The sequence below is a fragment of the Myxocyprinus asiaticus genome, chromosome 29 (genome assembly GCF_019703515.2).
Source record: "Myxocyprinus asiaticus isolate MX2 ecotype Aquarium Trade chromosome 29, UBuf_Myxa_2, whole genome shotgun sequence".
NCBI lineage: Eukaryota > Metazoa > Chordata > Actinopteri > Cypriniformes > Catostomidae > Myxocyprinus > Myxocyprinus asiaticus.
The window spans coordinates 32,897,496-33,185,853 of NC_059372.1; the positions used below are offsets into that span (position 1 = coordinate 32,897,496).

A 288,358-nucleotide genomic window follows, 5' to 3' on the forward strand; every position below is an offset into this window, starting at 1 on the left:
GAAGTGAGCGCAGTCAGGAGGACAGTCTTCAAGGAGAGTGCCTTACGCTCGGCTGACTGCAAAGGCTCAAAGGGGGCTCTCTGTAGACCCTGAAGAACTACAGAGGTCCGATGAGGGAACGAGGCATGGTCTGGAGGGATTCAGCCTCCTGGCGCCTCTTAGGAACCTGATGATCAGGTCGTGCTTCCCTAAGGACTTACCGTCGACTGCGTTGTGGTGTGCTGCTATGGCGGCAATGTACACCTTCAAGGTGGAAGGGGACAGCCTCCCTTCCAACCTCTCCTGCAGGATGGAAAGCACTGATCTGACTGCGCATCTCTGGGGGTCTTCCCGACGGGAAGAACACCACTTAGTGAACAGACACCACTTAAAGGCAAACAGGTGCCTCTTAGAGGGCCCTAGCCTGAGTGATCGTGTCCACCAACGCAGATGGTAGACCGCTTAGGTCTTCCGCATCCCATCCAGGGGCCAGACATGGAGATTCCAGAGGTCTGGGTGCGGGTGCCAGATGGTGCCCCGTCCCTGAGAAAGAAGGTCCTTCCTCAGGGGAATTCGCCAGGGGGGAGCTGTCGCGAGGAGCGTGAGGTCCGAGCACCATGTCTGGGTGGGCCAGTAGGGTGCTACCAGGACGACCTGCTCCTCATCCTCCCTGACCTTGCACAGGGTCTGTGCAAGCAGGCTCACTGGGGGAAACGCATATTTGCGCATGCCAGGGCGCCAGCTGTGTGCCAGCGTGTCTATGCCGAGGCGGGCCCCGGTCAGGGCGTACCAGAGCGGGCAGTGGGGAGGATTCTTGGGAGGCGAACAGGTGCACCTGTGCCTGTCGAATCGACTCCAAATCAGCTGGACCACCTGAGGGTGGAGTCTCCACTCTCCTCTGAGGGTAAACTGTCGTGACAGCGCGTCCGCTGTAGTGTTGAGGTTGCCCGGGATGTGAGTGGCTTGCAGAGACTTGAAGTGCTGCTGACTCCAGAGGAGGAGACGGCGGGTGAGTTGTGACATATAACAAGAGCGCAAACCACCTTGGCGGTTGACATATGCTACCGTTGTCGTGTTGTCTATCTGAAATAACATGTACTTGCCCTGGATCAATGGCCGAAACCTCCACAGGGCGAGCAGAATTGTCAACAACTCGAGGCAGTTGATGTGCCAATGCAGTCGCAGACCCGTCCAGAGGCCAGCGGCTGCGTGCCCATTGCAAACAGTGCCCCAGTCCGTTTTGGAGGCATCTGTCATGACCACGACATGCCTGGAGACCAGTTCTAGAGGAACACCTGCCCGTAGAAACAAGAGGTTGGTCCAAGGGCTGAAAAGACGGTGACAGACCGGCGTGATGACCACGCGACGTGTCCCGTGGCACCATGCCCATCTCGGGACTCGAGTCTGGAGCCAGTGCTGAAGCGGCCTCATATGCATCAACCCGAGCGGGGTGGCCACCGCCGAGGATGCCATATGCCCCAGGAGCCTCTGAAAAAGTTTCCGCTGTTTTCTGTTTGAACGCCTTCAAACAGGCCAGCACCGACTGGGCACGCTCGTTCGTAAGGTGCACCGTCAAGGAGACTGAGTCCAACTCCAAACTGAGAAAAGAGATGCTCTGAACCGGAGTTGACCCGAAGCCCTAGTCGGCTGAAGTGTGAGAGCACCAGGTCCCTGTGTGTGCACAACATGTCTCAAGAACGAGCTAGGATTAGCCAGTCGTCGAGATAGTTGAGAACGCGAATGCCCACCTCCCTTAACGGGGCAAGGGCAGCCTCTGCGACCTTCGTAAAGATGCGAGGAGACAGGGACAGGCCAAAAGGGGGGACTTTGTTCTGATACGCCTGACTCTCGGACGCAAACCGCAGGAAGGGTCTGTGTCGAGGAAGGATCGAGATGTGAAGTACGCATCCTTCAGGTCTACTGCCGCGAACCAATCTTGATGCCGGAAGCTCACCAGAATGCGTTTTCATGTCAGCATCTTGAACGAGAGTCTGTGTAAAGCATAGTTCAGAACTCACAGGTCCAAGATTGGCCGCAACCCACCGCCTTTTTTCGGTAAGATGAAGTAGGGGCTGAAAAACCCCTTCTTCATCTCGGCTGGAGGGACAGGTTCTATCGTGCCCTTCCGTAGGAGGGTAGCAATCTAGGGTAGCAGCGTTTTCGTCTTTCACCAAGGTGAAGTGGACACCGCTGAACCTGGGCGGACGCCCGGCGTTGTGAATCGCGCAGCCAAGTCGGACGGTCCGGACCAGCCCTCGCGACAGATTGGAAAGCGCAAGCCATGCGACCAAGTTCCGCGCAAGGGGGGCCAAAGGGACAACGTCATCAGACGTACCGGCAGGTGGGGCCTCGCGGCGGGGCGGAGCTCGAGGTGCCACACCACGTCGTGGCCGTGCTGAGTCTAAGGACATCGAAGCACTTACCTGGCTCCTTGTGACCACCCCCGGAACAGCCTGGGATGGGGGAGGAAAAGGCCTGTCCTCGTGACCCATGGAGACTGTCACACCGGGGGTGGATTTGTGCCACAGCTGGGCTCTCAGGGGCGGGAGACTGCCGCTGGAGCGCCAAACCTGCCAAATAGAGTGGTGGACGGTGGTCGTGATGACGGCCGTGCACACCGGATACGTGACCCAGATCGCTGTGGCGTCTGCTTCCTACGGTGGGCTCCACGCCGGGGCCGGGGCAAAGGGGCGGGCTGCGGCGGAGCCGGTGCAGTCACCGCAGGGGGACGCCCTTGGCGATGAGTAGACAGGGTGCGGGATCTTGAGCCGCACCGGGGCAGGATATGCCGGCTAGCATCCATCTACTGCTCTACCATCGAAAACTGCTGGGCAAAGTCCTTGACGGTGTCGCCGAATAGGCCCGCCTGGGAAATGGGGGCAGCAAGGAATCGTGTCTTGTCGGCCTCACCCATCTCGACCAGGTTGAGCCAAAGGTGGGGCTCCTGGACCACTAGTGTGGCCATCGTCCGCCCGAGAGACCGCACCGTGACATCCATCGCTCGCAGAGCGAGGTCGGTCGCCGAGCGCAGTTCCTGCATCAATCCCGGGGCGGAACTACCCTCGTGCAGTTCCTTTAGCGCCTTGGCAGACTTGCAGGAGAGCCATGGCGTGCAGGGCGGAGGCAGCTTGTCCAGCAGCACCATAGGCCTTGGCTGTCAGACACAAAGTAAACCTACAGGCCTTGGACGGGGGCTTTGGGCACCCGCGCCAGGTGGCGGCACTCTGCTGGCATAGGTGCACCGCGAGCGCCTTTATCCACCGGGGGATTGCCGAATAGCCCTTGGCCGCCCCACCATCAAGGGTAGTGAAGGCAGGGAAGCTGAAAAGATCGGGACCGGGCAGTAAAAGTGCCTCCCGCGACCTTGTCAGCTCTTCATGCACTTCCGGGAAGAAAGGAACGGGGGCGGGGTGTGGCTTTGAGCGGTGCCACGAGCCCAGGAACCAATCACCAAGCCGCGAGAGTTCAGGGAAGAGCAGTGAGTTCCACTCCAGCCGACACTCGTGGCTGCCCGGGAAAGCATGTCGTCATCTGCATCAGCCTGCGACTGGGCAATCGACCCCGAAGGGAGGAGCCCAGCTGAGGCTTCCGACTGGATGAGCCCGCTCTCCGATGCTGTGCTCGAGAGCTCATCACTTTCGCGGGCTCCGAATAAGAGGTCGAACTCGCTGTGAGACGAGCCGGCGGACTCATCCGGAAGCCCGATCGGGGCAGACGAGCGTGCTGGGGAATGGGAGGTCTGCGGGGGGATACCCGGCGGAGGCGGTCCCATTGGGGTCCCCAAATCGCCCCCAGTGCTAGCCGCGCTGGCCTCATACCCGTGGGTAAAAGGACCGAGGCGGGAGCCTCTGGGGTGGCTTGCTTTCTTATGAAGGCGAGCCACGACCGCAACGTTGCCATGGACATATTCTTGCAATGAGAACATGACCATCCACGAACGCTGTCTCCGCGTGAGCAGTGCCCAGACACGAAAGACAGTGATCGTGACCGTCAGAAGGCGAGAGATAACGAGCGCAACCAGGAATAACACACAATCGGAAAAGCATCTTTAAAAAGACGCGTCTTTAAAAAGACATTCCGTGTGTGCCGCTCTTTTAGAGAAATATACTCTTTTAGAGAAATATACTCTTTTATTTCTGCCGAAGCACCCAGGGGCATTCTCTGCAGTGCGCCAGTGCAGAGTGGGGAGAAGCCGCTGAAATGCGCCGTCAGATCCAGCAGAGGTGAATGAACAGTAGTATTCAGCTCAGTGAGCATGACCGTTCGGCTCCGAAGAGAAAATCTGAATGAGTGGTTGCATGCCAGCTTCTTTTATACCCGTATGTCCGGGGAGTGGCATGCAAATACCACTCGCCAATTTTCATTGGCCTTTTATCAAAGACCAGAGGTGTCTCGGGCTCCCAAGAGTGACCCCTAGTGTCACTACATCGACACAACGTAGAGTGAGTGACAGATAGGGAACCCAGGAGATCAGCAGTTACAGAAATACTCAACCCAGGCCGTCTTGCACCAACAATCATGCCATGGTCTAAATCACTGAGATAATTTTTTCCCCCATTCTTATGGTTTATGTGAAAATCAACTAAAGCTCCTGACCTGAATCTGCATGATTTTAATCATTGCAATGCTGCCACACAACTGGCTGATTAGATATTCGCATGACTAAGTAGGTGTACAGGTGTACCTAATAAAGTGCTCAGTGAGTGTAAATGTAAATTATTTATCAACTTAATTACATGACATGCCAATTAATAAATCACATTAATAATTAATCAATTAATTGCATATATCAATATTCTTTTTTACCTGTAAAGCGGGAAATCCATTCTACATCCATTTACCATTGGGTGTTCCAATTTCTCACCTTCATTTTAACAGAAGTGACCCATCTCTGCTAAATAGCTTCTGATAATACATAATAATTATAAATAAAAAATAAAATAAATATAATAATTCAGATTATAATTCAAATATATTGCATTACTGTGGTAAATGAGTAAAGCATTGATTAGACAATACAAAAAGTGGCTTTAGAAGTCTGTTTTTGGTTTGGTTTACTCCCCTATCATTAAACAAAAGCCTCATTTGAGTTGGTCAATCTGTCCTGTTTTTGTTTTTATTTTATTTTATTATATTTTTTTTTTTATTATTGTGGGTTTATGTCAGATGGATGCTTTTGGAGCATCTCACTGGAATCCAGCATCATACACAACACATTTTTAGGATGCTGTGTCAATTTATAAGTAGTTGAAACTTTGAAAATCACATCTGCATTCTGCTGTGCTTCGTCCAGCTGTCACGAAAGTGGCCTGTGTGACCACTTGACCGGCTCTCATTTTGTGGCTGCACTGCTTGTCAGGTTTGTTGAGGTGTGCTGACACCCCCTGTTAATGCGGCTTGTAAAGCATGAAGTTACATATACTTAAAGCTTGAATTGCTCCGATGGTAAGGAAATATCTACTTTAATTACGGAGTTTACATACGGGTCTGGGGGAATGATTAATTGTGTACTTTTTTTATGCATTATTTTTTTAAATATTATTAATTGCACTAAATTGACACGTTTAATTGACAGCCCTTATATACTGTCAATGCTGAAGGGGTACTCATCAACATAATAGCAATAACACAGCGATCTATACCAGCTAATACTGCAGTAAATATATTGTAGATAACATCACTGACATACTGACAGCATCTATTGAATTAACGTCCATAAATAAAGCAATGAGCAGGGTATGACTTGGAGGAACAGTTTTAAAGGAGCTAGCAATATTAATCTCAGGTAGTGATGAGTGAGGCGGCTTGGCTAAGACACAAAGCCATTAATAACAGCCTATCAACTACTCTCGCTTTCTCTCTAACCACAGAGTGGCCTCTACAGGTACTGAAACACATCATCAAAATAGCAAATGAGACTGGCAGTGGAGAGGGAAACAATACGCTGAGGTGCAGGATTTGTGATTCATCATTCACTCTGTCCCTTCGCCTGTAGGCACTTTACTTTAAAACAGATGACAACTGCATCTACTGTAATAGTGACATGTTAGTTTAACCAAATCTGTAGAAGACAGTTTATCAAAACCATGCCTGAAAAAGAGACTGCTATGTAATGATGCTGATACGTTTGAGAATTCGGATAAAATAAAATATGTAAAATATATGTAAAATAATAATATTCTTTCACACAAAAAAACTTTTTTATCCCTCCCTCTCTTTCTTTTTTTTTTCTTTTTTTCTTCCCTTTTTTCACCCAATTTGGAATTCCCAATTCCCAATGTGCTTTTAAGTCCTCGTGGTCACGTTGCTCAACTCACCACGTGCCCCACCGAGAACGAACCACATTATAGCGACCACGAGGAGGTTACCCAATGTGACTCTACCCTCCCTAGCAACCAGGCCAATTTGGTTGCTTAGGAGACCTGGCTGGAGATCCCTCTCTTTCTTAAGCACTGTCCTCATTTGCCATTCTTTCCAGGAACCTTACAGACCTACCATTAAAGTTCATTTTAACATCCTTTCAGGGAATCAGAGGGACTATTAAAGGGACTTTACTGACAAACATTGTCATTAATGGAGGTACTTAAAAAACAACCATACAGTACTACATCATAACACTGAGTGTGTTAAAAGAGGTTGTTAAAACTCTCTTTGTTGGCAAAAAAAAATTAATAATTTGTTTATGAGGATTGTTTCTGTCACATTGTTTTTCAGTGCTTATGTGTCGTAATTAGAGTGGGCATGTATTCGTCTGTAAATTATTTGCTCCCTTAAGCCCAAAGTCATAGGCACTCATTAGGATAACTAACGGCAGCTTTTGTAAGAGGTCTCACGGCATGGAATTCTTCCAACTCCTACATGACTTGACCACTAATAAGTCTCATCATAGTTGCTCCCTGTGCTAAAGGATTTTTTAAACATTGTTTTTAAAAACTAACATATGCCTGTATAGGCACTTATGGAAACAAATACCTTAAAGGTGCTGTAAGCGATTTTAGCAGTTCTGGAATTTCCTCAAACTGAGCCGTTGGATAAGCCATGCCCCTTCTTTCCTAAACCCGCACTCCATAAATACCAAATGAGCTTTATTGAGACCGACACCGAGCAGAAGTGGTTGTCAAAAACAACAGCAGCAAAATAGTGCACTCAACTGACAACTGTTATGAGCAACATGGCATAAAAATGTCATTAAGCCTCAATAATTCGCTGCAACTACAATATTATGAGAACGCACAAAATGATTGACAGGCAGAAAGTGGCCCATTGACAAATTTTTGTTTGCTTTTAACACAGTCTAGTGCTGTCACAAAGATATCTCACAACACTTATTTCATTAATATCTTCCAGGGAGTAGGAACAAATTTTGCATACACTAAAATTTACTTTTTTGGTGAAGTAAATATAGCAGAAAAGTACTTTCTACATTGAATAAGTTAGTTTAAGCATGAACTTGAAAATATCAAGTAAATTCCACATTCAAAAATGTAAAATTAATGCTCTAGCTTATAAGTGAATATTATTTATGGTTGTTTGTTATTTTTACATTGTGCCATCATGTGTTAATTTTATAATAGAAAATCTTGTATTTATAATGTATTTGCTTATCTGAGTAAATTTCACTGGTAAATAAAATAAGTAAATTTTACTTAAAGAGGCTATTATGCTTTTTGGGATTTTGCCTTTCCTTTAGTGTGTAATATAGCTGTTTGTGCATGTAAAATGTCTGCAAAGTTACAGAGCACAAAGTTCATGCCAAAATCTAATTACTCTCTCCCACAGAAAACATTGCTCCTGAACTGCCTGAAACGCTTGGTTTGCAGTACAGCCATTTCTTCCGTGTCACTATGTAACACATTTGCATAATGCCCGCCTCAGGAATGCGCTGCTCAGGAAGCCTCAAGAGCTGAAAATCGGAGCGTTACATATCCGACACATGCTCTAAACGGTTGACCAATCACAACAGACTGGGCCAGCTGACCAATCAGAGCAGGGCTTTTCGGAAAGGGGGGCTTTAAAGAGACAGGAGCAACAACAGAGCGTTTCTGGTGGAGGGTGAAAAGGGGTGCTGCAGCAATGTACAGTATGAGAAAAATAATGTGTTTTTTGAACATTAAAGCATGTAAACCTATTCTAGTAGACCCCCAAAATAAAATTATGAGCCTGTAAATGAGCATAATATGGGCTCTTTAACTTTTCGAAGCTGGTGTTCCCAGCATGAATTGGGCTTGACTAATTAATGAGCTTGCATGGTTTCACTGTTTGGAAGTTTATTTTCACTGTTGTTATTTTGTTATTACGTCTGGTAACTTCTTGTTTTGTGCAGTCTCAAGTTCATTTTCTACTCAGAATCACCCGTTCATGATCAAAATAATTATCTGCTGATTGTCACCATCATGGTGTGTTTTGTGCACCAAGTGTTGAGGTCTGAGTGCTCTGTATCTTGTCACTATCGCTAGTGCAGGTTAATGTTGACTCATACACTATATAGTATGCATCAAGTTTCCCTGTGGGAGGCTTCTGTATGTCATGTTGTACATGTTTAAACTTATGTTTGAAAGAAAATTCAAGATGACATATTTAATTACATTTTACTAAGTTTATTTAAGTATCATGAATATCATAAGTAAAAGTTACTGAATTTACTAAAACTGTTCAAGCTAAATTTACTCACACAATTTAATCAATATTATGTCATAAAGTAGATTTTACTTAGTTTTATACTATTAAAATTTACTAATAAGTAAATCTTACTATTCATTTTATACAGTGTACAGCACCTTTAAAGATGACATGTGGAATATCTACGCCACTGGTGTCACCAAACTGGATTGCAAAAATAATGACTGTTTCAAACAGGTTTCCTGAACAATCCCCCCATCTGCCACTGAACAATCCCCCCATCTGCCCCGGCCCAAACTCATGATGTTAAACCAACCAAGATTAAACCAACCCAGGTTAAACCAACGTTCCTATGCTGGCATGTTCAAACAAACAGAGCATTGCTCTGATAATGTCATGTTTACACCTTTCAAAGAAATCAACCTACGAACTAGTCTAGCCTTAACTAGTTGTCTCTAGTTGCCTAGTTGTCTCTGCATATTAAGCTTGCATAGGAGAAAGTATTTTAACATAAAAAAAATTACACACTTCACTTTTAAATTAGATGTTACTCTAGTTGTTATTTTGCTGCATACAGAGTTCAGGAGATCATTTGAAATATGATTTAGTTTTTGACATGAATAATTGAGAGTCTGAACATATATGAAGCAGGTCATTTCAACACAATCACACTTTTCCTTGACTGAATATTCTGCAATACAACTTTCACAAGTTGCTTGTACAGTAACTGTAGTGATGAATGACTTCATTTCACAGCTTCAAAATTATTTGAGGTCCACAGATTTTTTTACACCACAAGCCAAGTGTCAAAGTGAAATGACTCAGATGCCGCATTTAATCCCAGATTCACCTCGCATGCAATGCAGAATGTTTGGCACATTTCCTGTGTGAGGAAGAGAGTTTTTATCATGTGTTAATATTAAATCTGTGGCAGCAAGATGAAAGGACACTAGCCACTTCTGAGCAGTGTGAAAGTGAAATACTTCTTGACTTTTCTTGACTTACTGTGATACCACGGCCATCACATATTGTATGCATATTTCAGATGAATAATTCAAGTGAAATTAAAACCCAAAAGTTCACATTAAAAATGCAAAACCATATTACAAGTAGCATTTCCAGAGGAAGTGGTTAGGCTCGAAGAGGGTATGATATCAGGGCGCACATGGAGCATTTTGAAATATTACATCATATGAAAAATAAAAGAATGGTAATAAAATATCATCACACTTCCAGAAACAGCAAACAGGGGAACATTTTACCCTTGACAGCCACCTTTGGTCACTTTTAACATTACAGTGAGCATGTTACTGTACATTGTAATTACACTGTAATTGCATGAGTAAGTGAGGTATAATAGAAATAACCAACATATAGGAGAACAGGGCTAGTTGTCACACAGGGAAGTTGTCACAATCTCAGTAACTTTATGGTTTTGAGACAAAAGTCCAATTACACAAATGTGCCTTGTCTCTTGCAGTTGGTTTCAGATACATCTTTAAACACCTTTTAAATTATATTTTTATTTTATTAGACTGTTTTGTATTTATTTTTTATTCTATCCTCCAAAGTTTCCTCCATATTTTTGCTATAGCTTTTGGGTAAACAAGTGAACACAATAAAACCACACTTGCATACATTCAAGCAAATTTCAGCTGTGTAATTAAAGTAGATCTTAGCCGAAACGTTGAACTACACTGAAAAAAAAAAGTTAAAAATGTGCATTACATATTTTTACAGTGTGCTCTCAAGAAAAGGGTAGTTTTCATAGAAGTTAGGATGGGGAAAGTTGTCACATATTTAATGGGGCAATTTATCATATGTGTCAGGGATATTCAACTTCATTGACAAATGGGCCAGATGGAAAAAATCTTCGGGGCACACGGGTCAAGCCAGGATATTCATGATAGCAGGAAATTCTGGGGGAGAAAAATACAAGTAACTTGAGACCCCAGAAAAAAAGAAAAAAAAAGAACTTTCAAAATTGGTCCATTACAGAAAGAGTAAATCAGACTGATACTAAAAACTTTTGACTTTTAACATTTCTTGACCAAATGAACCCTTGTCCGTCAATAAAAAAAAAAAGTTACTCAGAGGTCCTTAGAGGACAAAAATGTCCGCAACAAAAAAACTGCCATAATAGTATTATATATTAATATTACTTTCCACTTTCACTGACTTAGATTTTTTAACCAACATCAGTCCTTATCATAACTACCAAATATTCATTCATTTTCAGGATTTTAACCCTTTAAATGCCAGTTTGTTTACATAATGCCACTGTTGTTTTTTACACACACACAAATTTCTCAATACACACATAGTTGCTCCGAACACCCGCTTGTCAGTTGTCCACGATTTTACATCTTTAATGTTCCTGTGGGGATGGGGGCATGGTCGTGTGTCTGTCTGCGGGAGAGAGAGAGCGGTAAGGCTCGTCACCTGTGTTGTAATTATCTCTAACACCTGTTTCTTGTTATAGTGATGACGGAGGGAGACTCAAAAGCTGCACCAGCTCACCAGTAGAGGGAGAGAGAGAGAGAGAGTGCACAAACTCGATGCTTATTGAGTGTTTCCATGAACTGACTGAGTGTTTGAAAAACTTTTCTTCTGTTATCTGATTGAGTGTTTGAATCTACATGAACAGACTGTGTTCAGAACCTGAGGCCGAGAAATAAAAGTCTTGCCTGCACTGATTCCTTGCCTCCTGACTCCTCCATTGCCCAAGAGAACAGAACTTGTTACACCGGTGCTGAAACCTGGGACTTTGGAGGAAGACGCCGCTATGGAATCTTCACCGCTGGGCGAAGTCATCAAATCCCTCGCCAGCATCCAGCAAACCCAACATCAAGCTCTCATAGAGTTACGCCTGGAGCAGGAACAGCGGTTTCGGAGGCAGGTGTTCCGGAGCCTAATCGACAGACAGGGGGCTGGCGCTGCGACACCCCCAGAGCCCACTTCCCTCGTGGCCCGCTTGTTGCCATTACTCTCCGGGGAAGCGCAGCTAGCAGCCCAACAACTTCCCACCGCCAGCCTCCACAATTACCCCGACCACAAGAAAACCATCCTGCAACGTTTCGGTCGTAGTCCGGAGCAAAGTCGCCAGCAGTTCCGATCCCTGAGGTTCGGAAGACACAGCCGCCTGTTTGCCTTTGCCCAACAGCTCCGGGATGCTTGCCGGAAATGCTGACTGGTGGTACTGGAGCAGTTCATCGCCCAGCTTCCTCATGGGTTGGCCGAGTGGGTCCAGTGCCACCGTCTGGCATCGCTGGAAGAGGCCATCCAGCTGGCAGAGGATTACATGGCGGCGTGTGAATGATTTAATAAAACCTTAAAAAATATGATTCGCAAGTTCGTACATGAGGACTAATAGAAATTGGGATAAGTGGCTCAATCCCCTGTTATTTGCAGTGAGAGAGGTCCCGCAAGCCTCCACAGGGTTTCTCCCATTCGAGCTACTGTATGGGCATCGGCCACTCGGCATGCTTGACGTCATATGGGAAGCTTGGGAGGAAGGATCTTCAAACAGTAAAAATTAAATTCAGTACATTCTTGATCTTAGAGCAAAACTTGGCTCTGAACTCAGGAACGTCAAAGCCGACTGTATGACAGGGGCACTCGACTACAGGAATTCGCACCGGGAGGTAAAGTGCTTGTATTAATGCCCACCTCAAGCTCTAAATTACTCGCCAAGTGGCAAGCGCCCTTTGAGGTCACATGTTGAGTTGGAGATCTCGATTATGAAGTTAAGCGAATGGATAGGGGCGGGGCATGTCAAGTTTACCATCTCAACCTCCTAAAAGCATGGAGGGAGGTGGTCTCTGTGGCCCTAATGACGTTAGTCCACGAGAGGGCAGAGCTCGGGCCAGAGGTGACTCTCAAATCAAATTCATTCACCCCGGTCCCTTGTGGAGACCACCTCTCACAGTCGCAGCTCACAGACGTGGCCAAGTTGCAAATGGAATTTGCGGACGTGTTCTCACCTTTCCCCAGTTGCATGAATCTCATAGAACACCATCTCGAGACCACCCCGGGGTTGGTGATTCGTAGCCAACCCATCGCCTTCCTGAATACAAAAAAAGGTTCTTAAGGAAGAATTAGAGGCTATGCTTGATATGGGCGTAATAGAAGAGTCGCACAGCAATTGGGTCAGCCCGGTGGGTCTGGTGCTTTAGAGCGACGGGTCGGTCCGGTTCTGTGTAGACTATCACAAAGTGAAAGCAATGTCCAAATTTGACGTGTATCCAATGCCTCGGATTGACGAGTTGCTCGATCGGTTGGGCGCGGCTCAATTTTATTCGCAGATCCATTTAACTCCAATCTCCCAAGAAAAAATGGCTTTTCCACACCAATTCGTGACCCTTCTGTTCAGTTTGTTCGGGGCCTCAGCCACATTTCAGCGTCTCATGGACAAAATACTCAGACCCCATTCAACATATGCCGCTGCATATTTATATGATATTATTATATATAGTAATGACTGGCAGCAGCATATGCAACATCTGAGAGCTGTCCTGAGATCGCTGTGACGGGCAGGGCTCACGGCCAACCCAAAGAAGGGCATAAGCCTGAGTCGGGCGGTGGGGATATGTGGGGATGGGGGCGTGGTCGTGTGTCTGTCTGCAGTTGAGAGAGAGAGTGGTAAGGCTCGTCACCTGGGTTGTAATTATCTCTAACACCTGTCTCTTATTTTAGTGATGACGGAGGGATTATCAAAAGCCGCACCAGCTCACCAGTGGAGGGAGAGAGAGAGAGAGCAAAACTCGACGCTTACTGAGTGTTTCTATGAATTGACTGAGTGTTTAAAAAAACTTTCTTTTGTTATCTGATTGAGTGTTTGAATCTACGTGAACAGACTGTGTTCAGAACCTGAGGCCAAGAAATAAAAGTCTTGCCTGCACTGCTTCGTTGCCTCCTGACTCCTCCATTGCCCAAGAGAACAGAACTTGTTACAGTTACCCTACCGTTAAAATTATGGATAATTATTATTTGTAGCGCAACCTCTAAAAGCATCTAAAAATGCGGCGCACATGCATGAGTCACCAAGACACCAAGTCTGTTTAGCGCAAGTTTGCATAGGAAAACATTTGAAAAACAGCGTGAACAGACACAAAACGCGTTCGATGTAAACAGCCCTCTAGACAACTGACAAACTCATGCGGGCCACTGAAAATTTCAAACAGGCCAGATTTGGACTGTGGGCCGCTAGTTGAATAGACCTGATATGTGTTTTAACTATTATATATGTATACAATTTATTAATTGGAATATCTGTTGGCAAAAACAATGGTTTAATGTTTTTATTTTTTACCTCTTACATTTTTGCAATACTGGTGGAAATGTTCAATAGCTTTTTTATTTATTTATTATTATTATTATTATTATTATTATTATTATTATTATTTGTAGCAATGACTTTAAACTATGTGCCTATACAGAAAATTAATTTCAAAAATAAGACTACCCTGATAAGTATTCACTGAAATAAAAAGTGACAACTAACCCCAGTCTCCCCTATACTTACAGTAATATATAGCTAAAAGCTAATATAGCAGCAGTTATTTTAATACTTTAATCAACAAAATGGCAATTCTTTTATTTATTTGTTTTTTTTCTTTTTTTATCCACACCCTTTTATGCTGCCTAAATGTGACTTTTGTACCGTCAAAGTGCTGGCCCTCGTGTCCTTCCATTATAAGGACCTGACAGAGCTCTATCTTCTTCTAAAAATCTTCATTTGTGTTCTGCTGAAGAAAGACAGTCATAAACATCTGGGATGCAACAGGGTAAGTGAATAATGAGAGAAATTTCATTTTTGGGTGAACTATTCTCTCCATCTATCCAATGCATCAACCCAGCTGCAGCATCACACCAACTCAGCCACTTAGTTACCTGTCACAGGCTGTTTGGATCATCTTCGGGAGTGAGTGGTTCTGAGCACGGACAAATTTGTGTGTTTGGTGAAATAAGGTTTGTATCTGTGTTTTTATCTATAAAATCATTACTGTACAATAGAAAATGAAAAGATACATCCCATAATTTGAACAGGACAGCTCCTATTACATAACTGTTATTAAATGTCATGCTAGCTTCATTAGCTTTGGCTTTGCAAGTCTATAATGCCCACTGGATCGTGAATACGTTTGCTAATCACTTTTTCAGATTTTTGAGTGATTTCAGCAAAATTCACCTTCACCTTCACCTTCGTGATTTATTTAGTTCCTAGCATATAACACCTTGTCAACACCAGATGCGAGGGGTGCATCGCCGGATGCTTTCAGTGTAGACACGAAGGCCATTTTACATCACTCGCATCATGGGCTTCAGGGCTTCAACACACCACTCAACGCAAGTGTCGTGCGGAGCTTTGACCTTCACATGAAAAGCATTGGTGTGCATGGTAAACAGTGAAACAATTTATTTGAATTTGGAGTAGAAAAAAAAATCGTGGAAATTGCTTTGATAAATTCTTTGCAGAAAGTATTAAAGAGTAGTCGTTGAATGTCCAGGAACGCTTCAGGTGAGTTTATATATGAAAGAACTGAAGTCTTAGGATGCTCGGAAACAATTAATGAATAAAAATAAATTATTTGACATTCTATATCATATAAAGTCTGAGTTTTTATTAATTTCTTGTTGCTTTGTACATTGAAAAACATCATCAATGAGGCAAACACTTGTGTGAAAAATCACAAACTGGTGCAGAGTTTGACATGTTGTTGCACAGACGCATATATTAATAATATTCTTCCTGTATTGTGATGACTGCTAAATTGCTAACATTTTGGGTTGATACTGTATCTTTTGTATTTTTCCTTTGCTTTCTTTATGTCTGTCTTTAGGCTGGAAAAAATATGGTGGAGTATCTCCAGAAGGCTGTTGTAAAGGCTTATTTCCCTACATCCTTCACTCAGCAAAACAGACCTGCACATAGATTATTTTACATTTTTATTTTAATGTAATTATTTGTATTGATTTTTATCCATTTCTTTCATGTGTAGTTTTCTGGTAATAGACACTGAAATTAAAAGTAGCCTAATGATACAATAGATGTTTAAAGTGATAGTTCACCCAAAAATGAAAATTCTCTCATTATTTACTCACCCTCATGCCATCCGAGATGTGTATGACTTTCTTTCTTCTGCTGAACACAAACAAAGGTTTTTTGAAGAATATATCAGCTCTGTTGGTTCTCACAATGCAAGTGAATGTTGATCAGACCTTTGTAGCTCCAAAAATAACAAAGGAAATATAAAAGTCATTTATAAGACTCCAGTGGTTAAATCCATGTATTCAGAAGCGATACGATAGATGTGGGTGAGAAACAGTTTAAAATTGAAGTCCTTTTCTTACTCTAAATCTCCACTTTGACTTTCACTTTCAGATGTGAAAGTGAAACAAAACAGGTGTCACATGTGACTTTCAGATGTAAAAGTCAAAGTGGAGATTTAGAGTAAAAAAAACGACTAAATATTGATCAGTTTCTCACCCACATGTATCATATCACTTCTGAATATATATATATATTTAACCACTAGAGTCATATGGCTTACTTTTATGTAATTTTTGGAGCTGCAAAGGTCTGATCACCATTTACTTGTATTGTATGGACCTACAGAGATGAGATATTCTTCTAAAAATCTTCATTTGTGTTCAGCAGAAGAAAGAAACACATACACATATGAGATGGCATGAGGGTGAGTAAATGATGAGAGAATTTTCATTTTTGGGTGAACCATCCCTTTAATGTTTTTAATGCCTAAAGTAACTAACGTTAATTATACATTTTTATTCTACAAGCTATTTATTAACAATTTTGTAAAATTAGTTTAACTGTAATTATGGCATGTATTAACATTAATCCAAAATAAAGGAGGTACACATTTATGAAAATTAGCAAATTAACCCAGCATTCCTGTAAAAATAAACCAGCATTTGGGTTGAATAAATAACCCTTTTTGCTGGGTTAAAATCAAATGAACAACCCAACTTGCTGGGTAAGATAAGCCCGTGTGTTCAGTCCCATATTTAAACAGTGTCTGGGCTTTAACCCAGTTAAAGAGTGTTGTATTTACTAATACCACAACTGAGTTATCATTACTCTCGTATTACATGCAATCTGTGCAGCATGGACACTGTAATGTGAAGTGTCAACCACTTATTCGTTGTGAATGTCAAGCTCTCTCCAGGGGCTTCCCTGACAGACCAGCAGAGCACCTGTGCGTTTCTGCAGGAGATGCGCAGTTCAGCGAAGCTCTAACTGAACTTCACTGCTGCAGAGATCCAAAGTCCAGAGCTCCTTACATTCAAATCTGTCAAATCAACCCCCGTCAATCGCCAACATACATCACAACGCATACTTTTTTAACGCTAAACCAACAAGAGCTGATGCGTGTACTAACATTTGATCTGCTGATCAAAGCATCCGCTTCTTCAATCAACAGGGATCCATAATTTATAACGCAGCGAATAAACCTATTATATGAATTAAATAACATTAACGCACCTGCAACCCATGCAAGGTGAAACAATGAGCAAACAGAATAATAATAATAATAAAATGCTTTCCCTCCAAAATTATATACATTTATGTAAAAATGTGTACTTCACCCGAAGAACGTGTCTTTGCCCCCGTTCAATGTATGTATTTCTTCAGTTTGTGCACCACATGCGGAGGACGCGAGGTGCTGACATCGCAGTCACTGAGATTTCGGAAAAACCATTTTGCCCAAGTCTGTGCGTCCAGAGACAGAGAAAAGCGCAGGCTGTAGGTGGGTTTCGCCCTTTCTCCTTCGGTTCGTCACCCCCAGAAATATTCCAGCGCAATGTGTGAACAGACAGAGACAATCCCGTTCCTGTGTCACGCTCACCTCATTGCATTCACAGCCATAGAGAGAAAGAGACAGACGTTGTTTGTGGCCAGATTTACATTCAGCGTGTCAAACCAGCAGCACTGGGTCCAGCAAATCAGCAGAGAGAGAGAGAGAGAGAGAGAGAGAGAGAGCAGAATGATAGCGAAAGACTGGAGAGGTAGACATTATAAACAATAGCGCCACCATCTGACTCAATTATTTGGTGCCACCAGCCGTTACAATCTAAATCACTACAAACAGTGCTGTGGCACAGGCGGTAGTACCATGGTGGCCTCTATATAGTACAGTATTAATTGGTAATACCATGGCACTTTGATACTTAGAATGGTCATGAATGGTTACATATTCATGTTCAAAAACATTGCAGTACCATTGTACTTGTCAAAAAATTGTATTATGGTGCAATGTGTCAACAATGACATTTTAATAGAATGAATTACATGGTATACCGATTAATAAATCAAATTAATCGCAATTAATCACGTATGTAAATATTTGCTGAGAAAGCCCCTCAAATAACAACAATTCATTATAAATATATAATGGTTAAATAATTATAAATACATATTTAAACAATTATATAAATAAAAAATAATAATTCAGAGAATTAAAATGTATTACATTATTGTGGCAGAGGAGTGATAAGACAAAACAAAAATTGGCTTTAGAATTCAATATATTGTTTATTTCCATATTTTTGAATATAAAGTCTATTTTGAACATTACAGCTCACAGCAATCCATTTTGCAATTGAATTTGTCAATCTGTCCGAGGTAGACTTATCCTATGGGTAGACTATCGACCCCCTCCCCCCATCCCTGTCTGACAAAGAGACTTGCTTACTTACCCACCCTAAAGATCAAAATGCCCCTCCAAAGATTGTAACATTATATCAGCCCTAATAACAATGAAGTCAGCGATTGATGAGTGAGTATCATAACTTGACCTCTGTTACATCTCACTGTAGGTGTCTGGCAGTTTCCTGGTGAAATAAACACTAGAGGCACTACAATATAATATGGCTACACCTTAGTGGACCTTAGTGGCCCCCCTCAGGTTTCTTGTTGTTATCCCTGATGACGGTCTTGGTAATAGCCATAGTATTTTCTAATTTTTATTGAATAGTTAGTTGGTTGTTGTTAGGTTTTGTCAATGCACAGAATATGTTAATCTTATCAGAGAACTTTAATTTACAGAACAGCTGTATTACACACTTACTTGAAAGAATCTCAGAAATTCACTGAAAAGCTTTTTTATGACATCTAGATCAGTGAACTGTGCATTGAATGCATTGAACTTGTATTTATGTCAAAAAATATGAGAGCCTGACAATTTTGTCAGAAGTGCTTCAGCCCATACTTTGACATAGATTACATGTCTGAGTGTGCTGACATTGACCTCGAAGACTGATCAATCCCAGTCAGGGATAAATGGCGAAACTACGGGTGCCACCATTCCACAAGCACAAGTGCTGTTGTGTTGTGTGTTTCACACTTGCAGCATGATTTAACTAGCTTTACCAGCAGACTTTATTCTGGTTTCAGCAATAACCTATCCACTTCACCACAGCATGGAAGCAAACCTATAATATCAGGAGGAAAGTGACTCAAATTCAGCCTTTGGTTCTTTCTGCACTGCAAAAAAACTTAAGTATTTTGTCCTGTTTTCCAGAAAAAAAAAAGAAAGAAAAGAAAATATATTTATATATATATATATCTGAACATCCTTGAAACAAGACACATTTACTTCAGAAAAAAACATTTAGTAAGACAATATATATATATATATGCAGGTTTAAGTGGTTTACGAGGACATTTTTTTAGGTTACAAACTGGTAATTACAAGAGTATTATGCTATAAATGTGGTTTATGGGGACGTTTCTAGTGTCCCCATAATTCAAATCGCTTAAAAAAACATACTAAACGATGTTTTATTGAAAATGTAAAAATGCAGAAAGTTTTTTTGTGAGGATTAGGGTTAGGGGATAGAATATATAGTTCATACAGTATAAAATCATTATGTCTATGGAGAGTCCTCATAATGATAGCCGCACCAACATGTGTGTGTGTGTGTGTGTGTGTGTGTGTGTGTGTATGTTTAGCTTCTTACCCTACAGTACATGCAAGATGTTTTATTGTTTTAAGAATAAACCTCACAAAGAAAAAAAAATGGTTTTTGTTTTAATAATATACCTAACAAACTTTTGTGAGGTTTATGCTAAAAACAAGAAAAAACTGTTTGCAAATGAGAAGAATAAACTTAAATTCAAGATATATTCTCACAAACATGTATTAATATCTACATTTTTCTTCCAAATGTATGTTGTTTGAAGAATGTTTAGATATTTTTACTGAAAAACAAGACGTGTGAGTTCTTTTGCACAAGAATCAAGAACTTAAAAGCATCCTTGGTAACTCACAGGCCTAAAACACCCCCACGTTTGCATTAAAAAAAATCCCCACATTTTATTAGCACTTCCCATGCATATCCATCCATATCATGCCATTATAATTGTTGTTGGAAATAAATCTCTGAACAAGACTGGGAGATTAGATGATCTTTAGAAAGGTCGAACGGCACTCCTCAGGGTGTTCAGCATCGGTCAATCCCAGACACAACCCCCAGTAAAATAAGCTCTCTTTATTAAAGCCAGACCTGTGTTCTTCTTCACTGCCATTAAACGCACATTAATCACGCTCACTTCAGCCCAGGATACTTTACCAGAGCCCAGTCATCATTAATAATGCTCCATCCAGTCCCGCGTTGACATTTCCTTTAATTATCTCCGTAATTTATTCATGTAGTGTATCAGTGGCGCTTGTTGTGTGAAGTTGCCTGCAAGGAATATTTTACTCAGACCTCTTCAAGACACAGGATTAACTATGTTAATGAGGAAGCAGGGAGGCATGACTAGCTATTTGTGTGTGCTAAACTGGGAAGCCATTAGGCCTCGAATTCGCATGTGCCAATTGAAACAGGTTGGAGTTTGTTAGTGCATCAGAAATATTTCGAGCATTTTATTTGTGTGACTGGGAGGTAATTTTAGTGATACATTAAGTTTATTTGTTCAGTCTTGGTTATACCCTGTTCAGTAGAAGCAATGGTGACTTACTGAACTGAATAAAATATTTTTTTTAAAAATGAGAAAACGTGGGGATAAAAATAGTAATAAAGAATTAAAGGGATAGTTCACCCAAATTTGAAAAATCTGTCACTATTTACTTACCCAACTGGGTTGTTCCAAACCCGTGTGACATGCTTTCTTCTGTGGAACAAAAAAAGATGATGTTAGGTAAAATAACAGCCTCAGTCACCATTCACTTTCATTGTATGCAAAAAACAAAACAAAAAACAAACAAACAAACAAAAAAAAAAATGGTGACTGAGACATGTAGAGTTCTATGGAAGAGAGAAAATTATATGGATTTGGAATAACACAAGGTTGAGTAAATTATGACAAATTTTTGGAAGAACTATCTCTTTAACTTTTGGCTACTCATCTAATAAATTAGATGCCTTACAGGCATTACAATAATATTTCCATGGATAAAGGGTGTTCTTAGGCACAACACAACACTTATATAACACAGCGGTAAAAGCAATTTTAGATGACATAAACGTTCAGCTAGATACTGTAGGTACAAATTGTCAAGTAAAACTTTGAAATTGGCTTGACGGAAAGAACATTTTCGTCAATGTAAGTCTAAGAAATTTTTTTTTGTTTTTTTTTTTTGTTTTACAAAGTTTCTCTAGAATGTCAGTCCACTGGCAGTCATCTTTGGAATGCTCCCGGGATGCTATTTCCTGTCATGAAAGTGCAGCCCCTATCTACTTGAATAGGGAAAGACAAAAACACTGGTCTCATAAATTGTGCTTCTTTACCTCAGATTAGCTAAAAATGCAATTTTCTGGCTTGTATAGCTTGTGCATTTTCTCGAGTTGATTGACAGCCAATGTCTGTATCTATGTAAAAGGTGATTGGATTTTTTACTTGTAAGGCGGGACTTCCTTTCTACATCCGTTGGGCATTCCAGTTTTTCCGCTATTCATTTTAATAAAAATGGCCTGTCTCTGCTAAATAGTCTCTGTTTTTGATTGTCCGCCACAGGAAAACTGTAAGTCATTTAGAAAAGACATACCACACTAAGTCAGAATAGTCTTAAGGTCTGTGCCAAGCAGTATTGGGTGTAATCGGATTACAAAGTAATTGGTTACTGTAATCTAATTACTTTTTAGTCAAAACTTTTAGTGTATCACATTACATTTTATATTCTTGTATCATATTTCAGAAGTCAGAAGTTACTGACTTTCAATTAAAGTAATTACATTAAGTGCATTAGTCGGGTTACACATATTTCTAAAATAATATTATTTATACACAGGATTGGGGAGTAATGGAATACATGTAATGGGATTAGGTATTTAAAATACAAAATATAAATAACTGTATTCCACTAAAGTTACAGTTTAAATCATTGGTATTTAAAATTCAGTTACATTGAAAAAGTATTTTGATTACTGAAGAGATTACTTTGCATTTTATTGTCATTTGTTTCATTTAATATTTAGTCCTTTCAGATGGAAAACATTTATACATATAAATGATGCGATCCAAAGTGCATTTGAACAGCAGTGAAACACTTTCTTGTGATGTGTTACATTCATACGAGCAGACAGAGAAGTACGTTTGAAGTAAGTTTGGAGCAGAAGAAATAGAAATAAACCTTGTGTAAATTGTCAGCTTTACGCTAAGCTAAAATGCTATTTCTAGCCATTTTACATGCACATGTTACCAGGCACGATCATATTTTTTTATCAAGAAAATTCATGTTGGATCATAATTTCTTTTTTTCAAGTAAGACCTTTGATATTAGGGCAAAAATCATATTCTTGATAATAATTTTTGTATTGTTTTCCTGTAAAAATATCTAAAAGTCCTTAAAACAAGATCAATTTGATTTATCTTGTTTTAGAAACAACACTGCATAAGATATTTTGATTTTTCAGAGAATGTATTTTTAACGTGTATTTTGTCTTACTGTACTGGCAGAGTTTTTATAGTCAAAACAAGTGAAAAAATCTACCAGTGCTGAAGAAGTAATCCAAAGTATTTAGAATACGTTACTGACCTTGAGTAATCTAACGGAATATGTTACAAATTACATTTTACAGCATGTATTCTGTAATCTGTAGTGGAATAAATTTCAAAAGTAACCCTCCCAACTCTGTTTATACATGATACATTTAACATACGAATTATGTAAATATGAACATCTGTTTGTGTATCTGTGGGTGCTAAAGGGCTTGTCATAATGGACGAGGAGGAAATGTAGACCTTAATTTGAACTCGGTGAGCGGAAAACAAAAGCTTTTCTGTGAAAATTGTTTTAGGTAGTAACTTAAAAGTAAAGTAATTAGTAATGTGATTACTCTTCAACTGAAGTAATCAGTAAAGTAATCTGATTATAATTTTAGTGAACTAATTAGTAATTTGTAGTGGATTACTTTTTTTGAATAATTTATCCAACTGGTGCAGAGTTGGTGGATGTAGCTAAATTAATGACAAAAAGATCTGAATTTGAATTTTGTAAATCCTTACCAGACATCACCTGCAACAATGTCGCCTATGGGCACAAACCCACCTTTGCTGGACAAACAGGACTGGCAAAAAGTGCTCTTCACTGATGAGTCGCAATTTTGTCTCACCAGGGGTGATGGTCGGACTCGCGTTTATCGTTGAAGGAATGAGCGTTACACCGAGGCCTGTACTCTGGAGCGGGATCAATTTGGAGGTGGAGGGTCCATCGTGGTCTGGGGCGGTGTGTCACAGCATCATCGGACTGAGCTTGTGCATTACAGGGAAGATATCCTCCTTCCTCATGTGGTACCCTTCCTGCAGGCTCATCCTGACATGACCCTCCAGCATGACAATGCCACCAGCCATAATGCTTGTTCAGTGCGTGATTTCCTGCAAGACAGGAAAGTCAGTGTTCTGCCATGGCCAGCGAAGAGCCCGGATCTCAATCCCATTCCCAATGGCTAAGGCCATTCCCCCCAGAAATGTCTGGGAACTTGCAAGTGCCTTGGTGGAAGAGTGGGGTAACATCTCACAGCAAGAACTGGCAAATCTGAGCAGTCCATGAGGAGGAGATGCACTGCAGTACTTAATGCAGCTGGTGGCCACACCAGATACTGACTGTTACTTTTGATTTTGACCCCCCCATTGTTCAGGGACACATTATTCCATTTCTGTAAGTCACATGTCTGTGAAACTTGTTCAGTTTATGTCTTAGTTGTTGAATCTTTTTATGTTCATACAAATATTTACACATGTTAAGTTTGCTAAACATAAAAGCAGTTGAAAATGAGAGGACATTTCTTTTTTTGCAGAGTTTAGAATTCAATATTCTGAAATTCAAAACGCAGAAATTCAGATCTTACAGAAAGCAGGCCAGAAGTCAAGCTTCGGGGTTCCATAGGGAAAAGTAGAGGGTTTCAGAAAAGTTGAATGGAGCATTGTGTTCAATCACAGAGCTGCTACAGGTTTCTGACCTCTGTGAAGTTGGCACCCCAATAAATCATTACCAAACTATACCATTCGTTTGTGCCGCAAAAAAATAACGTTTGTGCTGGTTTGGTATTTGAGATATTAGACATTATTTTTTTGGCTGTGTGATGTCACTTTCCACCCTATGTGATCCAAATTGATCCATACCGGTGCCGTTCGTTTGTGCTCAATTTGTGCCGGTGTGTGCCATTAAAACAAGCACCGTAATTATTTCCCTTTCTTAGATATAGCAAGAAAACCTTTCGGGAGCAGAGAGATCACTCTCTACCCCATGTCGTCCAAATCGCTCCGAACCATTGTCTTTCATTTGTGCTTGATTTGTGCCATTAAAAGAAACACTGTATCTATATCCCCTCATTAGAAATAACAGCTTGTATTCGGGAGCGGTGACGTCACTCTCAACCGCAAATAGTCCAAATCGTTCCAAACCGGTGTCTTTCGTTTGTGCCAGGCTACATCCCATGTCATAGACATGAACATTTATTTTTAGTATTTGCCATTACTTAACTTTAAAAAATAAAATAAAAAATAAAAAATCAACATACATGTTATTACCTTTCAATCCTTGTACATTCACTCATAGCACCCATTTGGAAAGACAAACCTACCAAAATATTAAGTTCATATAACTGCTGCAAATATTAATTTCATTTGAAATTGTTGTTTGAACACTGGGCCTTTATTGTTGGACTTTTTCTTTGACAGAGGCACATAGATATATTTGTTGCTATTTGGTCTTCATCTGTGTTTGATCCTCCATATTTTATTACTAGATCTCTCTCTCTCTCTCTCTCTCTCTCTCTCTCTCTCTCTCTCTCAGGAAATATCATATTTGGTCTGATACATAAACTTGACTACCAAGAGGCAGATGCAGGGTAAAAGCAACAGGAGACAAATGGAGAGATAAAAAGAAATGAGCATAGTTTATTGAATTAGTTTCATCTTAGGCAAAGCTCTGTCTGACCAGAAACATAGTCAACAAATATTTAAATAACAAGCAAAAGGGATGTATTACTGCTTCAACAACAGTGTCTTGTGATTTTGGAGACCTTAAAACTCATTAACTCAATATAGTATACAATATTGTTATTTTAGATGTGTCTACAGCAATAGCATGCAATAAAGATACAATAAAAAATGAAATTAATATAATATAAATATAACATAAAAAAACATAGAAATATAAAATAAATATACGCAGCCTTCACTACCATTCAAAAGTCTGCTTAAAGCTTAAAACCTTATATAAAGGCTTATGTTCAAATGTTTGCATCTGCGCACATGACCTCAGTCTCACCTTAATAAATTGTAGTAAAAACAAGTTACAATCCCTCTATCATGATGCATTAAGAAATATTCCCTGCTGCATTACTTAGCCTACTGCTTTGTAAATCTTGCGTGTTCACAGGTGTAATTTTACGAGGTAGGCTTACTTTGATTCAGCGATGTACAATAACACAACAAACAAACGGCATGTTCATGCACTGTTCTAGTCTTACACTGAGGGGCTGTTCACATTGAATGCATATTTTGTGTCTGTCTGCACTGTGTTATAATTGTTTTCCAATGAAAACGTGCGCTAGACGTACGTCTTTGACGGCTTGGTCACGTTTTTAGACGCCATGTCAGCTTAAAAGAAACCTAAACTGTTAAAAGTTTTGCTCTTTCCATGGCGCTGCGTTTAATTTTAGCGCAACAACGCATTCCCCCATTTGAACGGCCCCTAACAAATTTTCAAACATTACGCTGAAATTTTCAATATTTTGAACATTAGCTGCCTGTGGTGGTGAGGGCATGGTTGAGAGCCCCTTGAATGGAGAGCGAGATCAGGAGATGAGAATGGTAAGGATCATCACCTGGCAATGATTGTCTCTAACAGCTGTTTGTCATTACAGCTTTGGGGGCAGTGGTAGCTCAGCGGTTAAGGCTCTGGGTTACTGATCAGAAGGTCAGGGGTTCAAGCCCCAGCACTGCCAAGATGCCACTGTTGGGCCCTTGAGCAAGGCCCTTGACCCTACCTGCTCCAGGGGCGCCGTATCATGGCTGACCCTGCACTTTGACCCCAGCCTAGCTGGGATATGTGAAAAAGAAGAATTTCACTGTATATGTGCAAATGTATAATGTGTGATGAATAAAGAAAATTATTATCATTACTGTGAGAGCTGGAGACGGATTTAAGAGCAAGCTGGACATCAGCGAGGGAGAGAGAGAGCTACCACACACACTATTTTAAGCTGTGCGCGCTGGAAAGCGTGAAACACTGGTGCGAATTTGTACAGTTTGCATAGTGTTCGTGACATAAATGTAGTGCCCTGTTCAGTGAGGATTTATTCCGGTATCCCCACTCAGGAGATTATTCTGAAAAGTGCCTCCGCAACACTATGTGCCAAGATGTTGGGCAGGGGCACTGCTTACGCATATCACGTTGCATAATCCACCAGAATTGATGCAAAGCCATGTCCGCATGTGGTCCGTTCAGAATAATCTCCCGAGTGGGGATTCCGAAATAAATTTCCCTTAATAAATTCTTAAAATCAGGCCAATTCGTCCCCAAAATCAGTGAATGGGTGAGGTGGGAATTAACCGTTGCCTCCACTCTATGTTTTCTCCCCCTAAATAGTATCTCAATGGTAACCACCGGATACGTGTGAATATCCCCGTGCACACACCACACCTTCACCCAATTATTTGTGCCCAGTGCCCCTCTTGTACCAAACGTTGGTGGATGGAGGTTTGAGAACAGCCAGAATCCACCAAAGCTTGATATGTATCCCCTGGGAACTCACAGTATCCGATATGCCCCAGCTCGATCGGGGGCAGCCTGTGGAGCATTGGGAATCCAGACCAGAGTGCCCACCTCCATTATGGGGCAACGGTCCTGGAAATACCCTGGACCCCTGCACCTCCAACAGACCGGCCCAGGCCCCCCTCCTACACCCGTGGGAACGAACTCGCCAACCTGGGAGGGATAGTGGAGAGAGGCAGAGTTAGCAGGGGAGATGGGGGGGGGGGAAGACCTTCCTAAGTGACAAGGAAACCTGGGCATCAGACTGCCCAGCCTCCTGGGGGCAGGATGGGATGGAAAGAGGAGGGGCGGAAGTGGGGTTTGGGGGTAGGAGAGGGAGAAGACAGAGAGAGAGACTCCGGATCACTTCTTCCGGAAATGCCGCCATGTAGTCCTCGGTCAGCTGGATCGCTTCCTCCAGCGATGCCAGACGGTGGCACTGGACACACAGCCAGGGTGGGCTCTGGGGCTGCAGCTGCAACCCCCTCGTGTCTGATCAGGCTACAGAATGCCTGTGGTTCCTCCGCTTGTGCCTGGAGCAGGAGTTGAAAATGCTGCTACTGCTCCAGCCACAGCTCGACCAATAATCATGTTTATAAAAGGCTTGATGCTGGTCCTGTTGGATGCAGGCGATGGTCTTCCTCGCCCGGTGGTGAAGACTCCATGACGTTGTGTCTCCTCGGATCCCTGGTTTCGGCACCAGTGTAACAAGACCTTCAGGTTCGGGTATGGAAAATGAGGAGACGGGGAGCAGTGACACGTGGCAGGTAAGGCTTTTATTCTCTTGCCTTCTGTGCTGTAGATACACTCTTTCGGGTTTTTCACTCAGTTCAATAACTCAACAATTCTCTCACGCAGACAGACACACGACCACACCCCCATCACCACATGGTGTTACAGGAGCAGTTTATCGCTTGACTTCTGAGAGGGACGGCAGATTGGGTCCAATGCCACCGCCCGGTGTCGCTCCTAATGGCCATCCAGCTGGCAGAGGACCACATGGTGGCGTATCCGTGAGCCAGCAAGCCCCGAGATCCTTCTCTCTCTCTCTCTTGTCTCCCCTTTTTCCCCTTCTTACTGTCCTGTTCCTCCTCCCTGGAAACAGGGAGTGCCCCCTCCCAAACTGGCTCCTAAGCTCTGGGGACTGCACTACCCGCCGGTTTCCCATACCCCTCTCCGCTCTCACTCCCAGGTTGGTGGACCCGCTGCCACGGGTGTGGGTGTAGAGCCTAGGCCGGTCTTTTGGAGCTGCGGGGAGCCCGGTTATTTCCAGGACAAATGTATGGTGATGGAGGTGGGGACATTGGTTCAGGTCCCCAACACGTGACAGGCTGCCCCTGATTGAGCTGGGATATACCGCATACTCGTGAGTATTATGGGGGGTATATACCAGGCCTTGGTGGATTCGAGTTACAGCCAAACCTCCATCCATCAATGCCTGGTTCAAGACAAAGCTTTGGGTGCTAGTCACAAGGTGAAGGTAAGGTGTGTGCATGGGGATATCCACGATTATCCTGTAGTGACTGTGACAATTCAATTTCAGGGACAAAAGCATAGTGTCGAGGCTGCAATTAGTTCCCTAAACAATTTGCTCATTTTGGGCACAAATTGACCAGCGTTTTCCACGTTATTAAGGGAAATTTATGCAGATGGGTCCTGTAACAAAGCGTCTTAGTGTGGGATTTGTGATGCACTGGCTGGGGAGGCGGAACCTTGGCTGTCTACGTCAGCTCTGTGTCAGGATGACGTAAGGAAGGGGGAAGTCTTGGCTTCCCCAACCCTTGGAGGCTCAAGAACATCAGTCCCAGCTGTATAACAGGAGAGCTCGGCTCACGGGAATTTACACAGGGAGATAAAGTCCTTGTATTACTACCCACATCAAGCTCTAAATTACTTACAAAGTGGCAAGAGCCCTTTGAGGTCACACAGTGAGTCGGGAAGTCGATTATGAGGTTAAACAAACAGATAGGGGCGGAGCACGGCAAATTTACCACCTCAACCTCTTAAAACCATGGAGGGAGGTGGTCTCCATGACTTAAGCAATGATGGTACTGGAGAGGGAGGAGCTCAGGCCGGAGGTGAACTTAAAAGCCAATCGTGGCACCCCGGTCACTTGCGGAGACCACCTCTCAATGTCGCAAATCACGGACGTGGCACGGTTGCAAAGAGAATTCTCGGACATGTTCTTGCCCCTTCCTGGTTGTATGAACCTCATGAAACACCATATCAAAACAACCCCAGGGGTAGTGGTACACAGTCATTCCTACTGATTACCCGAGCTAAAAAAAAAAAAGTGGTTTGGGAAGAATTAAAGGCCATGCTCGATATGGAGGTAATAGAAGAATCCCACAGTGACTGGGCCAGCCCTGTGGTGCTGGTTGCGAAGAGTGACAGCTCGGTCCAGTTCTGTGTGGATTATAGAAAGGTCAATGCGGTGTCTAAATTTGACATGTATCCAATGTCTCGTATTGACGAACTGCTCGATCGGTTGGGCATGGCTCACTTTTATTCGACACTGGATTTAACGAAGGGTTATTGGCAGATCCCCTAAACACCAATGTCCCATGAGAAAACTGTCTTCTCCACAGGTGACCCTTCCATTTGGTTTTTTTGGGGCCCCGGCTTCGTTTCAGCACCTTATGGACCGAGTCCTCAGACCACACTCTGCGTACGCCACTGACTATCTGAATGACATCATTATATACAGTAATGATTGGCAGTGGCATATGCAGTATCTGAGGGTGGTTCTGAGGTCGCTGCGATGGGCGGGACTCACGGCAAACCCCAAGAAGTGCGCAATTAGACGGGTGGAGGTACGGTATCTGGGCTTCCACTTGGGTCACGGGCAGGTGCATCCCCAAATTGATAAGACCGCAGCGGTTGCGGCCTGCCTGAGACCCAAGACCAAAAAGGAGGTGAGACAGTTCCTGGGGCTGGTTGGCTATTATAGAAGGTTTGTGCCTAATTATTCGGATGTCACCAGCCCGCTGACCGATCTCACTAAAAAGGGAGCCCCAGACCCGGTCCAGTGGTTGGAGCCGTGCCAACAGGCTTTTATGCAGGTGAAAGCTGCGCTTTGTGGCGGGCCATTGTTACATGTTCCTGATTTTTCTCTCCCTTTTATTGTACAGACTGATGCATCGGACAGGGGGTTGGGAGCCGCGTTGTCCCAGGTGGTCAAGGGGGAGGAGCACCCGGTGCTGTACATCAGCTAGAAGGTTTCAGCGAGAGAGGCGAGGTACAGCACTGTTGAGAAGGAGTGTCTGGCCATCAAGTAGTTGGTCATCACCCTTCTGTACTACCTCCTGGAACAGGCTTTCACCCTCTGTTTGGACCACGCCCCACTCCAGTGGCTCCATCGCATGAAGGATACCAACGCGTGGATCACCCGTTGGTATCTGGCTCTTCAGCCTTTTAAGTTCGAAGTGCTCCACAGGCCGGGGGCGCAGATGGCTGTTGCGGACTTCCTCTCCAGAAATGGGGGGGGGGGGGTGTACTGGGCAAGCCGGATGGCTCCCTGGCCTGTGTCAGGAGGTGGGGGTATGTGGTGGTGGGGGCGTGGTTGAGTGCCAGCTTGTGAATGGAGAACAAGATCAGGAGATGAGAACGGTAAGGGTCATCACCTGGCAATGATTGTCTCTAACAGCTGTTTGTCATTGCAGTGAGAGTTGGAGATGGATTTAAGAGCGAGCCAGATGCCAGTGAGGTAGAGAAAAGTTACCACACACACCCCAAGACTGTGTTAAGTGGTGTGCGCTGCAAAGCATGATTATTGAGTGATGTACTGAAATTTTGTGTTATAAAATAAATACCGTTCCTGTTGGATTCGCTGTTTCCCACTTCCTCCTTGCAACCCCATTACGAACGTTGTTACTCTGCCATATAGGCCTATAAAGTTATACAAACACCGTCAACACAAGTCACGCAAGCTTCTAGCAAAACTAAAATGAATAAAAGCAAATTTAGAGCTGAAAACTGTATCTGTTTACTTGCAAAAAACTTCTGAATAATTAGTCTTTATAAACATGATGTGCTTTGTTTAGCAATGTCACATATAACATATAAAAAAACATAATTTTCAGTGCAAACACAGACAATTTTCGTTGTTACATTTGCCGTTTGATTGGGTGAAAGATTAAGTCTTTGCCAATAATAAATGGTTTAACGATACCAAACACGGCATAAACCAGCACCAAGCAAGCACAAACGATGAAGTGACTGAAATGGGGTGTAGCCTGCATGACCACATGGCTCCCAAAAGCTATCTTGTTAAATACAAAGAATGGAAATCGTTATGATGTTTCTATCAGCGACATAAAACAGCACAAAGGAAAGACACTGGTTCAGAGTGATTTGGACGACATGGGGTAGAGAGCAATGTCTCTGCTCCTAAAAGGTTTTCCTGCTATATCTAAGAAAGAGAAATAGATACAATGTTTCTTTTATTGGCACAAACCGGCACAAATCTAGCACAAACGAACGGCACCAGTTTGGAATGATTTGGACCACATGGGGTGGAAAGTGACATCACACAGCCAAAAAAATAATGTCTAATATCTCAAATACCAAACCAGCACAAATGTTATTTTTTTGCGGCACAAACGAATGGTACTTTGGTAATGATTTATTGGGGTGCCAACTTCACAGAGGTCAGAAACTTGTAGCAGCTCTGTGATTGGCCAAAATGCTCTGTTCAACTTTTCTGAAACCCTCTACTTTTCCCTGTGGAACCCCGAAGCTTGACCTCTGGCCTGCTTTCTGTAAGGTCTGAATTTCTGTGTTTTGAATTAATTGAATTTCTTCTTCAGCTGTAATTTTATAATCTGAATATTTACAGCTAATTTCACCTTTAAAAAAATCCAGAACACAAAATCTGCTGTTTAAAAATGCAAATCTATAAAATACACCACAAAATAATTCAATTTTGTTTAATGCCACATGTCTAGAATTCAAATTTATGAAATTCAAATTCAAATCTTTTTGTCATTTATCTGGCCCCATACTAAGAGGAGTTACAATTGATAATTCTGGCCTTGGTTAAGAGATTTTGGAAAAACCCTAAGTCAGTAGATAACAGCCAAGCAATAGCAACTTGGCTCATTAAAAGTGCACTCAGTAATATTTTCCTAATATAAAAAGTTTTACTTCTAAAGAAATTAATTGTAATTTTGAAACACATCTATAAAATCATGACCACTCACATAAGATGAAGACTTAAGGGTCCCCTCATGGGGGCTGCCATGTTGCATTCACATGACCAGCCGAACACTCTCTTAATCTCAACAACCACCCTGTTATTAGACACTTTCACTCAAGGATTAAATTAATCATGCTTGACTGTGAATAGTGAATTTCTACAATGGCATCAGTTACACATCAGTATTGTGTTTGAATGAATCTGCATCCACGCTCTATGTGTCAGTGTAAGTCCAAAACGACATATTCAAAAAATTACTAAGTGCACCTTTCAAATAGATGTGCTGGCACAGGTGTGTGTTTATCAGCAGTTTACAATCCAATTGCATCCAATCAGAATCTGAGTCATATATCCACTACAGTTAGTACAGGCATGTGCAACTTGACATCAACTGTGGAGTATTTAATAGTTGCATACACACTCATCATTATCACATGCACAACCTTTATTCCTATTGTGACACTTTTGCAAAATATAGCAACAACTGCAACATTGTGTAGTTCTGTGAACTCCAGTTTGCAGCAGAGCGTGCCAAGTACCATAATCACTGGAAATGGAGCTCAGCTCAGCCTATGTGTAATTACCATCTCTTGCCTTTAGCTTAAGTTTACTTATGTGCTGTCAGGAGAAGCATATCCATGAAGGCAATAACAGCTCCTGGCAAGACTGTCAAACCATCTGGCATGGAGAACAGGGTGACAAAACAAATGTAGATAGGGATTTGGTCTTCAGCCAGTTTGGAAGGAAAGGAGAGAAACCTCCACGCTCCAGGCAAAGCTTACTCAGCATCACTAAAGGTAATGCAAGCAAGGCTATCACCGTGCAACATTGACCATAGATGTCCTATAGTTGTTCAGACATGTTAAGTTGCCTTATGATTGTGGGAGTGGAATTCCTTGTGGAACCCGCAAAGCACCATGGCAACTATCGGTTTATGCTTGCCGAAGGCAGGTAAATGTTCTTAAAATGCTATTAAGTCGACAATTTGCGTTTTTCAATTGCTGTTTGACTTGAGTCTTATTCCTTCCAAGGATATGTTTGCCTAATGGAAGACATCATGCATCATATTTAGTACAGTCTGATAATATTCCTAAATTCCAATCTCTTGCTTTAACACTGTTCTTTCTATTCATAGTAAAAGATAAAGTTCATTTTCTCACTCTGTAATATGCATCCAAACTGGTTGAGTGCACCCATATCACTTCCAACAATATTAAACAATGACAGCAATTTAATAACATTCCAAAAAGCATACAAAGTCATAGGTACAACTTTTCGCTTTAACTGGCAATATAATGCACATTCATAAACAAACTGTGCGAGACACTTTACACACTCTGGACATGTTGCAATTTATTAGCCCCCGTCACAGCACTTTGCCTTTGCATGCCTTTAGGCTGTGCTCTTACATGAAAATATGCTCTCAGCACAATGCTTTTTTCCACAGAAAAGCATCTAAAATTCCCATAAATAAACAAATAAACAAACAAATAAATATGTGAAAATATATTCATACTCAATAAGCACTGAAGAACTTTTTTTTATGTTCCTCCATGTCAGTTTGAGGCCTTTACCCCTTGCAGTATTTGTCTCTTATGGAGAATTTACCTCTGCAGTGTGAACGTTATTTCCTCTGGGTGCCCTAACCCTCTCCTGAGTTCATTATCCTGCCTGCTGCTAGTCGGCACACATAAGACTAATGGCTCACTCTGCCTCTCATTGCACATTGAACAGCAATGGTGGAGGGGTCTATTATGCCTGAGCAGGCTGAATTTACCTTCTCCAAGAGAGTCCATTTCAGACTTTAATGAGAGGACAGCATCTTAGACATATATCCTTATTCGGTTGGAGTCGGTTGGATGCAGGATGTCAATTGGACCACGTGGCCCACGGAGGCACATGACAACGATAACTTATCTCAGACAGACCACGGCTCCGTCTGTGCCTCCGTTCCCATAATGGTAAGGGAAATGCGAGGGGAGCAGGTGGCGGATCTAAACATTTCCAAATGTCAATCTGGCCTTGAGATTCGCGTCACAACATGAGTGGGAGTAAGGCAAAGTTTCAGTGACTTTAGTAAATTAAGATTTCATTAAATCGCTCTTAATTGAAATATTTTCTCCAAACAGTGTTCAATTCAGGCCTGGTGTCATAGTCTTTCTGCTCTTGTGAGAAAAACATAAACGACAGAGTAAGCAGTTTTCTACCATCATTTACAAAAAGTGCTGTGCTTCAATGGTTTAAGGGTCAACTTCTGTTGGTAAACATGGTTAAATGGTACAGATGGTCAGTCAGTGTGTCATTTTTAGCTCAGTGGCACAAGTTACACTATCTATATCAGGGGTATTCATTGAACCCTTTAATGCATGTGCGTATTGCTGATCATTATTACATACCTCAATCCGGCAATGCATGTGTATCAATCACAAATGGATCTACAAAATGCACAATATTTTCAAAGCATTTAGACATGTATATTTTATTGAATATTTATTTGTCACTTATCAAAGAGATGATGCATCAAATGATTTATTACTTCCACACTGAAATTTGATGAGACACTACTGGCTTTTAAACCCATACTGAGCTACATATAAGAGACGTAAGACATAAGCTAAGGCACCTATTGAGTCTACATGGACAAACAACTTACAGTATTTAACTAGTACACCCAAATGGCAAAATCCATTTCATACTCCTCATGTGTTGTACTAGCTATAGTTTAGTCCACATTGTTTCTTCATTAGATAGCAATGTCAAATCAAGTAGATGATATATCAAGTCAGTTTGGAGAAACTGCGCGTGCAAAGCGCTAATGGGCTGGGTCAAGTGAAATTCAATTCAGTGGTTTTTCCTCCAGTTATTGCACCATATCCGTCCATTTTCTCTCAAGCACCAGCGATATAAACAAAGACAGCACACTCATAAGAAGTTGGTAGTGTAAATGGACTGTATGCAATGAATTAGAAAAATGGACATATAGACTTGGTTGAATGTCTTGGTTGAATGTCAGGCATATTTCTATGACAGTGACACGCTCCTTCTATACACATGGAAAATGTGCTTCTTGTCAGGATTTGGATGTAGGCTCCAGTAAATTATAGAGAACGTAAGAACTATTATCATGGCGAGTATTAACTGTGATTGCATTGGCCTTCAGGATAGGATGTGAATTGAGGGATTTTAGCAAGGACCTCACTTCTACCAGTCAATTTTGATTTTGAAAAATGCAATTTATTTATTGAAACACGAAAAAAAAAAAAATGTAAAGCAAAAATATTTCAAAATTCCAATAACACTTTAAACAAAAATATAATCAAAATAGCGCAGTGACATAAAAATCACAAGACAACAGGTGGGAAAATACCAATATAAATTAGATCATAAATATAATTGTAAATATAAATAATAATAATAATAGTAATAATAATATTTGAAAAAATAAACCATGACCTCTTGAAAGTTTAACACAAATCTTATATATTTTTGTTTCATAAAACGGCTACAACAGATTGTCATGGACATAATTTGATGTTCCACTATATTTTCAGAGTTTGGACATGAACTTTATTACCACCTGCTGGTGGAATCTCCAAACTGCAAATACAGGACCAGACGTGCTTTTAAAACATCTTAGCACAATGACCTATCTCTTAGGAAAATAGCAAATTGGGCTTTGCGCCACTTCATTAACCCTTAATAGCAGACCTTGGGTCTTTTTAGACCCGGGTCCTTATTTCACCCCCTGTACCTCATCCATTTTTTGGAGCTGAGCCCACACCTCTTTATTATTCCTCATTCTCTCTCTTAAGAATAGTTTTAAAAAATTGCAAAAATAAATTAATTAATTAAAAATAATAATAAGAAGAAGAATTGCAAAATAAAAATAAAAAAGTATAATGGTTTAAGTACCAAAAGTGTATAGAGTAATTAGAGAACACTTCCATAAATTATATTTTTTATGATTATTTCATATCTATATAAGTGTACTATCACATGATATCTATTTCTTTGTTTATTACAAGAGAAATTAGTACTATATTCATACAGATAAATACTATATCATGTTGATTTTCTGTGTGACAATGGTTTATTATCAGTATCCCATATGAGTGTACACATTAGACTTGAGACGATATCATAATTTTCACACCGGTGCGGTGTTCACGTTCAAACTGATTAACACCGGTATTACCGCTGGTTGGACACTAAGTGGTACTATGGGGTAATTGTCATTAAGCAATAGCCTACACAATAATGCAATGCAGCTTTTAAACTTTTAATTTTATTTTTTATTTATTTAAATAAAAATTCAAATGAAACTGAAAAAAATGAAGTGCAATTAAAATGTGTGTTGTTCAACTTTTTGAAAGATGGTTTTTCAACAGTTGTGAAGGGCAACATCTCTTTGGCATTGAACCTACTACATCCATGCATTCTCTCCATCATGGGCTACCGGTCGGGTATTTCATTGTCCAGGCAAATACATCACTTATTGTGGGTTGTTGCGGGTTTATTGTTGGTGTTTTATTACCTTTCATCCCAGGACCCAGTTTAGCTGCTTCGGAAGCTGACTTTGAATGTGTGTGTGTGAATAAACTTGTTTTGTTCCCTCCTAGGTCTGGGTGATTTGCAAGAAATATGTTCACGATATTATATATATATATATATATATATATATATATAAATCACAATATCCAATTACATCATCAACCTCCCGGCTGAGGGATCGGTGAATATTCTTGCTTTAGTGATTTTGCATTGAAAAATAAAAAAATGAAAAACTTAAACGAAAGACATGTCTAAATTCAAATTGCACTTCAAACAAAATGAAAAAGCTATTAAAATAACCAAGTGGTAAAAAAAAAAAAACAAAAAAAAAAAAAACAAATCATATTTAACCACCTTTCCATTTTCCGTCACGCAAGTATCCGTCTATGACAACAGCCGGAAAATTACTAATACATATTGAGATCTAAAAACAATTAAAAATGTAAACATTATTATAATGATGATAATAATCACTGAAATATAAATCATGGTTCGAGGTCAACATGTTTTTGTATATATTTATCATTTAATCACAAATGTATAGGCTATATATAAAGTGGCCCTGCAGAGTTGCGCTCACAACGAACTGCTTTGTGGAAATAAAGTGAACTGAACTCAGAGCACCTCCTGAGCTGAGATGGTCTGAGGTCATTTGCAGCATTCTCATAGACGATACTATTCTTGCAAACATTTTTCAGAAGACTGAAACAAAGAAAGAATGAGAACCCTTTACATACACGTGTTCCATAAGACTGCAAGCCTCCGAACAAACAGCCCATCAGACATGCATATAGATGGCTTTTCTGTCATCTGTGTGTCTTACAGCATTTCTTGTGTCATTCCGAATCCAAGACGTCTTACACTTACCCAACATGCACATTATATCCGCTACCTGCAATTAAACGTCTTCTGTCAGTGCGTGTACTTTGCTGCCTGTGTAAGTTGATACATTGGTAAAGAACATCTGGCTTTAAATGCGTTATTTAGGTGCATTTATCATGGGTCGCAAACTCTTCATTAGGTAACTATTATTTATTTAAGCCTATTCTATTCATTAGCTATTGTATTGATATTGGAAGTTACATTCATAATGTTTCCCCCTTTTACCCAGTATAAAATTTCACACTGGTGTTGTCCCTTGTACCGAGTAAAACCGGTAACACCGTACATCGTGGCAACCCTAGTACACATACATATTATACATGCTAATTCTTGCTCAATGTGGCACTATTGTTTCAGCGATTGACTTGATTTACATTTGACATTGCTATTAGATGAAACAAAGTGGAAGTAAACTATAGCAAGTGTAACACATGAACAGTATGATATGACTATTGTCATTTGGGTGTACTATTGTATTTATGGATGTTATGCGTCTATTTAGACTCAAAAAGTGCCTGAGAAAATACTTGTGTAGCTTACAGTATGTGTAGCTTATGTGTATCTTATGTGTTTTTGTGTTGTGTTATCTGTACAGTCTGGGGGATGGGGGAGATTACGCCCCCAACAATCAAAACAAGCAAGACCAACCAATATTTACACCATGATCAATGGAAACATGGGTAAATGCTTCACGCTTCAAACACCAGATTACATTTCAGAAGTAATCTACCAATGTCCCCAAGATATGATCTCCCTATGATAAACACAAAAGGTAATGCAGAAGGCAGGGATTTGTTGTTTTGCCCCCCCATCTATTCAAACCAGTTTTTCTCTTTCTCATCTCATCCTCCATCATTTAATTCCTTGTTCAAATGGCCATCTAATTTTTCCATCATTTAATTAGTGCTCAATTAATTTTATTAATCCACCTGCTCATGGAGATGGATCACAGTCAAATTCATGGTAAAAAAAAAAAAAAAGAAGAAGCTGCATATGCATCATGAATAATAAATTTCAGCACGTATTTTCAGCAGACTGCCCTTTTCTCTGATTTGCTGCTGAAGCAGGATGTTTGTGGATGCACATCAAACAGTGTTAAAGAGCATAGGATCAATATGATAGTTTGTTGCAACAATAAAATGAGGGCTCCCAGCCTGCGTTCACTGAAGCTGAAAATGAATCTTGCTTTAGAGTTTTTGTTTCAGAAAAGCATTCACAATTGGCTGTTTTGAAAGTCTATCGTTGGCAATTTTAGTGTGATGCAACTTTGAGTAATCTGATACACACAAGATTAAACTCTAGTCTAGAACTTAATTATGTGAATAATCTCCATATTAAATGACCCTGGGGCTCAGGGAGAGGTGCAAGGTTGTGATGATATTGGTGCAACCATTTAGGAGCTTGAGAAAGAACTTGGAAAAACAGGCTACTGTATACTGCAACTCTAACATACAGGATTAGGATTTTCTTTTGTATTGTGAGTTAAACACTGGACTCTTTTCTGGAGAGCTTTATAAAAACATTAACAGTAAAAATTTCTGTCATAATACAATTTCCTTATGTTATAGTTTAACCTTATGTGAAAATATTTTTAATTAACAATTTAAAAACTAAAAATGAAAAGTTTACTCATATAAGCCGGGGGATGATATGGTCTTTATGTTTGTTTATTTTCAGTTTGAATGTGATGAGGGAAAGTAAAAGAACAAACAATGGATTTATTTAGTCAAAGCCAAACATATAACTCCCCATAAACTCACTGTTTTTGGTGCAGGTTTAAGATACTTTGGTAACACTTTATAATAATGGCCTGTCATTAATAGGTAACTATGCAGGAATTATTGCAGGATAAATGAGTAGTACTACATTAACACTTTGGTTACTGCTATTAACTAATATGGAAACATGATTAAGCAATCAGTAAGTAATAGTGAACTGATAACTGAGGTAGTTCACTGTTAGGTAATCAGTAATTACTGAATTTGATTTTCCTCATTGAGAACTATCAAATAACTATGGCTAATTTAAAATAACCACTAATGAATTACTAATCAAAACATTAACATGTGCCTAAAATGTGAATGATTATGTTTTTATTGTGAACGCGATCATGAAATGTACCTTCAGAGAAATATGCGCCTGTGTTCATTGTAGGAATTAATTTATGAACATAACAGCTCTCTAAATCATAGATACAGTGTCTGGTAGAGTATCATAGTCAGCTTACAGATGTATGTGCCCAACATGTGTATTGCTTGGGATATTTCTTCTGTTCATTACAAATGATTAACTTCGACAGGTTTGATATTGCTGGAGGTCTTTTTAAAATAATTTTGTTAACCCATAAGTAATGAGTCAAATATTACCACATAAACATGAAGGAATTACTCATTATTTTAAAGTGAGGGTCATGGTAATGCATTATTATTTAATGAATACTCATTTGAATATACACACACAAAAAAAAAATTATAAAAAATTTTTTAAATTAATTTTACAAGAAGTGTTTAATTTTATGTAAAGTGCTTTTCTTTCTGAGTAACTTAATGGATCCAATGAAAAAAAAAAAGAAAAGAATGAGTGTCTAGTCCATCAAGCTTCTAATCCAATCAGGGTTCGCCATATTCATTGCTCATGCTGGAACTGAAAACCGAGCGAGTGCGATTTTGCTCCGCCCTCCCGTCGGTCCACCTGCATGTGCCACGCGGTAAACTTTAACATACATTCTGTCCTGTTCTGTTCATACCGAACATTGGCAAAGGAGGAAACATGTCAAATTAATTTGATAAAAACTGTACATATTTACAGAGTGGGCTATCTAGGGCGGAAGTACACATGTGGAATCGGCCTCATGCTGCACGCCGGTTTTCTCTCCGTTTTCTGTTTAAGTCTTGTGGAGATCAACACACTTGTCCTTTAAACACATAATTTTATAATTTTACTTTATGTTTAGAGATAAGACTTTTAAAACTTGTAGTAACCGTGAGCACCAGCAATTAAAAGCATTATCCTGCTGAAGGTTTGTATTGAATTATGTTCAGTTATTTCAATGATTCATAATTGAATGCCAGATGTTTTTTTTTTTTTTTTTTTTTATGTCTGTGAATGTTTGTTTGATCTGTTTGATGAAATGAATAAAATGTAGGAACAAACACTTAAGTATTCATTACTAACTGACAAGTAACACTTCAGTTACTATTAATGATTTATAATATGTTTTCACTTTAGAATAATGGTCCAGATAACCTTTAACTCCCAAGGAAGGAAACATTAAGATCTCATTAATTAATAATGCATTACCATGACTCTCACTTTAATATAATGGTCCAGATCATTAGTAATTACTTCATACTTATGTGGTAACACTTGACTCATTACTTATGTGTTACCAGAATTATTTAAAAAAAAAAAGACCTTCAGCAATATCAAACATGCAGAAGTTAATAATTTTTGAATGAACAGACTGACTAAGCTGACTATGATCATGGCTGTAACCACCATAGACATTGAGAAGGACCTTCATACATTCATAAATTAATTCCCAAAAAGAACCCTTGCATGATCTTGTTCACAATAAAAACAGAATCATTCACATTTTAGGCACATGTTAATGTTTTGATTAGTAATTCATTAGTGGTTATTTTAAATTAGCCATAGTTATTTGATAGTTCTCAATGAGGAAAATCAAATTCAGTAATTACTGATTACCTAACAGTGAACTACCTCAGTTATCAGTTCACTATTACTTACTGATTGCTTAATCATGTTTCCATATTAGTTAATAGCAGTAACCAAAGTGTTAATGTAGTACTACTCATTTATCCTGCATTAATTCCTGCATAATTACCTATTAATGATAGACCATTATTATAAAGTGTTACTGATGCTTTTGACAATAGTTTACACAAACACAGAATAAGGGAACTTTCTATACATAAAGCTATACTTTATATGACAAGTCTTATTTATTCAGGCTACATTTATCAACGGCTCCTCCAACACACTTACATGAGAACAGGTCTCCCCTGAAAAGACTCCAATCCCAAAAAGGGTAAACATGCTCTATTTCCTACAGTACATGCTGGAGTCACTGATCATCAAATTGAGGTTACAAGGTTGCCAGAGAGCTGTCAATCATACTAACACACACTTCTAGCCTACACATGTTCAGTTAGAGCAGCTTTATTTGCCATATTTACCAAAGTGTTGCCACTAAAAGCTTTTTGACAGCAGCAATGAACGGTCATAAGAACCTGAATGGCCTCCACAGTGCAGTTGTTTGCTTTCTCGTGCTGGTTGATAAGTCTTTGGAATACTCTTGTCCAGAAAATGAGCACCACCATGAACATCTGAAAGCCATATACAGAAGAGATAGTGCTACAGTAAACTGCATTCACTGAATGTAAACATGTTATATCCAGTGTTGGGCTATAATATCCTAAAAGTAGCAGCAATAGTAACTTAAAATTTTTTGTCACGTGAGAGTGGTTCAGCTGTTTTCAAAATAGATTAGGCCTTGTCCACACAATTACAGCATTTCTGAAAGCTTATTTTTCTCTGCGTTTTGGCCTCCCGTCCACAGTAAAACATTTTTAGTCACTGAACAACATGATCAAACGGGAAATCGACAAGTTGCTGTACACGTACCCTTAAATTGACCCCATTCTACTGAATGAATGACAAGTGCCATTGCTCATCAGACATTTTTGCATCAATTCAAATGTAATCAAGACATGGGTTGTGGTCTCATGAAAATCAGGAAGTTATCAGAGGTTGCATTTTCACTCTAAAATTAAATTTTATTCCACTGACAGCTAAGTTTAGGGCTGGGTTAGGGCGTATGGTTCATAAAATATACATTAATGTTTACTGTATTACATCATTGATAACTAACACAATTAGCTTTTGACGCCACTCATTGGACATTACACCTGGAAACTAGGGGTGAACCGATCTAAATCGGCCGATCTTCGTCCTAAGTCTGTGATCGGCAATTGCCCGATTGTGCCTTGAATCAGGGCCGATCTTTTTTGCAGCACGCAGGGAATCACACATACACTGCTACTCTAATGAATGAGTGCTTTCTCAGCCCTTGATGCATGACGGTGTGGCCTCTGGAGGGTGAATTGTTGGCAATCCTAAGTATTCACGAATTTAAACTTTGGTGTCATGCTGTTATTCAGATGAATATGCCAGTTTGTTTTCAGAAATGTGTAAGAATTACACGTGTATGAAGTTGCCCATTTTCTTAGAGTCATTACGGTAGTAATTCTGACTCGCTGCACTGTGAGCACGGAGAGGATAAAGAGACTGCCAATGGGTATAAAAACTAATTAAACAACAAATAAACATGCGTATACAAATCTGAGTATACGTGATGTAACGTGAGTCATGACAATCAGAAAGTGTGTTGAGCGATAGAGACTGTTTGAGTGACCATGAGCACTTTCAGCTTCACTCCCTTCAATATGCTCACTCGCGGTGTCACACTCATCTTAGTGCTATTCTGGCAGCATCTGAAACCAGGAAAATGCTGCCTTCAGAGGCTGTATACAGAGGCAGGATGAAAATAAGGTGCTTTTCAAACTGTTTGGAGACCAGTTTCCTTAAGAGTTCCATTCATTCAAAACAGCTGTCAGTTAAGCCATTAACTGATTAGGCAGCACGGCAGCTGCCTATGTTTTCGGATGCAGCCTCTGAGAGGATCCCAATTTAAATCAGATTAATGTTGGACACATTACCACTAATCACAGCAATTACATTTTAACCATAACAGCACCACGTCTTCACACATTTGCTTAATACAGTAATTAGTGATTTGTGTTACAGCAAAACGCCAAAGACAGTAAACAAATCATAGATATTAATGATTTCTCACTGGAGCAGTTTTAGAGCTTGTAATGGATATATTTTTCTTGTTTTTGAACATATCTCTGCTGTGTGTGATGCTTTCATGGTTTTTACTGCTTACCAGTATGTCACAATGACCTTTTGATACTGACAACAGAACTATTAATAACTGTTTCAAAACAAATACATTTTAGCAATTCACAGTTAATGCAATTTTAGTAACTTTATAAAAGGTTCCATTCATTAACATTAGTTAATGCATTAGGTATCATGAACATACAATTAACAATATTTTACAGCCTTTATTAATTATAATGTTAGTTAATAAAATTACAATTGTTCATTGTTAGTTCATCTTAGGTCATAGTGCATTAACTAATATTAACTTTTTTTTTTTAACTTTTGATTTTAAAAATGTAATAATATATGTTGTAACTATCATTAATTCATGATAACTACAGTAATGTTGTTAAATAATGTTAACAAATGGAACATTTTTGTAAAGTGTTACCGTAATTTTACTGTGTGGGGCATGAACATATAACTGCATAATATAACTTGCAAAAGTGTGGCAAAGGGCACTTTTAAAAAATCGGTATTGGCCGATCTTAGTGTTAAAAAAATCGGAGATCGGTATCAGCCTCAAATTTCCTGATTGGTGCACCACTAATGGAAACTGGAGCTTACATGTGTTCATAAGTTCAACAACACTTCCAGCTTCAGCTACTTGGGGCAGTGATTCGAATTTCGGTACACACAGACCGATTTGAACAGCAGAACTTTCGGTCTACTATCACCAAATTCACAGTGTAGACTTTTCAAAATGCCGTTTTCCAACAGTTGTTTCTAAAAATTGGGCATGTGCTGGAATTTGACAGCGATGGTGGAGCACTCGTCTGTTTTGTTGTAGCCTACAATTGCTTAATCACTGCTAAATGGAGCCGTATATGTACATACAAACTTCAATACGCATGCCCAAAAAGTTCCTCTGTGGTTTTGACATACTGTACAGTAAAAGGCAATCTAGTCTAATAGAATGAACGTTACTATAAATTTTTTTTGCAAACTGAGCTTTACGTGCCAGGTTCTACATTTTGCCCTCAGCATCCTGGTGAAATTCACAGTAGAGGTGCTACAACAACTGTGCGTTTTAATCACTTTTACACAAATCACGAGTACAACAGCTGATAATGACTTTCTAAACACGTATTTTTGTTTAAACACACTGCCATGTTATGATATCAAAACACTTTTACTCTAACGCATCATTTGAAAAATGATACATTTTAACGCTTCTATGACAGACACACCTAAATTTACACACTTATTCAAGTGTGATTAACTTCTGCGGTAGCACACCTGATAGAGGGTTGGATTTTGGATTCGGAAGGACTGTGGTTTGAGATCAGTCAAGCATGAAAGCTGACACATTTAACGAAAGTGTCATAGAAGCAACACAAAATGACGTGGTTAGTTTAGAATTTTTTTTTTATGTTGCATTTGTGACAAGAACACTTTTGGTTAGGTTTAGGTTTTGATTTAGGGTAAGGATGTCTGGTGGTTAAAGTTTTAGGTAAGGGAAGTGCATTTTACTAATTAAAACCTCCAGCTAAAATTCACCTTAAAAACCTTGTCTGATTACAACATCACTTCACTCGTTTTTGGTGCCCCCCGCTGGACATTTAACTCTGAAACTGTGGCCAAATGTGTTTTATATATATATATATATATATATATATATATATATATATATATATATATATATATATATATTTTTTTTTTTTTTTTTTGCAAAAATTTTGCCATGGTCACATAAATTTCATGAGATCAGGCTGGGGAAAGGTTTACTGCACAATATCGCAAACTCTTGGCCTAGTATCGTTATGTGAGCGTTTGAAAGCTTTTTTTGATGGCGTATGCATGGGGAGGTTTCCTAAAATGCAGTTGGTGTAGACAAGGTCTTAATTACCAGTAAAGATCTAATAAAACAGTTAGCACACTCTCCTAAAATGTCTTCTCATGAAGGTATGAATAGATTAATTAGGATGATAAATCGATTCATTCAGTTAACTTCAACAAAATTGTTCAAAAAAGAGATTCGATTACTCAATAGAGTTCACAGTAGTCCATGGGTCTTTTTTAATTTTTTCCTGTAAATATTGAATCAGTTAAATTCTGCTGTGTTTTTAATTGTTAATTCAGTTTTTTTTTTTTTTTTTAGAGTGACCCTAACCTTAATTGATCGTTTTTGTGCCAGAAAAAACTCCTGTTTATAATTACCTACAATATATTGTCCCCTTAAAGAGCTGCATTGTATTAGCTACTTTTGTTGGTAACATGTAGTGTAACTATACTTTTTCAAATGGATGGCATTTAGTTAACTACTTAAAACTATGAGTAGCTTGCTTGGACATCCAAGGTTTAAAAGTAGCTTAGCTTCCCAAACACTGACTAACAGTGCATTGGTGAGGAGAAATAACTGTTTAATAAATGCAAGCAAGAAAATAACACAAATACAATCCCTTTTCATCCATAAAAACAATCAATCTCATTCCTATTTTTCAAAAAAGGTTAGAATATTTCAGAGGTGCAAGATTGGTAGAGATGCTCTTGGGAGGTAAAGTGCTGTGCACTGTAAATCATAACTGATTATTTGCAAGATTCTGATGGGCCAAAATTAGAACAATGGAAAGAATTAATTAAGCAGTTCTTAATATAATTAGAAGGAGCACTGGTGATTCTGTTCAGCAAGCATACAATAGCGGAAAGGCAGATCAGAGACCACTCTCCGGGAGTGCTTTTGTTTCATCAGCACTGCACTAATAAGAATGTCTACTTTATCTTAAACACTTCGGTTCTTTTCAGAAGCAGTCTTTATACTGGCCAGCATGAATGTTCATTTGCTGCAGTTTCATTGTACATGAATAATTAACTCACAAATCCTTCATTAAATAACTTATTAAACCCAACATATCTGCCTGACTATATGTTTTTATTCTGCTTTATGACAAAACGCTTCTTGAATTATACTTTCATCTGTTATTTTTTCTTCCTATGCATGTGTTAACATTTTACTCACTGTGTGGTAATACAGTTTACAGGTTTAGTTGGCATACGGTAGTGTACAGTACGACACTGCAGATGCATCACAGTTGTATGTTTAATGCAATATTTTGAAAACACTAAATAAATACTTAAAGTAAATGGTCAATAGAACTAGAATTAGGATCTGAAAAAGTTGGAATATGTTTGTCCAGGTTAACTGGTCAATTAATGTTAATTTATGAAGAGCTATATAAGATAATGAGAATATCTCTTATTTAAAGACTTGCAAATAACCTATATAGGAGGGGTTTTTTTTATTTATTTTTTTTTATTTGTTTTTACTCCAATATGAGAATTGAAGATCCAACTCAAAATGTTGAAATTGTGTATTTGTTACATCTTATATAACTTCTAGAGGATATAGCGCATACACATGTCAACCTTTACCTTGGATTGATTGGCATTTACACTTTTGACAGATGCTTTTATTCAAAGTGGCTTACAGTGCATTCAAGTTATACTTATTGTCAGTTCATGCATTCCCTGGGATTTAAAACCATGACCTAATTACCTTCTCTACCAGCTACAGGAACACACAGGAACAGGATTAATTTTTCTCTTATATTAGGTAAGTTTGGGATTTGTTTAGCATTTTATCCTTCACAGTTGGGAGCCTAAACAAGACTCTCTAAGTCTCTGTTGCAAGAAAACTCAAAGCAAGTGAGTGCCCTCTAGTGTACATCATTGCCTATGATTGACAGCTCAGAAGTCACTTAACAGGTCTGTCTAGAATTAAATTTAGCTGTTAACCTTTTGTTGCATGATTCATGAGCATCAGAGACAGAAATAAATGACAGTTAAAGGCAGCATACAGCGCTGAGTAAAGCTCAGTTACTTGCATTTGATTACTTAATGTTCATATCTGTTTGCTGTGTACTACCATTCATGTAACTGGTAAATTGGTAGTTTGAAGAAATCAAACTATGTTGCATAACATTAAACTTAAAGGGGCTGTCATGGCGTAGATCTCTGTTAGTATCACATCTGTTCTTGATTCAATTCCTGAAAGGTACATTCATATTATCAATCCATAAATGATAACAGTGAATAAATAAAAATAATTTCATTGATTTTTCTAGAGTACTGGGACAAAACAATGGCATAATTTTGATAAAAAATGTATCAGAATAAAAAAATCGGATTAATTGCAAAGTGCAAATTTTGCTGTTTTAAAAACGAATGGCAGGTCGCAAGCTTTAAACAAAATCTACAATAATAATAATAATAATAAGTGATATTATTATTTTTTTTTTTGGAATCATATTAGGTACATCAGGCTTTAAAGGTATTTATCCTCCTGAGAGCTAGCAATTCATTTTTGTATGGGACTAGTGTTACTTAAGTTTTTCTTAGCCCATATGTGCCATAGTAGTAAATCTTGGGGTATCTTCAGAGGACATCCTGGGCTTTTCAGAGATACTAAATGTTTGGGATAGTTCACCCAAAAATGAAAATTCTCTCGTCATTTACTCACCCTCATGCCATCCCAGATGTGTATGACTTTCTTTCTTCTGATGAACACAAGTGAAGATTTTTAGAAGAATTTCTCAGCTCTGTAGGTCCATACAGTACAGATGAATTGGTACCAAAACTTTGCAGAATAAAAATTATCCATAAGGTGGTGTTATGCACAAAGAATGCGGATCACGAAAAACAAAATAAGAAGAATGTGAAAGTGAAAATGGAGATTTACAGTAAAAGAGGAATTAAATGTAATGTTTCTCATCCACACCTATCATATCACTTCTGAAGATATAGATTTAACCACTTGAGTTTTATGGATTACATTTATGCTGCCTTTTTGTGCTTTTAGACCTTCAAAGTTTTGGTACCCATTCATTTGCATTGTGTGTGAACTATTCCTTTAAGCGATACATCATAAAGTCAGTGGCCATGGGCATAAAATTTTAATATTTTCATGCAAGCATGCACTAAGTCTAGGTGCAAATGGGTTAGCAAAACCAAGTGTGCAACATTCGCGCTTGTGCTAACGCAGTCACAAAAATAGAGCCCAAAAACACTAATTTGTTGCCACCTACTGGCATAAAGAAAACTGCAGAAATGATGACTGAACAAAACTCTTTCACAGTGCCAGAGATTTCAAAAGCTTCACCACCCTCGTCTAAAACCACATTTAAGTCTACGTCCTTCTCTACATGAATGAGTGAGCATGCCAAAGCCATCAGAGACTCTGTGAGCATGTCTAGTCTTCTGACTGTGTTATCTCTAACAGCAGCTCTCTGCTCTCACTAAAGCCTTGAGCAGTTCTAGTATGTTGAAGGAGTGTGTGATTGTTGATATTGAATGTAAGTGCTGCGTCTGGGATGTGCTGTACATGCTCAAGTGCTCCTGCATCACTTAAGACTTGTGGTTTGTTTCTTACACTTGCACTAGAGGGCAGTACCATATTACTGGAGGGCTTGTCATTGATGATACATTTTTTTTTAGGGTTTAATGTTGGCTTTATTGCATTTTGATAGCACAATATGCAGTAAGTGCATGGAATATACAGAGGTGTCCAAATGTCTAAGACAACTTGAGAAAATGCTTCTTATATACAGTATATTCACCAAAAACAATTAAGAGCAAAGTTTAATTAAAAAATGTAAATACATTTCAGAATTTCTTAGTTTGTGCAAATTTCTTAGTTTGTGCACATTATCCATGTTTTTCCAGTATGATATGATATGAGAATGTTCAAAGACCATCATTTGTGCTTCAGTGTAAAAAAGGTAACATTTTGTACCAATGAATAAATATGATTAGTGACTTTGAAATAGTGCATATAATCTTAAATAGTTCTTATCCATTTTGTCATTGTTATTGTTAGTTTTTTTTTTTTTTTATTGTTTTTTTTTTTTTTTTTTTATGTGGTCTCCGATTTTAGACCCCAAGCCCACTGTAGTGGTCTATAAAATAATCCTTCCATAAAAAAAATATCACATTTATTCCGTCCATTCACTATTGAAACTTTGAGCCTTTGTGGCTCACTAAAAGAGCAGTAAAGTGACCCGCAAAAGGTCAAAGAAATACAAAGCAGTCTTTGCCAGTCTCACATAACACCAGAGAGGTTACTCCAGAGTCAGTAATGCCTAAAAACGAAAGGTTTTGCTGAATGTGAAAAAAAAAAAAAAAAAAAAACTGTGATGGATGTGTCTTAATCACTCCTATTTATATTTGTCTGAGTGCCAGCTTAAAATATACACATCAGGCATGATTTACAACAGAATGGGACAAACAGCACAGCTCATTAAGTGACTTTGTGCATTCCACAGAGTCAACATCACCACGACAACAGAAAAGGCATTTTTAAGGACAATAGTGGCCTAGGCAGTGAATGCAGTTTCAGAACATCCCTCAGATGCACTCTGATGCTTCAAATGCAAAACTGTCCATGTCATTTTCAAATTGGGGTCTGAACCCCAGCCCCAGGAACAAGAACTAAAAGATTAAAACATTTGTTTTATTTGTGGGGTTATCTGGGGGGAATGTTTTAAGAAGGGAGTAAATTGGTCTGTCTTTTTCAATGTCCAAAATAATTTAGTACGAGGTGAAAGTAAAATAAGCATTTACAGACAACTCACGAGTCAAACAGGTGATGTTGAACCTTTAATGATTGCTCATTAAAGCATTAATTGTGCACACATGCATGGTTTCTAAATAAATAAAACAGAATAAAATGAAATAATTAACTGAGTCACTCAGATATTGTATGACAGCACATATTAAGTACATAATACAGTATAGCCACCGACTTTGTTGTTCAAGAGACGCAGGGGAGGGAGACGAGCAGGCGTGCTGGTCAAGCTCCGTCGGCGCGGCTTTCGAACAGCGCTGCCGAGTATTCATCTTGCAAATCTCTGCTCTCTTCCTAACAAAACGGACGAACTATATCTCCTCACCCATACAAACAAGGACTTTTCAACCTCTGCTGCTTTGTGCTTCACAGAAACCTAGCTGAGTGAAGCCATTCCGGACAGCGTGTTACATCTGCCGGGCTTCCAGCTGTTCAGAGCGGATCACATCGCGGAGTTAACGGGGAAAACGAGAGGTGCTGGAACATGTTTTTACATCAATGAAAGTTGGTGTACAGATGTATCAATGTTAAAGAAGATGTGCTGTCCTAATTTGGAAGTGCTCTTTATTAACTGTAAGCCCTTCTCCTCGCCGCAGGAGTTTTCCTTGTTTATTCTGGTGAGTGTTTGCATTGCACCAAACACGTGTTTGAATGCCGCGCTGCAACAGCTGGCTGATCAAATCACAAACATGGAACAACAATACCCGGACTCAGTTATTATTATTCTTGGGGATTTTAACAAAGTAAACCTCACACGTGAACTGCCCAAATACAAACAGCACATTACATGCCCCACCAGAGACAGAAATATTACGGATCACTGCTACACAACAATAAAAGATGCATATCGCTCTGTCCCTAGATCAGCTTTGGGATTATCTGATCACTGTCTGGTTCATCTTCTTCCAACCTACAGACAGAAATTAAAATCTGCTAAGCCTGTAGTAAGGACTGTAAAGAGATGGACCAACGAAGCAGAGCTGGAACTACAAGCTTGCTTTGACTGCAATGATTGTAGTGTTTTTGAGGCTGCAGACACCAATCTGGATGAGCTCACAGATACTGTAACATCATATATCAGTTTCTGTGAGGATATGTGCATTCCTACTAGGACTTATTTAACATTTAACAACGACAAACCATGGTTTACAGCAGAATTCAGGCAGCTTCGTCAGGCCAAAGAGGATGCTTACAGAGTTGGGGATAAAGTCTTGTACAATCAGGCCAGGAACACACTGAATAAGGAAATCAGAGTGGCTAAAAGGAGATACTCTGAGAAGCTGAAAAACAAGTTTTCAGCTAATGACCCTGCATCAGTGTGGAGTGGCATGAAACAACTTACGCATTACAGGACTCCTGCCCCCAACCCTGTGGTGGACCAACAACTGGCTGACAACCTGAATGTGTTCTACTGTAGATTTGAAAGGCCCAATCTCACACCCCACACCTGCACTGACCTTCACTTCACACAAACACCAACACCTCCTGCAACCCCCCTCCTCCCCCCTCCTACTACTCACTCTGCACTTAAGATCTGTGAAGATGACATGTGCCGTGTCTTTCGAAAACAAAGGATTAGGAAAGCACAGGGCCCAGATGGCAATTCACCTGCATGTCTTAGATCCTGTGCTAACCAGCTGGCCCCCATCTTCACACAGATCTTCAATAGATCACTGGAGCAGTGTGAAGTCCCATGCTGCTCCAAACATTTCACTATCATCCCCATCCCAAAGAAACCAAAAATCACAGGACTTAATGACTACAGACCTGTCACCCTGTGGGAGACTGGTGTTGGCCCACCTGAAGGACATCACTGGACCCTTTCTAGAACCCCTTCAATTTGCTTATCGAGCAAACAGGTCTGTGGATGATGCAGTCAAAATGGGATTGCATCATGTCCAGCAACATCTGGACAGACCAGAGACATATGCAAGGATCCTTTTTGTGGACTTCAGTTCGGCTTTTAACACCATCATCCCAGCTATTCTCTGGACTAAATTACACCAACACTCTGTTCCCACGTCTATCTGTCAGTGGATTATCAGCTTTCTGACAGACAGGCAGCAGCTTGTGAGACAGGGGAAATTCACTTCCAGCACCTGTACAATCAGCACTGGTGCCCCCCAGGTATGTGTGCTCTCCCCACTACTCTTCTCCCTCTACACCAACGACTGCATCGCCAAGGACCCCTCTGTCAAGTTCCTGAAGTTTGCAGACGACACCATTGTCATCGGCCTCATCCGAGATGATGATGAGACTGCATACAGAAGGGAGCTTATACAGCTGGCTGTCTGGTGCAGTCAAAACAACCTTGAGCTGAACACACTCAAAACGGTGGAGATGATTGTGAACTTTAGGAGGAAACCCCCAACACTGTCCCCCCTCACCATTCTAAACAGCACTATGGCAGCAGTGGAGTCATTCAGGTTCCTGGGCACTATCATCTCACAGGACCTGAAGTGGGAGACCCACATTGACTCCATTGCGAAAAAGGCCCAGCAGAGGTTGTACTTCCTTCGCCAATTGAGGACGTTCAACCTGCCACAGGCGCTGCTGATACAGTTCTACTCAGCGTTCACTGAGTCTGTCCTCTGCACTTCAATAACTGTCTGGTTTGGTTCAGCTACGAAATCAGACATCAGAAGACTACAAAGGAGAGTTCGGACTGCTGAGAGGATATTGGTTGCCCCCTGCACCCCCCCATCATCAGTGTGTAGTTCTTGATTGGGCAGTAGTGGCTCAGCGGTTAAGGCTCTGGGTTACTGATCAGAAGGTCAGGGGTTCAAGCCCCAGTACTGCCAAGATGTCACTGTTGGGCCCTTGAGCAAGGCCCTTGACCCAATCTGCTCCTGGGGTGCTGTATCATGGCTGACCCTGCACTCTGACCCCAGCTAAGCTGGGATGTGTGGGAAAAAAAGAATTTCACTGTATATGTGCAAATGTATAATGTGTGATAAATAAATGTAATTATTAATTAATTAATTATTATTATTAGAGTGAGGAAAAAGGCTGGAAAAATCACTCTGGACCCCACTCACCCTGCCCACTACCTTTTTGAACTGTTGCCTTCTGGCCAATGCTTCAGAGCTCCGAGCACCAGAACCGTCAGGCACAGGAACAGTTTTTTCCCCCAGGCTATCCATCTCATGAACAGCTAAAACTGCCCCTTTGAGCAATAATTAATGTGCAATACACAGCTAAGTCTTTTTATATTATCCAACACATCCAACCTCTTCTGCCATTGCATTCCCTTGCACTATATATAACCGATTTGTATTTAGATTTGCACTACGTATGTGTACGTGTGTATGTATGTATGTAGATGTATGTATATATATATGCATATATATGTATATGTGTATATATGTGTATATGTATGTGTGTGTATGTGTGTATGTGTGTGTGTATGTATGTATATATATGTATGTATGTATGTATGTGTGTGTATGTGTGTGTGTATATATATACTTATGTATCTATATCTATATATATCTATATATATCTATATATATATGTATATATATAAATATATATATATATATAGTCTATTGTGTATTCTATATATACTTTTTTCTTTTCAATATTTATCTATTTTTATTCATTTTAAATTATTTTTTTAAATGTCTTGTTGATGTTTTTGTATTATTGTATACTGGAAGCTCCTGTCACCAAGACAAATTCCTTGTATGTGTAAGCATACTTGGCAATAAAGCTCATTCTGATTCTGATTCTCTTCTGACTTGGTGTATCAACAAACACACAGTACAGTATATCACAACATGTTCATGTAAAAACATTTACATTAGCAATTACACAAGAAATCCAGAGCAAAACGTTCACTAAAACACCATCTTCACACCACTGTCCACAATCCAATATTTCAACAATATATTAATTTAACAAAACCATAGTCACCAGAAAAAGAAAAATCAACCACAATAATGAACTCTTCTCCAAATTTATGACTGTCAGTCCTTAAATGATTGTTCTGGGTTCCATATAAGTTAAGATAAGTCAACAGCATTTGTTGCATACTGTTCGAATTGACCCTTGCTTATAAAATACTTTTAAAACACAGTGCATTTTAGGCTTTATGGACTAGGCCCATTCACTTCCACTGTAAGTGCCTTTCTATAACTGGCCTTTTGCATTTATTTTTTTATTTTATTTTTTTTAATTAAGGAGGAATAAGTCTAAGTTATTTTTGTGGAAATCAATTATGCCACAATCGCAGCTAATTATGCTTAATTTGTATTGAACCCGAAACATTCCTTTTATCACTACGTACCAAAAATGAGGTAACACTGTATACATGATTATACAACAGTTACAGTAGTTACACTCCTTGCTTTGTTTTAAATTAGTTACATTAGTGGAGTACAAATAGACTAAATAAATGGACAGATAGTGTCTAATATGTAAGTTACTTGATTTTTAACTCCATGTTTATAGAACTGTTGTGTAAAAGCAATATCACACTCGCAATTATGCTGTTGTACTGAAAATCTGCACAGCTGAGGCTTTACTTAAATGTGAGGTTATACTGAAGCTGATCTTCCAATACAGTATTGTAATTGTACATGTGAATCATGACAACATTTTTGTGAAATGATTCAAGCAGAGCTGTCCAACCATTGCATGTAATAACTAAGAGGTAGCAGAAGTGCCAATTACATGCATGGCTGGACAGTAACTGTCCGGCCACCAGGATTAAAAAAGCAATTATCGTTTTAATAATTCGTTTTAACTCTGATTAGTGATTCCTGACACTAAGGACATTCATATTCATTTTCAGAATAATTCAGGGAATATACTAGTGTGAAACACTCCAAAACAATCTTAGTTTTGACCTCTGCTAGTTTAAGTTCAGCCTGGGCAAGCAAAGGAAATGACACATCTCTAAGCTAACACAAGGGCTCTCGACCATAACCTTCCTGCTGGAAAAGGAAAATGTCTATGGTACCTTCAAGCCCTGCATGCAGAAGTGGGCATTAAATCCCTAACATAGGCATACAAACACATCAAGGCTTCTGAATTATGAGCCAGTAGGATAAGCACTTTTTAGCAGTGCACTCACTGATGTCCCATGGACCCTGCAGTTTAAATAGACTTGGTTTAAACGGCTTTAAGTGAGCACTCATAGAGACCTGATTCGCTGAAGCTGTAATAATGAGTTTAAAAAAACGAATGAGTGGAACTCACTGAGAGCACCTCGGTTTAAGTGCTGGGGTGGTATCCAGCACTAAAATTGACATTGTTGAAGGATATTAATTCAAGTTTATTTAAAAAGCACATTTAACCTCTTAAACTCAGGTGCATTTTTGGGCTTCTGCCTGCAATTTTATTGCCTCAAATTTAAAAGCTCACACCTACTTTGGACTAATTGCAAACAAATTGTCTCATGTTTTAGAATAGATACGATATATATATATATATATATATATATATATATATATATATATATATATATATATATATATATATATATAAAGACTCTAATTATTCATAAATAATATTGTATATGTTGACAACCTCTGATGAACAGAAAGTAAAAAAAAAAAAATTGTAAGCATGTAATTCTGGTTCTGCTTGCTCTATCTCTCAGAAAAATAATCTGTCATTCCACTAGATGACAATAAATACTAGGAAAAAGAATTTTTTCTCTATCACCTTCCCTCACAATATGCCGATCTGAAATGTAAGTGGTGCTCTAACACATCCCAACCCTTACAGATTTGCTTGTCCATAGACATTCAGTCTAATTTTCAGTTCATGCAGACCCCCATTGTTTTATCTGATATCTTGGTCTCTGAGTGGACTAGAAGCTAGCAATCTAGGTGTCATTACAAAGCTGGGATCCTCCCCTCTGTGACAATTTGTACATTTTATCACCAATAGTCGATTACATATTTTGATTCGTTTAGCATGATTGTCCTGCTGGACTACATATTTTGTTCTGGATATCTAAGATATAACACTGGATTATTCACCCAAGAAAGCTCACAGACAGGTAAAAAATAGCAGAAAAGAAAAGATATAAAGTTTGTGGCTTCTTGGGGCTTACAGAAATCATATTTCACTTTGTGATTCTTTAGAAAACTTTCTGAACTATGGTATTGGGGCAACAAAATAAACTGTATATTCACATTTCTGAGAATGAGAGCTTTCATTTGATACATAACTTGTCCATTTAAGTGCCATGTGAAAGACAGTTTTATTCATATTAATATTTCTACCACATTACTTCTAGGTGTCGCTGATTTGCAATGCAGATGATTTCAGCCCTTGTTTTGTTATTTTATGTAACATGAATGCAAAAGTGATGTGCTGTGTCTGAACCACGTATTGTCACAGTATGTACTGTATTTGATGAAGGATGCACTTCTCGGCATGCATGCGAGTAGTATGAATAGATTTTGAATATACTTCATCCAGAATGTGGGTATTGACCTGTGACAGGGATATATGATGTAAGAACAACAACCGCAAAAATAATATGCTCTGGTTTTGTTAAACAAGCACCATTTAAGCACAAGGAACAACTTTCTTGGTATATGGAGCACTTACAGTTGAAAAGTGCCATCCCACTCATGGTTCAACCCCGTTCTTTTAAATCCAGTGTTTCAAACGTGAAAGCTCACAAAGGATTATGGGATCGTTAAGTGTCCAGTCAATCTGCACTTCAGAATCTCATTGGAAATATTAGGCCATCAGGGTATTTCTCACTTACTCCTTCACAAATACTGAGGATTCAGATATACTACTCCATTGGCATACTGTTTTTGGCATACTATATAGTAGGGAAGTATGGATATTTGGATGCAGCATTGGTGTTCTATGAAAAGTTCAGATTCTTAGCTTTCAAATGATGCCACATACAGCATGCCTGACTTATGTATCCGTGAACTGATTTCGCGATATAGCGCCCCCCTTTGGTACGACAATTAAAACAAGGGGTTTAGGGGTTAAAACAACAGTAGTGTTGGACCCAAGGTGCTGTATCCTGCTCTAGCAGAAACTTTGAAGTAGTTTAAGAACATGAGTAAAAAATAAGAAAAAAGATTGTATAGAAAGAACATTTAAACAAATAGAATTAAAATACCAAAAAAAGACAATTTTTTTACATTGACTTAAAATAAGACTCTTAGTACAACCTCAGACTGTCTCCACTTGATAGCAGAATGCAGCAACGATAGATTTTCCTGCCTCACATTTCAGTGATCATGTTACAATGTAATTACTTATGTCAGTAATGTGTAATACACGTAAACAACATCATTCTATCTCAAAATAATCATATTGTGACATCAGTTTATCAGTATAATTACTTACAATCACACAATGCTACAAACCTATAGAGCACAGAGATTGATTATATTTTGTTCCCCCTTGATCATGTTTTTAGGAAACCACTGATTATTAAAATCGATTTTTAAGTGTTTTTGTTTAGTTTTTGGGGTTAATTATGTTGGACTTCAAAAAATATTGACAGTAAGATGTGAGAATCAATTTGCAATATTGATCTGTTCTCACCCACACCTGTCATATCAGTTCTGAAGATATGGATTTAACCACTGGAGTCTTATGGATTACTTTTACATGCTTTTTGGAGCGTAAAAATTTTGGCACCCATTCACTTGAATTGTGTGTACCTACAGAGCTGAGATGTTCTTCTAAAAACCTTAATTTGTGTTCTGCGGAAAATAAAAAGTCATACACATCTGGGATGGCATGAGGGTGAGAAAATGATGAGAGAATTTTCATTTTTGGGTGATCTATTGCTTTAAGGACTTCCATTTTGAAATAGAAATAAAAGATGGTTTGCATTGCGTTAAAGCTGCCTAGGTGGTAAAAACTCTTAAAAAAAAAAAAAAAAAAAAAAAAAAAAGGTTTTGCTCTATAGTTATATTTGGAATCCCTTTAACCTAAAAAAGTGAGTGACACAAACATAATAAATAGGCAATATAAGTGCTGATTTGTCTCAGTTTAAAACGGCTTCTTGCATTGTCTACACTACAAGCGACAAACTGAAACGCTGCCATTATCATAAGCGAATCTGTCTACACTGAGCGCGCGCTTTGGTTAGGAGCGTTCTAATCGCGTCGCGTCGCTTTGATGCACGCGTTCAGCACATATGATGGAACAGGGATGGTGCGTCGGGCAATGTGAAAAAAAGTTTGGAGTGAGATCCGTGTCTAGGTGTCATTCTCTTCGTCTCTCCACTTTTGGCTTGTGACGGGACTCCTTCGGAGTTTAACGTCGCCTTAAATCAGGTAAGGCACTTTCAATTAATCTGAGTGAACAGGTGGGATAATGCATAATCCCTGGGATTGATCATTATTAGTTGCAGAGGTCTTGATCCGAAAGTGCGCGTCACTGCTCTAACTCTCATCCATCAGGCATGGGCATTAGTTTAATGCAGAGAAATGTTCCTGTCATATTAAATTGCAAAAACTTAACGTGTCTGTTGATTAAACGATAGTATAAATAGAAACGTGCCAGTGCAAATGTCATTTTAAGGTGTATCAACCTGCAAAATTCTTGTTTATGCCATTGATCTCCCTGCCTATCAAAAACAAAGTTTCTTTCTTTCTTTCTTTTCACATGTGGTGCCATCTAAATTAACTGGTTTTATTCAAGTCAGTTATATTATGAAATATGATTGAATCAACCTGACTACATAATAATAATAATAATAATAATAATAATAATAATAATAATAATAATTTTAAGGGTCATGCAAGGTAGAAATATCGTTTTAAGATAAAAACTGCACATTTTCAATTTCTTTCAGTGTGAAATTTATGGAACTATCCTAAACAGTTACGCTGAATTCAACTTTAAAATCTATAAAATCAACTTTATAACTCCTCTTTCTGATAGCAATCCAACCAATTATAGCAAATAACGTGATTTAACATTATTTAGCATGTTAATCAGAGTGGTTGGAGGAGCAATGCAATGAGTGCATTGTGAATGTTTAGGCTCATCTCAGGGACAGGAGAAAGAGGAGGTCGTTCAGGGCAGGGGCTACGGTTTGTTCTCTGAAGCCTATGTATTCAGACTGCTGCAGCTTTTCACAGAGAAATAGGTCAAACCTCTTTCATTGTGACCCAACTTGACTGAGAGCGGGTAATTGGCAAATCCCGAGATACAGAAATACCCTGCTGAGACGTTAATATCAGGCTCAGGCTTTACATGGACACCAGAAACATGTTGAAGTACACACGGATGGCTAAAAGTTCTTCTTTAAGCAGCAGTGCACCAAAGACAAGTATTTTGCGTCTACGTCACTGACACCAAAACATCATTATTTTTCGTGCTGTAACTGAGTGGATTGAAATTCATTTTATAACTAATTGTATAATACTTTTATGGTGCTTCTTTCAAGGTTTTTTTTTTTTTTTTCACTATGAACTGTTGTTGCATGTCCAGACCTGCAAGACCTCCAGACCTCCTTTTGTATTCCATGAAAAAAAAAAAGAGAGTAAATGTATGATAGAAGTTGAATTTATAGGTGAACTTTTCTTTTAAATAAGAGACAATCTTTGTCTCAGCCATGATTAAACTCTTGAAGCCCTTAGACTGGAACCCGATACACATAAATACCATACAAACCTGTAATCCAATTTATCAACAGCTATCTAAATTCCACATACCTCTCCTCATCTGCCACCTCCACCAGATTTTCTCCTTGGTAATGTCTGTTTTTCTGGATTATTGTGCCGTTTTAGGGATAAACTCCTTTGTGGGATTCCTGCTGTGGCGAGAATGAATTTTAGGCCATTTTCTAAAAGTCAGTAGGCAGTGGAGACTAAATTGTTCGCAGTAAACACAGAGTTAATCTCAATGTCCCTTTAACATTATAGCCATTTTCTAATGGCTATTCATTATGGACCTAACAGTATTTGAGAACTGCAATAAAACCTTTTTCACTCTTTTTTAATCAATATTCTTATCTCAAGCAACTCTAACCTGTAACTTGACAAAACTGACAGAGAATAAACTAAATAAACTGGACAATTACAGCATTTGTTTTAGCACGTTGCTATTTGGTTGTTACTGTCTTATCTCAATGCGAATCATGGTGCATTCAAGTTCTCCTGAGAAGTTCGGAAATCGTAAATACCAGAGCATGTGAGCGGAGTGAAGTGGTGATAATTCCACCTGAGCAGAGAGCGCCTTTTTGAAGATTCCTCTCCGCTCGCTCAACCCAGAATGCGCTTCGTGATATGCTGGTTTGGGAACCTGCGAAATAAGCAATAGGCCTGAGGGAGTTCAAACATTGTTTTAGTGAAGTTGCAAACCTTATAGCTTAAATAAACGCAAAGTATAAATCAAAGTTAAGAATGAGGAAATCGAAAGGGAGTGTGGCGAGACCGTGAGAATTTGCAAAGATTCCTTTTGGAATACGTCACATTGCCAGAAAGCATGAGGATGTGCTATGTGAACATGGTAGTGTGGCAAAAGGTGAGCTAGAAGGCTACACTACCATCCGATAATAAATTAATAGATAAGCAGATAGTAAGGTATCTTCTTGTTGTGCAGTCATGTCAGTGCAGCTGCCAGCTAGATGCAGGGGTTCTGCGGGGTTGTGATTGTTAGAGCACCATCAATTGAATATGTAAGCTTAATAAAAATGTATATTGGCAAAGCAGATTTCCTTGAATCCTGGCGAACATGCAAAAAAAAAAAAAAAAAATGCATCAAAACTAATAAACATGTATGATCTTGCAGATCAGTGTGTTCTAATTTGCAGGCGGAGCATTCGGCTTTCATGCTTTCATGGTACAATTGAGCATTTGACTGTAAAAGATGTCCGCTCTCACATAGAGAATTTCATAGCGGAATTATTTCACTTAATCGACCACCTGTTGCTTTCGATTTCTGCTTTGGGATAAAGTGCACATAACTGCTGGTCAGTTTCCCAAAGCCAAATCCACACCTTAATGATAAGTGAAATGTAAAAAACGGACTCTAGATTAGTGGTTGCGGAACACATCTTCCGACATCGCTTGCTGCATTCATGCGCAGAGAAAAAATAAAAATGATTGTACATTAGAAAAAAAAAAGTTTTCTTAAAGACAGTGTAATTCGTGAATTAAATATTTTTTATTTGTTTTGGGATCAATAAACATGATTTCATCTAATATATATATATTGAACAAATCTCACTTTATGCAGGATGAATAATTTTTATTTGTAAAATCCATGGTCAAACCTTGCTGTACACATGAAGAGCGCATGCACCAGACATGATCGTTTGATGCATATAAAGTCCAGATTCACTTTATGCTGCTTTAAAAATGTCAAGGAAAAACAAAGGGGGCACATTAATTACTAATATAATAATTATTATATAATTAACCACAGTCCTTTAGATTACATATGATTCGTACATATACAATTGTAGGAAATGTTAATCAAGCAACAATACTGAAAAAGAGAAAAACATTCACTGTTCTTTTCTTGATAACTTAATACACCCTTTAAAACTGAACACAAAATTAGGATGAGAAATTGCTCATTTTAATTTACAGACCTAAAGTCTGATAGCATTAAATCAGAAACATATTAATGCATCAAATCTACAGTGGCCTAAAAATAATTCCGTGGAGACAACAGAAGAACAATTATGAATTTCACTTTTACCTGTATTTCCTGGAACCAGTCCATGTTTTCATTATTGCCACAAATGACTTGAACAAACTTTAAAGTTTTCTTGGTTGGTTGTGTCACTCAGGTCCAGTTTAAACTGAAAAGTGTGAATTTATGCATATACAAATTTCCGCGCCACAGCACATATGTTTTATCACTTACACAGGCATTTTTGATAACTTGTTTAAAGTAAATAAAGGTAATTTAGAACTGAAAAAAATGTTAAGGCATTATTTGAAGACGTTCAATGGCATATGTGCTAAAAGAGAAATATTTAACTGATGATACCCGATTATCTAACAGCCATTGTAAACCAGTACAAAATAAACAGCAAGATTTTATATACAAAAACACAACAATACAGTCACATCATTTCAGATGTGAATATTAATTAATAAATGTTGGCCTATAGCCTATATTTCACCCAGAGGGGCACCTCAGCCCATGTGGGTAAAGTGGCAGTTGCTCGGGAAATTTCATGTCGGAGCCAGATTTGAGTGAACTTTTTTTTAACAGTGAGCATGAGCGGTACTTGAACAAACAAATATATGCAAACTAAACAGCACAGTCAAAATCCTCATGTAAAACTGAATTATTACCAATAACAATTTGCTTCTGCCATGATTCTTAAACCGACACAACCCTAACTCAGAAAGTCGGGGCTAAAAGAAAATCCAGATTTCCCCGCTTGTAATTACGACTTTGTGGTGACGTTCATGTGTGCTTAAGTCGTAAATGCGATCAGACATGACTTGAATGCACCATTAGAAACAGTAGGTTGACATTTTCTTGAGTTAATCTTGGTCTGTGCTTACCGAAATTCAAAACACTGCCCCCAGTGGTTGAAACGGGAAGTGTTTTTTAACGTAATGTCATGTGAGCTACAGTTTCTGAGTGAAATGCTCGTAGAGGAGTGCCAAAAGCGAGTTGTAAAGTTGTTTTTAGCTTTAATTGATATAATACATTGAAGAGGATATTCATATTCATATTCATATTCATGAATATTGACGCTGAGTTCTTAGTTGCGAGTTCGAATCCAGGGTGTGCTGAGTGACTCCAGCCAGGTCTCCTAAGCAACCAAATTGGCCCGGTTGCTAGGGAGGGTAGAGTCACATGGGGTAACCTCCTCGTGATCGCTATAATGTGGTTCTCGCTCTCGGTGGGGCACGTGGTGAGTTGTGCATGTATGCCGTGGAGAATAGCGTGGGCCTCCACACACGCTACGTTTCTGCGGTAACGCGCTCAACAAGCCACGTGATAAGATGCGCTGATTGACGGTCTCAGATGCTGAGGCAACTGAGATTCGTCCTCCGCCACCCAGATTGAGGTGAGTCACTATGCCACCACGAGGACTTAGAGTGCATTGGGAATTGGCCAAACTGGGGGAAAAAAGTGCTTTGGGACCTACACTCACTTGGCGCAGCGCTTAAAGTGTCCCCACTGCCCAACGCTGGTTGTTGATTAGAGAGCAGAACCAATGTCTCCTCAACAGTGTCTCCACTGTATTCCTCAACTCTAACCAAATCTGACGTACTCAAAGGCACACCCCCGAACACATCCTCCATGTTCACTGACTTTGAACCTTTCCCCTCACGAGAGAGAATTTGGTCTACATGTCTGCGCACCAATTTTCCATCTCCCAACATGTCTTTGTAAGAGAGAGGGCCCATCACATTTGCAATGAAACCAGGAATCCACTTTGGTCCATAAATAAAGTTCCTTGTCAGTACAGCATCTCCTTCACTAAATCTCCTCCCTGGCATATGGTTGTCATGGTGTTCTTTTTGTTTGCTCTGTTTATAATGTATCTTATGTTATAGATCTGGATGTATCAGATCTCAGTTTATGCCCTAACATTTCTGCAGGACTCCAACATGTTGTGGATTGTGGTGTGATTCTGTAGCTAAACAGTACACGTGACACTTTTGTTGCAATGCTCCCCTCTCCTGTTTTTTTCATCATGGTCTTAAAAGTTTACATGGCTTGTTCAGCAAGACCGTTGGATGAGGCATGGAATGGAGCAGAAGTCACATGTCTTATGCCATTTTTGATCATGAACCCTTGGAACTCCGAGCTCACAAAACATGTCCCATTGTCAGACACCACCATTTCTGGCAGATCATGAATACTGAAACTCGTCTATTTGCAGTCTGACCCATGGTTTGTCAGGCCACTCCCACGGATGAAGTGGTGCTGATGCTGGTGCTTTCCGATGTTCCTGACATGTTAATCAACCTTTCACCAGTGATTCAATGTCGTCATCTAGCCTCGGCCACCAGAAATAACTTCTCGCCAGAGCCTTCATGTGAGAGATGGCAGGATGACACTGATGTAGTTGCACTAATGCAGCTTGCCGTCCCTGTGGTGGCATAACAACTCTAGCAAGTAGGGCTTAAACTCTGTTTTCTGTTTGACAGGGCCACCCCTTTAGCACGAACTCTCTCACTCGGGCCAGAATGGGATCCTTACCAGTCCAAGTGCTTACATTCCTCACTGACAATAATGAAATGTCCTCCATCATTAGAACTCGATCCTCCCTGCAAGTTTCTTGAGAGGTGTTGGGGACAGGACACCTGCTCAATGCATCAGCATTCCCATGATCTTTGCCTGGTTTTAGACAATCTCATACTCATATGCTTGCAGCATGACTGCCCACCTTTGAATACATGGTGACACCAGTTGTGCCACAGCTTTCAGTTCACTAAAAAGAGACAACAGTGGTTTGTGATCTGTACAAATAGTGCATTTTCTGCCATAAAGATACTTGTGGAAACGCTGTATTCCAAAAATAACAGCGAGACCCCCTTTATTGAGCTGAGAATAGTTACGCTCTGCTGGGGTAAGTGTTCTGGACATGGAACTAATGGGTCTGTACTTGCCATCACACATACGGTGAGACAAAACAGCTCCTACCCCATAGGGAGATGCTTCAAAAGCCAAGATCAAGTCTTTTTGGTATCATAGTGTATGAGCACCTCAGGAGACTGAATGAGCTGTTTGGACTTTTCAAATGCTTCGCTTTGCTCGGCACCCCATTGCCACTTTGTACTTTTTTTCAACAGGTTGTGTAATGGGGCTAGCAAGGTTGACAGTTTTGGTAGGAATCCGTGGTAGTAATTAAGAAGACCAAGATAAGCTTTCAATTCTGTAACATTTCTGGGTGCAGGGTTTTTTTGGAGGGCTTCTACTTTGTTTGGTATGGGCCTTAGGCCCGTAGAGTCCACTTTGTGTCCTAGAAACTCTGCCTCTCGTTCCAGGAATGCACACTTTTCTCTTTTAAGTCTCAAACCCCCTTCCTTGTTGCGCTTCAGAACCTCACTCAGCGTGTGCAGATGCTCTGAATCATCCTTGCCTGTGATTAGAATATCATCCAGGTATATAGCTACATGAGGGATGTCCTGCAGCAACGCTTCCATGATACGCTGAAAAATAGCAGGATTGGATGTGATGCCAAAAGGTAATCTGTTGACTGTGAATATTCCTTTGTGTGTATTCAGTGTTACATATTTTTTAGACTCCTCATCTAAAGTCACCTGCTGATATGCATGGCTTGGATCCAGTTTGGTGTATTTTTCTCCCCCTGCTAACTTTTCTAGTAAGTCTTCCAGTTTAGGAATGGGGTATTGTTTTAGCTGTGATGCACGGTTCACTGTAAGCTTGTAATCTCCACAAATTCTCACAGAGTTATCTGGTTTAAGAACTGGCACGATTGATACAACCCATTCTGCGAATTTGACAGGTTCCAAGATTTTGTCTTTCAGTAGTCTTTCTAACTCTACTTCCACTTTTTTCTCATGGTGTAAGGGACCGGTCTGGGTTTGTAGTATCTTGGTACTGCATCGCTGTTAACCTAAATCTTTGCTGGGGGGCCTGTTCATGTCCCCAAGACTTCTTTGAACACAGACTCATGCTCTGTTAACACATCTTCCAGCGAAGTAGCTCCAACAAATGCCCAGTTCTTTAATCCAACCCTGGCCCAAGAGGTTTGGCCCTGTGGTGGACACAACCACAACTGGAAGCTCTCTCACCTGTTCTCCATGCTGAAGGACTACATCTGCTGCCCCCAGTATGTCTAAAGACTCACCCTTGTACATTTTGAGGTTTAGTGAACAGTCTTTTAACTCAGGTACATTGTCAACACCCCATAACTTGACACATGCTGCTTTTGTTATAATTGTCACGCTGCAGCCTGTATCAGTTTCAAAACTGATGTCAGACTCATTCACTTTTAAGCACATTGCGATTGGAGCAACTTTTGGGAGTTGAGTCTCTGACACACTTTGCATGGTGAACACTTCCTGATCCTCACTGGAGCTGGTTTCTATATTTTCACTTATGTGGTGAGCTGATCTGTTTTTCTTTGCTTTTGACTGCTGTTGTTTGTGTCTCACTACTCCTTTTTGCTTAAACTTGGTAAAAGGCGACCTTGCTCTACACATTTTCCTGATATGACCCCTCTTACTGCATTTGTGGCACTGTTCTTGAAGGAAACGACATTCGTGCGGTCCATGGTCTCCATTGCGTCTGTAACAGGAGAGGCGAGGTTAGATGTGATGAGTTTTGTTCTGAGCCTCGAACTTGTGCACCGTCTGCAATGACTGTTTAGTGTGCACATCCCCTGATGCTTTGTTTTGGTATTGTAAATCCAGCACATCTTTATTTGCAGTCTCTATGGCTTGTGCCAGCTTCAGCGCTTTTTCAGTCAGGTCTGATTCCACTAACAAACGTTTCTGTATTCCGTCGCCTCAATTCCACACACCAGCCTGTCACGGAGCATTTCTTTCAACTTATCATCATACTGGCAGTATTGAGCGAGTTCATGCAGCACCGCAACATCTTTAGCCACAGTCTTGTTCGGTTGTCTGTTCCGAGAATTAAACTTGAATCGCTGCACAATTTCACTAGGTTTAGGGTTGTAGTGGTTCTTTTAGCAGCTCCACCAACTCATCGTAACTCTTCTCCCGGGTTTTTCAGAGCTGAGCAAATTTCTCATGACGCTGTATGTCTGGCTTCCGACTGAACTAAGCAAAATGGACCGTTTTTCAGCAGCAACATCAGTGTCATTTGCTATGAAGAAATGAGACAGTACCTCGCAATATTCCTCCCATGACTTTGTTTTACTGTTGAATGGAGTGAGTCTTCCCAACACGACCGATATTGCTTCTTCCCTCGACAACAACTCAAGTTGAACTGGAACTATAGAAGAAAATTCCTTTGCAATTCTTGCAACTTGTGAACTTAATCATATGATTTTCAAATCCTCGTCGCCAATATGTGATAACTTAAGATCACAATAAAAACAGGCTGCTTACTCAATACTTGCAACTTTATTACATACACCCGCTTGGTGTAGCCCCAGTTTCTCTTATACATGCCACCCACCCACTTGTCTAACCAATCAGATATAAGCATACTATCTCCTATGATAGTCTATCACATTTCTACTCTTAAAGAAACAACACAATTTCTTCTATATAAACTCACATTCACCAATTACTACACATAATCACAAACCCAAACGCCAACCCAGGGGCATCTGTAGGATTTGAAAACATCAGGGGCTGAGGCCAAAACATCAGGGGCTTTAAGAGTATCCCACCATAAGCGATGAATGCATAGAAATAAAAATTATGCACATTTGGTGTGACAGTAGGCTACCATGGTATTTTGATTAAACTATGTAATTTAAATAATACTCTAAGGTATCTGAAGTATTTTAGTACTTTGAGTTATTTTCCATCTAAGCATCTCAAACATTTTGAATTTGACACAGATTTTTTTTTTACTTTAAGGTGCTATATGAAATCAAACAAAATGTAATTAACACCTTATTTCTATGCAATTAGGGTCACACTTTATATTAGGTGGCCTTAACTACTATGTACTTACTTTAAATACATACAAGACTATGTATTTACTGTGTAACTACATGTTGTTCTGCAAAATTCCCACATTTGCTGCTACTGAGGTTGAGGTACGGGCAGGTTTAGGAGTAAGGGTAGGGTTAGGGTTAGGGGTTAGAGTTATGTTTTGGGGTAAGGGTTGGGTATTTGAAGTCAAACAAGGCCAGTTTATTTATTAAATATCATTCATACAGAACATACACTCACTGAGCACATTATTAGGAACACCTGTACACCTATTTATTCATGCACTTATCTAATCAGCTAAACAGAAATGCCTTGTTGATGAAAGAGGTCAGCGGAGATGGCCAGACTGGTTCGAGCTGACAGAAAGGCTGCGGTAACTCAGATAACCACTCAGAATGCACAACACATTGAACCTTGAGGCAGATGGGCTACAACAGCGGAAGACCACGTCAGGCACTTTATTAGAACCATATGTTCCTAATAAAGTGCTCAGTGAGTGTATATTACACAGGAGGAAAACTTTGTCCATAATTTTTCCATACATCTTGGAGGTCCAGACTTTAAACCCCTTCATTTACTTGCCCTTATAATTACAGTGCAACACTATAAGCATAGGTAAGAACATGGATGGCTCCTTTAGTTACTGTAGCTAGTCTTTAGTACCTTGTCAGTGCTGTTTTACTGTTTGAAATGTTTGATTTCCTCCATAGCTATTTAAACTACACAATTCTGAGTAGAAATTAAATGGGTCACAATCGTTTTGTTGTAAGCACCAAGATATAAAGGGAACGCACGTGCTCCAGAGATACAGTAGGATAGAGCAGAGTGCTTCACACGAGTGGTTTTGTGATGGCTTGTGCAACGCTCGTGCAAAAACCAGGCTTGAATCATGCGTGTTTCAGATGAGGACACATATATAGCATGTATAAAACGGCAGATGAATATCATTAAAATTGCTGGAAAACTGCTGCAGTAACCAACATTTACTTAACTCCTGCTTCAGTTCCAAAAACATTCGGGGCTGGACCAAAATCATTCAGAGCTCGAGCATTCAGAGTGACGCTCCTGTCCCAACCCTAAACCTAACCGTCAGAGGAGTAAAAATTTTATCTTGGAGGGAAAATCTAACCTCCAAATCACACTCTTCACTGCTTATGCGAACACAATGGCTTCCTTTGTTTCAGTACAGGTATAGAATCAACGTCTCCCACGCTGCTGATGCAACACGCTTCCAGTAGTGCCACAGGAGAAGGTTAATACATTTGAACTGATGTAAAATGTCTGATGGGAGATGGCACTTATCAGTAACTCGGCAGATTAGGGCTGATGTCAGGATACTGGAATTTTCAGAAGCAACATGCTGACTTGTTTCTTCCTTGGTTGTTAAGTTGTTCTTAAAGGGTTTAGCATGTTGCTACAGTATGCGGTTACTAGGGTGTTCTGGGTGTTTGATAGGGCATTGCTAAGGTGTTTGCCAATGTGAAACCCCAGATAAGGCATCGGCCCTTCCAATTTAAATTTATGGGATTTTAAGTAACAGCAAACTGTGCAAATTGGAATTGTGTACATGTAAATGTAATTGCTATGTTTATCCAAAGCAACCTATAGTGGGCCTATATTTACTGCAGAGAAAGCCCTGTAGAGCAAACAACTTTCAGTGCTTTGCTCAAGGGCTCAGTACTGTTAGTGAAATTCTGTAGTTATCCACTTTGTGTAAACACTAAGGACATAGTAGCATAGTAGAATTTTGGTTCCTTAAGTAGCTTACACTGCTACAAAATAAAACAAGACTACTATAAGAAAATTTCAAGCTTGCAAAGTGGTTTGTAAAGAAAAGTCCTACTTCTAGCTTGTTGATATTCAGACAGTGCAAGCATTTCATCTTGTTAGTATTTCAAAGTTAGCAAAAGGAGGGAGTCGTTTTAGGATTTTAAAGTAAAACCTTGCTTTTACATGCTGCTTTCTTTCAGACAGGTCTGGGCCTCTTTCCCAAAAGCATCATAAGTCTTAGTAGATCGTAGAATCCATCTTATGATTCATCTTAGTTTTGCGGACCGTTTCCCAAAAGCATCTTATTTAAGTAGTACTTGAATATGCTCGTAGATTAACGAGTGCTCTGGAGTTCTCATACGGCGCTAAGAACATCGTAAGGACACAGACTTATGCACACACTTGCAAGACAAACGTGAAATTACACCTAATACAATTTAAACACCTATAGCTACACTTTATGCTCATTTAATATCAGTATACATACGTTTTATTTTATTTTTATTTTAATCGAAAAGGCTAATAATAATAATAATAATAAATATAGCTGCAAGCAGCGATACCGGGGTCAAGCCAGTTATCGGAACTATGAGCAGCATAGTATTTTTAGAAATAGCATTATAGTTTTTGACCACAAGGTGGCACTGTCCCGAAACGTTTTGAGTCCCTTCAGAGCATCGTGCCAAAGACACATACCGAGTTTCGTAACGATACGCCAAGTCTTTCCCAAAATGGCCAACATAGGAATTTTTCATATCATTGGACTTGCTATACCCCACTGAATCTAATGAGACCAATATGATGATTTTATGACAAACTGTTCAGAAGTTATAAGCAAATAATTTTTCATATCTTGTGAACACTGTTCCAAAACTGAGCAGGCACCCTCGAGTCATGGTGTCTATGACAATTAATAAATTTGGTATGAATACGCTAAAGCGTTATGGAGATATAACCTCACATCCATTTTGGCGTGCTCTTCGTCGAATTCGTTGAAGCGCCATTCGAAAACAGTATGGTTTATCAAAATTCTATGAATAACTTTTTGTCGTGAGTGCCTCTTGATGATGCAGGCCAAATGGCCAGACAAACGGCCTAGGACGAGTTCGAAAAAGTAGGTTTTTCAGAAAATTCAACATGGCGGAACAATTTTCATGACGGAAATTACATGCAGTCGAATCGCCTTGAGCCAAGGAATCAGAGAAAAAAAGAATTTCATTTTTAGGACTCACGGTTCAAAAGTTATTAACATAAACGTGAGTGCAAATTTGGGCAGTTGGTGGCACTAAAGGGTTTGAGGTAGAGACACCAAATTTGCTGTGGTAACAGATCAGACTGTCCTCTATCTGTGTGCCAAATTTTGTAACTTTCCCGCAAGCAGTTCTATGGGCTGCCATAGTCTCGAACGGAAGCATAATAATAATAAGAAAACTAACGAAAACAATAGGGGTCTTTCGCCCCTTCGGGGCTTGACCACTAATGATATTAATAATAATAATAATAATAATAATAATAATAATGAATGCATAAAATGGTTAGTCAATATTGGACAAACAGATAAATTAATAAGTAAACAAATAAAAATTATTTGTGGACTAGTTGGTTCCTGGAAGCTTTAATCTCGACCCACAGAGCAATTTTTTTAAATGAAATATTAAAATGCACATCTGATGAACGAAGCAGTGGTTGTGTAAAATAAATATATGGTTCTACACAAAACAATTGCAAAACAAAATGCAATTATGTGGTGAATTAAGTTGTACATTTAAGAAAATATTTTTAAATATTTCCAGCAAGGTAAATTACAAACATTTTTAAAGTTATGCAACAAATATAATGAAGTTGCAATGACGAGCAGCACTATACGGTCACATTTCAGCACCTCACGTTTATGGACAGTGTCTCTCTTAAGTAGCACTTAAAGTGCGTCCTTGCATGTTCATGTTAAGAACAGTTTTGGGAAACGCACGTAAAAAATAACAAACGTTCATAAAATCACTTGTAGAAAACGCTCTTAACTGCTAAGATCAGTTGTTATTGGGAAACGAGGCCCTGGTCTATAGTGCTGACGGTTTCCTGCTGTGGGTTTCACAGTCAGTTCTCGGTCTTCTGGGGCCAGTTAGGGCCTCTTCCCTGCAGGACAGTCTTCAAAAACTATAAAGAGCATCTGTATTTTTGTTTCATTCCTCAGAGCAGTTAAATATGAGTTATTACTGAGCCTCTACTCCAGGCCCTTTGTGAAAAGGGGTTGTTATCTCGGAGATCTGGTGGAACTAGTGATTTGGCATGGTCTGCCTGTACTGTAGATCTGCTGCTTTTTAAAGCTTTGGATACTACGCTGGATGTCAAGAACATTTTTGTGCTACCGTTGGTCATTCTGAAGGCGGGTTTTGTGGCATTGTCCATTAGAATGTGGGTATTCGATGATATAGCAAATATAGTGCTTATAGAAAATCATCATACCCCTTTATAATAGTAACTTTTTTTTCTCTTACAGCCTGAAATCAAAACCCATTAAAAAAAATAAATACAATTTCCAACATTATTTACAAGTTTTACCTTACAACATTCAAGTAACGAAAAAAGGCAACAGTTAAAATTTTTATAAAAGATTAAAAACTAGAATAACAGGGTTTTAAAAGTGATCATACCTCTGGATTTAATACTTCGTAGAGCTACCTTTTGCTTTAATGACACCCATTAGTCTGTTTGGATATGTTTTACTAGCTTCACGCACCTAGATTCTGGAATATTTGCCCATTCTTCCTTGCAGAATTGTTTAGGTTCAATCAAATTGTGGGGTGAGCAGCGATGGACTGCTATCTCCACAGGTTTTCTATTGGATTTAGTTCAGGGCTCTGACTTGGTCACTCAAGGACTGTGACGTTGTTTTTTTGGTGATGTGTTAAGGGTCATTATCATACTGAAATGTGAACCACCTGCCCATCTTCAGTTGTTGAGCAGAGGGGTACAGATTTTATTCAAGAATTTGGGTGTACATGACAGCATCCATTTTCCCTTCAATCCTGAGCAAATGCCCAGTCCCCGCTGAAAAGAAACACCCCCACAACATAATGTTGCCACCACCATGCTTCACAGTAGGTGTTTTGTGTTTAGTTTTCTCCAAATATTGCGCTTGGGGTTCAGTCCAGAAAGATCCATTTTTGTCTCATCTGACCATGAAGTATTCTGATGCTAGGTGGCAAAAAGGTTTTATGTTCAGATGAGGCAAATTTCTAAATATCTGGCTTCACAAAAGAAGATGCAGTGACTACTATGCTGGGGCATATGGGCTCAAGTGAATCTGTGAATAGTTAATTTGATCTGGTTCATTAAAACCATCCATATGAACGGAATGATTTGGAATTCCCAATGCTACATACAAGTGGACTGGTGAATCATTTATTTTAACCGGTTCATTTACATGAACCGTCTGAAGGAACCGATTCACATTTTTGGACTTCCCTTGAGTGAGTGTGTGAGAGAGAGAGAGAGAGAGAGAGAGAGAGAGAGAGATGAACTGATGGATGAATCGAATTGACCAACTATAATAGCATTTTTAACACTGGAGTTTAAATTAGAGATTATATTTTTCTGTTTCTCATATTCGCTAGTCACAAGTAGTGATCGACCGATATGGGTTTTTTAATGGCCGATGCAGATGCCGATATCCAGAGAGCAAGGTGGCCGATAAGCCGATACAATGCCAATATATCACACAATTTAATATAGTAAATAACATAAACATAAAATTGCTAAAAAAATGAATAAATTCTTATTTAGCACTATATTTACTCAATTTCACACTAAACTTTAACTTTGTAAATAAGAATCTAAAAAATAATCATGTATTTTAAATCATATAGTAGATAGCAGTTTCTTCTGATTTCTGTTTAGTCATCAAATTTTAGTAATTTATTTGCACATGAAGAAATTGTTAATATATTAGTAAGAAGGAAATAACAGTACACACAGTAGTCCAGCAACCATGGGTGGCATGTCCACATTAGTAATCGCATTTACTTAAAAAATACCGAATCAAACCAATTGCACATACATGCATGCAAGCATAGTGAATAAGACATTTACTCATAGCACACGTGAAGCGCTCGTGCGGATCCAGCACGAGCAGCAAACCCCTGACAGTTTAAACGGCCTGAATCGCCTGCTTGGATTGTCACGGGCTGACCATCATGATTTGTGTACCAGAGGAACTTTTGATCCTGATCCTGAAGTTTTGATTCTGGCTGATGGAATACGCGCTTCAGAGGAAAATATTAGATGAGCGCTCAACGGGAAGAAAACGCTGGATTTTCGTGAGGTTCGTGAAATTACATCTTTTTAAATGAGATATCTGCATATTTGCAGATGGTATATAATAGAATTTTATTTATATTTGCCTTTTATCATTAGAAAAGTTACAGGGAACTGTTGAGGAGAGACGTGCTTCAGATGAAGATTTATGAGTGTTCCACAGGACTCTGGATTTACTCAAGTATTGTGAGGTTGGTTTATTACATCCGTTTAAACGAGATATGCACATATTTGCAGACAGTATATATGATATTAGATTTATTGATATTTGCCTTTTTATCATTAGACAAGACAGTTAAAAGTTTCAGGGAACTGTTGAGCAGAGAGAGGGAGAATGAAACAGGTGAGCACTTTAACATTATGAGCTCAAACACGTCTGCCGCGGCTCTGATATGTGGACCGTTTAAGTGACACTGTGTTGCACACCGGTATATTGTTGTAGGAACACGATGGCACTTAACAACAAAACTAACTGAGACTGGTTGTTTACATGTCTCAGTCAATTCACATGCAAGCAGGTGATTCTCAGCACCCTCAAAAAACAAAATGGAGTTATAAACAAAGGTTTGGGAGGAGCCTACTAATCTGATCCTATAAATCAATTATGCAAAAACATATATAAGCAGAGCTCACCTCTCTCCCAGTGCTCATCGCTTCTGGCAAACTACCATGGCCGACCCAGATGAGTTTGAACTCTTCACCTCAGATGACGAGTTTTATCTCCAGTCAGAAATTCAGAACTCAAAATTCAGAAACGTCAGGTACCTCTTCATTACCTCCAGCACAACAAACCTCAGCTCTCTTTCAGTCTAATACCCTTGCCCCCCCTCCCCCTTGGATTTCTCCCAGTGTCCCGCCTTTAACTACGCATAATCCAGCTGCACCTCGACTTTCTAATTCATTCAACCCTCTTTTCTCCTTTCCTAATCTGCCTATTCCTGGTCCAGTTCCCAGCATGAGGCTGCCTCCGCAAGCGGTAACAGTCCTGGATTTAACTCATTCCAACCTGTCTCTCTTTCCTAATTATTCTATCTGCAGAGCGGACCCTAACGTGAGGCTGCCTCTGCAAGCGGCAACTGCTCTGGCTGCTCCTCAGGTCAGTTTTTGTCTTCCAGTTCCAGTTCGGTCCCCAGCTTACACCATCTGTACCACAACTCCCACTGCAACTTCATCACAGGCACTCACCATGGAACCACCACCAATCTCCAGCCATCTCCAATTGCAGATTTGATCAGGTGCTGATATAGATTTGGATTCTCTTCCCTGCTCAGTTTCTAACTGTGAATCATCTTGCTCCCTTGACTGCGGGGCATTCTCTGTAATTCTAAAAAAAATTCCAATCCCAACCCAAACTGCATACTTACCCTAGCTGAATTCTCCCTATCCTTTGGAAGATATTCAGATAGTATCTGCTCCACTTTCCCAAATAGATGCAAGGAACTAAACGACTACCTAACTATAATTGCTGAACTCTCTCTTTCCTTCGGAGGCTGCCATTTCTATACATACCACAAACTCTTGCCCATTGGAACCACTGTCCATAGTGGGGCGCCCTAGACATGGAACTCTACAATAGAGTTTTTCTTGGCTGTCGCAATGTCTCTTGTGCCATCTGTAGGTCTTCGGATCACCAATCCTCCTCTTGCCTTCTAATCAGTCCTCACATTCCAGAACCTAAATCAACTCCAGAAACCGTCAAATCAACCTCATATGTCCCGCAGCCAAGGAACTCACAAATCCCAAATACAAACACAAACAATAGAATAATTACTTTCAATTCAGGGAGGCAAGTATACAACAACTTCAATGAGTTTGGTTGCCCTAGACAACACTGTTGCTTTCTCCACATCTGTTATTACTGCGGTGGTGCCCATGCCCGCCCTATTTGCCCAGCGTACAAATCCTCTGCAAGAAATAATAAAGATCTAAAAAAGTACCTCTCCCCTCCTATCAATGTCTCTCTCTTGGCTAAAGAACTAAAAAACCACCCAAACAAAGATTTCACAAACGTTCTCCTTTCAGGTCTAAGCCAAGGCTTTGACCCAGGCCTAGAAAGCCTACCAGATACCAGCATATTCTGCAATAATTTACAGTCAGTGTTGGCAGAACTAGAGGTCGTCGACACTATCCTAAAAAAGGAACTAGATCAAAATTTAATGAATGGCCCCTTTGACTCTCCCCACTTTAAACACTTCCACATCAGTCCCTTTGGGATTGCTACAAGGAAATTCTCAGGAAAAAGTGTATTATCATTGACCTTTCAGGACCCCATGAAAATCTCTACCCAAGCATCAAAATTCGAATTCCAATTGACGAGTACTCCCTTCAATATCACGACGTAGACCAAGCTATTAAAATGATTAAAATTGCTGGCCAAGGGACCTGGCTTGCTAAAGTCGACATCACCTCTGCTTTTAAAGTTATGCCAATCCACCCCAACTTCTGGCACCTTTCGCTGGCAAGACAAATACTACTTTGCCATCCAACTAACCTTCGGCCTCAAAATATTTGATATGCTCTCCGAAGCCCTCTGCTGGATCATGTCAAATAACTATGCAATTCCCCTCCTTATCCATCTGCTCAATTACTTTCTCACTGTTTCCCCAAACAACTCCCCACCAGCATCCCATCTCTCCACTGTCGTAAATGTGTTCTCGGAACTCAGAGTCCACATCTCCCCCGAGAAAACATCAGGCCCTTCCACTACCATCGAATTCTTGGGAATCAGTCTCGACTCGATCAAATTCCAAGCCTCTCTCCCCAGGAAAAAATCAATAGAATCATTATAATCATTTCCAGCCTCCTGGATTCCCCTCAATGCACTAAACGCAACTTGCTCTCACTGCTCGGTCATCTCAACTTTGATATGCATATAGTGCCCCAAGGTTGCCCTTTCATCTCACACCACCTCACCCTAGCCTCATCTACTCCAGCTCTAAATGACAAAGTACATTTAAACTCAGCCTGCCATGCCGATTTACAGTTATGGCTCTAATTTCTCAAACAATGGAATGGACTCTCCTTCTACGAAGACCTCCTTTCCACCCCAGCAACCTGCAGTTATTCACTGATGCTGCCCCTACCGTAGGTTTTGGAGGGTACTTTCAAAACCACTGGTTCGCTTCCACCTGGCCCCAGGAATTATCTGGTCTTCCCCAATCAGACGTTTCCACCACTTTATTCGACTATACCCTATTGTAGCAGCAGCTCATCTGTGGGGAAAGGAATGGAAATCTAAAAGCATATTTGTCCACTGTGACAATCAAGGAACAATCCAATGTATCAATAAAGGCTGTTCACATTCCCTGAAAATCATGCTACTATTAAGACGTCTCATTTGGATCTCTGCCTGTGACCAATTATTCATCAAAGCACAACACATCCCAGGTCGTAAAAACTTAATTGCTGACTGCCTCTCTCGTTTTCTCTTCCAGAAATTCAGGACATTGGCCCCTGAAGCAGACAAGAATCCAACTCAAGTGCCTCCCTTTTTGGAACTGATCTTCGAGTAAACCATCCACTCAGACACCTCCACATCTCATGACCTCATAATTCAAGCAATCTCCCCAAGAACACTCCAAACTTACTGGACAGCTTGGAACAGCTTCAAGCTTTTCCATCTAAGTAACAGCATTCCCTTCCCCGATTTTTCACTCATCTCTATCTCATTCTCTACCCACCTCCATATTTCAAAGCATTTGCAATCTGGAACAATCAAAGTATACCTAAGCGGCATACACTTCTTCTACAAACTAATCCATGGCCAACAATGCCCCTCACCAAACAACCCCCAAATTTCTCTCCTCACTAAAGGAATCCAAAAAATCCAGCCCACCAGAGCTGATTCGAGGCAACCTCTGACCCTAGACCTATTACAAAGATTCCTAACCACTATCCGTTCAGGCTGTCATTCACACAACACATCTAGAACACTGTACACTATGTTCATTCTCTCCTTCTTTGGTTTTCTCAGAAGCTCAGATATCTCCATAAATTCCAAATTTGATCCTAGTATTCACCCCACTTTTTCAGACGTCTAAATTCTAAATGATGACACCATCAGATTCTATCATATTAAATAAAGCAAAACAGATCAAATTAAATGTGGCCATTCCATCTCCATCTTTAATCTACAAACCCCCATTCAACCCTACCAAGCCCTCAGTCAGTACTTAGCCTACAGAGAAACCCAAATTCATTCCCCCGCAGACCCACTATTCGTTGATGATGACCACAAGCCAGTCTTGAGACACTGGTTTCAAAAACACCTCAAATGCATCCTGCTTAAATCAGGTATACCGCCCAATCTCTTCTCCCTTCCTTCGTTCCACACAGGAGCTGCAACAACAGCCCCCCAAAAAGGCTTACCTGATCTCCAAATTAAAGCTCTCGGAAGGTGGTCCTCCGATGCCTTAAACTCTTATATCAGAACAGACCTGGCACAAATTAAACAAGCTCCCAAACATATTGTCTCTTCCCAATAAATCAGTCACACAGCATTTTGAACCCCTGGTGCGTACTATGTTTCTCTCAAATTGGAGTGAGGGCCCTCCCATTTGAATGCTGTGTGAGCACCCATGCATCATCATGGACTCTCCTGTTCGAATCGTGGCTAGGGCTCTCACGTTCGAAAACAGTCTTGCCCCCCCTTTTCGAATCGCAGTGTGAGCCCTCCCATTCAAATCACAGCATGAGCTTCATGTTCATTCAACTCATGGGCCCTCCTGTTCGAATAGCAGCATGGGCTCTTCCGATCAAAGGCAGCGGGGGGCCCAGTTTGAATCACAGTGAGGGTTTTTTTTTCGAAACTTGTGAGCTACCACGTTCTATTTTTATCTTGGGCTCACCCACTCGAATTGCATTGTGGGCCCTCCTGATCGAATGAATTGGGTCCGGAGTCGGCCCTCAAACACAGCTGTGCCTCAAAACTAACCACTTTTCCAGCACTGGCCCACAGGACCGGTAACCCGATGAGCCCCTCTTGTCTTGATGGTTTGGGCCTCTTCATTCATTTCTGTCAAGGCCCAACATCCTAGCAACTCGGGGGACCTCGGGTCTGGACCTCATTTCCGACCTAACACACTCCCGCAGGATACATATTCTTTGAGTGTTTTACCGGGTTCTAGGGAACTCTTTCTCTTTTTCTCTCATCTATCACCTTCCTCTCCTCCTTTCTGTCCCCCAGGCAGATCCTTGTGTGAGGCTGCCTCTGCAAGTAGCATCGGCCCGGTCTTTCCTGAGCATTTCTACCCCCTGGTGCGCATTGGGTAGGGCCCAAATTTTATTTAAATTTTTTTCCTAATTTTTAACCATTTTTGGCGATCTTATTTCCGTCTATACAAATATTCAGCTCTCCATGTTATCCAAAGCTTGCTGTCCTTTTCTCCTTTTTGGGGGGAATCTAAGATCTGGTCTTCTCTCTCCTTCAAGCCGATTTATCGGCCTCGACGATATATCGGTCGACCACTAGTCACAAGACAAGGAAGGCACGCAAAACTTGCCTAATTACATGGTCTTTACAAAATTGAATTTCCTGATAAATAGCACATTAAAATCATCGCAATATTCACAATTCTTTTTAATTTCATATCGCCAGCAAAATCATTGAAAATATATTGTAAATATTTGATATATAGCCCAGCCCTAGAAACCACAGAACTTTTTCTTTCTTTCTCAGCTAACTCTATCCTCCTAGATCAGTGTGATGTATTGTATAATTCACTTTGTGTACCAACAGTAATTTTTGCTATAAAACAACTCCTTGGTATAAGTGCTACACTGGTTTTCTAGCACAAAAATGAGAAGATGGAAATGGGGGTCGTGACTCCTCCTGCTGGCCATAGCTAATATAATTACTGCCTCACATGGTTACCGCGGCTTTCCATGGCACGTCTGAGGAGAAGAAACAATATTCTATAATGATGCCACCCATTGAGTGAGAGGACAAGCGGGATCTGGGTTGCTCAGTCTTGAAACACACACGCAAACATAAATACACACCCGCACATACAATAGACACCCACTAACACCATCCTGTCCTCTCTGTGCTGCCCACTTGGAAAACATCTTTCCAATTGACAGGCACAATGCCCACATTCCTCCCAGTGCGCATGAACATGGTTTGCTGGCACTTGTAATATACTTCAGTCCAATTCAGCTTGTCTCACATGATTCAACAGAGCTCTCACTGTGTGTCCCAATATAGAATAACCTCTTCACTGTCACTTCCCTCCGAGGCCACACATCACAGTCTCAAAATAACACCCCTTCCCCAACCACCCACCTACCCAGATAGACAATGTTCCTCTGACAGTGGAAAATTAAGTAACTAAGTTTTCCATTTGTCCCAGTGCCAATCGAGAGCAAAATTGTATTGCTCTTTTATAGCTCTAAGAGATTCACCCAAAAAAGAGCATAGAGCTATGACATTTTGTGAATAGCATAGCTCAGATAATTTGGTCTTGGAAGAATTGGACTCAAATGCTTGAGTTTATGTTGAAATCTTACAGAGGAGCACAGAGGAGACACATGTAGGAGACACTTGTGAGATTACTTGGGTCTTTTCTCAGGAAATAAAAATTGAGAAGCAAGAGACTTAACCAAAAGTCCTCTCCTCCACTCTTTTTGGCATGATTTCTTGCGCTATGACTAACTGTATTCCATTGAGGGAACGATGACAATAATATACCAGCCACATTCTGTTTCAAATGAAAGACTGTGGGCTCAAATGCTGGTTATCTTTCATAATGCTAAATGGGAATAACAAAAGATCAACTCATCACAAAACAAGGAAGTATAAAGAAGGTTTTAACATGTCAGTGCATGTTATATTAGGCATGACATGGTTTATATTAGATCAAGAAAGCTTCACACGGGATAGATCAGAGGTTTCAACTGGTGGGTCCCAGGTCTGTTTTGATAGGGTTGCAGCACAGCACGCACTTGGTAGAAGCTAGCCAAATTATACAAATGCCATCATGCACAGGTTGCGTGACATGCCTTTGCCATCAAAAATCAAACAAGCCTACTAAGATAGAATACGACCAAGACTGCATTAAATAAGGTACTCTTGCAATGAGGAGAAAACATGGTTTATGCCAATCACAATGTGTGTTGTGTGGTGAATTGCATTTAGAAACCAAACACTCAATAATTTTGCATATAGTTGGGCCTATGCAGTCGTACATTTCAATGTGTGATTTTAAGGAAATTTTTATTTACTTTTGTAAAACATATTGGTACTGTATTGGGTCGCTACTTGATATCCAATGTACAATCTTGGTCCTGAAGCAAAGCCAGTTGAGAACAATTGGCATAGTTGTTCCAGCGTGTGAAAGGAGCCAAATGATGCATAGATTTGTTACTACCTTCATTTTTTGTTCCTTTTATTAATGTTTTCATTATTTTAGTCTATTCTCAAGATCTGTTCCTTTTCTAGCTGAACAAGATTAATATGCAAATGAGCCCCCTCTCGTGGGGTCCCACTTCTCAATCTAATCTCCACAGTTTTAAGGCACCTGCTGAAGTATTTGCCACTCACAGCCCCTTAACACCTGTATTCACTTTCATTCAGGACGACAGGCCACATTCTTTGATAAGTACATGCATCCATAGCTACAAGTTTACACCTAGTTTTGTTAAAATAAATTAAGTTAATCACACAAAAGTATTTGAATATCATATTAATCTGTCTAAAATAATGCCTAAGAATAAGTCTGCTAAGCTAGAATACGACCAAGACTGCATTAAATACAGGTTCACTTGCAACGAGGAGAAAAACATTGTTTATGCCAATCACAATGTGTTTTGTGTGGTGAACAGGGATGGGACGATATATCGAAATGACCCTTTTTTTTCTACACTGTTTACAGGGTTCACACGAGGTCCACAAAGTGCTTAAAGTGCTTGAATTTAGCTTTTAGAAAGTACTGGAATACCTGAAAAATGGCCTTGTTTTGTTGAAAAGTGCTTGAGATTAAAACAGAACATTTCTTACGAGTAATGTGTGTCCATTACGAGATCCACAGACTTCACTTTCATTGAATAACGTGTCTTTTAATATCCTTCTTGTTCTTTACAGTCAGATAAAAAGGTAAACAGAAGTATGAATTTTCATCTCACACAGCATGGATGTGCTAAAGAAACCAAGAGAGTTCTCTCACTGTAGTATTTGCTCAACCAGAACACTGAGGCACTTGTTGAACTCTTAAAGTGACAGTACCATTTTAGCGCTTGGTATACAAATGAATTTAAACTCAGTGTTATTACTTATAAATTGTAAAAAAATAAAAAATAAAAAATAAAAAAAAGAAAGAAAGAAAAAAAAACTCAAACAGCTCAAATCATCATTATATATACAATTTCATGATATAATATTAATTGATAGAATGTTGAATTTTGATATTTTTAAAAAGTTAAAATGTGATTATAACAATGATGACAAACACTTTATTTTGATGAGAAATTATACTGAGCATTTTGCGCAAACATTTAAAAATGTTTTATTAAGCTTACTTGGTTACATGCATTTGTTGAGTAATATGAACAAGGGATGATTCAGTAAAACTCATGATAGTGAAAGTTCATTTTTTTTTGAGTGAATATGTTTATTAAGTGGAAGTAAAAATCCCATTAATTTTTTCCATAGACAAATTGATTTTAAAACTTTTAAAGACAGAACTACTGTAAGCTCCAATGTTGTTGATCGCTGGTACACCATTAGTCTGTGTTATTTCAACTTAATTTAAAGAAAACATTTATTTGCAGCATTAAAAAAATGGAAATCTAAACAAAGGTTAGGCTAAATTAACAATTTAAATGTGCAAAATGACATCACAAAAATTAAGGGGAGAATGGAGCATTCGAACATTGACATTTTTCCCACTTTCTGCTTTCCAACTCCCCTCACTACCACATAATCTTTTCTCATATAGTTTATTTATAAGTACATACATTTTTATCTGAAAAAGTAGGCCTCCTTAACAAAGTTGGCTTTAGGCTTTGCCTACAACTTTCTTTATTACAAATTACATATTTTATTGACAAAACATTATTTTCTAATCCCGATGCTCTTCTCCACTTGTAAAATAAAACATTTATTGGGAGTTATAGCAGCATCTTAAAATCCTGCACCTCGGACACAATCGTTACATTTTTAAGGTGTCTTCCTCAAGAGGGCACTTGCCGGCCAAAAAATATTTTGTACACGAAAAGTATGCTTGTTTAAATCTACTAATTTCAAGGATTGGACTTAAAATACTATTGAAAATCCACCCACGTAATCTCCAGAAAATATATATATTTTTGAAATCTTACAAAAGACTGTGATTGGTGCATCCTGAACAGTGCTGAGAAAACAGCATTTATGCGCCACTTTAGAAGAGGTAGTACAGTAATTTATACATTAATAATTATACTAAGGACATTTAATAGAAAATAAAAACATAGTATAAAGTTAAAGTATTTTCTGTGTGGTAAAATTGTCGAAATGTTGGTCTGGATATTTCCAATTTTCTGAAAGTTGAAAGGGACATGTCCCTATCATCCCTACCTAAAATTACACCTTTTTTTAATAGGTGTAACATGAAGTAGAACAAAAAATTCTTCAGAATCTGAAATTTTCTGCCAAGTAATATAGTTCATTATCCTAAATGTAGGCTGATAGGCTGCCAAACAACTCAGCAACTTGCCACATTAATATAGAATTAAACTGCGGTGGGGTTCACAGGGGCATAGGAGTGTATATGTGTGGTTGCTATTTTACAATGGGTTTGAACAGGGCTCATCTATGGCTCATCAGATTTTAGAGCCGAAACTATCTGCTTTATACACAGTTAAGTACATGCATGCAGTATATTTGAGAACGGGAAAGTGCTCGCTTGTTGCGATCTCGGCTGGTTAGGACAAAAACTCAGATTTACATGGAAGAAAAAGCTTTCATCACTTGTCAATTGTTAGAACACCTTGCAATTCTTAGAATACCAAATATAACAGCTATCCACACAATGCAGAAAAGATTAAAACAACTTCCTTAAAAGACCTTTAAGTTGTTAAAATGAATGTATCCTGAAGGCAGATTTAGACTTAAGGCTGCAGTTGGGTCTTTTCAATGTTTAGGCTCTAATTAAAATATTAAATGGATAGTTCACATAAAAAGGTAAATTATGTAACCAGTTCCATCCAAGGAACACAAAAGGAGATGTTAGGCAGAATGACAGCCTCAGTCACCATTCACTTGCATTGTATGTATGGCAAAAAAAAAAAAAAAAAAAGATGCAATAAAAGTGAATGTTGACTGAGGATGTCATTCTGCCTAACATCTCTTTAAGAAAGGAAGTCTTACAGGTTTGGGACAACATGAGGGGGAGTAAATGACGACAACTCTTAGTTATAATTTTTTTATTTATTTAAATTGTTTAGTAGTAGAATTTGATTTCCATTTGGGTTCAATTTGATTTCCATTTCCATTTAATTTAGAATCTTCATTTAACCTTCAAAATAAAGGTTGTCAGTGTATATCAATTTTGCCTTTTGAAGCACAGCAGAGTGCAGCACTAATGGGGACAGCATTAGAAAATAATTGAGTATTCCTTTATGCAAAGTCCTAAGTGTCCTCTTTAGGTGAAGTGTGTATGTTGTTTTGGGATACGGTTGCCAGGTTGGGTGTTTTGCTCTACAAGCTATTAAATGTGGCAAAAATGATAACACTGCTGTAAAGCCTCAGGGATTTCTGATTACTCACCACTCTCTCTCTCCCACACACTCTCATGCACGCAAGCACACGCAGACACACACCCTTGCATACACAATGCATACAGATACACGCTAACACACGCGCACATTCAAGGCATATTGTGAGACAAATGTAAAAAAAAAAAAAATAGCTTTTGAAGTTCTGATGTGTAACATATTTTTCTATTGTCCATGCTAAATTACCACTGAACTGTGTTATTCAAAGGCAAGTTTCTGTGATAAATTGAAAGGAACATTCCAATGATATAGGAAATGTAGACAAAGGAAAATATTTGAAGAATATACTGGCCCCTTTTTTCATGCAATTACAATGGATGGGAAATCAAATTTTAAAGCTTCAAATTAGGGATACAAATGCACACTAAAAGTATCATGAAAGTGGTCAGTCTGACTTACTGTTGCTTCATTCCAAGTCTTCTGAAGTCACATGATAGCTTTGTGTGAAGAACAAACAAACATTTTAATTAATTTAAAAGTTGAATTAAAAAATATAAAATATTTTAATATTTTAAATATTTTATTTAATGAATATATATATATATATATATATATATATATATATATATATATATATGTGTGTGTGTGTGTGTGTGTGTGTGTGTGTGTGTGTGTGTGTGTGTGTTTTATTTTGTAGTTTAAATCCATATATATATATATTCATTATATAAATTTTTAAAATGTGATATATATATATAATAGTTGTTATATTATATATATTATATTATTTACATTTCATTTTAAATGAACAAAAATTTCAGTGTGTTCTTCACACAAAGCTTTAATATTCTTTATTTTATTTTACAATATATATTTTTGGCATATATATATATTCGTTTTTTATTTATGTTTTAAAACATACTATTTTAGTTTTGGATGAACTAATCCTTTGACTATTTATTTTAACTTTATACCTTCATCAGCATCTGTCATGCTCACGCGCACTATATTACTTTCTATTCTGTCTCCAATTCTCTTGTTCTTTCTCTCTATCCCTCCCTGTTTCTCTCTTGCCTTTCAGTGTGACCTGACACACCGCTGTCCAGTTCTAGAACTGCTGTTAATGGGCTCTTTCAGTGAACCACATGGACTAGAACAAACACATTCATTCATGCATCTCCAAAATGCTAATGTGGCTGGAACCAAACACTTTTTCAAGGAGTTCCCATGCCGTCGCATGGAGTAATTCCTCACTTAGACAGTCATTAGTGTACAAGCTTACAGTGGCTAACAAGGCCCTGCCATAGATCGGTCCTAGTGGCCATTGGTTAATGGGCATCTAAACACACTTGGCAAAAACAAAGAAATGTAGCAATAATTCTTAAGGTCTTGAAGGTTTTGTTTTTAGGTTTTGTTGTGTTTTAGTAAAGAAGTTCGTAAACATTACGGTTGTATAGTAATTAATCAGCAATAAAATGTTGTTATAGCGCCTCCAAATGTAATTTATTTTATATACTAACTTGATCATTCTCTGTACAGTAGGCGCTCTGATGTCCCGTTACGTTAAAACATCTTAGGAGCCGAAATCCCTAGGTTTTTTTTGTGTGTGTGTGTATGTGTGTGTTTGAGTAGTGGCCTTTTAAATGTGTAAGATAAAGTATAATCTATGTGCAGTGCTGGGCGAATTACTTGTGAATTGTAATCAGGTACTGATTACAAATTACATGATAAAAAATGCAATCAATAATGTAATATCATAGATTACATTTTTGGGGAAATATAATCTGATTACTTTTGGATTACTTAAAACCTAATTCTATTTTATTTGATGTCACATCCATTTGAGTAGGATAACCTTGTATCATTTTAACATAAAAGTACAAAGAGAAAGAAAATGTATTCCATTTTTTATTATAAACATAAAGAGCCTTACAAAAAGTGCTCCTCATGACATTTTTAAAAAGTGCATTAAACATTACATGAATAATACAATAAACATTAAATCTAACAGCAATGGCAGTGCATGACCAAAGTTTATAATTAAAAACACTGAAAGTTCATTATAAGTGCATAAAACAATAGCAACATTACGAACATTAAAGGGATAGTTCACCCAAAAATGAAAATTCTCTCATCATTTACTCACCCTCATGCCATCCCAGATCACAGGTGGATAGTTTACTCCATTACATTTACTTGAGTAACTTTTAGAAAAAAAAAATTACTTTTAGAGTAGGTTTAAAAGTGGGTACTTTTTACTCTCACTCAAGTAAATTTCGAATGAAATTTTTTTACTTTTACTTCTTTACAATGGGTGGCGTTCCTGTCGTTACATTACTGGGTTTCATTTGAGTTAATGTGTCATTTATTGAGAGATTATTGAATGGGACTTTTACGAGAGCAGAAGTTCACACAGCTCTGCGCGCTGCTGTCACAGACTGTCACCAATGACTCACAAAGTCATCAATGCTGCAGCATCAAACACTTCAAAGTGAAACACTTTCTTTGCTCCCCACAGTGAAAAAAAGAATAGTTTCATCATGCAGTGCCTTCATTTAACACCAAGACAAGCTGATATTTCAAGATTAAAATCTCAGCTTCAACTTTTGGCTCTAATGCTAACGCAGGCTTTTATATGACATGGTGATGGTCATTTTCAGGGTTATTCTGTAACTGGGCTCTTATGACATCAGTTTTTAAGTGTACATTTTTAAATCAGTGCAGCAGTATATCAGTGCGCTTTGTCCCGCGTCCCGCATGGCATGAGAAGTATTTACGCATTTACTGGAAACTATTGCAGCTACTTTGGCCAGATTAACTGTATAAATCCATGTAAACATCCAAGTTAAGTGTAAATGCCTTTTGCTCTGTCGTTCGGGTGATTGACAACTGGAGCGTGAACAGACAGCATTGAGAGATGTGCGAGCACGAGACGATCGTATGGCAAAGAGAGTGGCTGTGTCTTAAATCGTTCACTCATTCACTATTTCCTATATAGTGAATGGCAGTTAGTGCACTTCATCTCAGCAGTGAGTGAACGAAATGAGTGAGTGAATTCGGATGCGTATACACCGAGTGTCGGAGCTCTGGGGCTGTCACAGAAACAACATCACATATGAAATTTTAAAATACTTGGGCCTTACTTGTTAATCTTATTAAATAATATATTAATACAATAAATCTTAATTTTGTTTGTCATTTTTAATATATACTGTATGTTAATATAAAGAGTAAACAGATTTTATCAAATAAAGAGTACATTTTAAAATGTATCTGTATGTTTTGCCTCTCTATATGTTATTATGTTATTTTAATCAAGAAATGATTTGTCAAAAAGTAATTCAATATTTTCAGCATGAAATAAAACATTGCAGGAGTGATGAAAGCAGTAAACTCCCAGCTGGTACGTCTTCCCTGTTTTAGATTGTGGGCAATTAACCGTTGTCGAGTGTAAATCAAATGTACTATTGAAATTAGACTGCATTGTGGGTAAGAACGAGTGAACAAAAGTAGGGAACGAGTGGCTCACTCAGAATTCAGACAATCCTACAAAATGGCCGACACTCGATATAGTGCACTATATAGTGGATAGGGGGCAGTTTCAGACACAGTGAGTGTTCTGGGACCGGGGTTGGTGCCCTATGCACTAGGCTGCATACTCTGCATTTAGAGAGCAGCGGTACTGCTGTACAGAACTAATAATCTAAATTCTTTTGACACTGAAAACTGTAAATATCCTTAAATAAGAATACACACAGGACTTTAAAAGCTATGAAATAGCTAAACTAGGCATTAATAAAGCATGATCTTGCTTTGGTTTATATTTCAGCATTATATATAATGTCCTTGTGGGACTTTTTCAAATTTTCACTGTAATAATTACTAGAAGTGTTTCCAAACCTCTCTTCTTATTGACAGATTTGACAAGAGCCCTTAAAGGGATAGTTCACCCAAAAATGAAAATTCTCTCATCATTTACTCACCCTCATGCCACCCCAAATGTGTATGACTTTCTTTCATCTGCTGAACCAAATGAAGATTTTCATAAGAAGTTTTCAGCTCTTTTGGTCCATACAATGCAAGTGAATGGGTGCCAACATTTTAAAGCTAAACAAAATCACATAAATCAGCATAAAAGTAATCCATATGACTCCAGTGGTTAAATCAGTATCTTCAGAAGCGATGTGATAGGTGTGGTTGAGAAACAGGGAAACAGATCACATTCTTCTTGTGTTTTTGGTGATTCAGCAAAAAATGACAAATATTGATCTGTTTCTCACCCACACCTATCAAATCACTTCTGAAGATATGGATTAAACCACTGGAGTCTTATGGATTACTTGTATGCTGCCTTTATGTGCTTTTTGGAGCATCAACATTTTGGCCTACAGAGCTAAAATATTCCTCTAAAAATCTTTATTTGTGTTCTGCAGAAGAAAGGAAGTCATACATATCTGGGATGGCATGAGGGTGAGTAATTGATGAGAGAATTTTTATTTTTGGGTGAACTATCCCTTTTAAAGTGATAGCTCAGCCTTAATTTAATATTCTGTCATAATTTCTCTACCCTCATGTTGTTCCAAATCCATGTGACCTTTTGTATTCTGTTGAACACAAAAAATGTTTGACAGAATGTTAGAGACTGACAGTCTCGGTCAGTATTTACTTTCAAAATATGGAGAAAAAAAAAAAACATTCACTGAAAGTAAATAGTGACTCAGGCAAACATTCTGTCTAATATCTCCTCATTGTGTTGCATGGATGAAAGAAAGTCATACGGGTTTGGAACATCATGTTGGTGAATAATGACAGAATTTCCATTAATAATAATAATAATTATATAATACATGTTAAATGTGTGTTATGTAATGGAATATAGGGGAGTTAATGTCTATTATGTCATTTGAGAAAGTAATGAGTTACTCACTGCTTGAGTACTCTTTTAATTGTATACTTTCTTACTCTTGCTCAAGTAATTGTTTATGTTAGTACTTCTACTTGAGTAATTTTTATTTATATATTTTTTTAAGTAATTGTACTTTTACTTGAGTACAGTTTTTGGCTACTCTACCCACCTTTGCCCCAGATGTGTATAACTTTCTTTCTTCTGCTAAACAAACCAAATGTTTTAAAAAATAATATTTCAGCTTCTGAAGCAATCTAATTGTTATTTTAATTGTTATGTTATTCTAATTATATTTTGGTCAGTTTTCAACCAAAACCGATTATATCACTTCAGAAGACATATATTAAATCACTGGACTCGTAGGGATTACTTTTATGCTTCATTTATGTGCTTTTTGGAGCTTCAAAGTTTTGGTCACCATTCACTTGCATTGGATGGACCAACAGAGCTGAAATATTCTTCTATGATTATGGTGATCAGTAATTTATTAACAATTTACTGACATTGCCTTATAAAATGTAATCATGTAATCCATGAAAAAGTAACTGTAGTCTGATTATGAGTATTTTAAAATGTAATTTAATCCAATTACAAGTACTTGATTTTTGTAATTTGATTACATAATCCAGATTACATGTAATCCGTTACTACCCAGCACTGTGTATATGTCACATTAAAATTAACCTGTCATGAATAGTAGCTAGTTTTAAATGCATCTAATGTCTGGATGCCTCAAGTAAATAAATTCATTCCATTTTCTCAATGTTTAATTAAATTGTAGTGATGAATGTATTTGTCAAGATCATAGATTCAACCCTATTCCTCAAGATATTGGAAGGAAAAAAAGGATCAAACAAATATTTACAAATATCTTTAATTTATGGAATTATAATTTTATTAATAATGCCAAAACGTGTATGGCCCTAATGAGTGATAACTAAAAAAAAATTATTGTTATTATAAAAAATAAATAAAAAAAATTAGTCTAAATTTGCAGCCCATTCAGGTAGTTTTGTATTTACATAAAAAAAAAAAAAAATTGTCCATTTAATTTGAAAGTTTATTGTTTATTTCTAGAATATAACAGAAAAATCAAATCAGGGTCTTAAACTGCATGCAGATTTTATGTCCCCAAATCTTGGTAACAGAGTTGAAAATAAAACTTGATAAAATTGGTAACACTATACAATAAGGTTCGATTAATTAACATTAGATAATGCATTAGGTATCATGAACTAACAATTAATGATACATTTTTGTACAGCACTTATTCATCTTTTTTAATGTTTGTTAAAAAAATACAATTGTTCATTGTTAGTTAATGTGAGTTGATAGTACATTAACTAATGTTAATATATACAACTTTTGATTTTATAAATGTGTTACTAATTGTTTAAATGAACATTAACCAAGATGACTAAATGCTGTAAAATTATTTTTCATTGTTAGTTCATGTTAACTAATGTTAACAAATGGAACCTTATTGTAAAGTGTTACCATCAAATTTATCTTGACCTCCAGATGTTGACAGTCAACATTTTCTGAAAGTAAAGCACCTCCTTTCACTGAGCTTTTATTGAAAACGAAAACATTACTTCATTTTTAAGAGTTTCAGTCCCTATTTCTGCACCCTGTTTGTGGAACTCTCCAGTTAACAGTTCTATATTTCTCTTAGAGGCATTTGGTTTTAACTCTTTAGTCTTGAATGTTTTTGATTGGCATGTTGTGGTATGTGGTATCCTGTTTATCTGCTGAGGGTTTCTGTCATAACATGTTTTGAAGACAATGAACACTGAAAAATGTCTGGGATAAATCAACAATGAAATGTTCTGCACGTTGGGGCAGAACACAGTCAACCAAAGCATCCAGATTTTTTCTGATGATCTTTTAGTTCCATAATCTCAGAATGGGGTGTTTTGAGTGCAAAGGTACCATCAAATTCTGTTTGTGCTGTAATATGCCTAATCTTACCTGCAGCAGTTAAGGCATATCATTTCTGATTGGGGAGCATTGGAACAGCTTCTTTGTAACTCTGTCAATCCTGGCCATTTCTACAGTTTGAATGGGATTCTTAGTGTACCACCTGTGCTTTTCATGACATCGTGACAATATCATGAAAAACAAATCAGAAGGTTATGAGATATTGTTCTGGCTTTGTAATTCAGATACATTTTTTTTATGCCTCAATCACAGTCTTGGTTTGTGTATACAGAGAGTAGAGCCTTCCAAAACCTATCAAGTGAAGAAGAAAAACTTCTTTTAATGAGTCAGATTTCACATCCTCACGCCAGATTTGATGTTTCTGAATAACTCATGTCTCATGTCTGTTATCGCTTTGAACAGAACATCCATCCATCATTCCAGATTAATTGCATATTAACACATCCATCCATCCCTCCATCATCCACATTAACTGTATATTAACACATCCATCAATAAATATGAACTGCTTATTTACACACACACACATCCATCCATCCATCCATCCACATTAATTGCATATTAACATATCCATCTATCCACATTTATTGCGTACTAACACATCCATGAATCCATCCATCCATCCAGAGTAATTGTATGTTAACACATCCATCCATCCATCCATCCATCCATATTAATTGCATATTAACACATCCATCCATCCATCCATCCATCCATCCATCCATCCATATTAATTGCATATTAACACATCCATCCATCCATCCATCCATCCATCCATCCATCCATATTAATTGCATATTAACACATCCATCCATCCATCCATCCATCCACATTAATTGCTTATTAACACATCCATCCATATGTAGGTATGTCCATCCATCCATCCATCATCCATCCATCCATCCATCCATATACATCGATTGAATGGTATCAGAATGCCCTGAAGAGTCTCCAAATACAGCGTTCTCCAAAATGTAACTAATTATCACTGCATTGTCAAAAAAACATTGCCAATAATTCTAATTATGTGATTGATTACATGAAGTAAAGTTATATGAACTACTTTTGTATACAGTTTAGCCTGAGTAAAAATAAATGAATAAAACTTTTGTTTTCTTAATTATGATTTGATTATATAACCAGCCACAGCTGTTTGTAAATTATTGGCATGCTTTTAAAATGGCCTTTCTACAAACACGATAGTTAGCTGCATGCTTTACGTTAGTGTGACATGCATCTTTGTTTGCTTAGCCCTCAAGTCACCTCCCTACTTCTGGTATTACTGGTTATTGCTTTCTGTGAGTTGTCAGTATTCTGTCACAAGGTGCCTGAGTGTTTGTATTCCAGCTACTGGTTGAGTTCATGCTTGTTTGGTCCCACTGCGGTGGTGCAGGTGAGAGGAACACGAGAGGAAGACAATATCCAATGGTAAGTGTCTAATAGCTTGTGCAGTTTGTTTGGGATTCTTGTGGATTAAGCCAAGGAAATTTGTATTGCTTAGAGGTTGCTTTTTTATATAAGATACTTAATAGAGTTCTTAATTATGTTTCACTGAAGTATCTCTGTCTCAGATATTTCTCCAAAAATTCTTTAAAATTAGAAAATAGAAACAAATGAGGCAGTTGATCACATACAGTAAGAGTAAAGAGCTGTAAAATGAATGTGGAGGGCATACCTCAGATTATTTGGTCAAGCAAGAATTTAAAATGAAATGTTTGATTCATATTGGAATTTCAGATTTTGATGTCAGTCTTTGATATTTTGGAAATTCTGAGCACATTGTTGACATTGTTGAGATGTTATCTGAAACTCCAGAGGAGACACATGAGAGATTACTAGTGATTTTCTCAAGAGAAAAATCTGAGAAATAGAAGACGTGTCAAAAAACTTCTCCAGTTGCTTTTCATGTAGTCTAAGAGAAATGTTTAAATATTACAGAAATATTATTACAGAAATGTTACTCTTTCCTATAGGCAGGTTCAAAAAAATGTCTGCCTGCAATATAGTCTTGTAGTCTTCTGTAGTATGATTTTCCCCTTTCAAAGAAAACAAGTAAATTAACTGTACAATAACAGGGCAAGTTTGCATAAATGACAATATTTCTTTGAAATTTTGACAGCAGACATGTACATAGTGATTATACAAATGTGAAAACAATGTAGGATGTAAACCTAAAAAACCAGTTGCATGTTTTAAAATGCAAATCACACACACACACACACACACACACACACACACACACACACACACACACACACACGTACACACACACATATTGGTGCGGCTATCCTTATGAGGACTCTCCATAGACATAATGATTTTTATACTGTATGAACTATAGATTCTATCCTCTACCCCTACCCCTAAACCTAACCCTCACAAAAAAACTTTCTGCATTTTTACATTTTCAATATAACATCATTTAGTATGTTTTTTTAAGTGATTTGCATTATGGGGACACTAGAAATGTCCTCATAAACCACATTTATAGCATAAGACCCTTGTAATTACCAGTTTGTAACCTAAACCCACACACACACACACACACACACGTTCAACATATACCTTTTCAGCAAGTCTTTGGAGCTGCATGCAGAATTTGTAACAGACCGATTAGCTAAATATTTAATGAACAATACCTCAAAGTTCTACTTATTAATTAGGATTTTTTTTTTCCTTCTGTGTGTATAAACACAGTGGTCCAGAAAGGTATTTGAACATTTAAGCCACACTAAAAAATATATGATTGTCATTACGTTAGATAACCAAATATCAAACCAAGTGACATCTGCAAACAAATGATGCTAGACCTTTTCTTGGAACTAATTTCTATTTTCTTAGTCATTTTTACCAGGGTAAGTTTAAGTGGATATATGAAGCCAGTTCCCATCAAGTTCACACAGGTGCTCAAGCAAGTTTATCAGAATAAATATGGACATGTTCCACTTACTTTTGATTACCAGAAAGTGTCCAAATTCTTGCTTTGTCATCAATTTGAACAACATAGTTATTGTTTTATCATGTTAAATCTAACAAACTTCTTGTCACAATACCTTTTTGACAATAAAACAGTCGAGTCTCCCAGTATATATATATATATATATATATATATATATATATATATATATATATATATATATATATATATATATATATGGGTAATTGCAGTAAAAAACAATTTTTTTTTTAAAGCACAATTTAAAAAAAACAAATAAAAAAAAAACATCCATTTATATTGTGTAAAGTCTGATATTTAAGAAAATATAAGGGGTCACTAACTTTGTCAATTCTTTCACTGTTTTTTGAACATTTTCACTGAACTTCACTGTAAACGTGTCCTATGGTGTGACATAACAAAAATGAAGAAAAAAAAAGTTAGTTAATATACAAAGAGCATGAGAGAGATTTATTTTCATTGTTAGACGCTTATTTTCATATGGAGTTTTTTATTTATTATGAAATTATGAATAACACCTTCCCCCCATTACCTGTTGAACTTGTTGGACATTTTCATTAAATGCAAGTCAAAATTTGCTGTCATCCTTTCAAAAATGTTGAAAATTATACCAGTTTAAGATGAGTGATGATTATATCTACCTTAATGCAATATTCAACAGTTTTTTTTAAACATATTTTGAGTTAAAAAATACATTTTTGGTTCTTTTATGTGTGTCACACCATAGGACATTATGTCACTCTAAAGGACAGAAATGGTATTTGTTGGATTAAAGAGAAATAAGATGTATTACATTCAAGCATTTTTATTTAACTGAATGAAAGGTGATTGAAATTTTTAAATATAATTGTTGCATTTTTCAAAGCAACATTTAAACTATTTACTTTCTTCATCGTTCTCTTAGGATCTCCTCCCTTCTGTGTAGATCCCTGTTAATTTTCTCTCTATACTTTCGTGTTCTCTCTCTCCCAATCATTTTTCTTCCTCAATTCCTTCTGTCCAAAAATGAAAGTATCCAAAAATGAAGGACCACATTTTATACTTCAGTAGTTTGCATGTAAATGTAATCTTCAATAGAGTAAAGCATATTTGGCCTGCTGTCCGATATTGGAGGGCTCGGAGCTCGAGACTTGACTTGAGTCCTGATTACACCAATCACCCCCCGGACTTTACTTACTTGGGGACTGTTTACACAACAACGTTTTCAACTAAAAATGGAAAACTTTTTATGTGTTTTGGCTGTTCATTTACACGACAACGTCATTTTGTGGCCTGAAAACGCAAACTTTTGAAAATGGGTTTCAAAGTGCACGTTTTTGAAAATAATGCCGTTACTGTCTCCGTGGAAACATACAAAAACACGAATTTGTGAAAACGATGACATCATTCGCACACGTATTACGTTTTCAGTCTATAGGCATGTGCGCAAGTACTTCAAAACAACGTGCAAGACATTCAAAACTACAATGGCGGACTATAGGACTGTGTTTGTGCTGCTCAATATTTTGAGTTTATTGACACTTCTCCAGCAAATTGTAGATTTACTGCATCACTACTACGACCAGCGATCACCATCTTCATTGTTTTTATTCACCGCTCTGTGGAAGAATGCTTATGTGCGCAGGCGCGTAGTGTTTCTTTACAAAGTGACATCACCAACTACTGGCCTGGCATGCATAATACAGCATTTTTAGTCGTTTTCGCGGATCCGTGTGAACGGGGATTGTTTCGACAATGTTGTTGTCTGTACGCGAAACTTTTCAAAAACGCAAAGGAAAAACTTTCCCGTTTTTAGTATATCGTTGTCATGTAAACATACCCTTAGTTGAATAGTGAATATTTGAAAAAAGGTGGAGATGGGGAGGAGGCGGGATGCCAAGAAAATCTGTCATGGGAAGCAGGTAAGCTGCAGCTTATATACTCCTGCTCACGGGCTGTGATTTGTCAGATTAAAATTGGCATGCTACTCCCGAACCTCTGTTAATTAACTTTTATAACTATTTATTTTCATGACACTGAATAGCAGTATCATCATACATCATATCATCACTATAACAGTACAAATGTTCTGTAAAAACAGCAGAAAGTAGTTTAATTATTGCAATTAAAACACTGAAAATGGTAAAAAAAAAAAAAAAAAAAAAAAAAAAAAAAGAATAAAAATTAGTTAAATTTTATTTAATTATTTAAAATGCTTCTTTAATAGACCTTGTTCTCTTGTGTGACATGTTTTTCCTCTGGTGTGACAGATGAGGTGGTGTCACACCAAAGGATGTTTCAGCCTTTTGTGTGAGTTAATGACCTTGCTATTCTTAGCTAACATGTCATTAGCAGTTAGCAAGACACAATTGCACAATTTTCCATAATTATGCAGTTTAACATAGTTAAATACATAAAAAAATATAATTCAAATCAATCAAATCAAATCAGATCAAATCACTTTATTGTCACACAGCCATATACACAAGATGCAATGGTGTGTGAAATTCTTGGGTGCAGTTCCGATCAACATAGCAGTCGTGACAATGATGAGACATGTACCAATTTACAATAACATCAAATTAACACAACACAATTTAAACATCTGATATACACATAATTACACTCAACAGTATACAAATAATAACATACACTGTACAGTATACAATACGCACTATATAGATACACATTATTCAATAAAAATAAAAAAGTATATATAGTATATATAGAATGTACAGTATTGTACTGTATTGACATTCAGGCTGTCGGTTGATAGTAAGCTGCCAGTGTGTTGTTAATTGAGAATATAATATAATAATAATATAATTTATGACAGTCCGGTGTGAGATCTAAGAGTAAGGGTAATAAAGTGCAGTGCTGATGTATTTTGATCGTGGGAGATCAAGAGTTCAGAAGTCTGATTGCTTGGGGGAAGAAGCTATCATGGAGTTGGCTGGTGCGGGTCCTGATGCTGCGATACCTGATGGTAGTAGTGAGAACAGCCCATGGCTCGGGTGGCTGGAGTCTCTGATGATCCTCTGAGCTTTTTTCCACACACCGCCTTGTATATATTACCTGGAGGGAGGGAAGCTCACCTCCGATGATGTGTCTGGCAGTTCGCACCACCCTTTGCAGTGCTTTGCTATTGTGGGCGGTGCTATTGCCGTACCAGGCGGAGATGCAGCCAGTCAGGATGCTCTCTACAGTGCAGGTGTAGAACCGTGTGAGGATGTGGCAGTTCATTCCAAACTTCCCCAGCCGTTTCAGGAAGAAGAGGCGCTGATGAGCCTTCTTCACAACAACTTCAGTGTGGATGGACCATGTGAGTTCCTCAGTGATGTGGACACCCAGGAACTTGAAGCTGCTGACTCTCTCCACTGGTGCTCCATTGATGGTGATGGGACTGTGTTCTCTGTCTTTTCTTCTGAAGTCCACCACAAGCTCCTTTGTCTTACTGACGTTGAGGGAGAGGTTGTGCTCCTGACACCAGTGTGTCAGAGTGTGCACCTCCTCTCTGTAGGCTGTTTCATCATTGTCAGTGATCAGACCTACCACCGTCGTGTCATCAGCAAACTTAATGATGGCATTGGAGCTATGTGTTGCCACACAGTCATGTGTGTACAAGGAATACAGTAGTGGGCTGAGAACACAGCCCTGTGGTGCTCCAGTGTTGAGGGTCAGTGATGAGGAGATGTTGCTGCCTATTCTAACCACCTGGCGTCTGCTTGACAGGAAGTCCAGGATCCAGCTGCACAGCGAGTTGTTTAAGCCCAGAGCCCGGAGTTTCTCATCTAGCTTGGAGGGCACTATGGTGTTGAATGCTGAGATGTAGTCTACAAACAGCATTCTCACATAAGTGTTCTTTTTTCCGGGTGGGAGAGAGCAGTGTTTATTGTAGATGCAATGGCATCATCAGTGGAGCGGTTGTTGCGGTAAGCAAACTGCAATGGGTCTAGAGAGAGAGGCAGCACAGAGCAGATGTAATCTCTGATTAGTCTCTCAAAGCTCTAATGACGCGGCCCGGAATGCCATCTGGGCCCGTGGCTTTGCGGATATTCACCCGTCGGAAGGATCGGGTTACATCCGCTACAGAGACGGAGAGTGAAGTAACCTCTGTAGCTTCAGCCGCGAGAGCTCTCTCCGCGAGGGCGGTGTTATTTCCCTCGAAACGAGCATAAAAGTATTTAGCTCATCCGGGAGAGAGGCAGCGGTGTTCATGGCGGAGTTTTTATTCCCTTTAAAGTCCGTGATGATGTTAATTCCCTGCCACATGCTTCTAGAGTTGGTGGTGTTAAACTGTCCTTCAATCTTGCTCCTGTACTGGCGTTTTGCGGTTCTGATACTGGGCATAACTGGCTTGTTTATGGTCCTCCGCGTTCCGGAATTAAAAGTGGAGGTCCACACATTAAGTGCCACGCGAACATCATTATTTATCCATGGTTTCTGATTCGGATAGATCCGTATTGTTCTGGTCGGAACCACGTCCTCTACGCACGTTCTGATGAAACACATTACGCTATCAGCGTAAAGCTCGATGTCGTCATCAGAGGCGGACCGGAACATCTCCCAGTCCGTGTGATCAAAACAGTCTTGTAGCATAGAGTCTGATTGGTCCGACCAGCACTGGATCGTTCTGAGGGTGGGTGCTTCCTGTTTCATTTTCTGCCTGTAAGCGGGCAGAAGCAGAATGGAAGAGTGGTCCGATTTGCCAAATGGTGGGCGGGGGAGGGATTTGTAGCCATCCCGGAAGGGAGAGAAGCAATGGTCCAAAACCCGGTCCCCTCGTGTGTTGAAACTAATGTGCTGGTGGTATTTTGGTGCGACTGATTTTAAACTGGCTTTATTAAAGTCCCCGGTCACAATGAACGCGGCCTCAGGGTGCGTGGTTTCCTGCTCACTTATACTCCCATACAGTTCCTTGAGTGCTGGGTCTGTGTCGGCTTGAGGCGGGATGTACACAGCTGTGATAATGACCGCTGTGAATTCCCTTGGTAGCCAGAATGGTCGACACAGAAGCATAAGAAATTCCCGATCAGGAGAGCAGAAAGACTTGATAGAGTGTATGTTCCTCTGATCACACCAGGATTTGTTGATTATAAAACATACACCACCTCCTCTGCTTTTACCTGAGAGGTCTTTCGCTCTGTCCGCTCGGTGCACGGAGAACCCTGCGGGTTCAATGGCTGAGTCTGGAATCTCCGCAGACATCCAAGTTTCCGTAAGGCAGATAATGCAGCAGTCCCTTGTATCTCGTTGGAAAGAGATCTGCGCTTTCAGCTCGCAGAGCTTGTTATCCAAAGACTGAACATTTGCCAGTAGAATAGTGGGTAGCGGGGGTCGATTTGCGTCTTACTCTGATGAGAACGGCGGCTCTGTTTCCCCTTTTCCTTTTGCGTTTCTGCGGCCGTGCTGCCCAGACATAGGGCTCTGCTTGCGTGTTTGTAAACAGCGGGTCGGCATTGAGAAATTTGAAGTCCGGTTTATGGTGTGAAATTGCTGAACTAATGTCCAAAAGTGTTTGTCTGTCGTAGACAATAAGGCAGACAACATCCAAGACAAAAAACATAAGAATTGTGAACAAAACAAACAAAACACTACTATGTTGTGTCGGAGCTCGCAACGCAGCAGCCATACTCGGCGCCATCTTGAGTTCCTTTTTTTTTTTTTTCACATATCCCAGCTAAGCTGGGGTCAGAGTGCAGGGTCAGCCATGATACGGCGCCCCTGGAGCAGATAGGGTCAAGGGCCTTGCTCAAGGGCCCAACAGTGGCATCTTGGCGGTGCTGGGGCTTGAACACCCGACCTTCTGATCAGTAACCCAGAGCCTTAACCGCTATTCTTAGCTAACATGTCATTAGCAGTTAGCAAGACACATTTGCACAATTTTCCATAATTATGCAGTTTAACATAGTTAAATACATAAAAAAATATATAATTTAGGGGTGTCACACCAAAGGACAACAAAACGTAAACACTTTTAGAGCTTTGAAACAAGTTAAATATTTGAACAATTTAGAGACAAAAACTTACCATGTGCACATGTCCAGGCCTTAACAGGGGGCTTCAGAAACATGACCTTGAATGGGGTTATAGAAACTAAATAAAGTCATCTGTGGAATTTGCCCGATTTAAAATGAGGATATGGTGTCATACCAGAGGACGTGGTTTTCAGTGACAAAATGTATCAACTTCCTACACTTTTAGAAATATATGGATGAGAATAACTAAATTTTATGCTTTTCTTTTTCATTTATAAAAGTTAGAATTGATTGAACCTTGCTTGAGACAGTCACACCATAGGACAATTTTGAGATTTGGTTTAAAAAATTAAAAAATCGAATGACAATGCAGTTTGTATAATAACAGGTCGATGTAAAGCAAATAAATGTTTAATCATTTAATGCATTTTTAAATGATGACAATACCATGTATTAATTTTTTATCTTGTGTGACAGTGATATATACATATATATATATATATATATATATATATATATATATATGTTGTACTTAGAAAAATACCTTGGTACTTAATAATTAGCATATTCATATACTATATTTTTGTATGGTACTTGTATGGTACTCCAAGGTATTCAAGGTACTTTTATCTGTACTGTTTTAACATGCTTTTGGGTGGAAATGTCTATACAGTACCTGCCGCACAGTCCTAGAGTCCTACAGAAACTGCACACCGAAGAAGACTTTCTTCTTCACTGGGAAATGATAAAATACAGGGCTTTCAGTTGTTTGAAGGGCAATATTCCAATATTCCACTTCCAGCACTATTTTTGTTCTCTAAAGAATCATCCCATTACTATTTTACTGAATGAGAAACCGCACGAAATGATTTAGTGCATCAGTCAGCTCTCTAAATGATTTCAACCTAACAGCAAAAGAACCAATTCAGGCTGTTTTGCTAACCGATTTGACCAATTGTTTGAAAAGAATTCTGACTCAAATGAGTGATTCATTGATGAATTGGATATCTCTATTAGAGATGCACCGATACTCAATAGTACTCGTATCATTACTGCAGGGTAAATACTCAAATATATGAATAAATGTCATCGATATTGGTGTTTATTCCATTTAAATCCAGAATATCAGCTTTCATTTTATCCATCTTTACGTGATATTCAGTATACGCTGCTTCTCTCTCATGCGCCTCAGTCAACCATTATTTGTTTTACAGATAATTCCAAATGTTGTCCATCCTTTTGACAGATAAAGAAACAAGAAAGAAAACCATTTAAAACTTGCACATCTATTTTTATTTTATCCATCTTCACGTGATATATGCGACCTCTCTCTCTCTCTCAGCGCACACTTACAGTATGTTTAAGAGAGGGAGAAAGAAGGAACGCTTTCATCAGACTTGTGCCAAACTGTCATTGTAGTCCTTAACACCACAACTCTAAAAATTATAGGTTATATGGATTATGTATAAAGATGCTTGACAAGGTTATAGCAGTTACAGACTGTAAATTAAGGACAAACTCTGTCAGGCACAACATAACAAACCTAGAACATTCAACCCAGAACATTTCCCACTCCATAAATGCCCAGAACAATATGCAAACAGTAATGCCCTTAAAGCATGAATAATGTATCATATGTGTTAGCTGGGTTACTTTTAGCCCTTCTATTGACCCGGCACAGGTAAAGAATACGTTATAAATACTGCATAGCTTTTGGTACCTAATCAAATGTTGTGAATGTGTCAAGACCATCAAAACAAACAAAAGTATCGTTTAAGTGAAATGACTATTTCAAACCAATTGTTCCTTTTACATTGTCTTAACAGGTCAATTTTGACCCGTTTGGTAAAAAACTGTGTGACCTTTCACCTTCGGACTTTCTGGATGGTATGCAGCTTTAAATAGTTTTTTTGTACATATATGAGGCAAATTTGACCTAAATTTAGCCCCTAGCTCCATACTGTTCTCTAGCTTCCCCACCTGTTTTACTGGGTACTGCATCTTCCCCACAAATTACATTATTTTTCTCTAAAACGGGATTTGTGCACACATAAACATGTCCACACACACAAACACACACACACACACACACACACACACACACACACAGTATTTTTTAACAGATTTGATCAGGTAATATGTAGTAAACACACAAATATTATTATTATTATTATTATTATTATTATTATTATTATTATTTTTATTTATTTTTATGAAAGGGTACAAAAGGGCTAAAGGTCTGTGAAAAGACCACTGGATTTTATTTTCTCTGAAAACATTAGATGGCAGAAATAACTGTTACTACACCTTGCTTAACCCCTGTAACACTGCAACAAATTGTTTGAATTTAGTGGGAAGGAATGGATTTATTGCAATGGACATCCAAAGTTTGCCCATTTTAAATGCTGGAAAAAGCAGTAGAGGTTCATTTGTGATTTGTTGTAATGTAGTTGAGATAATATAAAATGCCCAGTGTAATGCCCAAAATACATATAAATTGAGACATTCTTTGCCAATGTTTGTCAAGTTTTTAAACTCTTTTTTTTTTTTTTTTTTTATTCTTAAAAAAATAAAAATAAAAATGTTAATTCATTAACATTCAGAATGTATCCCTTTTTTCCCAATCATTATTCACTTTGGGACCACAACAAAACAGATTTTCGTTAAGGTTTTTTTTTTAGTGGCGTTGTACAGTAATCAAGAATTTATGCATTTTTAATGGTTTTTAATATGGGTAAAAAATGACTGGAAGGACAAAAGGAGGGTGCAGTTTCTTAAGACAATAGGAGGGTTAAAGGCAAGATACACCCTGTAAAAGGGTCATGAATTAAAAATTTTTATTAATTAAAAAAAGCGGTAACACTTTATTTGACTGCCCGTGTTACACATATTACATGTTATAATTATTATTAATAACAATAAAAATGTCAGTACAAGCACCTCTACAAAACAATTACACAGCAACTACATATAGTTCATTCGTATAGATAATTACCCATGTATAAACACAGCAGCAAAATGTCAAATGTACATAAACAACTGGAATGGCATAGGCATACAAACACAAAACTACTTGTATTGGTACATGGTATAGGCTGGTACTTAAAGGAATAGTTCAGCCAAAAATTCTCTCATTATTCACTTACCCTGATGCCATCCCAGATGTTTATGACTGTCTTTCTTCAGCAGAACACAAATGAAGATTTTTAGAAGAAGATAGAGCTCTGTCAGATCCTTATAATGGAAGTACACGGGTGCCAGCACTTTGACGGTCCAAAAGTCACATTTAGGCAGCATAAAAGTAATCCATGCGACTCCAGTCAATAATTAAAAAGTTTTTAACTTCCATCCATGGCTCTGATGCAGTTTGAAATGGCCGAACGCTCACGTGATGTTCGTTCTTCTGTTGTAAATAAGCGCAGATGAACACGTGAACTCGTCGTCGTGCTTATGCCACGTTTCGCGTCAGCTGCCGATAGGGGCCTTTCACACTGAACTTGTTTTTGCACGCATCTGTTCTATTTCCCCATTGTTTAAACACAAGCTGGACGAATGTCTTTGACATTTGCAACACGTCTCGCTTTTTCTTCAGCATCTTGTGCAGAACTGGCAAATTCTAAACACCATGTCAAGTTAAAAAGACCTTCTCATTTTAAAAAACGCACATCGAGACACCTGTGCTCTGTTTCATGCTTTGCACTGCATCTAGGTTGTTTTTAGCACAGTTGTCACAAAGATTCAACATTCTGAAAAAGTTCAGGCTGCATAGAGAGGACTGTTGCATTGTTTCATATTATTCCAGATTGTTTTGCACCAAGTGAAGTTTCAGCAAATAAATGGTAAAGCAATGCTTTTTTTCCCTTCTGCTTTAATGTACTAAGGGGCTGCTGTGCCTTGTTAAAACTATGTATGTTTACTGTTTCAGTACTGTTAAGAATGTTGCCTATATGCTTACATAAAATACAGCCTATTGCAACAGTACTTGCTAGGAGAAGAAATTAGATTGTAAGCGATTTCAGGTCGGGTTTGGCTTAAAATCTGATGGTATTGTTTGGGCCAGGTAGGGTCGGGCCACGCGGTCTCGGGTATGGGTCGGGTTCGGGTTTCATTTTAAGGCCCGTACAGACCTCTAGTGTGTATTACATTTATGCTGCCTAAATATGACTTTTGAACCTTCAAAGTGCTGGCACCCATGTACTTGCATTATAAGGACAGCATAATGAGGATAATGAGACAATTTTCATTTTTGAGTGAACCTTTAAGACTAGGCACTCGGTACTTGTATCGGTCTACAAAAATTGGTATCGGTGCATATCTAATCTCTAGTTCCGATTCAGCTGACAGAAAATACCAGATAGACAATGTGAATGCTGAAAGTTTACTGACTTGTGAGCGATATTTACAAAGAATATTTTTTACTTCTGTTTCTACCATTGGCAGCAGACAGGCAAAAAGTGTATTTTACGCTTTTAAGAGCCATAAAAAATTCGTCAATTGGTGCAAAACATCTGGTATAATAAAGTTGAAAACTTCTTGTTTCAATAGGAAATATTTCAACACAGAAAAAATCTGTGCGTATCGAGTCATTTTATGGGATCTTTAAGTGTCCAAATACTGTTTGGAAACACTATGTTTGTGAGGTAGTGAGATAGTGAGAGAGAGTGGGAATAAACACATGGGTTATGACATGCCTAAAAACACCTAAGAGAACTTTTCACATGCGTAAGCAGCCAACATAACCACAATCTGAGGATTCTCACATAATTGGTTTAATAGTTGACAGGTGTTCTGATACACCTCAAACGTTGCAGTTGTAAGACTTACGTACAACATGAAAAGAGGCACATCAGTGGTTAACATACCTGCCTATAATTGCAGGTGCTTTTATGTTTTGGCATGCACTGTGAATGAATGTTTTGTCTCACCAGCCCCCTTGGGTTTTATTCGCTTCCTCTCTGGCATTTTTAAAGCTGTTTGTTTTGTCAAAAACATTTTGATGATGCCATTAAACCTCTTGTGCAAAGAAAAATAGTTTGCGTTTGTATTTAGTTGAATGATGACTGAATTAACGAGCATGTCTGCTGCAGACAAAGGTCAAAAGGCTGCTGTCACAGCAGGCAGGGGCTTTGTTTTCTTTTAACAAAGTTTGAAAAGTCTTTCAAATACAAAGACAGGATGCAGTTCACTGGCCATTTAACGAGAGACACGTGTCTTGTTTCATAAAGTTATGACTCATTTTTTGAAGATGAATACTGTGACGGTTCTTGAAAGCATCTGCTCATTATTACTGTAAAAGTTGTCATGTAGGAGGTGACATCTAACAATTAAAAAGGGTCCTATCAGAATGAGGTTGAACTGAGAGTAGTGTCAAAGTTTTGTTTTCCATCAGAGCATTGGTGAAACGCTCTGATTGACACCATGATTTTGCCAGGCTCAATCAGATGTTTGGCCTAACCATGTTGAGTGACAGAACACTTTGTTGATTGCTTGGTTTCTATTTCTGCAGCACCGCACTGGGTAGCCCTGCCCACAGTGAAATCTCATTGGTCCAAAATCCAACCAGCTCTACTTTAAATGTCAAATATGCTCTAAATTTGCTGTGATTGTTTTAGCAGCAGTTTCATGTTCAGTGTGAAACTTGTTTGTGCACGGTATTAAACCCTGTCTACACCGGACGCAAGTGGCCCGTTGCGTCACGTCTAAAGCAAATTGCTCCCATTATTATGAACGATGCTGTCTACACTGGACGTGTTTTTCGACAGTGGACGGATGCCCTGTTCTACTTCTGACGCACTGCAGAGCTTGTGCAGTTTCTTGCTTATAATCTATTAATTTAAACCGTCTTTTGTTTCTAACCATATGTATACACAGTTCTATCAGAAAAGACTTGGTATGATTGGAATTAATACAAATGTAGAGATATTTAGATGATTTTGTCACGGCTCCGGTGAGTTTGCCGGTTTATTCTGTTTTGTTTTTTTCTCTCCCGCATGTCTCGCAGGCAGAGCCGGCACGCATGATCAGTGTTTCCATGGGAACATTGATCGTTCCCGGGGAAGCGCTGATCATGCCGCTGATTAACGTGCTAGCTACACCTGTTCCATTCTGATTGCACTCCCTACTTAATCCTTGTGTGCCCTCACTGTCTTCGCTAGGTTATTGCTTGTGCTGTCAAGCGGCTAACCTTGCTCTCTTTGTCTAGTTGGTGCTGTCTCATGTATATGTTGGTTGCCTGTCTCTGCCTGCGTGTCGGGAAGTTTAGTTACTTTCCAGTTTGCTGTACGCCTGTCCTCGCTGCCCACGAATCGGCAGTGGAGGATTCCTCGTCTCTGCCCGCGTGTTGGGAATACGACTGCCCTCCTTCATACAGGCTTTGTTCTCTGCACCACACCATGCTTCAATGGACTCTTCCTACGGATCTGCACCTGACTTCCACAATGCATACACCTGTCTATGAACGCACTCCTCCTTTGCCCTCCTTGATCCTTGGCCCTTGTCTCCTGCCACTGCAGCTGCTGCTGGGATTCTAATACTTCGTCAGCACAGTTTATGTCGACATTTGTTGTTAATAAATCCTTTGAACTGGTCTTCTGCAATTGGGTCTCTGTCTCACTCTCGCTTTGACAGATTTGGAGTAAGCCCTGTCCTACGGTTCAGCACTCAGATCTATCTATCTGTCTGTCTGTCTGTCTGTCTGTCAGTGGTATCTGTCTTTCAATGGTATCTATCTGTCTTTCTGTCTATCAATGGTATCTTTCTATCTGTCTGTCTGTCTGTCTGTAATAATAGTCAGAAAGATCCAATGTATCATTAATCTTATCTTTATTGTATGCTGTGCAGGTAATGTTACATTTGTGTGTAATGTTTGTATTTACTGTACACCCTATATGCAAAGTATACACTCTGTATGGAAGGTATAGAGTTTTGTGAGGTTTGGGTCCATTGTGTACACTTTGCATGTTTTGTGTGTATAGTTCACTATCCGGGACCATGTCATTGCCATTTGTGTGTTCAGCTGTGCAGAGAGATAAAGTGAGTGTTTCCTTCACTTTGCTGAGATGGCTATGTTTGTACTTCTACATGCCATATGGTGGTAGAAAGCATTAAGCACAACAGGTGGGTCATTCAGGCCACAGACATTATACCTAGTACTAGTACTTAATAATAATAATAATAATAATATACCTACACTACTCATTAGAAACATAAAAACTGTGATTGCTAAAACATGCTGTGTTTTTCAACAAATAAGCATTTAGAAAAAGACAGTGATATCTACTTGCATCTGCCAAACCTATAAGAAGGCATTAGGAATTAAGACATTAGACTTTATTGTACTAAGAGGATTTTCACTGTTGACATGCACACTGCACGGACTGTCACCAATTAAAGCAGATTCCTACTTGCTCATTAAACTGTGCATGCCTTTCCTGTTTCACTGTTTTCAAGTAATATAAGAGCATAAAAATTATTCAAAATATGTTTTTCTGAATCAGGTTTATTCACGGCCAAATAAATCTGCTGCAGTTTCTTTTAAATCTGGCGACTGGAGTGTTTTAAGATCAAGGTTGTGTTGTAGTGAGTTGTGTAGCCAGGAATTCATACACTTCTCAGTCCTTTCTTTAATGGTCTGTGGATATCTTTGCAGATCAGACTTTGTTTGAATCATTGTTAAAGGTTTAGTGAGCCTCCTAGAGTGGTGAGAGGCTTTGAAGACATATGTCTCCATACAGAATCTGCTTTAGTGCTTTGCTGGACTGCCGGGACATGTTTTAGGTGTGTGTGAGTGTGTGGAAGAATTTGTGGAGCGTGCTGAGATGCTCAGTCTGAATGCTGTTTAATACTATCAATGCTTCCCTGGGAATTATATGTGTTAGTGTATCCTTGCAGATGTGTTGAAGTAAGTACAGAGTTTTCTTGTTTTGTTTGCTGGGCTGTTTGATTAAGTGTGCAGTTGTATAGTGTCCCATGGGAAAGGTGCAACTGTAAACCTCAGCATTTTACTCTGAAGTGAGCTGATGATATCTCTCTGAACTCAGCCTCAGGGGTTTGTGTATGAAACATGCAGTTTCTCATACTCAGATTAACAGTCACTATGACTTGCAGTGCATGCTATTTAAATAAGTTGTTCATTCTAAATAATCCTGTAAATTATTGCAATACAATTTGAAGCACAAGTATTCAGTTCAGCTACGACTCCTGTTGCAGATGATAACTTGCCAGAATTAAAGTTCTATGGAATGGTGGTTTTATGTGTGTGTACGTTTGAGTTTTATTCTTGCTTGCATGTTTGTGAATGAGGTTAGAGGTTTACTCCATGTTGTCTTAAGAAGGATTAGTCACCTGTTAGGGTCTGCAGAGTTCACTAGACTCGCTCTCTTTAAGCCTGAGATCCGCCAGTAAAATGTTTGCGATTGACTAGCTACAGCATTAATATCCAATTATGAATTTACTGCATGTAGGGAACCAGGATAATTTGATATATAAATAGCAAAAATAGCAAAATATAAATAAATAAATCAAAGTATATTTATTGAAGTATATAATACTGTAAATATTCAGTGGGGTCTAAAAGTCAAGAAAACCACTAGTAAAATGGACCATATATTTAGCAAAAATGTTACATTTTCTATGTTTTTTTTTTTTTTTGTTTGTTTTGCAAATCATATTATCATTATAATTCATAATAATAATTATAATAATTTGATCATTATAAAAGTATAAAAATTTAAGTAAAATATACATATCAGAATTTATTATTTAGTATGTCCCCCTTTTGCTTTAATGACAGCATGCACTCAAGCTGGCATGAATGCATACATCTTATGTTTTTCAATGGAAGCAAGAAATTTGACCCTTTATACAAAGGAATTAACATAATCAGTGTCACAAATGTGCTTAAATTTGATTAGTGACCCAGAAATTAGGGATGCTCTGATCGATCGGCCACCGATCGGTATCGGCCGATATTCACGTCCTATGACTTGATCGGTGATCAGTAATTTGGCCGATTGCATAAACCAATCGCTCATGTCGCAAAAGACGTGCAGCTCCTTTAAGACTTCATTAGCACTGTCATGACATCACGGAGTGTGGGGAACACTGGCATAGTGCATACTTGCCAACACTCCCAGTTTTACCTGGTTTCTCCCATTTTTCCACCCCTGTGGAAAATCAACGCTGCACGCTGTACTCCCGATTTACAATTTCTCCCGATAAACTCACAATATTTCACATCCACTCTTTGCTCATGAGGATGTATTAGACCTCCAGGTAGGGTTGCCACCCATCCCGTAAAATACGGGATCGACCCGTATTTTAATATGAAATGATGTGTCCCGTATTGAATCAATATGCTGCACGATTTGTCCCATAAAGCTGGTCAGATGGTGTCACAGCAAAATTTTTCCAGTTCGTTAATTTAACATTGATATAAGTTTGACATTTTTCATACAGTGGGTAAGGGGTCACCTGAAAAGTCCACACATTGTGCTGAAATGTGCTAATACTGTGAAGGGTGTGGTAAGGGACTGTCTGAAAAGTTCACACATTGTGCAAAAATGGTGGATATTTTATTGAAAACAGAAGGTTCAATATAAATGTTCAATAAGATGTACAGAATTACACAGATCCAACAATGTATGAATACAATCACATTGTATTCATGTGAGTCTTAAAGACAAGAAGTACAGGTGAAGGAAAAAATTAATAATTAAAATAAAGTAAATAAATAAAAAATAAAAAACATGTAAATACACAGATGTATAGATAAATAATTTTATTTTTTATAAGTCAGGGGTCAGGAAAGTTCTCAGCATATAAGAAAGGATGTACACTTTTAATAACTCAAAAAGCATTTATTGCTAAAACTGTCAAGGATATGGCAAGGGACCATCTGAATACATTCCTTGGTATTATTCATCTTCAGTGTGGTATTACTGACTGATACTGCCGCTCCCTATACGCATATTACGGCGTCTGCGTAGTGCACCTACTCCCTACGGGGGCACCATCTTACCCTAGGGGGGCACCAGAAACTCTACCGGCTGCCGTTCCTCACACAAACGAACCACGCACCCCCCACACCAAAATCTCCCTATTTTTCACAATCTGATGTTGGAAGATAAGACAAAAATCTTGATTCAGCAGTTAAGAATGATGCAGTGGGAGATGTATGGTGATAGTTTGTGTACTGCATTGTTAATGTGGCGTTTCACATGCAACAAGGCAAAGGGAAAACAGCACGAGCTGTGAAACGATCCTTATTATCGTTCATGGCGGCAGCTGCTCAGTCTCCGTCGGGCATAGTCATCTCAGTAATAACACGAGTTACATGTGGTATAATTCAAACATTTTTATCAAATATCTCCCGATTAAATGGCATTAACAATACCTGTAGAGTCCAGAAACATGCGCTCTTTCTCCGCTTTCCTTTCATCTCTTGCCCTCATGAGAATAGGCGTAGATTATGGCTGACCAATAGATTATAGATTATGACCGACCAATATTTATACAAGTTTGCTGCATACAGAATACTATTATGCGAAGAAAAACCAGTATGGAATGACCTGGTGAGTGTGCAGTCCCAATGACACTTTGGTTTCATACCACTAGTAGGTACTATTATGTAAAATAACACACCTTTTGTTTATATAGTGAGAAAGATTTAAATAGCCTTGAATAAGGGGCACCGTTGTCACCCACGGTAACTAAAAAGAGCAACCCTTGTCATAACATAAAATGACATGATTAACATTAAACAGAACTTGAAAAATGATTATACTTTTAATTACTTTGAATTATTACGTTTAAATGTTAATGAATGACACCCCCAAGTAGTCCACAAATTTGACCGGCGAACCTCATTACTTATGCAAACACAATAGCCAATAGCAAGTCCCCAAGCAAAAACCACATCAGACATTGGTCGAAGCAGAACATAAATGGTATAACATGGCTCCTGTTACTTTTCTCAGTGTCAGTCGTTAGTGATTACTGCATGAAACAATTTTTCTGGCGATCACACAGGATTTATTTTTATATCTTAGGTCCAGTCATTGAAATTAATACATTTAAACAAGCATACTTTTGTTTCCTCTCTAGGAAAAAAAAATTAAATAAAAAGAGTTTTGCATTTAGCACAAAGGAGGATTCTGCTTTTGTGATTAGATTTTCATTTGTTTAATGCTGAATAATAAATTTTACAGAATGTCACGATGTCATGATACAATTTCAATATGTACTGTAAATCTTGTTGAAGACAACAGAACTTGATTTTGATGCTTTAATCTTATGTTTGTCGCATTGCATATCGCTGCTACATTATCAGTCAAGTTTACTGCATATGGCATTGTCCCTCCATATCATGCAGCCACTGGTCAGTTCTAAACCAAAACAATCTGGATATATTAATATCCTTAATATGGCTATATTAAGAAATAATGTTATTTTGCCTATATTACCATAGGCAAAATAACCTATGGTACTTGCTCATGAGAGAGCGCGTGTTCCCCTCATTAAAGTTCAAGAAGAAACAAGTGAAAAATTAACCATTAATACAATCATCCAACTAAATGAAAAGGCAAGGAATTTATAAATATAATAATTATTTATACAATATTAAGATACTATAATATAATGTATTAAATATAATGCAAAAATAAAATAGAAATGAAATAAGGAATAATAATAATTATATGAAAAAATGACAATGAATCAATAACCAAAAATGTCACATTAAGTTTAATTGCACCTATGGGTTATGAGTTTGTCTTCAGTTTGACACTAAGCTTAATTTTTTTAATATAGAGAATTGCCCATACTTGATTTAAAGTCATAAAAAGCTTTTTTATTAAGCCTTTTAAACGTCTGAAACAAGTTCAAGGCAAAGTGATATTACTGGGAAGAGGAAAATTCAATTAATAGTGACAGTGTGCTGAAAGCTTGCATATAGCCATTTATTACAGAGATCCTGATAAAAGGTGAAATGATCGAAATCGGTATCGGCCGATCAGGTGACAAGAAGATCGGTGATCGGTTTTGGCTGTTAAACTCCTGATCGAAGCATCCCTACCAGAAATGATAGAAAAGCATACATATTTCTTATTAATTTTATTTAGGAAAGTATCTTTTTCTTCTTCTTTTCAGTATCCTAAACCTTTGCTTAATTCTGTTTAAATTAAATCCCAGATTTTCAATGTCATCTCAGATTTTTGGACACCACTGTACTAAACATTCAAGTGTATTGTTCACATTCTCTTATACATTTTAATGAAATATCATTTTACGATTTTTGCCAATCCTTGGTTTACAATTTCACATTAGTGGAAAATAATCTCTTTTGGCTTGTTGGACTGTATTTTGTACAGAACACCCTAAAGACATGTTTTCCCTTTTGCCAAATGTCAGCAATTCAGGGCATCACTGTTGATGAGCATGCTGATTTCTTGAGTCTTTCCAGGTGTTTAAATCACTGAAGCATAGCTCTCCGACTTACTTAATCACCCAGCTTCCAAATTATGAGCCAGTGGCAAGAGAGCAAGAATCCATCACCTCTGGCCACTCCTAAATAAGGAGAGTTAATATGAGGTAGGTGGTGGAAATTTGCAGAGGTGGGCTTCACTCCATACAGCTCGTGAATGTGAACAATTATGTGTGTAATAAGCCTCTGGCGTGAACGCACTCAAGGTTCATCAGCCTTCGCAGTGACATGAAGGCAAACAGTGCACACAGCGAAATAAACTGTGGAATTCTTATCCCAGCTGATATATCTGTCATTCCAGCCTTGTGACTTCTGAGTTACCAGACTTAGCTTGTGTTGAAAGGTTTATATCTTTCGGTTCACGTTAACTCCACAGTTCAGGAATCAAATTTTCCTTGTTCTTTTAAGATAAAAAAAAAAGTTTACTGCACTTTGAAAACACATGATCACATGGGAAATCAATGTCGTTTTCAAAAGTTCATGTACACTGAAATCAAACCCATTCTTCCATATTACTGATAAGCGCCATCCTCCATTAGACATTTTTGCATCAGTTCAAACATGATCACCTTTCTCTTGAGTGCAAATGATAGCGTGTTGCAAGAGCAACCTCTGAGACAGGGGTTTTGGTCTCGTGGGAACCAGGACATAATCACATTCACTTATACACTGGCAGGTGTGATTCAGATGTTGCAGTTTTGCTCTAAATTTAAAGTTTTACTCCACCGACAGATAGGTTTAGGGTTGGGGTTTTGGCTAGGGGATAGATTTCTGTTTACTGTACTACATAATTTACAGCTAAAAATAAAAAACACTTTTAGCGCCACTCTGTGGACGATTACAATTTAAAGAGATCAATAACTGCGGTTTGTGATGAGGAGGAGGGCGTGGCCAAGCCGTGATGATGCACAGCCAGCGCTGAATCAGCAGGAGAGCGAGATAAAGGGGAGCTGGAGGTGCCAGTTAGGGAGAGAGAGAGAGACACACGTGTGTCTGTGTCCTTATGTTTTATGTTGTTTTAAGTTAATTTATTTCATTAAAGTTTATATTGACTTCTCAGCCGGTTCCCGCCTCCTCCTTGCCCGTCCTTTTACTGTTACAGTGGTACTGAAACCCGGGAGGGAGGAGGGATGCGCTGTTGCAGAGTCCTCGCCACTGCCATCCACCAGGGGAGCAGCCGCGGCCTTTTGCCTGGGGATGGAGGGGTCGCTGCCAGACGCCGAGAGCTGGAAGAACCGCTACCATCCGCCGAAGAAGGGGAGGAGCGGTTCTGTCCACCAGGGGCCGGAGGACTCGCTGCTGTCCGCCAGGGGAGGAGCAAGCTGACGTCCGCCAGAGGACTCCGCAACAGCGCATCCCTCCTCCCTCCCGGGTTTCAGCACCACTGTAACAGCGTTTCCGAGAACTGGCAAGCAAGTTTTCCTCTCTCTCTCCTCTCTCTCTCTCTCTATGTGTCTCTCGCTCGCCCTTTCCCTCTCCCCACGCCTCCCCTCGTCTCTCTCCCAGGTTCACAGAAGGCAGGGTGGATCACCGGCTGACAGAACGGCCAGAAGGGCAGCATCTACCCTCCAGCGATGGGGGGGGAGTTGGTCAGACAGGTGGCACCCCGGCCTGAATCGGGCGTGGGAGGAGTGTGACGAGGAGGGCGTGGCCGGGCCGTGATGGAACATGGCCGGCACTGAATCAGCTGATCAGCGGGAGAGCAAGATAAAGGGGAGCTGGAGGCGGCAGTTCGAGAGAGAGAGAGAGAGAGAGAGATGCGCGCGGCCAAGTTGCATGTGTGTCTCTGTTTGTTTATGTTTGTTTTATGTTGAGTTTCTTATTAAACTTTGTTTTTTGTTCAGCCAGTTCCCGCCTCCTCCTTGCCCATCCTTTACCTGTTACAGAGTTCTTTTAAATAATCATGGTTAGGTCAAATGATCGCTATCAAGCGATGCAATAATTGCAACAGGTAATTATTAATATATCTGTGTTCCCTATCTGTCACTCACTCGACGTTGTGTCGGTGTAGTGACAATAGGGGTCACTCTTGGGAGCCCGAGACACTTCTGGTCTTTGATAAAAGTATTTGCATGCCACTCCCCGGACATACGGGTATAAAAGGAGCTGGTGTGCAACCACTCATTCAGATTTTCTCTTCGGAGCTGAATGGTCGATGTTTACTGAGCTGACTGTTCATTCACCTCTGCTGGATCTGATGACGCATTTCTGCGGCTTCTCCCTCCTCTGCACTGGTGTACTGCAGAGAACGCCCCTGGGCGCTTTGGCAGAAAAAAGTATAGAGTATATTTTTCTGAAAGAGTATATTTCTCTAAAAGAGCGGCACACACGGAATGTCTTTTTAAAGACGCATCTTTTTAAAGATGCCTTTCTGTTTGTGTGTTATTCCTGGTTGCGGTCGTTACCTCTCAACTTCAGATGGTCACGATCACTGTCTTTCATGTCTGGGTGTGACCCACACGGAGACGGCGTTTGTGGATGGTTCATGTTCTCACTGCGAGAACATGACCATGGCAACCCCAGCGGCTCCCCGCCTCAGTCCTTCTACCTATGGGTATGAGGCCAGCGTGGCTAGCACTGGTGGCGATTTGGGGACCCCAATGCTGCTGGACAAGCCACCTCTGCCCTGCACACCATGGCTGTCCTGCAGGTCCACCAAGCACCAAGGCGCTAAAAGAACTGCACGAGGGTAGTTCCACCCCAGATCTGATGCAGGAACTACACTCGGCGACTGACCTCGCTCTCCGAGCGACGAAGGTCACGACATGGTCTCTCGGGTGGGCGATGTCCACATTAGTGGTCCAGGAGCACCACCTTTGGCTCAGCCTGGTCGACATGGGTGAGGCCGACAAGACACGGTTCCTTGCTGCCCCTATCTCCCAGGCTGGCCTATTCAGAGACACCGACGAGGACTTCGCCCAGCAGTTCTCGACGGTGAAGCAGCAGACGGAGGCTATCCGGCATATCCTGCCCTGGCACGGCTCAAGATCCCGCACCCCGTCTGCTCGTCGCCAAGGGTGTCCCCCTGCGGTGACTGCACCGGCTCCGCCACAGCGCCTTTGGCCCGGCCCCGGCATGGAGCCCACTGCAGGAAGCAGACGCCACCCGTCTCACGGCCAGCTGCCAAGAACACACAAAGGGCTTCAAAGCGCCCCTGAGACGGGCGACCCAGGGTCGACGAAACCCACTGCATTGGAGCTGGTAGTAAGACCACTCCATCCCCTGGTGGAGGGCTGGGTGGAGAATCTTTTGTTGCCTTTTCATTTGATTTCGCCGCATGCCCAAGTGGCTGCGGTACCCAACAGTTCAGCAAAAGAGTGGTTTCCTCCTTACCTGGGTCACATACCTGGTGTGCACAGTCGTCATCATGACCACCGTCCACCTTTTTACCCTTGCAGGATTGGCGCTCCAGCGGTGGTCTCCCCGCCACTGAGCACCCAGCTGTGGCACACTTCCGCCTCCGATGTGACAGTCTCCACGGGTTGCGAGGACAGGCCTCTTCCTCCCCTGTCCCAGGCTGTTCCGGGGGTGGTCACAAGGAGCCAGGTAAGTGCTTCAATGTCCCTAGACTCAGCACGGCCACGACATGGTGTGGCACCTCGAGCTCCGCCCCTCCGCGAGGCCCCACTGTCGTACGTCCGACGAGGTTGTCTCTTTGGCTTGCGCTTTCCAATCCGTCGCGATGGCTGGTCCAGACCGTCCAACTCGGCTACGCGATTCAGTTCGCCAGGTGTCCGCCCAGATTCAGCGGTATCCACTTCACCTTGGTGAAAGACGAAAACGCTGCTACCTTGCATGCGGAGATCGCCACCCTTCTACGGAAGGGTGTGATAGAACCTGTCCCTCTGGCCAAGACGAAGAAGGGGTTTTACAGCCCCTACTTCATCGTATCAAAAAAAGGCGGTGGGTTGCGGCCAATCTTGGACCTGCGAGTACTGAACCGGGCTTTACACAGACTCCCGTTCAAGATGCTGATGCAAAAACGCATTCTGGCGAGCGTCCAGCATCAAGATTGTTTCGCGGCGGTAGACCTGAAGGACGCATACTTTCACGTCTCGATTCTAGCTCGACACAGACCCTTCTTCCGGTTTGCATTCGAGGGTCAGGCGTATCAGTACAAGGTCCTCCCTTTCGGTCTGTCCTTGTCCCCTCGTGTCTTCACGAAGGTCGCAGAGTCAGCTCTTGCCCCGTTAAGGGAGGTGGGCATTCACATTCTCAACTATCTCAATGATTGGCTAATTCTAGCTCACTCTTGGGACATGTTGTGTGCACACAGGGACTTGGTGCTCTCGCACCTCAGCCGATTAGGACTTCGGATCAACTGGGAAAAGAGCAAGCTCCTCCCGGTTCAGAGCATCTCTTTACGCGGTTTGGAGTTGGACTCAGTCTCATTGACAGCGCGCCTCACGAATGAGCGCACACAGTTGGTGCTGACCTGTTTGAAGGCGTTCAAACAGAAAACAGCGGTTCCACTGAAACTCTTTCAAAGGCTCCTGGGGCATATGGAATCCTCAGCAGTAGCCACCCCACTCGGGTTGACGCATATGAGACCGCTTCAGCACTGGCTTCAGACTCGAGTCCCGAGATGGGCATGGTGCCGCGGGACACATCGTGTGGTCATCTGTCAACTTCTCTTCAGCCCTTGGACTGACCTCACGTTTCTACCGGCAGGCATTCCCCTAGAGCAGGGCTCCAGGCCCGTCGTGATCACGACAGACGCCTCACTGTTTGCAACGGGCATTCAGCCGCCGGCTTATGGACAGGCCATCGGCTGCATTGGCACATCAACTGCCTCGAGTTGTTGGCAATTCTGCTCACCCTGCGGAGGTTCCGGCCGTTGATTCAGAGCAAGCACGTGTTAGTTCGGACAGACAACATGGCAACGGAAGCATATGTCAACCGTCAAGGCGGTCTTCACTCTCGTTGTATGTCACAACTCACCCGCCGTCTCCTCCTCTGGAGTCAGCAGCACCTCAAGTCGCCGCGAGCCACTCACATCCTGGGCGACCTCAACACTGCATCGGGCGCGCTGTCGTGGCAGGTTACCATCAGGGGAGAGTGGAGACTCCACCCTCAGGTGGTCCAGCTGATTTGGAGTCGATTCGGACAGGCACAGGTAGACCTGTTTGCCTCCCAAGAATCCTCCCACTGCCCGCTCTGTTACGCCTTGACCGAGGCACCTCTCGGCATAGACACACTGGCACACAGCTGGCCCCCTGGCCTGTGCAAATTTGCGTTTCCCCCAGTGAACCTACTTGCACAGACTCTGTGCAAGGTCAGGGAGGATGAGGAGCAGGTTGTCCTTGTAGCACCATACTGGCCCACACAGACATGGTTCTTGGACCTCATGCTCCTCGCGACATCCTCCCCCCTCGCAACCTTCTTTCTCAGGGACGGGGCACCATCTGGCACCCGCAACCAGACCGCTGGAATCTCCATGTCTGACCCCTGGACGGGACATGGAAGACCTAAGCGGTGGTAGACACAATCACTCAGGCTAGGGCCCCCTCTACAAGGCACCTGTATGCCTTTAAGTGGTGTCTGTTCACTAAGTGGTGTTCTTCCTAACGGGAAGACCCCCAGAGATGCGCAATCGGTGCTTTCCTTCCTGCAGGAGAGGTTGGACGGGCGGCTGTCCCCTTCCACCTTGAAGGTGTACATTGCTGCTATAGCAGCACACCACGACACAGTGGACGGTAAGTCCTTAGGGAAGCACGACCTGATCATCAGGTTCCTGAGAGGAGCCAGGAGGCAGAACCCCTCCAGACTGTGCCTCGTTCCCACATGGGACCTCTCTGAAGTTCTTCAGGGTCTACAGAGAGCCCTCTTTGAGCCTTTGCAGTCAGCTGAGCTTAAGGCACTCTCCTTGAAGACTGCCCTCCTGACTGCGCTCACTTCTATCAAGAGGGTAGGAGACCTGCAAGCATTCTCTGTCAGCGAATTGTGCCTGGAGTTCGGTCTGGGCTACTCTCACATGATCTTGAGACCCCAACCGGGCTATGTGCCCAAGGTTCCCATGACCCCTTTTAGGGACCAAGTGGTGAACCTGCGAGCACTGCCCCAGGAGGAGGCAGACCCAGCCCTGTCGTTGCTATGTCCGGTGTGCGCTTTTTGCATCTATTTGGATCGCACACAGAGCTTTAGGATCTCTGAGCAGCTCTTTATCTGCTTTGGTGCACATTGGAAAGGAAGCGCTGTCTCCAAGCAGAGGATTGCCCACTGGCTCATTGACGCCATAGCTATGGCATATCACGCCCAGGACGTGCCGCCCCCGGTAGGGCTATGAGCCCATTCTACCAGGGGTGTGGCGGCCTCCTGGGCCCTGGCCAGGGGTGCTTCTCTAACAGACATTTGCAGAGCAGTGGGCTGGGCAACACCCAACACCTTTGCGAGCTTCTACAACCTCCGGGTGGAACCGGTTTCATCCCGGGTAGTGGCACGCAATACAAGTGGATAAGCCCGGGATCACCGGCCGGGTGTATCGCTTGCACATAGCACCTTTCACCTCCTCTGAGCTGAAGACATGCACCATTAATTCCCAGTATGTTCCCTGGTTGACTTCCTCCGAGCCCTGTGGCAGTCGAGTTTTCAGAGAGACTCGCTGCCGGCCCAGTACACGTGCTAACTAAGAGCCCTGTTCTGGGGTAGGTGCTCCGCATGTGGTGGTTCCCTGTAAGGTAACCCCATGCGATGTATATCTTCTGCTAATTTGTTTCCCTGTTGGCAAACTGTGTCTTCCTTGGGCAGAGCCCCCTCTGCCACAGTCTCCATGTTTGTAGTAACTCCTCCTCCGTTGGGCAGGATCTACCATGAGACTTCTCCACATGACATACTTCCAACATAGTTCGGCAAGACCACGTGATGTATTTTTCCACTTAAATATCCCCCCCCCCCCCCCGGGCAAGGTGTGGTCTCCGTGGTGTCCTCCCCTTGGGAGGGACACCCCTGACTAGACCTGGTCGGCCCAGTCGGATATTCCCCCTTTTTTTAGGGAGTGGGAAAAAAAGAAGGGGAAAAGAGGCCATGACTGGGCTAGCCTGTCTCTATCTTTTGGGTAGTCGACTTGTCCTCAAAGGGCCGTTCGACACTCATAACTATGTTGGGGGAGGTTACGTGTTGGCCTGGTGCGCTGGCTACGAGGTACACAGTTGTCTGTCCGTCACACACCACCAGTTCACGTAACACAGTTCGGCCAGTTGCAGCGTTTTGTATAGGGACCCCTAGTGTCACTACATCGACACAAATACGAGTGAGTGACAAATAGGGAACGTAGTGGTTACTTGCGTAACATCCATTCCCTGATGGAGGGAATGAGACGTCGTGTCCCTCCTGCCACAACACTGAACTACCCGCTGAAATGGCCGGACCTTGTCTCGGCTCCTCAGCATAAAACCTGAATGAGTGGTTGCACGCCAGCTCCTTTTATACCCGTATGTCCAGGGGAATGGCATGCAAATACCACTCGCCAATTTTCATTGGCCTTTTATCAAAAACCAGAGGTGTCTCGGGCTCCAAAGAGTGACCCCTAGTGTCACTACATCGACACAACGTCTCGTTCCCTCCATCAGGGAACGGAGGTTACGCAAGTAACCACGACGTTTTTAGTTTACAATTTTATTGTAAGTTGACAATTTTAACCATACCAAAGTTAAATTGCATTGTCTGAGGCAGAAATTATTTATGTATATATTCTTAAATGTATGGTATTTTTGTTTGTATTTATTTTTTTCCTTGATTGCTGCATATTCAGTTATTATGCTTTATAATGTTTACAGGTAATTGCACTTACACTGTCACTGACACAAATTACACTAGTATACATAACTATGTTTTTTTGTGACTTTTCATTGCAAAACAACATAAAAAATGCAGCAAATGGCATTGCAATCTTTGAGAATATCCGCAGCAAATTCAGTCATTTTGATCCACAATAATTAAGAAAAATTACCACGAAATCCTGGTGCCAGTCCTTGCCTTTTGGGGGCCCTAAGCAAAATTTTGATTGGGGGGCCCCCCGTCAGTGTGTCTGTAGCCCCCAGATTGATGTAACCCTTACGCCTGTCTCAAAGAGTAGTTTCGTAGTAAAACCACAACATACAGTGAGTTAATTCTATGCAACCTAAGTATTTATAATTTTTTATACTGACAATAAGCCAAAGGTATATGAGGTGTCAATTTTCAATAAATGAAAGGAAAAGGAACATTAGGCCAGTCTGCTGGGTCAGTTGGCAGGGCACTTGCTGGCTGCACATTACTGTGGTCTGCACTTGTGCCTGCTTTAGCTAGCTGTACATTACGTGCTTCTTGCTGGTGCTGCTGGTCTTGCTGATGAACTTTAGAATTGTCCCTGGAGGCAGATAATAAAACATTTTTATGCTTCATTTGAAATGGCCTAACACAGTTACAGTGCAATGTAGTGGTATCAGCTAAGTTTACAGCAGGGGCAGACTGGCCATTGGGAGAGCCGTGACTTTTCCCAAATGGCCAGCTGCGAAACGAGGCCAAATGGGCCACGATAAGCTGAAATGGGCCGCTGCGTTATGCAGAATGGGCCACAAAACGGCACCGTGATATGCCGAAGGGGGCAGCGATATGCAGAAAAGGACAGCGACCAGCCCGTCTGGCACCAACAATCATCCATGTGATTATCTAATCAGCCAATTGTGTGGCAACAGTGCAGTGCTTAAAATCATCAGATATGGGTCAGGAGCTTCAGTTAATGTTCACATCAACCATCAGAATGGGGAAAAAATGTGATCTCAGTGATTTGGACCGTGGCATGATTATTGGTGCCAGACGGGCTGGTTTGACTATTTCTGTAACTGCTGATCTCCTGTGATTTTCACACACAACAGTCTCCAGAATTTACTCAGAATGATGCCAAAAACAAAAAACATCCAGTGAGCAGCATTTCTGTGGACAGAAATGCCTTGTTGATGAGAGAGGTCAACAGAGAATGGCCAGACTGTATTGATCTGACAAAGTCTACAGTAACTCAGATAACCATATATATATATATATATATAGAGAGAGAGAGAGAGAGAGAGAGAGAGAGAGATACAGTATATATACTGTATATAGCTTATTTTCATCCTACCTCTGAATACGGCCTCCGAAGGCAGCATTTTCCAGTTTTTGGATGTAGTCGTCCTGTTTGCATGGCAACAAATACCAGTACTTGGCTGCTTATAACGTTTTCAACAGCATGTGGTCCCCCTAGTGGATCGGGAGCCCTATGCAACTTGCGTATATTGCATATAGGGAGGCCCGGCACTGATTCTAAACAACAGAAATCTAACAAACAAGTAAAATGTGGGAAAATGATCCAAACCTTGCATAGTTCCGGGCCAGGTGTAGCACCTGCCGCTCTGCATATCCTTCTGAAGGATCCCAACAGTAGAAACGAGTGTATGAAGTATATTTTTAAAAAGATCGGGCTGTTTAATTCTTGTGGTCAAAGAGAGGATAAACAATTTTATGAAAAAATAAAATATGACTAAAACTTGACAATATTATGAACTCAGGGGAAACATATTTTTAAAATGTATGATATGACCACTTTAAACAGGACCATCTGCCTGGAAGAGCCATGCTTACACATTCCAAAGATTGTTTTTGGCAGTACCTGAATGTTACGGCAGGTCGATGATTTGCATCAATATGCTCTCTCTTCTGCCTCAGGTGAAAAGGTTTTAAAAGCATTTGACCTGCTATAAATCCAAAACGTTGTAAAACAAAGACTACAGAGAACAACCCCCCTCTCAGTTTTGCTGTAAAGGGATTTATTATAATGTGTTCCCTGTTTTTACTTTTGTACTCTTTTATGTCTCTTTAGATCTTTGCCTTTGAGGAGTCAGTGAACTCTAGATAAGACACCAGGTGAAGTCACAGCATCTCCTGCACCCTTCCAAGCGTGGTCCTCATCTGCTGGCTGGGATGAGGGGTCTCAGGGGCCTTTGTGTCCGGCTCCTGTTGGCCTTCTTCTCCACTGCCTTTGCTTTTTATTTCCCTCCTCAGGGTAAGTACCTTGGCACTTAAATTGCTCTAAGATGTTTTTCTTATCAGTGCAACATTAGAAAATAACTAGCACTATTCTAGCTCATTTGCATTTATAAGTTCGTCAGAACTCGCCTTTGTCTTTAATGTTATTAGGGTGAATCTCAGTGTTGGGTAAGTCACTCGAAAATAGTAATCCATTACATATAACTGATTACTTTAAAATTGTAATCAGATTACTTTAATGAAATCGTAAAAGTATTCACGTTACTAATTAATTTACTTTTACTAAGTTGCTTTCTAAAACAATTTGGACAGAAATGGGTAGCACGTTATTTTACAGTACTGTTCTACATTTACGTCCTATATAATTACAACTATAGTAACTACTAGATACTAACCCTAAACCTAACCCTAACCAGTTATCTAATATTACTCAGTACTTTCTTGGGTAGGTACACTGTAAGTATACTGAAAGTGCACATACTGTAAAATAAAGAGCAACCCAGAAATGTCTATATTTCCTCCTTGTTCATTTTCATTGTCCCTTCAGCTGTCAAAGAAACACAAACAGACATACATATGAACATAATTTATGTTTTAATTGTATTATAAATAATTTTTTTATTTGTTATTTTACAAATATATATTTTACAAATATTATATGTGTAACCTAAGTAATGTATTGAAAAGTAATTAAAGGGGTCATGAAATAAAATTTTCCTTGATATTTAGACATGTAAGAGGTAACTGTACTATAAAAACACACTGTAAATTTCAGAACTCAAAACTTCCTCCCCAGTCTAAAAAGAGCATTTATAGTTGCCAGCCTGCTGAAACGTCTCGTTTTGAAATCTGTCTGTTCGTGATGTCACAAGACATTGCTCATTTGTATTTACACATCCCACAACATGCGTCATCGCACCCTTGGCCCGCCCACTGGCGCGTAGTTCAAGTCAAGAGAGCAGGCCTTGTGTGACACCAAAGGGGACCCATCTGGACTATTTTTAATAATTTTTGTATATAAACATGAACACACAGACTCTTTGACTGCTGTCATGTATCTCGCTGCTTTTAAAAGACACGGTTTCAAGTTACAACGCTGAAAAGGGAGAAGCAATTCTCTCTCGTTCAACTGCTGCCTCTTGCTATTTTGAGCACAAACACGTCATGGATGCGTTCTTTTGCACAGCTGCGCTATTTTTAATTGTTGTTTATGTAAACATAGGACGTCTTTTACGATGGACGTCTTTGACAATGGACGATTGATGTCTTTGACCGTTTCGGTGTGTTTTAGGCGATATGCGCCTACAGTTTGTGTATGCGTAATTTCACTGTGTTTTGGACTATATATGTGCATTTTTCTGGCTCATATCAGCATGGATTGCTTGTGAATAGACAAAGTATGATTCAAGCTTTGCAATGGAACTGTTATTGAAGAATAAACACACTTCAAAAACATAAGTACACTGTTTCATTCATGAATATTTCAAATGTCATGACTGTTTGATAGTTTATGGTGCTGAGTGTTAACAGTTGTGCTTGAGATGACCAGTTTAATATATTCAGATGCAATGTGTTGGATGTGTGTTATATGTAAACCCTGCAATTTTGTTTAATAATGTCGAAGTTCATTCTCTTCTGATTGAGTTTGCGGAATTTGAGGGGCTGCATGATGTTAGCCAATCATAACAATGGCCATTTACATTGAAGTTTTAAGGAGGTGCTTAGGCCAAAACCGAGCGTTTCAGACAGAGGGCTAAAAATAGGGTGGGATATGATCATATATTACTCAATTGTGACTGTTTTGGTGCAAAAAAACTTTTATAACTTTATCAGTGGACCTCAGGGAAGATAATACAATTATAAAAAAACAAAAAAAAAAACACTTCATGACCCCTTAAACTTAATTGAAAGTCAGTATCTGTAATCTGATTAAAATAATTTAAACTACTTTTTTAATAAAAGTAATTAGATTACAGTAACTAATTACTTTGTAACAGATTACACCCAACAAAGCTCACAAAAACAGGTCCAGGTCAAATTTCTCCTGAAAAGCATAAGAAAATTAACAAGAAAGTATATTTTTTGTAAATAAAATGAAGCCTATTTTAGGACCATTAAGAATTGTTTTGCATTGTGACATTCGCATTTTTTGCATTTTCATTTTTATGACAATCAAGCACATTCCTCAAAATTGTACCATAACACAATAATTTTACATTTGAGTTTTTTGGTTTTTTTTAATTCCCATTTTTGTCAATGTTGGATTAGATTCTACATGCCTACTTGACATGAAAATAATGCAAAAACAATCTATAGGGTCCTAAAAATGGCTTAATTTTCTTTGTGCAACATATAGTTTCTTATTTCTTTTTTTTGATTTTGGGGTAAAAATATAACCCGTTCTTGACAGGTTTCATGAGATTCATCCATTGTCCTGTGCAATAAACACCTCCAGAAAGTGGATTTTCCTGTTTAGCACAAACTACAATATTTACCATGTTAACAGTGCTGCTCTTTTATCTTGTGACATGTTTCATGTAGTGGAGCAGCTGCCGATCATCACCGGTCAGACCTCAGGCTCTATAATTGCCTTGCTGTATGATGAGAGCTTCCTCTTTAAGTGTGAAGCTAAAGGCAATCCAAGACCTACGTGAGTTAGATCTCCATTTATGAAAGTAAAACATTTCCTGTCTCCAACTTTGGTCTGACATTTAAAAGGATAGTTTACTCATTTACTTACCTTCATCTTGTTCGATTATTAGTAATCAACTCATGTGTATGTCTAATAAGTGTAATGAAAGTGTTATGTTGCTGAAAGTTGCATGTTGTGTGTTTTGGATTGAACAGGTACCATTGGACTAAGGATGGAATGGATTTTGACCCACATAAAGACCCTCGACTCACAACGGATGAGAGCAGTGGGTCTTTTGTGATACCTAAAAGTAAAGATAAAGTGAAATACCAGGGAAAGTACAGATGTTATGCCTCAAACAAGCTTGGAACTGCAATATCAGAGGAAGCAGAATTTATTGTGCCTAGTAAGTCATTTTTCATAAATATCCCCTCTCAGACAAACTAATACAGTAGAATTCAAAGGAACTCTGGAATCTAGAATTTCTAAAGATCTCTTCCTTGAATAATTCATTTGCATATTCTGTGTGTCCCCTCAAACACATACAACATGATGCTGATTACTTGTTTTTAATCTCCATACATTTTCCCATGTCACATCTTTACCTTTGCTCAAGCCTTTTCACTGCATGACAGTTTTAGAAAGAATTCAGTTCAAGACACACTTTCTGTGTTACCCATTGGCCTAGCCCTGCACTATATTCAATCCCATATCAAGCAATTCATCCCACCCTTGCTGCTGCAATCAGCTACTTTTGGTCGACTACCCGCTCCATTCTTTCTGCACAAAAGGACACCAGTTTATGCAACCCCATTAGAAAGAAAAATCACAATGGAGATCTCTCAATTGTTTCTACTGGACATTTTTTACTTTTACCAACCTCTCAGATTATTCTTCTGAAAAAAAGATCCCAGTAATCTCACATGTGTACTATAATATAGTTTGTTGTAAGTTTTTATTTTGTTTGAAACATAAAGAAGAACTTCAATGTAATTTGCCTTGTGTTTTTATGTTTGCTCACAGCGGTACCCAAGTTTTCCAAAGAGAAGTTAGAGCCAGTGGTGGTTGCGGAGGGAGATTCAGTGGTTTTGGAATGCAACCCACCAAAAGGGATTGAACCTATACAGCTATACTGGATGACCAAAGGTTTTTCAAGACACTATAAATCAGTTTCATGCATGATGTTGTCATTTGAGGGCTCTTTTTAAGGTTAATATTGATTGTTAGAAACGTATTGTTTTTGTTCCTGTAGCTCAACTAGAGTGCGGCAATAGCAATGCAAGAGCTATGGGTCTGAATTCCAGGGAACATGCAAACTAAAAAATATAGTCTTCACCTTGAATGTACTGTCATTTTAAATAAAAGCATCTACTGAATGTATAAATATGAATATTCCAGTAAATTACTTGTTAGTTTAAACATCACCTATTAACACAACTTGCTCAGCTGCTCCAACAAGGGTCATAATTTCATAAATTTCAGTCATCTTTGTTTCTATCTTTTCCTTTGACTGCAGTACAAAAAACAATGCGTGCATACTTTATGATTTAACCGACTGCACTGTAAATAACTACCATTTTGATGGCGCCAGACTTGGATTCTAAAACCGTCCTAACTAATAACAGGTTTTGATCGTAAACATGTTGCAGTTCAAAAGAATGCTGTTGTCATACACATGCAGGAACTATGTGACATTTGAAGAAGAGTTTAATCTTTTCAGCCAAGCCAGTAAAACAGTAAAGAATGGCTCATTTAATTTAGTGAAAACTACATGCAAAAATTATTACAGGGCTTGCAAAGCATCACTATAATGATATTCCTCAGCAATGTGTTTAATTGGAGAGCAGATGGAGACTTTTGCTTGAGTTTAATGCTTCTCAGATTGAAACACTTTAATAAGCTCCTCGATCTCAACAATGTCTGAATCTGTGCTCAGATTTGCCAAGACACTTTTCAAGTTGAAGTATAGGTCTCTGTAGAACAATAATGGGTGTTTCCCAATCTGTGGGCATTTTCAAACTGGGATGGGTGTTTCTCAACAAAATAGTGAATCTCAGTGTAGTAGGCCAATCTTGTAATGCGATTGAAAAGTAGTGAATCTCAGTGTAGTAGGCCAATCTTGTAATGTGATTGAAAAGTAGTGAATCTCAGTGTAGTAGGCCAATCTTGTAATGTGATTGAAAAGTAGTGAATCTCAGTGTAGTAGGCCAATCTTGTAATGTGATTGAAAAGTAGTGAATTTCAATGTAGCAATCAGTGGGTTGTTTACAAACCGGGATGGCCGTTTTTCAACTATCCAGTGAAAGTAGGGAATCTCAATGCAGTTCTGTAAAGTGGTTGAAAAACGCCCATCCTGCTTTGAATATGCCAACTGATTGGGAATGCCCATTTTTGTTCTGCAAAGACACAAGTCTCTTCAAGTCTGCAATCAAAAGACAGAGATTTTAATATGAACTCTAACATTTTTGATCAAATTCATCCAACACCAAATTATCTTTACTCTATAATCCACTATAATTTCTTAGCTCTCTACTCAATTGTCGCATATGTTTCTAGTTTTATTCCTCCTTTTATTTTAAATTTTAGGAAAAATGTGTGAGACAAAGTTGATACTTATGGAACTGAAACATAAATGATAATCTCCTGAGCTATGAAAGAGCAATCTCTGAGCAATAAATCTCTCCTTTGGCTTAACACAGTTGTTTTTGCCTTCTTGTAAGTACTAATACAAAGTAAATGCAAATCTTTCGCAAACCAAAGTTTCTGCCAGAAATGTCCACACACTGATTTATGGTGTGGATTTATTACACCTTATTGAATGTCTTCAGTTCTTAAGCTGAAGAGGAGCTTAATCACGTTGAGCCACCTACATTTCATATGAGTATACAATGAATGTCTGACTCAGTCTAAGCATTCAAAGCTCTACCCATGTTGCCTGTTATCTTCCATGCAGTCTGTCAAGGAGTGGCTATTTCTGGGCTGTTTGGATGCTTGCCCTCTCCAATATCCTGCTGCTCATGTTAATCTAAACATCCTATCTGTATTGTCCTCAGATCTTCGGCACATTGAGCAGAATGAGAGAGTGTCCATGGCTCTCAATGGGAACCTGTACTTCTCTAATACACTGGCGACTGATAGCCATGACGACTACTGCTGTTTTGCCTCCTTTTCCAGGATACGCACCATCGTCCAGAAACCCAGCATGGCACTGAGGGTCAGAACAAGTATGTTGCGAAAATCTCGGTGAAATTTAAAGTGGAAAATATATGATGAGAATGAATAGAAATAAAAATGAGAAAAATACTGTATATATTCAAAAGTTAACTTAAAGGTACTGTGAACAATTTTTTCATGGAAGGTATGCAAAAAATGTTCCTACTCCCTGAAAGATATTAATAAAATATAAAATAACAAAATAAGGCCTCAGAACATTTGTGTTAAAAATTAGTGCCCTTTAGAGGTAATGGGGTAGAAATATTTATATGAAAATGAAAGTCTTTCACATAGCACATAAATGGAAAATCATATGAAATAAATGAAAGCTCTCACTCCCAGGAATGTGATTGTACAGTTAATTTTATTACCCTAATACAGTACCAGAGTTCTAAAGATTTTCAAATGAATCACAAAGTGAAATGTGATTTCTGTATGTCATTAAATACAAATGTCTCTTTAATGCTCTGATCACTGCTGCCCCAAGTAGCCAAAAACTTTATATCTGCGTTAACCTTAGGTAGTTTTCTAAAAAATTTGCCATTTTGTTCTTGTCTGTGAGCTTTCATGGCTGAATAATCCAATGTTATATCTTAGATGTCCAGAACAAAATATGCCATCCAGTAGGAAAACATGCAAAACAAAAGCATCAGAAAATATGTTTTTGGCTATTGATGAGAATATCATCACAAATGGGAGAATCTCAGCTTTCAATGAAACAACAAGGGTAGTGCTTGAACTGAAAATTAGACTGATGTCTATGGATGAGCACATCTGTGAGGGCTAAATGCATTAGAGCGCCACCTACATTTCAGATCTGTATATTGTGATGGAATGTGATTGAGAAAAAAATATTTTTTAAGATTATAAACAATATTATTTATGAATAATTGGTCTTTATTTTTTCTTGAGAAAAATGAGAAAATTATTTGCAATTAGTCCACAGTATGTGTGAAAGGTGAGCTTTTAAATTGGAGTGTGAAAAACTGTGGGCAGCAGCCAAAAAATGCACCAGAGTTAAAGGGGTTAATGCCATTTTTATGCCATGTTGTTCATAACAGTTGTCAGTTGAGGGCGCTATTTTGCTGCTTTTCCCAATTTCCCAATCAGTGGCCATTTTCAAACTGGGATGGGCGTTTTTCAACCACTTTACATGATATGCCTACTACATTGAGATTCCCTAATTTCACTGGATAATTTAGAAATGCCCATCCTTGTTTGGAAACGCCCACTGATTACTACTTTGCTTTGGGAGAAATGTGCCTCTGTTTGTTCTTTGCAGGTTACTCAGCCTTACAGGCTCCATATGGTTATGATTTGGGTGGGGGCGGGCTAGGGTATCTGCTGCCTCCCAGGAACAAACTGAGGCCCCTTTGTACAATGGGCTTACTACATTGAGATTCCCTACTTTCACTGGATAGTTTAGAAACGTGCATCCTTGTTCGAAACGCCCACAGATTGGGAAACTATCATTATTGTTTCGCAGAGACCTATACTTCTTTTTAACAACTGCTTCTACTCGATGTTGGTCTCAGTAAAGCTCAATTGGTATCTGTGGAGTGTGGGGTTTTGGAAAGAGGGGGCGTGGCTAATCCAATGGCTCAGTTTGTGGAAATTCCAGAACGGCTAAAATCGCTTACATTCCGCTTATATATATGAATATCATTGCATTTTATACTAAAATATCAACAAATGGTTTGTTTTAACACAGCACAAGCACACTTTTTAAGTTAGTTATGTTTTAAATGTTAAAATAAATAATGAATGGTAAAGTGTGGTTTAAAATTAACTCAAAAAGTATTTTCTCATCATCAATAGTTAGTGGAACATGTCCATAGTTAATGAGATGAACTACACCTCTGATTACTCTGCTAGGACATGTTTGTGAACACTCGGGGAACTAACTTCATACATCCAGTAAATAAAATCACCTTTAGACCAGTTGGTTAAAAGTTATTGCGAAAATAAATGAAAAAAAGCTAAGTTAGTTCAGAGTTAGTTTTATTATTTTGTCATATATAATGAATTTTTTTTTTGAAGTGTGGCTTAAGTACAGTATATACAGTATATTAACTATATATACATGACATTTGCATGTGTGTGCATATGTTTCGTCATGTTTGTGTTATTTATTACCATTTGAATGAGCTTAAAATGTGCACGCTTCTCTTTTTCTTCTAGTAAATTCAAGCCATGGGGGCGATAGCCTCAGTGGTGAGTAATTTTTGTATTTACAAATATTTTGTAAAATATTCAAAATATTCTCTATTACAATATGCAAAACCTTAATTTATTAATTTATTTATTTTTTGGTAACACTTTAAAATAAGGTTCCATTTGTTAACATTAGTTAATGCATTAGGTATCATGAACAAACAATTAACAATATATTGGCTACAGCATTTATTAATCTTTGATAATGTTAGTTAATAAACATACAGTTGTTCATTTTTAGTTCATGTAAGTTCATAGTGCATTAACTATTGTTAACATAAACAACTTTTGATTTTAAAAATGTATTAGTATGTGTAGAAATTAACATGAACTAAGAATAATAAATGCTGTAAAAGTACTGTTCATTGTTAGTTCATGTTAAATAATGTTTCATGTGTTACCTTTTTTTTTTTTGCTTTATTTTACCATGCTTAATATGTCAGGTTTTCTTTGTGCCATAAGATGTGACATTAAGATAAAGCTTTGTCAATCTTCAACACTCACTACTTCATCATCTATTTCTGGAGTTGTCAGTTTGAATCATGCTCTTCTCTAAAAATGTGAAAAACAATAGCATCTTCCTATTTTACTCTGCCAATGTAGGAAGTGCACTATCTGTTACTGTCTATCATGATTTTCATGTCAAAGCCATGTACCATGTTTCATGTACCATCATTTGCCTCCATTTAGTTCAGGAAAGGAAACCGAGAATTTTGGAGCCCTCCAGTCATATGACAACCTACCTAAAGAAAGGAGAGGAGCTGGAACTGGAGTGTATCGCAGAAGGACTGTGAGTTCACTTCTCTATGACGACTCAATAGAGGACTCACACTGCATGATAGCAAAGCATATCCACTGACTGCAGAGAGTAACTGTAGCATCAACACTTTGTTGTGGTCTTTTCTTAGGCCCACGCCGATAATAGAATGGAAGAAGATGACGGACAGCTTACCAAAGCGTGCAAATATCGTGAAGTATGGAAAGCTTCTGATAATACCAGACGTCACAGAACAGGATGAAGGAAAATACATGTGCATGGCCAAGAATTCTCTGGGTGAAGATGTCCATCATTTTCACGTTGTTATAGAGGGTATGTAGTTATGTTTTAGGTTCTAAATATTTATTATTATATTTTATACAGGGTTGATCCATGTCTTTGGAGAATACCTACTAAAATTATTCTAGTCAACAAAGGAACACATCCATTTGATGAAAATAACTCTTATGGAGTCACAGACAATCTGACCTTTTTAGGGAATTTTAAAATTGTGATTTCCAGACTGGAAAATCTTATCTAAATTAAGAAAATCTTGAAAAGTCATGAAAAAGTCACTGAAATTTCTATTATGACTATACCTTTTTATAGTTTTTCTCAGCTCTAAAATATTTAGTTGGCTAAAAATGGCTCTTTGCAAGTGCAATCTCTATGAAATGATTGTTGTTTTTTTAATCCTTATCTGATCATCATGAATTACTGTCTTGGAAAGTCTTGGAAAATCATTGGTCAAAAAGACTAGACAATTTTATTTGGGCTTTTTCTTTTGTCTTGATCAACTGTACATAAATAGTGTTTTTTCTGTGAATTTATTCAACCGAATCTACAGTATCTAATATGGAACATGATTTTCATTTCTTTAGCCATAAGTATATAATCATAATAACATTAAGCTTTTAAAAATGAATAATTTAAAAATAATCTTAATCAGGACAAAACTACAGATTGATTTTATAAAGAACAGTTGCAAAACCATGTTATATAAAAAACACAAGGGGGCAGTATTGCTCTAACCAGGGTGACGTTTTAATCCCCTGTAAATATGTTTTGTTTTTTAGAGCCCCCCAGTTGGCGGGAGGAGCCAGTGAAGATTCAGTTGGCAGAGACTGGATCTGACATCCTTATCAAATGTTCTGCTACAGGAAAACCACAACCCACAATCACCTGGAAGAGAAACGGCCGGCCCCTGGATGGTGTGTCTCCCACCTGTATCATGCCCATCTCACTGAATTTGTCAGCTCAAAGCCAATGCCAAATATGCATTTACTGGGTTTGAGAACAGTCTGTTGTTTCTATTTTATTACTTTGTTCATAAACAGCAGTGATAATGAGGCCACCTCTGTATTTATGCACAATATAATAATAAATAAAATAATAAAATAAAAATAAATAATATATCAATAGTAGATGACAAAGGTCATATTCACAGAAAATAAATTATGTATTTTTCAACTATTGGGGGCCATATTGCAAGTTTCTTGTTGCTACAATGGTTATCTAACAAAATGGGTGGGTTTATTTTTTTGAAGTCAATTTCTAGACACAAACCTTAAAAGTTTTGTCTCCTAAAAATGTTGAGTAATTCCACCATTTTTGCCCAAGAACGAAATAACACGTTTTAATAAACTCACGTTGATACAATGGGAATCTGCCCTTAAACAGCATATTATAGGTTATTGAATGAATTTTGTAAGGCATATTTAAACTAAAATAATCATACAAAATAAAACAAGTAATAAAACAGTAAAATTGGTAAAGGTTAAATGCAAAAATATCTATAATATCTATAATATATCAAATAAAATATATATTTTTTGCCCAAAAGATATTATAATTAATGAATATTAAGAACCTTTTGGTTAAAATCTGCCTTCATTATATAGTTGGCCCTTGCCTTAATATATGCCCGTATGGTTTTACTGTGTTCATTAGTGTACCTAACAGCTACACAAAATTTATTTTTTTTATTAAATAATAAATTCACCATAAATATCCTAATTTATCCTAATTATGAGTGCTGAACTGGACATTTGAAACCAACAGACAAAACCACTGTTAAATCTATTGTCTTATTTTTGCTATTGTACTTTTCACACAAATCCTTATAGTTACTGAGAAGTTACTGAGATATAGCCTTAAAGACAACCTCACTGTGTGACAACTTGCCCTGGCAGTCTCCCCTTAACACTGTAATTCAAGCTTGTTTCCTCTTTAGATTTCCCTTCTACCAATCTCAAAGTGGTTGATGACAGCATCATTATATACAGAGCCGAACAAAGGGACACTGCAGTATACCAGTGTGAGGCCTCCAACAGACACGGGACGCTACTTGCTAATGCTAATGTCCTAGTCATGAGTGAGTGCCTCTCACACTACACTGATCTGTGTGAACTGGAAGATAATGAATATTGCATTATGATGTTTAGAGTGCAAGAATGGGTCAGTACTGATGCGCAACCTGACTAATGTACATGTATCAATGATTTATAGTACCATAAGGACGGATTGCAGTCCTTATTAAAGATTTCTAGGCTTTGATTATGATATGACACTCTTGGTGACACATAATGGCTTAAGGGTGCGGAGCATCTGTTAATTTGTAATTGATGTAGAAAAAAAAAACATGAAACATGTGTGTGCATGTTTCTCTGTGTGTGTGTGTGTGTGTGTGTGTGTGTGTGTGTGTTTGTTTGTGTGTGAATGTACAAACCACTTTTGTCACTGTTTTTTTTCCCCCTAGCTGGCTGGAGAACAAAACTCTTTTATATGCTAATAGCTTTTTTACAGTTTAATTTTGAATACAGGAGCATTTTGAATGCCTTGGTTTCAAACTACACCACAGAAAGTGAGCCATATGCCATGCTGTCTGTTTGATGTTTGTCTCTGTGCAAAAAATGTTTGACTAATGGTCTGGCTTTCTCGCAGATCATCCCCCTTTCATTCTGACACGGAATTATCTGGAGTATGCAACCATGTTAGGGAAGAGTCTGATTATGGACTGCAATGTCTTTAGCTCTCCGCCCACCACCCCTCACTGGTGAGTTTGGTAGCAAGTGTTGGTGTTAATGAAATCTTTTGATGGTTTACAGTATTTCCAGGGGTGTTGGAACAGTGTGAAAAGTTGGGGGATACATTAAGGCATGGGGAGGGGTTTACTGCGCCTCTGATTATATCTGTTAGATGTTAAAGAAATACTTTTCCTAAAATTTAAAGTTCTGTCATTATTTAAAAAATGGTGTTTTGACATGTCACACCAGGTTTGATTTAACTGACAGCAAAACAGCATTGATTCCTGCGTGTCATTACCGAATGTAATGCACCAGTTCAAGCATGTATGGAGAATGAGATTTTCAGAGCTGCAGCTGGGGAGAAGATTTTCAGTGAATAACAATCTAAATTCCTCACACAAATCTATCATATGGCTTCAGAATAGAGCATGAACAAAGACAGTCCTCTCAGTGGCCATCTTGGGAACACTCCCGTGTAGCTCTTTCCTACAGATTCAAGCGGCATACTGTACAAGTGCAGCTCCTATTTACTTAAATGAGGAAAGACTGAAATCTCCAAAACGGTTGGTCAAGATTGCAATCAAATAACATATTTCAAATCAGCAGTAAAATCTGACAACAATGGTATCATAAACTGTGCTTCTTTAGCTCAGATCAGTCTTAAAAACGCAATTTTTCAAGCTGGTCAATTGAATGCGCATTCTCGAGTGAATTGACAAGCAATGTCTCATACTGGCTGTTCCAATTTCTCCCATTCATTTTAATTCAAGTGGTCCGTCTCAGCTAATCTGTCTCTGGCTTGAGTCATTTGGACTACACTGACGAAAATGTTAACGTAAAAAAGTGCTTCATGTGGTAACATTGAAAGTAATTGGTTTTATTCAATTAAAAAATATTATTTAACATATATGAAATTAACTTAAATACACTTGGTTACAAGAACAAAACAAATTTTAAGGGTTAAAGTAATATTCCAGGTTCAATACAAGGTAAGCAGTAACACTTTACAATAAGGTTCCATTTGTTAACATTAGTTAACGCATTAGGTATCATGAACTAGCTATGAACAATATATTGTTTACAGCATTTATTAATCTTTGATGATGTTAGTTTATAAAAATGTTAGTTCATAGTGCATTAACTAATGTTAACATATATAACTTTTGTATTATGTTATGTTGAAATTAACATTAACCCAAGATTAATAAATTCTGTAAAAGTATTGTTCATTGTTAGTTCATGTTAACTAAATTAGTCAACTTATGTTTACAGATGGAACCTTATTGCAGAGTGTTATGCTCAGTTGACAGCATTTGTGGCATAATGTTGATTACTACAAAAATAAATTTTGTCTTGTCCCTCAATTTCTTAAAAAAAAAAAAGAAAAAAAAGAAAAGCTGAACACTGGGTTCCAGTGAGGCACTCACTATGGAAGTTTGTAACCTCCATTGTTACCAATTTGTAAACGTTAAAATACTTACTCTTTCAAAAATATAGCCAAAAGACTTGAATAATATACGTCTTAACTTGATTTTAGTGTGATAAAATCTCTTTTTTTACAACACCGCTACCATGATGACATAACGCTGTAAACCCTAGAACGGTAGTCCGTAGCAAAAACGACGATTTAAACAACTTTACAGCTCAAATAATACACAAGTTTTAACAGACAAATTAATGTAATTGCTTTTATAAAATTATAAGATTCACAGTTCTGCATTTAAACTCTCCAAAAGTTGGCCCCATTTACTTCCATTGTGTCTCACTGTAATCTAGATTTTTGCTTCTTTTTTTTTAAAGAAAAGTTGGAACAAGCTTAACTTGTATTGAACCTGTAATATTCTTTTAAATCAGGTAAAACTAACTCTATAAGGAAACAACTGCAGGTTATCACTTTTTACAGTGTACTTTTATGGATCTTTTATGGTGACAGCTGTGGTCACTATAAACTGTCTAAACGAAAAGGATTCTCCTTTTGTTTTCCATTGGGGAAATAATGACATGGGAGTGTGCATAAACAAAGACAGAATTTATATTTTCATGTAATCTATTCCTTTAAAGCATAGGTTTTAGAAACACTGATTATTTCCCAAAAAGTTTGGGGGCTCACTTACAAAGATTGCCACGCCCCTGTTCATATCTGTTACATGTTAATTAATGTATTTGCTCCTTATATAGCTGCCTATTGCAGCAGCTGGTCCTTAGATTATGGGTGAATGACAGTAGCCATGCACAAACTACCTGATAACAGTGCTGCAGACCCTGTAAGGTCAAGTGCATTAAACGAAGGAAAGGACAATGCATTGAGAAAAGACACTGAAAGATCTGTAACCCTTTTTGAAATGTCTGTTCTCTCTAGGGATCCTCCTTTTGCACTCATATTTTTACTCTTTTCTTCTTTGAAAAGTTTTCTTTCACAAACCTTTGGTCCATTTTGAAAGTCACACTGAAAAAAAAAAGAACTAAGCTACACGGAGTTCAGTCTTATCAACAGAGCATCTGTAGTCATTTCAGTAAAGGCCCTTCCCAAGGGCCTCTATTTCAGAAGAACTGTGAAGGGCTCAATGTTTGTTTTGTAGGAGAAAAGAAGACCCAGAGGGCTCAGTAGATGGGGAGAGATTTTCTCTCCTAAAGAATGGCTCCCTGCAGATTCACAGAGTTGAGATGGAAGACATGGGCCAGTACAAATGTTTGGCAAACAACTCCGAGGGCACAGCAAGCATCACAGCTGAACTTTTCATTAAAGGTTAAGCATATTCTTTAATCAGAAAACCTTCCTCTACAAACTGGCCGCTGTTATTTAAAATAAAGGTCTTTTGTTGATAGATTCAACTAGGATTGTGGAACCTCCTCAAGACATGAAGGTCAGAAGAGGATCTATGGCAGAACTGGAATGCCAGGTCGAGTGTGACCCAACCCTCAGAAGAGAGCTGGAGATCCTATGGCTAAAGGATGGGATAGATATCCTCTCTAACTACACAGAAGACTCAGGGTAGGCCTATATAGTATTAGTAGGTTGTGATAGATGTGTGGTGTAGATCAAGCCCGTCAAGTGGCGTCCAAACACAGTACCAAAATTGTTTAGCATACAAAATTAAAAAGAAATGATTGATTAAAATCATTAGGGATGTGCCCAAAGCGAATACCTTATTCGGAAAGGCATGAATAATTACTTCAAAAGGAATAACGGATTCATCCGAATAATATACAAAATATTTGTATGACTGATTATCCAAGAAGCATAAGGATAAAATGACATTTTAAATAAACATATACAAAATTACAATGAATTTATGAATCTGTGCAGCCAATATTTCTAATGTGTAAACCTTATGAATGGAAATGCACACAGTATGATTTCAGATCAAATGGGCGCAGTCTCGACTCTGTTTGCAGACTGTGTTAATTGTGTGCATCTGGAGCTTGTCATTTGTAACATTAACTAAGATATGACATCATATACACTTTCCACATCTTGAAATGTCTGTGAATGTATCACACGATTCACATGTGATTCCCATGTATTTATTTATAGCCTAAACTTGAGCGTGATGTTAAATTCCTAACCTGAAGTGATGATTTCTCGTCTGTTTCTCGTCTACATGTATCCGTCTCTTAAAGTTGACAACATTTATATCCACATCAGCGATTAAAGTAATTATATGGTTAAGACTTTATTCGGAAAAAAAAAATTAAAATGCTCCATAAAGGTTTAAATGCTCCATAGAGTAGCCTATTCATCTATGTGACGAGGAGGAGGGCATGGCCGGGCCGTGAGGATGCACGCCTGGCGCTGAGTTGCCCCAATCAGCGGGAGAGAGAGATAAGGTGGAGCCGGAGATGCCAGAGAGGGAGAGAGAAAGATGCATGCAGCATGTGTTTTTGGTTATGCTGAAAAGCAGTTTTATGTCTGTGTTTTGTTTATTACAATACTTTTTGATTGGTAACCCGGTTCCCACTTCCTCTTTTCCAATGAACAAGAGGCTTGTCTGCCACACTGGTGCTGAAACCCAGGACTGGAGGAAGATGCACCATCAGCGAGCCAGTGCCGCTGATGGAGGATCACAAAAGCCGAGGATACACAGTCCGGTGGTACTGGAGCGGTTCGCCAGGAGGCAGAGGACCCCTCTGCCTTCCGCCAGGAGGTGGAGGTGCCACTGCCGTCTGCCAAGAGGTGGAGGAGCCCGCTGCCATCCCCCCGGAGGTGCAGTCCAGTGCCATCGCCTGGCATCGCGGACATGCACAGACAAATACTAGGAGAAACCACAGTTAACCACATATTGCACAGCTAATGTAGCCTACATATTCCAGATGGACAACATGGCGATGGTAGCATACATCAACCACCAAGGTGGCTTGCTCTCACGTCGCATGTCGCAACTCGCCCGTCGTCTCCTCCTCTGGAGTCAGCAGCGAGTCAGCAGCGACTCAAGTCGTTGTGAGCCACTCACATCCCGGGTGACTGCAACGCAGACACACGTCACGCTCAGGGAAGAGTGGAGACTCCACCCCCAGGTGATCCAGCTGATTTGGAGTCGATTCGGTCAAGCGCAGGGAGACCTGTTCGCTTCCCGGGAATCCTCCCACTGCCTGCTCTGGTACGCCCTGACCTAGGCTCCCCTCGGCAAATATGCGCTGGCACACAGCTGGCCCGGGGGGCTGCACAAGTATGCATTCCCCCAGTGAGCCTACTTGCACAGACCCTGTGCGAGGTCAGGGAGAACGAGGAGCAGGTCATCCTAGTAGCACCTTACTGGCCCACCCAGACTTGGTTCTCAGACCTCACACTCCTTGCGATAGCCTCACACTGGCAAATTCCCCTGAGGAGGGATCTCCTCTCTCAGGGACGGGGCACCATCTGGCACCTACGACCAGACCTCTGGAATCTACATGTCTTGCCCTTGGACGGGACGCGGAAGACCTAAGTGGCCTACCACCCGCGGTGGTAGATACGATCACTCAGGCTTGGGCTCCCTCTAGGATGCGCCTGTATACCTTGAAGTGGCGTCTGTTTGCTAAGTGGTGTTCTTCCCGACGCGAAGACCCCCAGAGATGTGCATTCAGGTCGGTGCTTTCCTTCCTGCATGAGAAGCTGGAGGGGCGGCTGTCCCCCTCCACCTTGAAGGTGTACATGGCCACTATGGTGGCATCCACGATGCAGTTGATGGTAGGTCTCTTGGGAAGTACTACCTGATCATCAGGTTCCTTAGAGGCGCGAGGAGGCTGAATCCTCCCAGACTGTGCCTCATTCCCTCATGGGATCCCTCAGGGGTTTGAGCCCCTGGAGTCAGTTGAGCTAAAGGCATTCTCTTGAAGACTGCCCTCCTGACTGAGCTCACATCCATCAAGAGGGAAGGGGACCTGCAGGCGTTCTCTGTCAGTGACACGTGCCTGGAGTCCAGAATACTCTCACGTGGTCCTGAGGCCCCGACCGAGATATGTGCCCAAGGTTCCAATGACCCCGTTTAGGGATCAGGTGGTGAACCTGCAAGCAAAGCTGCCCCAGGAGGAGGCAGACCCAGCCTTGTTGTTGCTGTGTCCAGTGTGTGCTTTGCGCATCTACTTGGATCACACGTAGAGCTTTAGACACTCTGAGCAGCTCTTTGTCTGCTTCGGAGGACAGCGGAAAGGGAGCGCTGTCTCCAAACAGAGGATTGCCCACTGGGTCGTTGATGCCATCGCTTTGGCATACCACACCCAGGACGTGCCGCCCCCCTTGGGGCTTCGGCCACACTCCACTGGGCCCCGACCAATGGCGCCTCTTTAGCAGAAATCTGTAGAGCAGTGGGCTGGGCAACAACCAATACCTTCACGAGGTTCTACAATCTTCGTCCCGTGTTGTCAGGTATGAACAAATAAGTTGCCGCCCGTCTCCTGGAGGGGGAGACGTGTGCTTTTTACCCCCCAGCAGTGTTCACGAGACTGTTGTCACAACGTCTCGTTCCCTCCATCAGGGAACGGAGGTTATGAAAGTAACCAGGACATTACCCTCTTGTCTTCCTGGCTCCAATAAGATGCCCAACAGGACCATCTATGTAAAGATCCTGTAATACTGTGCCATGATTTGTTATTGTGACTACTATCTCCTTGCTTCAAGGGAAATTATTTTGTGTCTATACCATACTGCCACTTACATACTATAAAGACTCTACTAAGAAAACTATATATAGGAAAGTCATTCTGACTCTGATGTCTTATTTAGCACAAACAGAGGCCTATTGCATGTAGCACATGCTTAAAAAGCGAATTGCTTTTCCCAGAGAGGCAATTAAGGGATTGTTTCGAATTCATGAATTTTAATTGAATTATTAATAATTTTATAACATTATTTAAACCATTATTAACACTATTAATCTGTTTGGGGTTATTTGCAGATATTTCATAGAGGATGGAATTCTCCAGATTGTCAATGTGAGCCACAGTGATGAAGGAAATTACACCTGCATTGTTCGAACGTCATTGGACCAGGATAGGGCTTCTGCGTATATAACAGTGTTAGGTAGGACACACCTTCTGATATCTGATTTGTGGATCTTTTGAGACTGGACTGAATAACAACACTTGGCATTTGCTTTTACTGTAACTGTGATATTAAGGTAGTTCTTGATGATGAAAGGACTGTGGTGAATGATCAACTGAAGTGTTGTTTAAATCTTTAAAATCACTCAAACTGTACAGAAATTGCCCCATTGTTCCCTACTTGTTTTTAAGAATTATTCCCAATCTTAGTCATCCTAAACCATAAGGATTTCCTACACCAGTTGTTTAAGCATTTGTGTTTATCTGACTAATGATCTTAATGTGTTGGGATTATTATATGCAGCTTGTTTATAATAACTCATTATTGTGTCTAAAATGTGATAAAGATGTCCCAGATCCACCGATCCAATTGACACTCTCTGATATGAAAGACCGCAGTGTGATGCTCCATTGGTTGGCTTCCAATGATCATAACAGCCCCATAACAGGTAAAACACCACTTATAAACTACTGTACTGACTATTTATGCAGGGGTACAAAACAAATGCATATGTTTTGGGAAATTCTTCATTTAATATACCATTCATGGATAATGGTTCACATTTTCAATATTTCTGAAGTTTGCTTTGGCTTTCGGCAGATATCTCTGAAGTGGTTTTCATGGGTATTGCTCATACTCAAACACAGCTCTGCTGTATTTCAAGGGGGTTCCCATTGGGACCCCAACACAGTGTATGGAGAGCATGTACGCTGCATATTCAATGACTGCTGCACTCTATTTCTATGAGTAGAGTTCATCATCGAGTATGAAGAGAACCACTGGGAGCCAGAGAAGTGGAAGGAGCTTCTACGAGTCGCCAGCATTCAGTACTCAGCCCCCCTGACACTATACGGCCACATTAACTACCAGTTCAGAGTCATCGCTGTAAATGCTATGGGGAGAAGCCGTTCCAGCATGCCCTCCAAAAGATATAAGACACCTCCTTGTGGTAGGGATACTGTGTTACATTGCCTGTGATCCTTCAAGATGTGCTTTCTTAACGTGTTACCATTTGATGTCTAGACTGTCCTTGGTTCATCTTTGACATATTTGAAGCTGCTGCCTTACTGTCTTTGTGGGGATTTGCACAGAGAAAATTATACAGATGTCTACTAAAGCATCATACGTTTTAATTTTCTTTTAACCGAGCACTGTCTTGGACTAATAATGACTGTATAGTCGTCATTATGTGTGATGGCTGTGTTAGAGTGCAATGGTATTATTGACTGAGACAGATGTTAAATAATTAGTATTCACATTTGTACAGCTCCTGACAGGAACCCAGAAAACATTAAGATTGAGGGTCACCTGCCACATCAATTGGACATCAGCTGGGAGGTACTAAAATGAATGCAAACAGCATTGTTAAATAATTTTAATGCATATGCATAAATGCATGAGGTGGAAGGAAGAATAAGGCAAATTGCCTCATGCAAGGAGGCATGGGAGGTAAATCTCATTCCTTGAGATCCTATGGTGTCTGATAAAGCTAACCATGTTGAAGCTATTTAAGAGGGCAATGCATTTTAAAATTAGATACGTGTACTCTTTTATTATGGAAGCTGGTTTCCACCACAGTTGATAAAAATATGTGATTAAAATAAATAAAATATTAAGTCATTATTATGAATTAGTATCTCATAATATTGAGATCTTATAATAATGACTTAGTAATTCGTAATAATGAGAAATCTTCTCTTAATAATGACTTAGTATCTCAAAATAATAAGAAACCTTCTCATAATTAAAAGTATATCATTATAATGAGAAACTTTATCATAATAAGAGTTAGTATCATTATAATTACTTACAGTAGTATATCATAATAAAGACAAACTTTTTCATAATAACTAGTTAGTATCTCATTATAATGACTTAGTATCTCATAATAATGACAACATTTTTCATAATGAGTTAGTATCTCATAATGAGAAACTTCATAATAATGAGTTAGTAACTCATTATAATGACTTAGTATCTAATAATAATGAGACATTTTTTTCATAATGAGTTAGTATCTCATTATAATGACTTAGTATCTCATAATAATGAGAATATTTTTCATAATGAGTATCTCATTACAATGACTTGGAGTGGTGGTGGTGTAGTGGACAAAAGCACTGAACTGATAAGTGGAAGGTTGTTGCTTCAGTCCCCACAGCCACCACCATTGTATCCTTGAGCAAGGCACTTAACTCCAGGTTGCTCTAGGGGGATTGTCCCTCAGGGCACTGTAAGTCGCTTTGGATAAAAGCATCTGCAAAATGCATAAATGTAAATGTAATGACTTAGTATCTCAAAATAATGAGAAACTTTTTCATAATAATGAGTTAGTATCTCATTAAGACTTAGTATCTCATAATAATGAGAAACGTTTTCATAATAATGAATTAGTATCTCTTAATCATGATTTAGAATCTCAAAATAATGAGAAACGTTTTCATAATAACTAGTTAGTGTCTCATTATAATGACCTAGTATCTCATAATAATAAGAACATTTTTCATAATGAGTATCTCATTATAATGACTTAGTATCTCAAAATAATGAGAAACTTTTCATAATAATGAGTTAGTATCTCATTATTAAGACTTAGTATCTCATAATAATAAGAAGAAACTTTCTCATAATTAAGAGTAAGTATATCATTATAATGAGAAACTTTTTCATAATAATGAATTAGTATCTCTTAATCATGATTTTGTATCTCAAAATTATGAGAAACTTTTTCATAATAATGAGTTAGTATCCCATTATAATGACCTAGTATCTCATTATAATGAGAAATGTTCTCATAATAATGAGTAAGTATCTCATTATAATGACATAATATCTCATAATAATGAGAAACGTCTTCATTATAATGAGTTAGTGGGCCCTATTTTAAGAGTGCAAGCGTTAAGTGAAGGGCAATGCCTTAAGTCATAAGCACAAAGTCAGTGGGCATGGCCGTGAAGTTTTGGTATTTTCGTGCAAGTATGTGGTGAGTCTAGGCAAAGTGGGTTTGGCGAAATCGCCCGTGCAACGTGCAAAAAGGTAAAAAGTGCCATTTAATTCTGAGGTTCTTCTCCAGTTATTCCAGCATCTGTGCCCGATTATATAGTCCATTCCCACAAGCACCAATGACAGAAACAAAGACAGAACATTCATAAGAAGTTGGTAGTGTAAATGGACAGTATGCAATGAATTAGAAGAATTGAAAATTAAATTCTTTTGTGCATTAACTGCATCCTTGTTGAATGTCAGGAATATTTCTATGACAGCGACACGCTCCTTATATGCATGGAAAATGCGATTCTTTTCAGAATTTGGATGTATGCTCTGTTAAATTAAGTAATTACTATTAATCATTTTCATCTACTGATAAACATATCATGGCTAGTATTAACAGTGATTGTCTCTGCACGCACTTCACTTCTGGTCAATTTGTTTTTTTTGTTTTTTTTAAATTAAATGAATTTATTGAAACATGAAAAAATTTAACCAAAAATATTTCTATATTCAAATTACTCTTCAAACGAAATGAAAATATAATACAGATAATGAAATGGTTAAATAATTATACTAAATCCAATCATTTTACTCTCTCCAACTTCTTCCACTGGCCATTTTTGCAGTGACTTAAAAATCACTCAGCAACAACAGGTAGAAAAATACTAGTCAAAATGAAATCATAAATACAATTGTAAATATAAAAGAATAATAATACATAAGCATGCAATACATAACAATAAATATAATAATAACTGAAAAAATAAACCATGACCTCTAGAAAGTTTAACACAAATCTCATAATTTTTGTTTCAACAAATGGCTTCAACAGCGATTGAGGGACATATTTGATGATCTGTACTTTCAGAATTTGGACATGAACTATATTAGCATCTGCTGGTGGAATCTACAAATGCAGGAACTGAATTTGGACTTTGCGCTGAGTTAAGAGGTGGTATTAGCCCAATTACATATTTATCAGGAAAATAGCAAATTGCGCTATGTATCACTTCATTTACATACAATGCACCCACAGTAGTGCAAACACTCCCTCCCACGCACACTTGCACATTGCACTGGCACGAACATTGCACTTAGAATTAGTGCTTCCCAAAAAATTGGATAAGATGTGTACAGTTGTAGCGCATAGCACTGAGCTTTGCGCACTCATGAAAACAGTGCCCAGTATCTCTTAATGACTTAGTATCTCATAATCAATGAAAAAACTTCTTCATAATAATGAGTTAGCAAATCTTAATAATGACTTAGTATCTCAGGGGCCTGGGTAGCTCAGCGAGTATTGATGCTGACTACCACCCCTGGAGTTGCGAGTTCGAATCCAGGGTGTGCTGAGTGACTCCAGCCAGGTCTCCTAAGCAACCAAATTGGCCCAGTTACTAAGGAGAGTAGAGTCACATGGGCTAACCTCCACGTGGTCATGATTAGTGGTTCTCGCTCTCAGTGGGCATGTGGTAAGTTGTGTGTGGTTCGCGGAGAGTAGCATGAGCCTCCACATGCTGTGAGTCTCCATGGTGTCATGCACAACGAGCCACGTGATAAGATGTGCGGATTGACTGTCTCAGAAGCAGAGGCAACTGAGACTTGTCCTCCGCCACCTGGATTACTACTAGGACCTACTAAGTAGTGGAATTGGGCATTCCAAATTTGGAGAAAAGGGGATAAAAAATGTGTTTTTAAAAATGAATAACTTAGTATCTCAAAATAATAAGAAACATTCTCATAATAAAGATAAGCTTTCTCATAATAACGACTTAGTATCTCAGTAATGAGAAACCTCATTATTATGAGATACTAAATCATTCTTAAGAGATACTAAGTCTTAATTATGAGAATGTTTCTGATTATTATGAGATACTAAATCATTCTTAAGAGATACTAAGTCTTAATTATGAGAATGTTTCTGATTATTATGAGATACTAAATCATTCTTAAGAGATACTAAGTCTTAATTATGAGAATGTTTCTCATTATTATGAGATACTAAGTCATTATTTCTCAAGGTTCATTTTCAGGTAAATTTAGTCAGATTAAAATAAATTTTTGAATAAATAAAACCAGTTAATTTAGATGTTACCTCATAAAAAAAATTTTTTACAGTGCAAAACAGTGTGACAAAAACAGAAATGTAGCATTACTACTTGAAGCACAAATCTGAAAATGTTAGGAGAAAACTAATGGAAAGCTGCCCGTGCCAAATTTTACAAACCTGTCAGCTAATGTCTCAAGTACTCTTCCACTCTTTCCAAACATTAAATGTTCCAAATGCTCAGTAATATTTGAAGTGCACTGACCCAGTTTCCCCTGTATTCATCAGCCGCTCTTGCCTGTAGAACACAACGGTCCCGGTCTGGAATACAAACTGAGCTACAGGCTCCTGGGTGTTGAGGACAGTTGGACAGAGCAGATGGTGAAGCGACACTCATTTGTGGTGTCAGACACCCCAACATTCGTCCCCTACGAGTTCAAGATCCAGGCCCATAACCACCATGGGTGGGCTCCAGAACCCAAAGTGGTGACTGGTTATTCTGGGGAAGACAGTGAGTGAAACAGTTTGTTAAAGCATTCATCTCACAGACTTGGGGCACTTCCATGATTAGGCAATAGTAAGTGCTTTAAATTCAAGAGATTAGTCTGTAGAGAGATTTAATCCACTGTTTACAGGGATCAGTCTTCTATGCTGAGCTTTTAGGTTGTGCTTTGTGGATCAGACGCATTCTTTGCCAAGCACTTATGTGATTTATCTTTTGTTGTATTCAATTTTCCCATCTCATGCTCTTGTGTCTAGTCGACATTTGGAATTGTCTTGATGATGATGCAACAGGTTTGGCTTCTTTTGTCACTGTGTGAAAAATTATGATATATTAAAAAGATAGAATAGAATATATCTTGAATTAAGTTGATTTATTTTCTTACCCCATTGGCAATTTGTTTTAAGCATCAATTGAACAATATTTAGTGAGGTTTAAGCTAAGAACAAGACAAAGCAATTTGCCAATGGGGTAAAAAAACATACAATCAAACATTCATATTCTCTGAAAACAAGACTTTTTATTTTGAAAAATGTATCTTGTTTTAAGGATGCTTAAATATTTTTACTGGTTACTAATTAAGAAAATGGTTTTTATTTATTTATTTATTGCAGTGTGTTCTCTTTAGTTTTAGGTTAGATCTTGACAGCCCTGCTTGCTGCTTTTGCAAAAAAAAAAAATTCCTTGCATTTTTATATCTCTGTGGATAGCTTTATGTTAGTATATGTGCGCTTTTCCTGGAAACAGTCCTTGTTACTGTAGTATATCATCTAATTACAATCCATTTTTCTCCTCAGTGGCCCTAGTTGCTTGAACAGCCATCTTTCCATGTACAGTATGTGTGTGTTTGTGAGATTTTCCTTCTTCTTTCCATGTTTGGAAAGTTTAAACATGACCTGTATACTGTCGTTCTTTCTAGTGCCCCTGGCAGCTCCTGAGAATGTATCAGTGAAGGTGTTGAACTCTACACTGCTGTGGGTCAGCTGGTCACCAGTGCCCCAGGCCGCTCTAAGGGGTCATCTCAGAGGATACATGGTGAGTTCCTGACCCCAGTGGTTTCCCCCCAGCTCAGCCGCTCTTGGTGCTTAAGTGGGGTCAAAAGGAGAAAGTCAATGAGCTACAAACAAGCTGTTTAAAGCAATTAGGGGCTCCCTCCTACTCAATGTTTCACTGTATAATGCCTTTTTTTATTATTAGTGGTGCTTGTGAAGCAAAACATCAGTATTACTATTGCTCATACTTGTTCTCTTTATTCTTGCAAACAAAACTTCAGTATGTAACTCGTCTGTTTTTGCAACGGACATGAATGATACTTTAAATTAGGGATAGGCAGATCAAACCTAAATAATCAATGCTTCTGATACTGATGTATCAAGAGGATCAATATCCAGGTGGATGCTGCACACTGGTGGTGGTTAAGGAGAGGAGAGTTGAGAGGTTGAGGAGAGTCCCTTGTTCACTGTGTAAAGCACTTTGAGTGTAGTGTCAAAATGTAACGTTCATTCATTCATTCATCAATACTCACACTAAAAATATCAATCCTAAAGTTTTTTTTTTAACTAGTGATTTTATTATTTATTTACAATGATGATGAATGTGTATCATAAGCTTTGAAGTAAAAAAACAAAACAAAATAAGCAAACGTTGCGTATGGACTTTCCTTCCTCTGCTTAACGCTCCGAAATGCTGAGAGGCAAAAGCACTTAGTCACAACAAAAGGGAGCAGTGCTTGGCTGAGGTAATGACAGAAAGAAAACAGCATCTTGTGTTAACTCACACTAAATAATGACAAATGTAAATGTATAGTAATAAATATTGATTACAGTATATTAGATTTTTGTGATGAGTTATTTTCCATTAAGCCCTATAAATGCTTAAAAATATATATATATGGCTTTTAAATTTAATGTTTAAAATGACACATTTTATCCTCAGAATTGCAAAATAAAATAAAATTCCATTACAGATATCAGTAGCGATATTGGCTTTGATAGTAATTGGTATTGGATCGAAAAGAAAATAGGCAGTGTTGGGTAAGTTACAAAAAGTAATCTACTATAAATTACTAATTATTTATCCATAAATTGAAATCAGATTACTTTACTGATTACTAGTTACTTTACTTTTAATAAATTTTTTCTGGCCTTTTCGCAGAAAATTTTGTTTATTTACTTAATTCGATTTTCCACGCAATAAATTCAAAATAATTTCAATATTTCCTCCTTGTTCATTGTCGTATGCAAGTCGAGACAGGGTCCCGGCCATTTCAGCGGGCAGTACAGCATTGTGGCAGGGGGGACACAGCGTCTCGTTCCCTCCATCATGGAACGGAGGTTACGACAGTAACTGAGACTTTCCCCTTCTGTCACTCACTCGACATTGTGTCGATGTAGTGACACTAGGGGTCCCTATACGAAATGCCACAACTAGCTGAACCGTGTTTCGTGGACTGCCGGTGCAGGTGAAAGCAAGCTGCTGCATGTGTAGTAGCAGGTGCACCGGTCTGCACATAGCCTCCCCCAATGCCCCAAAAAACGTCGTATAGTTCCCCACATCCCTAGGGGGGGAGAGACGTATCTAGTATGAAAGCAGGCCGTGCCAGCTGCTGCCTTTTCTCTCTATGTTTTCTCTCCACAGAGTATTCAGTTATTCGGCTGGGGCCATTTTAATGCTCAATATATGCGCCGAGGAAGGTGTTCTTTTCCTGTCCTATTCTTTCAGGGGGAAAAGACCCCATGGAGACCACATCCTGCCCGGAGGGGAGGTAACATATGGCAAGCAAGTCATGCGGGCTCAGAGCCGCACATGGAAGAGGCACGGTGGTTGGTCTTGCCTGAAAGGGGAGGAGCTCTACAAACATGGCGACCGGGACAGAGAGGGCTCTGTCGAAGGGAGATGCAGGTCTGCCGACAGGGAGACCGTACTGCGGAAAATACATCACAGGGGGTTTCCAGAGTAACCGGCACCTGTGGAGCACCTACCTCAGTAAGGGAATATTAGCACACATACTGGTTCTGGCTGTGAATTCCTCCGCTGAATTTGCGAGCCACAGGGATAGGGAGGAAGGACATCCAGGGTTCACGTGTTCATGAACTCGCATGGGAAAAGAAGCGCACATCTTTGCCTCTTTGGAGGGGAAAGGCGCTATACGCAAGCGATACACCCGGCCAGCTGTCCGTATTCCCAAACTTACCTGTTCGTTCCTGACAGAACATGGGACGAAACCGGCTCAACCCGGAGATTGTATAATCTTGCGAAGGTATTGGGTGTCGCCCAGCCCGCTGCCCTGCAGATGTCTGCTAGAGAGGTGCCAGACTCCTTGCCAGACTCCTTGTGGAGTGTGCTCATATTCCCGAAGGGGTGGGCACAGCCTGGACCTGGTATGCCATAGTGATGACATCCACGATCCAGTGGGCAAGCCTTTGTTTTTGAGACAGCGTTCCCTTTCCGCTGTCCGCCAAAGCAGACAAAGAGCTGCTCAGAGCGTCTAAAGCTCTGCGTGCGATCCAAGTAGATGCGCAAAAATACGCACCGGACACAGCAACGAAAGGGCTGGGTCAGCCTCTTCCTGGGGCAGCGCTTGCAGGTTCACCACCTGATCCCTGAAGGGGGTTGTGGGAACCTTGGGCACATAGCCCGGCCGGGGTCAAGGATTACGTGAGAGTCACCCGGACCGAACTGCAGGCAGGTATCGCTGACAGAGAATGCTTGCAGGTCCCCGACCCTCTTGATGGAGGGGAGCACAATCAGGAGGGCCGTCTTCAAGGAGAGGGCTTTCAACTCAATTGACTCTAGCGGGTCAAAGGGGGCTCCGCGAAGGCCCAGGAGAACCATGGAGACATCCCATGAGGGGAACAGGCGTGGCCTAGGAGGATTCAGCCTCTGGGTGCCTCTCAGGAACCTGATGATCAGGTCGTGCTTCTCTAAGGACTTACCGTCCACTGTATCATGGTGTGCTGCTATTTGCGGCCACATACACCTTCAAGGTCACTGTGTTGTCCGTCCGGACCAACACGTGCTTGCCCCGGATCAACGGCAAAAGCCTCCGCAGGGCGAGCAATACTGCTAGCAACTCGAGGCAGTTGATGTGCCAACACAGTCATGGTCCTATCCAGGAGCCAGCGGCTGCATGCCCATTGCACACGGCACCCCAGCCTCGCTTGGAAGTGTCTGTCGTAATGACGACACACCTGGACACTTTCTGTAGGGGAGCTCCTGCCCATAGAAATGCAAGGTCTGTCCAAGGGCTGAACAAGTGGCAGCAGATCGACGTGATGGCGGGACTCGAGACTGAAACCAGTTCTGAAACGGTCTCATATGCATCAACCCTAGTGGCGTGACCGGCGCCGAGGATGCCATATGCCCCAAGAGCCTCTGAACGTGTTTCAGTGGAACCACTGTTCTCTGCTTGAACGACTTCAGGCAGTTCAGTACTGACCATGCGTGCTCGCTCGTGAGGTGCACTATCATCGAGACTGAGTCTAACTCCATGCCAAGAAAAGAGATGCTTTGAACCAAGGAGAGCTTGCTCTTTTCCCAGTTCACCCAAAGCCCTAGCTGGCTGAGGTGCCTGAGCACGAGGTCCTTGTGTGCGCATAGCAACTCTCGAGAGTGAGCTAGAATCAGCCAGTCGTCGAGATAGTTGAGTATGCGGACACCCACTTCCCTTAACGGGGCAAGAGCTGCCTCTGCGACTTTCATGAAGACATGAGGGGACAGGGACAGGCCGAAGGGGAGGACCTTGTACTGATACGCCTGGCCGTCAAAAGCAAACCATATGAAGGGTCTGTGTTGAGGTAGAACCGAGACGTGAAAGTACGTGTCCTTCAGGTCTACCGCCGTGAACCAATCTTGATGCTGGACACACGCCAAAATGTGCTTTGGCATCAGCATATTAAATGGGAGTCTGTGCAAGGCCTGGTTCAGAACTCGCAGGTCCAAGATTGGCCGCAACCCACCACCTTTCTTCAGGAGGGCCATGGCATGCAGGGCAGAGGTGGCCTGACCAGCGGCACTGTAGGATTTGGACATCAGAGACGACGTCGTCCTACAGGCCTTGGAAGGGAGTGCCGGGCGATCACGCCAGGTAGCTGCGCTTTTCGGGCACAGGTGCACCGTAACCGCCTTATCCACCTGAGGGACCTCCGTATACCCATGGGCCGCCCTGCCATCGAGAGTAGTGAAAGCGGACGAGCTGGGAGGTCGGTTTTGGGCAGAAAAAGGTGCCCTCCACGACCTCGTCAGCTCGTCGTGCACTTCCGGGAAGAAAGGGACTGGGGCATGGCTGTGTGTGGCGCCCCGAACCCAGGAACCAATCATCTAGCCGCAAGGGCTCAGGGGAGGGTGGAAGGTGGAAGGTTCCACTCCAACCCGACATACGCAGCGGCCCGGGCAAGCATGGCAGTCATCTCGCCGTCAGCCTCAGACTGGGTGGGCCGACCCGAAGGTGGCAGCCCAGTCGAGTCCTTGGCGTCTGACATCGCCAGTACACTCTCCGATGCAGCGATCGAGCACTCATCCCGCTCCTGAGCTCCGAAAGGGACACTAAGCTGGCCCTGGCCGTGCCCATTGAAGCCCCCAAATCACCTCCAGCACCAGCCGGGCCAGCCTCGTACCCGGAGGTAAAAGGCGAGGCACGGGAGGCGCGGGGGGCAGCTAGAGTGGCTTTCCCCTGGAAGAAGGAAAGCCGCGACCGCAATGTTGCCATGGTCATATTCTCGCAATGAGAATATGAACCATCCACGAACGCTGCCTCAGTGTGATCGCTGCCCAGACACGTGAGGCAGCGTCCGTGGCCGTCGGAAGCGGAGAGATAGCGACCGCATCCAGGAATCACTCAAAGATGGAAAGGTATCTTTATTAAGACGCGTCTTTAAAAAGACGTTCAACATCAATGTGTGTGCTCTAATAGAGAAAATATATTCTTTAGTAGGAATATACACTCTTTTAGCGCTGTCGAAGTGCCCAGGGGTGAAATCTTCACTCGTCGTGCAGAAGGAGAGAAAGCTGCTGGAAATGTGCCATATATCCAACAGCATATGCTTCTTAAGAGGTGAATGGAACAGCAGTAATATTCAGCTCGCTGATAGTACAACCGCCCGGCTCTGAAGAAAAAATCTGAATGAGTGGTTGCGAGCCAGCTCCTTTTATACCCGTATGTCCGGGGTAGTGGCATGCAAATTCCACTCGCCAAATCTCATTGGCCTTTTCTCAAAGATCTGAGGTGTTCGGGGCTCTTAAGAGTGACCCCTAGTGTCACTACATTGACGCAACATCGAGTGAGTGACAGAAGGGGAACTAATTACTTTAATTATTTCTGATTACACCCAACACTGAAAATGAGTGTTCTATAAGTGATACAACTTTGATTTTTGTTTGGAGGACAAAGAAACAAGCTAAATAATCCCATAGATTTACATTCAGAAGCGCCCAAAGGCCCAAAGCCATATTTTGGCATCATCATATCAGTGACATGTGGTTGGGCTCTTTCGACTTGGGGTAGTGTAGTGAAGCAAACTCCAACTAATCTTAGGCAAGCACCAGCAAGCACCACAAAATATACACCTTACTTTTTCTCTCTATCGGTCACCCTCTTACTGTCTTCACTCTTTGCTTCTTATCCATATAAATCTCCCCATCCACCCACACTTCTCCTTTTGCTCTTTTTTCCCATTTCATCTGTTTTTATGTCTCTCGCTCCCAGGTGCACTGGTGGCAAACTCAAAGTCTGTTGACCTCTAAGAGAATCCCCTCAGAGAGACAGTCTCTCAGCATCCCTGGGAACAGGAGTCACACCATGGTGCCCGGACTGAATCCATTCTCTGAATATAGCCTGACTGTCAACGTCTTTAACAGGAGAGGCAATGGACCCAGCAGCAATCCTATCTCTTTCACAACTCCGCAGGGAGGCAAGAATGCTTGGACTCTTTTTAAAATTCAGTGCTCTGAGGATTTGCAAAGTTCTAGTAGAGTTTCAGTTGATTTATAACTTTGTTGTTCTGTTTTGCTGCATTGTTGTGTAGAATATATATTATTATGATTTTCAAACTGCTCATTGTACAGTATAAACTCTTTTCTTTAGCTAACATACAGTGGCCTCAAAAAGAATTTGGATACTTAAGCCACAATTTAAAATGGATGAATGTCACTGCATTATAGGATTTATTAGATTGTAAATGATCAAACACCTGCAAACAAATTATGCAAGCCATTTTTTCAATTACTTATTTAGTGTAATGAATGAAGTCTGTTCTCCTCAGGTTCACACAGGTGTCATACTGTAGCAGAGTAACCACAGGTGTAGTTCATCACATTAACTATGGACATGGTCCAATAACGTAATACGTTTTTGTCTTCATTTTGAACAGAATGTCTATTTTTATATCATCTTTATAATTTAAAAACGAACAAACGTCTTTTTTATGAAATGTCCTGCTTGAAAGGTGTGCTTGTGCAATGACATTCAATGATGTTTGTAACTCTTGCTTTAAGTCTATTGTAAGTCTGACTATACAGTAGTGTACAAATACTTTTTGAGGCCACTGCATAACACGAGGTGAGGTGTTTGGTAAGAAATACAGACATTCCTAATTTAAGGTGCATCTTAACCAGTAACACTTCACATCTTCCCACAGTTCCTGAGCAACCTCCCATATTGAGAGCCACAAACTTTCAGAAAAACTCCATCACGCTGGTGTGGGCGCCTCCGCATGAAGCCAACGGCTTTCTCACGGGTTACTTGCTGCAATACCATACAAGTATGACACTCTTAGGTTTATCAAGTTACATCACCTCTCTCAGAATTTGACACATTCCATGTAACCTTCCTAGATATATATAATATATCTCTATATAATCTCTATATAATATGTATATACTGTATATATAATATTCTCCTTTGACATTCAAGGTAAAGCAGCAGACAATTTAAAACTCAAGTGCCAAACCGAGCTTTGATCACTTTCTATATTGTAGTTAATGAGACCCAGGGCGGGCTTAACTCTGTGAACATCAGTGCTCCAGATACGACACAGTGGGTGTTGCATGATCTGCGGGAAGACAACTGGTACAAGTTCTACTTGAGTGCATGCACGGAGGCGGGCTGCGGGTCAGCCGTCAGTGAGGAAGGAGGCACCGTTCCTGAAGTGTGTAAGTGTGCCCCACAGTGACAGTTATGCAGAGTCCCCTGTGTTACAATGGATCTGATGTCAGAATCTGACTCTGAATTAAATGGAAAACTGATACAAGTAAAGTTAATTGTGTTCTAATTAGCACAGCCGCAAGGTGTTTCTTTTGAAAGTGATTAATCGGAAGTTTTGAAACAACTCATCTTTGCTTTTGGCAAGATCTTGTTGCATAAATGGCTAGCAAGCACGTCTTACTGTGATCTTATGAACAAAAAGGGAAAAAATGATATCTGCACTCCTCAAAATCCTAGATGCAGCCTGTATAGGTATGTGGAAAACTGCATAAAGTATATTTAAAATTGAATAGTAGGTGGGTAGCTTGAACAACAAGTCGACTAATTGGTCTTACACTCGTATATGACACATATATTTGTATTTAAAACAGCTAGAATGAATCCCTTCTTATCTTTAAAAAAACAAACATTGAGGTTACAGTGAGACACTTAATGGAGTTAATTAACAGAGGTTCGGGAGGAGCATGTTAATTTTAATCTGACAAATCACAGCCCGCGAGCAGGAGTCGCTGCTTACCTGCTTCATGTGACAACTCTCCTGACATGAGAGTCTTTCCGGCATTCGGCCCCACCCATTGCCCACGAACAGACCCAGGCAGTTGGATCATAGGATGCAACTTCCCTGCAAAGCATTCGGTTCCACCAGAACAGCTCTTCCATCCAAACAATTTCGTTATTCAACAAAGCTGCCACAGCAGCTCATTTGTTTTTAGCAGTATTGACAGTTACAACGTTGTGTTATATTTTTACCCTGTCTTTCTTTCTATGCTCCATTTGCCGAAGCAGTTTTAGTGTGAAGCTGCTCCCGCAAACTGGCTGCTCCGGCTCTTTAAAAATGTGAAATGGCTCTCTATGACTGCTCATTTTCTCTTATCTAAACTTTCCACCTGGAAATCAGTGCGAGCTGCCCCCGCGAACGGGCGCCGTTCCGGCTTCATGCCATTAGATTTCCATTTTTATTTGAAAGCGAGAGAAACAAAGATTAACAAAGATGGGCCCGAGACCAGTTCGGCGTGAGTATTCCGCAGGAAGCTAATGCCCCCCGTCTCACGGGCTGGAACGAGGACCCAGAAGGCTCCGAAGCGCCCCTGATACGGACGACCCAGGGAGCGAGATGTCTGCTGCAAACCCCCAGCATTTTTAATCAGGTTCGTAGTCAGCCTCATTACCTCGCCACAGCTTGTTTAGCTCTTACCAGCGATTGTTTGTCATCTTCTAACATAAATATATCACGATTGTTTCTCCCACCAATGTGCCCTTCGGAGCGTGATTTATTCCATTCTGAACACAGGGGCATCATGCAACACAGAACTCCTTCCAATCGACCGATAATCAAATGACAACTTATTTTCAAACCAACGCAGCCATTTTAACACAAGCTCGCTGCCACTCAGCGGTCACTCTGACCATTCCACAGCACACTGCAGTTATACACAGCCTCTGTCCGAACAGACACAAGCCAATTTCGGCTCTGCAAGAGGCGGATCATGCGGCGCATCCCAACTCATTGATAATCATCCTGCAACACGTCTCACTTCCTCTCAGCATTATTGACGTATATTGTACAGCAGGGGCAGTCATACTTCTAAGGAGCGAATGACCACAAGTGAATCTTTCAGTAATAATTGCAAGTCAATTTCTCCTGCATATCAGTATGCAGCACAGAGCCAAAGCTCTTATTTCTCAGACCATTTTATGCTGTTTTTTTTTCACATTGTTTATTAATACGTAAGGTATTTCCCAGCACATTTCTCCTGCATATCTGCATGCAGTACAGAGCCAAAGCTTTTATTTCTCAGATCATTTTATGCTGTTTTTCTTCACATTGTTTAAGATGTACTGTATTCCCCAGCACATTTCTCCTGCATGTCCATATGGAAACGAATCCCAATACTCAAGCATTAACAGCCTAAACTCTCTCCACTACCAGTGTCAAACAAGCCATCCAAAAAAAAAAAATAATGTCGGAAAAGGAGCCTGGCTAGCTAAAGTCGACATCACTGCAGCATTTAAAATAATGCCTATCCATCCTGATTTCTGGCATCTTTTCGGAGTTTGCTGGCGAGAGAATTATTATTTTTCCGTCCACGTTACTTTCGGCTGCAAAAGCAGCCCCAAGATTTTGACTTACTGTACGAAGCTACAGTATCTGCCGGATCTTGTCAAATAACTACTCCGTCCCCCACTTAATTCACCTACTAGATGATTTCCTCTTTATCTCGCCCTCCGATGCCCCTCCTGCTGCCCACCTCTGTACCGTCCAGAAACTTTTTGCCGATTTAGGAATTCCAATTTCCCATGAGAAAACAGCGAGTCCCTCCTCATCCATCAAATTCCTAGGTATCATTCTCAACACAGACGTCTTTCAAGCCTCCCTGCCAAAAGAGAAATCAACAGGATAATCATAATCATGTCCAACCTCCTATCTAACAAAAGCTGCCCTAAACGAGAGCTCCTCTCCCTCCTTGGGCATCTCAATTTTGCCATGCGCATCATTCCCCAAGACCGCCCCTTCATCTCGCACCTCCTCACCATCGCCTCATCCGTAGCTGCGCTAAACGACACAATAACCCTAAATCCATACTGCCGCGCTGACATCCAGCTCTGGTTAATATTTCTAAAACAATGGAATGGACGTACTTTCTTTTATGAGGACTTCCTCTAATTCCCTGAAGACATCCAACTTTTCACTGATGCCGCTCCATCTGTCAGCTTCGGGGATTCTACCAAGGTTGCTGGTTCGCCATCACCTGGCCCCCAGAGCTCATCAGCCTTCCACAATCAGCAGCTTCCTCAGCCCTGCATGAATTATACCCTATCTTGGTTGCAGCCTTTCTGTGGGGAAACGAATGGACTTCAAGAGTATCATAGTCCATTGCGATAATCAGGCTATAGTTCATTGCATCAACAAGGGCCGTCCTCTTGCCCCTGAAATCATGCCATTTCTAAGACGTCTAATTTGGATTTCAGCCTGTAACCAATTCATTATCTCTGCTAGACACATACCAGTATCAAAGAACCAAATTGTTGACTCACTTTCCCGCTTTTCCTTTCAGAAATTCAGTGCATTAGCTCCAGAGGCGGACTCGACTCCGATCCCGGTACCTCCCTGTTCAGAGCTGAGATTCCTATAGACCATCCCCTCAAATGAATCGAGTCATTAAAATGAATCAAAATCACCACCACCATTGATTATTTTGAACAGTGTCAGTAACAGCAGACACAGTGAACTATGGTGTAATAAACTCATGTCAAACCTCTTCCATTCCGGCATCCCGGCAAATTTTTTTTACATACCGAATCGGCGCAGCAACCACAGCTGCCAAAAAGGTTATCAGAACAACAAATTCAATCTCTTGTCATTGGTCCTCAGACGCATAACACAGCTACATCAGATCCAATCGTTTCCACATAAGGAAAACTCATCAATCACTAATCAGCTAATCCCTTATCAGTACCACCCGCCACCCTCTCAATACATCCTACATACACACGTGCTTACGCGTACACGTACGTTTAAGCGCGGGGGTGCGTACGTGGGCACGTGTACATGTGCATATATATATTTAAATCAGAAGTCCTCCCGTTTGAATCGCAGCATAGCCCTCTCAATTAAATGCCACGCAAGTTCATCCACATCCTCGTATCATGGCCTTTTCCCTCCGAGGCGATCGATGGGCTTTCCTTTTCAGACACAGAGTGACTCCTGTTCAGATGCATGCTGGGCTTACCCGTTCGAATGCCGTGAGCTCTCTCTCTCAATAGAACAGTCTCCCTTTCGAATCGCAGTGTGAGCTCTCCCTTTCAAATGCAGCGCGAGCCAACTCTCGTTCTCATTCTCCCCGTTCAATTGCTTGATGGGTTTACCCGTTTGAATGCCATGAACGCTCTCTCTCTCTATAGAGCAGTCTCCCATTCGAAGCGCAGTGTGAGCCCTCCCTTTCAAATGCAGCGCGAGCCAACTCTCGTTCTCATTCTCCCCGTTCGATTGCTTGCTGGGCTTACCAGTTCGTATGCCGTGAGCTCTCACTCTCAATAGAACAGTCTCCCGTTCGAATCACAGTGTGAGCCCTCCCTTTCAAACGCAGCGTGAGCCAACTCTCGTTCTCATTCTCCCCGTTCGATTGCTTGCTGGGCTTACCAGTTCGAATGCCGTGAGCTCTCTCTCTCTATAGAGCAGTCTCCCATTCGAATCGCAGCGTGAGCCCTCCCTTTCGAACACAGTGCAAGCCAACTCTCGCTCTTATTTTCCCCGTTCGACTGCTTGCTGGGCTTACCCGTTCGAATGCTGTGAGCTCTCTCTCTCCATAGAGCAGTCTCCCGTTAGAATCGCAGTGTGAGTCCTCCCTTTCGAATGCAGCATGAGCCAGCTCTCATTTTCACCTTCTCCATTCGAATGCATGCTGGGCTTACCCGTTCAAATGCCATGAGCTAAACCTCTCTTTTTTAGAACAGTCTCCCGTTTGGATCGCAGTGTGAGCCCTCCCTTTCGAACGCAGCACGAGCCAACTCTCATTTTCACCTTCCCTGTTCGCATGCCATGAGCCCACCCACTTCTATGAGGAGTGGTGGTCTCTCGTTCGAATCGCAGCATAGCCCTCTGACCAGCCATCGTACAACAACACACCTTCAAACAAACACGTAAAGTGCTCCCTCTATACAGATTTTAGGGGGAAGAACAATTCAGAAGCATCCGCCAAGCCAATTTACCAAATAGAATTGTTGCTGGCTTGATGTCCTAAATACTTCCTGCCATAGTCATGGTACCAATCTTTCATCTTAATGCCTTTTTGGGGGTAGTTAGGACTCGAGTCGAGTTTCGAGCGCCAAGCCCACCAGTATATGGACAGCAAGCCAAATACGTTTACTGCTTCAACACAAGATTACATTAACGTACGAACTACTGAAATGGAGTTAATTAACAGAGGTTCGGGAGGAGCATGTTAATTTTAATCTGACAATTCACAGCCCGCAAGCAGGAGTATATAAGCCGCTGCTTACCTGCTTCCTGTGACAACTCTCCTGACATCCCACCTCCACCCCATCTGCACCTATTCTCTAGATTCATTATCTAAATAAGTAAAGTCCGGGGGGGGGATGGGTGGTAATCAGGACTCGAGTCGAGTCTCAAGCTCTGAGCCCTCCTGTATACGGACAGCAAGCCAAATATGTTTACTGCTTCAACACAAGATTACATTAACATACGAACTACTGAACAATGGAAGTGAATGGGGCCAATTTTTGGAGGGTTTAAAAGCAGAAATGTGAAGCTTATAATTTTATAAAAGCGCTTTTATTAATTCTTCTGTTAAAACTCATGTTTTATCTGAGCTCTGAAGTTGTTTAAATCATAATTTTTACATTCATTTAAGGGTTTTAGGGTTTGTTGACATTACATTGTCATGGCGATGAAGTTGTAAAATGTGCTATAACTTTACACAGAAAAGGTTAGTAAGTGATTTTATGACACTAAAATCATGTTAACCCACATATTGTATACGTCTTGCGGCTATACTTTTAAAACAGGGAGTATTTTAACATTTACAGATTGACCCCATTCATTTCCATTGTAAGTGCCTCAATGTAACCTTGATTTTTGCTTTTTTTTAAAGAAAAAGAGGGGCAAGTCAAAATTAATTTTAACACTTTTTAAATGTAATTTGTTGGATAACTAGTCGACCATCGTGACCCATCTCTACTATTGTGGATCAATGACTTATGAATGACTATACAGATGTGGTGCCTAAGCAAAAGTCCTTGTAAAGATGTCTGTTTTCAAATACTGGGTGATTTTGCATCATGGTGATAATTTTTCATGAATTGCATTTTCTTTTCTTTTTTTATTATAATCTTATACTCTCATTCTGATCTTTCCTGAAGTTTCTACAACCTCCGCTGAGACTTCGACAGGGAGCAGTATGTAGCACTGTCTGTCTTTTGTAGTTTCTTGTAGCTTACAGTAATTGGCACTGTAGCACATAGCTACTCATTGTCTTTTTTGGTAATGTAACCTTTGCAAGCATAAAAATGGCTCCTGCCATGACATCTGGATTTTTTCAGTGACCTTTAAATGCTTCTTAATGCTAATCTTTAATGCTGCTGTATCAGTAAAATATCTCAGCATTAGCTTGTGGTCACAAAGACAAGTGAATTTGAAAGCATTGAAGGACATGTTGAAGAAATCTATGTCATTAGCATTATGCAGCTCACCTGTCAGACAGTCAAAACAGTTCAATCTTTTTTTTTTTTTTTTTTTTTTTTTTTTATAAGATGAATTTTCAACAACTGAAGTGACATCTACTGAGTTGAGTATGTACCAGCAAATGCAGTTTGTAGGTGTTTTTGTAAGCTCATGTTTTGTGATAGAAAAATGGATTAGTATATTTAAAAGGGTCATATCTTGAGGACTTGAGGAATCCAATTTCCTTATCTGTTGAGATAAAAGAGCTGATGTAGGCCTACTATGAACACGTACTGTTTTGGAAGTTTTGAAACTTAAATACCCATTAATGAAAATTTGGTAACACTTTACAATTAAGTTTCCATTCATTTACATTAGTTAATGTATTAGGTATCATGAACTAACAATGAAAAATTTTTTTTTTTTTTATTATGCTACTTAATAAACATAAAATTGTTCATTGCTAATTCATGTTAGTTCATAAGGCATTAACTAATGTTACCTAATACAATGTTTTTTTATTATTACTTATTATTACAGTATATGTTGAAACTAACATTAACCAAGATGAATAAATACAGTAAAAGTATTGTTCATTGTTAGTTCATGTTCACTAATGTTAATATATGGAACCTTATTGTAAAGTGTTACCACAAATTATGTGATAATTTACTCACCCTCATGTCGTTCCAAACCCATATGCCTTTCTTTCTTATGCGAAACACAATAGGAGAATTTGTAATATTTTGGTTCATCTTTTCAATACAATGACAGTTGGGTTTAAATTTTAAGAATTAAAAAGGAGCCCAAAAAATCATAAAAGTAATCCATGCGACTTGTGCCTCAAATTTCAAGTAATTTCGATGCTAACAAGCTTTACGAACATTACTTCTGGACCTCAGGGGAAAATAATAATTATAATAATAAATGGTAATACTTTACAATAAAGTTATATTAATTAGTTACTGCATAAGTTAACATGAACTAACAATTAACAACACTTTTTCAACACTTTTTAATCTTCATTAATGTTAATTTGAACATTTCAACTAATACATCTAAAAAATTTAAAGTTCTATATTTTAACCAGTGTTGGGTAAGTTACTTAGAAATAGTAATCCAACACAAATGACTAATTATTTCTCTAAAAATTGTCATCAGATTACTTTACTAATTACTTAATTGAAACAGTAATCAAGTTACTAATTACTTTTTAGTTACTTTCTAAATCACTTTTCCGCTCAACAAATTCAAAATAATGTCTATATTTCTTGTTTATTGTTACACACAAGTCGTACACTCAGCTCCTCACATTTCTCCTTAACAATGACTCGTTACGGGGCCATAATTCATATATTCTACATAAATACTATATTAGAAATAAGCATAATCCTAAAAGTAATTAAATTTATTGAAAGTCAGTAACTGTAATCTGATTACAAGAATTTAAATGTAATGCATTACACTACTTTTTTTGAATGAAAAGTAATTATATCAATGTAACTAATTACTTTGTAATTGTATTACACACAACACTGATGTAAACATTAGTTAATGCATTATGAACTAACATTAATTAACAATGAACATTTGTATTTTTATTAAAGAACATCAACCAAGATTAAATATACTGTTCATTGTTAGTTCATAGTGCCTAATGCCTTTATTAATGTTAACAAATAGAAACTTATTGTAAAGTGTAACCAAATAATATGATATGGCCCCTTTACTTCCTAGTTTACAATGTCTTAAACTCATCAATTGTCATGCCAGATAATGCCATTATTTATAGGAACTCACAGTGGCATGGGAAAGCATCTCAGTCATAACAATAGTAATACTAGTAATAGTGCCAGTAGTACTCATTTTAGTCACATAAATACAGGAGAATCATTTTTTGTTGTTGCTCCATTAGTAGTTTAGAATCAAAAGGCATTACATAACTCTGTGATCAGTGTTAGAAATAATACTGTATGTTCTGGAAAAATTAGCATACTGTTCCATCAAAATTCCACACAGGGACAGCTCTTGTTCGACTTTATTTCACTTTGGCTGCTGTCAGTGTTTGCTTCTGTCTTTTAAAAGCTCCTCTGTGGAGTAGTACTGCCCCTGAGCCCCTGCTTAAAACTGCAAAAATATACTGTCTGTATCAATGTTGTCAAAACTGGTCTCGCTGCTGACAGGGAAACACTGTTCAACATTGTTCATTTTGTAAAGACCAGCTGTGGACTTCATAGTCAATTGAACAAATACAAAATAAACATTTAGTAAGTGTCTGTTCTTGACAGAAAGTTTTTGTGGCTCTGGATTGCCCTCTCCCAAATTGACCTCTGGGCATCAAATATAAATGTATATAAACATAGATTTGACATGCAATCCTTCTTATTTACATTGTTCATATACAAGTTGATTTGAGGCTATAAATTATGGTTTCATGTATCTCACTTGTAATTCTGTAGGATTTTGATCAACCAAAATACCAATAATGCAGGACTGTACAGTTTTATTTTTATTTTTTATTTTTTTTTGTACAAAGACTCTAGACAAGGACATTTAATAGATTTAAAAGTCCTAATATTGCATAGTAGTCTTTGCATTTGGTCTGAAATCTCTCTCTCTTACAGGGCAACCTTTCTCTTTCACCTCATCTAATACAGACACTCCTGTCAATGCCACCTTTACTACTTTAGGTATCCATCCGCTCATCTGTCTGTAAACCCTCATTTTCATACTTCATATTTTAAAATTTCCATACTTGAGTGAAATTAAAATTTAAAGTCAACATGAAATCAAAATGCACCCTATTTGCTTTTCTTAATACACATTTACAGTCTTATTTTAACGATTCATCAGTGCACGCTATTCCAATTGGAAAAATGCTTATTTTCTCGCTGCAATAATTTGCTCCTTCTCTGAAACAACTTGACATCACCAAGCCTCCAACTACTTTTCCACTTTTCATGATTCAATAAATTACTGATGGATAAAATTAAGTCCCGTCCTAAATTTTTTTTTCTCATCAAATATTCTGTTTCACTCGCCAATACGTCACATTACTGAAGTTAAATGGGTTGCAAATATCATTACATGTTGACTTAATTTTTAGATATAATTTCTGTATTACTGTATCTTTATTCTTTCCTAAAGCTACTCTGATGAGTGTTGTTGTGGTGTACTGAGTTTCTTTTGCGGGTACTAATCTTTCCAGAATCTTTTCTGTCTTTTGTTCTCATTTCCTCTCTCTCTCAGCCGTGCTCAATATATCCACCTCTGTAAGTGACACCTTTGTGAGAATCAGCTGGAGAACCAGAGAAGAACATACTTATTCAGAGATCTATGTTGCAATAATGAATCATCGTAAGGAAATCTCCCCTCCCGCTGCCCTGTCAGCTTCCATTAAAATGAAAAAGATTTACAACACTGAACTTGGCATAAGCTGTACGGCATATTCATAGCTGGGTTACACAAAATTCAGAATTTAAAGGGATAGTTCACCCAAAAATGTATATTATGTTATAATTTACTCACTGTCATGTTGTTCCAAACCTGCTAGACTTTCTTTTTTCCAGGGAAGACAAAAAGGAAATTTAGGAAGAATGCTGGCATTCCCCATTGTATGAAGACATTTTTTTTTTTTTTTAAATCTTGTATGTATATATTGTATACATACTTTTGTTTCTCCATGGAAGAAAGAAAGTCATACGGGTTTGGAACTAAATGAAGGTGAGTAAATTATGTCAGATTTTTTGTTTTCAGGTAAAACTATCCCTTTAAGAATGGCTTCTTTTGAATAAATGAGTTGGAGTTTAAATTAAATTGGCCACACCCCACTGGATGTTGAATTGAAATTTGAATTGGAATTACAGGAAGAGGAATTTACATTGCTAACTGCAGTTCAAATAAATTCAACACAGTCACACAACAGAGGAATTCTGTTAGTCCAACACAACAACAAAGAAAGTATCATTTCTTAGGTGTTCTGTTTACGTTTTTTGTAAGCCTGCTTCATGTTGCTTGACTCTATTTTAAATATTAGAGCATGTTGGGAAATGTCCTTCCAGCAAAGTCCATAAAATGAAAGCTAATTTATCAAATATAATGAAATATACTGTATATCAATTAAATACACATTTCTGTAGGTGGCATTAAAATATTGATAATTAATATCTGATATTTCTGAATATATGCCATATGTTGTCTATATGAAAACAAGTTCATGAGTTATTCATACAAAAATAAAATGCATTATTAAAAACCTCACACATTTCTACTTCCTTAAAGGTGCAGTATGTAAGATTCAGAAACCCTTTTTATTAATGACACCTGTGGCCATTAAGTGAACTGCAGCCAGCTACCTGTTGCTCGTGCTCGTGCCCACACTCCATAGGGACGCGAGCGAGCGAGCATCAACCAAAACAATGACGTAATGTTCAAAGAGGCTGAACGTGATTCACCATCATCATGCTGACAGATGAGGTAGCATAATTAAAATTACAGTTATGATTGTTTTACTACAAATTTTGAGATAAACTACTTATCAGCTAACATAGCATACTGATACACACATACAGCTACATACTACCGAACTATACCAGACAGATTACTGTTGCACTGTTGTATGTTTTGTATGTCATATGTTGTACTACAATCAAGAAACCAGTATATTTGCTTAAATTTATCCTGTATACCTGACTTTTAGTATAAAGAGAAGATCGTTGAAATTATTTTAAAGTTACAAAGCAAGGTAGCTTGCAATTCGTCAGCGTTAGCAGGCAAGATCAAGTTAGCTTAAATTACACAGATCAGTCCTTATGGCACTATATTTCACATGCTTTGCAGTTATGTAAGCTTACCTGTCCAATAAGAAGAACGCCAATTCAGGGTCGGTTTTGATCCCCAAAACCGAACGAAGGTCCCTCCAGGAATTAAATGCCCTGCCGATGTTCACTCTAGATTTCGCTCGACCACGATCACGTTCCTGCTTAGCCAGATGGGATTCAGTAGATAAATTTTTTGGGGGGGGGGGCTTACTCGGAGTTTGTGTAGGAGTCGGTGTTGTGCTGGGAGCCGGATGTTTGCTGGATTTTATCTCTAAGATAACGTCACCTAGTGTTGCAGTTTGTTGTCGCTGTTGAATAGCGGAAGAGAAGCTACTGTCTGAGGCAAGGCTCTCGGGAGCGCGCATAGACGTCACATCCTTTGGATTTTCCCGGCAAAAGCGACCTGCTCCCTTCGCATGAAAATCAGTCTACAGGCTTTAACAGGCAACCTAGGATGTCCTGGAAGGGCTAATTTTTTAAGTTGTGTTACAAGCCGTTCACACATTGGCAAAAAAAGGGTGAATATTACATGAAAATTGTTACATATTGCACCTTTAATTTTCAAACTCAAAAGTTGCAATTCTGCATCCTGTTTGCTACCTCAATTCAAATTCAGTTCAAATTCAGAATTAATTTAGAATTCAAAAGCCAATCTCAATTTATGTCTGAATGCACAACCCTGGTTTGTTTCCAATTTACAAAAACTTTTATTACTTTTCAAAATGTCGCTTTGCACTATTATGGATTCCACCTCTTGCTGTTTTGTTGTGGCCTAACACTATCTGGTTATGCGGTTATTCCTTCAGGTGATGGTATCTGGCAGGTTTCAGAGGCTGTAAACACATCTAAAGGTTTCCACCTCATTGAAGGGCTCAGCCTAGGCACTGTGTACACAATCCGACTGCTGGCTTCAAGCAGGGTTCATGTGTCTAGTATTTTTGAAGAGGTTTTCGAGACCAGGAAAGGTGAGAAGTTAGAGAATCTAGCCTGTACAGTAGTAGACAACAGCATTAGAGGTAGAAATAGTGCTCTGTTCCAAAACCTAGTGAGCTGCCTACATAGGAACCATTTTAAGGCATCATAGACGTGCTCTGACACTGCCTTCTATGTGTGCTTCTCATTTCTTAAATTGTGCATCCTCGTTCCCTTTCCTTGCTTCCTTTCCTCGTTTCCTAGCTCTACCCTCTTAGGAAATGAGGAAAGGATGGAAGGAAAGGAAACGAGGATGGAGGAATCGAAGCAAGATGTTTTTGTAAAATTGAATGTCCTGCTCACTCACGTGTCACTTCAAGGCGCCGTTTCTGCGCAGCTGCAGTGCCTTAAAAGAGGAGGAGAATTTATGCATGTGTCAGGTGCTTTGACCAAAAAGTCTTCCGCATAGGATGTTCTTGTGTTTCCTCGCCCAAGCGTCCTCGGGAAGCTTCCTCCATCCTCGCCTTCTGAATGCAGTGCATTCAGAGAATTGATACATCCTATAAGATGCCAGACATTGATCGCTTTCTGGGTCATGGGCTCGAGGATGGAGAAGTGAGGAAATGAGGATGTACAATTTAAGAGTTGAGAAGCACCCTATGTATCTCTTGCGGAGAAGGCAATCCCAGAATGCACTGTGACAAGCTCTCTGAAAGAATCCATACAAGATGGCGAACGGAACAAGAGGAATGTTGATTAAAAACATAATTCATTCAATAACAGAAAATATTGATACAAATAGTTAAATCTAAATAAACATTAACTCTTACTCAAAATGTGTTTGCTTTGCATTTGAATGCTTCCCAACAGTCCCTATCATTTTCTCGATGGGGAAATTAATAAACCTTTAAAAACAGACCTACCGTGAGCTCCAAGGTTGTTAAATTGATGGTATATGCATTCGTTGAAGCCATCAGTCCGCATTGAAGATTAATAATGAAGATTTTTTACATTTCTGGAAAAAAATTCACTACCCATGATCCTGAAGGGAAACAGTCCACCAGTCAGAAAGTCACAGCAAACAATCAAATTAGTCTTCCTACTGTATACTCACAAACTCATAATATATTTGCATAAATCAGAAAATTTTGCAATACAAAATATGTTGTTTATATACTTATAATCAGCATTTTTAAATTAAATGTTTTTTTCCCATTGTTTTTTATTTGATTACATAATTTACAATGATTCATGGGATTGTAGTTCATTCTTTTATTAAAGACGGTAAGTACACAGTCTTGTGCCTTTGTCTTTTTGTCCTATTTTCAAAAGTTTTATTTTTTTATTTTTTGCTTCAAATCAAATATATTTGGTTTGTTTGGTTCATGGATAAGAACTCTTTTATGAAGGATTTTATGAAATCCTTTTGGAAAAAATGAAGGGAAAAAATACTTCCGGAACCAAGGCAGCTGAAAAAATGGGCGAGGACTGTTGCATCCTATTAGAGTATCATGCCGTTAGCTTAGCAACATGCTAATGGCAAACTTTATTGAAATCAATTGTAACTTGTGTGTCCTGTGTGCTTCCAGTGTGGAGTGCTATTTGTGGGGCACCGTCTGGTTGCCTATTTAGTGTATTCCAAATCTGAGGTTCCAATTCAGTGAGGGTGCTGCCTTAGAAGGCATCATCCTGTGTACTGTTGGCAGAAGACCATCAATCAGCCCATAAGGTTTTGGAACAGAACCAGAATGTTAATCTAAAATCCCATCTCATTGAAAACCCCATTGTTTGCATTACCTCTTAGAAAATTGACAGGGAGTTCTTCCTTATTTTGAATTAAATTTTATTTCAAAACCTCACTATTTAAGACTGATCTAATGATTGATTTTGAAAGACAATTTCAAGTTTTGTTATTTAAATGTTACATTTTCACAACCAAAAACTCAACATGATTCATTGGAACTCTTCAACGTTAGGTTTTTTTTATTGGTCTACTTTGATAGTCCATAAAGTGACACAGGAGCCATAATGTTTAAAAATGCCATTTGAGAAAAGAGAGTAGAAAAACATTTAGTTTTAAATGGATAGATCACACAAAGATGAAAATTCTCTCATCATTTACTCATGCCAATGCTATCCCAGATGTGTATGACTTTCTTGTGCAGAACACAAACAAAGATTTTTTTAGAAGAATATCTCGGCTTTGTAGGTCCATATAATGTAAGTAAATGGTGACCAAAATTTTAAAGCTCCAAAAAGCACATAAAGGCATCTTAAAAAACGATCCAATCGATTTGGGGTTAAAACAGACCAAAATATACTTCCTAGTGCTTGATGTGTGCGCAGAGCGCTAGATGACTCTAGGACGTGTAATCAAGCTGTAAATCATGATCACCAAGGATACTGCAGATGTCAAGTTTTACAGTGAAAAAGAAGATATATTACTTATATTGCATATTATATTGCATATTGCTTCAGAAGACATTGATTAAACCACTGGAGTCTGATGGATTACTTTTATGCTACTTTTATGTGCTTTTTGGATCTTTGATCCCCATTCAACATCATTAACATGATTGCAAATACAATTATAAACCAGACATGAAATTTTAATTTCTTACTTTAAAATTGTTTTTTGTCCTGTATATTTTTACACTGAGACTTACAACTTTCACTTTCAACCCCTGTTGGATACACCGATGGTGTTATAATTCCCCCTTTTTTTTCTCAATGTCTTCCAATTGACATCAGTATAATTTTTCAATTATACATCAATTTTTCAATGACAAAAAGTGATATGGTAACTCTCTATTGTTCTTGCAGTGTCCAGTAAACAAGCAGTGTCATCTCAGGATTGGTTTGTGGGGATGATGTGTGCAGTGGCTTTGCTAACTCTTTTAGTCCTCATTGGCTGTTTTGTGCTCAGGAACAAAGGTGGCAAGTATGCAGGTAATACACACATATGAACTCCAACAGCTTTCTGTAGTTGAGGGGAAGGAACAACTTGGCTGAGCTCTCAGGGCTCTGTGGTGCTTTTATGTAGGTCTTCTGTCGCACCAACATACAGTGCTTATTAATAGTTGAGTCTCACAGAAATCCTGAGCTTTATTGGTTTGTCCTCATCTGTTCCTACTGCCAAATGTTCTTCCTCAGCTTTTTTTTTTTTTTCATATCTAATGCATATACAAAACCTATACACATGCATTTACACACAGTAGAATGGTTACCTTTATGCTTGCAGACATGAAATACATACATTCTGTACAAATGAGGTCCATTTACTCAAACTATTTGAAAAAGTAAAACATGCAAAAAAACTGGCTTCAGATGTTTTTGTAATTTGTTTGTAAAGTGACTACAGTCTAATTTTCATTAACCTATGAGACTTTCTTGTTGTGTAATTAACTGTTTGTGTCTTTTTTTTAACAACTTTTAATAAAACACATTACAAGCTTAAAAAAAAACATGCCTTTCTTCAAGCCGTTTGTCAGTGTACATATATAGTTCAGTACACAGAGCAGTTGCTTTCAATGGCAGTCATCGTCCTTGATGCACACTTAAACAGCAACATAGAAAATATCTTCTAAGTTCCTCTACTCTGCATACAGAAAATTACGTTTGTATTGAAATATTGCATGTGTATTTAGCATTTTTTCTAAAGCCCGACCGATATGGGATTTTTGAGGGGGAAAATTCACCGATTACCGATATGGTGGCCGATAAAGTAAATTTTTGAGCCGGAATGAAAACAGACCTTTTCTATGTGGATTGTTCACCGGTTTTGCATCGATATGATTTTTGCAAAGGTACTCAGAAGGTTGCTTTCTTAAACAAATATTTTTATCAAAGAATATTTGACTTTATTATTATACATTGTCAACAAATTCTTGAAATGAAAAAATGTAAATAAAGAATAAACAAAATAAAATAAATATCTATATAAACATCAGTACTGTTTAGTATCAGTCAAATGCTATCATTAAAATAAAGAATAAGTAAAAATAAAATAAATAGCTAAATAAACATCAGTACTGTTTAGTATCAGTCAAATGCTGACAATTAAAATAAAGAATAAATAAAAATAAAACAAATAGTTAAATAAACATCAGTATTACTGTTTAGTATCAGTCAAATGCTGACCATTAAAATAAATAATAAATAAAAATAAAATAAATAGTTAAATAAACATCAGTAGTATCAGTCAATTACTGACCATTAAAATAAAGAATAAATAAAAATAAAACAAATAGTTAAATAAACATCAGTACTGTTTAGTATCAGTCAATTACTGACCATTAAAATAAAGAATAAATTAAGAATAAAATAAATAGCTAAATAAACATCAGTATTACTGTTTAGTATCAGTCAAATGCTGACTATTTTAATACTGCCAGTCGATTAGGGGCAGGTTGTAAAACAAGAAGCATTTACACCTGCCGAGTCAAGACGTGTTACGCCGTATTCCTCTATACAAGTTCAGGGGAAACGTTCAATGGTGGGAAACCAGACTTTTAATTATTACATTTTATAAATGCTACGACTGGAATTGTTTGGTTGAAGGGGGTACCAAACTGCAAATCCTGAACAAAACAGTTCGGTGAATACATGTTTACACATTCGCTTCCACTCAGCTGACAACAATGAAAGTAGCTACATGAATAACTAGTTAGCTATGAGCTCGATGTCATGGAGTTTAAAAGAAGGACATTGTTTATTTTACTTTCCAGCATTGCGTCTCACCAACTAGGTAACAATGTAGTGTGAAATCAACACTCAACAGACACAATCCACCGCCGCACCGTTGTCTGCTGAGCTCTAAAAAGATGCTCTGACAAACTATAGCTGGCTAACAGCAAACAGATGTGATAAACATAAGTGACATGGTTGTCAGGGATAGGGTTAACGTTATATTAGTTATATTGAAAAGGAAAAATGTTGGGATCATTGTTTATTAACTTTCCAGGATGTATTTCACAAACTAGTTAGTAACTTACCGAGAAGACACCGTTTAACTCCGCACAGCTTATATCCGCCCTGTCTGCAGAACCACCATCAGCTCAGCTTAGCTCTGTAAACAATGGAGTCGGAGCGCACTCTGCTGGACAAACTACGTTATGACACCAATTCTAAAGCATTGTTTTCTGCATTATATGTTCTGAAAAAAAGTTTTCATATCTGTGCATATCGGTAAACATATACGGCGATACCAATATATAGGTGAAAGTATAATATCGGCTGATAATATCGGCCGACTGATATATCGGTCAGGCACTAATTTTTTTTTTTTTTTTTTAATTTTTCCAAGAAGATAAACACTTTCCTTATTTAAATGATATCAAGGAGATTTCCAAATTGTATAGGCTACTTTAAAAGCCACTGAGAAAAAACAGTGAACCAAGCGCTCTCCTTGAAGTCCAATAAATTCAATCTCTATTATCTTTCCCCATTTTTTCTCCCTTTTGTTTTTGCAGTGAAAGAAAAAGAGGAATCTCCTGCTGATCCAGAATCTCAAGCCATGAGCGAAGAAACTCCCTGCGAATACAGGTCAGAGAGTCTCACTAGTTCTGTTATAGATCTTGACACAAGTTCTTCATCTCAGTGAGTTCCCATAACATTATCTCTTAATGCCTGTCTATTGTGCAAACAAACCCTACATGCATGACATTTGCTCGGAGCCACACGGAAAGCGTTGCTCCAGGATTTCGAACTGACTCTGTGTGCCAGCTAGTCTACACACACAGGTAGTGAACAGCAGCTGTCGTTTAGTTCACCAGGCAGATTTTTAGTGTAATGGTGTATGTTTATAGTTGTATAGTATTGTGTTCAGCCTGTAAAAGATTGTTAAAATGTGTGAAGTTGTGTCATTTATAGAGAAAAGAGTTTGATTTACACAAGTAGGGCATGAACATTGCCCTACTTGAACATTGCTTTTTGAACACTGACCAATCATACACAACCTGAAATCAGAGAGCAATGATTGGTTGATTAGAATGTTGATCTAGGATCAAGGCAGTGTGTGTATACAGAAATATGTAACAATTTTTATAAATTTCATTAGTTCCTCCAAACATATTTACATGTATTTACCAATGCTGAATGACTTTCTTCTGTGGAATACAATAAGTGAAATTTTGAAGAAAGTCCACACAGATCTTTTCCATACAATGAAAGCCTATATTGACCACAGGATGTAATGCTCTACAAAGGATGTAAAGCTAATTGGAATAGAATTTAATCGAAATTGGAATTTAATCGAATCAAGAGCTTGTGAAATCTGTATCAATACCCAGCTCTATGTGGAAGTGTGAATGAGATTTAAGAACTACAGTAGAGGCAAAGATTATCAGTGAATAGATACTTAATTTTGGTCTTTTTCTCATGCAAAGTTGTCATACGGAATATAACGCACAAGTCTTATGGACTACTTTTATGATACTTTAATAGTGCTTTTTTTGTGTGTGTGTCCTTTTTGAGAGTGATAACTGTGATCACTGTAAAATTCTTCAAAATTTCTCCTCTTTTGTTCCACAAAAGAAAGAAAGTCATATGTGACTGGAACGACATGAAGGTGAGTAAATTATACATTTTTTTTATCCGAATTCAGATATCTTTCAGATTTGTACATGTTGTAAAATAAAAGTAGCATTTTAGAGCTTGCTGAACAGAAGCTAGTACATGTATTATTCTCTGTTGTTACATTTTGCTATTTCCTCATCAGGGTCTTAAACACTTAATATGGCACTACACAGAGCAGTGACATCATAAGGCACAGATGGCACTACTGTTTGGTAGTTTATAATCAGATGCCCTTAAAACAAATCTTTCTATGTATTTTGAGAGCTCCTAAATCATCACCCTGAGAGACTCTCAGCACAGTGCTTCTCTCAACACAACCTGATCCATCTCATTTTTAGAGCACATAAAAAAAATTAAAAAAAAACCTGGGAGGAAAACAGACCAGAGGAGCAGGAAGAGGGGGGTGTGTGCGGTTAACTTGTTTACTTGCATACGGAGCAGCTCGGATCCGTAAATGTGTTTCCATCTCATTACACTTAGACATAGAGAACCTTGACTTTATTCTTCCCTCAGGAAAGAAATGCAGCCTTAGCAGAGGCTGGGAGTCTGATCTGTACTCTCGTCTTGTTTGGGGAGTTACAGTGCCAGAAACACTCAAACATCTGCTAACAGATAAAAAGCAGATAGGGAAGTGTGTCCCACACCAGCTGTGGTGTATGACGGTTGCCTCAGAGGATTTAAAAACTGCATTACTCTGACACACACAAAAAGGCCATTGATTTATTACACTTTGGGCAAAAAAAGAACTGGTGTATTATGTTACACAATTTATATCATTCGTGTGATGTACTGAAATACAGACTGCATCGAATTCTGGTATACTAAGGATACACAAAATATATATATATATATTTTGCTGCTTGTTCAAGTTACTTAATTAAAATGAACTAAGGCAACACAATTCTAGAACATTTTGTCATAACTTGATTTCATTGCATTCCATCTGCCACTTCTAGGGAGAGTAACCACAGTACTAAATCATCTCCATTTATAGACAGTTTGTCTAACTGTGGACAGATGAATATCTAAGCTCTTCAAGATAACTTTGTTACCCTTTACAGCTTTATGCAAAGCAACAATTCTTGATTGTAGATCTTCTGAGATCTCTTTTTTGCAAGGCATGGTCCACATCAGCAGATGCTTTTTGTGAATAGCAAACTCAAAATGCTTGAATGCTTTTTATAAGTCAAAATAGCTTTAACCCACACCTCCAATGTCATTTCATTAATTTAATGCCAGGTTTGCCAACTCCTGACTCTAATTAGCTTTTGTTGACCTCATTAGCCTAGTGGTTCACATACTTTTACCAACCTACACTGTGAATTTTGTAATAATGTAATCCGTATGTACAAGAACAATACAATTATTTGAGTGTTATTAGTTACAAAGAGATTGTGTTTGTTCATTATTGTAACTTCGATGAAGATCAAGCCAGATTTTAAGACAATTTTATACAAAAATGCAGGTAATTCCAAAGGGTTCACATACTTTTTCTTGCCACTATTTATTGTAATTGGAAAACAAGACAAACAGATGGACTGGACCTGGACTGGACTGACAGCTGTATTTTGCTGTGTGAATGTAGCTTATTTGGATTCTGTGCAACTCTCAATGTTTCTGAAAGATGATGCAATGCAATTTCATGTCCACCATGAAAATTATATCCTCTGGTCAGCAGGACAATTATTTCAAAAAATTAAAAGAGGGAAAATGTCAGTTGACCACAATAAATGTTCTGTCTGGCTTTATTTTAGCGCTATCCAAGACATACTGGCATCTCATAGTAATTGGGAGCTTACGAGGTGACCCCCTGTCTTCTCAGAGACACCTGCTTGCTGGCAGTGTGCCTGCTCACAAATTGGCAGCTAATTTTGGCTTGTCCCATCATTCCTTAGGGACTAAAGTAGCCTGACAGGCTGTTTGTCTACAGCCCCAAATAGCGCCTCTAAAGTCAGTCCTCTCATTGGCTGGTGTGACCAGCACTCTGCAGTTGTCCCTCTCTCTTCTTCTAAGATCATTTTCTGTTGCCATCAGCCCTTGAAGCCCTTGCAATTAGTAATTAGCAGAAAGCAATGACTGCTTCCTTCCCCTCCTCACTCATGCTGTCTGCCATTCTCTATTAGTCTCATCTTCTCACTCACTCTGTGCTGAATTTGACTCCTTCTGCTTGGTTTTTGACAGTGACAATGATGAGAAACCTCTGAAGAGCAGCCAGCTATTTTTCATGGGAGACGATGATAGCTGTGAAGACTCTGTAATATCAGAGAATGAGAACTGTGAGTTCAATGAAGATGGCTCGTTCATCGGCGAGTACTCAGGTCACACACGTAGGGTGTTCACGGAAGTGAACGGACAGCCCCCAGTGACTGCTTAAGATGCTGGTTCGTTCTTATGGACTTTAAACAATGTGACAGGGAGAAAGAAAAGTGTGTGTGTCTGTACCATGAATATGCCTGTGTTTTTTAAGAGTTTGCTTTTGCATGAATGGCCACCTCTTTACAGCGTTAATATAAAGTGCGATTACAGGGTAAAGAGAAAGCTCACGCAACCATGACAATTCTGTCATTTACTCACCCTCATATTATTCCATTGAACACAATAGGTGATGTTTAGTAGAATGTTTTCCATACAATAAAAGTGAATGGTGACAAGGGTCAGGCTCCAGAAATGATATAAAGCATCAGAAAAATACCATAAAAGTAGTTCAAACCACTGTTTTGTGCACCTTAGAATTAATGTGGATTGTGAGGTTGCGGTTGGATTAGGTAACGTTTTCACTTTTCCTGCTGAAGAACAATAAATAATTCATGGCCTGTCTAAAGACAGATGTCTTGACAGCACAATTTTCGGTTACATGTTAAAGTGTGTGGGCAATCACGTAACCTCACTGTATGCCTCTCAGCAAGATATTGACACAATCAAACAAAACAATTATGTTCAGACTGTTCTATGTATCCTAGAAAATATATTTCTGTTTAACCATGCATTTGATCAAAACTGACATTGGTGCTGCTATGGCACAAAAAAACATTTAATGGAAAAGGTCAACATCGAATGGTTGGGTCCACATTTTTGTCTTTGCACTAATAGGGAAAAATTGTATAGAATGTGTTCCACGAGTGTACATGAGTATTTCAGAGCACATAAACGGCACATTAGCCATAAAGAGGTTTTTATGTTTTCAATTTTAATCAATAATGTGCATTAATCAAGTCTGCCTTTTTGCTTTTTACAAAACGCTATCATTCAAGTATGATAAAGCCCTTCTATATATTCTTATTTTGTTTCAAAATGATGTGATTTTCAAACATGACATCACCCTTAACATATGTATTATTACTGTTAAAAAACAACCCTTCTGCTGATATATGAGATGATAATTTATAAGACTTTTGTTATTTTTCTACAAATTTAAGTGAGCAATTCCACTGTAGACATAGTTTCTGTTTATTTTAGAAATGTTCTTCTGTTGCACTGTACATACTGTAGATAACAGATTTGTTTTTATTTCTCTTTTTGCTTTTTGTGTTTTGTGCATTTCATTCTGCCTGAAAATTGTACTGCTTATACTAAAGACTTATTAAAGAATATTCTGAGCAAAATATTCCTTCACATTGTATTACAAGTACTGTGCAGATCTGAGGAACATGTTTATTCACACATTTGCAATTTGTATTCATGCATAAAATTGCTGTAAAATGTTGATTCTGAAGACACATATTTTGTTATACCGAACTTTTCAGTTTTCACCACAGAAACATGTAGGACAATAAACAGACTTTTAAACAGTTTTGTTTTTCATTTCAATTCTATAAAATCATCTCTATTGAGCTGTCTGTTTTATAGCACATTTTCCAGTGTAACCATAGAGAAAGAAACAGTAAAGATACACTGCAAAAATGTATTTTCTTAATCTTGGTTTTCAGTTAAAAAAAATATCTCAACATCATTAAAATGACACATTAACATTACTTGAGAAGCTAAATGTCATGATTTTAGATGAATGTTCCAGATTCAATACGAGTTAAGCTCAGTCAACAGCATATGTAACATAATATTGATTACAACACAAATACTTTAATAATTCGTCCCTCAAATAACGAGTAAAGCACTTACAATGGAAGTAAACAGTGCCAGATGTATGAGAGTTTAAATGCTGAAATAATTAGCTCATTATTTTGTTTAAGCACTTACATAAATTATTTTGTAAAATGTAGGGAATTCCCGATACAATTTTATTTGTATTTTTTTACAACAATAAAGTGCTGCATGACAGAGCACCACAGATCTGTAATATTGCTTAAATACAATTATTATTTGATATATTATTATTAGTAGTAGTTGTAGTAGTAGTAGTATTACAGTGAATATTACATAACTATACAGTAGTAATCTATTTCTGTCTTTTTTTTTTTTCCATTTAAATTGAGCTTTTATTTAGGCATAGCTGCTATTTTTGAAGTGTTTCTGTGTCGTTATGACGCAGAGATTATTAGCAGAGATGGCCCACTTCTATAAAAATGAACGAGAGAAATTGGAACGTCAACGGATGTTGAAAGGAAGTCCCGCCTTACAGTTTAAAGAGTCAATCACCTTTTAGATGCAGACCTCGCCTGTCAATCAACTTGAGAACGCACATGTGCATTAGCTATACAAGCCGGGAAAATTGCATTTTTAAGCGTAATCTGAGGTAAAGAAGCACAATTTATGATTCTAGTGTTGTAAGATTTTACTGATGATTTGAAATATGTTCTTGATCGTAATCTTGACGGTTTTTGAGGTTTTGGTGTTACCCCATTCAAGTAGATAGGAGCTGCACTTTCATGACTGGAAATAGCTTCCAGAGTGTTCCAAAAATGGACGATAGTGGACTGACTTGCTAGAGAGACTTGTTTTGACGGTAGCTTCTCAATCTGGAAAAGTCGGTCATTATGTGACTCAAAGTGATTATTAAACTGCAAAATGCTGCTATTTATTTAATTAAATAAATATGTAGTCTGTGTGTGCCTTGCGCTACAAAGTGAATTATTATTTGTTATCTGCTACAAAAAGAGCAGCACAATTCTTCTCAATTTTCCGCGTATGAGCCAAGGCGCTCTAAAAGATGAAAGGCACTTTGTGTCTTTATGTCAGCACAACACCAGCTCCACAAACATTTGAAGCGCACTATATATTTATCTCATAAAATAATCACACTAGGACATAACGTGATTTTAGTTTGTGCACTGAATGTTTATGGAATGACACTCGTATGTCAGATGGTATCGGAGCATTTTTACACAAGTAGAAGTGCATGAGCACGTTATCGGACGCGATTCTGATACCAGTATTGGTAACGGTACATCCATAGTAAAAAGTGTATTATTTGACCTGTGCAGTTGTCTAAATTGTCAGTTTCGCAAACTACTGTTCTAGGTGGATGAATGAATAGTTGTTCATCACCGACGCAATTCCTGTACAGCCAGAACATCAATTAAGTGTGTCTTTATGCACTTGGTATCAGGTATGTAGATTTTATTTACACTGTTAATACTCTGGCAGTTTTTTTTTTTCTGGGATTACAGTGTTAACTGGTGTTACATTGTCATGACAACAATTAAATATTGGATATAACTTTATAAAGAAAAGGTTAGTAGGCGATTTTATCACACGTTTACACATATTATGGTTAAGTCCTGTGGCAATGCTTTTGAAATAGTGTGTATTTCAATGTTTTGCGGAATGGCCCCATTCACTTCCATTGTAAGTGCATTACTATATGCGATTTTTGCTTTAAAAAAGAGGGATAAATGGAAATTATATTTGCATTGTAAGAAAATAAAAAAGGATTGTATGTAGCAGAAATCCAGATACAGTAATCTAAAACTGTTTCCATGGCACTGTAAAGGCAAAGGCTTTTAATGAATTTCATCCCATGTAATAAGCTGATACACGCTTTTGTTGAAAGTGCCTTGTGATCAGTGCCCCGGTGCTCTATGCATCTCCATAATAGAGTAGTGCACAAATTAAAAGACAGACATTGGTTTTGAGGGCATAACCTCTACAATTAGAGGAAGTGCTAAAGTACATCCTGATGAGCCTGAACATGTCCTAGAGGACTGGAAAAGACCAGAAGATGTACAAGAGGGTCAGATCAGGATCATCAACTGCAACATACTGTTCAAAATGCATTGGCAAAGGGTCAAAAAAGTGAACTGTAAATTTACTTCTTGATAATCTGGACAACCATAACCCCCCTCCCCCCCACTGTCCAAATCTCAAACCATTGCATATTATATAGACTACTTACTGTATGTGTAATATTGTATATGTAAAAGTATGCAACATATACTGTAGGTACACTGCCTGGCCAAAAAAGCAAACAAAAAAAAAAAAAAAAACAGATACTTAAGAGCCTATGATTGGATCAGTATTGCAGTGATTAATATGTTTCAGCTAGCAACAATTATGTTAACCCTAACTGATGCAGTGTGTAGCTTCTCATTTCTTAAACAACAATGTCGGAAGACATATCTCGTGGATGTGGAAAAGATGTTACTGTGTTTCAGAAGGGGTAAATTATTGGCCTGCATCAAGCAAAGAAGACAACTAAGGAGATTGCTGAAATCACTGGAATTGGGTTAAGAACTGTCCAACGCATTATTAAAACCTGGAAGGATAGTGGTGAACCGTCAGCTTCACTGAAGAAATGTGGTTGGAAAAAAATCTTGAATGATCGTGATTGGAGATCACTAAAATGCTTGAAGTCACATCATAAAAAATCAACAGTAGAACTCACGGCTATGTTTAATAGTGAAAGTAAGAGCATTTCCACATGTACAATGCAACAAGAACTTACAGGATTGGGACTAAACAGCTGTGTAGCCACAAGAAATCCACTTGTTAATGAGGCTAATCGGGGAAAAAAACACTTCGATTTGCTAGGGAGCATAAAGATTGGACTGTGGAGCAATGGAAAATGGTCATGTGCTCTGATGAGTCCAGATTTACCCTATTCCAAAGCGATGAGCACGTCAGGGTAAGAAGGGAAATGCATGAAGCCATGCACCCGTTATGACTCAAGCCTCTGGAGGCAGTTTTATGATCTGTGGTTGCTTCAATTGGTCAGGACTTGGCTCAGCAACATTATGCGGCAATAAAATGGTAGCTGACTACCTGAATGTACCGAATGACCAGGTTATCCCATCAATGGATTTTTTTCTTCCCTAACGGCACAGGCGTATTCCAGGACAACAATGCCAAGATTCATCGGGCTCAAATTGTGAAAGAGTGGTTTAGGGAGCATGAGGAATCATTTACACACATGAATTGGCCACATAGTCCTGACCTTAACCCCATTGAAAGTCTTTGGGATGTGCTGGAGAAGACTTTACGGAGTGGTTCGACTCTCCCGTCATCAATACAAGATCTCAGCCAAAACTTAATGCACCTCTGGATGGAAATAAATGTTGTGACATTGCAAAAGGCTGTTGAAACAATGCCACAACAAATGTTTTTGGCCAGGGAGTGTTTATTACATTATAAAATGAGTCTGAATAGAATACTTAAATCTCGACTCGACTGTTAATTTCGAAAAATAAATTAATAGTACTTCTCAAAAATATGTTTAAAATCATGTACACTCAAATGAGATGAAGAATCAAGTCATATTAGTAGCCTGGAGTGGGTCACCTCATGGGGGCTGACATATTAAGATCATATGACTAACCGAATACTCCTCACTTTATCTCTCTAACTCCCGTCACTGGATAAGCACTGAATAAATTAATCATGACTGACTGAGGGGCCTGGGTAGCTCAGCAAGTAAAGACGCTGACTACCACACCTGGAGTCGCAAGTTCAAATCCAGGGCGTGCTGAGTGACCCCAGTCAGGCTTCCAAAGCAATCATTTGGCCCAGTTGCTAGGGTTGGTAGAGTCACATTGGGTTAACCTCCTTGTGGTCACAATAATGTGATTCTCATTCTCAGTGGGGCATGTGGTGAGTTGTGCGTGGATGCTGCGGAGAATAGCATGAAGCCTCCACATGCGCTAGGTCTCCGTGGTAACAAGCCACGTGATAAGATGCATGGATTGACGGTCTCAGACGCAGAGGCAACTGAGATTCATCCTCTGCCACCCGGATTGAGGCGAGTCACTACGCCACCACGAGGACCTAGAGCGCATTGGGAATTCGGCATTCTAAATTGGTGAGAAAAGGAGGAGAGAAAAAAATGTGAATCATGACTGACTGTGAATACAGTAGCATATTTCTACCATGGCTTCAGTAACTGAAAACATTTTGTTTCTTTTATGATGCTGCATCCACACCACTAGGTGTCACTGTAAGTTTAAGATGATGGCTATTTTGGCTAGTGCAACAGAGACAAATAAAAACACAAACAATTACTGAGTGTACCTTTAAACTAGCAAAAAGTGTCATTTAATTACATTTTGAGTCCAGATGAGCAAATTCTGATTGTCTTTCAATACACAGATACTTGTTTTAGTGTGTCAAGCTGTCATGGTAACTTCTGCCTACTGCAGCATTTTAGGCTGTTACATGGAAATGTAATGATGTTTATGACAAAGGCAGGATGTCTGCAACAACACTTATTTTTTTAAATCACAGAAATGCTTTTACTTTCAACACAAATCGCAATTTCAAAGAAAAGTCGTGGCCAATTTTGCAGTGATTTTGTTACGTTTAGAGGTGACTCATTTCTCTAACAAATTGGATATGCTGGGTATATGAGAGGAAGCTGCCAACGGCAAATACCCCCATCAGTTTCTACTGTCATGCTGAAGTGAGTGTTGATTAGTCACTGGAGTGTTCAAAGATAAAGCTTGAAATTAATGAAAGAAAACAGTGAAAAAAAAAAAGAACTGGCAACAATCATTGCCTAAAACTTGAGGAGGGGGCACCAGTGGCAGTTGGTGCTCAAGGCAAGATAAGACATTACCAAATGAAAATAATAATAATAATAATAATAATAATAACAACAACAGTCTAGGATGTACAGTATATAGTATATACACTGATGAGCCAAAACATTATGACCACCTGCCTAATATGCTTTTGGTCCTCTGTGTGCCACCAAAACAGCACCGACCCTCAGAGGCATGGACTCTACAAGACTCCTGATGGTGTCCTGTGGTATCTGGCATCAAGACATTAGCAGCAGATCCTGCTGAAAGAGGCCACTGCCATCAGGGAATATCATTGCCATGAAGGGGTGTACCTGGTCTGCAACGAAGTTTAGGTAGGTGGAATGTGTCACATTAACATCCACATGAATGGCCGGACACAGGGTTTCCCAGCAGAACATTGCCCAGAGCATCACACTCCCTTTACTGGCTTGTTGTCTTCCCACAGTGCATCCTGGTACTGTCACTTCCCCAGGTAAGCGGCACACGCACACAGCCGCCGACGTAATGTAAAAGAAAACAGGACTCATCGGACCAGGCAAACTTTTTCCACTGCTCCAAGGTCCAGTTTTGACGCTCCCGTGCCACACATTGACAATTTTATAACAATCCTCTAATGTTCCACAGAGAAAAAGGCACTGTTTCCACCTGGTATTAAGATGCGTTTCGGGTGATCCGATCACAAATACAGGTCTAAACAGGGTCACAAAAACCACTTACGAATATGGTCAAACACGCATGTGACCAGATCACATTTGAGGTGTAAATGATAATCAGTGCTGTATGTGTCTCGGTAGCAGTGAAGCGCCACCCCTCACCTGTCAATCAATCGCAGCGCTAAAACAAGAGTTTAAACTTTGCCATTTACCAGCGGCTTTAAAAGGAAATAACTGTCTGATCTGAAAATGTTAAAAAGCATGAACTCCTTTAGCTCCTTGAATACAGGTAATCCACTAAAATAATGGATAATTCTGCTTGATGTGTTGCATTTGTGCTTAGATAAAATTTCAACACCATCTGGGAGAAACAGCGGGCCGTTTTTTCCGTGCTTTCTTTGTCTTTTCTTACTTTATTATCATGCAGTAACACACTTACATAATCATTTATGTATGTTGTCATGAAACAGAGACCCTCCCCTCAAAATCCAAACACAAGTGGTCACAGAAGACACATTTAAGTGACCAGGTGTAAATAGCAATGTGTCTCACCTGACCAAATGTGACCGGATCACCCAAGACGCATCTTAATACCAGGTGGAAATGGGGCCAAAGACATACTAGTTTTGAGTGACTTGAGGATGTTTACAGATTTACAGATGAGAATGTGGGATTTCTGCCACAGCATTTTAGACAAACACTTTTTAACCTACAAAAATCATAAAATTTAATTATCACATATACGTTTTATTTATTTGTATGTTATTTAAATTTTTTACCATTCAAGATCCACTTGGCTTCAAAATCTGAGAATTACACTTCTGGTATTGGCTTCTCATTCAAATATTTGTTATTCAGGCCATGTTTATTGCCTGACCTCATGCAGATTTTGCAGGTGAAATTGCCATTCTTCCATCCAGAGCTCTTCAAGATTAAATAGGCATCCAGCTATAATCCCATGAATCCATGACTAAAGCACTTGAAAAGCACCCGATCTTGGTGCTGAAATAAAGGTCATTTACTGCAAAAATCCCTGCATCGCTGTGGATTATTCTTTTATCCTTTCTAAAATTGCTTTCTCTGTAGAGCAGTAAAACCCACTAAACAACAACAAAAGATTACCTCCCTCCAAACTCACCCACCAGAAACCTTGGCCTTGTCAACAGTGTTGAATGCAAGACTCATCCATGGCTATCAAATTCAATGAGTACACACAGGTAGAGCCTATAGTGGACCTTGGTGAACATATTTACCCCATGTCAAGGGTCAGTGCACCTGAATTATCACTTTATATAATATGACTGAACTCAGGTTTAAAGAGAAGTACAACAGATGAAAAAATCTGTAGGTCTATAGGCCAAAATGTTATTTTGTTATTTTTCTATTAATTTACATTCTGCATTCTGTGCTGAATGGAATTTTTACTGTCATATACTGTAGTTTATGCCCTAGGAATAGTCCTTAAAAATTATAACATACAGTACCTTCTCAAAAAAGCACTCCGTGTTCACAAGCTGTCTGAAGTAGAGAGCACATAGGTTGAGGAACATTGTGAACACATGGAACATCCACAGTGAATCACTGCTGTGTAAATGTCTTATAGGAGCACCGGGTGCAGGATATTTTTTACCACACATAAAGCTTGTGGTAAAAGTGCTTTAGGAAATATTTCACCAGGTGACCCAGAACCAAAGCACATTGACCCACTCTTGGGTAAACACAAACATTGTTTTCACTCATCTGTCATAAACATGCACCCTAACCCTGACCCAAACCCTATTAGGTTTTGATTCTGCAGCTCTTAAAGTTTAATAATAAAATCAGCTTGTAAATAAAAACACCAGGGCTTCCTGAAGACAGGGTTTTATCTGCCAGTTATTCTGGAGAGCAGTGGTGATACAGTCACAAACAAGAAGATGAAGGAAAGAATGGCATAAAGTTTTTATTTTGTAAATTATTACAAATTTATATACAAAAATGTGAATTTTTTTTATTGGTTTGTTTAAAAACTGATTAATTATTGGAGAATTTTCCTCTAACACAGGGGTCAATTTGACTGTATTCAGTAAAGAAAACAAATAGGTTAAGTTTTAGCTGGTTAGCATAGCTCAATTTGCCCCTGCTGGTTGATGCTGTAACTACACCATATGGTTCTATTTCTCTGTATAGAGGGGCGGACTGGGAAGAGAAATCATCCCGGGATTTTACATAGAAACTGGCCCAAAAGTTGTTGAGCTGGGAGTCGCTGTCCTTTTCTGCATATCGCTGACCCCTTCGGCATATTGCGACGCCATTTTGTGGCCTGTTCTGCATAACGCGGCGGTCCATTTCAGCTTATCGCGGCCCATTTGGCCCCATTTCAAGGCCGGCTCACTGGGAAAAGTCCCGGTTCTCCCAATGGCCAGTCTGACCCTGTCCATATACATCCATTTAAAACTAGCTGTGCATTCCAATAAAATAATATTTATGCAGCATACACAGTATATCAATAATATTATAGTATAGTATAGAATATATTTTATTACTGCCCAATTCTTTTTGGAGGACTTAAAACATAAAATGAGCTTACATTTTTCCCTGTCAGCAGCCTTTTACGCCACAGCTCAGGATAATCGCTTGCGAAGGGCTTGGGACTTGCGTGCTCTTGTGGTGCCAAAATTGTCATTTTCTTGTATTGGCAGATTTTAAATTATGTACTTCCATGGGAGTCCTGTGCCAGTTGAGCAACTGCCATTGTGATGAATGGGAATGCTAACTGAGAGATTTCACCATGTATTATTCTGCCGTGTAAAGGCAAATTGCTGTAACTGCATCAACACAGAAACTGAGAAAAATGTATTTAAAGTTACTTGTTTTGTGTGTGGATTTTGTTGTTACTACTGCTTTTTCTCAGTCTGAGCATAGTCGAGCTAAACCTGTCTGTCACAGGACAGATCATAGTTTAAAGGTGTCTTTACACAGCCAAATTAAAGGACTAGTTCACCCCAAAATGAAAATTCTCTCATTTACTCACGCTCATGCCATCACAGATGTATCCAACTTTCTGTCTTCTGTTGAACACAAACAAAGATTTTTAGAAGAATATCTCAGCTCCATAGTTCTTAATGCAAGTGAAGGGGCACTAAAATATATACTAATAAAATATAAAATAAATACTAAAATCGAATAACCCCGCTGCTGAAGAAACCCGCACTTAATCCCACACAAATAGAACACTACAGACCAGTCTCTCTCATCCCATTCATGGGATATATGAATATAACAAAAACACTTGAAAGGGCAGTTTTCAATCAAATCTCTGCCTATCTCTCACAGAACAAGCTGCTGGATGACAATCAGTCAGGCTTCAAAAGTGGACACTCCACCGAGACTGCCATGCTGTCTGTCACTAAGTAGCTTTGACAGGCAAAAGCTGAATCGAGATCATCCGTCCTGATTCTGCTGGACCTTTCTGCAGCCTTTGACACAGTCAACCATCAGATCTTACTCTCTACCCTCTCCTTGCTGGGCATCACAGGAACTGTGCTTGACTGGTTTAATTCCTATCTCTCAGGTAGGTCCTTCAAGGTAGCCTGGAGAGGTGAGGTATCCAAGCCACATCAGCTACTTACTGGGGTACCTCAGGGATCAGTGCTTGGGCCACTTCTCTTCTCTATATACACAACATCACTAGGACCCACCATTCAGGCACATGGTTGCTCTTATCACTGCTACACTGATGACACACAACTCTACTTGTCTTTCCAGCCCAACGACACCACGGTGACTGATCGAATTTCAGCCTGCCTGGCAGACATCTCGGCCTGGATGAAGGAACACCACCTGCAACTAAACCCAGCCAAGACTGAACTCCTTGTCTTACCAGACAACCCTGCTGTTGAACACAACATCACTGTGCAACTGGGTGCAACTACAGTAACGCCTTCCAAAACGATCAGAAATCTAGGGATAACCATCAACAACAGGCTAAATTTCAAAGACCACATCTCAAAGACTGCAAGATCATGTAGATTTACACTCTGCAATATCAGGAAGATAAGGCCCTTCCTCTCTGAACATGCCACACAACTGCTTGTCCAGTCACTTGTCATAACCAGATTGGACTACTGTAAAACTCTCATTGCAGGCCTCCCTGCATATGCAATTAGACCCCTGCAAATGATCCAGAATGCAGCAGCACGTCTGGTCTTTAATGAACCAAAGAGAGCGCATGTTACACCACTCCTTGTCTCTCTCCACTGGCTGCCGGTTGATGCACGTATCAAATTCAAGGCTCTGATGCTGGCATACAGAACAGTCACTGGGTCTGCTCCAGCATACCTAAAATCATTTATGCAGAGCTACGCGCCCACTATATGCCTGCGGTCGGCTAAGGAATGTTGCCTTGTTGTACCAACACAAAGAGGCACCAAAACACTTTCCCGGGCTTTCAGCTTCATCGCCACGATTGTGGAATGACCTTCCCAACTTCATCCGTGAAGCTGACTCACTCTCTGTCTTCAAAAAACTGACTAAAAACACATCTTTTCCATGAGCACTTAACCCAGTTATTAATAAAAATAAATAAATAAATAAATAATAAAAAATAAAAAAAACTTTTCATACCACTGTCTCCTTAAGATGATTCGCTTTTGTTTTCCTCTTTTGTAAGTCACTTTGGATAAAAGTGTCTGCCAAATGAATAAATGTAAATGTAAATGTACAATTTGAAGCTCCAAAAAGCACATAAAGGCAACATAAAAGTAATCCATAATTGTCCAGTGGTTAAATCTGTTGCTGCATCCAAAACCACATACTGTCACATTATGTACTGTATTTGATGAAGGACACACTTATCTGCCGGCAAAACAGTACGTTCTTTTAGGTATGCATGCTAGTACGAATAGAATTCGGACATACTTCATCCGGGGATGTTGGCATCGTCTTGTGACCTGAATATATGATGTAATAACAACAACTGCGAAAAATATCTGCTTTGGTTTTGTTAAACAAGCCCCATTCAAGCGCAAGGAACAATTATCTTGGTGTATATAGCACTTACAGTTGAGAAGAGGCGCCCGCCTCATAATTCACTGTCATTCCTTTAAATCCAGAGTTTTAAACGTGACATTACTTCAGCTCCCGAGGGATTATGGGATCGTTAAATGTTCCGTTGATCCGCACTTAAAAATCTTGCCGGAAATAGTAGGTCATCCAGGTATTTCTGGCTTACTGCTTCATGAATACTGTGGATTCGGACATACTACTCCATTGGCATACTGTTTTTGGCATACTGTATAGTAGATAATTATATATATTCAGGTGCAGCGTGTATCTTTAAAAGCGATATGATAAGTGTGGGTGAGAAACAGATCAATACTTAAGTAATTTTTTCCTATAAATTCTCCTCCCTGCCCAGTCTGTGGTGATATGCACAAAGCATGCGAATCGCCAAAAACAAAAGAAGAAAAATGTGGAAGTGAAAGTGGATATTGATAGTAAAAAATGACTTAAATATAGATCTGTTTCTCACTTATGCTGCCTTTACTGTATGTGCTTTTGGAGCTTCATAGTTTTGGTAGACTTGCGTTGTATGGACCTACAGAGCTGAGATATTCTTCTAAAAATCTTTGTGTTCTGCAGAACAAAGAAAGTCGTACACATGTAGGAGGGCATGAGGGTGAGTAAATAATGAGAGAATTTTTTTTGGGTGAACTATTCCTTTAATTCTTTAAAATTTGGAGTAAAGACACAATGCCACATAAAAGCCAGACAAAATTATGCCTGCTCTGACCCACCTCATCCTCTAGTATCAAAGGCAGTTCTGATGCTGCTTTGGTTTTTTGCTCCTCACACAAAGAGACTTTACTTACAATTAGGGATTGTAGGGAGTTTTTGGTGGTTACATTACTGTCTGAGAAAAATAATCGTGGTTAATCTGTGTCACGATAATTTGCAAATTTTCTTATTATGGAACAACACTGAGGCAAATAAATTAATATATTATCACAACAGAACATGTTAGTGAACGTGTTTCTTAGGGATATATGGACGCTAAGCATGAACCTACAATAGGAAAACTGATAAATACACAACAAAAAAATTGGAGGTATACTCCAATCAACCACAACATTAAAACAACCTGCCTAATATTGTGAAGGTCCTCCTCGTGCCACCAAAACAGCGCCAGCCCGCATCTCAGTATAGCATTCTGAGATTATATTCTTCTCACCACAGTTGTACAGAGCAGTTATCTGAATTACCGTAGACTTTGTCAGTTCAAACCAGTCTGGCCATTTTCTGTTGACCTCTCTCATCAACAAGGAGTTTCCATTGCAGAACTGCCACTCACCTGATATTTTTTGTTTTTGGCATCATTCTGAGTAAATTCTAGAGACTGTTGTGTATGAAAATCCCAGGAGATCAGCAGTAACAGAAATACTCAAACCAGCCCGTCTGGCACCAACGATCATGTCAGAGTCCAAATCACAGATCACATTCTTTCCCCATTCTGATGGTTGATGTGAACATTAACTGAAGCTCCTGAACTGTATTTGCTTGATTTTATGCACTGAACTGCTGCCACATGATTGGCTGATTAGATAATCGCATGGATAATTGTTGGTGCCAGACAGACTGGTTTGATTATTTCTGTAACTGCTGATCTCCTGGGATTTTCACACACAACAGTTTCTAGAATTTACTCCGAATGGTGCCAAAAACAAAAAACATCCAGTGAGGGGCAGTTCTGCGGATGGATATGCCTTTGTGGCAGGGCGGAGGGCGGGGCTGGGTCATGATTCTACACACCCGGCTCCTAATCAGGCTGATTAGCCCAAGAGGGATAAGGGCCGACTGGAGACGGGTGTGTAGAATCACAACTAAGGCCCCGCCCTCCGCCCTGCCACAGCCTTGTTGATGAGAGAGGTCAACAGAGAATGGCCAGACTGGTTCGAACTGACAAAGTCTACAGTAACTCAGATAACCACTCTGTACAATTGTAGTGAGAAGAATATAATCTCAGAATGCTTTTCTGAGATGCAGGTTGGTGCTGTTTTGGCGGCACGAGGGGGACCTACACAGTATTAGGAAGGTGGTTTTAACGTTGTGGCTGATCGGTTTATAATAAGAGACACTCCAACATAGGACACAACGCCGCTTATGAGCATCCTAGGTGCAGAAAAATGCACTTCAATGTAATGAGTGTGCTTGGAGTCGCTTCAAAAGTGCATAACTGTAAGATTATTGTGGGTGCACAACATGTTGTTCACGGTAACAGTTATTTCTTCTGCAACAGTTTATTAAAGCAATCCATTGTCTGTCAGACACACCACCATAAAGAATCAGCAACAGACTCCATAAAAATACTGTCATTTAGTCTCTTCACAACACCTCACAAGTAAACTTGTGGACTGTGCATAATAATGGGAACATTGCTTACAGCAGGTGATTTAAAGTCCAGTGATGACTAAAATTGAACTTTAATTTTGAATGCAGTGAATTTGTGCACAAACAATGCTTTAAGTAATGAGGATGATTTGCTGTATAGATGCAACTTCTCAAAGTTTACAAAACTGATAGTAACTACACGCAAATGCACCGCACACTGTCAGCATGCTTAAACATTCCAAAAAGTTGCAAGTTGCAAGATCCAGTTATCAAAAAGCAGATTAAAGCAGTATAGAAGTAAGACTTCAGTGGTTAAATCCATATCTTAAGCAATAAGATAAGTGTGGGTGAGAAACGATGCACATTTAAGTTCTATTTTACTATAAATGTGAAATCTGAAAGTCACATGTGGCACATGTTAAGTTCAGTGGAGATTTATAGTCAAAAATGACTTAAATATTGATCTGTTTCTTACCCACACTTATCATATCGCTTCTGAAGATATGGATTTAACCACTGGAGTCTTATGGACCTTCATATTTCTGGCCACCATTCACTTGCATTGAAAGGACCTAAAGAGCTGAGATATTCTTCTAAAAATTTTGTTTGTGTTCTGCAGAAGAAAGAAAGTCATACACAAAGTCATACACATCTGGTATGGCATGAGGGTGAGTAACTGATGAGACAATTTTCATTTTTGGGTGAACTATCCCTTTAAAAAGAATTGTGCACAAATTCATGTCATTCAACATCAACCAACATGTGCGCTCTTGGGTGCTCTCAATCTCTTATCAGTACCTCATCCCAGAGCTATTTTCTGTGAACCATGGTTTAAATCAGAGATATATGTTTGTCACAATACCACTAATAACAGCAATAACAGTTTAACCTTCAACAATGGCACCGGGTCTTGACGCAGTTGCTTAATAATTTGTGATTTGTGTTACAACAAAACGGCAAAGATGGTAAACGAATCATAGATACTAGTGATTTCTCACCAGTGCATTTTTGGAGCTTGTAGTGGATATATCTTTCTTATTTTTGAACATAGCCTACCTCTGCTGTGAGTGATGCTATAATGATGCTATCATGTGTTGCTATCACAATGATTGTTGATAGTGACCACAGAACTATTCATAACTGTAAATTAAATAAAATGTTAGCAGTTCACAATTAAGGTAAGTTGAATGTAATTTTACAGTGCGGGCCATAAACATATAACTGCAGTACATAACTTGTAAAAGTGTGGCAAGGGGCACTTTAAAAAGAAATATCAGAATGGTATCGGCCAATCACAGTATTAAAATTTCGGTGTGAGCCTCAAATTTCCTCACTGGTGCACCACTATTTAGAAGTCGTGTAGTGTAATTCAGCCTTTAGATTTAGGTATTTTTATCAATACTTTTCGGTGTTGAATGAAGTATATTTAAAATTGACATTTTTCTCACTTGTCCACCATCTTGGATGGATATTTTCACTGAGCTTGTCACAATGCATAGTGCAATTGTCTTCTTTGCAATGGATATACAGTATGCGATGCCTCCTGAATTTGGCCAAAGCAGCATATTAATTTAGCCTACCTTTTGGAACAGCCTTCACATCATAGTACCGCTGTTACCTTAAAATGCTGTTTAAGAAAGCAGTTCACAAGGTTTTGGAACAGAGCCATTGTGACATTTAAGAGTGTCCTAATGAAGAAGCCACTTTCTTCAAGGATATCATTCCTTCTATTCTTTTGTTGGTCCTGTTTTCACATTAGTAAGACTCTATTTGTCTCACTAGAAAGGCAATTATGCAAAGTCGTCTGTTAGAAGTCCATTACTTCCTGGTACATGGCTTTAGATACTGACTGCACGATTGCACATGTCAGCAAGCCAATCAGAGCGAGCACTGTGGCATCAGCAGGAACAAGAAAATTCTCAGCCATGAAAGAATTAATGAGAGCCGAGCAACGTTAATAAGCTTACATAGCACGAGTGGGTAATGGAGTGAGAACCTCCACTGCCACCATGTTTATCGCTCATTCAGTATTTATGAGCTACTACACAGATTGGAGAGGCACATGTTGTGCATCTTTCAGTGAAGGTTTGTGGGCACCTTTGACACACTAAGGGAACTTATCAAAGGGGTCATGACATAGATTTTTATCCTTTTTTTATTTTTTTTTGCCTGAGGTCCACTTTTAATGTAGTCAAGTATTTTGCACCAAAGACAATCATTAGTTTGTTTTTTTATGGACATTTTCCACCCTTTGTCTGACGCTTAAAATTAAACAGGACTTTTTTTGTTGCTGTATGTTAAGAAACACCCCAAGTATTAAAAATTAGCAACAACAGTGTGCTGCCCTCGCAGATGAAATGTGGGTTTGCTGCCAAGTCCAATATAGTTTTAACTGCCCAATACTGCAATAACTGTATTTTTACAATGCCTGCATTACATTGTGACAGGTTCACAAAACAGTACCTGATAAAATCCACTGCGTAAACTGTTGAGATCAGACTAAAATGATCAGGGACCTTGTTAAAAAGCTGCTTGTTTCTAACGTTGGGAACCTTCAGAAGAATATTTAGAGCTGTAGGTGCTACACATAGCCAGGAGCAGCACAATGTTTGTCATACTTTCCCACATTATAATATTACTATTAGTTCTACTAGGAAGTGTCTACCCTGCTTATATTACCTCATTGTGACTGGGGCAGCCAATATTTGGAACACGCAAAAGGCATCATTGATCTGTAAATTTAGGCGATCATATGTTAATATTTTACAACTTCAGAATGAGTTTAGCTCAGTTTCAGTAAATTATCTTTTTTAACTAGGTACAAAGTTTTGAGTTCTAAAAGCTACAGTACTGTATGTTTTCATTGTGCTTTGAACTTTTATCTAAAAAGATCAAGTGTCCTCATGAAATTACCTTTTTAATTATGCCTCATTTTTGAAAAAATAAAGAAACATTTATTTGTCCTGGCTGTTGAGAACATGACCCCAAAGTTAAGGATACAGATCAAAAAGTAACATTTCTCCAAATTTTACTTAAGTATTTTAAGTATTTTCAAAGCAATCTTTAAAATTGTAGGTAATTTACACATAGGCCTTCAGATTAAAAAACAACAGCTGTCAACTAAACAAATAAATAAAGATAGCCAAAACACTTTCTGCTAATTAAAAGAACTCGGGGCTTGATGGCATAGCCAATATCCCATTTTAATGTGGTCACTCTTTAAGGGGACCTAATGAGATCTGACGATGAATCATTACAAGGAACTTCTAATCGCATTAGACAACAATTTGAGCAGGAAACAATATGCTACGATTGTACAATGATGTGAGAGTGCTGGAGTCTGAATGCACCCAAGCTTTCTGATATATTTCATTGCTGCGCTTGCAGATAACACCATTCATTAAAAATGCATGAAGGCATTAGTAATCAGGACCATTTGCATATGACACGAAGCACAACTTTTGATCATTATATATTTAGTTTTATTTGACATGGTTGTGGTGAGCCAGTAAAGGGGAAGTGCAGTTGGAAAACAAAATAGAAAACAACAAAAGCGCAGGATCCAACATAATACAGAATTGATAAATGGTCAAATAAATAATTCTGATGTGATTAAAGAACTGTAATGTGGACTTTTAGTGTGTTCAAAAAGCTGACTCGGGATTCTTTAACTTTTATGAGCATACATTTCTTTCGACATGTACTCCCTTTGAGATTCCGCATTGTTAGAGTATATGCCACTATTTACATTGTGGTTAAGTTTTCTGGACTCTGACTAGCAACCTTTGGGGTTCAGAACAGTTAGGGGATAATTTGTTATATATTGAAGAAATGTCACCATGATTGGAAGGTTGAAAGGAAGACAGTAAAGCTGTGATTTAATCTAAAAGATTAATAACAGATTGGTTGGCTGTGTTTAAATCTACTGCACTCCAGCAGTTTTAATAGGATCAGAGACGTGGAGATTCACTGCTTGTAATGTTGAGGTAGAACAAAATGCGGTTAATTGCACCACTGTCACCCATTAAAACGCAGTAATGGAGTTCTGTACAATCTTCCCTGCAAAGCTCTTTGTCAAAAAGCATTAACCTGTTCAACAACATTGAAACACAGCCTTTATACTCTCACAATACCACATATAAATGATTCAGTATTCAATCTGCTGCTGTACTATATAAGAAATACTTACTGGAAATGCCTGTACTGTCTGAAACTCATATGTTGGATATGTCTTTTCCTGTTATAAAATGCACCACATAGTGTGTCACATTCTATTACACTATTACATTGTGACACCATCTCAGACTGTTTTTTGAATGAATCTGTAATACATATAGGGTTATATCCCAAGTATTTCATAACAGCACTCTGGTCTCTCTCCAATATTTTATCCTTTATACATTTATACTTGTACAGTGACTTCATATCACTGTACAAGTTCTGTAATTATTGAATGAAGTGTGTAGCAAATTTCTACATTGCAAAGGGCCACAAAGTAATTTGTTTTACCTACACAATTATCTATTTCCAGTAGAGCTGGTACCCATCTAAATAACTAGAATACGCCTGTTAATAAATTCAAAACTTTGGAGATGGTGCTTGAACTTATTTCTAGAAAGTACTTAGTTTTTTAAGCTGTCGTAAAAGGCTCTGTGTAGATAACTTGGATTTAAATATACTATGTTCTGTAGACTTACTCTGTCACAATAAATTGGTTAACTTGCCTTGGGCCTTGTATGTAGTCATGAATATTTAATAGTCACTGGATGGAAAAGCCACAAAAGTGACTGGAGTGAGACTCAACATATTCTTTGCTGATATGTTGGTTGAGCATGCTCTGGCCATCCCGTTAATGGAATAAGAAAAACATTAAAAAGAGTGACATATTGTACCCAAAATACCTGAAAATAACAAATATACTTATGGTAAGTTTTTTTACTTACTTATTGTAAGTTAAATCATTACAATGAGTCACTATTAGCCCTTTTCCACTGAAATGGCAATGGTTCTCATGCCGAGCCTGTGCTCGGCTGCTTCACGGCCAAGGCAATCTGGAGCCTACTGCAAACCAGCCGCAATTTTCCACTGACTTGAAATCTGTGGCTACGTGGTAGTTTTACATGATAAATCACACTAGGACATGTCACGATTTTAATTTGATTAATCGCCCATTTCAGTGTACAAGGAGTAACAGAGCACATGTTCAAAATAAGCCTGTGAGCATTTTAAAGCAGTCGTGTGTTAGTCATACGGCGCGCTGGTACAGAGTTGGTGCTCGATACTGCAGAAACACTGGTATCGTTACATCTTTTTTATTTTAGTATCGACTTGGTACCGAAGTACTGGTACTTTTGACAACACTACTTACAATCTAATCCGTATCCGAGAAGGTGACGAGTGTAAAACTGCTTTCATCTCCTCTAGTGGCCATTATGAATATTGCGTCATGCCGTATGGGTTGGTCAGTGCACCCTCAGTCTTCCAATCTTATATGAACGAGATACTGCATGACTTTCTTAATCATTTTGTCACTGTCCATATCGATGATATCCTCATCTACTCTTCTTCTCCAGACAAACATGTGCAACACGTTAAACAGGTCCTGCAACGATTAGAACACCATTTGTATATAAAAGCAGAAAAATGCCAATTCCATCAATCTTCCATCCATTTCCTGGGGTATGTCATCTCCAATCAAGGCATCCTGATGGATACTGAAAAGGTGCAAGCTGTTACCACTTGGCCCCAACCGACCATTCTTAAAGAGCTCAAACGGTTCCTCGGTTTCGCAGACTTTTACCGCTGCTTCATTCGTAATTTCAGTATGGTAGCCGCTCCATTAACCAACCTCCTCAAGAATAAACCAAAGATCTTTCCTTGGTCTCCTGCCACATCAGAGGCTTTCCAACATCTCAAGAACGCTTTTACCAGTGCCCCTATTCTCTGACACCCTGATCCTGAACTTCCATTCATGGTAGAAGTAGAAGTCTCTACCACCAGGATAGGGGCGGTGCTTTCGCAACTGCAAGGTACACCTCCAAAACTCCATCCTTATGCCTTCTCTAAAAAGCTTTCCCCTTCCAAACAAAATTATGTCACTGGCAACAGAGAACTTTTGTCCATCAAGATGGCACTTGAAGAGTGGAGGCATTTGTTAGAGGGAGCACATTACCCATTCCAAGTCATCACTGACCACCGTAACCTGGAATATCTCCATGCTGTTAAGAGGTTAAACTCTCGTCAAGCTCATTGGGCCTTATTCTTCACCCAATTTCAATTCACGATCACCTATCGGCCGGGTCCCAAGACTACCAAGGCAGACGCCCTCTCCCGGTTATTTTCCCCTAATCAACCTTCCTCCTCTCCTTAAGCTATACTCCCTACTTCAATCTTCGTCAACCCTATTCAGTGGGATATTGACCAGGAAATCTCTTGGGACACTGACCTCTATGTTCCAGAAGCTGTTTGACCTTGACTCTTGGACTGACTTCATTCCACACCTGGTTCTGGTCATCCTGGAGTGACTTGCACATTAAACTTGGTTCAAAGCAAGTACTGGTGGCCCCACTTGTCCCAAGATGTTACCAAGTTTGTTGGTGCCTGCTCGGAATGCACTACCACCAAGGTGCCACGCCATCTCCATGGTGGCAAATTGTTACCTCTACTGGTTCCACGGAGACCCTGGTCCCACATAGGAGTGGACTTTATCACTGATCTTTCTTATTCTGGTGGACACACCTGTGTGCTGGTAGCTGTGGAACATTTTTCTAAAGCTTACTGCCTGGTACCACTCAAGGGACTACCTACTACAATGGAAATGGCGGAGGCTTTATTCCATCATGTTTTCCGGAATTATGGTCAACCCCAAGACATAGGATCAGACCGGGGTTCCCAGTTCATCTCCAGTCTTCTGGGAGTCTTTGTCAGTTTATCCTCTGGCTATCATCCCCAGTCAAATGGGCAGGCGGAGAGAATGATTCAGGAAATAGGTCGCTTCCAGAGGACTTACTGCAGTCATAATCAGACCGAATGGAGCCACTATCTTCACTGGGTGGAATTGTATTTGGATTTTTGCCTTAGCATATAATATAATATAATGTTTAGGTCTTGACTGAGAATCCCACCGGTTTACTTAACAGATAGCCACATTCTTCTTAACTTAGTGAGTAGCTATTCAAAAATCCCCTTACTGAACAAAACAATGCACAAAATAATATGAGAAGAGTGCAAGGAAAGCTAACAAAGTTGGCAAATCTAACTGAGATCAGCTGCAGAAGACACCAAGCACCATAATTTCTTATCTTGTAGACTCTTTTTATTTCCTTTTGCGATCTCGTTTATCTCGGATCTCCGTAGAAAGCCATTTTGCAAGCACAGTGCTCATTTTGTCCACGTTTCCTCAACGCTTTTGATGTCTGACATTTTTGTTGTTGTAGAGTGATGAAGTACTCCTTGCTGCAGACAGTAGGTACAGTTGTTGTTTGAAAAATGTACCTGGTGATGAAACATTATTCTGCCCTCTGCCCCCTGATGTTAATGGTTCCACCGTAGAGACAAGTAAGCTTTAAGGGCCAGTGTGGAACCAGTTTTTCTGCCCCAGAATGGCATTTCCTATGGTGTAAATGCACGAAACAGTTTGAGAATTCGCACTGGCCCTGGAACATGCCCCAGAACCATGACGGTGGAAAAAGGCTAAATGACTATATCTCTAGTCTTTAACAATTGCAAGTAACAGCCCAGCCTGATCTCATGAAAATTATGTGACTGTGGCAACATTTTTGCAAAAGGAAATTACGTGCTTCATTACGTTTTTGCTGCAGTTTCCCAGAATAATGTCCAGCGTGGGTGCCAAAGTGAGTGAAATGGAGTTGTAATCAGACAAGGTTTTTAAGGTGAATGTAAGATGGAGGTATCAATAAGTAAAACATACCTCCCTAACCTAAAACTTTAACCTAAAACCTAACCAATAGTGTTAAAAAAAATAATGAGAGGTGAACAAAATAAATATTCTTACCCTAAACCAACACCTAAACCTAACCAAAAGTGTTGTAAAAGCAAATACTGAAGCAACCACTTCATTACATGTCTCTTCTATGACACTTTCGGTTTACTTGTCAGCTTGCGTGCTCAGCTAAGCTCGACATTTGGCCTTCAGAGTGAGCTACTGTGCAAGCTAATTACTTTGGAATAAGTTTATAAATGAAAGTGGGTCTGTAATACAAGCATTAAACTGTTTCGTTTTTCAAATGATTCATTAGAGTAAAAGTGTTTAGATACCATAATATAGCAGTGTGTGAGTAATAGAGTGAACATGTTGTGTTTATAAAGTCACTGGTGGCCATCTTTGGTTTAACTGGTCATACAAACAAAATCACTTTGTAACATTGTACATTGTACCAACATTGTAAGTGGACATTACAATGTATATGACCCCACTAAATCTTGTCTTCCACCTGAGCTCTCAATTTTGCTAATATTTTGCATCATTAGAGCTATGTTTTTCTTGCATAGCTGATTAGTATTTTAATAGTATCAATTCAATAATAAGGTTCTAAAACTCAGTCACATCTGCAACATCAACAAACTGTGGCACAATAATTCTAAACAATGCTTTTTGCAAATAATTGCATATTCATACTTAATCATATCCATTCTGATAATCCATTCTGGAGTCCAGCAGGGGGTGCTCACCCTGTGGACTGTGTAGGTCCTAATGCCCCAGTACAGTGATTGGGACACTATACTGTAAAAAGGCACCGTCCTTCGGATGAGACGTTAAACCGTGGTCCTGACTCTCTGTGGTCATTAAAAATCCCAGGACACTTCTTGAAAAGAGTAGGGGTGTAACCCCAGTGTCCTGACCAAATTCTCCCCATTGGCCCTTATCAATCATGGCTTCCTAATAATCCCCATCCATTAATTGGGTCTATCACTCCACTCCCTCCTCTCGTGGTGAGCGTACTGGTGCACTATGGCTGCCATCGCATCATCCAGGTGGATGCTGCACACTGGTGGTGGTCGAGGAGAGTCCCCTGTTCACTGTGTAAAGTGCTTTGAGTATAGTGACAGATAAGCACTATATAAATGTAACATTCATTCATTCATTCATTCATTCAGTACAACAGCACTTGCTTGTGTGATTTTACTTTATCGTTTGTCAGACACTTATATAAAGTAACATACAATGCATTCACAGCACTCTCTTTATCAGTATGTGTGTTGCCTGGCAATCTAACCATGTCCTTGGCATTGCTAGCACCGTGCACCAAAGAGCAACTTCAACCTGACTGATGGATGCTTATATAAGAATTTCTGTTCAGTCTGTAGAACTGCTGAGTTCCATATTTAACAAGCACTGAGGAGAGTGAGCCAGACATATAGGTTGCAGAAAGCTGTTCTAAAGAAGCAGGAAGTTCTCTCTCTTTCTCTGAAGAAGCTACAGTTGAAGTCAGAAGTTTACATACAAATAGGTTGAAGTCATTAATATTCAAATGTTCATTTTTTTTAACCACTCCACAGATTTAATATTAGCAAACTATAGTTTTGGCAATTAATTAAAAAAAAAAAAGTAATTTTTCCAACAATTGTTTACAGACAGATTGTTTCACTTTTAATTGACTATATCAGAATTCTGTGGAGGCAAGGCATAGATCTAGTAGGGTCAGAGACGAATAATAAAATATCATCTGCGTAAAGCAAAAGCTTATGTGCCACACCTCCCACCACCACCCCTGGAAAATCATCCTCCTTTCAAGACAGAACAATGGGAAAGAGGGCAACCCTGCCGGGTGCCCCAATCAAGAGTAAAATAATCCAAAATTAATCCATTTGTTTGTACCGCTGCTACCGGGAGTCTATAAAGTAACTTAATCCATCCAATAAAAGTATTCCCAAACCCGTACATTTCCAAAATATTTAAAAGATAATCCCATTCTACCATATCAAACACCTATTCGGCGTCAAGTGAGATGGCAGCGACTAGAGTCTGATCATTTGCCACTGACCACATGATATTGATGAAATGCCTAATGTTATCAGAAGAGCTATGGCCCCGAATAAACCCCACCTGATCTATATGTATAAGAGATGTCATAAGTTTACTTAATTGGTTAGCCAAAATTTTTGACAATATTTTAGCATCTAGCTGGATCAGGGAAATTGGATGGTAACTCTTACACTTGCTTAGATCTTTGTCCTTTTTAAGAATCAGACTGATCCGGGCTTGTGTCATGGTTGGCGGAAGCTTTCCATTCTTTAATAATTCCGTATAAACTTTTAGAAAAAGTGGAGCCAGTTCTGTAGCACAAGATCTAAATAAATTCAGCAGCAAAGCCATCTGGCCCCGGAGCCTTGCCTGCAGGCAAGGCCTTAATTACTTCAAAAATTTCCAGAATTTAAATACTTGTTACAATCTCTCCCTGAATATGTCCCCCTCTCTTATTTGAAGCAATTTGATAGTATAGCGAAGTCCTTCATTTGGAATGGTAAACGTCCCAGATTACATTTTAACAAGTTATATAGGCTGATTGACAAAGGTGGACTAGGCCTACCCAAGATTATTTTTTATTATTATGCATTCGGTCTCAGACATTTAGCTCATTGATCGCTTCCACCTGAGAGAGCCTCTCCCTGGTTTTGTATTGAACAGGAAGTTCTTGCCCCAATTTTGTCATTATAAAGCCTTTCTATTAAACTAACCGGAGTAGTTAAGTCACACCCAGTTATCCCGCATTTGCACTCGGTATGGACAAAAGTGTCCAGAGTGTTTAATTTGTACATTTATTTAAATGTTGCATCGAGCATATGGCTGAACCCTAAATTATGTATTGAAAGGTCACCTTTCTGCTGGTCAGAGTGGATTGTGAGGGGGATTGCTACACTCGGTGACCTATATAAGAGTGGAGTGTTGAGATCTTTTGAAAATTTGGTTCAACACTTTGAGATTCCCAGATCTCAGTTCTTTAGGTATTTACAGCTGCGCCACCTGCTTTGTAATATTTTTGGGAGTAGCTCACACCCCCTAAAGCGAGCTCGATTTCCAGATACTCTGGGAGAGGTGATTGCTGCTTTTGGAAAAGGTCATGAGGCATCAGTGTATTACTCCCTGCTAATTCAGAGTCTGGGGGACAGAGCTTTAACTTCTATTAAGAGATTATGGGAGAAAGATTTGAGCTTGGTATTGGAGGAGGAAGTGTGGGCTAGGATTCTGAAAAATGTCAAGTCTGCATCTAGAGATGCAAGGGTTTGCCTTATGCAATTTAAGATTTTTTCATAGATTCTATTGAACCCCCTCTAGATTATATAGGCTTGGTCTTAAAGACACACCTACCTGCTGGCGATGCCAATCAGAAGATGGAGACACAATCCATGTTTTTTGGGGGTGTGCTAAGATTCAAGAATTTTGGTTGAAAGTTCAGAGTTGTATGTGTGACGTTTTGAGCACTCAGATTTTACTTTGCCCCAGACTCTGTATTTTGGGTGATGGGGCGGTCTTAAATTTAGGGGATAATCACATTAAAAATTGGGTTTTGTCCAGTCTCATGATCTGCAGGCAAATAATATTAAGGGGTTGGAAGTCGAATGAAGCGCCCTCTTTTGTGTATGAGTGGTGTATGGAAATGGGGAGGGTGGCTGCATTTGAGGAAGTGATAAGTAGAAGGCTGGAGTTTAGGGATTTATTTGTTAAAAAATGGGGCAATTATTTAGTTTTTTGGGGGGGCTCTTGGGGAGGGAATGTGAAGAGAGTAGTTTAGTTGAATAATGTTTGTTTATTATTTATTTATTTATTTTATTTTATTTTTAAAAACTTTTTGCGGGGGAGGGGTTGTGTGTGTGTGTTATTATGTGGGACCACAGGGGTGTTTGTTGGGGGTCAGGGTGGGATTGTTTTAGTGGGGTTTGATTGTAAAATATTGATTCCTTGTATATGTGTTGGGTTTTTCTTTGTCATGTATATATGAATCAATAAAAAATGTGTGAATACGCATGCCCGACCCCAAATCGGGCTAATCAGCCGAGGAGAGGGATAAATGCAACGAGATGTGGCAGTTCGGGAGGGAGAGAGCTACAGGCAGCTGCCCTGTATGCGTTTATGTTTGTGTGTTTTTGTGTTTGAGTTTATTAGAATATTACTTTGATGCTTCGTCCAGTTCCCGCCGCCTCCTTTCCATTGAACCCTGTTACAAAATGTTAATAACAAAAAAAAAAAGATTAAAGTCTCCTCCCAATATTATATCATAAGGGGTGCCAGCGGCTTCCAACATCCCTTCAAGAGCTCCTTCTTTTTATGGGGTGCCCCAACCCATTCACATTCCACGCAGAGAGAGACAATCCACTCATATTAACATATGACATTTTGACATATTAGAAAAAAATAGATTGTGTGTCAAAAACAAAATGATAAAGACCATGTTCCAACATTAGTGCAACCATCAAAGCCCAAACATCCCCCAGAACAAAACAAACAGAAAAAAGAAAAAAATTCCGCATTAACCCCTCAAACTCGAACAGTCCATGCATGCCAACGGGAACCCCTGCAACAGCTTTGCCGTCGGATTGCTCAAGTCTGGTGTTTCTATACAAAATTTGTGAGACAGAATTACACAGCAAAAGATCTATAAAACAAACTCCAGCCAATAGGCAGAATAAACACAAAGAGCATGTAGATTCATCCATAAAACTGTCCTGAAGGTGTGACACTCTACAAAATAAAATCCAGCCACTAGGCGGAACCAGGTTAAAAAAATAAATTAAAAAAATAAAAAGGGCATGCAGATTTCTCAAACAGTCAAGCGAATGTTCAGTGTGCTGTTCCACTTGGCTGCAACATAAGTGCAAGCAAATGACTTACTCCAATGACTTTGCTAGAAATACTCCACAAAACAAACTCCAGCCCATAGGTGGAATAAGCAGAAAGAGCGTGTTGATTCATCCATAAAACTGTCCTGAAGGTGAGTTGCTCTACAAAATAAACTCCAGCCGATAGGCGAACTAAGCACAAAGAGCATGTAGATTCATCCATAATACTGTCCTGATGGTGTGTTACTTTACAAAACAATCTCCAGCTGCTAGGCAGAACAGCACAAAAACAGCACGCAGATTCTTCAAACAGTCAAGCGAATGTTCAGTGGTGTTCACTCAGTTCAGCCAATCCACTCGGCTGCAACATGAGCACATCAAGATGACCCACTCACTCCACTGACTTTATGAAGGACATCGCTGGCTGTGGGCATGTAATTTTTTTACAGCCATCCTTAGCATCTATTCTCAATTTAGCCAGGAATATCAGTGCAAAAGTGACCTTCCATTGATGTAAAAGTTTCTTGCATTCCTTGAATCCATCACATTTCTCTCTTGTCAAATTCACAAAGTCTGGGAACATGAAAATGCAGTGGTACTTCAAAGAATGCCTTCCCTTACTACTCGCCTTGCGTAACACAAGATCTTTATCGGATGATCTCAGAAATTTGGACAGAATTGATCAGGGCCTGTCTCCCTCTGCGGATCATCGAGCAGGAACCCTGTGAGCTTGCTCGATTTCCAGCTTTTGGCCTGCAATGTCGAGCAGATTCGGAAAGATCTCGTCCAGGAATTTCACCATATTCTGTCCCTCTTCGCCCTCAGGAATTCCAACATTTCGGACGTTATTCTGCCGGCTATGGTTCTCCATGTCCTCCAACTTCTCCCAGACATGCTCCAAATCCAACTTGGTCTTAGAGGATTAGCAGATAATTCCCTCTCCAATGATTCCAGGTAATCAATCCGTTTCTCGACATCCCCCACTCTTTTAACCACATCAGTGAACTTTGCCTCCATGGCAGTGATCGATCAACGTATCACAGCAAAATCCTCCAAGTCAGCAACGACCTTCGTAGGTATTGCCAACATGTTCAGCATCTCTCGCCGCATTTCCCGCACCTCTCTGACTAAATCGACTCCCAGGCTCGGGGCCTGCTCGGGGGCGTCCGCTTGAGCAGGTAAGTGTCTTTTAATGTCTCCAGAGCCCAAGGATGTTTAATTCTTTGACTTATTGTCCTCCTTGAACAGCTATGGAACAGAGTGTATCGAATCTCAATGGTTTATGTCATTAAAAGTGTTAAAACTAGCATAGTGCGCAGAGCTCGCCGTTCACATGTCTGATGCTCACATGGCATCACATGACACTTCCCCTACATTTAATTATTAAATTGAATAACTTGTTTGTTTTTTAAAAACACACCATTTACAGATTAAAGACACACCAGTTACAGATTAACCTGAGAACACCCAAAGCTTGCCAGAATCAATCAATAACAGGTTTTTGTGTACTAGTGCTGATTTTTGTTGTTAAATTCAAGAAGATTTTCTGTGTTCATTACTGTATTAAAAAGTCAAATTAAAATATATTTCTCACATTTTATACAGCTGTAACACTGTAAAAAGAAATCACATGTAATTGTTACTTTAAAGCTGAAATGTCTAACTTTGTTGTTGTTAAAATACTTTCTTCTATCCCATCTTAATATGCAGAGACAACTATAAGTAAGCCACTTGAAGGTTTATTTTCTCAAAAACTGTAAACATTTGCAGCTTTTCCACTATCGGGCTAGTACGAGCCAGGGCTATCAACTGGCCAGCTGGGGCCAATAGCCTCGGACCTTGAGCTGCAAGACCAAAAATGATCCACCATCTGGCCAATAACTCTCAATAATGCCCTTAATACGCTGCTGCGGTGCCAAAATCACACACCTCGCCCATTTCAGAAGCAAGAGTTAAGTTTGAGCTTGATACCTCAAGCTGAGGTATCATGTTACCTAATTATCTATAATATCAAGTTTATATCGAATGTAAACAGCAAGATAAGTTAGCGTTGACAACTCACCAACTGTAACTGTCATAGTGTCCTGAGTGGTCTCTCCACTAACAGCGGGATGATGTCCCAGCACACCATCTATGAAAGTTCACCGAACCATGGCAAGTAATTTCTTTGGGCACCGCTTTGTCCATTGGGTGTTTTAATGGATTTGTACTGTAATTTTTATTCCTGAACCTTGAACCCGCCTCAATCCCCGGTTGGCCTTGTCCGGCCCAAGAGTAATCGACAGGCCAAAGAAAGCCCAGAGGAGGCACGATGAAGCCCCTGAAGTGATAGTGGAAACGCAACTGGCCTGGTACGCACTAGCATGCCCTCATTTGGCCCGATAGTGGAAACGTGGCTACTGTGTCTCCGTGGGACATTTATTCCCAGGATTTTATTTTTGTAATAATTTAACACATTCAGTAACCATTCAGGGAAAGAAAACAAAACAAGGTGTTGGTAACCCACTCTCAGGACAAAACATCACTGGGGCAGTGTTTTGGTGGTGCAGGCAAAAAGTTGATCCAGTGACGTTTTGTCATGAGAGTTTTGCCTACACGTTATTTAGTTTTCTTTCCTTGTTTCATATGATAAATGTCATTCTGATGCCATATTCAACTAATTTCAGAGCTTTTCCCAAGGCTAAATTAAAAAAAAGTATAATTTGAAAATGATTGCTTTATCAATTAATGTTAATTATTTATTTTCTTTTTCTTTCTTTTATTATTATTATTTGCCGTTGGACACAAGAGAATATTCAGAATGCCCAAATTGCTCATCATACAATCAATTTCTGCCTCAAGAAGCTTTACAACAGCTTTGACATCAATTATGTCAAATGCTATTGGTTCTCTTTCGATTCAGTTCACTCGACAGTGCTGTAAGCAGTATGGGGAAATACTTTCCTCAGCGACCTAGTTGAAATCCTTGTACAATTACTCCAGTCTTCTGATTGCAATGGCGATTTGAGCTCTGCTCCTTTAGGTGCGCAGTCAGCCTATATTAGTGGGCACTCAATCACCATTACTTCACAACTATGAGCATTCGACTTTGTTTAGGAAACCCTCTCTTCTGCGTCGAGATACACTTTCATCAGATGGTTCTTCTCTGTGAGACGCGAACAGGATGACTTATCACCTGTGCTCTTGCGCCTGTAGCGAGAAGGATTACTGCTCCCCTGTGTGTTCCAGTGAAGTTTTCACCACCTCCCCATCGAAAACACTCTTGGTGAATGGGTCTTCACTTTAGATGCTCTTCGCTTTGACAATGCAGCGCCTCAGCGACTTCTTACCCGCTTCTTTGGAGCATTTAGGAGGGGTATTGTATCCATTCATATATATACTGTGTATATAGTTTTGGCAAGTCGTTTAGGACATCTACTTTGTGAATGACACAAGTAATTTTTCCAACAATTGTTTACAGACAGATTGTTTCAATTTTAATTGACTATATCAGAATTCCAGTAGGTTTAGAATTTCAGAAGTTTACATACACTAAGTTAACTGTGCCTTTAAGCAGCTTGGAAAATTCCAGAAAATTATGTCAAGCCTTTAGATAATTAGCCAATTAGCTTCTGATAGGAGGTATACTGAATTGGAGGTGTACCTGTGGACGTATTTTAAGGCCTATCATCAAACTCAGTGCCTCTTTGCTTGAAATCATGGGAAAATCAAAAGAAATCAGCCAAGACCACAAAAAAGCAAGTTCCAAACATCTGAAGGTACCACGTTCATCTGTAAAAACAATAGTACGCAAGTATAAACACAATGGGACCACGCAGCCATCATACTGCTCAAGAAGGAGACGCATTCTGTCTCCTTGAGATGAATGTAGTTTGGTGCAAAAAATGCAAATCAATCCCAGAACAACAGCAAAGGACCTTGTGAAGATGCTGGAGGAAACAGGTAGACAAGTATCCATATCCACAGTAAAACAAGTCCTATATCGACATAACCTGAAAGGCTGCTCAGCAAGGAAGAAGCCACTGCTCCAGAACTGCCATAAAAAAGCCAGACTACAGTTTGCAAGTGCACATGGGGACAAAGATCTTACTTTTTGGAGAAATGTCCTCTGGTCTGATGAAACAAATATTGAACTGTTTGGCCATAATGACCATCATTATGTTTGGAGGAAAAAGGGTGAGGCATGTAAGCTGCAGAACACGATCCCAACCGTGAAGCATGGGGGTGGCAGCATCATGCTGTGGGGGTGCTTTGCTGCAGGAGGGACTGGTGCACTTCACAAAATAGATGGCATCATGAGGAAGGAAAATTATGTGGATACATTGAAGCAACATCTCAAGATGCAACTTATTGTGAGAAACTTGTGGAAGGCTACTCAAAACCTTTGACCCAAGTTAAACAATTTAAAGGCAATGATACCAAATACTAACAAAGTGTATGTAAACTTCTGACCCACTAGGAATGTAATGAAAGAAATAAAAGCTAAAATAAATCATTCTCTCTACTATAATTCTGACATTTCACATTCTTAAAATTAAGCATTGATTCTAACTGACCTAAGACAGGGAATGTTTTCTACGATTAAATGTCAGGAATTGTGAAAAACTGAGTTTAAATGTATTTGGCTAAGGTGTATGTAAACTTCTGACTTCAACTGTATTTTCCACAACAATACAACACTCTGTTCTATTTTCATCCCATCAGATGTCTCAACCAATCAAACCAATATCAACTACTAAATGCTAAATATTATGTATACAGTATATAAAACATTCTATATTCTCAAACTGTTTGAGTTTCAGTGGAAGCTTCTTGATGAGTCTGTTTTATTTTCACCCACATTATTGACTGTTTTTTAGTTTGAAAGTTTTTAGTCTTAATATTTTAATCATATTAAGAATGCTAAATGATATATGGTTTGGCATTGATGGGTACTTTATTCTTGCTGATGGAGCTATGGGGGTGCATAAGAGAAAAAAAAAGGTTGAAAAACACTTCTCTAGCACTCCGAGCAATATTGTATCCCACTATAGCAGAATTTCAATGTTTGTTTAATGTAATTAAATAATATCTGTTTACAGTATTTTTTATCAGGCTTCTTAACAACACTTTCAAAGAGAAAACAAAAATCTATATCAATTCTTGGGTCTCTGAGGGCTAGAGTTTTGTGAAGCAGGTAACACATCAACAAACATAGGTTCCCTATCTGTCACTCACTCGACGTTGTGTCGATGTAGTGACACTAGGGGTCACTCTTGGGAGCCCCAATCACCTCTGCTTTTTGAAAAAAGGCCAATGGGAATTGGCGAGTGGAATTTGCATGCCACTCCCCCGGACATATGGGTATAAAAGGAGCCTGTATGCAACGACTCATTCAGATTTTCTCTTCGGAGCCGAGCGGTTGCATTCAGTACAATTTCTGAATTCTCTACCGTTCACCTCAAACTGCTGGATTTACGGTGCATTTCAGCGGCTTCTCCCCCTCTGCACCCGTGGAGTGCAGAGAACGCCCCTGGGTGCTTTGGCACGACAAAAGAAAAGAGTATATTCTAAAATAATTTCAACTCTAAAAGAGCAGCACACATGCAACGTCTTTTTAAAGATGCTTTTCCGTTTGTGTGTTATTCCTGGTTGCGGTCATTATCTCTCACATCTCTCACGTGATCCTGAGACCCCAACTAGGCTATGTGCCAAAGTTCCCACGACCCTTTTAGGGATCAGGTGGTGAACCTGCAAGCACTGCCCCAGGAGGAGGCAGACCCAGCCTTGCCGTTGCTGTGTCCGGTGCACGCTTTACGCATCTATTTGGATTGCACGCAGAGCTTTAGAAGCTCTGAGAAGCTCTTTGTCTGCTTTGGTGGACAGCAGAAAGGAAGCGCTGTCTCCAAACAGAGGATCGCCCACTGGGTCGTTGACACCATCGTGATGGCATATCACGCTCAGGACGTGCCGCCCCACATGGGGTTACGAGCCCACTCTACTACGAGTGTGGCGGCCTCCTGGGCCCTGAACAGTGGCGCCTCTTTGGCAGACATCTGCAGAGCAGCGGGCTGGGCAACACCCAATACCTTTGCGAGGTTCTACAATCTCCGGGTTGAGCTGGTCTCATCCCGTGTATTGGCAGGCACGAAAAGGTAAGTTCCGGGACAGATGGCCGGGTGTTCCGCTTGTGCATAGCACCTTTCCCCTCCCTTGAGGTGAAGACGTGCACTTTTGACTCCCAGTCGTGTTCACAAGCTGTGATCCCTGGATGACTTTCCCCCCTTAGCCCTGTGGCAGATGAGTTTGTGGAGAAACTCGCTGCTGGCCCAGTACGTGTACTGATTAGGCCCTGTTCTGTGGTAGGTGCTCCACATGTGCTGGTTCCCCATAGGTGACCCCATGTGATATCTTCCACTAAATCATTTCCCTGTCGGTAAACTGCGTCTTCCTTGGGCAGAGGCCCCTCTGCCCCCAGTCACCATGTTTGTAGAAACTCCTCCCCCCTCATATAGGACCTACCATGGGACTTCTCCACATGACATACTTCCGACAAGACTAGGCAAGACCATGTGATGTATTTCCACTCAAATACACCCCCCCCCCCTTCTCTGGGCGGGGTGTGGTCTCTGCGGTATCTTCCCCTTGGGCGTGATACCCCCGATGTAAGCACTTATGGCCCCCAGTCAGTTAACAAATTCCACTCTTTTTGGGGAGAAAAAATAGGAAAAGAGGCCATTGCTGGGCTAGCCTGTCCCTATTTGTTGGGCAGTCGACTTATTCCCGAAGGACCGTTCGACGCTCATAAGAGCGTTGGGGGAGGTTACGTGTCAGCCTGGTGCTCTGGCTATGTGGCACACAGCGGTCTGCCCGTCTCGCACCGCCAGTCCACGTAACATAGTTCAGCTAGTTGTGGCGTTTTGTATAGGGACCCCTAGTGTCACTTCATCGACACAACGTCGAGTGAGTGACAGATAGGGAACGTCCTTGTTACTTTCATAACCTCCGTTCCCTGATGGAGGGAACGAGACGTTGTGTCCCTCTTGCCACAACACTGAACTACCCACTGAAATGGCTGGGACCTTGTCTCAGCTCCTCAACACAAAACCTGGATGAGAGGTTGCATACCAGCTCCTTTTATACCCATATGTCCGGGGGAGTGGCATTCAAATTCCACTCTCCAATTCCCATTGGCCTTTTTTCAAAAAGCAGAGGTGTTTGGGGCTCCCAAGAGTGACCCCTAGTGCCACTACATCGACACAACGTCTCGTTCCCTCCATCAGGGAACGGAGGTTACGAAAGTAACCAGGACATTTTCAGTTGTCTTTTAAGCTGTCATCTAACAAAATGTTTTAAAATGTAAATATTTAGAGATGTAGAAGTTCCATAAGCTTCTCTCAAAGAGTATAATACAACCAGCCTATTTGTTTTACTCACAGACATAAATATAGTAATAGCTAAGTAAATGTTTTTGACATACATGTTACATGTAAACAGGTGATGCTTATATGCCTTGTTTTCGCTTATAACTTCACAAAAAATAAACAGAACATGATGTATCACATACCTTTATTTAGAGGAGGCGATTATCTTTAAAACAAGCCCCCACACAATGTAAAATGCATAGATCATTAAATAATACACACAAAGCACAATGTGCACACAGAACATATTGTGCTATATGGCTATAAACTCGTTAGCTTTCCAGGATCAGATGACTTCATCGGAAACGATGCAGTACTTTTGTACAGCATCATGGAACGCTAAACCAGTTGTACTAGGATTCAGATAGCTGCAACCAAAGGTGGAAGTCATCCAAATATGTGCAGAGAGGATCGTTCACTCTAATTACATATGGCCAACAGCAGATGGTGCCAAGTACATGATACAGACTCAATGATGGCTCAAATGACACAGAATGGAACTGAATGAGATCTCATTACTCATGCCTGTGTGCTTTGGAGAGAGAGAGCATTCCTTTAGTCATTGTTGTGTAATTAGTTCTTATGTATAATTATTATGTTTTGTTTGGAGAGGCTTTTGGACACTTGGAGACATTTTTGGATGCTAGGATAAATTATATTTGTAATGCTATAACTTTTGATTATTTTGTCATATCAATGCAAAATTTTAATCAGTTGCAGGTGACATGACTGGGAACAAAAAAATGCTGTTTTTCAGAGCTACCTTATTTACACCCTGAGATATATAATGTCAAATCTGAAAAATAAGAAAAAAAGATAATTTGGGGAATTTTTAGCAGTTTCTGAGGCTGAGAGTCTCATTTGACCCTCTTTGATTTTGTTGTTGAGTTATAAGCCTTACATATTAGGTAAGCCACTGAAACAGGAAAGAAAACGAACACCCTCTAAAGCTAAAGGGTTAACTTAGTTTGAAATTGCATAATAAATACTTTTTCTTTCTTTTTTAATGAGATTTATTTTGCAAATATTTAAATATTTCAGTACACGGCACATACTGTAGCTGGGACGTTTGTGTGTACTGTATTGTTCAACATCCTCTCAGTTATTGCATCAAAAAAGTTTCCTCAGGAGATTGTTCCTATGACAGGAGATGGCCTGTTTTCTTAAAATCCTGCAGAGGGTTTGCATCAGTCAGAACACATATGTAGACATTGGCTGTGAGGACAGGGTTATCTGAGTGGATGGGATGGAGACCTGTCGAGACTTACCACAGGGGGTTCAAAGTGTAAATGAGGTGCCAAAGCCACTGACTGCAGCACATGGATTTTGCTCTGTTCTGGAGAGATAGACACGCAGGAATTAAAAGAGCATCTGACAGGCGGAATGAGACCCAAAAGAAAGCTCTTAAAACTGGCAGATGATTGTAAATATCCCAGCAGATTTATGCCACTCTGGGTATTTTTAACCCAAACTTTCAAACCTGGAGCAAAACCTGGACATAATAGAGAAAGTTTAGCTTCAAGCTTTGGACAGTAATGTGACGCATTTAGGACTAGGCATCTGCATTGCTGAACAAAATCACAGTTTAAATATCATGCAGTGATGTCTGTGATAAAGTCTGTGCAGAGAGTGTACAGATACAGTAGATACAATGAAAGATCTTATCTCTTTTGTTTGCAAGACTTACTTTCATAAGCAATCACAACTTTTGACATTTCAAAAGCAATTTCACTGGTTGCTAAATAATACTGTAGGATACGTTTAATATAATATGTAATATGTATAATATTCTGTTGAAGAAAAGTGACAGAAATGTATAGGAGACACGGTAATTGAAAGAACTGGTATTGTATGTTCATATGTTTATGCAGGGGTGAAAAAACAATCATAAATGATAATGTTTAGATACTTCACAATTGTAAATCTTAAAATGGATGTAATGAAAATATCATAATGACCATCTTTTCCCGCATTGCAGTAATGAGAATTCGGGGATAAAATGTATACAACTGTCATGAAAATGTCACAATGTAAAAAATCTTAATGGCACTAAAATAGGCTTCATTTTCTATATGCAAAATATAATTTATAACAAATATGAAAAATATTTGTTTCTTTTGATTTTAGAGTAAAATAGGACCAAGACATTTTCTTGACATCTTTCATGACAATAGCCTTTATAAACATCAAGAATTATGTAAAAAAAAAATAAAAAAAAAAAATAAAAAGATTTTTGATGGAGTATAGAAAGTCACACTGCAGGGTATGTCAACAACTCTTTAAATAAAAAGTTCAAAATTAGTTGTACAAAACACGCTAACTCTACTTTGGTTCACCACATAGAAAATTACATCAGGGATGTAATTTGATCCTTTTTTCAGATTAAATTCCAATAATGTAAAATATGGATTAGTAACCATAGCCATGTGCCGTCAAATCCAACCTCTTGAAAAGTGGCAAACTAAGTGCTGTGTTGTGTGGAAAAGACGTGGGAGTTTTTATTTGACATAGAATCACTGTAGCAACAAGAACGTGGGGCATAACATAGCTGAATAGCTTGATTTGCTTTTACTTTGTTATTTTGCTTTAAAAAAATATGGAAACCTGTGAGTCATGTCCTGGGTTTAGAACCAGGGGCGTCCAACCATGGGTAATGATGGACTTTAGTAACAGGGGCCCTCACTACAGGGGGGGCCACAGAAAAGCAACATTGATATCCAATTATATTATTATTTGTTATATCTATATAATAATAACATCCTATTGGTTTGAATAAAACCAATGAAAAACGGACAAAATATAACTTGTAAAACTCATATTATAAAATTGTACATAGAAGGGTTATCTAGAAGGTTAGAATGTCCCTTCATAGTTAGCAGCATGAGCTGAGAAATAATTTATTTTATATTTAAGTTAAATGGATATTGTAACCAAAATATACCTATATGAATCCATATAGAATACAATTATTGACTGTTTTTTAGTTTGAAAGTTTTTAGTCTTAATATTTTAATCATATTAAGAATGCTAAATGATATATAGTTTGGCATTGATGGGTACTTTATTCTTGCTGATGGGGCTATGGGGGTGCATAAGAGAAAAGCACTCTAGCACTCCGAGCAATATTGTATCCCACTATAGCAGAATTTCAATGTTTGTTTAATGTAATTAAATAATATCTGTTTACAGTATTTTTTATCAGGCTTCTTAACAACACTTTCAAAGAGAAAAAAAAAATCTATATCAATTCTTGGGTCTCTGAGGGCTAGAGTTTTGTGAAGCAGGTAACACATCAACAAACATAGGTTCCCTATCTGTCACTCACTCGACGTTGTGTCGATGTAGTGACACTAGGGGTCACTCTTGGGAGCCCCAATCACCTCTGCTTTTTGAAAAAAGGCCAATGGGAATTGGCCAGTGGAATTTGCATGCCACTCCCCCGGACATATGGGTATAAAAGGAGCCTGTATGCAACCACTCATTCAAATTTTCTCTTCGGAGCCGAGCGGTTATATTCAGTGCAATTTCTGAATTCTCTACCGTTCACCTCAAACTGCTGGATTTACGGTGCATTTCAGCGGCTTCTCCCCCTCTGCACCCATGGAGTGCAGAGAACACCCCTGGGTGCTTTGGCAGGACAAAAGAAAAGAGTATATTCTAAAATAATTTCAACTCTAAAAGAGCAGCACACATGCAACGTCTTTTTAAAGATGCTTTTCCGTTTGTGTGTTATTCCTGGTTGCGGTCGTTATCTCTCACATCTCTCACGTGATCTTGAGACCCCAACCAGGCTATGTGCCAAAGTTCCCACGACCCCTTTTAGGGATCAGGTGGTGAACCTGCAAGCGCTGCCCCAGGAGGAGGCAGACCCAGCCTTGGCGTTGCTGTGTCCAGTGCACGCTTTACGCATCTATTTGGATTGCACGCAGAGCTTTAGAAGCTCTGAGAAGCTCTTTGTCTGCTTTGGTGGACAGCAGAAAGGAAGCGCTGTCTCCAAACAGAGGATCGCCCACTGGGTCGTTGACACCATCGTGATGGCATATCACGCTCAGGATGTGCCGCCCCGCATGGGGTTACAAGCCCACTCTACTAGGAGTGTGGCGGCCTCCTGGGCCTTGAACAGTGGCGCCTCTTTGGCAGACATCTGCAGAGCAGCGGGCTGGGCAACACCCAATACCAAATCCGTATCTGGAAATATGTAACAATACCCAGCCCTAATTTTAAGGAAATTTTGGACCTTGTGTAAATGTCAGTTAGCAAGTTAAGACTTTCTAAAACTACCTAAGAGCAGAAATGTCTCAGGATAGACTGAACAACCTGGAACACTTCTCATTTCAGAAATGTTATGTGACTTTGCCAACAAGAAAACTCAGGAATTTATACATGTATAATTCATTTTGTTAGTAGGCTTATATATATATATATATATATATATATATATATATATATATATATATATATATATATAATGTATTGCTTAATTCAAATTATATTTGCATTTGAAAATAAAAAGTTGTGAATTAGCACTGTTAAATATCCATCTAAAATGTTTATACTGGATATTATCTCCACCACGAACCCAGATTGTTAAGGGGGCCCTGAAATAGTGATGTGCACAGGGCCCAAAATATGGTGCTATGCCCCTGGTTATAGCTCAAACCATACCGGTACATAGAAACGAATTTCATAGGTATAAGACAAATACAGTTTGTTTCTTTTGAACTGAATTCTAACTCACATCCAAACCTCAGCATCACAACAACTGATCTCCCATTATACTGCTTCTATGTAGTGTTGTGTGAGCTGGCTTTAAATAAGATAAAAAAAGAAAGAAAAAAATGATATCAGAAAGCCAGAAACCATCTTTATTAGGGTGGTTACAAGTCAACTGAGGTCTGCTGAAATGCTGTGGGAAAAGACCCATAACATCCACTGCAACACTGAGGCCAATTATCAGACATTGTTTGTAAGACCCCACTGTGGTTAGGGGTTGTCACAATCTGTTACCCTCAATATAGTCTCATGACAACTCATAATAATTTGTACGAGATGGTGAAATGTTAAGATTTTCGTACAAATTGGCTTGTACAAAAGGTACAACTTTTTTCCCATAGAGATCAATAAACAAAATGTTATATTGATACAATACAGGTATCAAATTCTAACTAGTCTCCTATCCAACACTTTATTTTAAGAATGGAAATGTCAGTGAACAAATTTGTTTACTCATTCCATATTTATTTATGCATTATAAATGACTGATGTATGCCAATAACCTGTAATACACTTCCCTCGTCTCGTTACAAACCCTGATGGGTTTTTTATAAGTTATGGTTAGGTTTAGGGTTTGGGTAAGGGGTTAGACTTTATGGTTAGGTTCAGGGTAAAAGTTGTAAATTTTTGTACAAGCCAACTTATATGATTTCTTATGATTTCGCCATCTTGTACTAGTACAGTGGAAAGAAAAAGTATGTGAACCCTTTGGAATTACCTGCAATCTGTCTTAAAATCTGGTTTGACCTTCAACTAATTTACAATAATGAACAATCACAATCTGTTTTAACTAATAACACACAAATTATTGTATTGTTCTTGTACATACTGAATACATCATTCAAACATTCACAGTTTAGGTTGTAAACAGTGTTTGACCCCCTAGGCTAATGACATCAACAAAAGCTAATTAGAGTCAGGTGTTGGCAAACCTGGCATTAAATTAATGAAATGACATTGGAGGTGTGGGTTAGAGCTACTTTGACTTATAAAAAGCACACTTAAACATTTTGAGTTTTCTATTCACATGAAGCATCTGCTGATGTGGGCCATGCCTTGCAAAAAGAAATCTCAGAAGATCTACATTCAAGAATTGTTGCTTTGCATAAAGCTGGAAAGGGTTACAAAGTTATCTCAAAGACCTTAGATATTCATCTATCCACAGTTAAATGAATTGTCTATAAATGGAGACGATTTAGTACTGTGGCTACTCTCCCTAGAAGTGGCCGTCCAGCCAAGATGACTCAAAGGGCACACCGCAGAATGCTCAATGAGGTAAAAAAAAAGAACCCTAGAGTGACAGCTGAACACTTGAAGGAATCATTAGAACAGGTTAACATCTCTGTTCATGAGTCTAATATACAGAAAACAGTAAACAGGCATGGTGTCCATAGCAGGACATCACAAAGGGAGCCGCTGCTTTCCAACAAAAACATTGCTGCACATCTGAAGTTTGCCAAAGACCACCTTGACACTCAATGCTACTGGGAAAATGTTTTGTGGACTGATGAAACTAAGGTTGAAATTTGGAAGTTTGGAAAGAGCACACAGGACTATCCTACAGGGTAATGTCAGGGTGGCTGTGCGCTAGCTGAAGCTTAGTAGAAGTTGGGTGATGCAGCTGGACAATGACCCTAAACACCACTAAAATCCACTACAGAATGGCTTCAAAAAAAGACCCACATTTTGGAGTGGCCCAGTCAGGTCCCGGACATTATAGTACAGTTTTTGTGTAACTTGCACAAGTATTGAGTATTGCTATGTAATTAATGTACATTATTACTACTAAAATGCATACCATGGAGACTGTCATGTAAAGCTTTGTAATGTTCAAGCTTTTCAAGAAAAATTAATAGTGAAACCTGTTGCTCTTAACCTTCATCTCACTTACTTTATAAGACCACATGGTTATCAGATTTTATTTAGTCATGAGGAAAGGTAGACATGATGAATGTTATAGCAATCTAGATTTACTCCCGGTGTTATTCTGCACAAAGATATCTGCAGATAATGTAATCTCCCCCTCTACAGTCTTCACTGAATATCTCACAAAATGTGACACATCTATATGATGATGCTGTTTATTGGCAGTGGTTATGCTTTAGCACTAACAGAGGCTATAGGATCGCCTTCAGACTCATAGATCTTGGTATGTGTAACACTGTCATTTAAACTGGATTGTCTGACGGAAAGTCTGTAAGTGGTAATAAATGGGTAATGGGTAATAAAATCTCATGTTAAGATACTTGACTTTCTCAAAAAATAAAAAGTTGAGAAAACTTAAAAATGTAAGGCAACCAGCTGCAAAGCATTTTTGAGTTTACTCAACATGCGGCAAATTAGTTGTACCAGCTTAACAATAGTGATGTCCAGTCCGTGAACGAATCGTTCTTTTGAACTGGTTCTTTTTAGTGAACGAGTTTAACCAGTTCGCCAAATCGGACTGAATCATTTGAAATAGTTTGTGTCTTGAGTCAACACTGATCCACAAGTTACTCTATCTTAACCTGACTCTCAGATGTGCCTGACACTCCAAATAAAAATGAGCTGATAACCGGGAGCAATATGATCCTAGAACTGGTGATATCTGCTTTGGCCAACTCATCTTTGCAATGAACCACTCCATCCAGTTCACAAATCGGACTGAACGCTCGGGTCGCAACAGTTCTCTAGGCAACAGTACAATGAGTTGCTCATAACAGTTCTCGAGTCAACAGTACACTGAACTGAAAATCGCCTCTTTCAGAGGTGTCCGACATACTGAGAACCGATGAGCTGCTGACATTGAGCATGCATGTGATTAAGGGTCGAAATGTCTGTTTCTGGTGTATTTTTCAGAACAGCAGAAAGTATAACAAATAAAATATACTGGAAATACACTATATTGCCAAAAGTATTCGCTCATCTGCCTTTAGACGCATATGAACTTAAGTGACATCCCATTCTTAATCCATAGGGTTTAATATGACGTCGGCCCACCCTTTGCAGCTATAACAGCTTCAACTCTTCTGGGAAGGCTTTCCACAAGGTTTAGGAGTGTGTTTATGGGAATTTTTGACCATTCTTCCAGAAGCGCATTTGTGAGGTCAGACACTGATGTTGGATGAGAAGGCCTGGCTCACAGTCTTCGCTCTAATTCATCCCATAGGTGCTCTATCGGGTTGAGGTCAGGACTCTGTGCAGGCCAGTCAAGTTCTTCCACACCAAACTCGCTCATCCATGTCTTTATGGACCTTGCTTTGTGCACTGGTGCGCAGTCATGTTGGAACAGGAAGGGGCCATCCCCAAACTGTTCCCACAAAGTTGGGAGCATAGAATTGTCCAAAATCTCTTGGTATGCTGAAGCATTCAGAGTTCCTTTCACTGGAGCTAAGGGGCCAAGCCCAGCTCCTGAAAAACAACCCCACACCATAATCCCCCCTCCACCAAACTTCACAGTTGGCACAATGCAGTCAGACAAGTACCGTTCTCCTGGCAACCGCCAAACCCAGACTCGTCCATCAGATTGCCAGATGGAGAAGTGTGATTCGTCACTCCAGAGAACACGTCTCCACTGCTCTAGAGTCCAGTGGCGGCGTGCTTTACACCACTGCATCCGACGCTTTGCATTGCACTTGGTGATGTATGGCATGGATGCAGCTGCTCGGCCATGGAAACCCATTCCATGAAGCTCTCTACGCACTGTTCTTGAGCTAATCTGAAGGCCACATGAAATTTGGAGGTCTGTAGCGATTGACTCTGCAGAAAGTTGGTGACCTCTGCGCACTATGCGCCTCAACATCCGCTGACCCCACTCTGTCATTTTACGTGGCCTACCACGTCGTGGCTGAGTTGCTGTCATTCCCAATCACTTCCACTTTGTTATAATACCACTGACAGTTGACTGTGGAATATTTAGTAGCGAGGAAATTTCGCGACTGGACTTGTTGCACAGGTGGCATCCTATCACAGTACCATGCTGGAATTCACTGAGCTCCTGAGAGCGGCCCATTCTTTCACAAATGTTTGTAGAAGCAGTCTGCATGCCTAGGTGCTTCATTTTAAACACCTGTGGCCATGGAAGTGATTGGAACACCTGAATTCAATTATTTGGATGGGTGAGGGAATACTTTTGGCAATATAGTGTATGTTTATGACTTGCTTGCGATACCGTTTTATCAACGTATGATGATGATCCGGTCGCAACAGTTCTCGAGTCAACAGTACACTCACTGATCCGGGGACAGCGCAACTGTTCTTGAGTCAACAGTAAACTGAACTGAGAATCATCCAGTCAACAGTACACTGATCCCAGGACAGCAGCTCTCGAGTCAGCAGCACATTGAGTCGTTTGCAGCAGTTCTCGAATCAACAATACACTGATCCAAGGACAGCATCTCTCACGTCAACAGTACATTTAGTCGATCACAGCATTTCGCAAGTCACCAGTACACTGAACTGAGAATTGCCTCTATTGGACATAAAACTGAGAACTGCTGATCAGTGAGCAGCTGTTGAGCATGTGTGAAACGAGGACTTGAATGAGGAGGTGAAATGTTTCAGTTGAGACATGTAAACAAATTTTATTATTGCGTATTGTGCATGCAGATTATATCTGAAGTTGTGATGAGATGGATCATGGTTTCTGTAAAAAAGGGTGAGTTGATTAAGACTAGTTTAATCACTTTATATGCTTTAGACGTGTAGAACATCCACGTTTGTATATCGGTGTCAGTACTGAGTGCTTTAGATTCAAAACTTTAATGTCGGATGTGTTGTAAGATCACTGAATGAAACACTTATGATAATAAACATGTAATAAAATGTAATAATCAGCAATATGCGCTTACATATGGCTTTATTTAATGTGTTTGTGCATGTATTCTACGACGCTGGCGTATTAGCATTAGGTATAGTGACGTCATTACGTGATGGCGTAAATGAACTGGTGATGGTGATGATCTTTTTTTGAACCGGTTCATTGAAATGAACCATCCGAAAGAACCGGTTCGCAGAAAAGAATCGACTTCCCATCACTACTTAATTCAAGTTGGATTGTAAATCGATGAACAAAATACAATAAATTTAGCAAACTCAAAAATGTCAGTGACTATTAAAGGAGCAATATGTAATATATTTACTGAACTAAAGCATAAAATTATCATAATATGTTATCAGAGATTTATGAAACATGCTAAGTTGAAATACTGGCTTCTCCAAAAACAATGCTACAGCCAGAATATTCTATTTTGAAATGTCCGTTCTGGGCTGGAATTTCTGTTTGTGTTTTGGCTTGTGATCTCGCCCACTGCCCATTTCCCAGTAGTATTTCAACACCCTGGGTTGCCTGATTTGCCACAAGTTAGCGGACAAACACAGTACGCTGCAGCCATGGACATTGACAGAGTTATAAAAAATCCACATGAGCTGGTTTATAATTTGCAAACAATAAAAACATTGTAAACTTATACATTAGCTGATCAAATTATAGTGTAAGGCTCGTTGCTGGCCATTGTCAGTTTGCTCGTTCCTGTTGCGTGTCCTCACCTGGCAACCCGTGTGAGCTTTGAGTCTGGAGAGGAGGGGGTGGGTTGCCAGGTGCAAAAGAATTAGTCTTACTTAATAGTTGGAGTAATTAACAAGTAACTTCTTCAAAGTTAACACTAATCACCCTGATGGTGACTTTAAACAAAACACAACTTTATACAGCAAAACATCATTAAAAACGCACAGAGCTAAAACATCTATTAATTCAAAACAGATTATTTACGAATTATTTACATGTCCTCATGAATCGGCACACTAAAATATATTCAAGTGCAAGGGATTGTGGGTGTTGTTAGTAATTTTATGTTTAGTCTTTTTAAATTTGTTGGTATGGTGGTTGCTGTTGTATGTTATGTGTTTATTCAATCTTGTAGCGCTTTGAGTGTAAGAAAAGCACATTATAAATAAAAGGTATTATTATTATTATTATTCAGCCACAATGCTTCTCCAGTGGGCATGCTCAGCAGCAGATGCAGCAATATGAAGTTCAGTGCTTAGCCTTACAAGGTTGCACAGATTTTGACCCATGAATTTTCAAGACCTTTCCATGACTTTAACAGATGTTTATGACTAATAGATAACATCCTTAAGATAGCATCACATTACCTTGACTTTTTTCAAGATGTTGAACTCCTCTGAACTATTTACTTTTTTAACAGTGCAAATACATATTTTATTTGTGTAAGGTTGGTATAAAAAAACAAAAAACTTGTAAAAAGTCAAGAATTCTTGCATCATATTTCTATTATATTTAGTGTTTTCTCTCCTTTTTTTCCTGTAGAAAACTTGGGTTTAAGGCAAAAGTTTAGCCATGGCCTTAAGGAATTTGTTTTATCCAATGTATGGGATGAGCTAGTGGATATGATCAATGGGGTGGGGTGGGGCACAATTGAATATCAGTGAAAGTGCAATTTCATTCATGAAATATTCATCAGCAGTACTGGAAAGAATGTGCAAGTTTTAGATGATTTATACTCTCAAACAAAATGGTAATACAACTCCTACAATGTCCGCAGCGCCCCAGAGGAAGGTATCATTTTGGAACACAACGAACCCTGTTCATTGATTACGCTTAAAGTGCTACAACTTCAAAATGGTGGCTTATATGGAGGCAAGATATTAATTTACAATAGCTAGCTCTATTTGAGATACCTGTACATTTCCAAGGTATTCTCTCATTTTATCAAGAACAGATTGAGAGCTGTTCATGTACTTGTTAGGGCAACAAAGAAATAGGAAAGCACTGGATTATAACAGTTTTCACAATTAACAGCAATCCATTTCAGCAAAAATGCATGAATGTTGTTTATGCCTGGTTATGTTCGGGAGAGTCCTGACAGGTATACTTGATGGATGCCAAAAGTTCTGTTAGATGAAATGACCACAAACAAATAGGAAATTGTGTTTTCTTTGCATAAAGGAATAGTTCACCCAAAAGTGAAAATTCTGTCATTAATTATTCACCCTTATGGTAATTCTATCCAAACTTAATTTTTAAACAAACTATTCCTTTCATTTTTAAAAAGGATCTCAAAAATCGTTGGTCAAAACAGCAGTGTTGATGCAATTGAAACAATAAAACTTGAAAGGACTTCTAGCTTCATAAAAAAATAAATAAAAAAATAAATAATTATCTCTTTGTATTAAACATGTTTGTAAGTAACAAGCTCTGAACGAAAATATATATTGCACTTTGCAACCTTTATTCTGCACAACTCAAGTACTCTCACAGATATTCATCATTGGTTTTGCAAAGCATAACACATCTTTCTGGAATAATATTCTTATTTTAAACAAAGTACTTACTAGTATTAAGTTGGCCAATGAAATGTGCAGACACTTAGGAAGCCAGGAACATATGAACCTAGTGCAGGGAACAGCAGTATAAGTACCATTACGCCACACATCCCGCAAGTGCCATTTCCAGTTTCACAGTAAGTCAGCTTTGTCGTCTATCGGGGTTGAGTCACAGCTCCTTAGAGTCACAGTAAATGAGAGCAAGCTTCATTTAAATACAAATAAGACTGATGCCCATGGACACAAAGGATCAACTAAGGCTGTATTATAGCAATCTGAAATGTGCAGCTCAGCACAAATGCAGCACACATACATGTAATGGCATCTAATAAATGCTGTTTAAAGTGATGTACACTATAATACAATGCAGCAAAATACATACAGTGGTGGCGGTAGACTTGTTGTGAGAGATGGTAATCTAAAAGTTTCTAATAAAAGAAAGAATGATCCGTGAACAGGAGAGTTCCTTCGTTACCCTATTATGATCACCATTATGCCCCAAAGCAAGGGTCTTAAATAGGGGGTCTGCGATCCCAGGGGGTCAGCAAATTTTTGTTTGATCCACCATTGGTGGCATTTGTAATAATCACTCACTCGCACGCGAGTGACAGTGAGAGACAGGAGTATGAATTATCGACATGTTGAAGTCCTTCGCAGCTGCATGCCAAATCTTAAAGTGTGACTATACAGCGCTAGTCAGCAGAAGAGCGCAGCCCAGACAAACCCTTCACATGACCATTGCTCATCACAAGCTGCTCAAAGCGTGACATACATCAGGTTCAGCAGTGCTGCAGTGGAGGGTCACGTGGGTAAACACGTCTGCTTTGCGTTGGTCGCGCTGTACGGTTTAGCAGATGACAGCCTGCTTTCAGAACAATAGCGTACTTACCTGGTGTAAATAAATGGTTACCGCTGAGATTATCAAGATGGCATACACGGTCTTTAACATTCCATACACACAAGACGGTGACTCTCAAATCAACATAATTAAAGGTGCACTTAGTAATTTTTTTCCTCATTACAAATCTTTACTCAATGAAATCAACAGTAATTTTAAAATATATGTATTAAATGGATCACTCACATGAGATGAGGACTGTAACCTTATAAAAGTTGTTTTATTCTGCATAGACAGGGTCTGTCTGTTTGTCTGTCTGTCTATCTATCTGTCTGTCTTTTCTTTCTTTTTGAAGGAGGTTTGGCACAGGGATTTACAGGGGAATTTAAAAATGTCACTTCATGTCAAAAATGTTGCAGACCCCTGCTGTACATCCCTGCTAAAAAGACCAGCTAAAACCATCCAACCAGCAAGGCTGGTCATTTAGCTGGTTTCAGAGGGGGTTTGAACACTTTTTAGCTGGTCAGGCTGGGAGACCAGCTAAGACCATCCTGACCAGCCAAGACCACCCTGACCAGCTAAGGTCAGCTAAGACCAGCCTGACCAGCTAAAAAAAAGGGTTCAAAACCCCTTTAAAACCAGCTATGACCAGGCTGGATGACCAGCTAAAACCAGCCAACCAGCTGGTTGATACATTAAACTTTGAACCCGTTGCCGCTGATCTTTTGAAATGTCAGCTAATGATTACCAGACAATTCAGATGAAGTGTCATTATGTGGGTAGTGCCTGCACTAAAAGCAGAACTCAGCAGCGCTTTTCATCGAAATTCAAAGCGTTGCTTGACGCACTGACACGAATCATGTGAATTCCATATCCAAAGTGGATTGCCACAGCCTGCCGGCCGATTATTATTGTGGGGGATGAGAGTTTAAGAAATGTAATTCGCATTGCAATGAATACACAACCTATGGGGACTAGTTCTTTTAATAAGTCAACCTCACAATTCGAAATATGGAAATGTATAATGTTGTTTGAACTGATGATATTTTAGTGCATTTCAATCTTTGTTGACTTTGTTTGGAAAATGTTAATAAAGCATTATTGTTACATATTGTACATAAGTACATATAGAGTCAGATTTCAGCACTTTTTAAAATTTGCGATTAACTATGAAAAATTATGCGTTTAATTGTGATTAAAATTTTCAATCGACTGACAGCACTAATTTTTAGTTCTTAATGATGTAATACACTCAACAGGAAAGCATACATGTTTCTAGTTTACAGTCGTGAGATGCCATCATTTTGCTATATCTATTGCTATGTCAATCAATTTTACACTCACCCTTGGGACTTTGTTGTTTGTGTACTTTTATTAAATATAAAATAAATGCTCTATAAATTTGATCAACTCTATCTCCAAACCCAACCAACAACCCTAAACCTAACCATCGGTGGAGTCAAATTGTAATTTGAGAGCAAATATGCAACCTCTGAATCGGGCTCACCATTGTTTATGTGAACATGATTACTTCCAGGTTTCCACGGAACCAGAACCAGTGTGCAACACGCTATCAGTAGCGCTAGAGCGAAATGTGTTCATGCATGAATTGATTGGGAAGGCGCTTGTCAGTAATTCGGCAGTATGAGTTGATTTCAGGGTACATGAACTTTTGGAAACAACATGTAGATTTCCTGTGTGATCATGTTGGCAAAACATTCCCTTTTTTAGTCTGAGACAGCAACATTAGCTAAATCAATGGAGTGAGGCGGGGCTTTTTTCGGGGTGTGGGGGCACAGAATTTACACACTTCAGTTTGAAAACAAGGTTGCTTTGAGGGGACTGTTCCTCTGCTAGGTGAACTGTCTCTTTTGATAGCGAGTATTAATTGTACTTAATTAAGAATACCTACCAAAAAAGGTTTTATCGATGCATACAGTTAATACATTTGGATATTTCAGTTATTTGTGCATTCATCAATATGGCACATGCATTTACACATTCCATTCCTTTAGGAGTGAACTCCATCGAGAAGTTCTGAATTTTGATAGAATTGTAAGGACAGACTGGGCATTTTGAATGGAAGAAATAAGGTTTTACATTTATATGAAAGCCTTCATATTAAACTACAGTGAGTCAATAATACAAACACCTTGAAAACAGGGCACCAGGGTGATCTATTGTAAGAAAGCCCTTGAGTGAGGATGCTACAACAATATTTCAATGGAGCGTGAGATAAGTGTTTACTCTTGGGGCCCTCTTTGACTGTGCGTCAGCTAAAAAGCTCAGCGGATGCGATAAGGTACTTAAGTGCTATCAGTGTTCAGCCCTGCTCCATTCTCTCAATTCACCATGAGATCTTCTAACAACAAAGGGGTCTATACACTCTCAATCACTGCCATAAACGCCAACAAAAACTCAGTAGAGCATTTACTCAGGGGAGCCATCACTGTCCATAAGACGCCCCCAGCTCAGTTTATCATTACCGCCCTTCAATTTATAGGTCTAATGTGCCGTATCTGCTTCTCACTGCTTATTTAGCACATCTCACTACATACCATCATAGCGAGAAATGACTGTATCCCAGGTAGGGCCTCTAAAGAGGCATGCTGTAATATACTTCAACCCCACCAGTCAACTTCTTTTCTGAAGAGCCCATTAATGACTGAGTAGTGATTGTATTGCACATAGGTCAGTTATCTTTGATTACACAAAGGGAAAGCCAACACCTACCCTTATTACTGCTGTTACTTTAAAAGAGCTATAGGATTGCATGTGCCGGTTATATTAAGTTATGATAGATCTACAAATAAGACTTTTACTCAGTCACTCAAATGTTGCCAAAGGCAAGGAGAAAACGCTCTGCCTGGGTGGCCGTTTCCTGGTGATTTATTTATCCCTGGGGTCTTTGTTTGAGTCATGTTGATTTGTATGTGTTTGTTCTCAGAGCTCTGTAGACGAGGATACCGGGGTCTGTGCTAGTTCACATGTTGTGTAAGGTCTTGACTTGATGCTTCCCTGGAGGCCACGCAAGAAATACGAAAGACATTAGAGCTTATTAGGTACATTTTGATATGGCTATTTCAAGAATATTCCACTGGATTCATATTTTGTTATTTTTCAATTTTAATCATGGAAAACCTTACCTTCAGTTTTGGTCCAGGCTAAAAAAAGAAATCAAATCAGATTGAGGGGGAATTCAACAAGATCACAATGGAACTCGATATGTTGCTACTGCGATTGTGTTGTGACACCTTCCACCCGTAATCATCATTACAATTTTCTGTGATTTGTGCCAGAGTAGACCTTCTATCGTTTCAGACCAGACAGGATATCCTTCATTTATCCTCGTGCATCAATGAACCTTTGGCGCCCAACACCCTGTCGCCGGTTTGTGGTTTGTCCCTCCTCGGAACACTGTTGGTAGGTACTCACCGATCTTGACTGGGAGCACCCCACAAGCCTTGTCGTTTCAGAGATACTCTGACCCAGTTGTCTGGTTATAATAATTTGGCCCTTGTAAATGATGCTCAGGTCTTTACTCCTGCCCATTTCTCCTGCATTCAACACATTGACTATGACAACTGATTGTTCGCTTACCATCTAATCTACCCAGACCTTGACCTTGTTGAGAAGTTATCACTATCACATAATTAATAATGAGCATGATTCGGAGGTTGCATTTTCTCTCTAAAATTAAACTTTTACTCCACTGACGGTTAGGTTTAGGGTTGGGGCTTGGGTTAGGGCATATGGTTAATAAAATATGCTTTCCTGTTGACTGTATTACATCATTTACAACTATAAACAACTCACTTTTGGCGCCATTCTGTGGATGTTTCACCCAGAAACTGGAGCTCACCCATGCCCATAAGTTTAACAACCTTTTCGGTTTCTGGAATGGTTCCAGAATGGTTAGAATTGCGGTAAGCACAGACCGATTTCAGCATCAGAACTTCCGACCAACTTTTGCCAAATTTACTGTGAGATCAGTCTGAATTCACTGCCCACTGTTAGCATATTATTCCTGTTGTTTTAGTGCCCAGTTCACTGTAGACATTATGCAAATCAGATTATGCTGCAAACAGGGCTGTAAAGTCTGTGCTGAATGCAATATGCAAGGTGCAATTCTGCAGCTTCAGGTCAGTTCTGAGTGATTGGTTGGGGGATGCTGCAGATTAGCATAATCTAGCATACTTTACTGGGACCGAACAACATCACTACACCATGATCCAGGCACCTGGTTAAACTGGATTGTGGGTGGACAGTGAATAAGATGCAGGTTTTTGCGCTGAAATACCTCGCGCAACAGTGGCACAACTGTTTAGTAAATTCACCTTTCAGAATCTGAATTATGCACACAGGACCAAAAAAAGGTTGGAATTACCTTCATTAGAAAACTAAACTAGCTAAATAAAGATAAATAAAAGCTGACATTAAGAAACAACATAAAAAGGAATATGTCATGCCTTGTTGCTCATAATGAGATAAATGTACAGTGCACTCAAAGGTTAATTAAGTCTGAGAATGACACTTTGTTTTTGTTTTTTTAAGAAGAGCTGAGCTGTGTCATGTACTACAATTACATAGTGAAATATCAATGCCACATGTGTTTGAGGTATGCAATGACTCCTTTGACACTAAGGACAGATGGACAGTGTTGTCATCTTGATCATTATGTTATGGCCTCTTTATCTGATTTCCTTTTGAAAGGCTTTAATAATAACAGTTAACACTTTAAAAGTTATGCATATCATGCTGTCACGAGTAGTTGCTGAGATGAGACAGGAGACGCAGGATCTATTTGCAGGCTTTAATAAAAAATGATGACAGTGAAACAACAAACGGGAACTCAAAACAACAACAAACAAGAACTGACAAAGGAATGTAAAAACTAAAGGGCATTTATACAAACAAAAGCTAATGAGGGAATGGGAAATAGGTGAGAACAATAAGGAACAGATGGCAGTGATGAGGGCAGTGCATACTGGGTAACGTAGTACAGGGGAAACACTTCAAAATAAGAGTCCTAGGAAACACGAGGGAGACAGGCTGTGACACATGCATGCTAAGAATAAACCTATGAAGTGGATAAATTTCACTGTTGTGATTATAATTATAATGTTAATGTAATACACAATTATATACAATAATATATAATTATACTTAGTCTAGTCATGTATGGGTTAATTATCTTCTTATTATGCATGCATTTGAGTTGCTATTTATTTGGCATGTGGTGTGCTCTAAAATTTAGGCTCAAGAAATTGTGTCCTGTGAGAACCAACACATAAAAACGTATCATGAACAACAAGCATTTTTTCACAAGTTTATCACATTTGGCACAGTTATTTACAACAGGAAAGCATGCTATTTAGATGTAAAACTGTTCTTTGAATTCAGAATTACTTACCCCAGCAGGACTGCTCATGAGTAACAAGGTAGAAACCTTTGTATAATCAGATCTAATCAGCAGTTAGCCATCCAGTTCTGCAATCTGCATAACTGGTTCTGAGAGCAAACCTTTTTGAAGAAGTTGAATGGACAAGCTGTGAAACATATGGACGAGAGGCCTGGGATCACACGAAAGGGATTTCTGCTTCACTTGAATATTTTTTAAAACTACTGTGCATTGGGTAATTGATGCAAGACCATTAATAAGCAAGCGGGGTAGAGGTGTAAGCACAGCTGGACACTTTAGATGATCATGTGTCTCTGGGACCCCTGTAGAAAATTAGATGCTCATGAAAGACCTCAAAATCTGAAGGAACGTAGAGGAATGTGTGAATATAGAATGCTGCATCCTCTGAGGAACTGAAACATGTTCCAGATATGCCCACCTGTCATCCAGAGTATGTGGGAGGTTACAACATACATTTTTAATCTCTGTGCTAAATACTTTAAATTGTGTATTTTAGAAGTTGCTTTGCGTCATAGGATGCAACACACGAATTAGATTGCAGAACACAGTCTCTCTGTGCCAATAAATTGTCTGATTCCTTTAATGTGGGAAATCTTCTTCTTGAGCCAATAGCTGGGTTTCCATCCACTTATTTTAATGCAGATTTTGGGACATCATATAAAAAATGCTGCATGGAAATACTACAGTAGGATGCAAATAAAAATATAAAAATACGCTTTAAAAAACTTAAATACTGCACTGACTTGAAGTAGATAATTGTTTATGGTAGAGGCTATTTGCAATAAGTGCAAATAGCAATAGATGCTATTTACACCTCGGTGCAAATAGTGGAAGATACTATTTGCACTCCTAATTAAATACTAACATACCTATCACTGATACATACGTATCACCGCAGTGTGTTTATTTAGAGTCCCACAGAAACACACTACACCATCCCCTACCCCTAAACCTAACCCTAAACTTACCTTACAAAAACTGTATCACAATGGTATTTTGTAGAAAAATCATAGTAACCACAAAATTAAATATGGTTACTATATAAACACCATATTACTGTAGGAACATCATGGTGAATTGCATTAAAACTATGGCTTCCGCCAAAAGTTTGGTTGGTTACTACAATATTACTATAGTAAAACTATGGTTAATTTTATCCGGATCAATCCTTTCTCTCAACTCCCCAACCGTCATCATGACCAAATCACTGCAAGGCATTCAACCTTCATATTAATTTGTTTTTATTATTATAAGTAGTATTAAAGGAAATATTAAGAGTGGAAACAGGAAACAGGATGGGAAACAATGGGCAAAAATGTGGATTAGAACCCAGGTTGTCCGCATGAAAAAGCACATCCACTCTGTCTTTACACACTATGCCACTGGAGCTAAACTAGGGGTTGCAGTTTGTCTTAAATTCATTTGTTTCCACCAGTCTGTTTGAGTGCAAATAGCCACGTTGTGTGGCAGGTGCTATTTACACCTAGTGCAAATAGTCACTCCTTTATTTTATTTATTTAGAAGACATGTACATATAAACTACAATGGAAACAATTTTAGTGATTAAATACTTGATATGCATCAAAAAGGTCATGTTACTAAATAATTCACTCATAATTGGACTAATTAGCAGACCAATATCTTTATATGGCATCTCAGATATTGCTTCAGTCATTCTGATATGCCGGAGCCAAAGCTTATCATCAAAATGGCTGGCTACTATTACATGCTGTCGCTCCCAGACATAAGGCATTTGCTGCATATCGCTAGCAAATTTTAATCAGAGTGTTTTGCCTGCATGCTCTAAACTGCAAGTGATATATTACATTTAATAAAAAAGCAACACTGGCTTTCCCAGTGGCTACAACTTCTATTTCCATTTCTATGTTGTGCCAGTTTCCCCAGAAGTGACGAATTTGTTCTCCTAAATACATAAAATACAAAGGCTGTTTTATTTGCAAATGTTTTGTGTGATTCTCTGATTTATTTATTAAATTAAATTAGCTAGATGGAAACCTGACTATTTAACATGATCACACATGAAATCGACATGTTGCTTCCGAAAGTTCAAGTTCCTGAAACCAACCTCTTTCAGAAGAATTACAGACAAGTGCCATCCCCCATCTGATATTTTTGCATCAGTTAAAGCATGAACACATTTCCCTCTTACGCTACTGAAAGCTCCTTGCGCGAACAACCTCCGAGACACGTGTTCTGGTCCTGTGGAAACCAGAAAGTAATCCCGTTCCCATAAACAATGCTGAGCACGATTCACAGGTTGCATTTTCTCTCTAAAATTACATTTTTACTCCACTGATGTTTAGGTTTAGGGTTGGGGTTTGGGTCAAGGGGTAGAGTTAATAAAATATGCATTCCTGTTGACCCTATTACATCATTTGCAACTAAAAATACAACTCGCTATCACCACCCTATGGACATTTCACCCACAAACTGGAGCATACACCTGCCCGTACGTTCAGCAGCAGTTCCAGCTTTGGCAGTGGAACTTTTTCGACCTACTTTCCCAGAATTCACATTGTGATCTGTCTGGACTATTGAGATGAGAGAAGAAAAAAAGGCATTAAAAAGGACACAAACATCGAAGTCCCAAGAGTGAGTGTAAAAATTTTGATGATTGACATAGCAATAGCCAAAGCAACAATTTGGTATCTCGCGACTGTAAATTAGAAACATATTTGGTGTCAACTATTTTCGACAAAAAAAATACAAGCAACCAGAGATGTTTGAACGGCAATTTTTATATTTATATAGCGCTGTTGTTCGGTTGTAGAATTTATTTTTCACACCCCCAAATAACTTGAATCTGTGTGTACAGAGTGGGATAAAGTACTAAGCAGAGGAGTGATAACTGTAATTAACCAAAGTCTTTCTAGCAAGTCAGTCCACTTGGCAGCCATCTTTGGAACGCTCTCGGGCAGCTGTTTTTCTATGTAAACAAGCGGCATACAAGTGCAGCTCCTATCTACTTGAATAGGGAAAGATGGAAATCTCCAACACGGTTGGTCAGTATTATGATCAAAGAACATATTTCAAATCAGTAATAAAATCTGACAACGTTGGAATTACGCAAAAAAAAAACAAAAAAAAAATTTTCCCATCTTGTATAGCTAATGCTCATGCGTGTTCTCAAGTTGATTGACAGGTGATGTCTGTATCTAAAAAGTGATTGGCTGTTTTACCTGTAAGGCAGGACTGTCTTTCTACATCCGTTGAGCATTGGGCATTCCAATTTCTCCCATTCATTTTAATAGAAGTGGCCTGTCTCTGCTAAATAGTGTCTGATTTAACTAAACTGTGTATGTTGGCCTTAAGTACACAGACAAACATCGTACAGTATATGGAGCTACTGATATGTCTGTGGTGCCCTATAAACTACCATTCAACATTAATCGTCTTTATCCGTTTCAGAAAAAAACTATCATAGATAATACGTTTCAAGTATTGCATGGTCATTGCAGGTCTGAGCCATCTGTCCTAGTTAATTTGTCCTAAATAACATTGCTTTAGAAAAAAAAAGCCTCTCAGCTGCATCCAACAAAGTTGTCTGGACAATTTCTATTATTATACAATGTTGTGCAACATGACTGGATCTTTTTATGCAGAGCAAATGTTTTAATCATGAGACTAAATATTTATTTATTTAATTTCTTCTACTTTGAGAGCTTCAATATATGCTCTTCATGATTTTGGCAGGCAATCTGTTGGCAAACTCTCCTTCATATTTACCTAATATTGTAGACAACAGACAACCTGTATAGGGAATAAAAACTCCCTTCTCTTGTTTCACATTCATAAAAATTTTTCCCATTTAATGTATACATTCTTTTCAGTTTTTCCTTGAATGGTGGGAATTTTGATAAGCACGTGGTGATTTCTCCAGGACACTAATTGACTTGCAGCAGCTAATTAAATGTAGGTTGTAAGGTTGTGATAACTGCATAATGACAGGGGGATGTGAGGAAGTCACTGAAAATTACTCTGCTAAAATTAGATCAGATATTGTTCAACATACTGTCTATGGGGAAATCACTTTCAAAAGTGTTGCGATGAACAGATGGTGACATTGAGGGTACAAATACATTACAACCTTGTGTGTGTAGTTCTCGACATGAGTTTCGCAGTATACTAAATTAATTTGCTTCAACAAACCTTGTGGATTTGATGACAGTCTTTCCCATTAAGGGTATTTCATCACTGCTGGTCAGATCTTGGAAGTGAATATTCACAGACAAATTGATGAAGTTTATTGGCTTTTATTGCAGCATCCCAGTCACAGAAATTCTATGAGCTGAATAAATGTGCGGTCACACTAAACAACCTTTCCCCACCCCTATTAGGGCAAGTTGTCACAAAAGGTCAACACATGTTCAGTGAACTCTATCTTTCTTCCTGGACAATAATGGTGGAAATATTCAAGCTTTTTTTGTAGCTGAGACTTTAAGGTATGTGTCTATACAGAAAGTGACTTACAAAAATAAATCTACCCTTAGAAATATTCACAAAAAAAGAACATTTTTTTTTTTTTTTTTTTTTTTTTTTTTTAAATCCTATTACTACACATGAGCACAGCAAGTTCACTCAGTAAGGTCTGATGGTAAATTAGATTTATTTTAAAAAAAATTACTTAATGATGGTCCTCAAGGAATGGAACTGAATAAGCCTGGTCATAGCCTTAATTGCAATTTGTTACTTCTTTGCAGGTCATCTAGCTCATTACAAAAGAAGAACAGGGCAGTACCTGCCAGATTCTTTTTTATCTTACAATTTCACTTTGTTTTAGCACAATCAGTTATTTTACTAAGTAATGATACAGTTAAGTTGTCTATTATATCCTTGTACAATTTGTCATAATTACTCAAATATGTGAGTGGGTGTGTTTAATTAATGATAATGTGAATGTAATTATCTATAAAAGGTGTGAGGTTGTCAACTGCATACATGAGTATTCTTTCCAGTAAACTAGAAAATGTTTGTGAAGCGACCAGAAGCTCTAGCAACTCTGAGACACTTTATTTGGTTGTTGCAATAATAAGTTTATGTAGATTCTTTCCAACAATTTATTTGTATTTAATTTATGGGTGATATTTTTTATTAGGGTAACTATTGATAGTTGATTTGAATAGCTTTAAAGAACAGTGGCGATTTTAGGGGGTGGCCTGTGGTGGCCTGGGCCACCCCTGAAAGCTCTTTGGCCACCCTGTGGCCACCCCAGAACTGATTGGTAGTTCATCATGTTCATCAACACAAGAACGAAGAACCAATAGAAACACCTGTCAATCAAAGATGACATCTCAGGTCATTTGTTGATTTAGAGCCACACTGACCCAAGGTCAGTTTTATATTTCTGACCATTATAGTAGTGGTGGAACTGAAGCTGTGTGAGCTGATCTTTGATCAGTGGCGGGAGGGGCAGGCCACGGGTGGCCAGGCAGGTGCCGCAGGTCGCGGGCGCAGCGGGCGCCAGGTCTGGAGTATAACGGTCGTTCAGAAGCACGAAGCTGATACGAGCTAGCGTCTACCTCCAACTTCCAATGAGTTGACGACGTCGATTTGTGGTCAAAAAGAAAGCTGTTATTTGAGAGGTATGTTCATCTAATCTATTGTTTAATTTATCCTGAATTTCAATGTGAATGTGAAAATATCTTTTCATTGTTAACAGTAGCTAGGTTAAAGAGTAAGCTAGACCCTACACCACATTCAGCATGTTATCTTTATATTGACATGAAATATGAAATGCCATGTTTTCTGATTTAATGACGGAGGTGTGTAAAGCGTTTTACAGATGTATATGTTCAATAGCTAAAGTTATATATATATGGCTAACCTGTGTGTGAAATGGAAAGGTTTGTGTTGTGACTGTACTTTAAATCTTTACATGAGTTAGTTATGAGCTCTTTATGTGTTTTATTGGTCAGTCAGACCAATAAAATCTTAAAAGTTTTTATTATTTGACATTTTAAATATGCAGAGGCAGGGCAAATTGCACTTAAATGCCGCACATGATTTGACTAACTATTTTATTTGGTAATATTCAAAGTAATTGAAGCTATCAGAACATGTGGAAAATAAACCTGAGTAGACACTGTAAACAGAGTTTTGTTTTTTACTGTATTCAGAGCTCAATCTGCAATTTTGGGGTTTCCAGACAGACACCTATAAGCCCTCATAGCCAATTTCACACACTGATTTGTACCCAATTTAACAATATTTCTGCTGGACAGTGCAGTTATAGCTAATAAATGAATGAATAATTGATTGAATGATTGATTGAATTGCGCCTCAATCAGTTATCACCTGTACTTGTATCTTTTTATGATTATACACTATACCTGATGTTATACACAGATTCATTCTCTACAATGAGAATAGCTCTTAAAATGTGTAACTGACTTTTCCGAAACAATTACTGATTTAAAAATGGATGTTATGTTAAAATAACCAGAGATTCCCAAAAACTGTAATAGGTTGAAATAGAACAGGAATAGAAAACTGTCAAATGTCAAAACAACAGTCTGATATTGAATACAAACAATTCAGTGAATGCTAACATGAGTTTAAGAATTCATTTATTCTACATGTGTAGATGTTGAAGCAAAGCAATGTGATATTTACACATTTTGATCATGTGCCATTCATAAAGGTTCTCCCGGTATCGCCACCCCACACTAGGTGCCCCATCTTGGCCACCCCAGTAAAAATGTCCTGGATACGCCACTGTTAAAGAAGGAAAAGGTATATACCGCTTTCTAATTTTTAAGAGTGTTTAGAGGTTAAATTTGCCAGAATTTCTCTATTTTGGGCTTGTCCAATTATTTTTATTTCTCATTTTTCAACATTTCAAGTTGTGTCCCTAATTGAGGGATCACCCTTTTTTGGTTGAACATATATTAATATGTATTTATGTATTTATTAATTCACATAGAAAGTGGCACATAGAAAAAAATAGTAATAATCTCAGGACTGCAAACAGCAAACTCCAACAGAGTTAACAGGCTAACCTTCCCATAGGTTTATTCAGGAGCTTTCACAATTCCCTAACCTCTGCCAATAATACAACAGTAATATGTGTTATACAGTACTTAACGCAATAAAGCGTAAAATGAACTCAGAAATGAGTTCAGGCCTGGTAAAAAAAAAAACAGCTTTCAGATGCTAGACTAGACTAAATGTTTTCGACACAGTGCTTATGTCAGTCAGAGCTGAAGCTTGTACGAGCAGTTAAGGGAAATTGTGCAGGTAAGAACCTTTCGCTGGCAGATAATACTATACCTCAGTGGAACATGTAAGACATATGGATTAAAAAAAAAGAAAGCTGCTGTTAAAGGGGGAAAAAATGTCATCAAGCTACAGATGGAGGCTTAGAGTACTTTCCACTAAGACGGCTTAGTCAAACAGATCACGGATTTAATGTAAGTTGGAGATTTTCAATAGACATGAAAATAGACTGGGTTTTCTAACACTTTCTGATGTGAATTTCAATCTATTTTCAGAAACTTAACTTGGAACCTTAATGAGATGAAATGTCATTTTACTTGCTAAATGAGCATCCAAATTTTAAATTTGTAAAAAAAAACAAGGACTTTTCCAGCAAACGGTCAACTTGGCCATTTGTTAAAACATTTATAATATTGTTGTAATTTTTCCATAATTTTTAACCAGGAATCCGCAGACCTCTGAAGGTTTAATAATGGTTCTAAAGGGGGTCCGAGGACAGATACATGAAACATATAGGATTTTCTTAAAGAATATAAAGGTATTGTACAGGGCTGAATGAACTGATGCTCTTGTGCACTCTCATGAATGTGCAAAGGAGAGCAACAGTCGGTTAAGAGTTTCACTAAATAATCAATTCGATTTTGGTTTGTTTCTCACTGAAGCCTATCGTTTGCCTTCAGAACAAGGCATAAGTTGCATACAATAATTTATTAGACTTCTTAATTATATTTTTGCATCCTTTTGAAGCTTGAAGAGGTAGTCATCTTCCACTGCCATTGTATGATATCACTGAGCACATTTTTTTTTCATTATTATTCTCCTTTTGTGTTAAGAAAAAAGAAAGAAAGTAACATGGATTTATGACAATAAGGGGGTGAGTAAATAATGACTGAATTTTCATTTTTTTTGCATAAAATATCCCTTTGATTCGCTGTTTGTGTTTGAAATGTTTAAATGTGACAGTGTTGTGTCGCTCGTCATTGTACCTTCATTATATTTTTCAATAATTGTATAAATACTTATAATTTACTTCGCTGAGAAATGTTTACATTTATTTATTTAAATACTCAACCAAATAACTACATAAATGTAGTTTTGAGATCATTTTGTGCAGAAGGATATATTACTGTTAAACAAAGTGATAATGGTCAATGCTCTACAACATTGTGGTACTGCTGAGAATGCCTTGAGTGTCAGACAGGAAGCAGAGACGGGGATGGCGATCCAAGATGTGCAGTATTGCCTATGGCCAGTTTGTTGTTACCTTTGTTGTCACCAACTATGTGGCCATCCACACAATTCAGTGTAATTTATTTATTTATCAATTTATCTGTTTGTTCATTTATGTATGTTATGCATGTATTTATTTTTTTAATTGTTGATTAATATAAATGAATGAAACGTAAAGGTAGCTAATATTATATTCTAATTGTAATCTGCATAAAGTAATCATCATAAAATTATGTATATATTATTGTTATGGTCAAAACCTTTGTTTTGACTCAAACAATCATTTAAAGAAATGGCCGAACATATATAGTAAATCACAGAGGCTTGAGGTTGTTTTTAGATGACCAACGCCTCAGATTTTATTACAAACAATAAACAGTTTAATAAAAAAATAAATAAATAAATATTAAACATTGATCAAGCAAAAATAAATATGTTACCAATAATTATAACACAAAAACTAGTGATCAGATATAACTACACCTGTTCTCCTCAAAAGGTCTTACCTGACTTCCGACTAAGGGGGGAAAAAAACAGGTGAGCCTTCCGTGCCACTGCTTCCCTGGCATGGTCTCCACTAAATAAACAAACGTGTACCAAAGAAAACAAAAAGAATGAATATAAACTCCTACCTGCTCAAAAATAAACTTTATAGCATAAGTTAAAGAAAACAAATAATCAAAAGAGCATGTTAGCTGATACGCTTCAGCAATGAGGGGAAAGCTGGCGATGCCGCCATAGGGGAAATGAAGGATAGCGTGAGAGAGACACCATTATCGCCCACGTGGCTTTTATTCAAAATTCCCCAGTTATGTCAGAGATCTTTTCAGGAATGGGGAGATTCGCGACGCGAACTGGGCACAGGGAACTGAATGATGGCCTCTACCTTAGACTCCATGGGCCAAACTTGCCCACAACCCACAATTTTCCACAAATAGGTTACCATGGCTTGACCAAATTCACATTTGGCCAGGTTCACAGTAAGGTTGGCACTGGACAAATGATCAAACAAATCACCAATGTGCTCCAAATGTTCGGACCAGGACGCATTATAGACCACAAGATCATCTAAACATGCCTCATAATTACGCAACCCTGCGATGTCTTGGTTGACCAACTTCTGAAAGGTTGCAGGTGCTTTACGTAACCCAAAAGCCATCACGGTGTACTGGAGGAAATCATCAGGTGTTTCAAACGCGGAAATCTCTTTTGCACGTGCTGACAAAGGTACCTGCCAATGCCCTTTTAAAAGATCGATCTTGGTAATAAAACCAACATTTCCAACATGATCAACGCAATCTTCCATGCGGGGTAAAGGGTAACAGTCAGGTTTTGTAATAGCATTAACACTGAAAAAATGTATGCAAAAACGAAATGTATTATCCGCTTTTATTTTTTTACAAGCAGAGAGGGTGAACTCCATTTTCGGCATGAAGGCCACCTCTTTCTGCAACTGAGTTAGTTTCTCAGGACTTACACTGTAGGCATGTTGTTTAATCGACGAAGTATCACCAACATCAATATCGTGTTTTACCAGGGACGTCCGAGAAGGAACATCAGAGAACAAGATATTATGAGACCAAATCACATTAATTAGGCCAGATTGTTCTTCAACTGTCAAATGAGAAAGATACGAATCAAGATTTTGCATTATTTCTGAGTTTTTTAACCTTCCCTCTACCAATTCATTAGCAGGCACATCAGCATCCTCCTCCTCCCCCTCCGGAGGTGATGGAACAACACCCTTAACAAGAACAGTGGAGCAAGGCGTAGGGGTGGAAGATTCAGCACTAGACAGCGACATCACCTGTCCATCACTTACATCAGCAGAGAGATCAGCACTAGAAAGCTCCTTTTTGATTCAAATCTGTCTGGGAAAGAATTAAAGCAGCCAACTTCTGCACAAACCTAACTGGCAATCTTTTATTAAACATGTTAATATGACAAAGCCTGGACTTTTTCTTTCTGTCATGTGTACCTATTACATAGTCAAGCTCGATTACTTTTCTCTCCAGACGATAAGGGCCATAGTAACGAGCCTGCAGGGATGATCCAGGCACAGGCATCAACATTAGTACCTTATCACCAGGAACAAAACTATAAGTCTTGCATTACGATCGAACCGTTTTTTCATTCGTTGTTGTGACATCACTAGATTTTCCTTAGCCAACTCGCATGCTCATTGCAACTTGAACCCGAACTCTGAGACATAATCAAGAATATTATTTGGTGTCAGATCAGTGGACCAGTGGTCCTTGAGCAATTTCAATGGACCACGGACTGTTTGTCCGAAAATAGAGAGAGAGAGAATTGCAGGCAGCTGTGCTGTGTTTTTAGTTGTGTGTTTTTGGTTGTGTTTTTAGTTAATAAATTATTATTTAAGTTGTCAAGCCGGTTCTCGCCTCCTCCTTTCCTCTAAACCACCTTACACTGGTGCCGAAACCCGGGAGGAGGAGGGATTCCCGTCGCAGGGGCCTCGACACTGCCGTTCACCCAGGGGAGCGCCGCTGCCGTCCGACGGGGGATGGAGTAGCCCGACTACCCGGACGCGGGGAACGGCCGCCGTCCGCGAGGCGAGTGGGGACGGGACACCCCGACCGCCTGGAGCGAGGGAGCCGCTGCCGGGGGCGGAGGAGTGCCCTGCCGTCCCCCGGGAACGCGGAGGGGTCGAGAGAAGACCGCCGTCCGCGGGGGGAGGAGGGAAGCGACTCCCCGACTGCCTGGAGTGGTAGGGCCGCTGCCAGGGGCGGAGGAGAGTCCCCATGGGACGCCGGGAACGCGGAGGGGCGTTCTGTCCGCTGGGGGTCGGAGGTCTGACTCCGGTCCGCCCGGGGAGGAGCGGCTGCAGTCCGCCTGAGAGGGTGGAGTAGTGATCGAGGACCATGCGACGGCGCATCAGAGAACCGGTGAGTTTCTTTTTCTCTCTCTCCTCTCTCTCTCTCTCTCTGCCGCTCCGTGTTGGCCTTTCCCTCACCATTTTGTGTTGTTGTTTTTTCCCCTCCTGTCTCCTCCCAGGTCGAGGAAGGCGGGGAGGACCCGCCGGCAGTTGGGGCATAAGGCACGCCCCCCCCCCCGGAGAGGAAGGGTGGGGGAGATGTACGTCATGCCGGGGTCTCCCCGGCCTGAGGCAACGCCGGGAGGAGTGTAGAGCCGAGGAGGGCGGGGCCGGGCTGGAATGAGACACACCCGGTCCCCAATCAGCCTGATGGGGCGCGCGAGGGATAAAGGCGGCCGGGGACGACAGCTCGAGAGAGAGAGAGAATTGCAGGCAGCTGTGCTGTGTTTTTAGTTGTGTGTTTTTGGTTGTGTTTTTAGTTAATAAATTATTATTTAAGTTGTCAAGCCGGTTCTCGCCTCCTCCTTTCCTCTAAACCCCCTTACAAAGTTATTAATGAAAGTTATCTTAAAAAGTTTTTTTTTAATTGGGGGTCCCTGGGCTGCCTGAGAGTCTGGATGATGAGTCTTTAAACATTAAAACCCCTTATCTAAACGATTATTTTAAAACCTTCATATATAATGTCACAGGAGAGGATTGTCTGATTTCTAACAGGTAAAATTGCAGTACCTACATTTTTCTTGTTTGTTCATTTCAAATAAAATCCCACAAAGTGAATCATATTCATAATGACAACATCAAGCACACAGTTAACATGAGCATGACAGAAAACTTTAACGTCCTCTGTAACACGCCTCCGCACAAATATAAATGAACTGTCATACAGAAATATGAAGTGCTGTCAAATGAGAGAACGCTGAGACAGAATAAGTCTTGCACACAAGGGCGTAGATTTGGCTTGAATATTGGGGGGGTTGAAGCGTGAAGCATTTACATGTTTCCATGGATCATGGTATAAATATTGGGGGGGTGGGGGTTGTACTTGCTCATTTTGATTATGGGGTGGGGGGTACCTCCCTCCCATCCACCCAATAAAAAAGGATTGACAATCAAACACAACAAGATAAACCTGAAATGCATGGCTTTTCAACACTTCTGTTTAACAAATCAGAAGATTGCTTTTTGGATCAACAAAGATTAACATCATATTATGCGACTACACATTGCTTTATATAGTGCTTATGACCAACTAGCTAACTCTTGCGTTAAGATCTGGTGGTGCAAGCAAATTAAGCACTGACTTAGTTACAAACTAACAAGTTACTAAGCCCATAGTTTGAACTTTACATCCCAACTTAATTAGTGATACCTTATGCACAGCTGGTGCAGCCAGGGCCATAGCAAATGGGGTGAAAGGTGGTAACAATTCTAGGGGCCCACAGGTCCAGAGGGGCCCCACAACAAATTATAAACTGTATTATTTAATAGAAAAGGGGCCCAGAGCAATATACAGTCAGGGGGCCCAGACTCAGGGCCAAAATGAAACCTCCTGATTACCTCCTGAGATGAAGGAGCTGAATTATACATGACATTTGTATAGTCGAACTCAAGATGGCGCCGAGTATGGCTGCTGCGTTGCGAGCTCCAACACAACATAGTAGTGTTTTGTTTGTTTTGTTCACAATTCTTATGTTTTTTGTCTTGGATGTTGTCTGCCTTATTGTCTACGACAGACAAACACTTTTGGACATTGGTTCAGCAATTTCACACCGTAAACCGGACTTCACATTCCTCAATGCCGACCCGCTGTTTACAAACACACAAGCGGAGCCCTTTGTCTGGGCATCACGGCCACGGAAACACAGAAGGAAAAGGGGAAACAGAGCCGGCGTTCTCATCAGAGTAAGACGCCGTGCAAATCGACCCCCGCTACCCACTATTCTACTGGCAAATGTTCAGTCTCTGGATAACAAGCTCTGCGAGCTGAAAGCGCAGATCTCTTTCCAACGAGATACAAGGGACTGCTGCATTATCTGCCTTACGGAAACTTGGATGTCTGCGGAGATTCCAGACTCAGCCATTGAACCCGCGGGGTTCTCAGTGCACCAAGTGGACAGAGCAAAAGACCTCTCAGGTAAAGCAGAGGAGGTGGTGTATGTTTTTTGATCAACAAATCCTGGTGTGATCAGAGGAACGTACATTCTATCAAGTCTTTCTGCTCTCCTGATCTGGAATTTCTCATGCTTCTGTGTCGACCATTCTGGCTACTGAGGGAATTCACAGCGGTCATTACCACAGCTGTGTACATTCCCCCACAAGCCGACACAGACCGGGCACTCAAGGAACTGTATGGGAGTATAAGTGAGCAGGAAACCGCGCACCCTGAGGCCGCGTTCATTGTGACCGGGGACTTTAATAAAGCCAGTTTCAAATCAGTCGCACCAAAATACCACCAGCACATTAGTTTCAACACACGAGGGGACCGGGTTTTGGACCATTGCTACTCTCCCTTCCAGGATGGCTACAAATCCCTCCCCTGCCTACCATTTGGCAAATTGGACCACTCTTCCATTCTGCTTCTGCCCGCTTACAGGCAGAAATTGAAACAGGAAGCACCCACCCTCAGAATGATCCAGTGCTGGTCCGACCAATCAGATTCTACGCTACAAGACTGTTTTGATCACACGGACTGGGAGATGTTCCGGTCCGCCTCTGATGATGACATCGAGCTTTACGCTGATAGCGTAATGTGTTTCATCAGAACGTGCGTAGAAGACGTGGTTCCGACCAGAACAATACGGATCTATCCGAATCAGAAACCTTGGATTAATAGCAATGTTCGCGCGGCACTTAATGTGCGGACCTCCGCTTTTAATTCTGGGAATGCGGAGGAGCATAAACAAGCCAGTTATGCCCTCCGAAAAAATCAGAACAGCAAAACGCCAGTACAGGAGCAAGATTGAAGGACAGTTTAACACCACCAACTCTAGAAGCATGTGGCAGGGAATTAACATCATCACGGACTTTAAAGGGAATAAAAACTCAGCCGTGAACACCGCTGCCTCTCTCCCGGATGAGCTAAATACTTTTTATGCTCGTTTTGAGGGAAATAACACCGCCCTCACGGAGAGAGCTCTCGCGGCTGAAGCTACAGAGGTTAGTTCACTCTCCGTCTCTGTAGCGGATGTAACCCGATCCTTCAGACGGGTGAATATCCGCAAAGCCGCGGCCCAGACGGCATTCCGGGCCGCGTCATCAGAGTGTGCGCAAACCAGATGGCTGGTGTTTTATGGATATTTTCAACATTTCCCTCTCTTTGTCTGTAGTCCCCACATGCTTTAAAACATCCACCATTGTGCCTGTTCCAAAACAATGAAAAATAACTTGCTTAAATGACTGGCGTCCTGTTGCCCTGACCCCCATCATCAGCAAATGCTTTGAGAGACTAATCAGAGATTACATCTGCTCTGTATTGCCTCTCTCTCTTGACCCGCTGCAGTTTGCTTACCGCAACAACCGCTCCATTGATGATGCCATTGCATCTACAATACACACTGCTCTCTCCCACCTGGAAAAAAAGAACACTTATGTGAGAATGCTGTTTGTAGACTACAGCTCAGCATTCAACACCATAGTGCCCTCCAAGCTAGATGAGGAACTCCAGGCTTAAACAGCTTGCTGTGCAGCTGGATCCTGGACTTCCTGTCAAGCAGACGCCAGGTGGTTAGAATAGGCAGCAACATCTCCTCCTCACTGACCCTCAACACTGGAGCCCCACAGGGCTGTGTTCTCAGCCCACTCCTGTATTCCCTGTACACACATGACTGTGTGGCAACACATAGCTCCAATGCCATCATTAAGTTTGCTGATGACACGACGGTGGTAGGTCTGATCACTGACAATGATCAAACAGCCTACAGAGAGGAGGTGCACACTCTAACACACTGGTGTCAGGAGCACAACCTCTCCCTCAACGTCAGTAAGACAAAGGAGCTTGTGGTGGACTTCAGAAGAAAAGACAGATAACACAGTCCTATCACCATCAATGGAGCACCAGTGGAGAGAGTCAGCAGCTTCAAGTTCCTGGGTGTCCACATCACTGAGGAACTCACATGGTCCATCCACACTGAAGTCGTTGTGAAGAAGGCTTATCAGCACCTCTTCTTCCTGAGACGGCTGAGGAAGTTTGGAATGAACCGCCACATCCTCACACGGTTCTACACCTGCACTGTAGAGAGCATCCTGACTGGCTGCATCTCCGCCTGGTACGGCAATAGCACCGCCCACAACCGCAAAGCACTGCAAAGGGTGGTGCGAACTGCCAGACACATCATCGGAGGTGAGCTTCCCTCCCTCCAGGAAATATATACAAGGCGGAGTGTGAAAAAAGCTCGGAGGATCATCAGAGACTCCGGCCACCCGAGCCATGGGCTGTTCTCACTGCTACCATCAGGTAGGCGGTATCGCAGCATCAGGACCCGCACCAGCCGACTCCATGATAGCTTCTTCCCCCAAGCAATCAGACTTCTGAACTCTTAATCTCCCACGATCAAATACATCAGCACTGCACTTTATTACTCTTACTCTTATATCTCACACCGGACTGTCATAAATTATATTATTATTATATTATATTCTCTCTTAACAACTGACTATCAACAGACAGCCTGAATGTCAATACAGTACAATACTGTACATTCTATATATACTATATACTTTTTTATATATTTGTATTTTTTATTTTTATTGAATAATGTGTAAATATATAGTGCGTATTGTATACTGTACAGTGTATGTTATTATTTGTATATTGTTGAGTGTAATTACATGTATATTAGATTTTAAATTGTGTTGTAAATCTGATGTTTGTTGTAAATTGATATATGTCTCATCACTGTCACGACTGCTATGTTGATCGGAACTGCACCCAAGAATTTCACACACCATTGCACTTGTGTATATGGCTGTGTGACAATAAAGTGATTTGATTTGATTTGATTTGACGTTTGGTTTGGTATTGTTTTAACATCATTCGTCTCTATTGTCAATATTACAGCTGTGCACTTCAGATATTCTGTCCAGAACACAATAGCCAGTGCTGGTTTGAAGTGAGGACTATTTGGCAACAATGGAAATCTAATTACAGCTAGCTGGAAGCAAACCACGCACAAAAAGAAATAGGCCAAAGCTATACCAATTTTTGTCTTTTTGATGGAGAAAATGTCTGTCTCAAAAGAACAAAGAAACGTTCTTCCTACAAAAAAAAAGAAATTAATAAAAATAAAAAAAAGTACTACCTTTTTTCTTGGCTTCTCACTTCTTAAAATGCATTAAAAGTCTTTAAGTTTTAAGTCTGATTATGCATGCGCTTTACATGTTTGTTTGTTTGTTTTTTGTTGTTGTTTTTTCTATCGCTCTCATAATCAATAAACAGGATAAAGGTTTTTTCCACCACTATACATTGTAAAAAGTGGTAACCTGCAATTGTTAGCTTAAGAAGCTATTTCTACCTGATCTAACCCTTAAAATTAGTTTTGTTGGAGTAACCTAATGTATTCAGGTTGATTCAGTGATATTTTTGTCTGAACAACTTGTTCAGAACAAGATACTTTAAGTTAACATCTGATAACTGGAAATAAATGAAGGGCTTCACTTACTCTCATTTAAATTATTTACTCTCATTTACTCCTACTCTTACTGAAAGGTGATTTAATGACATTTAACAGTTTCAATAAATGTGTATTTATTTCTAAAGTCTAATTTCTTTTTTTTTATTTCTTTTTTTATTTTTTTATTATTAATACAAGATGCATTCATATTTCATTGTTAAGATGCTGTGCAGATACTTTGTACAACAATATATTTACAGATAATGCATGCTTTCAAAGCAGGGGGTAAATGAGGACACAAAATGAAGCTGAAAGTAAACAATAGTGCAGGTACATCGCACATGTTTATTACTGTTTTCAGAAATGTTATGTTTAAATGTCAGATAATACAGTGAACCTGTAAAAAGAAAAAAAAAACTGTTTTCTTTTTGGTTTGCCTGTGGTTCAGTGCTTCTCAATCTGTGGATGTTGAATCTGACAGAAACCTGAGGTGAGAGCAGAGCTGAGGGCTGGTACACAGCAAGGATTTGCTGAACAAACAAATACAGCTGCGTTTGCCTCTTTCTCTCTGAGGAAATGCAGCCAGTCAACCACTGGCACAAATTAAAGCATAAGAAAGAGAAAAATTGATTTGTGGTGTTAACCATGTGGCTGACTGGCTGCAATGAGTTTGTGTGATGTTAAATCCAATAAAAGCTAAATGACAAATGTTTTATTGGGAAATCAGTGGGCATTCATCATTTTAACAGTTAACTATTTGGTTAATTTCAATGGTATCCATGAATCTTTACACTTATTTACAGCTGTATCATAATGTTTCTCTTACAGATGTTATTCCATTGAAAGATGGTATTACAATGAAAATACCACTGACAGATATTTTTATTGGAACATTTAAAAGGAGAGTTTTGAGAGAATCAGAACTGTGTTTCAGCCAGCCCCCTGGTGTTGAAACCTGTTTCATGTATACATATTCAGCATATAGAACAGAATTAGTATTTTGACACTGGAAATTAGTGTACAAACATGTAAAGGAACAGAGCACAGGATAAATGGAAGGAAAGTCTGGTTTGTGGAAGTAAAAAACCCATTATTTTTTTCCATGAGCAAATTAATAAAAAACAAAAACTTATAAACCTTTAAAGACAGACCTACCTTGAGCTCTGAGGCTTTCTTTTTTAAATTGTAAATTGTAATAATGTAATTCCTGTTAAAGAACTACACTACCCATGATTCTGTAGGCAAACAGTCCACCAATCAGAGAGACTGCTCACTCACATGACGCACTGTGAATGACGCAATCAAGTCGGTCTTTCTACACTCTCAAACTATTTATATATTTGCAAATATCAGAACCTTTTGCAATAAAATTAAAATATTGTTTTATACTTATAATCAACAACTTTAAATCAGTAGTTTTTTATTTTTCCATTGTTTACACTTTCATTATGTCATTTGCAATGCTTCATAGGATTGCAGTTCATTCCCTCATTAAAGGCGTCAAGTTCACAATCTTGTACCTTTGTCTTTTTGTCCAATTTTTTATTCTTTTTACCCTTAAAGCTAGGGTATGTAATCCAGAGAGGCTAGCAGTTAGCAAGCTAGCTTTGAAAGCGTAGAGCCTGCCCTCGCTTCAGAGGTGTCTCCAAAGCCACGCCTCCTCTATCACACATCTAGTTAAAACATGGCATTTTACTCACTGTTTTGGGAGAGACTAGTGAGGGGCATTCCGGCTCTTTTCAGTGAGCCGGCTCCTTCGGCTCAGCTCACCAAAAAGAGCCGGCTCTTTTGGCTCCCAAACGGCTCTTTAAAAAAGAAAAATGTTTTATATTTTTTCAAGTCAAACAGTTTGCGATAGTTTGACTATGATTGGTGTTAAAACAATTATAATTAAATTAATAAATTAAATCAGACTCTACCTTAACCACAATGTATTTAAAAATGCATTGGTTTGTTATGAAATACATCTCCACGTGTGGAGGTGCTGGCTCCACCACAATCACTAGCAGGCCCGCTAGTTTCTCGAAGCTCCGCTACAGCTTGCTTCACGGTTAGGTGCACAGTTCGCATATGCCGGTGTAGATTGTGCATAGAACTGGCTTTATATGAAATTTTGTTTTGGCAAATTCTACACTGTGCTCTAACATTGTCTACATTATTAAAATGAATCCAAATGCTACTGTGCTTCTGACTCATTTTCCAGCTGTTGTTTTTTCAGCTGTCCTTCCTCTCTCTCCTCGGCTGCTAAGTGTGTGACTGGGTCTGTGAGTGAATTGGCTCCGCCCTCCCTCACGCATCTTTGGTTCATTGGTTGACACTGCGTGTCTGATTGACAGGAACAACAGGTGAGGCTGTTAGTCTGAGCAGACAGTCAGAATGAATGTGTGTGCGCTTGAGTATTTAGGCCTATATTATTTTATTTCTTTTTTTGTTCTTTGAATTAGTTAATTCTATTCATTTAAATCTTTTGATTATTCATATCTTAATTTTTTTATATTTTTATAAATAGATTTGGCTCTTCTGATATGCGAGCTGGCTCCCAATGTTCAACTACAAGACTCGTTCGCGAGCGACCCATCACTAGGAGAGACTGATGAAATAGTCTAAACAGTGGGTGGTGTTGGCCTTATGAATCCATGCACCAAAGGTGTGGATGTTGCAGTGTTTTCGTAACTTTGAAAACATAAATAGTTTCGTTTTACACCGTAGCTGCTGTTAGCATTGAGATAATTTGTACAAGTACACAAACTACATAAACTAAATACTTCATTACTTCATTAACAAAATATATCAAAAACAAATCAAACCATGTAATTACCTGTCCAAAAGAAAAATAGCAATCATGACATCATTTTTCAGACCCTTTGAGTCCCACAGTTGCCTCCAGCGTGGAAAAGCAACGCCAATGTTAATTCTGCTTTTAGCACGCTCTTGATCCAGATGTTTTTTCGTTGTAGACATTTCTAACACGGTCTTTCTCTTCTTGTTTCCTTTTACTGGTGGTTCAGGAGGAACATAAGGTAGCTGCGGTTCGCCTTCCATTATCACGCTCGCTCTGCACAGGGTCAAGGAATCCATGCTGATGACGTGTGATCGTCTGCGCGAACAAGTTAAAATATAGATTAACAGACAGGAAGGACATCCTATCATTACATTCGGACCGAATGCAATGATTGGTCGATAATTTTTTTAGTCCTGTTCCTTCCACAGAAGATATATATATATATATTTACATTTAGACCACTTAAATTATTGATTGCTATCAGGATGTGACTTTCAACCAATATAACAAAAAATGTTTCTGGAAAAGATTGCACACCCTAGCTTTAAATCAAACTTTGTAATGTTATGATTCACCTCAGAGCTGATTGGTTTGGCTCATGGCTAAGAACTCTTTTATGAAGGATTTTATGAAATCCTTTTGGAAGAAATTAATATGAAAAATACTTCTGGAACCAAGATAACTGAAAAAGTGAATGTGCACTGTTGCACTCTATAGAAAAAAGAAAATTCTGACATTATTTACACACCCTCATTTCATTCCCTGTATGCTGTTAATTTTTCTGTAAAATGCAAAAGGAGAATGCACAGGTTGCTTTTTTCCATTCAGCGTCTGAACGAGTTCATATGTTGTCCACATCTGACAACCTCCACAGAGGATGAACACCCCCACCCCGATAGAATAATGTCCGAAATGTAAGTTGTTATTCACTGAAAACTACCCTTCCGCTGCAGCTCCTAAATATCATTTTCCATTCAGCAAATTTAAACTGGCATGCCCACAGTTGATTATTGTAGTTCAGCACCTTTGTGTTAATGCAACCTGTTGCATTTCTCCCATTTGTGTGTTTCAGTTTGTAGAACAACTTAAGTATTTTGACACTGCAAACCAGTGCTCAAAAGTGTTTTTAATAGACTATGACTCAGTCTACACTATTGCCCAGAGCACTCCATTAGCACTTTTTATCAAAACATCACAAGGCTCAAACTCCTCCCTAAACATCAACAGGGCCATTGCTGTCAACAATTAACAACTATATAGGCTTCTGAACAAATACTTTCTCTTGATGCTTTTCTATTGCCTCATGTTCAAGTTCATGTCCATCTAATCCTTGAAAGTGGTAAAGGTAAACAGACTGGTAAAGAGTTATGGACAACTTAAAGGGTTAGTTCACCCAAAAATTAAAATTCTATCATCATTTACTCACCCTCATCCCATCCCAGGTGTGTATACCTTTCTTTCTTCAGCAGAACTCATTTGAAGAAAAATAGAAAAAATATCTTAGCTTTGTAAGTCCTTAAAATGCAAGTGGATGGTGATCTGACCTTTGAAGCTCCAAAAAGAATAGACAGTCAACATAAACGTCATCCATACGACTTCACTGGTTAAATTAACGTCTTGTAAAGCTAAACGATTGCTTTTGGTGTGAAAAAGATCAATATTTAAGTACTTTTTAACTATAAATTATTGCTTCCAGTTAGTAGCAGTACGTGCTTGCAACGTAATCGCGATGGCCTGTTCATGCGAGAACAGACACACGTGCGACACACCCGGAAGCGCTGTTTACAACTGAGTATGAGGAACGCTGTACAGAAGCTCCGTTGGTTTTGGTGTAGATCTGTATTTTTATCTGTTTTTTACTCACAATGGTGCATTTCTGTGCTCATCCTGGATGTCTCAACAGAGAGAAAAATGTGAGATTACATCCGAACATGCCAACATGAATACGTCACACGAGAGACTGTGTGAACTCCACCCACTTGTAAATGCGTATATTGCTGCTGACTGGAAGCGACGGTTTATAGTTAAAAAATACTTAAATATTGATCTTTTTTGCACCAAAAGCAATCGTTTTGCTTAAGTAGACATTCATTTAACCAGTGGAGTCATGTGGATGACGTTAATGCTGACTGTCTGTTCATTTTGGAGCTTCAAAGGTTGTATCACCACCCACTTGCATTTTAAGGACCTACTGAGCTAAGATATGTTTCTATTTTTCTTCAAATGGGTTTTGCTAAAGAAAGGAAGTCATACACATCTGGGACGGCATGAGGGTGAGTAAATGATGAGAGAATTTGTATTTTTGGGTGAACTATCCCTTTAATTAATGAGACTAAGTTCTGGACTACTTAATTAATGTGAGATGGTTAAAATATAGAGAAGAGTAATTAAAATAAACTCAAACTTGCATCAGGTACACGAGCACCACTGCTCAACATCTCAGGACCACATGCATCAACCACTGCAAAAGGCTGTATTACTGAAGTTCAAGAAGGCACAGAGCACTACATTCAAACACTGCTCTACTGACAACAAAAATGTTTCTTCAAGTAACATTTCATCGTCTCACCAAAGCAGAATATCAAATGAGCCCCATTGTCCTCATTATGCCATCTATAACATTCCTGAGCTCTTTTGCCTCCTTGCTGTTCATGTGTCATCTTTTTATCGTGGCCTTTTCCTCACATGCCACCCGGTGGAGGGAGGATCATGTGGGCTTGTCACTATCATAGCTTACTGTCAAAGTGCTCTGACATATATCAAAAGGTGAACTCCACTCTCAGTCAAACCTTTTGGCTGAGCTAGTACACTCTCAGATGAGTCATGGTCCTGCACACAATATTAAGCTGGTAGAAAATGAATGGGTTTTGTTTAATTGCAAGGGGATAACATGTTGTTTTAGAATCACAATTCACGTTTATTGGACAATAATTTGCACTTACAAGGAATTTGACTTGCTGGTTAGGTCCCAAAAGAAAAGAAAAAAATGCCCCCCACAAAAACGTACATTAAACAGTATACTGTATACACAAATACAATGTACAGAATACAGTACACAAAATACACATGTGTGGTATTAAAGCAATAAGTTTATAGTGATTTTACCATAGTTAAGTGGTGCTGTGAGGCACAATGCGAAGAAGAGTGTATAAAATGTGTACACCAATGTTTAATAAATTATTGTATTTATTAACAGAGTAACTGCAGGGGATATATAGTAGATATATAGACTTGCTGCACTACAGTAATATAGAACTCAGCTGATGTGCAGTCTGACTATTTTACAACGACTTTTAATGTGGATCATCCATTTAAAATTTGGAACTATCCAAATTTTTTTAATTATAGGATGCAATGATGGATGGATGGATGGATGGACAGTACCTCATGTACCTGGCAGTGACATCAGGGATTTAATCACTTATATAAAAAGACAGTTGAGTGATGCCAAATCCAAGATTAATCAAATGAATTATTTATATTATCAACCTTCCGTTGATGTCTGGTTATGCAACACACTATTTCAGTAAGACTTGTTAGGTGCTATTTTAAAGCTTCTCTGCATTTGCTTACGTGTGAAGGTGAGCTTGCATGGGCGTCTTGAGAAAATCATCAGAGATGAAAAGACTGCTGGAAATATTTCAGCATCTTTTCAAATAGCAGGCAATGAGATGTTTTGTAGAATATCATGTATAATGATTTCCAATGCTTTTTTTTCTTTCATCTTTCTTTCTATCTCCAATAGAACAAGTTAAATAGTGTTGACTTAGTTCAGAATAACCCAGAAATGTACAAGCAATCAATTAGTTGTTTAAAGATAAGAAAAAACTGGCACATTGTGGCTGTGTCTCGTTTGGAAGGATGCGTCTCATTTCATAAAAGTGAGTAGGACACTTCAAATGCAGCCTGCAAATGTGACCTTCTTTCACGGGAATTCGGAGTATGCATGAGGTGTATCCTTGGTGTGCACTCACAACCCACAATTCTTTGCTTCAATGGAAATGTCTAAAAAAAAATGATGCCAATTTGCCCGTAAATATGATATTCAAATGCAAGGAATGTTAATTCACAAGTTTAAGTAAAAGTACTAAAATTACACCTGTAAAATCTATTTTCTTTTCTCTTTACATCATTATAACTCTCCTAAAATGTACCTCATATATTCCCTTCCAGAGGGTCTTTGTTCCATTCTCACTCAAAGCGCTCGTTAAAGAGTGGCGTGCTGTCATAGCAACCATGTTACGTTCCATTTCCGTTTGTCCTACAAAGGCCGTCTTGTTTAAACGAGATTTGTTTAAAGGAGGACACTCGGTATACTGCATCCTTCAAAGGATGCGTCCTACCTAGCACGCAGCCTTCCAAACGAGACACAGCCTGTGATTTTCCAAAGTACTATATGTCATAATCGGCTTCTGCGTTGTGTGCATGCTTTGAATGACAGATGATGTGCAACATGTATTTAACCCGGTATATTTGATGTCCTTTCTTCAATTATATTTGAAAAATTCTTCAATTATACACAAAAACCTGTTGCAGCTCAATTATAACAGTGCATGTTAATGTACTGAACATATCAAACTTTGTACTGATTTGCCAAGATACCAAAGTCTGCAAACAGATGTCAGAGATTTCAATATGAACTTTTCTCCAGACCATCCAGGGGTAAAACAACGTAATTCACTGCTTGACGACAATATGCATCATTGGAGATGCTAGTCATGACTGTTTCCCAAAACTAGTAACTATATCACACATCCGTCATTCGAAACACATTGGTTTAACAATTTAGAGCTGTCCTTAATGATGTTACACAGGGGGTGGAGTAATAACTGCAGCTGAAATCAAATGGATATCTAATTATAATAGCTTGCAAGTTGTTTATTGCAAGAAAGCTGCTTTATACACAAAAGCAGCATTTGTGTTTACATGCACTGTGTAAGCACATAGTCTTTTCTTCCATATACATGCGGCTCAGTCAGTAAGCAGCTTTCTCCATATCAACGTAATTTACCCTTGTCGCTAGTGTAAATGGCGTCTGAGGATGACTTTGCTATTTTTGTTTTCCGTTGCTTTGTTTTATTTCCACATGTCCCAAAGTTGCTGTTGTGTTTGTTTCCTTAACGTTCTGCCAGCTGCAATGCAATAGTGGGGTTCCCCTCTTACGTCATACTCCGAGGTTTCCTTGGCGCACTTGAACACATACACAGGCACACTCTTCAAAAACCCCAATAGTATTTTTATGCATTCACATGCAACATAAGCCATGTAAACTTGAGTGTGTTAAACCACTTTGTCTTAATGCCTTAAAAGGTGTAAGGATATCTGCATTCACGTTCACATCACATTTCAGAACACCGCTGTTGGCAAAAACCTTGGAATAAGCTGTTTTCTTAAATGCATGTAAATGGGGTCAACACCTTTCACAGAATAAAAAATATAATGTGAAAAATGCATTTGGTATGAAAGAAATAGAAGCAACAGCAAAGTCAAATGACGACCACACAACAAACTGTCAAGAAATTGTGCTTCAAACCACAGGTGGAGAGACATAATTCCAACCACACAACTTTGCAATGCTGTTTGTGAATGTTAGTTGGAGCTATGGTATCAGGAAATACCAAATCATTGAAATATGTTGGTAATGATACAATGATTGTGACCATAGTTGGCTAACAATGCCAAATAGGCAATTTTACCTATTTGATCCACATTAATATTCTAACTCTTTACTCTTTCTCAATATCAACAATTACCATTTGTATCTTTTTTTTATTTTGCAAAGAAAGAGAGACAAAGAAACCTCTGGGTTTTCCTCCGGGTTATTTAACAGTGAGCTAATTTCTAGGTGTGTAAGCTCATCTCTACTGGTGTCAATGTTTACCTGTTTTTTAGTAGAGGATAATGAGTACCTCTACTGAAACATCTAAAGAGACTAAAGGCCACATTATACTTCATACGAAATTGAAGAACGAACAGGTTGTGATGTCATTTAGAACAAAATATGGCCAAAAAGAAGGTGTTTTTGAGTTTGTTTTGGTGGTTTGTAACAGCTCGTCTGGGTGAACTTTTAGGAAAATGTCTTACCGGCTGCTAAACACCTTCTTACTGCCATTTGTCCAAGTCATCAGTAGGTGTGATCTGGAGCTCCACCTGCTTATTCTGTTAACACTGTTCAGTCAGTCAAGTCAAGTCATTTTTATTTGTATAGCGCCTTTCACAACACACATCGTTTCAAAGCAGCTTTACAGAAGATCAGGCATTAACAGAAGATACACTGTAAAAAATTGCTGTAAAAATACAGGGAATTTTGTACAGTAATGTACCATTCTTTGTAAATAAAGTTAAATACTGTAAATGAGGATTCCTTTGAAAAACAAATTATAAACAGCAATCTACTGTTCAGTCTTATGGTATAATACAGTATTTTTTCTTTTTCAGTTAAATCAGACTCATGTTTGACTCTGTTGCTTGACCCCGTCCATAACTCATCTGAGAATGCATCAACTAATTTAACACACAGTCAATATAAAGAAATAAAAAAATAGGCCTAAATATTATATATCAATGATTTTATTCAAGATTGAAGGAAGAATAAGAAGAAGAGAATTGAAGAAGATGATTTTCACCCTGACTCTGACCCTGCCAGCACCAAAGTGGACAGAGAATTCACCTGCTGCATTCCTTCTCGCCTACATACAGTTAAGGTAATTGCAATCTCATCAAAGTCAGCATTATCTTGTTATGTCATTTTCTTGTTGAATTTACATTGTATTGAAGTCAAAATTACCGCTTGACATTACTTGGACTTAACCGGCAAGTAAGTGTTTTCAGTTAACATTAGCTACTAGCTGCTGAGTGGACAAAATGTTATATATTTCCGTTGAACCACATTACCTGTAACGTGTTGATGTATTTGATTTTCATAGTTTTTCATAGAATTTCTAAGCAGTCAAATCAACAAACTATGTAAGCTAGCTTGGTCATTCGCATTTAACTTTTTTAATTCTCCATCTAATCAAATGTCCGAGGTAAAATGTGATCCTCCGTTGATTTGTTGTAAAATCTACATCAGAGACTAGGCTCTATTTTACTATTTGTTGTGGGGCTGTTATTTCAATTGTAAAGGATTGTAGGTGTGTCATGTTGCTTTTCTCCCCACCTAGAGAGGGAATCTTTCTTATGCGAGTTATTAAGTATTATTCTGTGAGAGAGAAGCATAAAGATTGTCTGTATTGGACCTGTGAGATTATTTTGCTTTAAAGGCCTGTAGGCTGCAGCAAAAAGATGATAACTTGCAACATATGTGCTAAGACCTGCAGCAGTACATTTGCATATGTCAGGCACATGAGAACTCCTAATGCATCTTTTAAGTGTGGTTACCCTGAATGCACGAGAGCTTTTTCTAAATTTTCAGCCTTCAAGTTTCACACTTATCACCATAAAGATGGAAAGAATAGGACTAAACTGGATAGTGCAGGAGATTTAACATGTCACATTGACTGATGTAGCTCTAAATGTGAGGATATCCGGGGTCTTCTCTTACATCTGAAAAGTCATATTACCGAAGGCAAGAGAGTTACATGCCCTTTCAGACTGTGGCAAATTAGCTTAAAAAGGGAATTATTTATAATTAATTATAACTGGTTATAATTAATAATAAATATTTAGATTAGATCTTAGAATTAACTGTAGCAGAATCGATATTACAATTATTTGATCTGTCCGCCCACCGAGCAGACAATATAATTATTCATCAATTCTGAGTTGCCTTCCTACTTATACAGTGCTAGCAGTAGTTTAGCATGTAGCAAGGAGCAACATTCAGTGACTTTGAATTGTGAGTGGAACACAGAGACAATCAATTGTGAATATAAGGCATTTAATAAATGAAACTATAACTAACATACAAACAACTAAGCAAAACATACATATATAGAATGAAGGAAAGTAAGAAAAGGAGAGACAGAGAGCAAAGAATGGCAGTATTTCACATCAATTAACCACAACCTAAATGAGAATCATCAGAGGCACAATTCACCTTAAAAGGGGTTCAAACTTAAACGCGCATCTAATCAGTTGTAAATGGTTACTTGCATTGGTTTGTTGCTGAATAAGAGTCTTGATGCGGTAGACGAGGTTCTCGACGATTTCTTTAGGAGTGAGTTGAAGAAGTCCACAGGAAATCCACAAAGTTACTTGAAGGTAAACACTGCCAGAAGGTTAAACTCAAGAGGAGAGTTTTGGAGTGTGTTGGTCTCAAGAAGAAGAGTTTTGAGCGATGATTAGTCTACGTTCTGGAGTTTTAATAGTTCATTGCCGCACCCATTTTGTGGGTGGAGTGGCCAATCAGAGGCATGCATTTTGAGCGGGAGAGACATCCTTTGTCTCCGTTTATGGCCCATTCGCATTTTATTGCTGATCTGGACCGCTAGTGCAGCTTTTAATTCAAAACATAGTAAGAATTGTTCGATGCATTTCATGATCACATGGTGTACATTATTGTGTGAGAAATAAAGAGAAGATCATTTTGATACCAAGAAGGTAACCTCCAGACGATATTAAAGCAGAGATACACTCATACACTTGAATATAGGCATTTAACGTCTAACTAATACAAGTAAAGGGTTTTAACTAAGTTAATATAATAGGGGAATATACATACAACACATGCACATAGCAGATACATTTATAACTGCTTACTATGGCCTAAATAGAGAAAATGTCTTTAGGTGTGTGTGTGACGTGTATTGGAATTACTGGAGACAGACAACTGCTCTGGTGCCTGGCACGGGGGTCACCCCCCTTTCTGTGGAATGTGTTTGAAGCTTGATGGAGACACTCCAGAGGCGACCTGTTTTAGCATCCTTTTGATAGTGATAAAGACCATCTGCAATTTAGCACCCATATAAATGTAAACGCGGAGGCCAGATCAGTAATTTATATGCAAATGTCAAAAGGCTAAAAGGTTTTTTTTTTTAAACAAAGTGTAATTAGCCATCACTGATCTTACACAGACGTTACAAGACAATGTGACAAAAAATTTATAAAGTGTCAGAAAAGTATACACATTACATGCTAATATATAGTGTAATACACCAGATAGTTATACAGAACGTTATTAGGTTGCTCTCACATCTGCCATATTTCCCAATAAAGGTCATTTACATTTGAATTTTATATCAAAAGAGAGAGAGGGATAGAGAGAGAAAGAAACATAGAAATAGAGTGATAAAATAGTTTATCTATGAGACACAGAGGTCATTATCATAAGAAAACTTCTTAGACTTTTTATTTGGTCAGTGTGATGGGGTCCCGTGCAAATAATCTTTACTTACCACACCTAATATCTTTATATGCTTTCTCTTTTTTTATATTTTAGGCACTTCATTGGTATAAACCCCGAGAGGGGAACAAAGGCCAGCCAGGTGAAGGTGGTGTCCAAGAAGATGGGGAAGGTGGTCCAGAAAAAGGCAGCAACTGTGAATCCCCATGTTGCCACTCTTATAAAAAACCTCATGGACTTTGATTGGGGCTTATGTAGTCCACAACACATCTCCACACAGGACCTCACTTTCACAAAGGAATAGCCCACACTGTAACCAGATGTTCATGCCATCGTTTTAAGGTGACAAGTCTCAGCATTGTGTTCTGTTCAGTTAAGTTGTCTCAATTGTGAAGTTCCAGGTTTGTTCTTTAACTCCCTTTCTATTGCACATTATCATAATGAAAGATGGATACTGAAGGTAGGGTACATTAAGTGGTATGCAAGTTGTATACAGATTGTTGAGAGCCTGTTTGACATTATTAGTTGCTCTTATGGATTGTATTTTACAAAAATGTAATTACTTTAAATTTGTCAGTTACTGAATGTGTTTGATACTGTATTTGCATTAATAAAAGCCTAATGTTGTAAGGCCATCTCTTGTCTGAGCCATTTCTATGCAATCAGTTTTCAGGAGTTTAAATTTTAGAATGTAACATTTTTGTAACATGCTTCTAGCAGTGTTATACTGTAAAGATCACATTATACAGTACTTTCATTTTACAGTAATAAACAGTTTATGAATATTACAATAGGAACACTAAAATAACAGTATAATGGCAACCACACTGCTGACAGGATTATACTGTAAAGCTTATATTTTATACAGAACAGTACTGTAATGTTTTTTGCAGTAATAAACTGTTGTTGTAGATTAAAGTAGGTACATTGTAGAATAACAGTTTTATGATGGCAAATGTAGCTGCCAGTACTTTACTGTAATTTAACAGGGACATTTTTTACAGTGGATAAAACTGTAATATCTATAATGTCTTAGAGTCATCATTGTGTAGTTTGATAAAATACAATTGTGAATTGTTTAAAAATAAGTAATTAAATAATAATTGTATTTATAACCCCAGTGAGCAAGCCGAAGGTGACTGTGGCAAGGAACACAAAACTGGAGAAATGGAGAATGGAGAAAAATAACCTTGGGAGAAACCAGGCTCAAGGTTAGGGCCAGTTCCCCTCTGGCTAACCAGCATGAATATAATGCCAATATTACTTATGTATAGTGCAAGTCATGGTTTAAGTAAGTGTTAAGGGTCAGTGTTTAAAAAAAGATTTTGAATGAACTGTAAGATTAATGACTAATGTCTTTGAAGTCCATCCTGGATTAACTGCAGAAGTTCACATAGATGCAATTGTCCTTGTTAGTTGGCTGATGAAGGGTTTTGTTGACAATTAATTGATAGTCTATGCATTCCATTTCAAGAGTGTAGTCCATCATTAGACCAAGGTGATGCAGGCAGAGATCAGTTAGATGCATCACAGTTCAACCTGGCCGGTAATTTCGGTGAGGTCTATCCTAAGTCCAAGGTTCAGGCTATGGCATATGAAGTATCCCATGTCTTATGGTTGGATTTGGCATCAGGTCATCCTCTGAAGTCCATCGTAATAGACTGAAGTGATGTTTGGCTGGCACCGGCTGCTATTAGTCATCATCACACAGCGACACATAGCAGTGGAGTCCAACACCAAGCAGGAACGGAGCTGGATCTGGCCGGTTCTGGTGACCTCAGGATAGGAGTCCCAAGGTTGAGACAGGGAAACAAATAAAATAATATTAGCATAGATGCCATTCAATTTATTGCAGAGTTATACATCATGATCACTGTTTCTGGTTCTGGCAGACCTAACTAAAGCAGCCTAATTGTGAGTTGAAGGATAAATTAGGTGTATGCCTGGCTAACTAGATGAGTCTTTAGTCTAGACTTAAACTGAGTGAGTGTGTCTGCATCTCGAACAGTGTTAGGGAGACTATTCCGTAGTTTAATAGTCTCCCTATTTGTGGATTTTGATATTTTAGGAACTATTAACAGGCCAGAATTTTGCGATTGTAATGAACGTGATGGAATATAGCTTATTAGAAGGTCACTTAAGTACTGCGGAGCTAGACCATTCAATGCTTTGTATGTAGTTAACAGAATTTTAAAATTAATAAGAAATTTAACAGGTAGCCAATGTTATGATGATAAAATGGGGCTAATATGATCATATTTCTTGGTTCTCGTCAGCACTCTGGCTGCTGCATTTTGAACCAACTGAAGTTTATTTATTGATCTTGCTGGACATCCTCCCAGTAATGCATTACAATAATCTAGTCTTGAGGTCATGAATGCATGAATTAGTATTTCGGCATCAGCAACAGAGAGCATGTGTTGTAATTTAGCAATATTTCTTAGGTAGAAGAATACTGTTCTACAAACATTGGTAATTTGATTTTCAAAGGACAGATTGGTATCAAATATAACACCTAAATTCTTCGCTGTTGAAGATGATGTAACATTACATCCATCGAGAGTCAAATTATATTTTAGCGGCTAATTTTTAGAGGTTTTTGGTCCAATAATTAGTACCTCTGTTTTGTCGGAATTGAGTAGAAGGAAATTTCTGGCCATCCAATCTTTTATTTCATTGATACTCTCTGCTAATTTGGAGGATTGTGAAATCTCATCAGGTTTTGAAAAAATATAAAGTTGGGTATCGTCGGCATAACAGTGGAAACTTATTCCACGATTCCTGATGATATCTCCCAGGGGAAGCATATTCTAGGAGAATAGCAGAGGCCCTAAAACTGATCCCTGTGGCACTCCATACTTTACTTTGGTTTGGTTTGACAATTCCTCATTTACATAGACAAAGTGGTAGCAGTCTGCTAAATATGACCTAAACCATGCTAATGCAACTCCAAAAATGCCAACATAATTCTCCAGCCTATTCAAGAGAATGTTGTGATCTATGGTGTCAAAGGCAGCTCTAAGATCTAAAAGCACTAGAAGTGAAATGCAGCCGCGATCAGATGATAAGAGCAAGTCATTTGTAACTCTGGTAAGTGCAGTCTCTGTACTGTGATGAGGCCTAAATCCTGACCGAAATTGTTCCTATATACTATTTCTCTGTAGAAATGAACATATTTGGGAAGATACTACCTTTTCTAGTATTTCCGACATAAACGGGAGATTTGAAATCGGTCTATAACTAGCCAGTTCTCCAGGATCAAGTTGTGGCTTCTTAATAAGCAGTTTGATAACTGCCATTTTAAAGTTTCTTGGGACATGTCCTAAGGATAGCGAGGAGTTAATAATATTAAGAAGAGGTTCCGAGATTACTGGGAATACTTCTTAAGAGCTTGGTTGGTATTGGATCTAACAAACATGTTGTGGCTTTTGATGTTTCTATACGTTTTTGTAGCTCTTCATGACCTATGACGGCGAAGGATTGAAGTTGCACATGAAGAAAATTGTTTTCTGAGGTACTGTGACAGATGATTGCATAATTCCAATTTTATTTCTGATTATTTCAATTTTATCAGTAAAGAAATTCATGAAGTCATTATTCTTGTGCTGCGATGGAATATCTGGTCCTGTTGAGGCTTTATTCCTTTTTTTAATTTTTTTTAAAAAAATTTTATTTGGAATGCCCAATTCCCAATGTGCTTTTAAGTCCTCGTGGTCACGTTGTGATTCAACTCAATCCGGGTAGCGGAGGATGAATCCCAGTTGCCTCCGCATCTGAGACCATCAACCCACGCATCTTATCATGTGGCTTGTTGAGCATGTTGCCACGGAGACATAGCACGTGTGGAGGCTTCACACCATCCATCGCGGCATCCATGCTCAACTCACCACGCGACCCACCAAGAACGAACCACATTATAGCGACCACGAGGAGGTTACCCCATGTGACTCTACCCTCCCTAGCAACCGGGCCAATTTGGTTGCTTAGGAGACCTGACTGGAGTCACTCAGCATGCCCTGTTGAGGCTTTATTCCTAACCAATTTAGCCACAGTACTGAATAAACACCTAGGATTGTTGTGGTTATTTTCTATGAGTTTGCTAAAATATGCTGACCTGGCAGCTTTTAGTGCTCGTCTGTAGCTACAGACACTATCCTTCCATGCATCACAAAATCCATCTAATTTTGTATTCTTCCACTTGCGCTCCATTTTCCGAGCTGCTCTCTTGAGAGCATGAGTGTGATCACTGTACCATGGTGCAGGGCTTTTTTCATTAATTTTATTTAATCGAAGGGTGGCGACATTATCAAGAGTGCTAGAAAAGACTGTATTTATATTTTCTGTTATTTCATCAACTTCTTCTACACTTTTTGGCTTACTGAGTATGTGAGATAATTCTGGAAGATTATTAATGAAGCTATCTTTAGTGGTCGAAAGAATAGTTCTACCTGAATGATAGCGTGGTGTAGATTGAGTGACATTAGCTGATCGCAGCATACAAGAGACGAGGTAATGATCCGAGATGTCATCGCTCTGCGGCAGAATTTCTATATTATCAACATCAACTCCATATGACAGAATTAAATCTAGCGTATGATTATGGCGATGAGTTGGTCCTTGTCACATTTTGTCTGACTCCAAGAGAGTTGAGAATATCGATAAATGCTAATCCCAATGTGTCATTTTCATTATCTATGTGAATGTTGAAGTCACCAACAATTAAAGCTCTATCTACAGTAACTACAAGAATAAAAAGGAAATCAGAATAAGGCCCGGGTGATCTATATACTGTAGCAAGGGTAAAAAATGACAGAGTTTTTTTATTTATATCTATATCTGACGGTATCACATTAAGCATTATTAGTTCAAAAGACTTACATTTATATCCTGTCCTCTAAGTAACACCAAAAACGTCACTGTAAATTGTAGCAACACCTCCTCCTCGACCCTTCAGACGAGGCTCATGTTTATAACAATAACCTGGGGGAGAAGATTAATTTAAACTAATATATTCATCCGGTTTAAGCCAGGTTTCAGTCAAACAGAGCACATCCAAACTATGATCTGTAATAATTTCATTTACAATTAGTGCTTTGGTAGAAAGAGATCTAATGTTTAGTAGCCCTATCTTTATATGGTGTTTATCTTTAATTTGTTTGTTTTGTTCGAGTTTGACCATAATCAAATTTTTTCTAAATGATTTAGTGAGGGTTTTGTGTTTGGTAGTTCGGGGAACAGACACAGTCTCTATGTGATATCGAGGTCATACAGTCTCTATGTGTTGTAGTTTATGTGGCCTGTGTGATGTCTCAAGGCAGCTAGCAGATGTTCGGATTAACTAGTTTGTCTGCTTCCTGACCTGGGCCCCAGTTAGTCAAATACTATCATTATTAAGACTACGAGCCAAATTACTAGAGAGGAGAGTGGCACCTTCCCTGCAGGGATGGAGTCCATCTCTCTTTAGCAGGTCAGGTCTACCCCAAAAACTATTCCAATTGTCTATAAATCCTATTCTATTCTCAGTCAAGATCAGTCAACATGAACACATTGGCGAGTAGAGTTATTAGTGAGCTGGTGCAAATTTACCTACATCTGTATGATTGTTTGCCTACAGACATTTTCCAAGAACATGTCATGCATTTTTATTTTTTTTTAATTAGTCTACAAAAGGAATCAAATCTACTTAAATACACTTAAGTGCCCATTCGCTCTATTGTTTGATATGCTGCTTTACCCATGTGCCTTCTGCAATGAAAGCCATTCACGCATCTGCCCATAGTAAGGTATGCATTAACACTTTTTTATACACCAATATTTGCAGTTGGATAAATTAAAATAACAGAGTGTAACTGGTGCATTTTATAGCATGTTAGCGCATTACCGTCATGAATTCAGAATGTAAACAAGACAAATTGCGCATTTACTACTGCATATATATTACTTTAAATCATCATCGAGTTTTTAAAAAAGCATCTTTTACAGATCTAGTTTGAATTCTACACACAGAATGAGGCTTAAAGTCATTGATAACACATTTAAATGTCACATTAGTTAAGGTTTTACATGTAACATCCTCATATTTAAATGATCCTCCAAACGCCTCCCACAGCGGTGTGGCGGGTGTCTGAATGTTCGCAAACAGTATACCGTTGCTTTGCTGTTTCAAACTTCTCTGGAAGTATATCAGGGCCATGAAACCATCCCAAGATTTCCAATGTGCCACTAGTTCATTGAGTTTACTCATTCATATGCTCAAAGTCTTTTCCTCTGCTATGTCAGTAACTTTCTTTCCAGTTAATTTTCATTAGTAATATAAAGCTGGTAACTGGAAGGTTGCAGGTTCAGTCCCATCAAGAAATGAACAATCAGTCATTACCATTTTGCCCTTGAACAAAGCACTTACTCCTAGGTTGCTCCAGGGGGTTTGTCCCTGTAATAAGCCCATGTTACCATTCTATGGTGGCATCACATGAAAGTCAATAAAAAAAAGTTTCTAGTTTCTATATAAACAAATGAGCACACAACATAACTGTGTTTGTGCATGAGTACATGTGTCATATACTCTCTATTGTGGTTTAAAACATTTCCAGTTCATCCAGTGTGAACTGCACTTTTTATGTCTCCCATCTCTTATTACTAAATAGCCTTTGTCATTCTCTGCTTTGCTCCAGGGGTTATTGCTTTTAGTGTATTTTACTTCCGTTGCTGCAGATCTGCCTCATTGAGAGTCACAGACATTATCATATGTTTCCTGGGCAGGGACTGACAGAGCCCCACTCATCTGAAGCGTTTGCCTTTAGAGCTCGCTGCCTCAGGCAAAGCTCTTTTTCAGGAGATGCTTTGCAAGGCTCGAGCCTATAAAGAGATTTTCTTGACCCACAGCTCCTCTGAAATCTTTAAAGGGCTCCTTTTTTGACAAATCAGCGACCCTGTCAATGCTCATTTGATACGGGTTTGATACAAATGCATCATGGCCAGTTTATGCTGGTATTTTCCAGGGTTTTGGTACAGTCGAAAGTACAGCATCATCATACACTGTAAAAAGAGGTAAACTGCAATTGTTATCTTAAGGAGCTATTTCTACCTGATCTTACCCTTTAATGTTTTGACTTGAACCAAACAAGTTAATTTAGATGTTGCCACATGAAGCACATTTTTAGGTTAACATTTTGTTCAGTCTACAGAATATAGCTCGTATGTTATTTATTTATTTATTTATTTTTTGGTTGTCTTGTTCCCTATCTGTCACTCACTCGACATTGTGTCGATGTAGTGACACTAGGGGTCACTTTGTGAGCCCGAAACACCTCTGGTCTTTGAAAAAAGACCAATGAAAATTGGCGAGTGGTATTTGCATACCACTCCCCCGAACATACGGGTATAAAAGGAGCTGGTATGCAACCACTCATTCAGATTTTCTCTTCAGAGCCGAACGGTCGATGCTCACTGAGCTGAATTCTCACGACTGTTCATTCACCTCTGCTGGATCTGACGGCACATTTCAGCGGCTTCTCCCCCCTCTGCACTGGAGCACTGCAGAGAATGCCCCTGGGCGCTTCGGCAGAAATAAAAGAGTATATTCTAAAAAAGAGTATATTTCTCTAAAAGAGCGGCACACACAGAACGTCTTTTTCAAGATGCCCTTCCATTTGTGTGTTATTCTTGGTTGCGGTCGTTATCTCTCGCCTTCTGATGGTCACGATCGCTGTCTTTCGTGTCTGGGCGCTGCCCACACAGAGAGAGCATTTGTGGATGGGTCGTGTACTCATTATGAGAACATGACCATAGCAACGTTATGGTCACAGCTTCCGCCCCGGTCCTTCTACCTACGGGTATGAGGCCAGCGCGGCTAGCACTGGGGGCGATTTGGAGACCCCAATGGGACCACCTCCGCCGGGTATCCCCTCACGGACCTCCCATTCCCCAGCACACTCGTCTGCTCTGATCGGGCTTCCGGATGAGTCTCACGGCGAGTTCGACCTCTTGTTCGGAGCCGGCGAAGGTGATGAGCTCTCGAGCGCAGCATCGGAGAGCGGGCTCATCCAGTTGGACGTGGAAGCCTCAGCTGGGCTCCCCCCCTAGGGTACAGTCGCCCAGTCACAGGCTGACGCGGAGATGACGGACATGCTTTCCCGGGCAGCCGCGAGCGTCGGGCTAGTGTGGAACCCTCCGCTCTCCCCTGAACCCTCACGGCTTGATGATTGGTTCCTGGGCTCGCAGCGCCGCTCACAGCCATGCCCCGCCCCAGTTCCTTTCTTCCTAGAAGTGCACGAGGAGCTGACAAGGTCGTGGGAGGCAACTTTTACTGCCCGGTCCCGTTCTTTCAGCTCCCCCACCCTCACTACCCTCGATGGTGGGGCGGCCAAGGGGTATTCGGCGATCCCCCCGGTGGATAAGGCACTCGCGGTGCACCTATGCCAACTGGCGCGGGCGCCCGATGCTCCCGTCCAAGGCCTTTAGGTTTACGTCATCCCTGACGGCCAAGGCCTATGGTGCTGTTGGACAAGCCGCCTCTGCCCTGCATGCCATGACTCTCCTGCAAGTCCACCAAGCCAAGGTACTAAAAGAACTGCACGAAGGTAGTTCCGCCCCGGGATTGATGCAGGAACTGTGCTCAGCAACCGCCCTCGCCCTCCGGGTGACGAAGATCACAGCGCGGTCTCTCGGGCAGGCAATGTCCACCTTGGTGGTCCAGGAGCGCCACCTTTGGCTCAACCTGGTCGAGATGGGAGAGGCCGACAAGGCACGGTTCCTTGGTGCCCCCATTTCCCAGGTTGGCCTGTTTGGCGACACCGTCAAGGACTTTGCCCAGCAGTTCTTGGCAGTGAAGAAGCAGACGGAAGCTATCCAACACATCCTGCCCTGGCATGGCTCAAGATTATGCACCCCCGTCTGCTCATCGCCAAGGGCGTCCTCCTGCGTTGACTGCACCGGCTCCACCACAGCCCGCCCCCATGGACGGCCCCGGTGTAGAGCCCACCGTAGGAAGCAGACGCCACCTGTCTCATGGCCGGCCGCCAAGAACCCGAGAAAGGCTTCGCAGCATCCCTGAGATGGGTGACCCAGAGGCGAGGAATCCTGCTGCTCTGGAGCTGGTAAGCAGACCACTCCATCCCCTGGTGGAGGGCCGGGAGGAGAATCTTTTGTTACCTTTTTATTTAATTTCACCCCATGCCCAAATGGCTGCGGTACCCAAGATTTCAGCAAAAGACCGGTTTCCTTGTTCCCTGGGTCACATACCCGGTGCGCATGGCTGTCATCATGACCACCGTCCACCATTCCATTTCGGCAGGTTTGGGCTCCCTCGGTGGTCTCCCCGCCCCTGTGTGCTTAGCTGTGGCACAAATCCGCCACCAATGTGACGGTCTCCACGGGTCACGAGGACAGGCCTCTTCCTCCTCCATCCCAGGCTGTCCTGGGGGTGGTCACAAGGAGCCAGGTAAGTGCTTCGATGTCCCTGAACTCAGCACAGCCACGGTACGATGTGGTACCTCGAGCTCCGCCCCGCCACGAGGCCCCACCCGCCGGTATGTCCGAGGAGATTTTCCCCTTGGTCCACCTCGCCTGGAGCTTGGATGCGTAGCTTGTGCTTTCCAACCTGTTGCGATGGCTGGTCCGGACCGTCCGACTCAGCCATGCGATTCAGTTCGCCAGGCGTCTGCCCAGGTTCAGTAGCGTCCACTTCACCTCGATGAAAGGCGAGAATGCCGCTACCTTGCATGCGAAATCGCTACCCTCCTACGGAAGAGCGCACATTCGGTGCTGACCTGTTTGAAGGTGTTCAGACAGAAGACAGCGGTTACACTGAAACTGTTTCAGAGGCTCCAAATTTGCTATGGGGAATATTCATGCCCACCCCTATCAGTGTGCCAAATGTCATCATGCTTGGCCCCTAATGAAGGTTATTTACAATGTAGAGTATAAATAGCACCAGTGTCTAAATTACTGGCATGATATATGAACTCAGCTCCAAACATTTAAGGCTTGTCTCCAGTCTGAAGTACTTCGGCCTTTTACATACATAAATTATTAATTCCATTGTTATTAGAACATGAGATAGGTTTAGCTGCCAGAGCCCAGCTATTAATTTGATGAAAGGAGTTGTTATGAGACTGCTGGTCCTGAGCACAAGGTTCCCCAGTGATTATGACATAACATTGCTCAGGAACAATGAGGATAGAGATAATTTTCACAAATTCCATGTGATTTTTAACATCCCAATTTATTAAACTCATGCTGAGAGTTCCTAACTCTGTGATATTTTCCAGCTCATTAAACTCATACTGAGACTGGTGAGTATTGTTTTCTAGCTTACATTAGTGATGTGTTTCCAAAAATGAAACTGCTGCTTTTTTGTTTATGGGTGCACAAACTACCTCGAAGGTGCAACCTGCATGTAATTTATTTCAAAACGCCATTTGCTCCTCTCTGTTAAATGGTTTAGAAATCCCACACAGTGTTCCAAGAGACATGTTTCCTTCTCACATATTGCAGTCATGACCTTTTCTTTCTTTAGTCTGACAGCATGCCTCTGTCAAGATGTACTGCGGTTCAAGCTGCCCATGTCATCTCTCAGTCAAACAAAACCGACAGTATATTTAAAGCATCTGAGGTCACATCCACACTAACTCTTTTTTGGTTTTTTTAAACTAATGTCATAATTTTCCAAAGTATGCGATTATGGAGAGCGTTTTCGAAAGGCTCTGTTTTTGGTGAAGGAATACGCCCTTCCAGTGTGGATAAGAGACATAAACGTAGCAAAATCAATGCGTTTTTGAATTAGTGTGGTCATGGGTGTTATGAAAGTAAATTTTAGTTAAAATAACTGATGTAATTTATTAGTCCACCTAAAATCCATTGTTTACATTTGGATAAATTTGTGACCGTTTGTGCTCATTTGGCATGCACATTTACAGAGGACATGATTACTGGACTTTCAAAGTTCAATGATAGCAAGCAATTTAAAACTGAATATGAACATATTCACTGCATCTAAAACATTGGTGCTTTTTTACGTATGTGAAGTGTGAGAGACCTAAAAATCTTTGCAAACCTTTTGACGACTGGTCTAGAGGTAGACCGATATATCGGTTTTGCCGATTAATCGGTACTGATAGTTGCTTTTTGGAATTATCAGTTGTCGGCAAAAATCAATGCCGGTTGTTGCCTATAGCTTTATTATTATTATTATTATTATTATTATTATTATTCCTCTGTGGTGGGTGCTGGAGAATTCTACAGTTTACAGCGGCATCAAGAGGTGAAATAAAAACAATCACTGACTGGCAATAATCATCCATATTTTTATCCTCACTTTAAAGCAAATTTGGTTATTTTGATTAGATAAATCGAAATCAGAGTGAGGGCATGAAAAGAAAAATGCAACTATTTGGAAACGTGTCCCACAGGCACAAACATTGTGTCTCAAACATCATATCTTAAGCATAATAATAAAAAAAACCTAATCTGGAGAATATATATATATATATATATATATATATATATATATATATATATATATATATATATATATATATAGGCTTTTTTTTTTTTTTTTTTTAGATTTTTTTAGATTAGGTTTTTAGGGGTGTCCCTATAAAGTTTTTTTGAGAATGAGTACCAATAACCCTTTTCAGAATACTTGCCGATACCGATGCCAATACCTGTGTCTTTGTTTTATTTAATTACATTTGTTTTTGTAATGTTGCAGTTTCAAATACAATATTGTATAAAATTTCACAGAAAAAAAAAATCTTTATAAAAATAATCACTTTAAACAAAGCCAAGAGAGCTGACCTGCTGACTTTACTGGTTTCAGCAACTGTAGCAGTGGGCACATGCAGACTATATATTTATTTTATTAAATTGCAGCCTTTGCTGTTTAATAATCACACTAGGACACATTGTAGATTTTATTTGTGCGCTGACTGTTTATGCAATGACATTCATATATCAGATGGTATCGGTTTTTGGTATCTGAGCATTTTTACAAGCATGAGTACGAGTACGTGAGCATAGTATCGGACCCAATTCCGATACCAGTATCTGTATCGGGACATCCCTATTATACTGTATATACACACAAATTCCTTAATCTATTGTATACTGTATATAGGCTATAAAAAGCTTAAATTGGTAAATTGTTAAATAAAGTGTTATTTTAACATAGTCAAGTCTCAGTCCTTTCAAAATAAGAGTCCTGAAATTTCAGGCTTGTTCATAGTCCTGCGTTATGCTCCAAATCTTCATTTTTTTCTTCATTTTGGTTACACAAAAAACTGCATCAGGGATTTCATTTATTTTGGACTCTTAGTCATAGTAAGGAAAGTTTTTTGTAAAAAAAAGTTTTTTACATTCTATAAATAATAAAAATGATCGGTCGATTAATCTGTTATCGGCATTTTTCACCATCTTAGTTATCAGTATTTGCAAAACCCATTATTGGACAAGCCTTAGACTGCTCGAAACTATGCATGTGATGGTATCAAATTTTTACATCACGATAATTGCTGAAGCTTTTATCAAGGTATACGGTATTATCACGGTATTGAATTAGATTACTAAAACGGGTTGAAAGATAAACAAACTTTATTTTTGTTCTCTTAATATCACGTTTATTTACTTTTTTCAATACCAAAGTGGCCTCTTAAATAAACAGATAACAAAGAACTTTAAAGAACAAAAATCCTGAACATTTAAAAAACTAATTGAACATTTAAATAAGTACACATATTTTTTTTAATAATATACATTAAAAAATGTATAAAGTAAACAAACAAGTCCCTTAAGAACAATTGCCACATTGCCACATGTTTAAATTGTTACAACAAAATGCAAACGTTACTGTGTAGCTAGCGAAGTTTTAACTAACTACTCTTCAGTCACTTGAAAGCAAGCTACACATTATCTGCAAATGGCAGCAACAGTTCACCTTCTTTGTCATCTTAGTTTTCACTTAGCAAGTTGTCTCTCATTTTTCAAAACCAGTTTGGAATATAAGCAGAACTGTCACAACATATCTTTATCTCACTGAATCACACAGGATGATTGAGCAAACATGTTGGAGATGTTCCCTTGATTCGCTGCCACTTTTCTGCCACATTTTACACAAAGGGAAACCATCTTTGACCAACAATACATCTGCATTTTTATGGAACCCAAAATACTTCCACACTTCCGACTTAACCCTAAAAGGTGGATGAAGGGTTGGCTGCATTACTCTTCCAGCCTACTTGTCCACGTTGGTTTGTTTACATCAGAGTGTGCATGTGTCATTTATGGTACACACATGCAGTGTTCTGAATCTTGATTCACTGATGGAAAAAAACAATTGTGTGATCAGAAAAATGTAAACAATTTGGCTAAAAGGTCATTTAGAATTATTTACGTTAGTTTGTAGTGGCCACGATAACAAAATAATTCATGTTAATTGCCATGATATACTGTATTACCGAATGCGTCACATGCCTAGTCTAAACAGATATTCCTGGACCCTTTACGAAGATATCGCCTCAGGTGAATGAGTTAATGGCATATTTATGTATAAATGAAATAAAGATTGAAACAAAAAAAAGTATAATCATTGCCACTCTTTCTATGACTGAATGTAATTATCCTTAAACCTCAACCAGTGTGAAATATAAGTAAAATGATATTGATGTTACTGTGCATCAGTAACATGTTTAGCAATTTCCTGATTTTTGTGTGCGTGCTGTCATAATTGTTCCAATACTTCAGTTTTTTTCTCTTAAGTTGTTCAGACATAACAAAGTTTACATTTCAGATGCTATTAAAATTTTATATTGTACATTTCAGTGCCTCTGCAAATGTAAGGAATTGTAGGTGTGATATAACCACAGGAATACCAACGAGATCATGTTGGGGTCGACAACTAGAAGTAAGACATTAATAGGTTGATTTCCCAAAAAATTGTAAACAAAGTAGCTCTGTTGCAATATAAAAAAAAAAAAAAAAAAACATGGCTCTGTTTTTTTGAGCATCACGACCAGCCCGACATGGGACTATCTGTTTGGTCAACCAGTGTCAATCAGAGGGATTGTTTGAGAAAACCTGTATGCAAAGCTCATTATTTTTTTAAACACTTTACCTTTAACTTAAGGGTGCAATATGTAACAATTTTCATGTAATATTCACCCTTTTTTTGCCAATGTGTGAACGGCTTGTAACGCAACTTAAAAAATGAGCCCTTCCTAGGTTGCCTATTAAAGCCTGTAGACTAATTTTCATGCGAAGGGAGCGGGTCGCTTTTGCTGGGAAAATTCAAAGGATGTGACGTTTATGTGTGCTCCCGAGAGCCTTGCCTCAGTGCTTCTCTTCCACTATTCAACAGCGACAACAAACTGCAAAACTAGATAATGTTACCTTAGAGATGGAATCCAGCAAACGGCCAGCTCCCAGCACAACACCGACTCCTACGCAAACTCAGAGTAAGCCAAAAAAAAAAAAAAAAAAAAAAAAAAACATTTATCTACTGAATCCCATCTGGCTAAGCGGGAACGTGATGGTGGTCGAGTGAACATCGGCAGGGCATTTGATTCTTGGAGGGAAATTCGTTCGGTTTTGGTGATCAAAACCGACCCTAAATTGGCGTTCTTCTTATTGGACAGGTAAGCTTACATAACTGCAAAGCATGTGAAATATAGTGCCATAAAGACTGATCTGTGTAATTTTAGCTAAACTACAATAACACATGAAATGAATGCTAGACAATGTTCAAGATAATGCAAAAAGACCCCTTCATTAGTGTAATGTAACTTGGTTATACAGAAAATATATACATTATTGTTATAAAACAATAAAACAATACTAAATTGTGTCAACATATTTATAATATACAGCCTATTTTATAAACAGTTACTGTCATCATCCACCAAATTTAGTTAACAGTTATTGATAAAGCTGGCTAGCTAGCTAACACCGACAAAGGCTATTGTATGAATGCAGTCAATGTATCATAAAAGAGAAAAGTGATTACTTCAAACTACAGTCTCGCATAGCCAGACCTATATCCACACTTTGTTTTAGCCCTGTTCCAGCACTGGAGAGTCAAATATAATATACAGTCTCAAAGTTTGTAGTAAAACAATCATAACTGTGTAATTTTAATTATGCTACCTCATAATTGCCAGTTGATGCCAGTGAATCACGTTCAGTCTCTTTGTATGTTACGTCATTGTTTTGGCCGATGCTCGTTTGCTCGCGTCCCTATGGAGTGTGTGCACGAGCACGAGCAACAGGCTGCAGTTCACTTAACGGCCACAGGTGTCATTAATAACAAGGGTTTCTGAATCTTACATACTGCACCTTTAATGTATTACAGAATCCTAAAAATTATTAAAATAATGAAAATAATTTACCATGCAGACCTGTGACATCATTATGTAAGATTTTCTGACATTATTTGTTTTTAATGGTAATCTGTTGCCCTGATCACGCGAATGAGAAATCATTAAGCTTAATTCGATTTAGAATTAAATTTATGCAGTTCTTAAAGATCGTAGCAATTTGAATATTTTGTCACAAATAATATGCTTTTGCATGTTCACATTTGCATTTTAATAATGAGTTGAGATCTCATTACCTGAATCATCATAATGGCACCTTATTTATAAGTTGTTATCCATAATAGCATGAAAACAAAGTCTCACTCACCAAATATCTTGTGAATTCAGGAACTACAGTACTGTATATGGCACATAAAGTGTACTGCTGAGCTACGCTGCAGAAGTGGAGGAGGAGGGGGTACCTGCCAGTGGAATATCCAGCAGTGTAGTCTCCATTAGCTTACACCGAGCCCATTACCCTGAGTCCGTTATCACACAGGGGACACATCAGGAGAGACCAGAGAGAGAGAGAGAGCACGTAATTACTTCTTTCTTTTCTGTAGTAAGAATGTTGTCATCAACATACCAGTCATTACTCTGGTGAATGTTTTAAAAGGTGAGCTCACTCACCAAATCTTTTTATTTAGCTGCAATTCCATTGCAATTCCACTTCCATTGTAAGTGCCTTACTGTGACCTTGATTTTTGCTTCTTTAAAACAAAAAGAAAAGTAGGGAAAATTTGTAATAATTTTTGTGGTAATCAACATTATGCCACCAATGCTGTCGATTGAGCTTAACTTGTATTGAACACCGAATATTCCTTTAATATAATTTATTTAATTGTTACAATTGACCCCTATCCCGTTATAGGTGCGATTGCAAGACACTGACTACTTGTATTGAATTCAACAATTTGATGTAGTCTTTCTCATTATACATTTATTAATGGTACTGTTAATTTGTCATGTTAATTTTTTTTTTTTTATAGCAAAAGATAAAAGGTAGATTTAGTCATTGAGTTATGAAAGAAAATGGGGAAAATTTTCCCCTCCTTTCCCCTATTAAACATCAGCATCTAATGTAAGAGGGCGCGCAACAATTACTCCAAACAATGAATTTATCCTCTAATATTTGGTAGTATTTTCCTCATTGTAACCAATTTGTTCTGTCCAACACAATTTGAATGTGGTTTTGAGGCTATAATGACAGAGAAGGTAAATATATTGTATTGTGAATTCTCCACGATCTTGCTTTGATTAAATATTGATTTTTCTTTCTAGTTCGAGAACCAAGATGAAAAATGCCGTCATATTACTGTCGTTAGGCTGGGTGTCCTTCTCTAACTCACACAGAGAAAACATAAAAACACACGTACACCCACGATATGATATGTGTACACTATAAAGAAAGAAAATGACACTAACGTTAGAGTTTTCCTAAAATGTTGGACCGAGATGTTTACAAACATAGCCACCCTTGTAGTGTATGACAATACAGAAAGCAGTGAATGACAACAGTGCTATCAGGTATGAGGCGTTTCACCTAGCGAGTGAGATGTCCACTGGGCTCGAGGCTACCATTAGAGTTTTACTGAGCTGTTCTCTCACATGATGAATCAAACGATCCATTATTCCCACTCAACTCAACTTTGCAGCTTGTTTATGACTACAGTTTTATTATTCCATGCTGTGGATGTCCACGTTTTTAGTCTGATTTGCATGAAAATGTGAAATCTCCTCGCTCTGGTTAAACATAGAGTTTCATAATGGTGCTGCCATTATATTTCTCCAACTCTATGTTTTGAATCGATTCTCCTCAGCTGTTGTGAATTAGGAAAAGGGATTCACTTTAATTAAATCTGAAATTGTCAAATAAGTGGCAGATGGTGGGGAAAATTAAATTTCTGTGCCATCTATAATCCTTTTCCCTCACTCTCTCCTCTGCGGCCCTTCACTTCAGCCCTTTCCAAAGCCATCACGCTGTGAAGCCGCCTATATTCGGCAACATAGAACAGAGCATAAAAATCAAGGGCAAATCCTTGGTGCTTCTTACACTGTCGACCACTTACATAAACCACAGACTTTTTATGTAAAAGCATAGTGCTAGGAAGATAGATAGTAGTATAGATTTTGTTCCATTCAATAGCACAGCAAAGTGGCTTTGGGTATTACAATGATTTATCTAATAGAAAATTGAATATTTCCTTTGAATATTTCTTTGAAGATGACCAATACATCTCCAAGGTAACCAATACATCTAGAGTTACATTATACAAGCTGTAGCTTAGTTTATCTCCACCAGTCAGTCTTCTCTTATCCTGGCAGACTTACTTTATTTACAATATAATCATGGACCTCAGGCAAAAATCAATCATGCATTCCCTATTGTTTGCATGGGGAGTGTTTGTAAAATTTCATTAGTGAAATCAAAATTATGTTTCATGGTTTTATTTTTTAGATACACATAAAATCGCTCGATGATCGCATTTTTCTTTCCTGTGTTGATGAATTTCCTATTGAAACAGAAAGTTGGGGCAGGACTTTCCAGCAACCATGATTTATTACTTGCTTGTTGGGGGCAGGTGGTTTTAGGGGAGGAGACACTCTCATTCTAGAGAACATTGTTTTGGACAAAAAAATTTGATATGCCTCTATGGACAAGATGAGTCATCAATATATTTGCTATGTTTTCCCAGAAAAGAAAGATTGTTAATTTTTAATGTGTCTAAATGCTAAAATAGTTACATGTAGGAGTAAATGCAAATGACAATATATATGATCATATTGATGACTTCAAAGCTAACAGACATGGACCAAAAGCCATAAAAGCCAAATTTTGATTTCATGAGGTCTTTAAATGGATAATTCACCCAAGAATTAACATTCTATGTAATTTAATCTGCGTATGATGTGTCACTTGCAAGAAAGTGTGAAGTTTCTCCCATGTCCACGCCTAGGAGACTGCTGATGTCAAGATTAATAGCAAAAAAGAAGATCTATTTTGACCTCACCACAGTCTTAAACTGAATGACGTCAATCTACTACCTATCCTCGAGACCAAATAACAACAAAGTCAGGTGAATGACCTTAAGGGGTTGGCTTTATTATAAAAACATCCAGGTGAGCTGACCTCTTCCTCTTGCCTTTCTAGCCTTAATAGAAGACCGGTTTGGTAACCTGCAATTAGACGACCATTTTTTTATTTTTATAAATAACACCCTTGAATCCATCATATTCAGTGCAGTCGCCTTGTGCCCCTGAGGATTGCGGTGGATTTCTTTGCATATACATTGCAGCTGATTGCGAAAGTGATCGGTGAGTACAATATTTATTCCCCGAAGCTTATTGGTAAGTTAAGCGAGCGGGTATAGTTTGTTGTATAATATTGTTTATTCCCGATGCTTATTGGTAAGTTAAGCGAGCAGTTTTTGAATTGGAATTCCTTAATCATTTTGTTTTTCAGGAATTCTTTTTTATCTATGTTGAAGTAGGCTCAGAAGGACAGTTCTGGATTCCCCTTTAACCTGTAATTCACAGCAGGTGGGCTATTTTTGTCACGGTTCCGGCATTTTTGCCGGCTCTTACTGTTGTTTGTTTTTCTCTCTCCCTCGTGTCTCACAGGTGGAGCCGGCACACGTGATCAGAACGCTGACCGTTCTCTGGGAGACGCTGATCACGGCAATGATTTACTCACCCATTCCACCTGCTTCACTCTGATTGCATTCCCTACTTATTCCTTGTGTTTCCCCTCTTTTTTCGCCAGTTTATTAGAATATCTTCTGGGCTTTGCTTCGCACCACACCAGCTTCAACGGACTCTCTTCAGATTGCTCCTGACTTCCACAGTGCACACACCCATCCTACGAACACACTCTTCCCTTAGCTCATTGAGCGGCTCGCTTTGATTTTGCTCTCTGCATCTGGCGCCGGGTGCGCCTGACCTCATTCTTTGAGAACTTTTGAGTTTAATAAATCCTTTTGAACTGTCACCTCTGCATTTGTGTCCCTTGTCTCCCCTCACCCTCTGGCAATTTTTTCCTGCTATTGTGAGTTTGTGTGCAAGTTGGGCAGAATGTTTGGTTAACAGGAAAATACCCTGCTTGTATTTATTTTATTTATGTTAGCTGCTACATAACTAACAAAACCTAAGTTAAAACATTTTCTTACTGAACAGCTCCTGTTCGCAGGTAACATTTTTCAGTAATATATTCGATACACATATATTATACAAAACAAATTCTCTTTTTACTCCTGTTTGCATGGGTAGTGATTTACACCCAGCCTGATTTGTGGCTGATTTTCTTCTATCATTATTATGAGCTCTAACCTGTGTTGTTTTTGTCATGCTAATATGCACCCTTGTGTTGGACTCCGTGAATGTCCCTCTTGCTTGGGAATGGCACATATGTTGGAGGACACTGAAAATCCTTGTAAGGCGGCAGCTGGCCTATCTTTGCAGGAGAGGGTGCAAAGAGCCAAGCTCAGTAATCAAGCCAAAGTTAACAAACCATTGCTTGTGGGGCATACTGGAAAATGGAGCAGGGACCACACTGCAGCTTTGTCCCTTGAGGACCTGCAGCTTTTCGTTGAACCCCAGAGTAAGCGGGCGACAGCCTCAGTTGTCCAAGAACAACAGGATGGCATTAAACTGCAGATTCTAGCAGCTCTATGTGATTGTGATGAATCTCTTGCTAGGTTGTGAAGGACAGTCCACGTAAGTCTTTATTTGATACACTTTTCAGTACAAGCACCTAAGGTTCGCTTTTCAGCGTCATATAAATGCACACAATGCTCTCTGCTGTGTGCGTCTCTCTCTCTCCCCTCCGGCAGTCTGGACACTCTTTTTTATCCCCCTCCAGCTCTCACTGAAACACAGAACAGCTGTCAGAGATAATTTCCCACAGGTGTCAATCATTACCATTCTTCTTCTCCCGGCCTCGCTCTCCACAGACTTCACTTGGCCACAAACATATCACCAAATTCTGCCCATTTGATGGCCAGGCATTCCTTCTCAATCATGCTGTACTTTGTCTCCTGCACCGAGAGCTTCCGACTGATGTACAGCATGGGGCGCTCCTCCCTCTCCACTACCTGGGATAATACAGCCCCCAACCCCCTGTCCGATGCGTCCGTCTGCAATCAAAAAGGGAGAGAGAAGTCAGGAGAATTCATGAGTGGCCTGCCGCAAAATGCAGCTTTCACCCATGTGAACGCCCACTGACATGGCTCCATCCACTGGACCAGATCTGGTGCCCCCTTTTTAGTAAGATCAGTCAGTGGGCTGGTGATGGTCGAATAATTAGCTCAAACCGGTCACGTGACACCATGCAAGAAGCAGACGTGTGAACGATGAGCTCTGCGCACTTTGCTAAATTTTGTATTATTCTTATGTTATAATCTGGTGAAACTCAATACACCCAGTTTCACATTTGCTTTTTGATGTAAAACATGGCAAAGAATTCAAAATCATTGGGCTCTGGAGACATTAAAAGACACTTACGTGTTCAGGATGAAAGCCCCAACAGACCTACAGACCGGGGACTCAATTTGGATGGCGCGGCGGGAGAAGGAATCCAGCGTCAGTTGTCCAACATATCGGTGATGATGACGAAGGTTCTTGCTGAGTTGGAGGATCTCACTGTAATACATCGATCGATTACGGCGATGGAAATAAAATTCTCTGAGTTAGTTACAAGAGTGTCGGATGCTGAGAAACAAATTGATTATTTGGAGTCTTCAGAGAGGGAATTAACTGCTAATCCACCAACAACCAAAGCTGATTTGGAACATCTCCTTGAAAAGCTTGAAGATCTTGAGAATAGAAGCCGCAGGAATAATGTCAGAATTGTTGGAATTCCTGAGCATGAGGAGGGCAGAGATATGGTGAAATTCCTAGATGAGTTCTTCCCGAGACTGCTCGACATAACAGGCCACAAGCTGGAAATCAAGCGAGCTCACAGAGTCGCTGCTTGGAGATCTGCTGAGGGAGACAGGCCCCGATCGATTCTGGCAAAATTTCTGAGGTCATCCGATAAAGATCTCGTGTTGCGCCAGGCGAAGAGCAAAGTAAAGCTTTCTTGGAAGAATCATAATATTTTCTTGTTCCCGGACTTTGCGAGTTCGACAAGAGAGAAACGCAAACAGTTCAAGGAATGTAAGAAACTCTTACACTAGCGAAAGATCTCGTTTGATCTGATGTTTCCAGCCAAACTGAGAATAGAAACAAAGGATGGTCAGAAAGTATTTACATCTCCCAATCAGGCAATGTCTTTTATTGAATCAATGGGTGAGTAAACCATTGGATGTTTCTCATGTGAGTGGGTCGACTCGCTGTACTTACTCTTGAGGAAGCTGGGCGACATTTTGGTTTCTTTTTGCGTTGGCTCCGCCAAGCGGCTGGAGCTTGTTTTGTGAATAACACTTTCCTTAAAGAAGCTTTTGCATTGACGGAAGATTACTTTTGCATGGAAGTTCCTGGCCAATTTGAGAGTGGACACTACAGTTGACCGCAAAATATCTACATGCTCACACAAAGGATGTCTTTTATAAAGTTGACGGATTGAGTCATGGTATACATAGTTTTATGCGACCTCTGAGTGAATTGACTTGACCATCCATGGAAATGGGATGTTGTTTTTTTTTTTGTGTGTGTTGGCTCCGCCTAGCGGCTGGAGCTTGTTCCGTTTATGGGACACTGGAATGATTATGTCATCCGCTGAACTCATAACAAATGGCTCACCGAACATTCGTTTGTCTATCCGTGAAACTGAACGGTTTTATATCAGCTGAAATTTATTTTGTGGAGGATCACACCTTTAAAACAGTTCTGTGAATTCATCTACATGTTCTTTGTGTTCATTCTTCCTTTTGGCTGGGGGTTATTTTACAAAGTATTTTCTGTTATGTAATTTTGCCTCACAAATTTGTGAGACAAAATTGAGCAATCCGATGGCAAAGTTGTCGTTGGGGCTCGTGGGCCTTTCATGGACCTTTTGAGTTTAGAGGGATTGTCGCCGGTTGGCACTGTCATGCGTGGGGTTAATGTGCATGTTTTTCTTTTTTTTGGTTTGTTTTTTCGGGGGGAAGTTCGGGGTTTGATTGTTTCACTAATGGGGAATGTGGTCTGTATAATTTTGTTTTTGACAAACAGTTTATTTATTTTTGTCATATCAATATGTCAGTTGTTAATATGAGTGTACTATCTCTCTCCACATGGAATGTAAATGGGTTGGGGCACCCCATAAAAACAAGGAAGGTTATTACTTTTCTTAAACATAAGAAATATGGTATAGTGTTTCTTCAAGAAACACACCTTTCTCCACAGGAAGCGGAAAAAGTTGGGAAGAAATGGGGTGGATATGTTTTTTTTAGTCATGGCTCAAGTAAGAGCAAAGGAGTCATTATATTGATTAATAAACATCTACAATTCAAATGTCTCAAACAGATTAAAGATAAATTAGGAAGAGTAATTATTGTTTTAGCTGAAATTCAGGGGCAAAGGTTGATTTTGGCTAATATTTACGCACCTAACGCTGATGATCAGGGCTTTTTTATAGATCTTGAAGGGATGCTGCAAGCCGCTGGCACCGCTCATGATATAATATTGGAAGGAGACTTTAATCTTTTGATGGACTCAGTCCTTGATCATAGTGAAGCAAAAGTTTGTAAACCCCCTAAAGCAACATTGACACTTAACAGGATGTGTAACAATCTTGGTCTTATAGATATTTGGAGACTTTTGAACCCATCTGGTAGGGACTATACATTTTTTTCATCAGTCCATAAGATTTATTCCAGACTAGATTTTTTTTTATATCCAAAAAAAATATCCCTCATTTCATCTGTTGTTGATTGCTCAATTGGAAATATCTTAGTCTCGAATCATGCCCTGGTGAGTTTAGAGATGTTGCCTAATACAGAGAAAAAGAAATCATATAGTTGGTGCCTTAATGTATCCCTTTTGCAAAATCCTGAATTCCAACAAATGTTAAAGACTGAAATCAATGTTTATATGGAGACCAACTGGTCCTCAGTATCCACTGTGGGCGTGGCTTGGGAGGCACTTAAGGCGGTTCTTAGGGGTCGAATCATACAGTATGCCTCATTCACCAAAAAATCCAAAGCACGAGAACTCGTGGAGTTGGAAGGAAATATTAAAAATCCCGAAGTAGAGCTGAAGGTGCCGAATGTCATCTGATGGCCTCAGAGAATTTATTTGATTGAAATACAGATATAATACTATTTTGTCGAAGAAAGTGGAGTTTTGGTTATTCAGGGCAAGACAGTCATACTTTGAGTCAGGGGACAAAGCAGGAAAACTTTTGGCTAGATATATAAAGCAGAGAGAGTCTTTTTCTACCATTCCCTCAGTGAAATCTGCTGGTGGTGAAATATTTACCTAGGCCATTGATATTAATAATGCTTTTAAAGAATTCTATCTTGATCTTTATAGTTCCACATCTTCGTCTACTGATGTAGATATTAGAAACTTTGTGGAACCATTAGATCTCCCTAAACTGACAATTGAGCAAAAATATTCTCTTGATTCTGAGATAACCTTGGAGGAGCTTGGCAAGGTCATTAAGGCCCTACCTACTGGCAAGGCTCCGGGGCCTGACGGCTTTGCTGCTGAGTTTTTCAAATCTTATGCTACAGAACTGGCTCCACTTTTGTTAGAAGTTTATACTGAATCATTAAAGAATGGAAAGCTTCCGCCAACCATGACACAAGCCCGGATCAGTCTAATTCTTAAAAAGGACAAAGACCCAAGCGAGTGTAAAAGTTACCGTTCAATTTCCCTGATCCAGTTAGATGTAAAAATTTTGTCAAAAATTCTGGCTAATCGATTAAGTAAAGTTATGACATCTCTTATACATATAGATCAGGTGGGGTTTATACCAGGCCGTAGCTCTTCTGATAACATTAGGCGTCTCATCAATATCATGTGGTCAGTAGTGTAGGGCTTTACTAGTTGTTTAGATCAGTGTTACTATCAGAAATAATTAATAATTATTTCTGTAGTTATTAATCAATATTTAAATTAATTAATTGGATCTAACTCATTAAAACCTCATATGGGACTCCAGTAAATGTAGTGTGCTACGTTTAGGAGCAAGTTTGGTTATTAGCAATAATTAATAATTATCAAAGATAATTATTAATTACAAAAATCAATAGAACATTGATGAGAATCAATGTTAGCTTTTTTTAATCCTTTAAAATCAACACTTATCAAAGATAATCGTTAATTGTTAACATCGATGAAACATTAATTACAATTAACACTAGCTTATTGATCATTCAAATTCAATCAAAGATAATTATCAATTATCAAAAATCAATAGAATCTTAATAAGGATTAACATTGACGGGGCACCACCCTGAAATCAGGGACTAATAACCGAATATTAAAACAGTCTCAATATTAGATTGTTTTCTTAGGAAAATCGACATCCGAAGAATATCGATTTTCGGGAAAAAAAAACAATGAATGAAGGTTTGAGTCCGAGCACTGACATCCCGTCAGCACGACACAGGCATATGCAAAACAAACCAAAACACTTCTCTTTGTAATATAAACAAAGTTTATTTATGCAGTAATATCAATTAATAATTAATACAATGCAGTCAACAAACTTCCGACTTACAACTACAAACTAAACAGTGATATGATTAGATATGGAAATAAAAATAATTCTATAACACATAAGGTGTGTGTGTGACAGTGTGTGTGTGTGTGTGTCAGTGTGGTTAGAGAGAGAGAGAGAGAGAGAGATGATTAAGTGACAGCCCGAAAGCTGATTTCGCGATAGCTGGAGATAAAGCAGCCGTGTTCATCACTCAGAGACGCGGTTTTACGAGCGGGGCTCGTAAAAGTCCCTTGTTATTTGACTCTTTAATGGATGAACTCAGTTGCTGTCTCACCCACGATGGCGAAAATGCACAACAGTCCAATTTGGTTGGACCACAATACAGCAAAACAAATTCATGATAATTAATACCCTGAGTATTAATAATTAGCGGACATGGTGGTCCGTAAACTGTACAAGCAAAAACCTTGAAACACAAGAATAACACGCTATAATATTCTATCTCTGCCCAGACGTAAACCTCTTACTTGAATCGCATGAGGACACAGGTAGAATGTGTTTTCCTCCGTTCTTTAACTTTGACCCGGTTCCTTGTGTGATGACGAGAGGTCGTTTCCTCGCGCTGTCGGCGGGCGGTACGGCTGTTGATTGTCGGCGGCCGGTACGGCTGTTGATTCTCAGAGGGTCGGTACGGCTGTTGATTCTCGGCGGGCGGTACGGCTGTTGATTCTCGGCGGGCTGGCGGAGAACTCAGAAATGTCGACTTGATTGAAGGTGGAAGAGAAATCTTTAATCTCTTCACTTCTGTAGGCCAACGGATGAAGATGCGAATTGCTCGGCGGTCTCCTTCGGATCCGTTAGAGTGTTCGGTTGAACACAGAGTAATCTCAATTCGTCCAGCGAGATGGAGATTGTATGGCTACAGTTTCAAGTCGGACATTACTTCCTTATGCCACGAGGCTGCACCAGAGAGCAGCAAAAAGCTACATCCGTATTCGGTGAACTAAGTCGCTGGAAGCCCCTTTGGAAGCATTTCAGAATTATTTGAAGTCCTGATGATGTCATGTTTGAGGGACGTTCTGTTGTGTGCCTCATCCAATAGGAGTTGAGTGCTTGATCCTTTAGTGAGCAAGGCTTCATGGATTTGTAGTCTGTTTTGGACTCCCTTTGTTTGATTTAGGCGCGATTTTTATCAGTAAGATTTACGACTTAGAAGGAGGGGGCTTAAGTTATGTTTTTACGACTGTGTTAGGCCTGCCTTTGTCTTCTATCTGAATACATGAGGCCCAACAGTAGCGAATGATCAATCTCCGGTCGCTGCCATCTCACTTGACGCCAAAAAGGCGTTTGATATGGTAGAATGGGATTATATTTTTAAGGTTTTGGAAATATACAGGTTCAGGAGTACGTTTATTGGATGGATTAAGTTACTTTATAGACACCCAGTAGCGGCGGTACAAACAAATGAATTAATTTCAGATTATTTTACTCTGGATAGGGGCACCTGGCAGGGTTGCCCTCTTTCCCGATTATTGTTCTGTCTTGCCCTGGAACCATTAGCAGCCACGATAAGAAAGGAGGATGATTTTCCAGGGGTGGTGGTGGGAGGTGTGGTGCATAAGCTTCTGCTTTACGCAGATGATATTTTATTATTTGACTCTGACCCCAGTAGATCTATGCCTTGCCTCCACAGAATTATTAATTATTTTTCTAAGTTTTCAGGATATAGAGTCAACTGGTCTAAATCCGAAGCTTTGGCTCTGACAGCATACTGTCCAGTAACGGCTTTCCAGCCGGGTGCTTTCCAGTGGCCCAAACAGGGCATTAAGTATTTGGGGATTTTATTTACAGCAAATTTCTGTGATTTAGTTCGAGTTAATTTTGACCCCTTAATAAAATGGTTTTCGAGCGATGTGGGCAGGTGGGCTTCATTACATTTATCTATGATTGGGAAGGTTAATGTTATTAAAATGAATTGTATTCCAAAATTCAATTACTTACTGCAGTCTCTCCCTGTAGATGTACCCCTCTCTTATTTCAAGCAATTTGATAGCATAGCAAAGTCCTTCATTTGGAATGGTAAGCGTCCCAAGTTCAATTTCAATAAGTTATATAGGCCGATTGACAAAGGTGAGTTAGGCCTACCCAAGATTTTGTTTTATTATTATGCATTCGGTCTTAGAAATTTGGCTCATTGGTCACTTCCACCTGAGAGACCCCTCCATGGTTATGTATTGAAAAGGAAGTTCTTGCCCCTATTTCGCCACTGCAAAGCCTTTCGATTAAACTAGCCATTAAACTAGAGGTTAAGTCGCACCCTGTTATTTTGCATTTGCACTCGATATGGACAAAAGTGTCCAGAGTGTTTAATTTTGATATTTATTTAAACGTAGCCTCGAGTATATGGCTGAACCCTAAACTATGTATTGATAAGTCCCCTTTCTGTTGGTCGGATTGGATTGTGAGGGGTTTAATACACTTGGTGAATTATATGAGAGTGGAGTATTGAGACTTTTTGAAAATTTGGTTCAACATTTTGGCATTCCCAGATATCAGTTTTATAGGTATTTACAGCTGCGCCACCTACTCTGCACTGTTTTTGGGAGTGGCACGCTCCCTGATCTGAACAGAGGGTGAAGGCCCGCCTCAGCAGGTAGTAGCGGAGGGGTGAAAACCGCCCACTTGATCACAAGACACACCTTCTCGATAGTACTGTACTTTGTCTCCCTCAAGGACAGCTAGCAACTGATGAATAGCACTGGATACTCCTCCCCCCTACCTCCTGCAAAAGCACCACCCCCAGCCCCCTGTCAGATGCATCTGTCTGCAAAATAAAGGGGAGAAAGAAATTAGGAGCATCTAAAAGCAGCCCCCCACAAAGTGTGGAATTTACTTTTAGGAAAGCCTGTTGGCATGACTCTGTCCACTGGACCAGATCGGGGCCCCCTTCCTAGTAAAATCAGTCAATGGGCTGGTGACATCAGAGTAACTAGGCACAAACATTCGGTAGTAGCCAGCCAGCCCCAGAAACTGTCTTACCTCCTTTTTGGTCTCGGGTCTTGGGCAGGCCGCGATCACCACGGTTTTGTTAACCTGGGGCCGCACCTGTCTGTGACCCAAGTGGAACCCCAGATCCCCCCGCCCAGTTGCACACTTCTCCGGGTTGGCTGTGTATGTCAATGTTGATGTGCTGCCACCAGTCATTACTATAGATAATAATATCAGCTAAATACATGGCGGTATATGCCGTATGTGTATGTACCGGACCGACCCGTCGCTCTTAGGTACCAGAACCACCGTGCTGGCCCAATCGCTGTGTGGCTCTTCTACTACGCCCATATCAAGCATTGCCTCTAATTCTTCCTTAATAAAATTTTTTTGTGTTCAGGAAGGCGATAGGGGTGGCTATGAACCACCATCCCCGGCGTGGTCTCGATATGGTGTTCTATGAGGTTCGTGCGACCGGGGAGAGGCGAGAACACATCCGCCAATTCTGATTGCAACCTGGCCATGTCTGTGAGCTGCGACAGCGAGAAGTGGTCTCCACACGGAACCGCAGTGAATGAATTTGGTTTGAGAGTCACCTCATGCCTGAGCTCCGCCCTCTCCGGAACTTCCATCGCCAAAGCCACAGGGACCGCCTCCCTCCATGATTTTAGGAGGTTGATGTGGTAAATTTGACGTGCCCCGCCCCTATCCGTTCACTTAGCCTCATAATCGAGATCTCCGACTTGCTGTGTGGCCTCAAAGGGCCCTTGCCACTTGGTGAGTAATTTAGAGCTTGAGGTGGGCAGTAATACAAGCACTTTATCCCCCGGTGTGAATTCCCATAGTCGAGTGCCCTGTCATACAATCAGCTTTGACTATCCTGAGCTTGGAGCAAATTCTCCTGTGTTAATCTACCCAAAGTGTGGAGTTTTGTTTTAAGATCAAGAATGTACTGAATTTCATTTTTACTGTTTGAAGGTCCCTCCTCCCAAGCTTCCCGTATGACGTCGAGCACGCCGTGCGGCCGACGCTCATACAGCAGCTTGAATGGGGAAAACCCTGTGGAGGCTTGTGGGACCTCTCGCAATGGTAACCAGTATACCTGTGAATATCCCCATGCACACACCGCACACTCACCCATTTATTCATACCCAATGCCCCACCTTGCATCAAGCGTTAGTGGATAGAGGTTTGGGTACAACCCGAAACCACCAAAGCTTGATGTGTATCTCCTTTTAAACTCACCAGTATCTGATATGTCCCTGCCCGATCAGGGACAGCCTGCAGAGCGTAAGGTATCTGGAACAGCATCCCCACCTCCATCACTGGACACCGAACCTGGCAATGCCCGGCTTCCCCGCAGCTCACACAGACCGGCCCAGGCTTCCCTACCATGTCCATGGGGGCGGTCTATACAACCTGGGAGGGAGACAGGGGAAGGGTGAGACACAGACTTGGGGAAGGATTTGGGCGGGGCTCCTCCCCACTTCTGTGGAGCTGGAACAGGACGGAAACAGGAGAGTTGGGAGGGGGAGTTTGAGAGGTAGGAGAGAAAAAGAGAGAAGAGAGAGAAGACAGAGCCTCGGGTTCGCTGCCTCCCAGAAACGCTGTCATGTAGTCTTCTGCCAGCTGGACGGCCTCTTCCAGCGACGCCGGGAGGTAGAACCGGACCCACTCGGACATCCCCCAGAGGAGTTGAGAGATGAACTGCTCCAGTGTCACCAGGTCAACAATATCCATGGCACCATGGGTTCCCTCAGCCAGCAGCCATCTTTGACAGACATCCTGGAGCTGTTGTGTGAAAGCAAACGGGCGGCCGTGCTTCCCAAACTCCAGGGTCCTGAAGTGCTGGCAGTTCTGCTCCAGACTACAGCCAACCCGTTGCATGATCGCCTTCTTTAGGTCTCTGTAGTTCAGGAGACTGGTGGCAGGAAGTTGCTGGGCCACTAGCTGCGCTTCCCCGGAGAGCAGAGTTAACAGGCGGACCACCCACTAGTTGGGTGGCCATCTCCACACCTCGGCTGTCTTCTCAAATAAGTCGAGGTAGGCCTCAGGATCATCACCCGGCCCCATCTTGATGAGGGTAACCAGGGTTGTGGGCTTCGGGGTCGCAGCTGCAGCACCCTCTCTGGCGATCAGGCTCTGGATCACCTGCCGATCTTCCGCATGGGCATGGAGCAGGAGTTGGAAATGCTGTTCCTGCTCCAAATTTAAATCCATGAGGGCTTGATGTTGGTCCTGGCGAGGGACTTGATTACTTTGCCCAGTGGTGAAGGGTCCATGATGACTTTATCCTCCAGATCCCGGGTTTCGGCACCAGTGTAACAGAGTTCATAATTTCAGGGCAAACAGAGGAGTCAACATGAGTATTTTTATTACTCCTTTAGCGTCAGACAAAACTTAACAAAATGGACTCTTTGTGGTCAAATAAACACACAGGCAAGTCAAATGAGAGTTCACATCAATATTTGTAGTCACACACACAGCCGACTCTCTCTCTGCTTCCTCTTTCTGTTGACTGATGTCCTTGTTGGCCTTTTCAGCACTCCCTCCGCAATCACTATAATGAGAGACAAGTGTTAATGATAATGACAGCCCAGGTGACGAGCCTTACCACTCTCCCTCTCTCGCAGACAGACACACGACCACGCCCCCATCCCCACAGCTGGTCCGAATCGATTTAATCCCCAGTAATTCATACAGTTTGCATAGTTTAAATGACATAAACATTGTGCCCTGATCAGTGAGGATTTCTTTTGGAATCCCCACTTGGGAGATAATTCTGAAGAGTGCCTCCGCAACACTATGTGGTGAGCTGTTGCACAGAGGCACTGTTTCCGAATATCGCGTTG

General features: G+C 39.5%; 1 protein-coding gene across 5 annotated transcripts; it reads left to right on the top strand.

The window, feature by feature from the left end:
* The first annotated feature begins 58,136 nt into the window (after nt 1-58,136).
* On the top strand, nt 58,137-176,910 carry chl1a (cell adhesion molecule L1-like a). 5 transcript variants are annotated; one of them, XM_051662868.1, is made up of 30 exons: nt 58,137-58,260; nt 122,365-122,547; nt 125,073-125,181; nt 125,379-125,569; nt 126,187-126,309; nt 128,217-128,387; nt 130,558-130,590; nt 131,281-131,380; nt 131,499-131,680; nt 132,424-132,558; nt 133,581-133,721; nt 134,291-134,402; nt 136,953-137,119; nt 137,200-137,365; nt 140,748-140,872; nt 141,240-141,341; nt 141,645-141,842; nt 142,161-142,231; nt 146,220-146,442; nt 147,353-147,468; nt 153,137-153,341; nt 154,068-154,190; nt 154,408-154,581; nt 160,514-160,549; nt 163,439-163,504; nt 164,064-164,171; nt 166,441-166,599; nt 169,370-169,495; nt 172,018-172,090; nt 175,304-176,910. In XM_051662868.1, exons 2-30 carry the CDS (start codon nt 122,466-122,468, stop codon nt 175,494-175,496), a joined length of 3,810 nt encoding a protein of 1,269 aa, XP_051518828.1. In that variant the 5' UTR covers nt 58,137-58,260; nt 122,365-122,465; the 3' UTR covers nt 175,497-176,910. The 5 variants fall into 5 exon arrangements, with proteins under 5 accessions (XP_051518828.1, XP_051518827.1, XP_051518829.1 ...); XM_051662867.1 differs by lacking the exon at nt 58,137-58,260 and adding an exon at nt 92,458-92,563; XM_051662869.1 differs by lacking the exons at nt 58,137-58,260; nt 160,514-160,549; nt 164,064-164,171 and adding an exon at nt 92,458-92,563.
* The last annotated feature ends 111,448 nt before the right edge of the window (nt 176,911-288,358 follow it).

Bases quoted from the DNA above. Each gene is read 5' to 3' on its own strand.
- chl1a (XM_051662868.1), top strand. From the start codon at position 122,466: ATGAGGGGTCTCAGGGGCCTTTGTGTCCGGCTCCTGTTGGCCTTCTTC. The intron at 154,191-154,407 runs GTATGACACTCT...TCTATATTGTAG, and splicing joins CTTGCTGCAATACCATACAA to TTAATGAGACCCAGGGCGGG. The intron at 172,091-175,303 runs GTCAGAGAGTCT...GGTTTTTGACAG, and splicing joins GAAACTCCCTGCGAATACAG to TGACAATGATGAGAAACCTC.